Source organism: Lepisma saccharinum, chromosome 12, assembly GCF_977018435.1.
Source record: "Lepisma saccharinum chromosome 12, izLepSacc3.1, whole genome shotgun sequence".
NCBI lineage: Eukaryota > Metazoa > Arthropoda > Insecta > Zygentoma > Lepismatidae > Lepisma > Lepisma saccharinum.
Window position 1 is genome coordinate 65,787,810 of NC_139240.1, and position 288,358 is coordinate 66,076,167.

Genomic DNA, 288,358 nt, shown 5'->3' on the forward strand with positions numbered 1-288,358 from the left:
ATGCTAAATTTAGAACAATTTTATTGCAATTTGTCATTTCTAATTGCAATCCAAGACTTCAGTGTTTAGGATGGATTGTTTGTTTCCAAGATCACTTTATGCACAGGAAGGCTAGTAGGGAGGACTGCACCTGCATTTTGAAGTAGGATCCGAAACAAAATGTATCTCCACCTGGTATCAAACCCAGAACCCTTTGATTACTAGGCGACAACGTTACCACTATACACCATTGGGGAGGCCCATATTTTTTTATTTGTTGTAATAAATAAGTATGAATAAGTACAGAGAAACTGGTACTAATTTTATCCGCGAAACTGTTTTTCTTTGTCTTTGTCTAACGAGGATGGTGGCAGTGGCCACCGAAATTAATAGAACAAAGAAAAACTCTACGTAGAAATTTTCAGCAAAAAATGCAGGCTCGACCAGGACAAGCCTGCATTTTTTGCTGAAAATTTCTGCGTAGTACATCTGTGTGTGTCTAATCTTCAATAAAGAAAAAAAAAGTTTTGCGGATAAAGTGAGTACTAGTTTCTCTGTATTCATCTACTACCCGCATCTCTCATTTTCCAATTATAAAGGTATGAAGTTTTTAATAATGTTCTAGAAACATAAATAAAACACACACAAGTTCACACATGGATATTTTATTACATTCAATGATCATTGATAGTGTTGAATATGTTTGCAAGAAAATTCCTGACAGAAAGTAACTTTTGAACCTAGTAACTTTCCGAACACTGTTATTTTACAGTTTAATTCAAATAATGGTAAGAGGACATTGTGAAACGAGGCGGAATGAATCAGAGGTCACATACGAACTAGGACAGCTCCAACAGGTGCCCAGTCCAAGGCCAGCCACTGAGTCTATGGATCTGGTAGTAGGAAGCCTTCCCATATGTACGTCTGTATTCGTCACAGTTGTCAACTTATTATATTCTGCTTCATTATTGTACCTCATTTACCTGTTTTGGAAGCAGTCGGACATAACTTCAGTGGAAACCATATTCACCATGCTTGGAATCTCGCACGTGATCACAATCTTAGTTTTTATTATGAAACGGTAAGTGTGCATGTATGCAGGGCTGTACGCCGTATACCCTTTGGTTAACCTTTAGACGACGGAGTGTATTTTGCCGGTAAACTCTCCAACGACGGAGGCGTTTTCAGTGCGAATTTTAAAATTTCTGCATGTTTTTAAATAAAATTTTATATCTCTGGAACTAAGAATGCTAGAGGTACAAATTATAACTCATTTTGTTCAGTACACACGGGGCTATAAGGCTATGCTATAAAAACTAATTTTCCATTATCGGGTAGAAGAAGAAGAAGAAAAACTTTCTTTTTTTACGAAATTTGAAATTCGTCAGACCCCCACGCTAGCAAGAAAAAATCGAACATGATTTTCAGATGGTTGCCTCCCCCCTCCCAAATGTAACAAAAATGAAATTAATTAAACCTTACTAATTGCTAATTACATACCTCAAGACTCGTGCAGAACTCAAAACATGTATATCCAAACATTATCCGAGACACAGTATGTCCAAAAAGTCACATACGTACTACGAGAAAAAGCTCCTTGTGACATGTCGCAACCTGGCATTTAAGAGTTAACCTTACTCATTAGCATAACCTTCTACTTATACAGGGTGGAACCGAACTCTGTCGACAAACTTTCACAGGTTGTTCAGTGATGTTGGCTGAGTGTTTTGATATGAGGAACCCATGGTCCCCAGCATTGGCGGCAGTTGCCACCCACTTTTTTGCCATTTTCGCTCCCGTAGCTAAACCTTCTCTACCAAGGAAAGTTAATGTCTTTGCCCCCACAGTTTTGGAACCCATTCGCCGCCACTGTTCCCCGGTACCTTATTACAGATTAATGTGATGTTGATGTGTTATACTTGTATTATGCCCTTTGAACCATGATAGATAGGTTCTGATAGATTACAAATAATAATAATAATCAACTACTCACCACCTAATAATTGTTCTTGTATGTATGCATTTCTTGTATTGTAGAATTATTTCTCTTGTAGAAAACTAAAAATAAATGTCTGATGAAGGGTGTGTGTTCTCCTGAAATGCCACAATGAAAAACTGTATTTTTATGCTTGTAATAACCGTAGACTACAAGAGAAATGATACTCACCACCTACTGTAATATAATGAATAGAAATACAAACAATAATGTCAGTAAAGAAACAACCCTAGGACAAAACTCATTGTTAAGTAACATACAGTCAGTACACTGTGTACTCTTCAATGCATACTGTTTCTTTAATCAGCTGTTCAAAATGTAGATCGCCATGATCACGACAAACTGTACAGTGATGCAGCATGGACTGTTGGACACGCTTGATCATAAGGGAGATTGACGCACATCTTCAGCAGCTGCGATAATGCTCTAGCAACCATGTCCGTGGGAGTGTTGACTGGAGTCTCGTACGCTAAGAGAATACTGTGGCAGTCAAATGGTACTGCACCGAGTAAGCATACGCAAAGGTAGTTTAATTCGAGAAACAAAAGAAATTCAATTACTCAGTAATAAGGTACTGGGGACCATGGGTTTCTCATATGAAAATATTCAGCCAATACCAGTAAACAACCTGTGAAAGTTTGTTAGTTGAGTTCGGTTCCACCCTGTATTTACTTTCGTCATTGCTCTAGTGAGCTTATTACTGTCAAATACACCTGGTTTGAGGGGAGAGGGTATGAATACATGATGCATGTCAGCATATTATCACTATCATTTGGCTATGTACAATCATTTTGTAGAATGTGCACAGCTAATTTTAGCAGAACTCTTTGCTAGTTTGGTTGGTCTTTTATGATTAATTCATATTTTGGATGCGTGCGACTTACTCACTATCATATATAAGCAAGCATAAAATCAAAATTTGTTATTTACTTACGTACAGTGAGTATACACTTGTCAAAGACATTTCGGTGGCAACTGCCCCCTTCTTCAGGTAAAGAAGTCTGGTTTACAGAAATCCGTAAATTCCCGTAAAGCCGACTTCTTGACCTGAAGAAGGGGGCAGTTGCCACCGAAACATTGTCTTTGACATATACTCACTGTACGTAAGTATATATCAAATTTTCGTTTTATGCTTATTTTTTATGATTAATATGAGGTTTAACAATATAAATTACAATTTTACTTACTTTTTTGCGAGTATGATAAGTTTTCTTCAATTACGACATTTCGCAAAAAAACGTAAGTAAAATTGTAATTTATATTGTTAATTTTGTGAGTAATTCGCACATAGTAAATATGAACGTAATATGAGGTTTGCCTTTTGTTATCAAACCAATGTAGTAGTTTGACTTGACTTGAGATTATGTATCAAATAAGCTCCATTGTGAAAGTCTGGACAATGTTTTCGTTTATCTTAATCTTTGTTTGTCTTTGCGATGGCTTCTGTTAAGTTGGATGTCGTAGATATTCAGGATCATTCGGCTGTTTCCGTAAATGAACATGCACACGCATCCTCAAGAATTTCCTCCTCTAAATTCTGCTTGGGCAACCAGTTCCGTGTGCGCAAAGCTTAAGCCATCGAAAACAAAAAGTACTGAATCTTGTCATTCAAGAAAATGTAAAGGTTTTTCATAACTTTATATAATTTGTCTGAGCAAAAAGTCTTTGCAGAATGGCTTTCAAAATTTTGCTGACGAACACTTTTATTCTCTTTCAGGGACTCAACATCTGCCAAATACGCAGCCCTGAAGAATGTAACATTGATTGTGACAGGTTTCTTCCCTATTGTTACGTAAGTCTTCTAGTGGTGCAAAGCACAAGTAATGGCTGAATCCACGAGGCTAGATTTCCTTTTGGATTTTCCAGTTGAACTTGGACCGGTTGTGTGGTACTGGCTCACCTGCTAGTTTTTGGCTCACACGATACTTGTTACCGGACTTTTGTATACTTTTGTTCCCACAAGACATTTTGCAGAGCAGACGAGATAAAAAGATGGACGAGCGATTTGAAGAACGTCGTAGGAGAATAACTACTACTGTTATTAAAAATTAAAATAATAGTAACTACTAATAAGGATAGTCATCAAAACTAGTCTAGCAGCCATCATTTCAAGACAAGTAGCCAGTGCAGGACCAACCAGGGCATTTCTACTGGAAATCCAGTTCCGTGTGATTTAGCCTTAAGAAAGTAGTTGACGTAGTTGGTTCAGGCATCGCTAATAGGAGCACGTTGTTTCCTAGCAGACGCTCCTACCTCTCCTTGAAATAACTGAACGATATGCACACAAATATTTTTTTCAACTAAATAAATAAATATATTATGCAGAGAAAAATGTTTGATATAGTCAAAAAATAATTTCTTGTAATGAAATATTGGTTAAACAGGCAAAAAAAATAAATGTTTACCAGGAACAGAGTTACAAAAAATTAGTCAAAATTACGAAATTAGTAAAACCTATAAATTTATTTGTTTACGGGTATCGAAACGCTTAACCAAAAGTGTTTTGTAAATTCAAGCAAATGTTTTCTTTTTCCCATGAAACAAACCAGGAAATAAAGAAACATCATATAGGTGGATAAACCCATGTGCTTTAAAAGAAATATGGAAATACTCTTGCACTTAGGCTTGTGGTAAACAATAATGAGGGCAGTAAAGAGGAACATGTAATCCATGCATTTGGAAAGCAACGATGGGATATTTGATACGTTATGAAAGAATCCTTTAAAATATTGCTTACATCTTGACCAAGACAGGAATGTTTCTTTGGCGGTATGGTCAAATTTTCAACCGTAAGTGAGCTGATGGACCCCTGCTTACATTGTGTATGTGTAGGTTGAACTTTGCACCCCCAAAGTATAAAACGTTCATCCGCCACTGTTCTGGCGTGCACTTCAGAAGAGAGAGTATTTAGTGTAGTACTAATCTCCCCCTTCCTAATCCACCAAGGGCATCACTATAATCCCCAGTTTCCAACTAAATTCCAAAGCACCAACTTCAAATTTTATTTTTGTCTTTTCCATGGAAATGCATGGAAGGTCACGTAAACATCGGCTTGGTCTAGTTGTCAACGCGATGGAAAATTCTTGAGGTATTCTGCTTTGCCAAACTTATGCCTGAAAGCAAGTAAGAGCATCCACAACAAAGCCAAGGCACGGCAAACCCTAACAGTCGCCGCAGGGTAGCAAAAGAGTGGGTCTCCGATCCTCTGCCTGTCCCTGAACAGGGAGCGAAGGGTGCATGTTGACAGCAGAAGGTGTCATTTACAACTGCGGAAAAAACAGTTGTGAGGCAATACTGCTATTTGTACTTGGAAACTCTGACATCTGGAAACAAAAAGTCTGGGTTTGTTCTTTGATCGTATGGGGGTGCGGACAGACCTTAGCAACAGTGCCTTGAATAGGTAGTGTGGAAAAAGACCCAAAAGAACTGATTCCCGAGGTGGATGACAACATAGATGGCAGTGTGATCAGTACCACAACTAATTTTCTTATGAAAGTAATACAGCTTAGTTTTTGGAATATATTGTGTAGATTTGTTTGTCTTGAAAAGCAATCAATGCAGCATTTCGAACCGTAGGGACACAAGCTCTGACTGCACCATTTCCTCAAGGAGATTTTAGACCAAAGCGGCACAAGACAAACAATATGGGGATTTCACACGAAAGCGACACAGGTTCTTCGGTCCAAGGCAACTTTCAGACCGAAGTAACATGCTACACATTTAGCTTGGAAACGAGCCAATCAAGGGCAATGTTTCATACCGTAGTTGCATGATGGACAGCACAGGCTAGCATTGTTGGTGAAATCCTTCAGCGACAAGTGTCACGTGCCACTTGTCTCATCTGTGTGCAATGGCCCAGAGTGAGCTACATGCAAGCGACAAAGCGACACCTGCAGCTTATCGTGTCGCCTAGATCTGTTGTTCGCACAATTAGCAGCAAACGCTTGCTAATAGACTGAAGGCACCATGTTGCTTGTCACTTCATTGGGAACTCCTCCTGTGGCTTTGGTCTGAGTACCCTTTCTTTAAGGAGCTTTCTGACTGAAGTAACAAGCAGCACGCGAATACGACACATGAACGTGTCGCTTGCTGAACGATTTACTGTTTTCTGGACCCTCATGCACAGTCTGGAAGTGTCTGTGTCACTTGTCACATCAGTGTGAACATCCCGTGTCGCTTGTCCCATTGGTCTGAAAGTTTCCTTACACTCATGTCGATGGCACTATGGGAGTTTTGTGGGTTTTCCTTTGTCATTTCAAGCAAAAGAAAAGCAACAGTAAATATCAAAAATAGAAATGCTTCAGTGTGTATTTCTTTAAAAGAAATTATGATAATAATAATGAGCCTAATTCATACACAAAAATTTACAGTTACCAAGAGCATACCATGTGTATATTTTCTCCCGTATTGTTAATGAAAGTCACGATAACAGGATATGGTCAACTGTCTAGAATGTTCGTTAATATCTTCACGACCACTATACCAAATATCATGGCAATTATCACATTCATAGAAATGCTTCATGTAAAAGAATCAGATGTTGCAACGAAAACTCCATTTACTTCCATTATAAGCAGACAAATATCACATAGCGGTGCCGACACCAGTGCCTCTAGCGGATCATAATTCAGAGGAACTGCCAGGGAGCGCAGAACAACCGTCCCATTTTCCAACCTATTCAAGGCGCTGTACCTTAGCTATCGAACACTTAACTATGTACACTGCATTTTCAGGATGTTTGAATCTCCGCTAAACCTATTGCAAGGTGAGGGGGAAGCAGGAAGAGAGCTGCGAAGGGATACACTTGCATTCTCACGAAAGAAGATCGAAGAAGTGTACATCTACGCTCTCATCCAGTTCTCTGTCATCGGGGTTTCGTCAGTTCTTCTGGGAATCATCAAGTTCACACACTACGAGTCCTGGAATCCATTTGTTAATCAAGGTACCTTCTTACATAATGGTTTATGATATTTGCCTTCTACAAGTTTTGAAAAAAGGAAACAAAGAAAAAATCATTACACATAATATGTTATATTTAAAGATTCACAGTTTGTATTTCTGATTTTAAAAAAGTTTAGCATAAAACTAAGAACAATAAAGTGGCATGGTGTAGTCAGGATTTTATTTTTCAGAAAGGAAAGGATTCACAGAGAAAAATATTTTGAGGCAAGTTGAAAATGTCAGTGTAAAATATATACCGGCATCTATATACAAGGTAAGCCTGTAACTTTATATCAACCTCATAAATCAGAAAGGATTTATGGTAGTGGCCGAACAGGGAATGTCATGTACAGAGTTGAATGGTGACTGAAGAGGTTTTCTCAGGAAATTAGCCAGGTGATTTCTGGATAGGCTTCCGAGCTTTCGAGAGCTGTCATTCTCATTTCGAAAGCTCCCGATAGCTTGGAAGCCTATCCGGAAATCACCTGGCTGATTGCTCGAAAAAACATCTTCGGTATTCGTCGCCAGGACAGCTTCAAGAATTATGTTGAATGGTGACGTCTAATTTCACCACCCCCGCTCAAAGGAAATTTCTAGGAGTCACTTCATTACTTGAAAATCTTCAGTGGGAACAAGGGTCGAGTAACACCTTGTATGTTTTTGTTCTCCCTTTCATATGTCAAGTGTAAATTTCTCCATCACTAATTCTAGCTGGCCCCCATGACAGAGTGGTTAGCACATCGCGCTACAATGCCAAGGGTCCCGGGTTCGAATCCCAGCCTGGGCATGTATGTTTGTGAGTGTCCATTCATCAATTTCGTCATATCATCACTCATCCCCATCTTCGCAAATTAGCCAAAAGTGGCACAAAAGGCAAAGTAAAATAAAGCAAATCAGTCCATCACCAATTCTGACTTTGTTGCCTTTAAAAAAAGCTGTGAATGGCGCAAATTAAGAGATTTCCCAGAACAAGATGCCCTGTGGTTCCCTTTTGCAAAATCTTGCAAACCATAGAGAGTAGTGTGCTGCAGAAAGAGCACTTCGCTCGAGTGCCAATAGTGCACGGACGACACTAGATAGCGTGCGTAATCCAGAGCTTCTTCGCTTGAGTGAAAAATGATCAAACAGGCAAAACGAGCAGTATACACACGAAGACCAGTAGTACACGTACAACCATAATTTGTCTGTGGTAGTGGGCTCTCAAATGTGGGTAGTGAAGTAAAAGATTCAGTGAAATTGAAACTTAAGTAAACATCATTATCTCTACGTTAAAATGTAGTTTAGTTCATCTTACCAATACAGTGATATATGAAAATGAAACTGCCAGGATGGGATTTTTCATATGTGTGTCTATGATTATTGTTACATTAAAATGCTATTCCATTGTAAACGCTCAAGTGTGACGGACTTGAATGAGTATGAGCGAGCGAAAGTGGTTCCATGCACTACTCTAGTAGCTATGAATCTGTGCTGCATGGCTGCATATACACAGGATAGACAATGTCCTTTTCAAGAGCTTGTAACTTCGAAACAAGGCCTTGATGTACTCCAATTCGAAAATTGAATAGCTTGTATTTCTCCTTACAGAACTGTGGCCCTATGTGGTGCTTATGTCATCCAGTGCAGCAACTGTGGTGCTGGTTACAACACTGAAACCCATTTTAGTGATGATCCCTGGAGCTGCTACCCGTTGTGAATTATTTGTATATTACTTGACTAAATTTCTTTGGGTAGCATTTGCAACAGGTAAATTTAAATTACATACTGTATTTTTGTTTGAAAAATTCCAGTAGAAAGATGCTTAATAGTGACAACCATACAGTAGATATTCAGGGCCAGTCCAGATTTTTTTTATTCTTTCACCTGTAGTGAATTTGAAGCCAGAAAATAAATATTAGGCAGATTGTAACACAGCAAGTGGTCCAGCATTGCCAATTGTACCTACATGTCAATTTTATGTCCAATGAGGTTGTGTAAAGGCCGAATCACACGGAACTGGATTTCCACTAGTAATGCCCTAGTTGGCGCTGGACTGGCTACGTGGCTGGTAATCATGGCCGCCAGGCTGGCTGCTAACTGGTTTTGACAACTAGGCCATGTTCTAATTGCAACTGGCTTTCTCTGCTAGATTCTGTGGAACAGGCAATCAGAGCGAAAGTTTTGCCATGTGAAGATAATATGTGAGTTTGGCAAAGTTTTTGTTTGTCTGTGGTTTCTCGATAAAAAGAAAAAGTAACAGAGATAATGTGCATTTGTGTTCAGTTCATTAATATTTAGGAATTTATCGCAAGCGATGAGATTTGTATGCAACAAATGTGGTTAGCCGATAATGAAAATCCTTATTATTACAAGTGTATTCACTCTTTCGCTGCGCTCGTCGCATTTATGCACACCAGGTGCCTTGCTCTGCGGAAGTTGCATTATTGCGAGTTCATACTTCCACTCGCTGCGGGTGTCGCATTTCTGCAGTGCGTCGCTTTTAGTAGCCTTCAGACATCTGTTGATACTATTTGGAACTATTTGAACTTGTAGTTTTGTTTATATCCGTATGATGTGGCTAATTACATCTCCGTTTAGAATACGAGCGTTGAGTGCTCCGACATGTCAGTTTCAAATGCATGTTCGAATGTAAACAACATGGCTTTGTCAAGTCGTCAACACTTGTCTGATAATGATGTTACTCAACTGTTGAATCAGAAGGTGAATTAAGTTGTGACGATAATAGCGACAGTTTTTATGAGACTTCAAGTGATGACAGTGATTGTGTAGTGTCTGATGAAGAATTTGTACCGCCGTCCGTAACATCATGGAGCAGAGTGCAAAGCAGCATTGATCTAGGTGCGGGAAGTTCGACACAGGCAAGTGCTAAGTTACTTGGTGACAGTACAGTATTAGCACACCATTTTCTTGTCTTATAAAATATTTCCCCCCCTCAGTATTTGAACACACAGCAGAACAAACTGAAGTTTTCGCCACCCAGTATCTTGATACTACTTACGAATTTCCACGCTGCTCCACCACTCTGCGTCATCCCGTGTTTTGAGAAATACCATACCATCAGGGACTACAGAATGGTTTTCCAGTGCAAGGAATGAATTTTGTAAGTTCTCTCTCATATATAACGCAATGTAATTGTGAAAATTATTTGTTTATAAAAAAAATATTTTTTCAAATTTAATTACGCAGCCAAGGGATATTGTGTGCCAGAGAATTCCGCAGCGAAAGAGTTAAATGTTCGACATATTTAGTTGAACAAGATATTTTTTTTATGAATGAATTGTGAATCTTGCAAATTTCATGTATGAACATGCATATCAGTTCATGAAAAAAGCTTGTTTTGTATGGATTGATTATCATATTTTCTTTTGAGCCAATTTCTAGTCCTTACTTTTCTTTTCATTATTTTAATTTTTAATAACAGCAGTAGCTATTCTCCTACAGCATTCATCAAATCGCCCGTCCATCTTCTCATCTCATCTGCTCTGCGTAATGTCTTGTCGGAACAAAAGTATACCAACAAGCACAGCAAGAAGTATCATGCGAGGCAAAAACTAGCAGGTGAGCCAGCACCACAAAACTAGTCCAAGTCCAACTGGAAAATCCAGCAGGAGATCTAGCCTTGTGTGATTCAGGCATTATGAAAACCTTTTGCTTTTGCAATTGTGTATATATTCAGCAACATTAACTATCTTGGGTGACTGAGGTGATGCATGCACTTCAGTCTACTTTCTAGTTACACTGCTTCACAGCACAAGCTAAATATTTTCTACCCAACACATATCTACCTATGCACAGTTCATTACAGAACTAATTCACAATTCTAAGATCTTGGGAACTCCTCTCTTAAACAAAAAAGTTGAACACTGGGGGAATATTACTTCTATCAACCCAGTGCACATTGATTCAGAATACGAAAACATTCTGCAAAAATAGAAATTTTGACTTTTTGTTAAGGAGATAAAACATTACCACTTCTGTAAACAACTAAATGGAGCATGAAAATGCCATAAATTTTTTTCTCTAAATTTATTTTTTGAAAATGGAATTTTCGGACTATATTTTGTACTTATTTTTAAAACTTGTTGTAGCAATTATTTTTTCACCGAACAATAAAATTGTGCTAGGTACTCTCACAACTTCTCAGTAATATACAGAAAAAGAACACATATTTGAATTACAATAAAATATAATGTTTTGATTTTTGATTTGAAAATACAAAAGTTATCTTGAGTTAACATAGCTTTCGCGGTTATTTCCCCGCGATGATTTCTAAAGCAAAGGCTACTTTAAAGTATTGTGAAAACAGCATGGAAGAAAAGTTTTGCTACTTTTTGCAAATTTAGCTTCTTTGTGAACGTGTGCTTCGTTGTTAATGGGTCAGCTGGCAACCCTGAATCAAATGTGGTCACGTGTGCGTGCGCTAGGGGAATAGGTCGTCTCCGATTTCGCTACCAGCTGAATCTTAATACTTATAGAAGTAGTGCAGTGTAACAGAAATTTATTCAAACGTCCTCAACAACCCCTGACACCTTCCAAAACCTTCATCAACACCCTCCCTAAAATTTTCCCCAAAGACTCGGCTGTGTAAATATTGCCCAGAAGCAAAATTACTTCATAAATCCGAGTTATAATTCCATTAAAGCATTTGATTAACAATATCTTTATTGGTTAAACTAATTGTATTAATTTTGAACATCTTTATTGTATTTGACAATTGATAAAAATGAGAGAAAAGATCATGTTTAAATACCAAGCAGAAATTTAGGAGCGCACGTGTGTGGAATTTACACAGGCGATGTTTCTACGGCCCTGTGAGGGGAACTAAAGAAGCCTTATAGCTGATTCAAGGTCATGACATTAGAAAGTGTTTACTGGAAAGGTACTGAGAAGGGTCGCCTCAGGCACACTCATTGGTCAAGATGAAAGAACTATTTCAAAATATTTTGGGTCATTTTTACCCATTCACGTGATGGTGTGTCATAGAAATCCACGAAACATTATTCCTAAGAAATCTGATGAAGATAGAAATTATCAGATTAATCATGTTTCATTCCTGTTAGATTGTATAAATTTTAAAATATATTTCTTAAGATTGTGTTTAGACCTTTAGTGTTTATGTGTCGCGGTGCTGCAGCAAAGTATTTTAAGGATTTGAAAACTGTTGCCAAAAAGAAGATAATTTTCTTAAAAATAATTTCAGTTGACTTTTAAAAAAATGTGGTGTTTGAAGTTGCTTTTTCTTCACTCTATGCAATCTCGAAAGCAGGTTATCAGTTTTGATGAAAGTAGCGACAGAAATAATAGGTGATAAACTGAAGATCTTCACCAGGAAAATACGTCTAAGGAACTCGCGTTCACAACCAAAGTACATTTAAAGGAAGAAGGAAAGATATCGGAACTAGTAAATAAATATTATTTAATGCCTTAAAAGATATTCATTTTAACGATACTTCTCACATTTATTATTACTATCATTATAATCCTAATTTTCATTATTTTTGTTATTATTTAATCTATTTCTGGAAATGTATTTCAGTTTAAAATTGTATTGAATAGTTTTACTGTGGTTTCAAGTGTGTATTGAAATAGGTCAAAATTATACTTTTTGTATAAAAATCAAAATAATCAATCTCATGTGAATTCTGTGGACCCAAAGTGTGAATTATTCCTTAAAATTGCTAATCTTACACATTTGTATTGATTTAGGGGCGAAATAGCGAGCTCCTGATTTTTGCCGATTTTTTTCGCATTCCGGATCACTGTGCAGCGGCATAAATAACACTCACGCAATCCCTGCATTGTGTAAGGGGGGAGGGGGGGGTCAGTAAGAATGACAAATTAAGAAACACTGATGGTTCACAGTTTTCCTTTCGGCTCTAAAGTATTTTTCAACCAAACATATTATATATGTATGCCCTTACAACTGCAAACAGAAAATAGTAATCACTAGAAAAGTAGAAAGTGAACTACTAGATTAGGAGAAAACTTTCATTAGCTGAATAGTTCGCCAATGATTACATCACCGAAGGGTAGACGACAGGCAAGAAAATGCGCTGGCAACGCTGACTTTCAGCAATTCCCACCCTTTACAATTTCTCCAAAATGGAAAAGAAACTTTAAAAAAAAACTTCTTCGATGAACTGACAGAAGATATTGGCTTTCTCGACCCATTGAATTCTTTTAAAGTAAAGATTTTCTACCATGCATTAGATATTCTACCAAATGAAGTAAACAATAGGTTTCAGGGTATGAAACAAATCAAAGAAAGCTTCACCTTTTTAAGCCCCACCTCTCTAACAGAACACACTGACGGACAGTTAGTGGAATCCGCTACTAATTTCTGGGAGAAATGCGAAGATGTATCTCGCACTATAGCTACAGAGTTGCAGTAATTTCTGTAGTAACAGTGTATTTTCATATTTGTATACACCTAATATAAATGTAGCCGTGAATTAATATTTTAGAAAAGAGGGATTTTTACAGCGGGGAGGGGGGGAGGGGGAGGCCACAGAGCATGTTCGTTATGCTAGAGTATAAACACATTTTAGTATGACATATTTCATTTACCAAGAATGAACAAGTTTAACAATATCAATTGAATTCAATCAAATGTTTGTCTATTGAACTTGTTTCTTTTTGTTTTTTTGTAATTAATAGTTTCTCGTCAAGAACTGACCAATTTGATGTAAAATCATCGAAATTAATCGTTACATCGTTCATTACTTCTGAATACTGATGAAATTCTGTATCAATATAGCACTGATACATGTGGAAATTTCACTTAATTTTTAAAATTTTACTTCCAGGTGAAAGAATAATTGTGCTGATGGTCTTTTCGGCTGCATTCAACTACTATATGTTGTCTTTCGCTTTCTTGCATTACTATTTAATGATATTTGCAAACGCGTTTGGAGAATATATATTGACAGTGTCTAGTGAAAAACAGTTTCTTATACTTTGTGCATTCATGATCCTTAGTCAATTGGTTCCAGTGTCCGATTCCAAAGAAATAAACAAAATGTTATGGTACATGGTGATCACGTGGGTAACCGAAATGGCCATAATGGTAGCAGCAATCGTAGATTTCGTGAGAGACGATTATGAGAAACTTTGGGAACACATATGGCTGAGAAATTTCATCATTGCCTTTTTATGTTACGTCATTTGTGCAAATATTTTCATGATCCTCCATTGGAAAATAGCATGCTACATATTTGAGAAAAGACCAAGAGATGGTAACACTGTCACCTTATAGTGAGTGTAGGGACAGTGAGAACGGGGCAAGAAGTTCTTGAGTTTTACCCTAAATGTAACAAAAAATGTGGAATAAAAAATTAGTGGCTTTATTGTAGTGCTTTTTGTGTGGTAGGGGTGGTAAGAGGACAGTACATCAGACACCTGTCTCAGACAAAAAAGGGTATTACTTTATACAGGGTGATACTTGTAAAACCGACCTGATGAATTTGCTAATAATGCTGCAGGTGATGCATACAACTACTCACAATTACGGCATAATAATCCGTGGGCCGTGCTGAGTCAAATCGTGTGCACTTATGCTGCAAGGTTCAAGGACATGTACGAACATTAGTTATGACCGCCAACCTGGATTTTTTCCTGTGGAGTTTACTGAAGGACAGAGTGTACTTTCTGTAAAAGCAGCAACCTGGTTACAATTCATGTAATACATGTTATAAATGCACTAAAAGAAAGGCAGACCAACGTGTCAAAAGCTGAAATAATATTAATCAACAAGAGACTCTGTACGTACATACATGTAGTGTATGTATTTTTTTTATAATTGTATTTTATGTTCTAGAGTTCTACATGGGACCTCTTTCGCTCACTCGTAATCGTTCAAGTCTTCGAGCGTATATAATCTAATCTGACAATAATCTTGGACACATATATGTAAAATATCCACACTGTAGTTTCAACCAACAATCATCTACTACATGAAAAACTAAATATGCTGACCAAGGCAGTAATTTATTTTATTATAAAACATAAACTAACGTAACGTTTCAACCTTCTAGCAAGGTCTTCTTCAGACTCTGTATCAAGTACAAAAGTAACCAGATACAACGAGAAGGGTAATATATATACACAAACATTACTCCCTCCAGACTATTTAGAAAGTTGTTAGGAACTTTCTAGCAGATGACTTTCACTTTCCAACTTTACTTTCACCTAAAAGGCTAAACACAATTACTTCCATATAGAATGTGGTTGGACTTTTTAATCTCACGCTCTTTTCCCTTCATTTTTCTTCCTTTTCCTCTCCTCTTTTTCTCTTGTCCTTTCCACTCTTTCCAACATCTTCTTCCATTCTTTGTTTAGCTTCAGTCCCCCATTCCAGTTCATTGTGTCTTCTTCGCCTTTCTTCTCTATTTCCTTGGCTTCCTTCCATTTTCTCACTAGCATTCTCTTCTCCCTTCCTATCTGCTTAGCCTCATCCCACTCTATGTCATGTCCTGTTTCTCTCGTGTGTTTAAATATTGCATTTCTCTCTCTCTTAAGTCGTACATCATCCCTATGTTGTTTCAACCTGTCTTTCAGCCTTTTTTTCGTTTCTCCTATGTACACACTCTGACATTCTTTACATTTTACTTCGTAGATAATCCCTTCTTCTTCCTCTTCTCTGTTTTCCTTTTTCTTGTTAGCATTCCTCGCTATTCCTAAGATGCTTCTCCCTCCCTTCCTGTAAGTTTTAATTCCTGCTTTTCTAAGCACTTTGCATATCTTTTCTGTGGTCTTCCCCATACTCCTTATTCCAAACCTTCTCTCCTCTTTTTCTTTCTCTTCTAATTCTCCCCTGCCCGTTTTCTTACTTCTTCTGTTTATGTCCAGTCTATCCTGCTTCTCATAGCCATTCTTTTCCAGCTGTTTCCATAGGCTATTTATTTTGCCTTCTTTTTCACATTCTTTCATGCATATTTTCTTGATTCTGTCCTCCATATTCTTTATAAAATTTATTTTTGTCACATCACTTACATCACTTATTTTGTGGCAGAATACCCCTGCTGCACACTTCTTCTGATGCCAAGCGGTTTCAATTTCTTGTCCTCTTTCCCTTTTCATCAATATATCTAGATAGCTTAACTTGTCTTCTTCTTCTATTTCAATTTCCAATAATATCCCTCTTTCTTAAGTTAAGCTATCTAGATATATTGATGAAAAGGGAAAGAGGACAAGAAATTGAAACAGCTTGGCATCAGAAGAAGTGTGCAGCAGGGGTATTCTGCCACAAAAGAAGTGATGTAAGTGATGTGACAAAAATAAATTTTATAAAGAATATGGAGGACAGAATCAAGAAAATATGCATGAAAGAATGTGAAAAAGAAGGCAAAATAAATAGCCTATGGAAACAGCTGGAAAAGAATGGCTATGAGAAGCAGGATAGACTGGACATAAACAGAAGAAGTAAGAAAACGGGCAGGGGAGAATTAGAAGAGAAAGAAAAAGAGGAGAGAAGGTTTGGAATAAGGAGTATGGGGAAGACCACAGAAAAGATATGCAAAGTGCTTAGAAAAGCAGGAATTAAAACTTACAGGAAGGGAGGGAGAAGCATCTTAGGAATAGCGAGGAATGCTAACAAGAAAAAGGAAAACAGAGAAGAGGAAGAAGAAGGGATTATCTACGAAGTAAAATGTAAAGAATGTCAGAGTGTGTACATAGGAGAAACGAAAAAAAGGCTGAAAGACAGGTTGAAACAACATAGGGATGATGTACGACTTAAGAGAGAGAGAAATGCAATATTTAAACACACGAGAGAAACAGGACATGACATAGAGTGGGATGAGGCTAAGCAGATAGGAAGGGAGAAGAGAATGCTAGTGAGAAAATGGAAGGAAGCCAAGGAAATAGAGAAGAAAGGCGAAGAAGACACAATGAACTGGAATGGGGGACTGAAGCTAAACAAAGAATGGAAGAAGATGTTGGAAAGAGTGGAAAGGACAAGAGAAAAAGAGGAGAGGAAAAGGAAGAAAAATGAAGGGAAAAGAGCGTGAGATTAAAAAGTCCAACCACATTCTATATGGAAGTAATTGTGTTTAGCCTTTTAGGTGAAAGTAAAGTTGGAAAGTGAAAGTCATCTGCTAGAAAGTTCCTAACAACTTTCTAAATAGTCTGGAGGGAGTAATGTTTGTGTATATATATTACCCTTCTCGTTGTATCTGGTTACTTTTGTACTTGATACAGAGTCTGAAGAAGACCTTGCTAGAAGGTTGAAACGTTACGTTAGTTTATGTTTTATAATAAAATAAATTACTGCCTTGGTCAGCATATTTAGTTTTTCATAATCATGGAAACAAGGCTTAATGGAGTTATAATCTACTACATTTTCATGTACCCACTGTGTATTGTAACACAGATGAAGATAGACATTTTTGCATGTGAGATGATGATTGATTGATTTGGTATTTAAAGTGGGATCCGAACCACTATGTGCCTCCACCTGGTATTGAACCCGAGACTCCTTGATTACAAGCTGACGGCGCAAACACTGTGCCATTGGGGAGGCCGTGCATGGAGATAATGACTATATTCACGTAAGGGAGATTTCACATCAAAGCTGCAAGCGACAAGCAACACAAGAGTTTCACAGCAAAGCGGCAAGCGACACTTGCTCAGTTTGCATGATGATATCGATATAATTACACTAATCAGTTTAGTAGTCACCAGAAGAAAACATAAGAAGATGCATTGCTATGCGTAAATCATGTTGTACAATTTGTGCAAGTTATTTAAACTCGGGAGATGCATGTTGTCCATGACAAAATGAAGAAATCCTATGCATTGACCTCAAACTTGATTGATTGATTGAATTAATATTGTTGGGTGCGTGGGCACATATGGCTAGGGTTACCAGACATCCAGTTTTTCCCGTACATGTCCTACATTTTAGCCTTATGTCCAGCATCTGGGAGGAATTTGAAAAATATCATAAATGTCCTACATTTTGAGCGTCGCATAATATTAGGAAAATACGTTTCAATTGATCAAAGAGAAATTATGCAAGTTACAAGTCTATGGACTGCGCTCCCAAACTCAATAGTGAAATTTATTTTGATTCAACCATTGCCCAAGAAGAACATAAAAGTTTCTGGTAGAACAAAAACGGAAGCAATTAATGAACAAAGTTTTGGGGCCACATTGCGATGATGTCACTGCTCAGTGTAATTTCCTGCCTTGGAATTTATACGGATGGAACAAGATGTTTCCTATTCTTACGGCAGGGCAGGGGCGATTCCTCCATGTAGGAAGTGAGAAACTTCCTACAGTTCATTTGTACTTATTTCGAGTTCTCTACTTTTTAGGAGTTTAATGCGTTATAAAATTATGAGCGCAATGTACGTACAATTGACTAGATTAGCTACTGTCAAGAGTTGACTGCTTCCGCACGAACCAGCAGCAACCGAAAGATGATGGCCACAGGCTTTCTGCCGCTCGCTGAGGAACCACGGCGGTCATCCTACAGACAGATGGATGAGGGTGGAAGGGGCAGTGAAGAGAGGGGCGTCGAGGTTGCAAAGATCGGCGAGGACTGAGGAAGCAGCAAGTTGTTCCTCAATCAGTGTTGCCAATCCAAGCAAAATGGTACTAAACCAAGCACAGTTTGATATTTGTTGGCACTTAGCACCCTGCTTTTGACATTATGGTAAAATCTGCAAACGCCAGTCCCTGGGAGAGGAAAAATCGAATTCAATGGAATATGTTTTCAGGAAATAGAAATAATAATATGTCCAAATCTTATTTCTACTTCACCAGCAGACATGTTTCAAATGAAAGGGAGTATCCGATCCAGCGGCAAGCTTTTTCACAAACATGCCACGATCCATCTTCTATATTTTCTTCGTCCTGCCCAATTTAGTTTGTCAGGAGATTTTGTGGTAGGAAATCGGTGGAAATTTGGAGGTAAACAATTTTCTCAAACTTTTTTAAGTTGTATTTTGAACCCATGTTGTTTGTCACACAATTTTAAATAATTTATACTATTACATAACTGTTAAGAATAAGTAACGCAAGTTCAAAATGCTAGAAAAGTAGATGCACAATTACAATTATCCGAAAAAAAAAAGTAATTACTAATTTAGAAGCATTTAGCATAATTTCGAAATTTAAGCAGCTTAAATTTCCGTGAATCCACTCGACGACAAGGAGGGAGAAGAAAATCAAAATTCTTGAAAAATCTGAAATATCGTCAATGTTATTTTCGTCGGATTTTATAGGTTCCCATTTAAATATTTCATAGTTCAAAGTGAGGAGGAAGGGCCCCTTGACATACCTTGAGCATAGGCCTGCAGCTAACATTCTAAATGCAAAGGATAGTACAAGCGATACGTGTGAATGTAATTGAATGCATTTCTCAAACCTTCCTCGGTTTACCATACATTATTCCTACACTCCGAAAAAGTCACAAGTCGCCACTGCAGCAGGTGGTATAGAGAAAAAAGCTATTCAATTAAAAACTACCCTAGATGAAACTTCTGGAACCATTTCAATTTATGGTAATTGCCGAATATTTGTTTTCCATTCCAGGTCATAATAGTACAGGGTCATCCGTTTGGGATGTCAGAAAAGTATAACGCTGTAGCTTTTATGTTAATGTATATGTATCGATGCAATTTGCGGTAATGTACATGGCAAAGATGGGAGTTTGCAACAATGACTTCCGCGAGACAACGCAGCAGTAGTTCATAGTGCAATCAGCAGATGGCATGTAGTAGGTATAGAGGCGTTACGCGCGCGCTCAGTGTTCAGTGTTGATACAGAGTGGAGTGAAGATGGTCGTTACACCACAACCACGCGATGGTGGACATGTTGAGTGCTAATGTGCTGTGTCATAAACTCCCGACTCTCCTCCACATGTCTGTACCGTTTACAACCAATAAATGTTCATAGTTTCTAGTTAATAGAGTTTTACTATTCTGACATCCCAAACGGATGACCCTGTACTTTTATTACCAGCAGCATAACAGTCATGAAAGATTTTTTTTTCTTCCAAAAATCTGTAGAAAGTTTGATACTGGGGTGCAGTATAATTTCACAGAGTTTCACTGTTCGGTGTGTCATATATATATTTTTACTAAACCCGAAACTTTAATAAAAATTGGCTTCTCTGAGAAGTATAGCATCAGTTAAAACAAGTAGACTAGATATGAAGTGTATTGTGTAGAATTAAATACAATTTTGGAAATTTTACATTTAAGGATTCATTTTTTTTTTAATCTGAAAAATGTAATTTTTAAATTAATTTCTAACATGTTCTGGAAATGTGTATTATGTATTGTGAATGTTTTGTGTCCTACATTTTGGGACATTATGTCCTACATTTCCCTTATAGCGATCTGGTAATCCTACATATGGCAATTTTGCAACCTTCAATGTACATGCGAAAATATTGTATGCTATCTAAAATTCTTACTTAAAGGTTAAAAAGGCACTGATTACACTGTCTATATTACTGCATTGCTGTGAACATTTATTGAATCTGAATAAAATAGAATGGTAAATTTTAATCCTACAAAATTTGGAAAAATACACTTGGCATGGTTTCACATAATCTGTCGTCGCATACAATTCCTTTTCCTGACTCAAAATGTAGTACCAATGAGGCATCAACTGTGTTTATGTCTTGGCCTTCACTGAGGTGTTACGGAAAGATAAATGTGATACGGGGATTTTTTTTATTGTCACTCAAAACAGTCCACTTCTATTTCTTCAACTGTACTTTGCACTTCTGCTGACAGTTCCTTACTGCCACCTTCTGCCGATTGGTTGAAAATAACCAGGGGAGCGGGTGATGGATAATACATATTGGATGCCCTGTGTTCTTTTAAGTATTCTCCCCCAACTTCGTCATATTCCTCCCTCGTTATGAGAAACTCCCCACTTTCCGCCTGAACAGCAAATTCCCTCGTTCCGTACCAGGCATCCATCGAGGGATTCTGCGCAATGGACACTCTGAATTTGGACTTGAATGGCCTCATTTCCAGCAGTTCCTTCTCCAGTCGAGGCACAAATCCTGGAAATCGCGCACAGCCTCCGGTGAGAAATACGTTCGACACCAACAAGTCTTGTATCTGAGGTGGATACTGCTTTAATAGATACTCGATCGTCTCCGTGATGCCTGCTTGCTCGAGTCCCACCATTGACGGCTGGAAAAGGACCTCGGGAACTCGAATTCGCTCCACTGCCACATGGAGCTGGTGAGTTTCGGCAGGATCGGAAAACCCACTTTGGCCGTCGTTTGTTGGTTCATGCTCTCGGGCAAACTCTGGATCGTGGCGACGCAGAACGTCTTCAAGTTCTCCTAATTGCTCCTGTTCTTCCTCACTGTCAGTGTCCCCACATTCCTGGAAAACAATAAAGAATATTTCCAAGCAATCTTAACTGGATTCACTGCAACATTGAAATATTGCTTGAATACACAAAAATGAGTATCAGGAAATAATAGGTTAAATAAAGGCAACCTCACTAAGAAATAAAGTCCACTTTTGGCTGTAGCTTTCACATCATGTGGCTTCCTCATAACTAGACTCGAACAAAATAAACCAAATTTATCAAAAGTGCAAAAGGACCAATTGAAGTCAATGTAATGGAGTCATTTGCCATCTTAAAAACATCAGAAAACTTACATGTGCATGCAGGACCATTAGTAGAAGCACAAAGTTTTGGTAAATAACAAAGCAACATTTCAGTACAAAAACAGACTCAATTTCAGGTTCAAAACCAGTAAATAAAATAAAATTTAACTGTTATATCGGTGTTGCCGTGGTGGCTCAGTCGGTAACGTGTCTGACTACCATGCTAAAGGTCCCGCGTTCGATCCCCGGCCAGTTCAAATCCGGGAACTTTTCTAATGTTGGAAGCGGCCCTGGTGCCCACCAGCGTCGAATGACATGGGTACCTGGGGGAAACCCTGGGGGGTAAAAGTGGTCAGGGGCATGATGCTGATCACATCACCCCCACTCATGACCGGATCAAGAAAGTGTGAGGCGTTACCTCCACACCCCCTATACACCTTCATGGAGTGGTGCTAAGCACAGTGGAGCACTTTTTACTTTTACTGTTATATCGGTAAAGAAGTGGTATATAAAAGAACATTTTGGTTTTAAAATATGTGAACATAAACCCAAATTTGATTTAAAAACTGTGCTTACTACACAAAATAAACATATCCCTTCTAATAGCACATTAAATCATTACCAGAGTATTAAGTTTATTCCTGTTTAAAGGGGTCCATTTTTGCTTCTCAAATATTTACAGCAGAATTAATCAATTTTCTGTGAATTGCATAACTCACAGGATAATTCTGACTTCAGAAAGTGCCGCATTTTAAATAAACTATAAATTTCATTGTAGATTAGGCACACATAGGAGTTGTACTACGTAGAAATTTTTCAGTAAAAAATGCAGGCTCAACCAGGACTCGAACCCAGGTCTCTGGCATACCATGCCACTGCTCTAACCACTGAGCTACCGAGCCGGCCTGGCTGCACCTGATCTTTCGCTATCGCTGTTTTACCTGCGTGGAATCGTCTCTGCCAGTGCTACTCCAACGGGATCTGTTGCCTTTGTTTAAGAGTCTATTTCGCATTTTGCTTTAATTCGGTACAAAACAGGGTAGGAAATTGTACCTCACACCTTTCAGAAGGATGAAAAATTAACATTGCAATGTGTTATTTGACATTCGTGTTTTCGTCAAAAAACAAAAAATGCATGCCTCTAACCATTAGACAAAGGATGGCAATTATTATTAGAAAAAAATACCAACATAAAGTGCAGTGTTTCTGTGTGGAATCCTGAAAACATATGACAGTCACCTCACAATAAACAAATGGCCAACAGGCAGCCATCTTTACTTCCTGTCAGCCAGGCAGCCATATTGAATAGGACAGTCATTTGCCAGCCAGAGATGGAGCAGGACGGAGTGACTGCATTGACTTTTATATTTTTAACCTAACTTACCTTCCCATGTTTTAAACTTTGACTTCTTGCCTTATCTCCTGAAGAAGCCACACGATGTGCTGAAAGCTAGTATATGCCAAAACTGGACTTTTATTACTTAGTGAAATGATGGCATGTGGTGTAAGGTATGCCTTATCTAAAGGCAATCTGTTTGGGTATTTTTCATCATTCTAGAGAGATAGGTCACTTTATTGGCAATTTCACATCATTTTAAGCATTTTTAATATTATCTCATTATATGTTGAGATTTTCTTTGTTATTGAATATTTTTGTTTAAGTGCTTAATTTCCAGGAAACAAATTAGATCTACAGCAGTTACCTCTTACTATATTTTAAATTTTAATAATAACACGTGGCGTAACAGCCTTTGAGGGCCAGGCTTACTCTACACTGCCAGCCTTACTCCCACATTCCTCGGCAGAGGTGGGCAATCATCCAAACAGTCATGGAGCAACAAGTGGTCAGCTCGATGAGCCAGTCGTTGTAGGTTTTGTATGACCAGGTTTCCCTACTCATTCATTGGTATAGAGCATCTCAACCTTAAAAGTCAGTATGGGTTAAATGGAGCACGGCATTGCCAGATCCACAAACAGAGTCGGATCGAGTCGCTGTTAATCGCTAATATCCTTAATATCGTATAGGAAATCTTCAAAATCTATGTATTTGATGCATTTTGAAAAAAAAAAAGGCCATAGTTACCTCAAGATTTGCATGTAAATGTTTATATTTCGACGTAACTATTTACTATTTCACATTTGCATTATACGTGTAATACACGCAACTATTGTTACTTCTTTCGTTGAATGTTGTATCCTTTACATAAACAGAAATAAATAAATACAAAGACAAACATTAGGATACATTTTTTACGGAAAATAAAGCACATTGCACTTCCTACGAACCAGGGCACCTGCCTGCAACTGAATTGTAACCTCATGGCACGCAATGAATTTGATACGCGAGACAGCCGGCATAAACAAACTACGATTGCGGAATAAATAACGGTGCTGTGGAGTAACAATGCATTCTAAAAATAACTTCAAAGAATGGTCAACATTTTTCTCGCTTGGTCTGTACGTGTATCGCAACAAACTGAAAAGTTTCTCGCTAACAAACTTTTTCGTGTTACGGTCTGATGGTTTATACAAAATATCCAATGTATGTATATATATATAACTCTCCTCGTAAGCAAATTAATTCACTCAGGCGATGAATATCACATCTACAAATACCATAGAAAAAAACTGGCAAAGTTGTTCAAGCGGTTTGATATTTATGGCTTTTGAAGTATTTACTAGAAAAAAAATTAAGCGTTTAGCAAAATTGCATAATTATGTTTATGGAAATTTCAGATCACATGGATTTGTGACAGGTTATACAATGTTGTCAGTAAATAGAGCATAAAAGCTCTACAGGATAATGATTTTACTGTTTGGAATTTATGACTTTTACATGTAAATTTTGTAACATCTGGCAACGCAGCGGTGGTAGAGAAGGAAAGAGCTATTTGCAAAACTCATGTATTAGAGAGAGAGGGAAGTACTCCATTTACTTCCATACTGACTTTTCAGGTTGAGACACTCTGTAGATGGAAAGACCCTTTCCCAAAGTGGCACAGAATGCCTTAGCATTTCTCCAAACCAAACGAAACACGCACCTTACTAATAGCCTTGTAAACATCCCAATCTTCATCGCGAAGTCCGAAGTTGTCGTCTCGTTTCTCTTTCCTCGCAAGCTGACTGATCAAACGCATTCTCTCTTGGGCAGCAGCTGTTCGCCTGCGAGCCATATCCTGTCGACGTTGACGCCGTGCACTTCTACGGTCCAATATTTCTTGCCTGCGGGAAAAAAATGTGATACAATTTTCTCTATAAATCTTGTATCTAGTTAGTTTTTACTAGAGATGGGATAGAAGCGGTGCCCTATCAGTATTGGCCAATATAGCCACACCGGTATAATTACTAATAATAATTTTACCCATCCATCTGTAATTTATTGTCTACTTTGCCAATTTATTACTTTTATAAATATAAAGGTGTAATTCATGTACTGTGATTTCATACAGATAATTTCAAAACCGGCTCTTCTACATGGTAGCGAATATTGGACTTTTCGTTAACATGATAAAACTAGAATAAATTGTTCCCAAATCTGATGTTTGCAGTCTTTAAGTGAAGTAACTTTATGAGACAAAATTAGAAGTGAAAAAAATCTAAAATAAATGGGGAAGGTCAAAGTAATGGTGGAAGAAATTCAAAAGATAACTTAAAAGTGGAGTCAACTTGTTCTGAGGATGCCAGACAGTTGTTTGACTCGAAAATTATTAAATTACAGGCCAAAAGGAAAAATAATAAATTTAAGAAGACCATATCGCCATGGGCGTTGCCAGACATTTTTGCAGGGAAGGTCTGGCGAATGGAAAAAGTTGAATAGTAGAAAAACAATATAAGTAGCTATTATTACCATGGTTATTATATAATATATATATACAATATTAAATATTATAAACTAATAAAAATAAATGTTATTTAAAATAATAATAATTATTATTATTTGATGGCTCAGTCGGTAACGTGTCTGACTACCATGCTCAAGGTCCCGGGTTTGATCCCCGGCCGGTTCAAATCCGGGAACTTTTCTAACGTTGGAAGCGGCCCCGCCGCCCACCCAGCGTCGAATAACATGGGTACCTGGGGGAAACCCTGGGGGGTAAAGGCGGTCAGGGGCGTGATGCTGATCACATAATCCCCACTCACGACCGGATCAAGAAAGTGTGGGGCGTTACCCCCACACCCCCTATACGCCTTCATGGCATGGTGCTAAGCACAGGGGAGCACTTTACCTTTTCTTTTTATTATTATATAAATGGGGAGACTTGATCCATCAAATGAGTGGATACCAGCGCAACTATTTTCCATTATTCTTTTGCATTTTATGCAGTTAGTATCTGAAATGCATTTTGATATTAACTTTTGCACGTCTCGTTTAGAAATGGTTTTAAATGTTAGGGAGAATTGTTTTTCATAAAGTTTGTTGTCTGACCTCTCACCTACAACTGTAATTATTAGAATTTTGAAAACTGTGGAACCATTTGTTCTTTGTGGTAGAATATAACCTTTTTTCTGTATTTTTCACTGAATGTTTTTGACCCAATGCATTTTTACTTTGGTTATTCTGTTCGAATACTAACAAAATGAACTTTATTTCTGTTCTTAACAATAAGAGTAACAAACTTTCGGCTTTCTTGTATCTCTAAATGAATGATGTCAATTTCCAGGGGGGTCCACCGACCCGTTCTACCCTCCCCTCCCGATGCCCATGCATATCACAAATGGAGTGATCAGTTTTTGTAGTCACAGAACAGGCTTTGGTTACCCGTTCAGTTTCATAGAATCATTACTCACCTTCGTGATTCGCAAAAAGTGACAGAAAAGTGGAGTAAAATAAGCCAAATCATTGAGTCAAATACTAGGGACGTTCAATATATAAGTTTCACTGTGCTATAAAATATTGTATAAAGCAGTGCCATTAAAAAGAAGCACATGGTTGGCAAGCGCCATCCTTCGTCTACAAGGAACAGCAATCGATTTGTTATCAGATGTGAAGGTGCATGCGCTCAAGGGCGAAAAGTAAATGCTTGTTCGGAAAACGCGGGCTCGCGTCATAAGGAGTTCAGAAGCATGGATGGTGCACGCGTGTTGTGACAGGGCATGAGACATTTGTCCATCATTACACTCCCGAATTCAAGAGAACATCCATGGAGTGGAAGCACAAACAGTCTCCTGTTTTTGGAACGAGGAACAACAATTAATGCTGACCGTTATTGTCAAACATTGGATAAACTGAACAACGCAATTCGACATGAGCGACCAGGTCTCCCGTCAGCTGGGTGTCATTCTTCTTGACGATAACGCTCGCTCCCACTCAGCAGTGCAAACATGACACAAAATTGAAGAATTGGGGTGGAAACGGCTGCCCCACCCTCCATACAGCCCCGATTTAGAACCGAGTGATTTCCATATTTTTCCGGTGTTAAAGTCTGAATTGCAAGGTTACCGTTTTGAAACAGATGGAGAAGTGAAGAGGAATGTGAGAATAGTGCTCAATAGGCAGAGCCCTGATTTTCTTGCAAAGGGTATGGACAAATTGGTGCAATGGTGGGACAAATGCCTGAATCTCTATGGGGATTATTTGGAGAAGTGAGGAAGGATCCTCCTACACATGTATGTAAAGTTTTCTAATGTATCTTAACAATAAAGTTTTTACAGCATACGGAAACTTACATATTGAACGACCCACGTACTTGCAATATAGGTTCAACTGCATCACTTAATCCACGCCCTTAACTTTCAAAGACAAACGATCAGTCCACATCCACTTCTACCACACAATATTTTTTAATATTGTTGACCATATTTCCAGAAATTCCTATCCGATTGAGTTGCCCAAATTACCTTGGCACATTGGTCTTTACAATTGGCCAACACTTTTGCATTTACCTTTTTGACTTGATCCCAGCCAGCCACACATCAAAATCTGCTCTTTCTTTTGGGTCCATGGTTTCTCGCACCTTTGGTTTTGGTGGTTCCTGCTAAATACAATGTTATTTACATATACACCAAGTAGGAGACTTAAGAAAGTAACAGAAGAGATATAAATACATTGGAAGCCAAACACATTTAATTGTATTCTTTTTTAAATCCACTTTATGCACAGATAGGCTAATTGAGATTGAACATGCAATTTGCAGTGAGATCTGAATCTCCACTAAGTATAATTTGATTCATTAATCTGAAACTGAATTTTGAAAAGTAAAATGTGCTATGGTATTCGATTCTATGTAACCATTGAGGCTCGGCTGGACCTTGGGCCAACGCCAGGGCATCTGATTTCGAATTTTTATCTCATTTCGAAAAGCTGATAAGTTACATCAGCTTAGAATTCCTTCTTAGATCATTCACATGAATTTTCATGTGGTTTGCTTTCGCTGTTGTCAATAGTTTTGTGGCTACGTAATTCTATTAAACTATTGATAATATCTAGAAAAACGGCAACAGCAAACCACATGCTATGGAAGGAATTCTAACAATATGCAATTTTTCAGATTTTGGAATATCATAGAGAATTTTTTGAAAGGAGAGGAAAATTTGAAAACAGCTGCCCTGGTGTCGGCCAAAGGACCAGCCACGCCTTAACCCCCGAGCGTGTTTTCCCGGTAAATGCACGAACGACCGACGCATTTTCAGCGGGAATTTTAAATTTCCGCATGCTTTTATATAAAATTGTATATCTCTGGAAGTATTAAGAAAGCTGGAGTTACAAATTATACGTCATTTTGTTCAGTGCAGATGTGGCTATAAGCCTATGACATCAAAACCAAATTTTCCGTTATCGGGTAGATGAAGAAAGAAAATTGTTTTATTTTACGAAGTTTGAAAATCGACGGGCCTTCACGCAGCGACGTAAATGTGCAAAATTGTACAAGCACATTGCCTCATATGTTTTGCACTATAGTACAAAAAATCACGCACATATTCTAGATACTTTCCAGGTAAAAAAATATTTCCCAATGTGAAGCACCAGAGTTTTTTTGAGTGGAAAATTTGAAATTCAGCGCACGTACATTAATTTTTTTTAAACTCTGAAACTAAGAACACTGGAGTTACAAATTATACCTAGTTTTGTTCAGTACAGATGTGGCTATAAGGTGACATAAAAACCAAATTTTCCGTTATCGGGTAGAAGAAGAAAAAAAAAAGAAAAAAACTTTTTTTTTTACGAAATTTGAAAATCGGCAGGACCCCATGCGGCGATGCCGCGACGTAAATGTGCAAAAATATTATTTTTGTGTGTTCGTTCCCTTGGTAAAAGTGCCATTACAAATCCTAGAACTGAGAAAATATAGATAATAAAATTTAAAAAAAAGAAATGTAACAATATTTTCGGAGGGCTGCCCCCCCCCCCCCCACAATATAACCCAAATGAAATTAAACCTTACAGGTTGTTCATCACATACCTCAAGACTCATGCAGAAATATAAACATGTATATCCGAACAAAAACAAAGTCACAGTATGTCCCAAAAGTCAGATACTACACGCAAAAGCATCTTGTCACCTATAGGTGACAGGCGGTCTTTTAAGAGTTTACTATGAAATGTTTATTTATTTATTTATTTACTTACAGTTTCACATGCAGTACTGAATGACCATTTTATACTGAAACTGCAACACCAGGAAAATAACAAAAACAATACAAGACGGCCCAGAAAGAAATTAATGGTTACACATAATGTTCTTAACAATTGTAACAGTTAAATTACATATCAATGTTTTATATGAGAATACTACAAACTTCTCCAATCAGTTCAACATAATTAAAATGTCAATCCTGGATGAGCAATAATTTTCATAACTTTTCATTAACTTTTACAACTATATTCTCTGTGTGCCTCTGGCTACTTCAGTTATAACAACAAATATCTAAAAATAATTTTTAAAATGCCTTAAAAGTTATTGTTGTGTTATTTCCATTCTCAGGGTACAATTACGTGAATTTCTTCCAATCAAATCTTTATAGAGTACTAGTTTGTATATTAATTGTTGTTATTATTTGTATTCTATCTTCAGCCAACCTCCGTGGAGGAGTGGTTAGCACAGCAAGATATGATGCCAGAGGTCCTAGGTTCGAATCCCAGCCTGGGCATGAGTGTTCTTTGCGAGTGTCCCTTCATCAATTTCATCATATCATCCTCATCTGCCAACCCCCGTGGCAAAGTGGTTAGCACATCGTGCTATGATGCCAGGTGTTCTGGGTTCGAATCCCCACCTGGGCATGGATGTTTCGAGTGCCAATTCATCAATTTTCTCATATCATTACTCAACCCCATCTTCGCAAATTAGCCAAAAGTGGCACAAAAAGCAAATCAATCCATCATCAACCTCATCTTTGCAATTAGCCAAAAAGTGGAAGGAAAGTGAAGTAAACAAAATCAATCAATGTATTCTACTTTCACTATATCACACATACAGTTTCCACCTTTGAAAAGATACACATGAATAATGTTTAAGGAGCATCAGAAAAAGGATATTAAGGCAAAAGGTTGATGATTACACTTGACAGAATAACAACAGAAAGAGAAATGCTTTATGAATCGTTACTTAAGTGCATTACCTCAACATCTTCAACGGAATTTGTAGCCACAATTCTTTGCTTTGTCTTCTCAATTCGATTCTGAAGTTGGGTGATCACCTTCTGAAGATTGTAGATATCCGACAATTCATGAGATTCAAGGGCTTGCTGAGAACAATAAAATTATTATTGATTCCACTATAATAAAATTAAATATACAGCTGAAAGAATACAACGAGAAATAGCTACAAATTCTCCATAGCACTTTTACATACTACACTGGAGACTATACAGAATCATGTGACTGCTAGCATTTGAATTGTTGCCACATGCATGAAACTACATGTCACAAACGATTTGTTTTGAGGTTTACAATAAAGTAACAAGTAACATCTCATTTTACACTATTATCTTCACACTATATGTGATACAAAAATTGGCATTATAAAAATCATCGTATATTTCCTGATACAAACAACACAAATTAATTGGGCAGGTAAACCTGCTAGCATAAAAGCTTTCTAAAACCTTACATCGTATTTTTAATATTATTTTTCTTGTAGTCTATGGCTATTACAAGCATAAAAACACAGTTTTTCATTGTGACGTTTCAGGAGAAGACACGCTTCCTTCATCAGACATTTATTTTTGGTGTGATTAAAGATGCGTACAGTTATAAAAAGGGTTAAAATTTTTAACAAAAAAGAATCAGTTATACAATGGATGTTGTCAATGTTACATTGTTGTAATATAGCGACTTAACTGTGAAAAAAGCAGTCTGTTTTATTTTTATTCCAGATAAAAAATATATTTTTATGCACAGTACTTTATGTGGAAGCATTTTACGCAATATTGTGGCTACCATTTGTAATTACAATGCAGAACATGTTAAAAAATACACGGAATGATCACAAAAAAAAGAATACAGAGCATGTAAATTCTAGTATTTTTAGACAAATAAAAACAGACTTCTTCAAAGGAGCAAAGAGATGGTGATCGCTCAGAGCAAGATCTGGATTGTATGGTGCATGTTGTAGCACATGGCACCCAAAACCTGCCACAACATCACATGTGTGGAGTCGTGTTGTCATAAAGCAGAACAACTCCTCTGGTGAGAAATCCGGCGATCTTTTTCCGAATCGCTACAATGGATGATGTTGTACAGCACAAAGTAAGGTCTTGGCTCTGACAACACACCCAGAGTTCTATGACACAGGCATCATGAACCTCGTGAAGCGCTGGGATAAATGCCTGAACCGGGGAGAAGTAGCGTATGAAGTATCCTTTCACGCGAGTCCGTATTTATTAGTCTAACAAAAACCTGCTGGAATGTACAAGCTTTGCATTTGATACACTGTTTACGTCTCACTTGGCCACCATTATATCTGCACTAGAGGTCCCTTCTGATTGGTTATGCTGCGAAACATGCTATGGAAATAGAACTGATTCTATCCTCGAGAAATGATTTTCACTTTACATCATAGAATTTTGGTAGAATATTAATAAAATGCTAAGGAAAATAAATACCTTCGCCTCAAGCAGGCCTAAGAGTGCTACCTCTCTCTTCACTATCAACTGTAAAGCAAATAAGTGCTTTATTTTTCAAAGGCAAAACCCACCAGTCAATGTTTAGTAAGTAACCAATGATTACGGTAAACACACAATAACCTCTAACTTTATAGATAAGCAGATAATTCTTGCACAACTATAAACAGAATAGTGTATTTTTTTCTCACCTGAAATTCTTCATCTTCTCCATCTTCGAAAAGTTCTTGAACTCCCAAAAGCTGATTGAGCTGCTCTTCATCTTCTGCAAGCTGCAATGGATAAAGGTTATTTTATTTTGTTTCCACTTACACGAGGATACATTAATTTGGGAGTCTTCACTGTCCATCAGCTATTCATTGATTTCAAAAAAGCATATGATTCGGTCAAAAGAGATAAATTATATAATATATTAATAGTGTTTGGAATACCTAAGAAGCTTGTTAGTATGATAAAAGTATACACCAGTGAAACAAAGTAAAATTCGTGTGGGTATTAATGTGTCTGACAAACTTACAATTAATGATGGGTTAAAACAAGGAGATGCATTATCTCCATTGCTCTTTAATTTTGCCTTAGAATATGCTGTTAGGATGGTAAAAGAAACTAACGAAGGACTAAAATTTAACGGTGTGACTCAGATGTTAGCATATGCAGATGATGTAGACTTATTAGGGGATGATATAAATACAATTAAGTATAATGCTAAAATATTTTTCAAAACTGCTAAAGAGATAGGTTTGGAAGTTAACAAAGAGAAAGCTAAATATATGCTTACAGGCCGAAACCAAGTGTTAGGTAATAATCAAAATCTAATTATTGATAACAACTCGTCTGAACCAGTTTCCAAATTCAGGAGTAATATTAACAAGTGAAAATTATATTAAAGAGGAAATAAAAAGTAGGCTTAATTCAGGAAATGCATGTTACTTCTCTCTTCATAAACTCTTGACTTCTTGTTTAATATCTAAGAAACTAAAAGTTAAAATATACAAAACAGTAATTTTGCCTGTAGTATTATATGGGTGTGAAACATGGTCCCTTACATTGAAAGAGGAACATAAATTGAGAGTATTTGAAACTAAGATCCTTAGGAAAATATTTGGACCTAAAACGGATGAGGAGACAGGTGAGTGGAGAAGGTTACATAATTTAGAACTACATAATTTGTATTCATGTCCAGATATTATTAGAATAATGAAATCAAGAAGACTTACGTGGGCAGGCCATGTGGCACGAATGGGAGAGGAAAGAGGAGTTTACAGGATTCTTGTTGGGAAACCTGATGGTAAGAGACCTGTAGGAAGGCCAAGATGAAGATGGAGGGACAAGAGTATATAGATCTTGCTCAAGATAGGGACAGATGGAAGGCTTGTGTTGCTGCAGTCATGAACCTTCGAGTTTAAGAAGGCTAGAGAGTTAGTTAGTTAGTTAGTTAGTCCTCACTGACAGTGTTGATGTAAACAGTGACGAGGACAATTCTGATAACCAAATGAAGGATTTATAACCTGTGGTGTAACAGCCTGCGAGACTTGCCGGCCTCACTCCCTAATGCCAGGGAGATCAACCAACCAGTTAAAGGGTGACGCGTGGTCAGCACGACGACCCGCCAGTCGTCGTCGTAGGTTTCCGTGACTGGGTTTCGCTACTCATTCGCAGGTCCTTAATTTCCTCACGATGGTGGGTGGCCAACGGTTCCATACACATGCTGAAATCTCAGGACAAAAAGTTGCTACGTTTCCCCCAGGAAATTCGAACCAGCGAGCGTCCCGTAGCAGGAGCACAAAGCTTTAGCATTAGACGGCACAGCCATGGTGCATGACTATTCTGTATTATAGTCACTGAAAAGTGAAAGCGAATGCTGGAGGTCAGAGGTTAAAGGGTGTGTAAAAGAGAAATACTTCAAATATTTAGCACCAAAAAGGTCATGGTACCAAAATGTCCTAGACCCACTAATTTGATAAGAGTAATTATTAGCAGCCCTCAACTTACCCTTTCTTCTCTCTTGCGAGCGTTTATCTCCACCAATCGCTTTGCCAGCTCTTTCCGTCTTTCCTTCTGTTGTTCCGCGGTTAAAACAGGTGTTGTAACAGTAACATAGGGTAGCTGAATCTTATGCACGTTTTTGTTGTAATACTCCTGATCTGCCCATTTTGGTAATTCCTCCATGTAATGCCTTGTCATATATGTGTGATCATGAAGAATTTCCTAAAATATAAAAAATAAGCTTCTTACGTTGTTTTGCAGTACACGTTTTTCACTCCTTTTTAACATTCAAACTCAAAACTATACTTTTAATGTTTAATTGGCGACAAACCTCTAATGATGGAAGATTTCAAACATTTGTTGATACCAAAAAAAATCTTGGAAGAAATACTGCAGAGGACTGCGTAGGACCACTTTCGCTCGCTCATACTCAGTTGAGTCTCCTCAGCTCAAATGTATCGAATCAGATATCATTTCAATGTGACAATAATCGTAGAAATATATATGTAAAAATCCACCCTGGAAGTTTCAGCCCATAATCATCTACAGTAAACCCTCGTTAACATGAATCCCGAGAGACCAAAAAATCAAGAGTTCGTGTTAAAAAAAATTGTGCTAACCGACGACTCAAATTTTATTGTTGCAATACAGTTCTTTCTACACATCAACCTTCTTCAACTTTATTTGCTTCACCACAAATCACTAATGATGAAATTGAGTGTCACTTTTGGGACCAGTACAGCCAACCAGAGGAACAACTGAAACCTTGAGTGTGTAAATTTTTGGCAATCTCACTTGCTTTAGACTGAATTATAGGTCTACTTAAAGGTACATTTGAAGTGTGCATATGGTTGAACTATTCTAGAAGTAACGTTTCGACATCTTCCTACTTAGCACTGCGAAGTCGCTTAGATTTGTTCCCGGAACCTCATGCAGCAGGATTAAGAATTTTTCATGATCTTTAAGTATTGTAGATATGGCAATTCCATACTGTTCAGCAATTGCCATTTTGTTCAATGCACCACGGTCTACTTCCTCTAGGATTTTCAGTTTTGTTTGCAGATCTATGCCTGTCTGCTTCCTCTTGGCCATGACTCCTGTCTTACTGCTTGCAACTTGATGTTACTCGTACTGGCTACGTTTTAAAGAATAGAAAAACACATTTGAACACATTCTTGATCTGAATCTGTTGGTTACAATACTGTATAAGTTGATTGTTGACAAGATGATAGAGATTGTTGAGCAATTTCTTACATACCTAGCAGAGGAACAACAGAAAAAAAATTATGAAAAACTTTGAAAGTTCGTGTTAAATGAGATCTAATAATGCAACGTACTAAAAAACAGTTCGTAATTCGTGGTAACCGAAATTCGCATTAACCAATAAAACTTTCTATATGATATAATACATCCCTGCCGGGACCAACATTTTATTCATGTTAACCAAGTGTTCGTCTTAAATGAGTGTGTTAACGAGGGTTTACTGTATTTCATTTTCATACATTGCCATATATTGGTAAGATAGACTAAACTACATTTTAACATGAAGATGATGTTTAAATTTCACTGCATCTTTCACTTCACGATCCATATTTGAGGGCCCACTATCAGGCAAATTATGGTTAGAAATTAAATACCGGGCTTCGAACATGTACTGTTTGGTTTGATTGTTCGAGCATTATTCACAATAGAAATAACATACTTATGTAAGCAGTTAAATGTCCTTATTCACAGTAACTTTTGGGAACAAAGTTTAAGTGTACCTCACGCACAGATAGGCTAATCGGAACTGGACCTACAGTTTAAAATTGGATCTGATCCAATGTGTACCAGTTTTGGATGCAAAATAACACTAACACATTACTTGTTCTCAGCTGTTTAGTACAAAAATAGTTACCTCGGCTCTGCTTGGTGTAATGGCTGCAAAGTGAGAGGGGTATCTGAGCTGCAGCAACCTATGAAGGAAATTTGTGCAATGAAATCCGCCAACATTAATTCGGCGACTGTGAGGAGGATCCACGAAGCCTTCAATGACAGGCAAGATGTGGGTCGTGTGGTAGCCACAATTGACAACAAGTCCGTACTTGGCATCTGGGTTGTTATACTGGAAACTGAAGAGTCCGTCCACTCCATATGCTATGCCTGGAACTCCGTAGCACTCGAACAGGAGCTCAGACATTACTGCAAGAGGAAGAATATTGCTTACTACACTTCACTACGAAAAAAAAAAATACTAGGACCAGAAGCACCACTTAAGTATTTCTTAATTCAAACATTGGCCTCATCGATAATTCTAACAGCAGTATTCCTGCCTAAATGAATAGTAATTATTCAAATAACCAATTTCCAAACAAGTGACTCCACTGTAGTAAAACAACAAGTTCCCAAGCAGATGGTGGCAGAGGTCACAGAAATTAATAGAACCTCTATACTCTGTCCCAACTATATCTGGAGCAAGAGAACGAAAACAAGTCTGTGCAAGTAGTGACGTGAGATGGCTCCACCAATGAACATGTGAGAGAGAAAGGAATTCTGTAGAAGGGGAGAATTGACTGCAGTTACCAGCTTTCGCACAAAGGTGTATTGCTTCACTCTTCCCACTTGATTCCCCCTCTCAAATCTGCCGTTATACGTGGCCTTGCTTCAGAGAAAGATGGGACAGAGTATACAAGTATTATTTCTCTTGTATTACAAGCATAAAAACACAGTTTTTCGTTGTGACGTTTCAGGAGAACACACGCTCCCTTCATCAGACATTTATTTTTAGTTTGACTAAAGATACAGTTATAACAAAGGTTAAGTTACATTCTAACGTCACAACGCAATTCTGTGTTTTTATGCTTGTAATAACCGTAGACGACAAGAGAAATCATTCTAGAATGCAAGCACTACGTACATACAAGAAAAACTAGTATACACGTATGTTTCACGGAAAAAGTTAGAAACTTGCTTATGACTAATTATCATCAACCGTGTCTTTTATTCCCCAAACATGAACATCAAATTATGTTGTCTTCATTAATACAAAATCCAACGGCAAACAATGGGACGACCACAAACTTTTAGAAAGCAGCAAATTACATGACAATGATTACAGTTATGATAAAAGTTGAACACACCATCATTTATCTCATAAAATTCTAGCGCTTTTTGATGTAAAATGACCCACCTTTCCATTTAAGATAATGTATTATCACAGTGTAACATAGTGACATGAAACGTTTGATATATAGTACAGAGGCTGTTCAGCGTATGTTTGACCAAACGCGATTCCTTCCCCCTGCGTTCAGAACCTTGGTCGGGCACGTTTGTCAGTATAGTGTGTGAGCTGTAAAAGAGTGGTTGTGTTTTCTCACTGGGCCGAAAATCCCACCCAAACTGAGCCACTTTTGGGAGGAGTACGTTGTATAACTTTTCCAAGTGTTTTGTGTTTCCTTGCTTGGCCGAAAATGCTGCCAAAACTGAGTCGCTTTTGGGAGGGTTATGTTGTAGCTCTTTATGACGCAAAGTTCAGTGTGTCAATGATCAGGAAGTAGTGTAAGAGCAAGGATTGTGACGTTAGTTTGACTTTATTCAAGAATGTGATCAGCAAGTATAAGGATTGCATGGCCCCAGCGTTTGGTTCTCCAACAAAGGGGACAAGAACACGGCCGTGCACACAAGCCACCACCAGTATGCAGGTGCAAGGTGCGGTTAACAGTTTCCAAAGACATATTTAGATGATTCGTCATCTGTCTTTGGGTCGATGGATTCTCTTGCATGGCCATTCTGCGAAGTTTCGCCTGCATACTGGTGGTGGCTTGTGTGCACGGCCATGTTCTCGTCCCCTTTGTTGGAGAACCGAACGCTGGGGCCATGCAATCCTTATACTTGCTGATCACATTCTTGAATAAAGTCAAACTAACATCACAATCCTTGCTCTTATACTACTTCCTGATCATTGACACACTGAACTTTGCGTCATAAAGGGCTACAACATAACCTTCCCAAAAGCGACTCAGTTTTGGCAGCATTTTCGGCTAAGCAAGAAAATGCAAACACTTGGGAAAGTTATACAACGTACTCCTCCCAAAAGTGGCTCAGTTTGGGCGGGATTTTCGGCCCAGTGAGAAAACACAACCACTCTTTTACAGCTCACACACTACACTGACAAACATGCCTGACCAAGGTTGGGTGAGTTCATTCTGAGTGCAGGGGGAAAGAATCGCGTTTGGTCAAATATACGGTGAACAGCCTCTGTACATGTATCAATGGCAACTATGTTTTTTGTGTAGGACCAAAAAATCCTTGCTTTACTTACAATGCCGTGTGTAATTTGGGTTCATAAATGCCTCCGTCATAATAATTGGATGATTAACCATACCCTCGGTGTCTATACCCAGGTGGGTGAAGATGTAGTCGAGAATTTGTTCCTGGGCTTCAAAGTGAGTCACCACATTTCGATCAAACTGGGTTTTCAGCTGGAACCTTACAGCCTCTATGTTTGTGATGTCATTTCCCACCTGTGTCTCCCCATCCTGCAATAAGACAAGAAATGTTTGAATAACACTTTAACACTCACGATCAGGGAACGGATTTATATGTAAATACATATTTATATATGAATCTGAAATCAGTTACATTTTGTATTATCTTTGTGCATCAAGGAGTTCGAAAAATTCAGCTCTTATTTTCCATATTTGTACATATATTAGGTTTTGGCTCATATTTTAGTTATTCGTACATATTATTTCCATATCTCATAACTTTTCTCAACATACACTCAATATTCATGCAATAGCTACAGTTTTTTTTTCAATTTTTACATCTTCCGACTGCTCTTGGTATTGTAAAACACTTGAAATTCATGTTTATTTACAATTGTTGTCAACAATAGAGAATGAGGACTCAAGCATCGGCTCCGGTTGTTACAAATGTTGGAAGAGAGTCCCAAGGTGAGCAGTCCAAGTTGCTAACCGCACCCTCGCCACTAGTTGCATGCCTGACGGCAGCACCAGAAGCAACGATTTTGTGGCACATGTACAGGATTCCCTTCTGATTTCTCTTTAAGACAGTCACTGTAATACATACAATGCCGAGACTCTATTTCATGTAGCTCATGTATTGTCTTGTATTATTAAAAAGGATTTTACAATTTTAAGTTCATATTTGACTCCATATTTTTGTGAAAATAACGAAATGTGTGTTTACATATTTAGCACATTTATACTGCATATAAATCCGTTCCCTTTTGGTACACCCTGTATATAAGTGCATTACTCCAGAAAATATAATTCCTACATATTTCAGTCATCTTGGTACTTAAAATACTTACTCTTTTCCCTCTTTCTTTCCGCTGTTTAGCAATCAAGTTCTTAAAAACCAAGCATGGCTCTTGCTCTGTAGCCCATCCTACCCTGCACTGGTACGACCCTGGAAGACAGTCCACACATTGTACACTAATTAAATGTATAAATGGAGACAATACAGGAAAAATATCAATTTTGGACCAGGGAAAGACTAAACCCACGCCAAAAATCAGCAGGGTACGAGCCCTGCAAGTACGTAGGTTTAAGGGGTATTACTGAAGGACCCTAATATTTATTGCTGTTCTATGTTGACATTTTAAACTGATTGGAATGTGGTGTCAACTGAAGCAAGCTCTTTCACTCACACTTCAATGGATCATCCTAGTATTTCCTTTTATCAAATAGCTGGTTAAAATTCAATAAGTTCAATGAAAAACTAAGACGTCACTATTAGAAATCTCCATATATTAATCACTTTATTTATCTACATTCATTTGTTTCCTTTCTTTTGTCATGCTCAAAATTTCTATGAATTTATACAACGTAACTTTGTATTAGCAATAATGTGATCATAATTAATTATATATCATTAGGGCCCGAAAAATACCAGTCGCCAGGTTGCCGTGGCGACTAAAAATTTCAGCCTGGCGACTGTGATCTTTTGCTGTACTATTGGCGTTTTTTTAAGTTTGCACGTACAAAATTTTGAAGATTCTAATTTCAAATTGCAATACAGCGAAAGTTAGCAAATGTTTTTTTCTTTATCAACGTTGTGAACTTTTCATAGAATCACTAACTATTCCTTACTTTTTGTCCCCGAACCCCCACCCCATTTCCAGCTTTCTCACATGATTTAGCGATGTTTTGAATACGGTGATGCTCAACTTCTTATAGTATGTGCAATTGCTAGTAGGTGGTTCCCTGGCGCCTGATTTTCAGAGCTCTGAAGAAGATTTTTCGAGCACTGTATATACTATTAATTCAACAACATTTTCACAAAATATAACAAAATGGAAACTGATAACACAAATATATCATCATGTGTATTAAACACAAAATTAAACAGCGATAAATTAAACAAACTTAACATCTTTGGGTCAGTCACACAATAAATGCTTCTATGCCCAAGCACTTAAAGGTTCGGAAGAAAAATCTATCTTTACCTCAGTACAAGGCTGAAAATGCTAAGTCAACACGGAAATTTTAGATTCTTCAGGGATTAAATGCTGGACCACATATGCAACAGACAAGTGCTGCTATTAAAATAACAACAATAATAAAATGGTAAAACTATCATACGCAGGAAATCGCTCTAACTCGTTCATTCTCTAATTTTTTACATTCGTACTTACCTATTATGCATTGCAAAACATTGTTTAACAAGGGATCTCGCTTTTTTTAACGAAATTAGTATCCATTGTCGACATATCGAGTAATTACTGTTCGTTCTTTTCTTGCTTCCGGAACATGCAAAATGGCGGGCAAATCTCGACTAGGGTTGTGTTTCAAACAGCAAAGCATAGCCCCGAAAACCATTCCCGCATAGCCCCAAAAACCATTCACACATAACCCCCAAAACCATTCGGGATAGAATAACCATCCACGAATAGTCCCAAAAACCATTCCCGCATAGTCCCCATAAGCCATTCTGGATCGTATAGCCATCCACGAATAGCCCCACACACCATCACGGTAAGGTTAGGTTAGGCTGCTTTAAGTTGGGCAATATAGTGAAAAAACTGTGCGTTTGGAAACACTTACCGGGGATTACGTCATCAGATTCTCTTAACATCCGGTTCAAGTACATGGATGGAAATGCAAGCAACAGCTTTCGTGCATCGGAAGGACATTATTATAGAAAAATACATGATTTAGCAGCCAAATACATTGAGAGAAAACACTTCTACGACCTTCCGAAATTACACAGAAACTCAATTCCGTAAGTACTTTCTCCTGTAAATTTGAAGAAATCCATTTCCCGGATATGACATTTTACCAATAAAATTTGTTCATATTATTGTCACCTATTATAAATTATGCACATGTTTCGAATTTCAGGCCCAAGCATGCACCCCTCTATTATACATTCCAACTCCAAGGCTTACTTTACTCAAGCTTCCCAAAGCTAACAATCCCATGTAAGTGAAAAATGCAGCCTAAACAAGGACTCAAACTCAGGCATACCTTGATACTACTCAGCCATGTCAATCCTGACACACACACACACACACAAATTAGTTGGTACTTAATCTGCTTCCAAATAAAATCTGAACCGCTGAAATTTGTTGAACCCAGGGCATCTTGATTACAAGGTCAGTCATTGGCAAGACTCTTGAATGTACAAATTATTCCTCTATAATCTTCACTTCAGTTAACCAATATGTGCAATTTGATTAGACATAAAGGCCTTTCCACAAATAACATCTGTAATTACTAAACTCACCATTATCTATGACAAGAGGAGTTTCTGCTGTCCTTATATGTTTTGTATATGAATGTATGGGGTCAGGTGTTGGCTTTAAATCCTTCAAGTCATACGTCTGCATCTTCTTAACTTTTTTTTTACAAAACTGTAATAAGAAAGATAAATTATCACACACCATGTGTGGTTAACATCATAAAAATATAAAATGTGTATGCGGAATCCAATATGTGATAAAAATTGAATGATAGAGATTAAGAAATATGTTGGTACTTCTTCTGAGTTTATTAAACTATTAACCAATGTGTATGTTAATTATGTAAACACATCATTGTGTAAATATTTCACAAAATTCTGCAACTGTAAACCTGTGGTCAAAATGCTCACAAAATTCTGCAACTGTAGGCCTAAACCTGTAGTCAAAATGCATCCATTTATGGCTTTTTTTCTGTACATATTATTTCTTATAATTTGGTCATATTATATTTATTTCATTATTCTTGCCTATTTCATTGTCTATTGCAGAAATCACAAAATACTTTAACGCTATAAATCTCTAGTCATAAAAATGTTCCTAGCTGTAGTTTTATCTATGTTTGTGAATATGTATGTGTGTAATTGATACAAGGTAACATTTCCACTACGAAACAACAACATAAAGTTAATCCCTCAGAATAAATATTCGGAGCGAATTTATAATACCAGACCCCTCCCGAATTTTGTAATATTTCGCATACTCACTAACTGAGGCCTCCTAAAATATTGCAATAAACATTGTTTTCGTGGAGAAATCCAGGGTTTCTGTTCCCATCACGGACCACTCAATTTCGCTTATTTTGCAATTTCTACACGTGACCCCCAAATTTTAACGGTAACAGTTCCGATTGCTTTATGATTTCTCCTAGCACAAAGACTAATTATCGTAGAATTTTGGAAATCATTGTCACACGAAATTTGAACCTTCCTCGAAAGAAAGTTATTTATGTTGAAAAAAAACAGTACCAGTTTCATAGATCGGAGACACATTAAAATCGGATATTTTGTGTTTCGCATGGTTCGTACTTACCAATTATGTAATGCGGAACATAGTTCAAGGTGCCATTATGCTTTTTACACTAAAGAAAACACAATTTTTCACATAGAGAGTAATTTCTTTGACTCCTTTTTTCACTTCCATAACACAGAATATAGCAGGCAAATCTTGACTACCGTAGTGGGCATGCAGTGTTTCCAACATCCTTCACCGAAAAATACCTACTATCGTGTTCGTCACTTGTGCAAATTGTACATTATGCACGGGTAGCTGAGAGATAGCCCCACGAACCATACACGGATAGCCCCACGAACCATACAAGGATAGCCCCACGAACCATACATGGATAGCCCAACAAACCATACACAGATAGCCCCACAAACCATACATGGATAGCCCCACAAACCATTCACGGATAGCCCGGTGAAAATTTACAGTAGTAACTCCACCGGAAGTACCTGCCGCCATTTTGAAAATCACGTCATCATTCCAAACTCGCATCATAACCAATCAAAAACGAACCGCCATATTGAAAATACAAAGTTAACAATTTCCGAACACAAAAACGATTTACGCCTTTTAACACACAGTAAAATCAAATTGGAACCACACCAGTAAACACGAGGAGGAAACACGCCAATAAACTCAAGGAAGAAATGTGCCTTAAAAATGAATATGTAACCACGCCAGTAAACACGAGAGAAAAAGATGCCACTATACACAAGGGGGAACGACAAAAAAATAAATGATTTACCCCTTTCAACACACAGTAAAATGAAATTGGAACCACACCAGTAAACACGAGGAGGAAACACGCCAATAAACACAAGGAAGAAATTCGCCTTAAAAATGAAAATGGAACGACACCAGTAAACACAAAGGGGAACGACACCAGTAAACACAAGGGGGAACGACACCAGTAAACACAAGGGGGAACGACACCAGTAAACACAAGGGGGAACGACACCAGTAAACACAAGAAGGAACGACACCAGTAAACCCAAGGGGGAACGACTAAACACAAGAATAAACCACTCCAATAAAAACTTTCAATTAAAAAATCTTCATTTATACTACTGTTAGGGGCTCCGCCCCCAAACCAATCCAAATCAAAATCACTAAATCTAAATTTCTATGAGTACCCGAATTTAAAATTGAACGAAAACTAAAAAATTTACATTACAACCACAAATTACCTACTCCAAAATAAAAAGAAATCAAACTTACCTTACTAATCACAATTAGCTGGAACATAAACTGGTGAAAATTTACAGTAGTTTCACCAAATTCAACGTCCGCGGGCGTAGAAGCCGAGGCCATACCAACATGACCCACCAGTAAAATACGCTCAACCGGCAACTGATAACAAGCTACTACACAATCTGTGACTACACACCAAGCACTAGCTAATTGAACATCACCAGAGCCACCTACCATCAACTTACTAAAATAAACATACGCTCGCTGACTTACCACATACAAACCACAACTTCCGGTGGATACACGGCAGTAAAGTTTAACCGATAGCCCCACAAACCATTCATGGATAGCCCCATGAACCATTTCCGAAAAGGTTAGGTTAGGTTTGGTTACGTTAGGCAAGCATAGAAAAACAAGGGGGGTTTGAAATCCTGACAGGGGCTTACATCATCAAACGTACGCAGCATCCGGTTGTCGTAGGGCAAGCAAATGAAAGCAATTGCAATTGTGCGTCGGTGAGATATTTCTCTTGAAAAATACATGATTTCCCCGGTCAAATATATTCCACGATGAAAGAAAATACCTCGACGAACGTTGTAAACCTTGGAGAAACTCATTTCCGTAAGTAGTTTCTTGTGTGAAATTGAAGAAATGTGTCTCCGATGTATGAAACTGTTACCAAAAAAAAACTTGAAAATTACCTTATGCACTTCTCATGGAAAAGATATTCTCGGTCGACAAGCGACAGTAAATATTGTAGAAGCGTGGGAATGAATGTAGAAGTAAATCGGAACCTTAGTAGAATGCATTTAGGGACTTTATGTTAATGCTAAGGGAACCTAACCTAACCACGAAAGCATATATTGAACAAAACCTTAAGTAATCGCTAAAACTCTGCAGTATGTGTTAACAGATGTACATTGAAATCGAACCATGTAAAAATTCCATTCGTAACATGATGAAATTGCAATGAAACAAAAGGAACTTGGGCCTTTAATATTTTTCTTTTCATATTTGTTTAAAAACTGTCAAACTGTAAAATAATTTTGGTGTATTCTAACATATCTAATTACTAGAAATGTTAAAACCTTGTAATAGTGTGTTGATATATGTAATTGTAAATCAATTGACCTGTTCAACATCATGTACATTATGATCTCATGAACGGAAAATGAATGAATGAATGTTTCGTTGGTAAACTCTATATTTCCATTTCCATTACATTTCGTGTCCGTCATTTAGTTCACGGACCATGCATGTAAACACAGGTAATTCCATTCACTATACCAAAATTAATATTTATTACTTACCAACAACCTTATGAGGTATGCACTGCGTAATTAGTGGATATATTCTATATGTTTTTGGATTTATACAAAATCTTTCAACTGCAGCGGTGTCTCAATTATCGCACAAAAACAAAAACCATTTCGGTGAAGACCCTTCTTGCCCGCCTTTCGTCTTCTGACGTCAGGCCAATTCGCTAGCCTCTCTTACCGCACAAGTTGAGGATAACTTTGCGTTCTGACGTCAGACGAGGAATGAGTAGGTTGTTAGGTTAGGTCTGGTTCTCTTAGTATAAATACACTGTAAATATATTATTTATGCTAAGACAACTAAACCTAATGAGCATAACGTAATAACTTAGGCATTTAGCCTTATGAAAACATGTATTTACGGTGACGTCTGAACGCAAGGTTGTTCTCGCGTTGTGCGTTAAGACAGACACTCGTTTTTACTCTATTGTTTGGTACGTATGTCTTTGGCACACGTTTATTTAGAGACGCTGTAGCTTTGGATTCGAAGTTTTCAACACAGAAAGTGTTAAATTAGAAGGCTTCCGGCTTCCGCATACGGTTTTGTTACCAAGAATAACAATAATATTCTGTATCGATAACAAAAGGTAGGAAAAGGAAAGATTTTTTGTATGCACATTAATATTGCACATTACGATTATTCCATCAATTTCTAGGAGAGAGAGCTAAATATGAGTGACTTGTAATGAAATAAGTATTTCTTCTACCCTTGGAGATTAAAAAGCCATATTATCATAGAGAAATCTATGATTTTTACATTCCTCTCTGATATTACTGGTAGGAAATGTACGAATTTAACTCGAAATGAGCGTTGAATTGCATTCTCCACGTGTGCTTTTCCATAGATCAGAGTAAACTGCACTGCCGAATTTGACGTTGCGGTAAACCTTTCGGTACTAGTTTACTATCCTTCGGACAGATTTCTTCATTTCTACAGAAGAAACTACTTACCGTAATAAGTTCCTGTAGTATTGTCTAACATCGGGAAGGTGTTTTGTGTGAAATTCAGGTAAGTTTTCCGTATCCTGGAAACGGATTTCTTCAAATTTAAAAGTTTGGGTCTCATTTGGGGGCAGGTGACTCCAGCCAATTTCTAACATGCCTTTAACAGGGAGTCTATAGAAAAAGCCGGAGCGGAGGCGGGGCCGCGTTAGCGGTTGGGGGCCGTAGGTCAATTACCCCAGGGGCGGAGCCCGGAATCTGTGGGCAATTTGAGTCAAAAATTTCAAACTAAAATAATTTTTTTGGTTTAAATTTCGCACCGATTCCGGGATGGATAGCCCAAAAACCATTCACGGAATGTTCCACGAAGCAGATAGGTAAGTACGAATGTCAAAAATTGACGAAACTCAGAAGTTATAGGGGTACTACTTTACTATACCAGAGACACCTATCAATGATTTATTTTGCAATTTTTTACGTTGCTAACTTACTCTTCTGCATTGCGGAACATTTCTTTAGGTGAAATAATGAATTTATAACAAAAATAATGTCTATTTCTTACATTAACGAGTACTTACTGTTGTTCCTTATTTCCCACAAACCATCCACAGGTAGCCCCAAAAATCGTTGACTTTAGCCCAAAAATTCACGATAGCCCCACGAACCATCACGGGGACGAGGTATGCCTACTAGGTTAGGTTCCATTAGCACTCCTTTCATTCAATTTAGCATATACGGACAACATCGTGGCCGCAGCAGTAATAGCGCATCGGAAATAGATTTTCGTAGAAAACCACATGCATTCGCATTAAAATAGATCAAAACTACATTCCCGAACATCAACAATGCTACAGAAAATGATTTGCGTAAGTACTTTCTCCTGTAAATTTGAAGAAATCCGTCTCCCGTCCTGCTTTTCTTGTTCAATCAAAAGAAAAATGCGAGTGAAAGCCATAATAACTTTTCTTGTAACAATAGTTGATGCAAGTTACTTTCTGTAAAGTGTAGTGATGAGTTTGGATTTCCTTCCATATCATTCTTTGGTAACGGATAGAAAAAGGGACTAGGTAGGTACAGCTCACCGCTCACGAGAAGATCTCCAAATGAGGGGAGAGGGTGTGCAGAGGGACAGGGGAAGACCGGTCTATTTGCAGATTTTAGGGGTAGAAGGAAGACTTCCTTCCGCTGCCGTCATTGTCGTTGTGGAAGTGCTTCTGCGTGGGTGTTTATTTGTGATTTCTCATGGTTTTCATGGTGTTGTAAGTTATAAAGAGAGGTTCTTATTATTATATAATATGTATTATATTAAATTAAACTGTAATTGTTATGGTAGTTGTACATTATTTAGCCGTGTTGTGTCGGAAACGTTCGAATAAAAGAAATGATCAACAGTGTCGATATGAAACAAACATCCCGAGAATTTTCATGCCAAACCTAGACCGACAAAGTAACGTTTACCATTGTTGACATTTGTAGCTTTGCACATTGTAAGTGCAAATAAACGTTCTCCGCTTTCGCAACTCTTTTTATTTTTCTCTTTGCCATTTGCTTCGAATGCCAGTACGGTAACAGCCAATTCTGTTGTTGAAAATATCTTAAACATTGTAGTTAGTACAATCGTCAGTTTTTTTTTTTTTTAATAATATCAAAAGAAAAAATCGGTGTACTCTGTCAAGAAATCAACACCAGATTGACGATGATCATACCTTTACCGCTAATGTGGATCCCCCCTGACCGTGCGCGGACAGTGATTTGAGCATAGATGTGAATCAAGCGAGACCACAGCGCTTGTTTCTGACCCAGGGTGCACTCCCCCAACCCTAATAGTGGAGTTGCCTGCCGCTATGTCACTTGACTTCCGTCAGGGATCTTCTCATGAGCGGTGGGCTGTAGGTACATTCAAATTTACTGTTGGTTTTAGATGTCTTGTCTGGGGCTGGTAACTAGCATTTGTTATTTTAAATTGGAATTATACGAGTATCGGTTCAAAGTGGTATTGGCTCAGCTCTAATATATATAGAAGAACCTTACATTTTGTGTGTAAGATTTCACTCGCATAACACTGGAATGCCCCTGTAGCAAATGCTAGGATTTTCTGACACTTTTGACTAATCTCAAAGATGAAGTTGAGTGATTATATGGAGAAATTAATGAAGCGACATAAAGAATACCTATGTCCAGGCAGCCAGGATTCGAATGCATGCTGTGCAAACCACTCCGCCATGAAGAGTTTGGCATTCATGTTGTACATTTCAATACACTTTGCATTACCTCCTCCCCCTGTTGCACATACAACGCACATGTCGCTATGCATCACACACCTGATTTTTGCATACTACGGCACAAACATCTATATCACTCTCAAGTAAAGCAAGAGTATTGACTCGTTTCCCTTTTCATTTGCTTTCGTTACCCATGAGTGTTGGTCTCTAGGACATGCACCTTAAAGCAGCGTGATAAGGAAGTGTGTCTGTTTAACTATTCCTCTGATCAGGGTTTACTGTCTTGAGATCGTAACAGTGTTTTTCCATTTATCCGCAACTCTCTTGGGTGTGGTACTACGTAATGAGGTGTACCTTACCACTACACAAAAGTCCCTTCCCAAGGCATAGCCTCTCATTGTAAGTACATAATGTACTAATTTATATTTTTCAGGGTAAATCCACAGAAGCTAGTCCCCTGAGAGGAAAAGGGAAGCAGTGTTGGCAAGACACCAAGAATTGCGTGCAATCGCAAAGAAAACATTTGTTTCTTGTGTGAAGTTGTATTCCTCATGAAGACCAAGGTGTTCAATGTCAATGCATTAGATACGGATGAGTATTGAAGGTGAGATACTTTTTTTTTGTAATACTTGATCTGTTCGACAGCTGGTTGATTCCCATCCCAGCATTGATCTACGCAGAAGCTTCAACTTCTTGTTGCAACAAATGCTTATAATGTTTGATTGGCAGTTCAAATTGGGACATCGTGCAGCATCAATGGGGTTAATCAGGTCCGTGAAAGTTAAGTTTCCAGAGAACATATGGTACTCATTCTTACACAAAATAATAGCAAGTTGTTCTGAAGGAAACCATATGCTCGTAGTTAACCAAAGTTTTTCTAAAGGAGGCAGTAGAATCCAATAAAAATGAGCTCCAAGAAGACTTGCCACAACATTGGATAGGATCCACACAGTTTGTGTTGACAAGGTATAAGTAGTGGCCACCTTAGTTAACAGATTTAACTTGATGTAACTTTCTGTTGTGATTCGTGAGTTATACTAAGACATTGGAAATCCAATCTGGATTTCAGGAACTATTGTTGGCAAAAGTAATTTATTTCTATTAGAGAAGCCCCATAAATATTGTGAACAGTTTTTATTTTTAGAAAATGTGGTACATTGATGTGGTTTAGCCGAGGTCACTGAAATTTATAATTGCTGAAATGTTCAAATTAAGGAATTGATAATGGTTCAGCACATCTGTATTTTAAAGCTCAATGTTTACAGGATAAAGAGAAATCTACTATTTATCATTATTATTATTTGTTATTGTTAAACGTGTACATATGTTGCATTATAACCAACTTCAAAGAACAATAATATGTCTCCTTTATTTCCAATTCTTTCAGTTCCTCCAGGAATTTGATTCCTACAATGCCATCAGAAACAGAATATAATCTTGTCTAAAATCCTATATGCATCGGAGGAGGAACAAATTGAATTAGAGCATGCTACCAACACAGTGGAACATCATGCAGTACCAGATTCCAAAGAAGCATTCATATGAACAAGGTAAATACCATATTTACACATGTATAATGCACATGTTGATTTTTGATGGGAAAAGCGATAAACAATTATATCTCGTACATAATGTGCAGGACAATTCAGGTTCAAGAAATGGCTTTCTTAGTTGTAGGTTGTAAAGCTTTTGCTGTGCAGATCAAGAGCGAATGACATCATGCATATTCAATGAGTCGCCTGTTGCTGTGTGGACCAAGAGGAAAATACTGTCTTGTGTTTACAATGTGTCAGCAACCCATGCCATATCCCCCCCTTCCATCTAGCATCCCATTGCTTTAACTTCTGTAACAGCCTTCTTTATTCTGTAGTAGAGGAAATTGCATGTGGTGGGAGGTGTGTGTCGAATTCTACAAGAACAGTGCCGCTGTACTCCATGTCTCAAAATGCTCAGATACACAGCAAAAAATCATAGGAAATGCCCATTTCACTTTTATAATGTTTTGTTTTTTTAATTATTATTATTACTAAAATCTAACCTGGTAATCTGTATTTGCGCCTGTTCATATATAAAGTGCCTTTTTCGTTCGAGGTGCCTGCGGAGTGTCGGCTAGCATACCGGGCAGTAGGAGCACATCTGCCGGCATACTGAATGCAACACCCACATAAGTGGCACGACTAGCTATGTAATGAAAGAAGCTCGTACAGTTACATTGACACAATTAAAATAAGCACGTACCTTGTTACAAGAGGTGTTGAAAATTATGTCCTCCTGCATTCACACATTTACGGCATATTTATAGGAAATTTTCACTAACACGTATCGGTATCTCTTCCAATTTCTATCCTGATATTTTCTTTAGATTCTTCTAATGTATGGCTTCAGGTTTAAAAGCTTGGTAGCTCGCCACACAGACGTCATGAAAATGCCTGTTTCTTGTGCAAGGTGCCAGAGGGTTTTTTGATAGTACTTCAACGTTATCTAGTTTCGCCTCATTAAGCACATGCCATTTTACCCTTTGGTTCTTATCAAGAACAGACCCTGATTACCTAAATTTGTTCACAAGTATCTGAATACTGTCTCTTTGTGAAACAGGAACATCTACGACTTCTGCAAAACTTATTCTAACTTCCTTCCAAGAATTCCTAATGACATAAGAGTTGTACATAAAAATGCTTTGTTTCAAATTGTAAAGACATCATTGCATGATTAGACTGCAGAAAAGCACTAGTAATAAATAAGCTAAAACAAAACAATCTAAAACACTTGTTAACACCTTAACACTTCACAAACACGTGCAAACTTGACACCAGCTATCTGGATGCTGAAGCACTGACGCATCCAGTGCTAAGGTCAGCGTACAGCTGTGGTCTAAATGCTGGCAGATGCGATCTTCTCACCAAGCTAGTTGTCGCTCTGTGGGCACCTCGACCGAAAAAGGTACTGTATATGTTATGTGCAGTGACATAGTGAAATCATGCATGGTTTCATGCTGGCTGGCTGAATTATTCCATGCATAATACGCACCACAGTTTTTGGAAGCAAACATTTTGGAAATATGAGCATTATACATCAGTAAATGCCGTAGTTTGATGCAAGGGAATGATATTTCTCATAGCCATATTTCTTGTATGGTGAATAAAAGATCAAGATTTCAGAAAGAAAAAAAACTAGAACCATTTCGGGATCAAAAGCAGTATATAAAATTGCATTTCAGTGTTAAAATGGGGACTAAAATTCTAAATCTGATTTAAAAAGTTCTTATTACACAAAATAAACATTTCCCTTCTACCAGCACGTTTATGTAGTTATCAGGCTATTAAGTGCATTCATGTGTAGAGGATCCCATTTTTCTTCTTAAATATTTACAGCAGTTATTCAATGTTTCGTGATTTGCATAACACTCAGAGTAATTCAGATTTCAGAAAGTGTCCCATCGGTAAATAAACTCTAAATTTCGTGTAAAGAGTTTATTTCACATTTTGCAGATCATTTCATGACAAAACATGGTAGGAAAATTCACCTCGCACCTTTCAAAAACATGGAAATATTAACATTAGAGCGTGTTGTTTCACAGTTCGTGTTTCTGTCAAATATGAAATATGCATACCTGTACACATGGCATATCTAGCTTTATATGACTGGTTCTGAGCACAAGTGACGTAACTCTATTCAAGACAGTTTTTGAGGAAGAGGCACATTTAACCCAAAAGAAAATGAAATTGAAATAAATAAAAAAACAAGATTGAAGAGCCCTTGTTGCCTCCTGCAATAAACCAAATTATGCCTTCATTTTGCTGTTAGTTAGCTGTCAGCTCCATCACCTCCATTTTTTTTCCAACTGAAATTTTTTGCACAAAATTGAACATGAATTACATTTTTCACTAGGATGTTCACAATTTTTCTGTATTACTTTGTTCATAGAAACATAACTGTAATGTAAATAGGAGGCAAAATGCACTTGGTTGGCCTATAATGTGTGTAGTTCGAGACACTCATGTCAGTGACAGTGTACAATTGGCTGGTGTTGATGGTAATTAGTATAATTAATGAACAATTGCACATCTATACACAAAAATTGCACTAATGAAGAATTATTATATTTTTGTGATTTCTAGTGAATGGTAAAATGTGTGTGACACTAATACAATAATTGGTTATTTTTGGTTAAATATGGTAATTTTTGTAATTGGTATAATTAAAAAATAACAAAATGGTGTGTTGAATTTTAATGATAGGAAAAGTGTGGGTCTGTGACCTCCATCCACCTCAGGTAAGCTAGTTTCTCATACAGCACATGTAAGCTAGGATTAATAACACTCAAAATGCTGACCAAGGCAGAAATTATTGTAAAATAACACACTATAAAAAATATAATACACAAACATAGGGTATTACGTTTATAGTGTTTTATTTTGTAATAAATTTTTCTGTGGTTAGAATTTTGAGTGTTTTATTGAAATAAATGAGAACCCTTTCAATCTTCTAATATATAACAATGGATGTATGCATGTTTGTTCCAGCATAACTCTCGAACGCCTGGAGCAATTTCAACCAATCTTCGGGCACATGTCACTTGCAATCTGGAAAGAAATACTGTGGGGATAAGGCACCCCTAGGAGTAGGGTGGGAAAGGGGTGACGTAAAAATAATCGAAAATGACCAATATTATTGGGGAGTCTATAGTTTTCGGGGTCGCTAAGATGAATAGTGACACTACGAATGCCGTTCAATTGCAAGTTCATCACCTATCGGCATGGAGGGTGAGAGGGGGTGAAAAATAAAATGTAAAAAATTATTTATATAGTGTCGAATCCATAGTTTTCAGAGTCTCTATGCTAATTGGTGACATTGACGATGACATTTGAGACAGAGAGAGCGAGACTTGCTTTCTCGATCACGATCAACAAGTCGCAGGGCCAGTCGATTAAGTACTGCGGAGTGGATTTAAGATCACCATGTTTCTCCCATGGGCAACTTGAATAGAAGATTGAAATAAATAAATACCCGTTCAATCAGCTAGTTAATATTATACTGTTGAGGGCATGTAGCGTGAAATATCAACTTTATTTTTCTACTGATTCCGATGCCAATACTGATGCTGAAAATTATAATTGTTAATAGTTGTTCAAAATATTGATTACTTTCATTCATTCATTGTTTTCTGCCTAATTGGCAGGTTTTTCACTGCAATCTCCAGCTTTCCCTGTTCTCTGCCTTACGCTTCGTAATAGCATACGACCCAGTTAATTTAATATCATCCATAAGCTGATATCTCTTTCTTCCACGGACTTTTCTTCCTTCAACCATTCCCTCCAAGGCATCTCTTAGCAGGCAGTTTCTTCTTAGACAGTGTCCTAACCAGTTTCTTTTCCTCTTCTTGATGGTCTCCAGTATAGATCTTTTTTCACCAACTCTTTTCAGTACGGCTTCGTTTCTTACCTTGTCCGTCCATTTTTCGCCATGTCCACATTTCAAAAGCTTCGAGTCGTTTCTCTTCATTTCTTCTCAACGTCCAGGTTTCTGCACCATATAGTGCTACACTCCACACAAAACATTTCACTAATCTCTTCCTTAGACCTATGTCCATGGGTCCACAAAAAACATTTTTTCTTCTATTGAAAGCTTCTTTTGCTATTGCGATTCTCATTTTCACTTCTTGGTTGCAGCTCATGTCACTGCTTATAGTGCATCCGAGGTACTTGAAGCTATCCACTTGCTGGATTCTTTCACTGTTTGCTCTCACATTAATATTCCTTGGTTTCCGTCCTATAACCATTGCCTTTGTCTTCTTTACATTAATCTTCATCCCATACTGCTCACAGCTGCTGTTTAACTCTTCTAACATACTATTTATGGTTATTTCATCCTCAGCGAATAATGCCATGTCATCAGCAAATCTTATGCAGTTTATTCTTCTTCCTCCTAATTTGACACCTCCTGTGCCCTGGAAACAAGTTTTCACTATATCTTCTAAATAAATATTAAACAAAGTAGGCGATAGGCAGCATCCTTGTCGTACTCCTCTTCCAATTTCACAGCCTTCTGTCATTTCGTCTCCTGTTCTCACTTTAACTCGTTGATTCATGTATAAGTTGCTTAGAAGTCTTCTCTCTTTCCAATCTACACCAATTTTCTTCAGAATTTCTAAAAGTTTAACCCAATTCACTCTATCAAAGGCTTTCTCCAGGTCTACAAATACTACAAACACCTCCTTTCCTTTCTCTAAATATCTTTCCCCAATGGTCCTCAGTAAACCAATTGCATCCCTTGTACCTCTTCCTTTCCTGAAACCAAACTGTTCTTCCTCTAACTCGCCACTGACCTTCGAGTATAGGCGTCTGTTCAGAATTCTTAGAAGAATTTTTGCCGAGTGAGATATCAAACTGATTGTCCTGTACTCAGAACATTTTCTGGCATTGCTTTTCTTCTGCAGAGGTACCAAAACAGTCCCCGTGAAATCTTGTGGCCAATCCCCTTTCTCATAGATTTCGTTGCATAAGTGCAGTATTTCTCTTTTTCCATCTCCCAGGCATTTGATAAGTTCAACAGGAATTTCATCAGTGCCCGTTGCTTTCCCATTCCTCATTTCTTTGAGTGCTTGCTCAAATTCTTCATTCAGGATATAGTATCCTTTCTCATCATCAGGCACGTCGTCTTCATTTTCTACATTCAGACTGTCTGGCCGATTCTCTTTCTGGTAGAGCTCTTCAACGTACTTTCCCCACACATTCGATATTCCTTTTTTGTCTGTGATTTCACATCCTTCCTCGTCTTCTATCATCCACATTGTTTTCCATTTCTTCTTTTGGAAGCCCAAGCAGTTTACTTCACGATACATCAAGTCATACCTTCCTCTTTTTTCCAGTTCTTGATTACTATTAGTGTATAAATACTCCACTCTAATTATATGCATCAATTTGACAAGATTTTTGCTTTAAAATATTCAATTGCATGTTTTCACAAGATCAGTTTTCCACACAAAAGTGGTGGAAAATAAAAGAAAGTTTGAATCGTGCATAATTTCCAAGATAATTAGACTCTGAAAAGTGTTGCGCATCATTTATTGTGGAGCCTGCAAAAGACCAAAATGGTGAAAAAGTATTGGCCGGTATCGGTAAATAAATACCAACAGGTACTTTCCAATACAATTAGGTAAAAAAAGGTAAAGTTCCCTGTGCATATAGCACCGTGCCATGAAGGCACATTTGGTGGATAGGGAAGTGAGGGGAGGGGGGGGCACATATTCTCGACCTTCACCATGTTGAAGGTGATATAATCAGCACCACACTTCTGCTGTCTTTTCCACCCAGGTACCCATTGGTATGAGGCTGGGTGAACCCCCGAGCTGCTTTATGCGGGGAATAGGCCGGAAGAATTACAACAATAGATCAGCCACCCCGGGAATTGAACAAAGGACAATTAGATTATTTTATATTCTTGTGAACATGAGAATATGTCAAGGAAAAATGCTTAAATATGTAAAATACAGTGATGCCCAGTTTTTACGTTTTCCTGTAGTTTATTGTGAGATTATTTTTTCATTATTTCTAGATGACAGCGAGAGTGATACAGATGTTCTGAAGATCAGAAGAAGAGATCGTGAACTAGATCGAAAAGTAGATTAAATCAGCACTGAAAGCAAAAAGAAGTGGCAATGGCAAAGAAAACTGTGAAGAAAATCCAGCCCAACCCGAAAATAATTTTTGATGAAGATGGAGAGGTGAGTTGTTGTTTCTGAATCCATTTCTTAGTCCATAACATTAATGAATGCAAACTTCACGGGGAAATTGTGGATCAACAAGTGTTTGTACGTACAGAAAAACTTGGAATTGTTCTTGAGCAGGGTGCGAAATCATTGAAAATTGGTAAGGGGGAGAAAGTTCTTTATCTACAAACCCCCTCACCCACAAACATACGAGGGGTATTCGTAAAGTAAGTACCGTTGGCAAATATTGCCGCTGTAGCACTGCAGTCGCGACCGTGTGAGTTCTCGCTGACATCCTTCATCCGTTAGTAAGCCACAGGCAGTCGTGGGAGCAGGTCAAGCTTTTTCTTCGTAGGTTTATGAAGGTTTGAAATGTTCAAGAAAATCAATCGGCTCGCCGACTGTGAAGTCCGGTCTGTGTTTAGTTTTCTCAATGCAAGAAACGTGAAACCGGTAGACATCCACCGTCAACTGTGAAGAGGTCATTTTTTTATGTTTAAAGAAGGTCGTGAGACAGTTCACGATGATCTAAGGAGCGGTCGCCCATCTGTTGTGACCGAGGATTTGGTGCGTGCGGTGGACGCGGACATTTGTGAAAACAGAAGCTTCACAATATAGTCGTTTTCCATGGAATTTCCACAAATTTCAAGAAAACGGTCCTCTACGAAATTGTGACAGATCATCTGGAATCGAAAATTGTGGTCAGTGTTTCGACGAGGATGATGACGTCGAAGCAGGAGTGCATGGATGGCTTTCATCACAGGCGGGAACTTTCTATGATGATGGGATACAAAAACTAGTGCCATGCTATGACAAATGCTTGGAAAATGGTGGAAACTACATAGAAAAGTAGTTTATGGTCTGTAGAATGCAATTCAAATAAAAAAGGTACCAAACTATTTTACTTTATTTCTTACACTCATTTCGGTACTTACTTTCCAAAGTATGTGTAAATTATACGATATACATATTTGTAATGTTATTAAAAGTAGAAATAAATTACTCAATTAAAATGGATTACTATTACATAAAGGAAATTAATTTGTTACTTTTATGCAGATCTGATATTGCAAAGCTGCTAATTGATTCCTTTACTAACCGGTTAAAGATGTTAATAAATCATGAAATACACTATGTGGAAGAAAGTCATTGGACACCCCGATTTCAACTCTGAAACGAACTCCTCATGGAAAAGAGAGTACAGATGGGTATATATATGGCAGCAGGAGGCTTCTCAGATCAATCGCTGTTAAAATGACGAACAGGAAAGAGCTCAGCATGTTTGAAAGAGGGATCATAGTTGGCTGCTCCATAGGAGGCATGAGTATACGTAGCATAGCTGATGCCCGACAGGTCCCTAAATAAACTGTAGCCTTTGTCCTCAAGAAGTGGAAGGAAAAGGGACACTGCAGCAATGTACCACGAAGTGGAAGACCCACAAAATTGGACGACCGGGACAGGAGAGCGCTGAAGAGGGAGATTCGGAAAAACAGGACCCGTCCAATGCATTCGATTGCAGAAGAGTTTCAAAGTGCGACCAATTTGACTGTTTCGACCAAGACACTTCACAAGGAGGCCCATGCGCTCAGTTATCATGATCGAGCCGCAGCCCACAAACCCCATATAACAAAAAACAATAAATGGTAGAGACTACGCTGGTGTAAAGAGCAGAGAAACTGGACGGTGTTGCAATGGCGGAAGGTCCTATGGAGCGATGAATCATGCTTCACACTGTTTCCAACAGATGGGAGAGTGTGGGTATGGCGATTACCTGGAGAACGTCTGTTACCTGAGTGTGTAGTGCCCACAGTGAAATATGGTGGTGGGGGCATCATGTTCTGGGGTTGTTTCAGCTGGCATGGCGTGAGTCCACTGGTACCGGTGTATGGTCACATGACGTCTGCATCCTACCGAGATATTCTCGACAACTCCATGCTCCCCAATATGTGTTCCAGAATGATAATTCGACTTGTCATGTTTCTAGGGCTACCACGGAGTGGTATGCAGAAAATAATGTCACCTGACTGGATTGGCCTGCTCAGAGCCCTGACCTCAACCCTATTGAACATCTATGGGACGAACTGGAGTGCAAATTGAGGTCGCGATCGCCTCGCCCTTCTACACTTCCAGGGTTGGTGACTGTACTGCAGGAGGATTGGCGGAATATCCCACTCGGTGTACTACACGACCTTGTGGCCAGTGAAACACAATGTGTAGCTGCTGTTATCACTGCCAAAGGCGGACCAACGTCCTATTGATTGCAAGAAAACTGATGGTATCCGCTGACATGTGGTGTCCAATGACTTTCTTCCACATAGTGTAGTTCAAGTGGTTTTATTATGTGTACGTTTTTGTTTAGTTTCTGCATTATGTTAATATAAATCAATTAAATTTCATAGTTATTATTTTCTTGCATTCTTGTTTTACTTTTATTGTGCGTATAGATGTAGATTTGTTAATGATCTCTTGGGAGAGAATGCATTCAATACTCACAACTACATCAATTTGTGTGTATTTTCGATATTATTCTTAGTAAAGTATATTTGAAATTAAAAGTAATTGCTTATCTTTTGTTTCTCATAACAAAAACTCTCCTCCCTGGAAAATTTTGGTGGGGGATTTTTGAGGTCAAGATTGTTGGTGGGAAGGAAATCCCCCCCAGGATTTCGCACCCTGTTCTTGAGTAGCTAAGCTATTTGGGAAGAAAATTTTAATGTATTATATTCATGATTTTCTTTCTTCAGCCTGATTGACAATACGTAAAGGTATCTGAAATTGTTAAGCCGTGTTGCAAAATGAAGACAAATATGACAAAGAGTTGTTCAGAAATTTCACATTTCATTTTATCATCAAAAGCTAAGTAATCATGCCTCTAAAACATTACCCTCCTGGTAAGAAACTGTCCCCTAAGACTACACTGGTGGCCATTTTTGGAAAAAAATTATTTGAGGCATTCCATGTGAAAGTTCCCCTGAACCTCAGTTTTTAAAATTAATTGCAATGCTGTAACTTTATCCCATCTTGTGAGTGAATAATCTAAAATTGTCATTTGCATAAAAATTCAAGTATTATACATAAAGAAGTTAGAAGGTATATTAAATATTGTTCATTTATTGCAACTTTTTGATTCTTATGTTTTGTATTGTGTCACACCAAAAAACAATAATTTCTCCTTTAACTGTTGCATTTTCCCCATCAACTTACTAGAATATTCAAAGGTCAATTACCTTCTATCTTCGTCTTAAATTTATTTTTCATAATTTAACAATTCACTGAAATTAAAATAAATTTCTTATTAAGTGAAGAGGCAGTGTTTCGTCTGCCCCACCCATGACACAAAATTGTTCACTTCTAGCTACAAATCTGGGTAAGCATTTTTAGGATAATTATGTTCAATCAACAGTGTTAAGTTTCATATTCCATTGCACAGAAACTGCAAGAAAAATATTGCTTAACTATGAGTAGAATAGTACATTCAAAAATGTAGTCTGCGTGTCCCACCCGTGACAATGGAACATTTGTGACATGTGCAACGGTATTAGTGTTCTTTTTCTTTTTTGGTTCGTCTGCTGAAATTTTGTCCAACTCTGTAGCTTTATCTCAACAATGGTTCAATCCATACCAAATGGTTCAGACAGAGAATAACAGGTTGCTTTGGGATTAATGCATAAAATAGGGAAAATGTGAGGTAAATTAGTAAATTACAATCCTATTTGTGACTCCACAACATAAACTAACTAACTCCCTAGCCTTCTTAAACCCGAAGTTTCATGGCTGCAGCAACTCAGGCCTTCCATCTTCCCCTATCTTGAGCAAGTTACCGATTTCCCTTAAATCCATCTCAACATTGTCCCTCCATCTTCGTCTTGGCCTTCCTACAGGTCTCTTACCATCAGGTTTCCCAACAAGAATCCTGTAAACTCCTCTTTCCTCTCCCATTCGTGCCACATGGCCTACCCACCTAAGTCTTCTTGATTTAATCATTCTAATAATATCTGGACATGCATACAAATTATGTAGTTCTAAATTATGTAACCTTCTCCACTCACCTGTCTCCTCATCCCTTTTAGGTCCAAAGATTTTCCTAAGGATCTTATTTTCAAATACTCTCAATTTATGTTCCTCTTTCAATGTAAGGGACCAAGTTTCACATCCATATAATACTACAGGCAAAATTACTGTTTTGTATATTTTAACTTTTAGTTTCTTAGATATTAAACGAGAAGACAAAAGTTTATGAAGAGAGAAGTAACATGCATTTCCTGAATTAGCCTATTTTTTATTTCCTCTTTAATATAATTTTCATTTGTTAATATTACTCCTAAGTATTTGAATTTGGAAACTGGTTCAAACAAGTTGTTATCAATAATTAGATTTTGATTATTACCTAACACTTGGTTTCGGCCTGTAAGCATATATTTAGTTTTCTCTCCCCAACATACTGGTTATTATTTTTCTAGTAGTTCATGGTTGTAACAAGCATAAGAACACAGTTTTTGTTGTGACGTTTCAGGAGAATGTACTCTCCCTTCATCAGACATTTATTTTCATTTTGATTAAGATTCAGTTACAACAGTGGTAAAAAGAAATTTTGCCAAAGGGAATCAGTTATGCAATGGATCTTGTTGATGTTACATTGTTATAAGACTGTGAAAACAAGCAGTCTCTTTCAATATTATTTTAGATGAAGTTTTTTATCACATTTTAAATTATTGATCCCAAATATCATCAGGCAATTCAAAATCATCGTTATTTTTACAGAGATTCTCGATTTCTTCCATTACATTCAATTTTGAATATAGTGGCTTACACCACTTGTGTAAAAGAGAACTTCATAGTGGGTCTACGTTACCGTTTTCATTATTTAATTTCTTCCAGTGTTGTTCTGCAATGAATGAAGCTTCACAGACATTCAAATCTATGTTTCCCATCACTATTTTTAATCATATGCTTCTCCTTGATGATGCGAGCTGACAAACCCATTCTTGGGTTTACATCAAGAATCTCTGTAAAAATCATGACTACAAGGGTCGTTCAAGGTTGACCGGGATTTTCGTACGTAAAAAATCGATGAATAGCCGGATCACGATGAAACGTGCAGGCGACGTAATGTATTCCTTCGCGAGTAACTAGCGCCTGGCATGACGTATTTCGCGCATGCTCAGCAGTTGCAGCGAACATGGCGGCAAGCAGTGTGTCTGTGGCTGTGGAGCAGCGGTGTGTAATCAAATTTCTCGTGAAGGAGAAAGTGAAACCAGCTGAGATTTTCAGACGATTGCAAGCACAGTATGGTGAACAAACGATGTCGCGGACAAGAGTGTACGAATGGTGTGAGCAGTTTCGCGAAGGACGGGAGCTGGTGACAAATGAAGCGCATGAACACATTCGCCTGACTGCAGTCACACCAGTGAATATCGCACGTGTTGAGCAAATGATTCTTGAGAACTGGCGAGTAACAGTGCGGGATATTGCTGCTGAGGTGAATATCAGTGTCGGGAGTGTTGAGACAATCATTCATGACCACTTACGCTTCCGCAAAATCTGTGCAAGCTGGGTTCCCCGCCAGCTGACATTCGATCAGAAGTGGACACGCAGGACAGTCTGTGAACAGCTTCTGAATCGGTTTCGAGCAGAAGGTGATGAATTGTTGCAATCCATCATCACGTGTGATGAAACATAGTTGCACAATTCAACCCCAGAGACCAAAAGACGCAGCATGGAGTGGCGGCATAAAGGTTCCCTGCCTCCCAAGAAAAGCAAAACGCAGCCGTCCGCTGAAAAGATCATGGCAAGTGTCTTCTGGGACATGAAGGGCGTTATCCATGTGGATTTTCTGGACAAAGGGAGCATGATTAATGCCCAGTATTACTCCACATTGTTGAGTGGTGCTGTACGAAAGTCCATTCGCAAGAAAAGACCTGGGATGTTGTCTGGAAATGTCATTCTTCTCCATGACAATGCCCGCCCTCACACGGGCAATGTGACAACAACAACTCTGGCCGACATGCGCTGGGAAGTTCTGCCCCATCCCCCCTACAGTCCGGATTTAGTCCCCAGTGATTCTCATTTGTTTGCACCCCTTAAAGACCATCTGGGAGGGAAGAAATTCACGACAAGACGAAGCACTGCGGAGCGATGTCCTCCAGTGGCTACGGCAACAACCAAGTTCTTTCTACGCCAAAGGAATTCGGGAGCTGCCAGAACGATGGCAACGGTGCCTCAGCGCGCACGGAGAATACTTTGAAAAACTGACATAGTTTGGTGTTTCTTCTGCTACCTATTTCCTCTGCAGAAATAAAAGTCCCGGTCAACCTTGAACGACCCTTGTATTATTAATTGCCTGAAGATATTTGGGATCTGTACTTGAAAAACTGTGATAAAAATAATATTAAAACAGACTGCTTGTTTCACAGTTAAGGTACAGCAATGTAACATTGACAAGATCCATTGTATAACTGATTTTTTTGTTAACATTTTTTAGCCACTGTTATAACGGTTGATTGCTCATCTGTGCCTGAGATGGTTCGGACGCATGAAGAAGATGGGTGCAGAAAGACTACCAGTAAGAGCTTACAATGCACAAGGAGTGGGATTAAGGCCAAGGGGGAGACCAAGATGTCGGTGGAAAGAGCAGATAGTGGAGAGTGTTAGGAGAAGAGGACAAGATTGGAATACCGTGGAAAGAGAGGAATGGTGGAAAACCGGAAAATAATGGAGAGCCTTGACTTCTATGCCGGTCCAGCCGGAGGCAGGAAACTGCGAAGGATGATGATGATATAACTGTATCTTTAATCAAACTAAAAATAAATGTCTGATGAAGGGAGCGTGCATTTTACTGAAACGTCACAACAAAAACTGTTTTTATGCTTGTGACAACTGTAGGCTACAAGAGATATTATTATACAATGCATACATACAATATAATTTATCAGTCATTCCTGCCGGTATTATGTTAACTATGTGGCTAGGCAATTAATTCATGCAGAATAGCATTCTCAAGTCACCTCGCATTTGTCCGAAAACAAACACTGCTATGCATTCACGGCAAGTGTTAATAGGAGCCCCATTATGTTCAATAGAAGGACATTCTAAGTGTTCACAATATTATTTAGATTTAAGAACATTTGTTGCAGTGGACATCCCACTGAAGATAAACAATCCTGTTCTGAAGTTATTGATGTTCAAAGTGAACAGCAGATACGGTTTCTGCGGGAAGGGGAGCGTAGGTTGTCTCAGTTGCATGTCCCACATCACTCAGTGGCGGACACAGCGTTCATCGCAGTTCCTCACAGGTAGTAATTTAACTGTGTTAAATTGGGAGATCTGGATGGATATTCAACTCTTACATTTCTCGAAAGAAAAATTTCTCACCTCTGCCATTTTGCGTACACTAATGACTATCGCTTGGCAGGCTGTGACGGGACTGAAAAACAAAAGAAGGCCTACATGCTCTCACACATGCTCAACATACACATTGTAGCTTCAAATGCAAAAAATCCAGTTAAGTTATCTTTAATAGTTTCTCTGTTATTAAACATTATTTTGGAACACTTTGTACATACAATTTTCGTCACCCGATGAATCAGTTACATAAACAGTACCCCACCCCCCGCACACACAGTGTTAGATAAAACTTAAAATTTAGATTTGTGTGCGAACGTGAAAAAGTGTTGGCCAGTCTCTCATTTTGAATGAAAATATTTTTGACTTTAAACCACGCGCACACACACACATACACACACAGTGTTACTTACTTGTAGAGGTTGTATTAATTTTGATAGCCTCTGCCACCATCTGTTTGCTAACTCATTGCCTCACTGGTGGGTTGGCTTTCGGTTCCTGTTGATTCCCCACGTGCCGCTGGGAGTGCTAATGTAGCCAGTTCATCTGCTGGGTTTAAGTTGTTGCAATAGGTGGAGCCAAACGTGATGTGCCGGCACAGTGCAACTATCTACTTTTATATTTTCTTGCATTGCTAATAATATCCTATCAGGAAGTTTCTGTTTTGAGCACTTGGATTTTTTATGCTCTGGTAATTGTAAACATGCAAAATGAACACGTGCTTTTCCTTATTTTTGCAGGAATAAGAGAAGGAAAAGCAAAGGCAAATCCGCAACAGGAAAGAAGAAAAAGGAAGTGGAGGAATAATCTGATGAGAATGAACCATTGGAAGAACAGGAATTTGCAATGAATCTCTTGTCTTCTGCCAACAGGTACTAAAGCCATTAAAGCTTCTCTTATGGATCATTACTAGAGGCATATGTTTGGTAAATAAAGAAAGCAAAATTTTTGTACAAAACCGTCAATTTCAGCTTCAAAAGCCGTAAATAAAATAAGATTTTGGTGTTATAACGGTGGAAAAACTGATCAAAAGCCGTATTTAAATAACATTTTGATTTTAAAATTGTGAACATAATCCAAAGTTTGATTTAAAATCTACACTTATTACTAAATAAACATAACCCTTCTAATAGCACATTTATGTAGTTACCAGAGTATTAAGTTCATTCCTGTATAACGAGGTCCATTCTTGCTTCTCAAATATTTAAATCAGAATCAGAGGCATCTCGTGAACGCATGTGGTGAATGCTGTGCATGCGTCAATTGTGGGAAAAAGGACAGCTTGCTCTGTGACGACATTCATGAGAATTTCTACTTTCTAATTTCTTCATATAGGAGAAGTATTTATTTTACACGAGCGTGCTGAACTAAGCTTATATTACATTTCTTGGATCTGAAGTGAAAGAAAGTAATAATTATCTTCCCACAATTGCTGCATGCATCACTTCAGATCCAAGAAATGTAATATAAGCTTAGTTCAGCGCTCTCGTGTAAAATCAATATTTCTCCTGTATGAAGAAATTAGAATGTAGAAATGCTCATGAATGTTGTCGCAGAGCAAGCTGTCCATTTTTCCACAATTGACGCATACACCGCATGTTTTTACGAGATGCCTCTGATCAGAATTAAACATTTTTTCTGTTGATTGCATAACTTGCAGGATAAATCAAACTTCAGAAAGTGTCGAGTCGTTAAATAAACTGTAAATTTCGTGTTTGAGTCTATTTTGCAGTTCGTTTCGTGACAAAACAGGGTAGGAAAATGCACCTCACACCTCTCAGAAACATTAAAAATTAACATTAGAATGTGATATTAGGTCAGTCAAAAAGTAAATGCAATCATTTTTTTTTTATTTTTCACAGGAACAAAAGAAAACTTACAATGATATCATTTTCCAACATAGTCCCCCTGCACTTTAATACACTTGGTCCAACGTTCCACAAGCTTTCCGATACCCTGAGAAAAAAAGGTTTTCGGTTGAGCAGCAAGCCACGTATGCACCGCTTCCTTCACCTGTTGATCTGTGTCGAATCGACGACCCCTTAAAGCATCTTTAAGTGGACCAAACAGATGGTAATCCGACGGGGCGAGATCGGGACTGTATGCAGGATGCTCTAACACCTCGAAGCCCAGATTCTGAAGACTTTGAGTGGTGTTGGCGGCGGTATGGGGACGCGCGTTGTCATGCAACAAAAGAATGCCTTCCGACAATCGACCTCGTCGTTTGCTTCAATTTGCAGGCTTCAACTTGTTCGAAAGCATATCACTGTATCGTTCACTGTTTATTGTTGTCCTCTTTTCCACATAATGTTCCATAATTACCCCTTCTGAGTCCCAAAAAAGTGTGAGCATCACTTTTCCTGCAGAGTGTTGACGCTTGACTTTTTTCCACTGGAGATTCAGGGTGTTTCCATTCCATGCTCTGGCGTTTGCTCTCAGTTTCGAAGTGATGGATCCATGTTTCATCTCCAGTCATGATTCGTTTCAAAAAGGCTTCACCTTCGTTAGCATGTCTGTCCAATAATTGCTGACAGATTCTCACACGATTTCGCTTGTTCTCGTCAGTGAGTTCTTTAGGGACCCATCTCGCACAGACTTTATGAAAGTTGAGCCTGTTACGGATAATTTCATATGCAGAATCATGACTAACGTGCATATGGTTTGCCACTTCATCAACAGTCTCTCGTTGGTTATTCAGAACCAGCTCACGGACTTGCTCAATGTTGTCATCAGTAGTGGATGTGGCTGGACGACTTGCTCTTTCCTCGTCCTTCACACTTCATCGACCGCTTTTAAACTTTTCAATCCACTGGTAAACACTTCGCAGCGGTAAAACATTATCACCGTTTTGTGCTGAAAGTTTTCTATGAATTTCAGCTCCTGGTACACCTTCAGACCACAAAAAACGGATTACAGAACGCTGTTCTTCCGTGGTGCACACGGACAGTGGCGCAGCCATGTTTACTTGGCAACACTGTACAATGAACTGAAGTGATGACGCTGTAACCTGCCACAGGCGAAGACAACGATACTATCTATCGGCTTGCGAGCGCAGAAAGCTGTACAGCCAACTTACGGAAGAAAAGAAAAACATTGCATTTACTTTTTGACTAACCTAATATTTCACATTTTGTGTTTTTGTCTAAAACGAAATTGTCATTACGCATGAAATCACCCAGAGCAGATTGCTTCATAGTCACGGATTTGCTTCCAATTTTTTTTACTGGTAGATACATGATCCAATATGACAAATATGTAATATTAGACGTTTCCAATGAATATGTTGAAAGTTACGAATTTTTGAAGATTTTCAGAAATTGGGTGGATGAACGAATGCACCGTATGACACAAAATATGTCACATCTTGGAAACTACAAGTATTGTAATTATTCAGGTATTGTTGGAGAGGACAAGGACAGTCCTAACAGAAAACAACTGTTACCTGCTCAGAATGTAGAAAAATCTTTAAACAAAGTAATTTGATTTGACCTACAGTTTAAAATGGGATCCGAACCACTATGTGCCTCCACCGGGTATTGAACCTGGGACCCATTGATTACAAGGCAACGATGCTACCACTGCACCATCGGGGAGGCCAATAGGAAATCCCAGGTTTTACCACAATGAAAATTGTTACACAACATAATCAATACATATTCAACATATTAAAAAATCAGAAATGTAATATTGTTCATAATAGAAATATCACAGGTTTCAATATCCAGTGTACGAACCATTGTTTTCACTGGCGCAGTGTCATATTTTTGACAAATTATCACTAATGTGAGTACACAATATTGACAGAAATGTTGAATACATGGGGAAAGCATTATGTTTATCCACTTTAGCTCAGAGAAATTGTACTAAGACCAGAGTTGTTGTCCAGAATGCTCATGGGTCAGTCTATTCTGAATGGTCCAGCATTTTTTTTAAAATTTACATATTTTTGTTGTTCTAACCCCTATGCAAGGGTAGTTCAAAGCAGGCATTTTTTTCCCAAACTTGACTTTGTTTAAAAATGGTGGCCATTTTTTTTTCATGTTTTCTGGCATTTTTGGTCTTTGCAGACAGTTGTGATAACTCAGGTAAGAAAAATGATAGAAAGCTAACTAACTAACTCTCTAGCCTTCTTAAACCCGAATGTTCATGGTTGCCACAACACAGGCCTTCCATCTTTCCCTATCTTGAGCAAGATCTATATACTCTTTTCCATCCCTACCGATTTCCTTTAGGTGCATCTCAACGTTGTCCCTCCATCTTCGTCTTGGCCTTCCTATAGGTCTCTTACCATCAGGTTTCCCAACAAGAATCCTGTAAACTCCTCTTTCCTCTCCCATTCGTGCCACATGGCCTGCCCACCTAAGTCTTCTTGATTTAATTATTCTGATATCTGGACATGAATACAAATTATGTAGTTCTAAATTATGTAACCATCTCCACTCACCTGTCTCCTCATCCCTTTTAGGTCCAAATATTTTCCTAAGGATCTTATTTTCAAATACTCTCAATTTATGTTCCTCTTTCAATGTAAGGGGCCAAGTTTCACATTCATATAATACTACAGGCAAAATTACTGTTCTGTATATTTTAACTTTTAGTTTCTTAGATATTAAACGAGAAGACAAAAGTTTATGAAGAGAGAAGTAACATGCATTTCCTGAATTAAGCCTACTTTTTATTTCCTCTTTAATATAATTTTCATTTGTTAATATTACTCCTAAGTATTAAAATTTGGAAACTGGTTCAAACGAGTTGTTATCAATAATTAGATTTTGATTATTACCTAACACTTTGTTTCGGCCTGTAAGCATATATTTAGTTTTCTCTTTGTTAACTTTCAAACCTATCTCTTTAGCAGTTTTGAAAAATATTTTAGCATTATTCTTAATTGTATTCACATCATCCCCCAGTGAGTCTACATCATCTGCATATGCTAACAACTGAGTCACGCCATTTAATTTTAGTCCTTCGTTAGTTTTTTTTACCTTCCTAACAGCATATTCTAAGGCAAAATTAAAGAGCAATGGAGATAATGCATCTCCTTCTTTTAACCCATCATTAATTGTAAATTTGTCAGACATATTAATAAAATGATAGAAAGCTGTGGTAAAAAAAACCTTGTTTTCAGTATCTAATGAGAATGGCTGAAATTTAGGGCCAAAACTGATATTCATTTTAGAACAAAAATCAGTGTAGGATTTTTTTAGTAAGGAAGTAAGGTCATATCACAGCTATAATTTTTATAAAGGAAACACACACATCCAAAGTTTTAGCAGAAAATATTTGAGTGTTGCTACTTACTGGCTTCCTCTTTTAGTTGGCTTTGAAAATGCTCATTTTATTTTTTTCAAAATTTGTGGAAAGTTGCAAACTCCATTAGCCACTCTTGATTGATCTGAAGTGTTCAAAGTACAGTGATTTTCTGAATTAACGTTTTTAGCAGGACCAGAAAAAATATTAGGGTTCCGGGAAAACATGAAATTGGATATCTGACTTTTCACAAGATATCTTTGTGATTGTGTAAACAAACATCTATCTTAATGAAATACAAACTACGTTTAATAACGTAGATGGCTCCATTTACCGTCATTATCCGAACCCCAAATGGAATTCTTTGGCACAGCGGTTGACTTATGTCACCGTTTTATTCAAAATGTCAATGTAACGGACAAAATTCCATTTTTTAAGAAAAAACAACAAAAAAACATGATTTTTCTTATGTAAAAAAAGAGATTTATATGATAGAAAGGACACTAGCATGAGATGGAGGGAATGAAGCACTTGGCAGCTTGAAGCTTCCCACTAATACATAGTATTCCGCTTGCATGTTGTAATAATGTTCACACACACACCTCTACCTTATGCACCTTTTTATTCATAATAGCTACTAACAGACTTACTACACCATTTGCATGATGTAATTAATAAATACAATAATTATAATTACATGATAGCTTATTAAAAAGTAAATATTTCTTTGGAACTAACAACGTAAATTTGCCTGATTTTGACAAATTCCATTCCCCCTGTTGTAACGTTACCCATGGAATATCAATCTATTATATATATATATGTACCTCTCAAGAGTACACTTTACACTGTAAATATCAATTTTTTTAGGTCTCCCACCAGAGATATTGGGGCTTTTCAAATAGCTTTAACTAAAAGAGGAAACCATTAGCAGAGCTTAAATATTTTCTGCTAAAACTTTGGATGTACTGTCCTTCTCTCCAACAATACCTAAATCATCACAATGCTCCAGATAATTTCTGAAATTCTTCAAATTTTCAAAATGTTAACATATTTGTGGGAAAAGTCTAATTTTACATATTTGCCGTATTGGACCATATATCTATCAGTAAAAAATATTGTAAACAAATCTGTGACTACGAAGCAACTTTTTGTCTTTCAATTGGGTGATTTCACGTGTATTGAGCCTTATATACCGGTAAGTGTGTTACTATTCAGGGTCTACATTAGTCCCGCATGGGACCACTTTCACTCGGCCATACTTGTCCGAGTCTCCCACCCTCGAGTGTTTACAATGGAAGACCATTTTACTGTTACAATAAACGTAGACAGATATACAAGGTGTGTTAAAAAAAAAGACCAGATTGTTGGAATAGTAACTTTACCTGAACATGTACATCTTATTCATGTTTATCCCCTTCAAAGTACTGTCCTTGGCTGGCCACACACCGCTCCCAACGTTTCTTCCAGCTTTGAAACGCCTCCTGGAACGTTTCTTCCGGAATGCTCTTTAGGTCCCTCGTACATTTTTGTTTGATGTCATCAATTTTGTCAAACCGACGACCTTTCAATGTCGATTTCAATTTTGGAAAGAGGAAAAAGTCTGCCGGAGCCAAATGGAGGCTGAGGAATCACCCTCGTCCTGTTTTTGGCCAAAAATTCAGTCACAAGTAGAGCGGTGTGCACCTGCTCGTTGTCGTGTAGCGTTCAGTTTTGGTTCCTCCAAAGCTCAGGCCTTTTCTGCATCACTGCGTGTCGTAACCTCTTCATAACCTCCACATAAAATTCCTTGTTGACTGTTTGTCCTCGTGGGACATATTCGTAATGAACTATTCCTTGCCAATCGAAAAAAGGTTGATGTCAACATCGTCTGTTGACGTGGACGGTCGCCCACTTCGAGGATCTTCGTCCGTCGAAGTTCTCCCAGTTTTGAATCGAGTGTACCAGTCACAACACTGTGATCGGCTCATTGCTTCATCACCGAAGGCTTCCCGAAGCGTTGTGAACGTCTCTGTGGCACTTTTACCTAGCTTGAAACAAAATTTAACGCACACATGTTTCTCCTGCAAATCTTTCATTTTTCACACAGCCACAAAATGTCCCACTGACCGCTGCAGACTCTTGACACGTGTTCGTGCATGTGAACAGCTTGCACTGAGATGCCGCTAGATGGCGAAACTGTGTTCATTTGATTCCATCAAGTAGTTTGCACGTAGTGCACTCAATCCGGTCTTTTTTTTAACACACCTTGTATGTAAAATACCCATCCTGGCAGTTACAGCTCACAATCATCTACTTGATTTTCGTGTATCACTGTATTGGTGGGACTAAACTACATTTTAACATGGAGATAATAACTGTTTACTTACGTTTCAATTTCACTGCATCTTTCACTTCACGATCCACATTTGAGGTTCCACCACCACAGACAAATTACGGCTACACATGTAATAATGGGCTTCGAGTAATATACCGCTCATTTTGCCTGTTCAAGTGTTATTGGCTCGAGCGAAGAAGCTCTCGATTCTGTATTCAATCTAGCATCGTCCATGCAAACTATATAGCGTTCGAGCGAAATGCTCTCCCTGCATCACTCTAGTCTGCATGGAGTGGTGACCCATTTACTGCCAATCGAGCAATAATTGGTAATTACTTTTGGTAAATTTTACATTAATACTTTAGTTGTATTAGTTACAATTTCATATGAGTAAGGTTGACACTTGGCAGTGGGATACGGAAACGGGGAAAAAGCTTCACGCTATTAAGCCCACCATAGGTGCTTGGCGTTCCTCGTCCCGTTCCTCTCACTGAGAAGTTCTTCTAACGAGAATGCGTATTGGACACAGCCGTCTAACCCATGGTCACTTGCTGCAAGGGTAGGACCCTCCGTTGTGTCATGTTTGCAATATTGTTTTAAGTATTCAGCATATTCTCGTTGAATGTGCCGATCTTGCTTACGTCCGGAAGACTTTTAACCTTTCCGACTGTTTGTCATCCCTGTTGGGTGATGACAACAGTATTTTATCAAATGTTTTTAGTTTCTTGCGAGAGCTGGACTCTTCCAGCACCTGTAAGGAGGCTTATAGTTTTTTTCTGACTTTTTAATGTGTTGTGTTTGTCTTGTGCTGGCCTTTTACAAACTTGCACTTCCAATTTCCCAAGGACCTTTTTACACCCCTTTGTTTTAACCACTTAAGTCAGAATTTTAGGTAAGGGGATATATTGCCCAGAATATATTGAAGGGTGCAGAATGGCCTTAAGTGGCGATGCAACCAAAAATTTTAACTCATTCATTTAAGTAAGCAGGAAGGAAGGGTAACACTCACTAATAAATACAACTCAATTACAGCTGCTGTTATTAATAATGAATGAGAGACTCGATAAAAATGTAATAAATTTCTTCCTTTAAAAAGCTTATAAAGTTGAGTCCAGTTTTTTGTTGTTATTTTTTTTTCTGTAGCACATGAATAATAATAATGGTCTGTACCAGAGTTTCCCAAACTTTTTCGTTCCATGGCACCCTTAGGGTTTCAAGTTTTTTCCACCACTCTAGTGAGGATGTAGACCTATGTAACACTTGCAATAATCATTTTCTAATCTGTGCACTGTAAGTGTGGTTAGGTTGCTTGCTTTAAGTTAAAAATAAACACATTTTAAATTCAGAAAACTTTTATGTGTAAAAGGTATTAAATTAGCACATATTTGGAATAATCATATCATTGATTGGATTTCAGTGAAAATATTGGAACATTGGTGCCATGCACACTTGGGAACCTCTGGTCTATTTATTTCTTGTAACAAAACCAGTATTTAAACTCTTGAAAGTAACATTTGTATTGCATGTGTTCTTTTCTTTCATTTCAGATGACACTGAAGACTGAAACAATGAAGATTGTGTACACAACATGAATGTAATTTAAAAAAAGAAAAATAGATTGCATTTGAGGTATATTGAATTCTATGTCGATACTTGTATTTCATATCTGCTATCCTGTTTTGAGCTGACCGTGGCAGATGGTTAGCACAACTTGCTACAATGCCAGGTGTATCGAGTTCGAATACCAGCTAGGGCATGGATGTTCTTTGTGAATGTCCCTTCTTCAATTTCATCACTCATCTGCATCGTTGCGGTTAGCCAAAAGTAGCAGGAAAGCGACGTTGAATAACAAAAATTAAATCAAATTAAAATCCTACTCTCGGGTGACATAAATATTCTTTGCTCGATTTTTAACCTTTTTCGGATGTGCGACTGGCATCGTTTATATCAGTGGTTTCCAACTTCAAAAGGTCCGAGGGCCAAAAATATATCCAGTAGTTGATAGGCGGGCCGCATTTTTTTTGGGGGGGGGGGATTAAAAATTACAAAAATTGTAAGTACTGAACTGAAAATGTAGTACTTTCGCATGACCTAAATTTCTAAAATGAGGCAATAAAACAATGGAATTACAAATCAAAATTGTATAATTACAATTTCTTTAACAAAAAGCCAATACTTATTGATGAATTGATAGAAATTAAAGAGACACCATACAAATAAGAATACTTCATAGTAAGTGTTCAATGTGAAAATTGAGCCCGATCTGCTTCTTTTATTAAAGTTGTATTTGAATTTCTGTATTTGAATGTCTCAGAAGGTGAAGGAGTGAAGAATCTGCCAGTCTGCTTCTGTAGCGGTTCTTGATGAACTTCATTGAAGAAAAAACACTTTCACACGTGTATGTGCTGCCGAACATGGATGTCATTCTTTGCAGAAAACTACGAAGGTTTGGAAAGCGTTCTTTTGAAAGGTATTTGAAAAACTCTGGCCTCTTTTCTTGCCTAGTTGGAAGGAACACATCGCCTTGCAAATCACGCAATTCAGGTTCGAGAGAAGCTATTTTCATTTTCAATCTTACGTTTTTTGGAGATATGCTCATTTCGATATTTGCACAAACTTTAACAATCAGTCACAGTACAATCCGAGTTGGAACACTGGAAATCTCTTCGTACTTCGTGCGTAGTGAAACAGATCTGTATAGCACCGCAGTTTGTTTCTAAACACAAAGAGTGAAGCCTTCGCGGAAGCGGGCGAGTTCATTCCACATAGCGAAGGGGTGTGAAGAGAAAGTTACGTCACTTTAGATTCTTGTGATTATCATTATTGACTGCAAAATCAATTCTACCTGTGATATGGTCTTTCCTCACAGAGTTTCCGTTCCTTCAGTAAAAATATAACGTATTTTAATAAAAATAAATAAAATTAACGTATTTTGCAAACTGGCTTCGCGGGCCGCAGAAAAAGGCGACGGGGGCCGCATGCGGCCCGCGGGCCGCCAGTTGGAAACCCCTGGTTTATATTATCTATTCCAAATGTGTTTTCAGTAATGTTTATGCAATATTATATTTTTTTTTAAAAAAAAATTGTTACAGAAAGAAATTCATAAATGTGTGAAAATGTATATAAAATGTAACACACATATCTGTGGAATGTAGATATGACACTGTAAAAAGACATGCTTGATGGCAGTTAAATTTTGTGCAAGTGAAGCCAGCAATTTTGTATTCCCCATCTAAATATATGCAGAACTCCAATTTTGGCATTGGGCTGGTTGTTTCTTTGTAATTTTTTATTCATTTCTGAAGATTTATATTCTGGGAAATTATATTGATGAATTGATTCAAGAGGATGCTGTAAAACCAGCATCTGGATTTTGAATCTCGGGCAGTGGATTTACTTTTCATTATATTTAAGAATGTTAATTTAGTTGCTTTAAATAACTAAGGAAGGATAAAGGTACTCCTGTGTGTGCCATAAGCAGGGGTGGAAAATGGTCAGTAAAAGTCAGTTTTTCAATATAGTATTTTTAAAAAATGGTCAGTAATGTCAGTATTTTGTTTTTAATAAAATGGTCAATAATGTCTGTATTTTCTTTAAAAAAAACTGTCTGTATTGTCTTCAAAAAATGGTCAGTAATGTTGGTATTTTTATTTTAAAAAAATGGTCAGTAATGTCAGTATTTTTTTAAATAAATGTAGAGTAATGTCTCTAATTTTTTTCTGGGACTGCATAGTTTTGTACAATAATTAAAACATTGTCTTATCGTTAATAAATATGTGTAATGACTGGCTGTGGGGATGGTGGAGGCCAGAAAATATTTTTAACAAATGAAATTCCACTTTGACTTTTAGGATGATTTATTGATATGATGTAAATAAATTGGTCAGTAATTTGTCAATGTTCTTGTTATTTTGGACAGTTGAATTAGTAATTTGGACCACTTGACTTGTTTCCACTCCTGTTAATTGTGAGAAGTAATTTGTGATCTATGAATGAGACCACAAAGCTGAGAAAATTGAAGGTGTCTTCTACATATGGAGAACAATTAAATGTTGATTTCATGGTTTTATTTAACAAGGTACAGTACACATATGTAATTGGATGCTTGTTAAAAATGTTATGAAACAAATAATTCTATATGACAGAATCTAGAATGGTCAGCCTGCATTGTCCCTCAGTATATTTCATATGTATAAAAAGGTCTGGAAAATGGTTATAAAAAGTGAGATTTTCTACCAACGTTAGTCGGTTATTTCTCAGTTGATTTTTTTTTAAAAAAAATCGTAATTTTTGTATTTACGACTGCAGTTTGTAATTTTTCATTCTTGTATTTTGGAGGACATCCCAGTGAGAAAGCAGTTTTTTTTTCAGTTCAATTAAAGATAATGTTTTATATAATTTTTCCTAACATACTAAAACTGTTAGTGTACGAGCAATGTAGCCATGTGTGTTTCTTGAGCATTTGAAAAATATTAATTGTGTGTTTTATCTACAGTACAGTAATCTTACGTATTTTTAGTACAAATTGAAAATAGTGTTGTTTTTTAAAGTGCTAATTTATTAATAGGCTGTGATTAAAGTCGTTAGTCAGTATTTGATATTACTGGAGGAGGGTAAGTAATTCAGTTTCATCCAATCAACAGTAGAAAATTAATGAAACATGAAGGAAGCCAGAAGAGTGAAGATAACTATAAGAGAATAGTCTCAACATCAACCATCTTTTGTTTATCCAAATTTTTGGGCCAAGGTCAATGTGACAATTTGGAGAACCTAAATAAGATAAAAGTATTCTTCCGCTAATTTTTCAATGTGAGACATGTATAGTGCATGTCCCAAAATAGTGTTTACACTCTTTGAATGTTAATAACAGAGAAATTACTAAAGATAACTGGACTGGACTTGTATTGTAAGCTGCGATGTCTATGTTGATTGTGTTAGAGCATGTAGTTATTGTGTTGTCCTTAGTTCCATCACAGTCCCTCAGGCTGTAGGCGTTAGTGTGCACAAAATGGCAGTTTTTCTTTTGAGCAATGATTGTGACTACTTGTGCTTCCCTTCTCTTTGAAACAATATCCTCGATCTGTTCTACAGTGTTGCAAATGATGTATTGCTGCCAACGAACGTCTATATCTTTAAGGTATGTGAACCATAAAAAAGTTCATAATTGCTGTTATTAGTGGCCCTGTTATTAATGTTAGTGTAAACACTATTTTGGTACACTGTATATCGTGCCTATATGAACATCAACATGTGGCAAAGGTAAGTTTTTGGATGATAAACTGTTGTTCAAACACATTGGAATCTATTGCATGATCCTCGATGGCCTTAGTGTGGGGAAATGGCAAACAATGGTGCAACTGTGTTCATAGACAGTCGTAAACATCATTCTCCTTTGTCATGAGACAGCAGATATCAATAGCTTCAGAAATTATTTTAATTTAATCCAATAAGTTCAAGTACTGTTCCATGGCTGCTGTTAAGAAATGAGTCCCTGTGTGAACTTTTTTTAAAAAGTCCCTTATATTTTGACAACTAAAAATTCTACTGTAGGGTTTTGCTGGGAACCACCAACAGAATTTCTAGAGAACATCAGGTTAAAACTAACTTTTTGTTAGTTGAGGCCTTGTTTTCGGCTATATACACACCGAAAACATATATTTATAATGTTTGTATTCAGTCGTGCACTACAGATTCATTGTTGTCACTTTTGGCTAATCTCTACTATGAGTGTGAGTGATGAAGGGACTCAAAGGAACGCCTAGCCTGGGATTCGAACCTGGTACCTCTGGCATCATAAAGTGCTGTGATAACCACTCTGCCACACAGGTCGGCTATATTAGTATTCTACGAAAATTGAACTACGCTAGCAGAAAAGCCAACAGGATGAAATCCTGAGATGAAATCTTTGGCCCAGTTCATGCATTGCTGAACAGTATTTAAATGTATCAAACATTTTTCGAAACCACCTGCATGATTTGTTAGAAACGCATCTTTTTATGTAGTTTAGCCTTGTACAATGTTGATTCAAATTTACCTTTCCTGTGCAGTAGCATGTAGCTTTCACCTTGAACGGCAGCATTTGAGTTCATGGTAAAGATCTATTGAAATAACCAATTGAAAAGTCATTTTAAAGTGCTGTAATGTGGAAGTGCCTGTAGGTGCAACAGGAATCATCTGCTCAGTCATACTTTACATTTATTTTTCAGCACAAAGGAAGAAATTATCAAAATTAATAGCTGTAGATGTTTGTCATGGTTGGGATATACGAGACTTGATAATTTGGAAATTATCAAAGCTTTTGATCAATTTCACTTTTGCATAAATGCTAATCTTGAGTGCAGTGGATTAAATAAACTACCAGTGGGTCTTCAACTAAAATATGAAATTTGTCAAGTGATACTTTGTTTTAAAGTGACGTAGAACTTTCCCAAAGTCCATAGTTATGTAAATATAAATCTTAGATAATAAAAAACATTACAGAAAATGTTGTGATATGCTTTTTCTTATTCTACCACAATAGTAACCCTTACCAAGTGTCCTGTTTTTTTGTTGTTTTTTTTTACCAAAAGTACACACTATAAATGTGGTTGAGCACTGCCATTTTTATTCCGAGTGAGGCTGGGCAATCCTGTTATGCAATCTTGAAAATAGAGCAAGAAAATTATGCAGTATTGCCTAATTGAACACTCCAGCCTCCATTTGAATAAAGGTGGCTATAGTTGGACACTAGTAATTTCTTAAGATCTAAAAACTTCCTTCCTTTTAACATTTCTTCTTACTGCAGCCTGTCTGGGGGTGAAGAGAGGTAGTTTAGTTTACAGGTGATAATGAGTGTACCTTAGAATTAAAAGAAAGTGTTCCAATCGATTTAATTTTTTAATGGACACATTTTCCCCAAAAAAGAACCTTTTGTTGAAAAGTTGGTTTTTAAAACTCTATGAAAAGTAAGGAAGTTTTTAGAATGCAAAACATTAAAAGTTCAAAATTTACTGCAAGCATAAGTATTGGACAACTGTACTTAGTTCTAAGAATGCAATAAAATTAACTTGCGAAATATTTTGACAGGTTAAAATTTATTTCAATTTTTGTAATATGAATATTAGGTTAACTAAAGAAATCTTTGATAAGAGTCTCCTAGAAAAAATATTTTGAGTAACAAATTGTGTGGAAATACTATTCTCTAAGAATGTAAGTATTTATGAATAATATGTATTCATTAAAAAATCAATTTAAAAAACTCCCTCTTATTGGCTGCTAAGCACATGAAAAATGTAACATTTGCCATATGTCCTCTTTAAAAAAATAAAAGAACACTAGAAAGTAAGCTCTTGGAGCATTTTTATTTCCAGTCGTAAAATACAATTTTCAAATGTGTTGCCATCTGCTGTTATAAAAATGAACTATTGCCCTGTTGCAAGTAGCTACCTATGCCATCTTTTTGTACAGTGCTCCTCCCCACTTGAAAATTGACTCTCTTTCCCAGAAGAGTTTGTTCTGAGGAAAGGTAAAGCATCATCAACTCCCCCCCACCCCTTGATATGAGGCAACCAGCCTATTGTGTAATTGACCCTTGCCTGGAAGAATCCATTCTAAAAGGGAAGTAAGGAGACTGGAAGAATCCATTGTAGAGAGGTGAGAAAACTACCCCTTGAGTGTAGGCAACCAGCGTATTGTGCAATCGGTTGGAAGAGTTCATTCTAGATAGGGAAGGAAACTGCTCCTTGAGTGTAGGCAACCAGCACATTGTGTAATCGACTGGAAGAGTCCACTCCACAAAGGGGTGGAACCTGTAGGTTATGCAACCAGTTTCAAGGTCATCTGCAAAATTCCATGAAAGTTGCAATTTTTCCTAATTTACCCCATTTTACTGCTTTGACCTTCATTTGACCTTCAAAGTCCTCTAGTTGACCTCTGTCATCCTTGAATTAGTTCATGTTATTGCCACTAGGGGGCATCCATGTCAGATGAAAGTTTTCACCACAAAGAGTATCTAGCCAATTCAGATGGTGCACTTTTTCCTGCAACACAATTCAGAAGCCATATTGTTAAATCAATTTGTCCACATGAAAAGATTTCTGCCCTTAATCCCCTTGTAAATCAAACGGGAGGAACCATATTTAAAAATGGCGTCTTCCAGTTAGTTCATGTTTCCAACAGTAGAGGGCAGCTTTATTAGGAAACTCATTTTATCCTAGTTGGTATAGTTTTTTTACTTCTTTGGTACTCAGGCTACTTTATGGATGTGCAAATGTCCTTTTCCTAGTTAGAAAGGATGATTTGCAGGGTTTTTTTCTGTGTTGAATATTTTAGATAATTTTCCTGTTCTACAAAATCTTATATTAAATTATACTCGAATTTTTGCTTTTAGAGCAATGATTTTTACAAACTTGCAAAATTCAGAATAATGTAAGTGTTTGAAACATTATTTTATTTTTATTATTTCTTTTTCCAATTTTCCCATTCATTCATACCTTGTAGTCTCTTTATAGCTGCTCTCTACATTATACATAATCATTTTGCTTTTTCACAGGTTGTGGCCAGTGCAGAGATTTCTTTCAGTGAATAACTGCAATTTGATCTGTTTTAGCCCTACTATGGGATATAGTTTAGAGCAAAAGATCATGCAAATTTTGTATTCACAAACTCTTTTCCCAGCATTCAATCATTAAACGTTGCACAAACCAAAAATCACTTAAAACTATGTTAAAAGTGAGTTATTTTTTTCAAATTTTTGCACGAAGTTTGTAGAACTTCCTTCGGTATCATTGAAAACCCATTTACCTTACCATCCAGAGAAGAGACAGTTTGAAACAGTTACCAAATTTAACCATGTTAACATATTTTCAAGTTAATAATTTGTCGGAAAGTAACTGCTGGTAATCTTACTTCTATTGCAAAAAAGTAACAGTTACTTTTAAAAATAGTACATTTGAGTTATTTATTACTTTTCTGCCACTTTTGGCTAATCGCGTTGATGAGGATAGTAGGAGTGGACACTCACAAAGAAAATGCATGATCAGGCTGGGATTTGAATCTGAAACCACTGGCATCATAGCACAATGTTCTAACCACTCTGCCATGGAGGTTGGCTGTAGCTAGTTATAGTTAGTTACTTTTAAAAAATAGTAACTGTTACTTTAAAAAAAAAAACTGGTCGGTACAGTGGTATCCACGAGTATTACCGAGCAAATTGTCCATGACTATTTTCAATTTTTCTCTTACATCCTGTGCATTTTTATGCGATGAATTTTTATGTATGCTGGTGCAGAAGTTGTCTGCAGCTTGTTTTGAGTGTTCTTTTAATTCTTGAAGCCCTTATTGGGTCAAATAAAGTGCACGAACATGGTGATGGACAATTTGCATGCTAATACTCATGGATCCCACTGTACAATATGCACCAACTTGTATACAGCGGTTGGCATAAGTCGGTTTACCACTGCACCCTTCCGGTAAACTGACTTCGCACTGGTAGAAGGGAATATCATTGAGACAATGAAAATGCTCTATCACATGTGACTTAGACCAATTTATTTAATCACTTTTATTGACATGAATGCTCGCTCATATTATATGAGAGCAACACGTCAGGCAATTCGCATTACGGAATTGCTCTATCAAATTTGCAACATTAATAATGTAATATTACAGACATAAGGTAAACAGTAGCCAAGAAGTTGTTTCTGAAGCAGGTTAAAAGACATCTTTGTTCATTCAAGTACACTAGCAGCTTAACATTTGACCATGAGCATGGTTTAAAAGCATCTTCAGAAACAAGTTCCTTCTTTTACAAAACAGAACTTCTTATTTCTTTCAATATAACCTCTCTCTCTCTCTCTATTATTTTTCAAAATACCTCTGGCAAATGTTCCAACCAGTACAAGGAAAATTTGTATTATTTTTTACAATACAAACACTTAAGGCAACAGAGCTCTTAAGTTGTACCAAGTCCTTAGGAAATAAACAAAAGAGAACTGTAGAAGAAAAAAGCATCTTTCTTTTAGATGTACATCATACATTCCATTTTGAAATCACACTGGGAAAAGACTGCATCAGTTTCTTTCGACTAGTAAATATTGAATTCCAATTAATAATTCATACAACCATATATATGTAGTTTTAAATATATTATTTTTATGCTATAGTCCAATTCTGATAGATTTGCTTTCTCCGTATTGAAAAAAAATTGCATAGAATATGTTGACAATTGAGCAGCTTGGGAGTAAAACTGGATAACGCACACACTGTTCAAATTGGATTCAGTTGCTATGTCTAAAGTTGCAGTATGATAGTGAATAAAGTTTCTTCAGTAGCCGCTGATAGCCACAAACACATGGGAACGTCTGAGTAACCAATAAGCCACAATGACTGCATTTTTCTGTTTTATAGTTTCCCCGAGTTATCAAGTTTTACTTCCGAGCTGCTCAATCGTGGCCAAATAGAAGTAAGCAGAATTTTCAAGTGCAGTGATAGAACTTTACAAGAAATAATAAAACTGCAAAAATGAATACAAGATCATTTCCTTCGGCATTACGTAACTGGCAGAATAGGAGCAGACAAAAAAAAAAAGTGTGAATTTGTACTTTATAAATACAACATTTCAACCAAGTGGTATACTAACCATTTTTAATAATAATAATAATGGCTTATGTACACAGGTTTCATTGTACACATAGATATCATTTTCTTTTTATTTGCACCTCAATTCAGCAAAACCATCTACGATAAAAACTGAAACCTCCAGAAATACACAGTCGCATACACACACACATTAACGCATCCGCGAACACACACATGCTCAAAAACCAAAGAAACTAATAACCAAATACTTGAGGTACAATATAAAAATAAATTCACTATAGCATTTTTTTTCTATGTACACACACATGCACACACGCTCGTAGAGCCTTTACTCTTGCAACTATTTCTATCGAACTTAATTACTGGTGCTTAGCATTAAACCAAGTAAAGCTGCATTCTTTTCAGCATATTAAGTCATAACTAAGCAAGCAAACATGCAATGACTATATCTATGAAAAGAATATTACCTAATGTCAGTTTGTGTTACAGGGGGGAAAAAAAAACAATTGACAATCCAAATACAAATTATTCTTAACAAGTTATCTGCTCTTTCCTGTTTTTGATTGTGTTTATTAGTCAACAACCATCTCTCAAGTATACTTTTAACAATGACAAATTTGGTGCAAACAAACAGGTAAAAGAAAATAGATGTAACTCAATTCCATGAACATTAAAAAAAACTAATTTGAAAGTGTTTCCAGGATATTCTTACTTCACATAAACACTGTATGGAAATTAAGATAACAAAATTCCAACTTGAAATTCATAAAAGATGTGTAAATGAAAGCAGTTCTATACTGGAATTTTTTTTCAGATTTACTCTGAATAGGTGATTAAAATGTAAAGTCAGCCATTAGCATGAATTTTTCCTCTCTTTCCGAAATAATTTACACGCTTCAGATTTGGACCAAGTCTTCTAAAATACATTGCCGTGAATTTTACACAGATTAAAATATGTAAAGATGGGTGACTAGTACCCACTGCTTTTGAAGCCAAAGTTACATCGACTAGAAGAAAAATGAAAGCAAATCACTTAAAAATATCTCAAAAATAATTTTTGAGTTGAAATTTTACTTCACGCAATGCAGCATTCTTACGTTTAAAGTGACTTCGACATTCTTCATGAAAAAGTTAGGAAAAAAACAAGAGCTTAAATCAGATTATTTGTAATTAGGTGTTGGCAACATTGCAACTCATCTAGGAAGATAAGACTGATAGTCCAAATCAAAAATCCTCTATGAGATTTGATTACTTATCACTCAAGTATTCTTTTCATTTGCTACATGTCTACAATTGCCTTTTCTAAAGGCGAAGAGCAACCGATTCAATGATTTTACTGGCTGTAATCCAGGGCCAGCAGAATATGATCCAAAGTTCGGAGAAAAAACAAAAGATGGAGCTATTCTTAAAGGGGAATGCTTCAAGTCAAAACGTGATGCGAGAATGCCAATGATACCGGCAAGTTTCACAGGACATGTTTTCACACAGCAAGACCCGTGAAGCCCCTGTTCAAATCAAACGGTAAAGATTTCTTGGATTCATCAACGTACAAGAATGCAGTGCGAAGATTTATGAAGGAGCATGATGATATTGATATTGAACTCAAGACTGCTTCATCATTTATGAAAACCTTAGCAAGAGTCGGGTTGCTTTGCTCGATTGCATTGAAGTTGCAAAGTTGCTTCGAAGTGTAATCAAGAAGTGCAAAACTAAAGTCACTGGTATTTTATCCGAACTTAAAGTTCTTCACACTTCAGCTTTTAAAGTCAAATGAAAGTAATATTACTAAGTGTCATTTTGGTAAGAATAAAAGAAGAAACATTTGCATGCATAGAGAAATTAAATGATTTAGTAACAAAATTTCATCTGGTTCTATTATGACAGACAATTTCTATAAATACTTCCTGTGTACAAAAATAAAATATAACACTTCATGATGGTTGCGGTAAACGCAGTTTAAAATTACTTACGTGAAATTTAGAAAATTTCGCACTTCCGTGTTGCACAATTTAATTGTTAAATCCTATTAATTAACTGCGGTACCATATCCGCTTCAAACGATGTACCCTTTTGTGAATGAAGACAGTGGACATGGGCGTCCGGAAGGGGGGGCAAGGGAGGGCCATACCTCCCCTCCCTGGAAAATGAAAGTCAACCAAAAATTACATATTTCACACATATAATTTCATTTCAGCCACAATAATGTGTGTTAATTATTGCACGAACATGATAAATTCAAATTTCAGCTATGTTTTTTGAGGGATGAACACTATTCTTGGGGAATATATGCCATGTTGCACCCCCTGGAAAAAAATACCTTCCTTGCCCCTCCCTGGAAAAAATCCTGCGGACGTCCATGACAGTGGATCTTCGAAATTAATAGGATTTAACCATTAAATTGTGCAATGCGGAAGTGCGAAATTTTCTAAATTTCACGTAAGTAAAAATATAACATTTTAGATTATTTTTATCCTTTGTATTTCCAAGTAGGAAACGAATGCTTTCTTTAGAGGCATGGATTACTAATCGCAACAAATTCTGCCATTTGTTATTTTTTAACATTTTTTCTTTCATAAATGTACAAGGAGGATTCAGAAAATGAAAAAGTTACTTAATTTATATCCAACAAAAGCTAGAGAAATTCCACTTTCAAAATTCTTTCATGTCAGACCTTATCCCTTCCTTCAATCATTGAATTACATGGTATGTACAAGTTCATGGCTTCATAGTTTATGTACATGCTATTAGATACTAGCTATTGCAGTACATTTGACACTGCAGTATGTCTTGTGTTTCTGTCTACTTATAACTAACAGTTCTGTTCAACAATTTGATTACATATTTATTTTTCGGGGTATATATACCAGCTTATCTTCCAAAATAGTGACTGTACATCTTGTTTTTCGCCTTCAGTCTATTTGATCACCAACAAAGAGTAAATAACAACAACATGCATTTCAAGATGCCATTTCTTACGTTTTGTAAATATGTGTATTATTGCTCCACATTATGTCATAACGAACACCTCTGATACCAAAAATCATACTGGAGATATCAACTGTCAGGATATCACAAATATCCTCGTCAACAGCACTAGAAAATGATAGCAACGCAGGATATATCAGGTACATTTTTGGAGGACAGTTTATACAAGGGATTGGCATGGATATACTAACATACAAGAAAAACAATAACAAAATCTATTTATATTTATATATATATATAATATATATATATGTATCTATCTCGTACAGGAGCATCATTGACTTCCTATTTTATTTCATGGAATACTTTGTATAAAAGTTTGATACAAAGAAAAAAACAACTGCAGATAGAGCATTAGATTTAACCTTTTCCGAAAAAAAAAAATTATCCAATAACGCACTAAGGAATGGTCTATACAGATGATATATACACACGCATTATACCGTGACCACCATCTGCTCTGAGCATTTAATAGAGCAACGTGTGGCAGTGAATATTGGCAGAGGGTTCCTGCGACTGTTTGTCAAACTTCATTTCTTCCCACATTTAGAGACATGATGCATATGTACAGGTGTGTACTTGGTTGCTCCAAAAATTAACTACAAAATAATCTTAATTTCAGAGAACTATCATTTCATGTTTGAACTTCAGAACGGCAACATTTTTCTGGATTTGCAAGCTTTTTTCGGACAGAAATCTCTTCTTTGACATATCCTGATAATCGAAAGTACAAAATGTACTCAATTTGAAATTAATGCTGTTCTAAAACAAGAATTCCCCTTTAACAGAGATCTATTATAATGGCAATAAAATCTCTCTCAGGTACAAATATTCTCACAAAAAAAAAAACGCACTCGTACAACACATTCATGTACATTTGCACATCAAATAAACACAGATAAAAGTTACCACGTTACCAATGCTTTGTACAAACCAAAGTTGAAAAGAAACGAATGAAAACAGAAATTAAGTTTCATAAAAAAATGGAAAATATATATACACATATATGCATATGTACACCTATAAGTATGAACCAGCTTGTTTTTTTAAATAAATCTCCCCCATTTAAAAAAAAATATTAAGAAAACTGTACAAGAATAACACACCAGGAGATGTACGCAAGCAGCAGCTGCCAATATCAGTTAGTTATTATTTTTTTGGTCTTTGCTCATCAAATATCCCACTCATTTTCCTTTCTAAGAAAGTTTTATGTGGTTAATTTTTCCTTTCCTTTCAGATAAAGCTTTCAGAAACGTAATAAAAGAAAAGACGGAACAAAATTCTCTTGGCACATAAATATATATGTTGCTATTTACAGTCAAAGGTCTGCTGTTCTCATTTTGATGAAAAAAAAAACACTGGTAAATTAAAAAAAAATACCTCTTACAGGTAAATCCACACAACGCTCACCTAGCCTTTTTAGCACCGTAACTACATTTCTACCCGTTTCCTTATATCTTCGCCATCTCATGATTATTTCCCCATCTACTTTGCCTTCTTCGACAATGAGATCATGCAGATGTCATGAAACCAGTTCCCGTACAGCACGCATTGTTTCGTTTAAGTTTCTGGGATGTTACAATGTCTCGTTTACATTACATCTGTCTCACGTGCTGAATGGGTTGGAATTTGCCACTTCACAAAGTAAGATAGTACTCCAAGGAGGGCACACAAGATATCAGGCCCTGAATGCACACTATTTAATTCCCATTGGAAACAAATGACGATTGTGCCGAGTACAATTCAGCACCTTTCATTTTGTACTTTGAAAAATTGATAAAATTATTTGCCAGTGGTATTCTAAACCTCCTACTACGAATACAATGCTTGTATTAATCGAAGATAGCCACTGCACCTTAAAAGAAAGACGAAAACCAAAATCCATCCATCCATCCATCGGCTCTCCCTTAAACACCCCTATGTACTGGAATTGATGCATTCTTCAATGCACGTTCGTTCTTTTTATTTTTACAAACCGGCAGTAAGTTTTAGCAATAACAAATTAAAACACAAGTCAAAGCAGTAAAAACAAAGAAACATCGTAACGCTCTCACTGGCTCGGGATTTACTGGGTGAGCAAAAATTAACAGATTTACAGCCATTCTTCTGCTTTGGAAAAAGCAATGCCTTTTCGTTTACCGAAAGCAATGCAATTCCCAAATGTTCATCCTCTAAGGCTTCTCAAAGAATCCGGTGAACAAACTTGTTCCGCACACCTAATCTTCACTCCATGGTGGCTATTGGTTCCGTCTTGATAACTAGAGGGGACGTTATGACTGATACAGGGCTGCACTCCTTCATGATGTTCTCGTGGATTTTACCTTGAAGAGTATGCATCTCCTTTGGCAGCATAAAGCTTTTTTCTTCATAAATATGAACATCCTACAAAGAAAAACAAAAACATATGATATAGTTAGCATTGTTGATAAGACTAAAAAATTTATGACAGTAAAAAATTTCTTACGTCACGTGCCGGCAACATACTTGTTAAAGACAGCACAATACAAGACACTTTAAAAGTTTGTCCGAGTTTTCGACTCCATTCTGGAATCATCATCAGGACTGATTGAGAGACGACGAAGGGGATATGGTTGAAGTTTCGCTGATGCTACTTGCTCTCTCTCCCGGAAGATGTCGTTGCGGTCTTGCAGCATTGGTAAGTTCTTCAATTCAACAAGCAAGAACTTATCAACACCACAAGACCACAACATCATCTTCGGCCGATACAGGAAGTAGCGCAAGCAGAATAGGATGCCCTTCATCGTCTCTCGACCAGCCATGATGATTATTCCAAGATGGAATCGAAAGCTTGGCCAAACTCTTAGTTTTTTATCATGCTGTTTGTGTGTAGAGTTGTTTTAAACAACTAGAAATTTCATGTTATGGGAATTTAGACAATGTAAGATACTAATATACACACTAAATTTGATTATGTATCCACATACCTGTTTGTTTTTTTCAATTAATTTCGGTGAAGGTCGCTCGCAGGATTTTTTCTCACGGGAGCAGAGTAAAATTTTACATCTTGCTCTTACATCATTGAAACTTACATTTTATATTTTACCTTTTATTATTATTATAGTTCTTTTTGTTGTTTTTATTATTATTATTATTCTATACTTTACAAATTGTAAATTTCAAATTGAATTGAAAATACTTTGGCGTTGCATACAAAGTTCAGACTCCAGTCTACCATTCAACCCTAGGAAGCTAACGCGTCATCTGGCAGACTATGCGGTCGGTGCAGTTTTTTTGTCTCACCTCTCTCGCAATTAACTCTTCTGCTCCCCTCCTCATCTACCTTCATTTGGGTCGGGGAGACTGACGGGGAAGTATCAGTGTCCTTTTACAAGTGTTCCTTCAGTGTGTCTTTAATATTGCATCGTCTGGTGGACGAAACAGTCTCTACATATACAAAACCTTCCACGATAACGTCACCACATTTCGCTAACATTCTGAATGTGGAAATGCCAACAACTAATGCAGTTGCTCAACAACAACAAGGAAGGAAGATTTGTGCATTCTGCCCTTCAAGTAAGCGAGGAATAAACAGATTCTTCTGCTGCCATTGCCCCAAAGCCATGTGTGGTGAACACCAGTCGAAGTGTTGTTTTGAGTGCACAGAAGAATAAAAATGTAATCTTGCATTCCTGTATGCTATTCATGTCTTTTGTACGTAAATACTAACTTTTGTTGTAAATAAAACATGTTTTGCAAAAGTTATACTGTTTTAATTCTGAAGAAATCAGTAGTCCAGGACACAAATTGCTTGAACGTTTGGCACAGGACACGTTGGCTTTCTAAGGTTAAATAGAAACTGGATTTGCCTTGCTTCCTTTCCATATCACTTTGTTGATGAACACTTCTTTGCCTGTTGGTACTTTTTCACGATGCACAGATATCGACTTGATCTGCTCTCCTTTATGCACCTTTGATCCATATTTTTATGTGGCGAAAGACCCGTGAATTAGGTCAGATCCAGACTTCTGTAAATAATTTCCCAACTTTTCAGGAGCCAAACAGCGACAAATTCCAAAATTTAAAAGTAGTAACTTTCTGTACTCTAAGTGTCTGGATTTCTTTGAATTAAAATTTTTATTGAGTGCAAAGAGAATCACTTGAGAGGGAATTAGTGTGTAGAAGTCAAGATTTTCACCGCATCGGAAAAGTTTTGAAATTTCCCAACCTGGTCTTCAAATGGGAAAGTTTTTCAGCCCCGAACGTCGGAATTATAAAAATTTACCTTGTCAATCCTATCCTGCACACCTTTGGTTACGACAGTTAATATGATTGTAATGTCTGCTGAAAACCTTCTCTCATTATTATGTTGGACATGGCAGTTAATTGCTGTAACTTACAGCTTATCACAGAAAACAATATTATTTATAATATAGAGGCATGCATATTGATTTTTCATGTTTTGAAAGGTGCGATTCTGCTACCATATTTCGTTACAAAATGAACTGCAAAATTCGAAATAAACTCAAACATGAAATTTAGAGTTTATTTACTGACGCAACACCTTCTGCAGTCTGAATTATCCTGAGTTATGCAAATCACGGAAAATTGATTAATTCTGCTGTAAATATTTGAGAAGCAAAAATTGACACCTCTGTACAGGAATAAATTTAATACTCTGATAACTATATAAATGTGCTATTAGAAGCGAAATGTTAATTTTGTGTAATAAATATAGCTTTTACATCAAATTTAGGTTTTCATTCACCATTTTAACACCGAAATATATCCAGTTTGGTGCAAATATCTTGATCTTTTCTTTACCATAAATATGTGGCTGAACTTATGCGTTATTGATGCCTGCCTTGCTCACCTTTTTTCGTTCACAGTAGTCGCTATCAGAGTCAAACTCCTTCTTTATGTCCAAATCTCCGTTACGCTGTAAACTCTCCAGTTTCTGTTGTAACCTCTTCAATTCCTGGTTCTCCGCATGGCACCTCCGTCTTTCCTTCTCCGCGTACTTCAACCTCGCAACCAACTTCTCCACAATCTCCAAAACATTATTTCTTGTCGATTCTGCTGTATCTTTCAGAGCTTTTTGAATGGCAGTTACTTGTTCCACGACGGAGAGATCTTCATTTCCTGGAAGGAAACACGATTGGTACAATCCTACAAATGACAAACCAGCAAATGACATTGAACATTCTGTCAGCATCATCCCTATTGGTCTGACTCTGCATTCAGCCAAAATTTCAGGTAAAAAAAATAGGGTTGAGTCGACACCTGATGCAGATACTTTCCTGGCGTTTTGATCTTTCACAGACTTCGTAACAATGTCGGGGGACACTTTCGCTAAGTCTAATTATCCTGAAAATTATACAAAATTCATAGTTTCTCTTATTTTGCATCAGTTTTGTGTGAAACATGTATTTTTTGATAACATAACATGTAATTTAATATTCTGGTGTAATCCTTGGAACATTTTAAAGCAAAATTCTTGGTAAATTGACTGATAATTAGAGTGGAATAATTACACACAAATATTTATCAATATTTTAAACATTTTTTAATTATTACAATTTTCAAGTATCGGTATCGGTGGAAATATCAGCATTGGTATTGGTTCGAAGTGGTATCGACTCAGCCCTTGTAAAAATATTATTTTCGTAATTTACCTTACACTTTGCATTGACGTATTGTAAAATATGATGCAGGTTGTTTTACAATGAACACAATAAAACTATTTCTATTTCAATTCTCAAGATAGTTTGCCTGGCTAATGAACTAACTTCTATTTTGTAAGAAGTTATACAAAACCCAACACACTAATACTTCTTAAGCAAAAATCACACGGTAAGGTATCACAGAAGAATAAAAGAGAAGTCCGCCATTTCCAGTCCCCAGTCTGGATGAGAAAAGGGTATGGGATGAGTAATCCCTCCTTTAAAAATTTTTGGTTCAGCTGGTTCTAGCTGATAGAACCATAAGGTACGGTGCAGATAGTGCAAGATGCAACCTGATATCTTGATGATGTCTAGTAGACTACAGGGATCTTCAAAGGCTAAGGGTGTCAACCCCAACAGAAATATCCACCCTTGGCTCGAGGGCCTGTGAGGTTTCCCCACTGGACACCTAATTGCTAGGGACCTCAATTTTTTTGAGTAATTTTCCCCAAAATTCGCTGTTTTAATTTAGATCACTTTTCCTGCCAAATATACATAAAATTATACCATAATTGTGCTTGTAAAAGAGTATTTTAATTTTTAAGCCGCATGGCCTACTCCTGTTCGTGATTCAGACGGAAACAATTTTTTAGGAAGATATTTTCTATTTCTCACACATGAATACAGATGTTGCGTCTACCATATGACAATAGGTGCACACTCCATATCGCTCCAGAACCATGCCGCTCTGCCGGTTTTGCAAAACATTCAGTTATATAAAAATCGTGGGAAACATCCATTCACTCGGTTTCATGTAGTTTAGAAAACATCCACGTAAATATGGTGCATCTTTATTTTAGAGCTTAGAACACAAAAAATATTGAATTTTGGAGTTATTTTATTGTTTTTTTAAGCACGAAATGTGTTGAAATTCACAAAAAAAGGACACATTTCATGCCAAATTCGCGTTATTTCAAATTGATGAAAAATGTGTGGAGCGTGCCAAAGCACATATATAAGCACATTTTTTGCAACAATTAATATTTTTCAGCGTTACCACATTTGCAAAAAAATCCAGGTGTATACACTAATCAACCACAAACGGGAACCAGCAGATTCACAAAAATTCAACATGCCTTGGAAATGCCGGAGTGGGTTGAGGCATCCCCGATGCTGTAAAAGGCAATTGGTTTATTTTACTTCACTCTTGTGCCACTTTTGGCCTAATCGCAAAGATGAGGATGGGTGACAACATGATGAAATTGATGAATCAACACTCACAAAGAACATCCACGTCCAGGCTGCGATTTGAACCCAGGACTTCTGCCGTTACAGTGCATTGTGCTAAACACTCTCCCATGGAGGTTGGCACCCAAGGAGTGGAGAAAGAAGAAACGGCAGCAGAAGAAAAAAAGGGAATTGTAATAAGGACATTATTAGGGTGAGTAGATGAGGGAAATACCAAAGTAAATATGCATGTGTACAGCATTGTGGCCATGTGGTCTAAGGCACCATGCTTTGAGCTCCAGCTATGGGATGCGCACAGGTTCGAGTCTCCTCGGGGAAGGGTAACAACTTTTCTCCTGAGATTCCGGTCTGAGCATGGGACCGGTGGCCACCCACCATCGTGAGGAAATTGGGGAGATACGAATGAGTAGCATAACCTCGTCATGCAAACCTACAACAACTGAGGGTTTGTCGTGCTGACCACGCATCAGACCGTAACTGATTGGATGATCTGTCACCTTGGTAGGTAGGAGTGAAGCCTGCAGTCAGTAGGTAGGCTGTTGCACAATGGGCAAAAAAAAAAAAATATGCATGCATTACGATTATTAAAAATTGAAATTCTAATTCTGCAGTTTTACATACAACTTCACTTACGTTATTCTTTGTTTATTACTCTGCAAAGCATTTTGTATGATATACCAACATACCTCCATCTCCAACTATGTCAGAAGAACTTTCATCCGTGTCAGTGGAGAGTTCAATTTCTGGATTGTAGAAAGTTTGTTTTCCAAGCTCACTTGGCACATCTAACTTCTTCCTTTCGTCAATAATTACAACTTCCGGCTTTGCCTACAACAGAAACAAAAACACTCTTCTAATCATGTTATGAAAATCAAAACACAACATATTGTAAAAACTGTTACAATTATATATTTATAAAAATAAACAGTAAACCGTAAAAGGAAATCAAACAATGCTATTAGCTATTTGGTATTTGCAAATTAGTTTTGATACTAGTATCGTACATTGAAAAATAAACTTATATAGGATTTTTATCTGTCATTTCTGATGTCTAGGGGCTGGACTTTTATGTAATTATATTTTTCTCCCTTCCCTTTTTTTAGGCAAGCAAAAATTGCAATGTTCCGATGTTCGGAATGATATATATAAATTTTGTGTTACATATTTTGAGGTTTATTACATATTTCCCATTTACATTACATATTTTTTTTAAATAAAATGTGGTTTTTGGACCATCTTTCTGTTTCTTATTAATTGATTGATTGATTTGATTTACATTACTTTGCTTTTCTGCCACTTTTGACTAATAACGAAGATGAAGATGAGTGATGATATGACAAAATTGATGAAGGGACACCCACAAGGGAATACCCGTGCCGAAGCCAGGATTCGAACTCTGAACCCATGACATCGTACCATGTACTACTAACCAATCCGTCACGGGGGTAGGTTTTTCTGGTCTTTCATCAAGTAAGGAACTAGAATTGTGCGAAACACTTCCCACAACACTTTTACTGACTGTTCTGTGTTACTTCCTAACTAACTAACTAACTCTCTAGCCTTCTTAAACCTGAAGGTTCATGGCTGCAGCAACACATGCCTTCCATCTTTCCCTATCTTGAGCAAGATCTATATACTCTTTTCCATCCCTACCGATTTCCTTTAGGTCCATCTCAACGTTGTCCCTCCATCTTCGTCTTAGTCTTCCTATAGGTCCATGAATAGGATGCTGATTATTTAGGGTATATATCACGATCACATGAAAAATGTGTACTTTTTACCTTTTTGAAGCTCTACAGAAAGTGCGAGAAAAGTGTGTAAAGTTGTTAAATGCAACTTTTCTCACCATAACAAGTCTCATATGCTTTCCTTAACACACGCCTTGCTCAGTTTCTTCCCAGAGTACACTGCGTTATGAGGTCAAGTAATCAGGGTGTCCACAATTTTGTACATTTTTTCACGTTTTCAAGATCAATAACCAACATTTTCCAGACCGTGTCATAGGGCAACTCCTGTATTTAACATGTGCATAAGGAGGTTACTATAGCAACTTAACTAAACACCAGACTTAGCCAAGATTTTAGAATATTTACTTCACATGTTAAAGTAATAAGGGAAACTGAACAGAAATTCAGTTTGATAGGGCACCAAAGGGCGATAGTTTTTCTTGTATGTATGCATTGCTTGCATTGTAGAATTATTTTCCTATAGTTTACAGTTATTACAAGCATAAGAAAACATTTTTTCGTTGTGATGTTTCAGGAGAACCCAGGCTTTTCACAGTTAAGTTGCTATATTACAACAATGTAACATTGACAACATCCATTATATATAATGGATTCTTTTTGTTTAAAAAATAGCTAACCATTGTTATAACTGTATCTTTAGTCAAAATGAAAATAAATGTCTGATGAAGGGAGCGTGTGTTCTCCTGAAACGTCACAATGAAAAACTGTTTTCTTATGCTTGTAATAACCGTAAACTACAGGAAAATAATTCATCAAAGGATCTTTTATATATTGTCTAATGGTTTTTTAATTAAAAATTGTAAGAATTATAGCATAAATAATACATAATTATAGTAAAATTTAGTAACATATGTATTAATTCTAATACCAACCAATCACAACCGAAAATTGCAACAAGGAAATTGTAAATGACAATAGTCTCTTACTGTAGCAATTTCTACTTGTAGTTCAAAACATGACTCCTTTTTCTGGAGTATTTAATATGCAATTTCTACCGTAACCACCGGTAATATTAAGTATACCGAACTGAAGCATAGTTTGCGTGCAACACATTTCATTTTCTTTTCTTTGTTCAGAAACCTAACTGGATGGCCTTGAAATTAGGCAGGTGGCAGAAGTTCATGTTGTTGCCACGTCGGAGGTTCAAGAGAATGAAAGATCTCGTTGTAGAGTTGGTCTTTGTGATCCTTGTGATACAAACTGACAGTATTTGCTCGAAAGGTCAGGGATGACAACTGTATGCCCTGGAGCAACACAGCCAGGTTGACGTTGCCACACACTGTGCGGGAACCAGCAACTTTTGTCCCACCCTCGCTTAGCTTTTCCCACATGTGGCACCAGCACAATTCTTCCCATCCACCTATTTTCAAGGCCGTGCGTTTACTTGTAGTACCCTACTACAAAAATGTTGATTTTTATTGAAACCCAGAGAATTTCTCTTACAATTCCATGACATTTCCAGAAAATTTACTTTTTCTGGAAGTCATGGAAATGTAAGGATTTCCAGGTTTTCCACACTGGTAGACAACACCCTGAGTAATATCATTCATTGCAAGTGATATGAAATATTACAATTGGTCATCCCTGCAGTAAATTTCTTATGCAAACGTCAGATGTGATTTTGATCATGGAATGATCCTCCCGAGAACCATGCTATTGCAACTCACCTTGATGGCTTCAAGGCAAGCCCTCTTCTGCTGCGGAACTGGCGCTAGGGAAACGTTTGGCTGAAAGCTTCGTTCAAAACGTTCGGATTCTGACAATGGCACTACTCTCTCTGGATGCAACAACACTGGTGGACCTTGGCTAAGATATGCAGGCACTGATGTAGGCAAGCTGAAACAAAGAAAAGCCTATTTAACCACGAGTGCAATAGCACTTTATCAACATAATAATCCCTGTACAATGTATCCTCTGCTAAGTGTGGTATGCTCAGTGTTCAGACTGGATTTACCACTGGCGTATGCAGAAGGGGGGTTGAAGGGGCTGCAGCCCCTCCCAAAATAGGAGAAAGCTTTGAAATGAAAACAGTAAAGAACAAAACCAACGTTGTAAAAGCATACGCCCCTAAAAATGAACCCCAACTGCCATTTTTGTCTTTGAACAACTTTTAAAATGAAGGTCAAGAACGGCCATTACGAAATATTTTCTGCTGTATCCGGCTCACCCACCAGAATGTAGCTATGTAATATCAATCTTTATCATTCCAGCTCCTCAAAAGACAGTCCTGTCTATGTCAGGGGATTTACCCTCTATAGAACTCTCAAACTGTCTTTATTTTACTAGTCACTGTAGAACACACTACGTACTCATGTAAAATCATCTCATCTTCCATAGATGTAACTTTTGTATATTTTTTTACTATATATGGCATCAAGCCATTATTTGTATTAATATTGTTCTAAATGAAATGTTGTATGGCTTAATTGTAACCCTATTGATAATAAATTAAAATAAATTAGCTCTCAACCAAAAAGGTAAAAAAAGGTAAAGTGTTCCCCTGTGCATAGCACAACGCCATGAAGGCGTATAGGGGGTGTGGGGGTAACGCCCCACACTTTCTTGATCAGCATCACGCCCCTGACCGCCTTTACCCCCCAGGGTTTCCCCCAGGTACCCATGTTATTCGACGCTGGGTGGGCGCCGGGGCCGCTTCCACCGTTAGAAAAGTTCCCGGATTTGAACCGGCCGGGGATCGAACCCGGGACCTTGAGCATGGTAGTCAGACGCGTTACCGACTGAGCCACCGCGGCCACTACTAAGGGTAACATTATTTCCTCCTCTCTGTGAATATATCTATTAATACTGTCTTTCATTCTTTTTTATTGCTGATCAAGAGTTAGAATTTTAATGCAAGAAACTGATTCAATCTTTAGGAAAGAATGGAAATCAAAGAACATATAGAATTGCCTTTTTTTAAGATAGAAATAGTCTGTATTTTTTTTTACAGATATGCTGTAATGTTGTGCTGAACTCAGGAGGGAACTTATAAAATAAAATTTGGGCGCCACAATTGTTCATATTCAAGCACTGTCACGTGATCTCGCGTGCTTTCCTTTACAGTTTGCCATACAAACTTGCACTGTGGTTAAAATACAGTACTGAAAATATGACCTATGCAGTTATTTAAATGCTAGAAACTCCTACCTTCTTTCACGAAATAATCAAGTAAAAGGCCTTGACATGTTTTGTTATATTTTATTTTATCATCACAATACTAAGGAATTTTAATAATCGATGGTCTTTGTCCCTTCTATCCCTCCAATGCCTAGGAAAGCCTAGTGGCAAATCCCCCCTGGCTGTACCTTTGGACTGGACCAGCTAAGTCTAAAACAGAGTGGACCATGATAAAATTCAAATATAATTTCCAGCTTTCAAGGTGAACTTTCCAAAAAATTCAAGAGTACAAACAGTTGTTTTCAACCTTACATATTATCGCTTCTCACCACCCACACACACACACGGACACACATATTAACAATATAAAAGGTCTGTGTGATTCTAATGTACCAAAAAATTCAAATTCAATTAATAAATAAACGGTATAAAAATACTTAATTTAAGGTGTCGAGTATACATTTGTCATTCCACATGTGAGGACTCGAAATACAGTTCATCTACAAACACAAGTCACAAATGTTACGGGATATAGCTAATAAGCTACGAATAATTGTTAATTGTAATAATAAGAATTGAAAATTCAAATTTACCTAATCAACTTGAAGATATCTTATGTTGCAATAATCTTCCGTCTGTCAAGATATATTGTGCTGTAAAGGACACTAACAAAGTAAACGGATTGAGAGAATTACGTTTCATTTTCCACGCAGCTTTCTTTTTCTTCCTACACAAAAATAAAACTAAACTGTGAGAAACTTGCCTTAAGAGCATTTATAAATATGTCTATGGAAAAAAATTCACGTAGAATTCATGCATAATTCCCGAGCCAATAATTCACGTATAATATCAGGAATTCAACGAATTCCCAGTGAGTAGACACCCTGTAAAAAGAAGCTAGGTATTCCAACGCCTAAAAATTATATCTGCTTATAATTCCTTACAGGACATTCAAATGAAACTTCAGATAGTTTGCCTAGGCTACTGTTTAGATGTGTGTGGTAGAAAATAGGCTTACTACACCTTGGGCTTACAATACCATGGCACTATTACAGATATCTAGACAACAGAGATTGCAAACCACCTAAAAATGCACTAGAATGATTTCTGAGCAGGTATAACTTTTTTAATACTCCCTCTGTCCCATATCTATTGTCCGGTATGCCAAAATGGTAACTTTATATTTATGTTCTTTTGCATACTTGATCGGCCAATTTGTACTGATCCTTGAGTAATAACGTTGTATGACACATTCCCGTGTTTCATTTTCTTCTTCTGTATACACCAACGTGTACACAGTTTGAATATCGGACAAGTATTATGGAACAACAAACAAAAGTGTACCGGACAACAATTATGGGACAGAGGGAGTATATATTTACTAATGCTGGCCAAATGTCAAGAGATAGCAAATTTCATCTAACTTTTTGACCGAATATCGCTCTTATAAGAATATTAACTGAGGAGCGAATTAAGAATATAGAAAATGTCTCCAATTTCTTTAATTTTTGGTATACTAACTAAATTTGGCCTTCTAATCACGAATCTGTTGTTTAAATGTTATGTCTGGAAATGGGGAAAAAAGCCGATATAAGTTCAGATTTTTTAAAAAAAAAAGTTGTATCGCATTGTTTTACGAACAAAATTTTAACCAAGCTTGCCTCTAACCTTACCAGAAATGGCTCGTGGGGCTATCTGTGAATGGTTTGTGGGGCTACCCATGCATGGTTCGTGACAACATATGAATGGCTTATTGCAGAAAGGGACCTGAGTCACTTTTGCACAATTCTGAGAAAAACAAGAAAAATCGTATAATATTGAGAGTGTAAGAAAGAAATGTGCTGTTGTTGGCTCAAATTTTTAGCATAATGAATAGTTAATTTTGCAACCCTCAATGCGCCCTCTTGCAGTATGCTGCTAGAGACAGAGGAGATGAAAAAGTTGTGACTCCGATACCTCAAAAATGTGACTCAGATCCCTTTCTGCAATAAGCCATTCATATATATACACATAAGTGTACAATTTTTTTTTCACGTGATCCCCGCATTTTAACAACAGATTCGTGATTAGAAGGCCAAATTTAGTTAGTATACCAAAAATTAACGAAATTGGAGACATTCTCTGTATTCTTAATTCTTACCTTACCATCCATATTTTGAACACTGGACAAATACTAAATACAAATATTCACCAATTCAGGTATATTAATATAATGTTTCACACCCTGCTAAAGTATGGAATTGTATTCTGGTATAATTCGTCTGCAAGTTTAGAAGCATTTAGGAAAGAAAAACAATCCATTCAGATTTTAACGTGTACCGAAATTGGGTGTTGTGCAAAAAATTATTTCATTATACACTTACACTTATAAGAACATATTATGCCAGTTCTGCCAATACAGGGTATCCTCCTATAGTCTTCTTCTTCATGACCCTGTCAACAAAAACCTGTTGACTTTGGACATAGTTTCTGCTATTGAATTAGTTTTATGTTTTCCTTCTGAAATTAGTGACACTAGTTCACCAATATCATATGAGATTATATGAATAAATCACTTTTGTCTTTTTGCTGTTTATATAATTCAAGCTTACATTTTCGAGCATATGCATATATAGAAGCCATATTAAAGGGAAGAGAGTGATATAGGAAGTGACATTTTAAAACGTGCTGCTCTTATAGTGCTGCCATCTTTGGTGCTGCACTTGAAATCTACACAATGGACCCACCTGTATATTCCACCTTGGTGCACTGCAAACCCCCCCCCTTTTTTTATCATTCCTTCACTACTCTTCACACTGTGTATGTAAAATTTAGTCCCATTGGCTGTATTTCAGGACCTACCTGTCCCGAAGAATCAACGGCCCTTGAACAGGAACGGGTTTGCCATCTTTTGATAGAACAACCTGCCAGGGTCTAAATGCAGATAGTCTGTTCCACGAGTCCTGTAGGTACATGTAAGGGTCAGCATACAGATACGTAGCTCCATACGAATCGTCATATTTTGGTTTCTTGAGTATTTCTTCTTTCGCTTCGCTAAAAGCAGGCTGAAAGAAAAAAAAGAAAAATATGTAAGGTTTTGATTTACCAGAACAACAAAACTAAGAATATTAACCCTAGCTTACCTGAGTAGGAGGGGCTGCGATCCCCACCACCTCTTGTTTTTTTTTATTATTTTCAACAATAAATATCTTATTACAAAATTGAAAATACATTACTTGTTTCCTAGCGTGTTCCCAATATGTCTGTATTACTTTCGCTCATAAAATCATAAAGGTAACGTACAGTGGTATCCATGAGTATTACTGTGCAAATTGTCCATGACTACTTTCATCAATTTTTCTCTTACATCCTGTGTGTTTTTATGCAATGGATTTTTATGTATGCTGGTGTAGAAGTTGTCTGCAGCTTGTTTTGACTTTTCTTTTAATTCTTGAAGCTCTTATTGGGTCAAATAAACTGCACGAACATGGTGATGGACAATTTGCACGCCAATACTCATGGATCCCACTGTATATATAGGAGGCAAAAATTCACGCAATGGGCACCCCCTTCTCTCGGGATGTGTATTCGGACATGACACTACATAACTACACCTACATAAACAAAAAAGCACTGATGTTTTTTTTTAGTTTCCGTTACTGACAAAAAGTGTGTTACACTCATGCAAGTGACAGTAAATAATTGTATTTTTATTAATGATGATAATTGTTGTAATTATAACATTACTGAAGCAGTGATTTAATGACAAAATAATTTCTTGAAATCTAGTGATAGAAAAATGTGTGGGTCTCTTAAGCTCCCTTTTAGGTAAGTTTTTTATACGGCATGGGTAGGATAGGGTTAACATATTCTTGCCAGGTAAAACAATGCTTTGTCTAATATATAACTAATGCATCCCGCCGTCGTGAAGCAATTTTAAGAATGGATTTGTTGTCAGATCAGGGGTGCCCACAGGGGGATTTTTTTTCCCATAATGTAATATAAAATTCAACATTTATATATTTTTCCAAAATAAATGTAAAGACGTTTACACCTTTGGTACACCATATTTAATCCATTAGATGAAGAAAATGAAGTATTTAGAGGTAGCGATGCCCACAGGTGGGTTTGTGGACTCACGTTATGTCCAAACAACTTACTTTTTTAGGGGGGAGGACGATTTTTGTGATGGAAATTTGATGTGAAACAGTACAGCATTTGTTACAAGTTGGATTACGTTATTAACTATCCATTCCTGTTACATAAATACCAAATTCTAGACTGCGAAGGAAATTGTAACGGATAATATTTTTATTAAGGAAGGGGGGGCATATCCAACTCTTGCACATTGGGTCTTAAATCGACACGTGGTTTCAGGTGGGGATTGGGTAATTATACGTTGGGGGAGGAGGGAGGCAATATCCGACTATTGAATGCCAGTGTTAAATTTTAGATTATCCTGGGAATTTTAGTTAGGGGGCTTAGCATTCAACTTGGGGGGGGATATTCAACGTTTGTGTATTAATATTACGTCTGAGATTATAGCGGAAAATGTGGTTTGGGGACTGAGATTATTTTCTTTTGGAGGGGGTTTGGGTTGGAGGATTGAATATTAAATTTGAGGCGAGGAGATATGGAGCTCTTAATAAAGTGTAAAATCTTAGATTGTCAACGGATTTCTTTAGGGTTCAGACATTATATCTGTGAACTATATTTAGCGATATGGTATGCGCACTTTTCTGCGCCGAACATGGGAAGAGTAAATATCAAAGGATCCTATGAAAGTATTGACGTCCAATTAAATTAATATTCTTGCAAGCCTGCAAAGAAATGGATATAAAAATTTTCTTACTCGCTTCGCTCGCAATATTGTGTTACATAAATGCGTGTCTGGTATTTTCATGAGACGATTGTAAAGAATTATACTGTAGCTCCATTACAAGACAAACAATATTCTCTATATTTATTAATAATATAATTTCTTAAAATATAATGTTTAGTGTCAGTATACTGCTTCATTTAGAGCAGGTGAGTCATTCTGATGATATGGTTCTATTAGCAATATTATTCTATTATTGATTCCCTTTAGGCTATGCTGCAATAGTTGTACTAACTGTGTACTTCATAGTAACGCCTTGCACATTACTCGATAAAACAGGAGAATAAATAGTGTCAAATTCGCATTTCTAAGTTATTGTTGCAGGGTAATTTTGCTTTGGCAAGTGAAATTTGCACTTAAGATTAAATCCATGTAATTATTGCTATGGATTATTTAAAAAATTGTAATTACCCCAAGCAAAGGGGGTGAGTTCTTTGAAGGAGGCACCTTATTATATTTAACAGGCTATTGTATTAAAATAAAATGAATTATTACGTATTCACCCAAAATATTTTCAGGCGTAATGCATCCACGGTCTAGCTGGGGGATGGGAACCTCTATTTAAGGAGGACGGGCAGATCAAGCATCGTGTTCAAAAAAGCTTAAAAAAACGTTACTTTCGGTAGACACGCTATCGTAATTAAATATTTCATATGGATTACCACAAGATTTGGGGGGATTGCGCCATTGGCCTGGGGGGAGGGGCACCTCTGTGTCAGATAATGAAAATAGTGAGCGCTGGTGGTAAAAATAAAGTACACATTCAAAATGCACTCATGGCTAAGAAAATGGGATAAGACGATGATTACAACGCATAAGTAAAACTAGTAAATCCTCGCTCAGAAAGGACCTGGCAACACTAGAAAGTTCCGGAACATCTTGAAGAACTTAGAAACTCGGTGAGACTCGTAGCGATAAGATTCGATCAGGATGACCAGATCCCTTCTCAACGAGCACCGTGAAGATCTGGCAACATTGGACATCGGGTGAATCACCTGTGACCCCGCCCCTGAATTCCAACACGCACCAACTGCAGGGTCAGATATGTCTCCGGCCGCCTCGAAAAGCTTGTCCGAGATTGGATCTTCAATAGCCGAGGGCGCTGAAACTAGACGTGTCTCTCGCTAACATATTTCTACCAGGGCATTGACGTTACCCAAGCCAGAGGAAGAACAAGTATTGCCGGTCTCCATCTTGTACGTGTATCTTCCCTCGAAGCCAGACAACGAACGGTCCCCCCGAGAGCACAGACAACAATGCATCAATATAACAAGTTTTGATTATATCGCACTGTGGCGTAACGTTTGCACGCACCAACGGGGGCGCTGAACCGCAGAAACCTTACATTCAAAGCATATAATGCACGCACTAAAGTTTCGTGTTTAAGTAATAATTACTTTTTGAGTAATTCTGACTAATTGGTTACTTTTAAAAGTAACAGAGTTATTTTTTCGATAGAAGTAACGTTATGAATTGTAACCTACATTGTAACTAGAAAATTTGCAACGAAGGGTTTTCATTGATTGGTTTGGTATATCTTACTTCACATTTCTGCCACTTTTGGCTCAATCGCGAAGATGATGATGACGAAATTGATGCAGGGACACTCACAAAGAACACTCTTGCCCAAGCCTGGATTCGAACCCGGGATCCCTGGCGTGGTAGCGCACAGGGGGGTTAGCTGCAAGGTGGGGAAGACTTAAATTTATCAACTCTGTTTCCAACGATGTGTCTTCTCTGGATGCTAAGGTGAAACTATTTTAGTGATATTGCCTAAAATAAAATATAACTGTGAAATATAATATGCGGTGGTGTAATATATTCACTACACGATCAAATTGATGAAGGCACTAAGTTCTTCTTGTCGGAGGGAACGCCGGGAGAGTCAAATAGGTTTGAACCTGCATTCTTTTGGAATTCCTTCCTGTGTGAAATTGTATGCTTTACCGCATTGAAGACCAATATTCGTCCACTAAGTATCCCGATTTGATAAACTAATTCATCCACACACGAGCAATATCACTAACACCTGGAAGTTTCTCTCCACGTCACCGATTCTACAAGACCACTGGATTTATGAATACATTACACAAATTTACCCCCTCCCCCACCGAAACAAGTTCGGAAATGTTGACCCGGTGGATCACCGGCTATTTAAAAGAATTGGCACATAACTACTCAATAGACTGTTGTTTTCACGACATACTGCCCGCAGTGGCGCCTCTAGTGGCAAGAACGAAACACCATGGTGCGCTACAGCTCTGGCTGGCATTATCATATTCCGCATAACACCTCTCTGCAGCTTCCCATGGAAATTTCCCGCCCTCCCCTCCAAGCGTCGGCCCAACTCCCCTCCCTCCACCCATAGAGCACGGATTTGGGTGCAGGCAAGAATTGATCGTCGGCGCCGCCACTTCATTGAGAAAAACAGGCGCCGTTGCCATGACGACGCGCAAGAGGAGAGGGGGGCGAGGCAAGCTCCCAGGTGAATGAACGGCTAGGCGTCGCGACGGTGCCTTTTACGCGCCGCGGTGGCGCAAACTTACGCACTGGCTGGCTGGGACAGACCCTCCTGCGAAATCGGCAAATGTAGCCACAGAAATGCTTCGGTAACTGGTCGACTTTGTTCTGATGGAGCAACGGACAGTTCATACTAGTTTCCACTGGTTCAATTCACGGCTTCCGATCGAAGACTTCGTGGTCATTGTAAAGTTGGTTAGAACAGTGCATTACGACGCCAGGGGTTCCGGGTTCGAATCCCAGCCTGGGCATCGATGTTCTTTTCCAGTGTCATCACATCACCAGTCATACTCATCGTCGTGATTAGCCAAAAGTGGCTGTAAAGAGACGCTAAATAACAACAATTGAATCTATACTTCACGCAAGGAATCAATTTACCGAGCAATACTTACGCAACCCTCTGTATTTTCATGGATAGATTAATCGGACTAAACCTACAGTTTCAAGTAGGCTCTGAAACCACTGTGCAATGTGCCAGTACCAGAGATCGAACCCGGGACTTCTTGATTACAAAGGTGAAAGGGAGCCCAAAAAGTCAACCTCACTTCCACGTAGTACACCCTGGACTGCATTTGCAGGCTAGTGAGGCTCTGGCGTTCGGACTTTCAGTCAGTAAAATCCCCTATGGGACTCGTGTCGTGTCATCCATATAAGTATGTGATTGTAATGTCATCAATCTCATCACCGTTGAGCCTCATCTTCGCGATTAGTCAAAAGTGGCAGAAAAGCGAAGTAAAATCGTGATTACACAAGAACTTCAAGTTGCGAGTGTGAGCGTAGTCTATTTCTAGTTTCTCCTGCAATTAAATACATTGAGTAACAAGAAGAAGCTACAGGAATCGAGATAATGTTGCTGCAAAGATGGCGAGTCTTGGCAGCGAAAGCAGACTACGATCAAAAATTTCTGTCAATCATCACAGGACTGAACTTTTGGAAGTACTGTACATACGTACTGTGTTTAACTTCAGACAATTCTGTAACTGTAAGTTCATTTTTCCAGTTAATTTCTTCTGTATTATTGTAAAACATGATTACTGTATTAGGTTCGTCATGTGTAAAAAAATAACATTAGTTTGACGTCTAATAGGCTTTTTCTTAACATCACCCTACCATCCGACGTTGTTCCACCTATGTCGGATGAGCGAGACACTACTGTATTTCCTCAGGTACTCACCCCACCCCACCCCTCCTTTACACGCCCTTACTCAATTCTTACAAACAAGAACCTGTTTGGTGCATGCTACACGCGTCAAGTTTAACCTCAACGATAAGCAAGGTATGTATTAGTCCACTGCATTTCTAGTAGATAAGAAATCCAAGGTTGTCAACAACAATTCCACTGCAACTGTATACGATGAACATTTTTACCTCTAGTCATCAACAAAGTAATTGTCACCAGCAAATTCTCAACCAGGCATTCAACGAAGTGACTTCCAAGGACAGACGTGCAAAGCAACCTACTCGCTCCCGTATTTTTATCAAAATGTTTGATGCAAATATTTACTTGGGGCTACAGGAAGCTATTTCAAACAATACTATGTTTATCATTGAATTAGCGTGGTTAAACAAAGACGAGTATCTCTTGTGTCTTGCAATATTTATCGCCGTTGTGAGTTGCTGCCAACAACATGAACCGCACAATGTAATCACAGCCCGACTGTCCAACGTTGTTAATACCAGCCTCACGTCTACCTTCAATGCTCGAACTGTTTTTATGTTTAAGCAACTGTTTGGACAACGAACCTTTACGATAATATGAACGAACCCCTTTCCTGTTTATATGTGTAATAAGTAAGGTATATCAAAACTACTCAGTAAAAATACAACAGATAGTATTGATCATTTGTGCTACGCGGGACAAAAAGCAGAAAAAAAGGCGAAGTATATAAGTATTCGACAGTCTATTACATCGACGTGTACAAGGAGAGAAGAATAGTTACTGAGCGAGCTGGCAACAGTGGATACCAAGTTCGTTGCTATAGTAACTGGAACAAACATCCGAACCAAATTGACGTCACAAGGCCGGGCTGGCTGAGGTTATCGCCTCGGAGACGGCTACGCAGCATATTGGATACAGGATTAGCAACAACATAGAACTAGTACTTGCCACCGTTTCTTAAAACTCTGCTACGTACGTACAAGACTTGCAATTGGTAAGCCTTGCTTGCCATGGCTTCACAGGTAAAAGATTGAAAAGGTTTAGACGGAAAACTCCTTTAAAATGATGGCGCTACCATCGTGCTTCGACCCAATGCATTTCACTCCACGTTTTTCTCTGTGGAATTTGTTTCGCTGTTATTCATTTTTCAACATTAGGACTGTAACAAGTCTTGAATAAGGTGACATGTAGGGGTAAATGGAATATTGAAGAATTATCATTCCAAATTGTGCAAAGGGTTCGTTTACTTCCATGACAATGTTTTGGGGTTTGCACGGAAATAACGAGTACATATCAAGACTGGCATACGCATGATTTTTCAGGAGGGGCTGGAATTGTAAAGGTACATATCTGCTTTCTATGGGGGTGGCATACGCAATAAGGTATTTCGTATTTTTTATAACTTTTCACTCTCAAAAATGGCAGTCTGATGAACAACAGCATCCCTTTTTCCTAAACATTTAGCACCAATTCTTACTCTTACCATTTTCGAGGTTCAAAAGCAAATAATATGGTTTACGCGGTACTTTTAGTTTAAATAGTTACACAGGAATCAGACACTAAATCATATTTATATTACACATTTCGGCGAACTTTTACTTCTATTTGATTTTTTTTTTTTTTTTAGAGGGAGACATTTCTTTGAGGTTTCGTATAAAATACAATTTTCGATTACCTTGAATTTTCTTAAGTCTATATTTTCATGTTCAAATATATGGAGTTAATTCATTATACGAGGGGGTGTCAGAGGTTCCCTAATTAGTATCTAATGTTGTTCTCCAGTCGAGCTGAGATGAAACTTAAATTTTGATTGGTAGATGGCGGCAGTCAGTTATACTTTAATTTTGAAAAATACATGCTCAAAATGACTACTACACTGGTGAACAGAACATTAGATATTAATTACTAGATATTAATTACGGAACTTTACTTTCTCACTTTCCCTTGTAATTCAAAATTAATGTTGTAAAGATGGTGACGAAGGAAACCTCCGCTTGCAGTTTACGCATGAAAATGTTTTATCTTATCTAAAGTAACTGTAATTACAAATGAGTTAATTTTGAACGTAGTTAACTAGCTCAGGGTACCTTGAAAAGTGCCTTTACGTACAATATATAATTGTCAACTCCGGTTAAAGAGTAGGTGGAAATTTAGATCAGTGCACAAAATATATGCCTTGAACGCATCAACGTTATCGAATACATTTCTGCCCGAGTAAAAACTTGCTATTTCTAGACAGTTATCAAATCTACTAGATACGACGAACCAAAAAAGGCACACACTCAATTCCAGATCCCTGCTCCCTCTACCACCATGAGTCAACCCATGTGTGACGTCACGAATGACCCAGACAACCGTGCGAGTTGGAACAATGACTGGCGGCCAAGGTCAGGCCACGCCCCCTCTGAGGGGGGAAAAATTCCAGGAAGTTAGGGCCTATGTCCTTGGCGTCGCCAGTCGCACACAACAAACAAAACACGCACGGAGCATTTAAACGGAGGGGAGAGGTAGGGGAAGGGTAGAATCTTAGGGATTCCTACGAAAGGTCGACGATCAGACAAAACACAGACAGGCGCCACAAGCCAATAAGGTATTACGTAGAAGTGAAATACATCATCCGCAACCAATTACAACACATGTCTCGCGGTTCGCAAGAATTGATTTCACAAGAACGACGCAGTACCCTTGTTTTCAAGTCCATCCTCGACACGGGTGGATTAACTTGGGGAACAGGAGTGTGCAATCGTCCCAGAGACAATAGTTTTTAAATAACGTGAACATAATTTATGCATTGGTACAACCCAGATGTGGCACAATATAAATTTCATTATAATTATAACATTAATTAATTAGCGTCAGTGAATGGGTGTCTGGAGAGAAGCCACTGCCTCCTCTGACAATTAATATCACCTTAAAAGTAATTTCATTTTACAGTTATTTGCGTTCATTATTGCAAGGGACACGGAAACAGGATCTGAGGGTACATTTTGCCTACACAAGGGGCAAAATTTCCCTTGTTCGCCTAAATTATCCCTTCACGTATATGGTAAGCAAATTAATCGCATACGTGTCACGCTCATCGTTACAGGGGCAGACATCTCAGGTTTCAGCATTGTTTAGAGATGAATTGCATTTGTTCCATACCCATTCATCTTCATTGTCGCTTTTAACCGTAGATGTAGAAAAGCGACGTAAATAATCAAAATAGAAATACAAAGGGATGTTGGCTTACAATGAAATGAGTGGAAATAAAAAGTGACAGCAAAAATTATGGATGTGAAACTGGTACCTGATATAATGTTATAATGTGTAGAGTCCGAGTGCATTCGGAACATCTCCAGCTGACTGCGCGAGTCTGGCCAGCGAACCTACGAGCAGTGTACAGCGTGAGCAATAGAGTTAGCTATAGGCGCAGAGTAGAGATGACGTCAGCGGTTCACTTCTTGATTGGAGGTGTCGGGAGTTATGACTCGCTCCCAAGGTGCAAGCGCAGAACGGCCAGAGCTGTTACGGAAATAATCTCACTCTACTAGCAGTTGTGGCGATTAAGAGGGTGAAGGGGCAGTTGCCCTCGTTTTTTTAACTTTTGCGCCCTCACTATGCTAAATTTTATGGGCTACAGCCGGATTGCGCACACTTTTCCGGTTTTATCAACGGTTTTTGATAAGCCGTTGACAAGCTGTCACAATGTACAGGATTGCGCACAAAAATATGAGGCGATGTTGTCAGATATAAAATGTTCTCAAGTCGTTCTCACTTCCGTTGTGTTTGTGTGTGGACTTACACGTGTTTTTGCAGTCATTAACCTAACCTAACTTTTGAGTTTGAGTAAATTGGTATGATTTACTATTTTATTTCTAATTTCTCTCTCTCTCTTCTTGTCTAAAAAAAAAACAGTTTTGCGCACAGACTTAAAAGCTATCAAAGCGGCAAATTTCGATCAAAATCTGTGCGCAAAACATGTCAGTGAGATTTGTGCGCAATCCTGGATCTAGAGTGTGCGAAATTCGGTTGCGGCGAACCTTATGTACCAAGGGAAAGTAAGCTGTCCTTGCAGCCCAGTTTTGGAACACAATTGCCGCCACTGTGCACTAGTATTGATTCTAATGTCTTCAAATTTCCGTGAAATTGTGATATTTTCATCGAATTTCACCTTTCGCTGAAAATTTGGTCACAATTTCCGTTTCCTTCTTTTTCTTTTTATAAGAGAGAGAGAGAGAGAATAGGAAGAAATTGAGAGAAGGGTAAAAGATTGATACGTAGGTAGAAAGAGTAAACACGAAAATAATCCTTCATTCTCCATTTCTTTTTCTATTGCTTTTCACACCCACACGCCCCTTCAGGTGGCAATACTTCTCCGGATTGAGAAGAAAAGGTGCAAAGAAAGAAATCGAGGAAGACAGACAGGGGGAGAGAAGGAAATAAATAGAGAGCGAGAGAGTGTTGGCGGAGGTTTTCTTTTGTTTTTCTTTGGTCCTGTGCATGTTGCAGTATTCATCAAACACCACAGTTCGGGACATGACCACTGTGTCCGGGAAACGTGCTTCGGTAGCATTAGCCCTCGTTAATTACTCTTCATTATTTCTGGTTGACGAGAACTTAAGCAGCTTTTGTTCTTGGGCGATGTTATCAACTTGGGACACCCTGTGGGATTCCTCGGGTAAGTTTTACGTCAAGTGTGCCTCGCCGAGATTCGTCCGAGATTACAAGTACGGGCAGCTACGCACGAAAAGCGGATATGAAGCAGTGTTGCCACAATCTGATGGCATAATTTCCTTTTTTCGCCCATTTTTTCCCTAAATATAAGAAATCGCACAGTAATAATGATATGTAATAGCAGTGGTAATATTTTCGTTGGCCCATGTTTTTTTTAAATGATCACATGGGCCAGATTGGTTCTTCTAACTAGGGATGGTAGGGCGATATCGGAAATTGGATATCGCGATATATCGTCAAGAAAATATCACAGACGATACCAGTGGGGGCTCATGCTACTTATTGTTACATTCATAAAAAAATACCTTAACTACTTGAAGATGAACTCGATGCGGCGGTCTTTCATTCAATTATTCATTTTTACATGTACGATTTACCATTCAGAACACCAGATTATATAACCTGCCAGAAAACAAATAAGCGAAACAGACGTGTTTACATGGCAGGCCACTGTCTCTCTCGGTAATCGCATGTTTATGCGCGGTGACCGCCGTCATAGTGAGAGCTTTCTATTTCTACCACTTGGTAGTGGCAGCGCCACCGTACATTGGGCTGCGTTGAATGCAGACAGCTTTTTAGCATTGACAAGGGTCTTAGAAGGGAGGGAAGTGGAAGCAGTGCTTACATTAGAGTTAACATTAAGATGTACTGGCAGTCCCCGAGGCGGAAGCAATTTCATATACCAGTTTGCCGCTTGTCGCGCGCCAAGTGAATTTGAAAGCTCCACACAGCGCAACGGGACGCAGTAAGATAGCGGAAGTATAAATATTTAATTCTTGCACTAATAACAACAAAATATAATTTGTTGGGGGGGGGGGGCTGCAGTCCTGCAGCCCCCTTCATCGCCGCCATTGGACGATACATTCTTCCCGTATTGTGATATCGGCGATATATAGTCTCCACGATAAATATCTCCAAATATCTTGACGATATATCGCTGAGACGGTATATATCGCCTAGACGATATTTTTTTCAATATCGCGATATATCGTCTGGACGATACATCGCCCAACTCTAGATCTAACCCTGTTCGGGCATAAATGTGAAATTTTCTTTGTTCCACTGCCCATTTCCTAACTTCATCATTCATCCTCATCGCTGCTATTAACCTTAGTGTAGAAAAGTGACGCAAAATAAAGCAAAATTGAAATACAAGATAAGTAGGACTATACTCCAAGGAGTTAAAATAGAAGGAACAGCAACCATTGACGGGTACGAAATTGGAGCCTAATATAATCTACGCTGAGTCTGGTGTCTTAAAATTTCCCTTTTTGGCTTCAAATTGCCCAAAATTTCCAGCAAAAAAATGGAAATTTCCCTTCATGTGGCAACACTGATATGAAGTTTTCGTTACTCGCATGACTTCACAACCATTGTTCCTTCCCCCCTGGCTACCCATTATTTATTCCGCCTTTACGTCGCGCCCTTGCGAAGGTTTGGCTACAAAGAACTTTGGGGAGAGGCGGGCGCGACGGAAAAGGGGGGGGGGTGCGAACCCGTCGGCCGCCTCGACTGGGTCAGTGCATTGACCTCGCCACGCGGCCACACCCACACTTCATGACGTCACTAGAACGAACGGGTCGCACGGGGTAGAATTCCTACCGGATGATAGCAGCGACGGGAAGACGTGATTCTAGGAATTAGGACTGCAGTGAAAATGAAACGGGGCTCCAGCACGCACTACCAATTTTTTAAAGATACGATGGTGAACACGAGGTTGCGAGGCTTCCAATGCACGAAACCCATTTATACAGGAGATCGAGACGGCACCAATAAAAAAAGAGGCGCATATAGGCCTATTGCTGCATAGTGAACTTTGATTACAAGCGCCAGAGTGGAATAAGTACTGCTGAGAAATTCATAACTTTCTCCCACTTTTCTCACACACTACACAAAAAGTTGCACCAGTGTGATCGACGTGGTTCGAAACGATACTCACGTTTTAATTCTCTGGGAGGCATTCAGGTACAAAACCGAACCATTTCCCGTTTGGTGTACAGTGGGATCCATGAGTAATACCGTGCAAATTGTCCATCACCATGTTCGTGCACTTTATTTGACCCAATAAGAGCTTCAAGAATGAAAAGAAAACTCACAACAAGCAGTTGACAACTTCTGCACCAGCATACATAAAAATCCATCGCTTTAAAAACACAGGATGTAAGCGACAAATTAATGAAAATAGTCATGGACAATTTGCACGGTAATACTCATAGATCGATCCCACTGTACAATGCCGGTCTATGCTCTGCCGAAAAGTTGGTCGTTCCAGAACTATTCTCGTGAATTCGAATTTGTACATTTACAACAATTGTAAATTAATCTTACCATTGAATCAATCACATACTGTATGACTACGTTGAGTATACTATTATTATTATTTGTCTCTTATTTATTTGTGGCGGAGATTAAGACTCATGCCTTTTCTTACACTCAACCACATACAAAAAGTTCATAATATAAAACATATTCATAAATTGATTCATATATAAACATTGAAAATAACGATCACACGTATACCTTTCATGTGGGCTAATTTGGGCTGAACCTACAACTTTTTAGTGTACCTCCACCGGGTGTCGAACCCGGAACCCTTTGATTACAAGCCTACCACGTTACCACAAAGCTATCAGGGAGAGATATGTTTCTCCTGTATTTTAGAACTCAAATACATTGCATAAAAACTTGCAGAAAAATTATCAACTAATGGTTTTACATAATTGTGTAAACCAACAAAAATAAATGACCTTGGGCTGCCATCTATGAACGAGAAATACAAGCTTGTTTGGATTTGATTTCTAATCGCGATAATGAGGATGAATGATAAAATTCATGAACACTCACAAACAAACCCCAGGCTGGGAATTAAACCTAGGCACCTGAAACACAAGCTTGATTTTTAGAATAGTCTTATTATAGTTAAAGAGAGGATTAACAAAAGAGGTGTATAATTCGACTGTCAAGTGACCAAGGTGGTGTAAGTGGCGTGCTCAGGATTTTTGAAAGGAGGGGGGTTTACGCATGATTTCTTTATTAGTAATCGGTCTTCATTTTCCTGCCTTTGACATTCTTTTCTTTAGGAATGCTAGGCCAAAGGTGGGGGGAGGTTGCGACTAACACCAACCCTCCATGGGCACGCCACTGCGGACGTAGGGCGCCATGGTCCGATTTTGCTCTGTGGGCCGGTTTACAACCCTTCGAATTCCACGGGAATTGCCCCTATTAAGGTATTTGGCAACGTAGCATAACGATTTCAAGCCCCCAACGTATCCGTCGGCTCCCGCGTTTTTATTGCCACGTTGGGTGCTGGTCCAATAACCCTCGCCCTCATTTCCAGCACAGCCCAGACGCCGACGCCCGACCTCTGACGCAAGCAACGTTCGATCCACCCCCTTCCCCAGGAAAACACCGTCAGTCGGGTGACGTCAAGCGGCTCTCCTGTGACTGTACGTTTCCTCCTTCCCCTCCTTTCGGGCGTCATTCGTATACGGAAAATAAAGCCGCCTCTTCCCGGTATTCCCGACAGCCCCTTCCCCCCACTAGTTGATATTAAAATGGAGGGAGGTGTGGCATGGCGTTTTTATCTTTTCAATTACGCCTACCTTCTCATTACGACCTTGATATGCTGCGAGTCTACCACACTGAGGGCATTAACACCGTTATCTGGTTCGATCTAGCTAGCGGACAGTTTAGTTTGCGACAAAAACCAGAAGCTCTATTGTTATCCGCACCTCCTACGGCTTTGCGACAAAAACGTTAGCGTGTAGGGACAGCAAAGCTTCGAACTCCCTGCTAGATGGCGGGCCAGTCGATTAAACCACCATCTTAGCAATTACTGGATGGTAGTATCCAGTGGAGTCTTCACATAGAATTGCCAAGATTTGTATCTACATTGAATCAGAAATTTTCTGCAGCTATCTTCACACGAAATAGTAATGCTAAAGTGTGGGGTTGTGTAAAAAGAGAAAAATATAAGAAAAGTTACTTGCCATTTCATTCGTAACACAAAACAAGTAAAGTGAAACAGGCAACAATGTCGAGATTACCTGATGAAAATGGAACCCGAACAAGAGTCGCCTTGGTGGGTGAGCGAGCTGAGTCTACTTTCGATTCCCTCAATCGATGGTTCCGGGATCGAAAACCGGTCTGGGTGTTCTTCACGAGTATCCCTTCATCAATTTCATCCACTCACTCATCCTCATCGTTGCGATTAGCCAAAAGTGTCGGAAAACGACGTAAAATAAACATACAGTATAGTCTGTGACTAAACATAGCTGAAAATGTGTTTGTTGCTAAGGTGGCTTCGTTCAGGTTAGGGGGACGGAAACAAAAACTGAAGTTGTCCAAGGAGTGGGGCTGAGAGAATCTTGACAAGTAAAGCAGTATGATTGATTGTTGTTTTAAATCCACTTTATGCACAGATAGGCAAATCTGGACTGGACCTCCGGTTTCTTTGAAGTGTGCCTTCACCGGGTATCGAGCCCGGGACCCTTTAATTACAAGGCGACGACGTTACCACTACGCCATCGGGGAGACCCTAAAGCAGTACGAGAAAAATCGAAGGTATACTGCGTAAAAAATATGAATACCGGTAATTTGATGGAAATTACACAGAATTTTTGTCTCGTGCAAAAGCCCAGCAAAGGGAGTTCATTTTATGCACAGCTTTGGCACTACTGATCACTGAAAAAGTGCTCATTCGAGCGGTAATCGAACTCTGAACCCCAAAATTACAAAATGCCAGTGAAAAACATGCAATGGCAGATAAACATGTAAAGCTTTACACAAGAGAATACGCACATGCTCATATTTGAAAGAACAGAAGCCTAGCTCTTCTAGGGAATGCAACACACATGTATCTATAAATATGCATATATGAGCCGAGGTCAACTCCCACTGATCAATACACGCCTACTTCAGCTTTGCACGAGTCTGTTCGCAGTGTTGCCAGGTCTCGTGTGCCCTCCCACGTCGGCATATCTTATTTGCACACAGTGAAGGTTGGCGCTGCTAACAGTTACGAATGCACAAACTGTTCCCTTAGAACTTACTACTTTCTCAATCCTTAAGTATTATTACATTATTTAAAGATGCAACACAAGTTACAATCAAGGACTTTTTAGGGGGGTCCGGACCCCCGAAAGACTTATCAAGTCCTAAAAATAAAGTGAAATTATAATTGTTTAGTATTTGTTATGAAATCGAAAGCTGTTTATTTCCGCTGATCTTATTGGAACGCAAAGAATATGGCTCGTACTGCTTCGAATGACAATTCCAAACAAACATTTGTGCATACAGCTATTGTAAAAGTGATCACCGTACAATTATTTTTGCCTATGACAAGGATCTAACTCTTCTGTTATTCAATAAACATTCAATTCTTTATCCATTTCCTCGCCAGGTGTTTTTCTTTACAAACTTTGGCGAAGCTAGATAATGAATACGTGCTGTTAAATATCTATTCTTTTACAATCTTTTACCTATTCATCTAATAAAAATATATTAATTAATTTACATTTTAATTATTACAAATTTAATTATTTTAATTATATTTTTTTATTGAGACACTTGGTCGGACCCGAAATGTATTTCTAGATACGCGTCTGGTTGCAACGGGTCTCATTTATCGCACACCGTAATGAACACCGCCGTCAATACTGACGTCACAATAGATATTCTCGTTGTTAGGTTAGGCATCTTAGTGTTAGAGCTCCTTTATGAACAAGCCCCGAAAAACTACAGTGTAAGATAAAAGTAAGATACATTACTTATCCCGAAAAAGAAGGGTTAGCGCCACGCCCCCTCCTCCTCCCTATGAAAAGAACATGTTACGTGAAAATTTCATATACATGCAATATCATTCAATTACAATATACGACATTAATTATTGAATTTCAAGTGAAACTGGCACACGTTCCTTCCAAGGTCGGGATTTCAAAATCGAACAGTTTTTGGACGAAGGGTTTCCTACATAAGCGTTTTAAAATGGCCAGTTTACGTGTGACATCAGTGGCGTGCCCAAAGGGGGAATGGTAGGGGTCAGTAATTATAAAAAAAAAGAACGTGAAAGGTAGGAAAAGATGGCATAATGAGGACTGACTACTAAAAAAAAGTGTAAGTAACCCCCTAGTATACTTGCTTTGTAACGCTCTCGCCTTGCAATCACGGAGTCCCGGGTTCGATCCCCGTGTAGGCGCAAAAACAGTGTTTCGGATCCCACTTGAAACTGTAGCCTCAATCCTCAATAGCCTATCTGAGCATAAAGTGGATTTGAAACAAGCTTTAGAGCGTACGTTGTATTTCGAAAATACAGGAAAATTAACTTGAATGTCATGCTGCAAAAGAAAGTGTTGCCAAGTCAAGTTGGTGAATCACATACAAAAGAGGACAAATTGCTAAATCCTTAGAGCAGTGAGTAGCGGTGGACGAAAAACAATACACTGTGCACCTGAAGTTTAAATCAAGGGTCTGTCAATTTTGAACAGTATTTTCTCCATTTTACCACAAGTCGAGGAAGTTACGTAACTCTCAGCGTTACGTCAGAACTCATTTAACAAGCTTAGCAAGGTCGCGTAACCCTTGATTTTGAACAACGATAAGAGTTTGGTTTGTGTAGTGTTCCATGCTGTTTAAGGTTACGATAAACACTTTATCTCTCATGGAAAAAGCCAGAGTGGTAGAAAGAGAGGTGGGAAGTCCGAAATTTGTTGTTTTTTAGTGCTGATTCTAACTGGTCTAATCCTATTTATAAGATCACATGCTACGAATGTATATTTGAACGAATCTTGCATTATTTTTGATCGACATGAATTTGAATTTACATTGGTATTTGGAGGGTTCCGTGCAGTTAACTTTTTCATTACAAACAAATGCAATTACAAAATGTTTACAATTTACAATCTAAGCATTCATTTAAGCTATAATATTCCTGATTTAATATTAGTTCTTCAGTTTGTTTTTTTAACTCTGTCTTCTTCTTATCTGTTTGTAGTGTATTTGATAGATGGTTAAATATTTTAGTTGTGATTCGTTCGGAGTCTGGTAAAGTATGGTTTTTAGAAGTTGTTTATTTCGGGTGTTATATGCGTGTGAATGTTCTATTGAGCTTCGTGCCGTAATATTTTTCCTCGCATGTAACGTCATTTCATATATATACTGTGGGGTGCATATGTATTACAAAGCATATTGTCCACCACTATGTTCACGCCACTTTACCCAATGAGAGCTTTAAGAATTGAAATGAAATGGCAATCAAGCCACTGATAACCTCTATATCAACATACGTTAGAATCTATTCTTTAAAAACGCAAGGATGCAATAGGAAAATTGATAAAAGTAGTCATGGACAGTTTGCCGAACAATACTTGTGCATCCCACTGTACGATGCTCTAGTTTTTATACCTGCACTTGTCTCCATTGGCATATTTTCGCAGGTATGGAGTTCACGTGCACAGTTAGCACTAATATGCATGCTTTCATCAAGAGGAAAAACGTATCAGCAGCCTTCATCAAGCAACTGTCAACTATAATCTGTCCCGGTTATCTCTGGAGAAAGGCCGCGCAGAAGGGGGTGAAATCGAGAGGGCAGAGAGAAGCAGTGCACGCTGCTGCGAAGGCTGGTGACTGCAGTGTCCCCTCCAGGCAATCCCATTTCCTCTCACGTGCTCAGTGGTGGAGCCGTCTCGTGTCACTTACTTGCGCAGAGTGTGACTGACTTTTCGTTCATTCGCTCCCTCCAGAGATTTATCATTTATTTATTTAGAGAAAATTCCAGATTCAGCACACGTGGCCATTTTACACTGAAATTGCCAACAATGAAAATGCAATAATAAGCAAAAAATAATAAATAAAAGTAATAAAATAACAAGTGAATAGCAAATTAACAAAAAATATGTACAAGATGGCACTATTTGATATTATTTACAAACATTTCTCCTAACAGAAGACCGAAAGGGAAACTCGGAGGAAAATATATCGATTCTTGATGAGAGATCAATCATTGTATTGTGTGGCAAGTATGTAGACGAGAGATCTTTGTTGAATTTCCAGTCAAGGTTTTTTTGTATAAAATAATCTTGTGTTGCAAGTTGTGCGCATAGGTACTCGAAAGTGGAATTCCTCATGTGTTGCAGCGGATTTTGCCATTCACTATTTTGTATAAATAACTGAAATCATTCTGCAAACGTCGCTGATAAACAGTTTGTAAGTTTAAAAAGACAATAGAAGCGGAGATGAAAATTTGCGTAAAAGAGGGAATCCTGTATCGATTCTAGAGAGATGAGTCGGACACGCCATGGACCAGACGGAGGAGCAGTATTCTATTATTGGGGAAATAAATGATTTGAAGTACAAGGTAAGGGCTGAGATGTCAGTAACTTCAGTGAAACGGTACAGTAAACCTAAGAGACGCATAGCCGGGATAGAATATAGATGCGAACCGGTGTCCGCCTACGACTTTGGAAAAGACAGCCTTGACCAATAAGCGTGCGCAGACCCTCTGATTAGGGGGGCAAAGCCTTGATGAAAGTTCAGTCGGGAAAGAAAGACCTCATTTCATCTCACTGTTTTAGTTCATTGTATTGATGGGCATATATACGTATAATGCAGCAGCATAGAGGCACCATATGGATTAAATAAATTGTGTCTGAAATGTGCTGAGTTTCTTTTCCTCCAAACAATTCTGTTCATGCACTTAAGACAAAACTGTTTAGGAGCAAAAGTCTGAAGTATTTAATAGTTATAACTTCTCTTTCTGGTAATTTATAATGCATTACAGACAACAATAAAATTGCGAGAGAAGCGACCAAGAAAATTTTTAGATAAAAATGTTGGCAAATTGAAAGCGATTTGATTTAATATGGCACAAAAAACTTCCTGCTACCCTTAGATTATACTAATCTTGCTTTCTTTTACCCCATTGTTTGCCTCCCTTGACCCCTTAGAATTTATTTCCGTCCAAGTTTGGGGAGGGGGAAATACGAGTATAATATCGTTTAATAACGGCGATAAAATTCCTCTACACTAAATTTCTACGTGAAAGTGTAATAATGTAGGGACATAGACTTCTGGAAGGGTGGCAATGGCCACACCTACCCTTAGAAATCGAATGTCAAGTTAAAAGTATATATTTCACACGTATAATTTGAATTCAGTCATAGTAATTTACATTAATGCGATAATTTCAAATTAAAGTTACCAAAATACTTTGCTTGTCCCTCTGCGGAAAAAACTGCGGAGTCTATGCTTATGGGGGGGGGCAAGTGCCCCACCTTGACCCCCCGTGCGCACGCCTATGCCTTGACCTTCCCCCCCTCCCTCTCCAAGTGCATGCGTGATAAATATACTCATTTTCTGCTGCAAACGCAAGGAGACCTGAAGGACAAATTCAATTGGTTGTGGGTGTTTTGTTTCTTTCGTGGAAATCAGGGAAAAGTTCAACAGTCTGGAGAAAGGCCGCCAAAGGAATTGTGCAATTTCGGGGGCGTGGGGGAGGGGTCCGAAACACACCTGCATTGTTTCTTACGGATGATAACCACGAGAGCTTTCTTTCGTTCCAACAAACGGAAGTCAACTGTTCTTGTAATGAAGACAACAGAATGCACAAACTTCTGGCGCAAGAGCGGGGGGGAAGGGGGATCGTCCTGGCGCCTACCACGTTGTTTCACGTCTTTGCAGTAGTAGCACCTTCTTCCAGCCTCGCCGTCCGCCATCTTTGACTTGTTTCTTATTTTCGGTGTGGACAACAAAGAGTTGAGAGTTTCACATAGTCTGCTTTCGTTATTACTATGTCCTATGTTCGAATGATTGATTTGGTTCATTTTACTTCGCTTTTCTGCCCATTTTTGGCTACTCGCGAAGATGAGTGATATGATGAATGATGACGAGACCTACAAAGAACACCCGTGCCAACCCTGGACTCCTAGAGAATTAATTCGAAAGACCATTTACTTTAAAAGTGCTTCATCTTATTGTTAAAATTCAAACTATGTACGTTTGCGCACTATTCGGAAAACAATCACCTGTGCCTCTTATGAGCAAGAATTTGAAATTTAGAAGATACTTACTTCCAGCACTGAAATGTCGATACTTTACAGTTCTAAGTTATACATGCAATTCAATTTTCATTAGCTTGGCCACAGAGGGGACAGACAATATGAGCTCGCTAGCTTTCCTAACGCCGATTTAACCTGGCTGGTAACCCGAGAACACTTGTTCGAAACAACTTTAAATAAACAATGATGCAATTGTTACAACGTGATAAAATAAACTGACAAAAAAGCTTCCCCGTGCATTTTGAATTTTCTGTAGCTTCTCCTCTCTCTTCCAGGAAACTCTAGAGTAAATCTCACTACACATGGCAACACTGTTCAGACACAGAGTAAAAATCGGCAGAAGTATACTGCTGCGTTATTTACTTGGCTCAAAGTTTGCTGTATTTCCCCGAAGTGGAGTCACTCGGCCAAGCAGCCCATTATCTGGAGTCTAGTCTGGACAGTTTCCTGTTTGCGCCATCTGGAGGAAGCCAGGCCAAACAGGCGTCACAACAATCGAAGGCTACTCAATCGCATGTCATTAGTTTCTTTCGTGGAAAAGGCTCAATAACCGAGAGGTGGGCACGCCAGCTGGACACAGACTGGAAAAATAGCCTTTTGACCACGGACTGGGGAAAAAGAGGACATAATAAATTACGTATCCTGTCACCTGGGGGAGGGGGAAGGGGGGAGGTGGGCAGACGCCCGTGGAAAGTTCCATTCCAGGCTGTCGGATGGATTCCGATTTCTCCGGCTCGAGGCTTGGCCTGGCCATCGCCTGGCTAACGACATGTAGAAAGCTGTCGCAGTCCACGCCAAATGCACGCGAGGTTGAACCAGGAAGTTGATTGGACACTTGCATCACCCGAGTCGAGGCTGGAGTTCCTCGGGAGGGTTTGGTGGAGGGTTATACCCCCCCTTTTTTTGGTCCAGTATTTATAATAAAACAAATGTCAAAGGCAGGAAACTATGGCAAAATAAGGGCTGACTAATTTTAAAAAAATACACATAACCCCTCCCTTTCGAAAATCCACTGTCCCCCACCCTCCAGCAGGGTAGTTAACGGTCCAGGAACACATTTATTCTAATGGGTTCCGCTCCAGGACCGAAACATTTTCTCTCGCACAATTTAAATTCGGTCCAAGTTCCGTATTGTTTCATTGAAAAAAAGGTTCCTGGACCGAATTTAAATTCAGTCTGAACAAAATAATGTTCCTGGACCGAATTGAAATACTTTACAGATAAGGTTCTCTACGGTCCAGAACCCGTTTACGCTTACCCTTCCTGGACCGGAATTGAATTTATTTAAAATTCCTGTACCTTTAACAACCCTGCCCTCCAGTCCTTGTGTGTGCAGTGATTGGTCTATGTGGGTGATTCACAAAAAACTTACGTTACACTGTTAGGTCTAGGGGCAGAAAAATACAGAGTTCTCTCATGAAAATTTCAATCTTAAAAAAAAAAAAAATGAGTGCATTTTATTGACAACACCCCTCCGGAACACAAAACGATGACTATTTATCTGCATTACTGGGTCCCCGAAGGTTCTTGAATTAAGTTAGTAACAATTAGTTTCATCAAAGCATTGGATAACATACTACAGCGTATTAACAGCCTTAATTAAATTTTAACAGCAATAATGAAATACAATAATTTTCATAATGATATTGATCCATTTTATAATTAACACTAAGTATTAATTAACATTTAATATTAAGAATGGCATTATTCAAACACAACAAGCGACTTACTCACTCTGGCGTTAATTTATTCATTGGGTTCAATTAAATAACCCCGATTTGACCTTTTAATACAATGGGAATTATCTATTATTAATTCTCAAATTATTATGTGTATAGAACCCCCTCTTTTGTCTGATATGACTAGGGAAAGAATTGTAAGGTGTAATATAAAAAGGTGCTGATAAAAATGCCTTTATTCAATGCACTCTTTTTCTGCACCTTCTGTATATAATGAGCGCGGACCGCGTAGAGAACTGTGATTCTGCCGAATAGGTTTTCTTGAAGTTTGTGTTTTCTCTCGCGGGTTTTGTCACAATATATTGGGAATTATTGGAGCTGCAATGATTATATTATATCATTTCATAGCTTTCGTTCTGCTCTACAAAATGGGGCTATAGGATTTTATATAGCTGCTCAAGAAGAGTCAAAATCATTTACGTTTCTGTCCAATTTTTTAACAAAACATGAAAGTGTGCTAATCTCACGAAAAGTTGGAACAAAGTGTGTTCATTTTACTTGTTATTATAAATTCATTATAAATTCTTGCAGTGTTGCTAGCCGAATTTTAGAATCTGCTGCCATATGATTGATTTAGTTTATGTTACTTCGCTTTTGTGTCACTTTTGGCTAATTGCGAAGATGAGGATGAGTGATATGATGAAATTGATGAATGGACACTCGCAAATATCCACGCCGGGATTCGAACCCGGGACTGCTCTTTTAGACCATACTTGCAGAGAAAAAAAAGGTGCCTCCTGAACTGGTTTTAGTTTCTTCTACCCCTGGTGATTGATACTGAAGTTGGCAACCTGGTTTATTATGAGTTTGCAACCTGGCTGCCGTTGACATCACAACGTGGTTTCCTCCATAGCAACAGCCATAGTTTTCTTCCTAACTCCAACTCCATAATTGAGGACCATGTGTCGTTGCGCCGAGTTCAGACACGTATACGCCAGTGTTAAACAGTGTTGCAGCCATACGCTTAACGTACCGCCTAAGACTATGACCTTGAAAATCGAACACACAATACATTTCTAACCGGTGAGAATACACGTCAATAAATTACAAAATAGTCAAAATGGGTTTGATTAGGTATCAGTTTGTTTATTTTTTGCTTTCTAGTAATACAGATCAATAAGTTCTCATACTTACATTTGTTATACCTTGTCAGTGTAGGTCTGCAAATGGCCTCTTGATAGGAAATATTTCTTTATCAAAGCCGTATGTTTCTGTTTTTACTACTTTATTGAATTTATTGGATTCGGCAATCACAAACACATGCGCGTTCTTTTGTAGACATTATCATTAGTAAAGTAATACTGAAGTCAGAAGTAAAAGCTCGTCTTCGTAGTCATGACAAAAACTCCCCCCTTAAAATTTTTTGGTGGGGGATTTCTTAGGACAAGATCCTTGGTGGGGAAAATTCCCCCTGTCCCACCGGGATTTCGCACCCTGCTTCACAAACGCCCATACCCAAACCAGTTGTGCGAGACAATCGATAAACGCAGCGATTTGCATTTGTCTCTTTTAAAGTGAGATCACTGTAGAAATGCGAAAGCTCGTGTGCGCGTGACCTAAGTGCAAATCTTAGAATGCAAAATTCAGCATGTCCTTCACAAATATAATTAAAGTTGCACTTCATCATTACCAAATTCGTGCTTTGGTCTGAACGAAGATGAATCATCTTTGTGCTTTACGGGTTGCCGCCCCCCAACTCTCTCTCTCCTCCGTGCAATGTGAATTGGCAAAGCCGCTGGCTGAGAAATGTTCATTGTAGATCCTGGTTCCTGCGGCGGCTGCTGCAAAACACGCAACCAGCCAGATTGTTCCTAGCTCAAGGTCGTTTGGGTCATCCAGGCTACGAGCCGTCTCTCGAGTTTTAACAGCAAGCGAGGTTGTCAACTCGCCCGAGAATCGTACCTTGCAAATATCGACCCTTCGCTGCAATGAAATCTTTAAGTAAAATGTTCGTTTTGCATCCGAACTGCTCTAGCCATAGCTCGGATGACGTAAACTGGTAATAAGGTGAACCTATCCACGGATTTCGGTACCGAAAGCTATGTGATAGTGTTGCACTATGCATGTATCAAAAAATGCCACAACCTAGACACTTCGAAAAATCAAGGTTTGACTGGAAAATATAAACCGGTTAAATCACTGCTTAGTGACAAAAATTATATAATATGTGTTAAATTTTTAACGCTCAAATATTCATTGTTCATGATGCGAGATAATTATTATCACTTTCTACCTAATTTATATTAATTGTCTTTTGCACTGATTGCGTCTGTGTGTGTCTCACAGTAAAAGAGCTAACATTTATTTATTAAGTTTTGTTTCTTGGAGGGGTGGTTGCTCCCCAAGGTGGGCCACCGCAGCCCCTTTCTCTCCTATAGCATCACTATGTGTGTACTCCCGTTTTGTTCTGGTTCTACACTAGCTTCAATTCGCTTTTTGTACAGCATTTTTGCCCAAAGCACTATTAGACCGACATTATTCAACTGTTTTGAAGTAGAATTTTAATTGCTTCGTGTAATTTAGTTCCTCATTCTTGTTAGCGAAAGTGTTCATTACTACTAAAGTCGTTGACTGCAGACGTGTGCTCTGACGTCACTTACTTTAAGCGTGGAATTCGGTGTGTTGTTCGTGTGTGGTTCATTAGGCTTTGCAGTAATGAAAATAGCATGTTACGTCCTTTTGTGAAGACCTTGTACAATAGTTATTGACATATTTAGGGCATTTTTGCTCTTCGGACATGGAAATGCTGATTCTAGAGCCTTCGAGGAATTCGCCACATGAGCGACATCTGTGCTTGTCTTCTCTTCCCACAGTCACTTAACCGTGACATACACAATGTGTTCGGCATATTCCAAGCTCAGTCCTGCTTTATACCCTTCCGGCTGTTCTGTGCCTGCCCCAAATAAACATTCACTGACACTCTCTCGTATCTTTGCTCACGTCGAACTTCGCTAAGCAGCCTGGCAACAGTGTACGTCTGAGGAAGCTTACAAAACCACATGGACACAGGGAGCAACTCCATTTTCGTAGAAATTCCCAGAAGTGGGAATCTCGCAAAAAGGGAGGAAGAGTTTTTTTTTTTTTACGGGGTGGTATTTGACGGGGGGTGAGGGTCAAATCCCTCTTCCCCTGGTTACTGCATCATATACATAATTTACACAATATCCTTATTATTCAAGAGTAGTTAATGCAAATTTCCCAGACTGGTTATTACATGTTTATATCCTTTTGTTAGAAGCATTCATGAGCACTCATTTACAGTGGCGTGCCCAAGGGGGGTTGGTGGGGGGTCATCCCTCCCCTTTGGCCCAGTATTCATAGAAAAAACGTCAGAGACAGAAAAAGATGGCAGAATGAGGGCAGACTACTAAAAAGTATACGTACAGTGGAATCCATAAATATTGCTCAGCAAATTGTCCATGACTATTTTCACGAATTAGGAGATAACTTAGTAACAAATATAAATAAAGCAAAAAACCCATTGCAACTTTTGTGTAACTCTAAACCGCACTCTCTAGAAAGCATGTTTTTAACACCAACCACAACAAATGAAATGTCGAAGGAGACATGTAATTTAAGACTCAAAGGCTGTAGGAGACGAATTTCCAATCAGAGTAATAAAAGAAATCAAGGAGTTGTTAGCACCCATTTTAGAATATCTCTTCATCCTACGTATACTGGTTGTAAGCAGATTGTTGGTGTTTTGTGTCACTTCTTGAAGCTTTCATTGCATAAAACAAAGGGAGTAAATGTGGTGATGGACAATTTGCTTGATAATACTTCTGGATCGCACTGAACCTCCCTAGAAAATCCTGGGCACGCCACTGCTCATTTAATTGAAACACTACCTGTCAAGACACTTCTTTTCCGTGGTACTTTATTGCAATAATAACGTGAGTTATCTCAACAATGACCATTACTTTCTTGGGGGGGGGGGGGCTTACTTATATTAGCCATTTTCCAACGTTCTTGTAAATGAACACTAGATCAACAGACTGTACAGGTAGTCAGTTTTTACTCCACTGATTCTGAATAAACCCACATGAAAACAATAGAACATCGTAGCGAAAACAATTAAGAAGATAATCAAGTTACAAGATTACAGGTTTTAAAATCTCTGTTTTCGAATGCAAAATCTTGCCGCTTTTAGACTATGATTTGACCATTCGAAGAGATTTTTGCGTTGGAATTTCATTGAACAAGATTTCGAGTCTATTTTCTACCACTTTTGGCTAATCGCGACGATGAAGATGAGTGATATGATGAAATTGATGAAGCGACACTCGCACTCATGCCAAGACCGGGATTTGAACCTGGCGACATAGCGCGCTGTCCTACCCACTCGCACATATTTCAATTGTCCAGCCTTATAAAACGTGGCACTCTTCCTGATCAGTATCACAGCCTCTGCGATAAAATAGAGACATTTTCGCATTCTGCCACAGCGGAAGAGGACAGAAAAAGGGACAGGGGTTATTCCGGTCACTTTAAAGGGCCGCAAAGAGCCTTTACAATTAACGGAACAAAGCCAACAGCCATTTGATCAAGAGAGCAAAGACACGTTGTTGGCCCTTGGGGTAGGTTCGATATTCTAAGAGGAGGGCGGCGCGCAGACTCAGAGAGGAACAGGGGATGGACTCCGAAAGCAATGCGTTTCCCTACGCACTAGAACACGCAGTTGCCACCCCTTCCCTCGTGTTACGTATTCCAAACACGGCCTTCCAGTCTGACGAACCAAAAGAAAAGAATGAGAGGGGGGAGGGAAGGTAACGTGGAAACCGGTTCTCCAACAAACCAGCAGTAGACGGGTTCGTTCTGCCTTTTCCCTCTGCAGGCAAAGGGAGCTGCAATCGCAGTGTTGCCACATGAAGGGAAATTTCCCTTTTTGCACGGAAACTTGGACCGAATTTTAAGCTGGCGTCGTAGCGAGATGTGCTAACCACTCAGCCACGGGGCCCGGCCATGTAATATTTGGTTCGTTTAATATCCATCATGAGTGATGGAACAAATACAACTGTACATTCGTACTAGAGCAGGGTTCCAACCTGAGACATCTGGTCCGGCAGCACGAAAGCAAGACTTTTCTAAACATTTTTCATATACAGATATGAACACGGGCCAAAGAATGCATTACTGCTACTATTACAACCACACTAAGACTAGTGTTACTTATTATTAGTAGTAATATTATAAAAAAGGTAAAGTGCTCCCCTGTGCTTTGCACCACGCCATGGGAGGCGTATGGGGGTGTGGAGTTAGGGCTCCACACTTTCTTGATCACGGCCGAAGGTGGAGGTGATCAGCACCAAGCCCCTGGCCGCCTTTACCCCCCCCCCCGCGTTTCCTCCACGTACCCACTTTATACGTCGCTAGGTGGGCGCCAGAGCCGCTTGAACAGGTGGAAAAAATCGCGGTTGGGATCTAACCCGGGTCTCTCGCACGGTAGACTCCCTAACGGCTCACCACTAAGACTAATACTACTACTAAATGTATTATTATATGTACACATGGTTGAGTGGAACAAAAGGCTTTGTACTGCCTTAACTCCGCCACTTAAAACAAGGCGTTAATAAATAATAATAAATATTGCTTGTATTGTTATTATTACTCGTATTATTATTGGTATTATTATTTCTTTAGAAGGAAGGGAAAATTAGGTGAAAAGGGAAATTTTACTCCTTGAAAAGGGAAATTAAACCCTCAGATGTGGAAACACTGCGCAATGAGAGAGACAAGTAGAGGAGGGTGGGGTACGAATTCCCGAATAAATACGCAACAGAACTCACAAGTCCATTATTAATGTCAAAATGCGAAATACGTTCAAAGTTGTGCACTCGTAAAATGCATAAGGTATGCTGGCATCTTACAAAGTATGCATGTGCATATATTATAGCTAGAAAACGTTTATTTTGTCCAACTACACGCAACCCTCATTATATACAGGGTGTTCCGCTTAGGTCTATAATAAAATAAAAATTCGTAACATTGAAACAACTCGTTCGACTGACGAAAAGTTATTATTAATTACTTCGGTTACACTAAAAATCTGCATAATTTACTTTGTTATTAAAAAGTCTGAATGATTTTCATAAAAGTAAGGCAATGCTTCACAATACACTACACCAGGGGTTGACAAAACTAAAAATAATTCACGTGCCAGCATCTTTTTCTGAGGAGACATTTTTTTTTTCAAATACAGGCTCAGAAAGCCATGAATTGAACCAACATAACCTATGAAATGTGATCTAAATACATTTAATTAATTAATACAAGACCTGATTAAATAAATTAATTCTTGCGTCGAATTGGCCTTCCTAAAGATGGCTCAACCGTTAACAGAATGAATAACTATGAAATACATTATAATGTATTGTCGACTCTACTATATCGTTGGAGATATAAAAATTCGGTTAGCAACACTGCAAAAAATGTATAATGGCATGTTCATGATTCTGATTTCATGATACACGTGATACAGAAAACACACAGACATTAAAAAACCGATACTGTACTCGGTATTAAAAAACAATGGTAAATTCCGTGTTCGAACTCGAAATATTTAAAAAATTCAGTCGCCATGCGTCCGGGCGCACTGTAATTTTTCTACACCTGATCTACACTATCCCGGTTTTAAGGTGGTTTTGCACATTTGGTTGGATGAACACTTTATTTGCTATGTGTTTCACATGCCAAGCATAAGAACCATTTGTACGCAGTCTTATGTTGGGAGGAAAATTGTCGCCCTAGACCGTAACACCAAGAATAATAACAATGAAAAAACACCAGTACTGCAGTGCTCCAAAGGCTACATGAGCTGGTTGACTGCCAACCATTTTTCTTGTGATATTCTCTGGAAACACGTCAAATGATGATAAATGACATGTTTCCTTCCCAATGCCGGTGTCTCAGAAGCTGCAATAAAAAAAAAGAACCGACATAAAAATCCCCAACACTGCCACTTCCCTCCCCTCCCTGCACGGAAACATAGCAGCTTTTTTTTTTTTTTCCTGGAGGGCACTTGTATGGCGCCACTGCGAATGCGGTCACGTAAGGCGAGGCCTCTCCGTATTGTTTCCTCAGCCCGCCGCCAGGTTCCGCCACCCGCGCTTGAGCAGACAGACGTCTAGACTGTTCCGAACGCAATGCCAACTTTCACTCGGCTTTTTAACAGCGACCTTGTCAAGCACGGGCTCGTTCTACAGCCTGTAAATGGATGACAAATGAACGTACGCCTTTCGTGTTTGTTCCACGCCAATTATTAGCGGGGGTTCTTGCACGAGTGGAATCAGTTTTCATCAAAAGGCAATTTGCGCTGTACGTTGCCGCCATTCGAAAAGCTACGGACAAGCAACTTGGGAAATTCACACGTCACTTTGTCATCGCATGAAAGGTGAAACATTACAAATTCGTCCCCCTCACTAGAATTTGTAACTTTAATGGCTCTTTTGTTATCCATTTACGAAATTCCTAACGAACTCCTCGAAGTACGCTGCTTTTCTACCAGTTAAATCGTGTCCAAACCTACACAGATTCCACATTTTGCATCTGTTATGTTCTGGTGCAACTAGTAACCTTACTGGACAGCTACTGTTACAAACCTGTGAGTTTGTTCAACAAAAACTGCCTTCACTTGTCCATATTCGTCATTAGTAACGTTAAATCGATTCACAGTGAACCAAATTTCCTTAATTGTATAAATTAACTTAGGATTTTTTTTCAGACAGGAAAATGACTGAATGCTTTGTAATTTTTAAATGGTTATTCCTACGAAACCTATGTAGAATTTTATCATAACGTCAATTTATAGTAGAAACTGTGGATAAAATTCTGTTGCACAAAAATTTATATCTCTCTCTCACACGCGCGAAAAGTTTTTCCTTGGCACTGTTCCGTGTCATTAGAGCACAAGGGTGTTAGAGATAGGCCTCCACGAATTATCGATCTTGGTCAAACTGGAGTGTTGTGGTCAGTACAGTGGGATCCATAAGTATTATCAAGCAAATTGTCCATCACCACGCTTATTCCCTTTGTTTTATGCAATGAGAGCTTCAAAAACTGACACAAACTACCAAACAATCTGCTTACAACCTCTGAACCAGTATACGTAAAAATACAATCCTTAAAAATACGTAGGATGAAGATAAAAACCAACGAAAATAGTCATGGACAATTTGCTGAGCAATACTTATGGATCCCACTGTACAACGTGAGCACAAAAATAAAGCATCACCAACAATTTAGCTATGCACTTGAATGTGTTGCTCGAGTCAAAACAATTATGTATTTATATGTCGTATCTCATATGGCGAATTGTCTATGTTCATATTAATTCATGTATAGGCGAATTGCCCATGTTCATATTAATTCAGCCTCTTTCCATAATGTGAGGTAACGAATTGAAATTAAAACGCGAGCAAGCAGTGAAATGCTTCTCAACGTAGGATACAGGGTAAAAAAAAAAGAGTGAACGTAGCGACGGACAATTTCCCTAATGTACATTACTACCACTACCAGATGCACTCCGAACGTGTACAATGTGGATTATCACAATTTTGAACAGAGAGTAACGAAGTAGTAAACAGGAAAAAACAGGTGTTCAGTATTCCAAGGTTATTTATTCCAAATGTTACTTCATGTCTTAGTTCTATTTAACGGTCAAAAGAAAGGGGCCTTATTCGGGCCTTGACCCAGTTTCCTCAAGTGTTCAAGGTAAGTGTTAAGCGCTTGGGAGATTCCAATCTACTCAACATGTACGATTAATACAGAGAGGTAAAAAAAAAAAAAGAGTAGCCAGGCTTGAGTCAGACGCCATTACATGATGAATGCGTCACGATATGAGAAAACGACCGTATTTTACAGCGTGGATGTCATAAAGCGAATTATTTCCAGGAAAGTTGCAGAGAATACAGTTGAATGCTAGTTTATTATGTCTTTGGTGAAGGCCTTATCATACAATGTTGCCAGATGCAACAGCCATTTGAAATCCTAACGATATGGTTCGGAATTACTGTCATGTCTGGTGGACTGTATCTGACAGTTTATTACCGGACCTTATATCAATAAAGCCTACCTTCCAATAAGATAAAACACATAATTGATTCCACATGAACTAACATGGTAAATATAATGCATACAATGAGTCACGAACGCAACACGTGGCAGGTATTTACATTATAAGTACAATGAAAAATGAATACATTCTAATATACATCACAACAAATCAACTGAGCTTCAAATTGTATAAGGAGTGACAAAGTGCGAGAAAAGGACTACAACGTATGTACAGTCTGTGTTACTCATATACTTGTAGCACGTAGTTTACGCAGACACTCATGGTGATAACGGATTATGGTAAGACGAAAGAACATCATGTACATATTCAGATACCATAATTTCTTTGGTAAAAACGGGAAGTTGCAGTCACATAATAATATTCTGGGCAAATCACATGATACATGTACATAGAAAGCAGAAATATTCCAAATATCACAGGGTTATATTTGTACTTTACAGCTCTTCTGCCCCAGAGTGAAGAAAATATGTCCGAGTGGTAGGTCCACTTAATACTCAGGTAGGTCAACAGCACCTGGACGTACAGTCCAAAATAGGATCCAAAGTTCCGAACCACTGTGCAATGTGTGTCTACTGGGGATTGAGCCCGGAATCCCTTGATTACAGGAGGCAGTGTTGCCATACTAATTTATGTAAGTGGGCTGGAACACTATCAGTTGTAAATGACAGACAGGGAAAGGTCAAGCAATACCCAGAAATTTAGAATGAGATACACACCCTTTGATCACGGAATAACTCCGGGTTTAGAAATAATTAGCATCCTCGCTGCGAATTCGTGTTGCGTATAGACGCGATGGAACACGATTTCAACGCCACCATCTTTTAGGAATAAAGACCATTTGGTTCTATTCGTGACTGCGTACTTAGAGATGGAACATAACAGCTGCAGGGATAACTTTTTTTTAAAGGAAAAATGCGGAGAACAACACACACTTCGCCTGCTTGTCTGGCACTTAGCCACGTACTCTTTTCTCCTGCCGGCGCTTGACCTCAACAGTGTGACGGAAAGCAGCGCCTGTCTGCTGCAATGTTGCCAGATCCTTAACGCATCCGCCTTCTCTCCCACCTCTGGTTGTGCTAAGCGATGGTACGCAGAGGGGACATTACGATAGAATCGAGCTGAGGTAAATGGTGAAATGCCTAAACATTTCTGGTGAAAAAATGGAATATAAAACCTACAAACTGACAGAAAATTGTACCTTTATAAGATCACTTTACGTCAGCAAAATAATAATAATAAAAATAGAAACACATGCTCGAGAGCTGTGCTTGTGTACGTATTTTGTCTTCAAAATCTTAGTTCAACACACATAAAAAAGGGGTAAATTGTAATTATCTAAAGGGAAACTTCTTCAAAACAACTCTGCCACCACTGATCGTGTCAGTTTCATACGAGAAACGTCGTTAAAAACAAATGCTCTTATTCTGTCTTCAAAAGCTCGGTTCAAGACCGGGGTATGATTATTTTATGTAAAATATTTCCCTTGCACAGCATTAAAAGGGGGAAAATTGTACATTATATTAAGTAAAACTTCCTCAAAACAAATCTATCACCACTGATTGTGCCAGTTCTCATACGATAAACATCGTTCTTTGCATGAAACGATGTGCCAGGTTCATGAAGACCCCCGTGCCATAAATTACACGTTTCCTTCGAAATCGTGACCATTACAAATAACCGCACAGAAACTCTAGTTCACGTACAAAAACGATCAAGGGCTAGGAAGTTCTTCGTGCGAAACTTTTTAAAGCATGGCCAATGTACGCTCTACACATCTACGATGAAATTTCTAGCTAGACATGACAACATGTTAAAACCCACGGACGCACCAATACCAGAGCCGGTGCATGTTTTAATTGCATAGAGAAGAGAAAGCGCGACGTTTGTAGGATAGGAACGAATGAGAAACACGTTTGCACAAGACTGACCGGTGCAGCTCGCTTGCCTTCATATCGAACTTGGTAAGCGGTTGATAGTTATACAACGTTCAAGGTTCTCGTATACTATTTGCACGAAACAATAGTATTGGGAGTCTTTTTCTCGTTCAATTAAGGTTTTCCGAGTGTGTTTCAATATACGTTACGCACATATGGGTTATTAATAGCATTAAACTGTTAATATTATATATTTCTTCAGACGCGGTGCCATTGAACAGTTTTCGTACAATATGGCGGTAGCTTCAACAATGATGATCACATATAAATATCGTACGACTAATTATATTTATCGATATCCGGTGGAGGCACCCAGTGGTTCGGATTCTACTTTAATCTGTAGATCCAGTCCTGATTAGCCTTCTGTGCATAAAGCGGATTTAAAACAAGAACTCAATTGTATTTAGTACTAAATGAACACGATAGATTAAAAAATTCAGATTCACCGAACAATGTACACACCACAAGAAACTAACGCATTGTGATTAAGAATATTATAGTGTTTTTAAGTAATTATTGCATTCTCTTCGTAAAATGATGCATTCATTCTTTTAACTAACAAATAATGTTTTAAAGATGGAAAACAAATAGTAATGCGGACTTACAATTTGCATTGGGTATAACTCAATGTCATTGGGAGAGTTCATAAAAAATAATACATTGCAAGTTTAATCAATGTTCAGACTAAATATATCGATATATCTAACGACATAAATTATTTTAGTTTATTTTAGGTATGACAATTTAAATTAGCACGCCACGGCCAATTTTTCTTAAAATAGAATGCTCATCTTACTATTTGTACAACACAGTACATTTAACGAATTAATAAGGAAACATACAGAATTGCAGTGTTTTGTTTAAACAGTACAAAGCACATTAATTATTGTAATAACAGGGAAGTGTTGTCTTTAAAAGATTTCCCAAAAATGTTGTGTTATTATATTTCTCTCTATATGATAACTGACGGAGGTGATGGCCTTTGTAATAATAATAAGAGTGTGAAGTTCCCTTTAATAGAAAATGGAGACTTGTTAGGTTGGTCCTCCCGCTGACCATACTTTGTACGTATCTATTTCTAGCTCTGGTCTTATTGGCCAATCGCGTGGAATGTTGTACATGTTATTTCTAACTATTACAGTAGATAGTTGAAATATTGATCCATAGTGAGCAAGATCGTATTCCTTATTAAAGAGAAAATAAAGTTGAATATGCTCTCTCGTCAATGTATGGTTGGCAACACTAGCGGCAGTTTCGTGACTGAACAAATGGGACGCAATCAGCGTGGCGACGTCGTTCAGAATATTTTGCCCCCTCCTTAGAACCAGTGTTGCGTCATCTCGACGCATTTAGACATAATTGTCGCTGAATTCGTTCCAACTGCTGCTCCTCTTTGCCATTTCCTCATCAAGGAGTACGTGGCTTTGCATCGTGAACTACAGGGACAGGGCATCGTTACATCTAACTGGCTCTGAGGGCTACCTATCCTATCAGATGAGGCACCTTGACGAACAACAAACAATACGCGATCATCCTGTTTGCACGAATCCGAAAACAGCAGCACGAAACGTTCACAGGCTCATTTACAAATTGCTCAATTCACAAGGAACCTTCCCTGGTGACCCTATGCAAATGCCTGAGTTGACGTAGGTATAACGTCATCGCCACAAGCAGCTCGAAAACGGATCAGAAACGGGTGGATTTCACTGCAAGGTCGTCTCCGTTTCGACTATCAGACAGGTCACAATCGAATGGCTGGCCTACATCGGCGGCAGAAAGGCGCCAGGTCGCGGCACACTTGCCGAAACACCTTGGAATATTTCCCCTCGCGCTGGACGAATCGGTCGATACCCGCCAGAGGCGCTGTTAAAAAGTCAAGCGACTGAAAGGGGAGGGAGACACGCATTACACCGCTGCAAAGAGAGGGGATTTCATTAGCAGCAAGCATTGAGTAAATACCCCTTCCTCAAAAACCAGGGTTGTTAAAGGCCCAGTAATTGTAAATAAATTCCTGGACCGGGATAGAAAATCAGCAGGCGTAAATTAGTTCTAGACAGTAAAGAACCTTTTGTATTTCAATTCGCTCCAGGAACCTTTTTTCCGGATCGGTTGAAGTTCGGTATTGAAATGAAACAATTCTCGTGATATTTTGTCACCAATGACACAAACATGAGCAGTCACTTATGAAAAAAATACAACTGTGTGCTTAACGGCGAGAAAGAAATGCAAAACTAATTTATAAACACCTCCAAATGACGTATTGATTGCTAGACGATAGTATTGAGCTTTTTAAGTGCACTTTATGCACTTATAGCCTAACCGGGACTGGGCCTACAGTTTAAAATGGGATCCGAACCACTATGTGCCTCCACCGGATATCGAACCAAGGATTCCTAGATTACAGGAGACATTACCACTACGCCATCTGTTGTCCACTCAGATTAATCTGTCTCTACATTATTACTGTTATTTTATTATATAATGAAACATGATAAACTAAAAGAAACAATCCTGCTTTGATCATGCTTATCCTGATACTGTATAGTGGTTTTGTATACTAATTCAAGCGCTGACAAAATTTTAAAATTATTTAAAATACTGACACCTATCACTCTAGAATTACAGAACAGCAGACTTCATAAGAAAATACAGCAGCAACACAGTTTCAAACATTATACTCGACATTTGTAATAAACCCCGACTGGATTCATGCTTCACACATCAAAATCGACGTACATGAGTATTACCGTGCAAATTGTCCATCACCATGTTCGTGCAATTTAATTGACCCAGTAAGAGCTTCAAGAATGAGAAGAAAACTCAAAAAAAGCTGTTGACAACTTCTGCACCAGCATACATAAAACTCTATCGCTTAAAAACGCATAGGATGTAAGAGAAAGATTAATGAAAATAGTCCTGGACAATTTGCACGGTAATTCTTATGGATCCCACTGTACAAGTCGCTGTGGCTTACCGAAAGAAAAATTACAGCTTCAAGCCGTAACCTTTTTACACAGACAATCGAAATGACAATAAATCCAAACTGTATAAGTCACTGAAAAAGTTATTTGATGGAGTTTCGAGTACCATTTTCTGTTCAAGGCTAAAACTTGGCAAACGAAATAATTAACCATCTACGAAATTAATTAAATCCAGAAAACTGCATTAGAAGATTCCAAAATGTAATTTTAAAAAATATTAATAAATGAAGATCAAGAGTGTATGCTATACAAATATTTGTAAAATATATACAGAACAATGTAAATATATAGTTTATTGAGCTATGATTTCAAATCCGCTTTTTCTTGTTGCTTTAGTGGCTCACACCGCCTATCCTTTGCTATTTCTAGCCATCGGTACGGTCAGCTACTTTACTTCAAAAACTGTGTCCAAGTTTGGATATGGCAGAGAGAATAAATAAATCTTAACTAGCTTGTTTTGTAAAAATGGAGCCCATATCTTGCATACCTTCGGCCGCACAATGACCCAGGACATTTTTAATATCACATTTCACAATCCCGAGTCCGCAAGCAGCACACACGCCAAAATCTTAAAAATAATTAAAGCTGTTGGCTGCCGAACTACTTAGATCCTGCCACCAGATGGCTCCACCTCTGGCAGGACATCGTGTCGCCGTCCTACTTTACTTGCGTTATTCCCAGATGATCCGTTCTTAACCAAGATGCTTACCAGACACACATTCCATACGATCTCAGATTTGTGGAATGGAAATATATTTGATCCCCTGGAATACACTTGGGCTTGCAAGAAAAATCTATAAATCATTGCAAAAACAACGATGAAGAATTGCCCTTGCACAATAAGCATCCAGCGATGTGATCAACTTCAGATTCATCAAGTCAGGTTGAATCAATGCAAATATTAAAGTTGCTGTTTCATGTTCGAGAACAAACTATTTTACCGCTGTTGACTTGCTAACATTGTATGCACTCTAACCACGAATGTCTACTGCAATTATTTCACATAAAGGATCCAGTTTTTTCGCAACAAAATTCACTAATTCTATAGCCTGTGAGATTTGAGTACATAGCATCTCTTCTCCATAACTATATGCCTTTGAATTGCTATTTACTGTAATCTAATCCAGAAAAATTATATTTGCAATAATTAAAGCTCAGTGACATAAAATGAAAGTTACAACTTCGCTGAGAAAAAGCTTAGGTTGGTTAATGTTGATGAAGGATGAGGTTTATTTTGGAGCAAGATAAACTGATTTGTGTACAAGATATTGTCAAATTCTTCTTTCCATTTTGAATATTTTATGCTATTTTAAATTAACTCTAGCTCACCCGAGAGGGCTGTCAGGCCCATCACTACTATTTTTTCGATTATTCAAGTATGGACATTTTTCTAAAAAAAATATAATAAATTACATTGTTCCCTAGGGTGTTCCCAAAATTTATGTATAACTTTTGTTTATAAAAAATAAATGTAAATAGGAGCCAAAATGTACTTGGCGCCATCTTTGAATGTGTTATTCGAGACACTCATGCCAGTGACAGTGTACAATTGGCTGGTAAAGATAGTAATTTTTGTAATTATTATAATGAAAAAACGACTGCACATCTATGAACAAAAAAGCATTAAAGAAAAATTATTATGCGTTTTGTGAGTTTTAGTCAATGGTAAAAAAAATGTTTGAAACACTCGTGAAATAATTGGTTATTATTCTTTTAATTAATTATGGTATTTTTGTAATTATTGTAATTAATATATAACTGCACATATATAATCAAATCAACAAAGTAAGAAGTGATTCAGTAACAAAATTAGTTTTAGTGATTAAAAAGGTGTGAGCCTATGAACCCCCCTCAGGTAAGGTAAGTAATTTTCTCGTACGGCTAGTATCTAGACATACTGTAGACGTCAAGTTTTGAATTTTCAAGTCATTATCGTGGAAGGGACAACTGTATAACACACAATGACATACCTGTTAAAAACAACGTATTTCTTTGTGTGATTTGGGCTTTATAAAAACAACTACACACATGGTGTTTGCTCCATGTATTTTTTCTTCGGCACGTGTGTGTCTACGCTACGTTCGATACTTGGCTAAAATTATGAGTGCAGATTTGACGTCATGCGAAGAAACCGAGTTACTCCGAACCGTGTACCTTACTTAGCTCCCATCGTAAGCACGCTGGCAACCTGGCAAGGGTATTCACATCAACAAACTATTGAAACGATGCCAAAACCGGCTTAATTTAGCATCATTGTCCAGCTGCCTCTAGTTAGGAGGGAAAATATTTCTACTTTTGTACGGGATTCTTGCAAGTTTTTGCCACTGTGCTAACATATCTATGCCAATAAGCCGCATACAAACAAAGTAATAAAAAGAGATGGGATTTGAATATAGACTTGTTTACGTTTTGTGGCTTGGAGGCGGGGTCTTCGTGAATGGATCCCGTAGCCATGTTTTCGTAAGCATGTTCATTACCACGATAAACCCAGAGAAACGAATACATGACAAATAAAGTATGATTGTTTTATGACCGACAGGATTTTCGTAAAGAGGGCGGGATACGAGAGCTATTTTAGCCTCAGTACAAAAGAGAGTAATATTTGCTTTTTTTTCGTGACATTTCGAAGTATGATTATGAATACATGATAGGATTTATTTACTACCGTGGGGACGAAAGACAAAATGGTATTATTAATAAACACAACTATATATTGTCTTACTTAATAATCAATTCAGCTTGTATCGATCAGTGATCTAACATTTTATATTTAAAATTCAATAATGTACAGAGTTAAATTCCATCTTAGCTTACAAGTGTTCACAAGTCATGGCGTTGAGAAGTTCCACTAATGCACTTGAAACTTCTGCATGGGCTATTTTCAGCACAAGATCGTTCGTTCCCTCCTCTGCTGGCAAAGACTGAAACGTGTGTGTTTGTGTGGATTAAAGGTTTATGAAGCTGTCTTACGCATTTCCTTTCTGCTGCGCAACACGTACAGTCGCGTGTAGCAGCATCTTGTATCTTGAACCCAAACTTCCAATTACATGCCCTAGAAAAGAACATTGAAGTTCTTAATTACATGTTCTGGGCAGTCTGAAATCTGTCTGGCACTTAGGCCTTGTTAAATCCTTAAGTTTGAAGGAAATGCCAGCATGCGTCTGTTCAATACGTTAATTAAAGTGAAGGATCGTTGTCCCTGATTGACATAATATATTTGCACACAATCCTACAAAAACGCCAGTTCTGCACTAACAAGGCAGGACTGGTTCAACGTTGCAGCAGCTGCAGTGAATTTCAACGCACGCCACTCTGTCAAACTAACGAGTTCAGATTTATACAAGGTTCGTATCGTGATTACATGGTAAAAATTACTGCACCGAGATTTCAAAGTGAACTTTGCATGTCGAAATTTCAGTCAAATGTGAATCACCACTGCAAAGCATGCTGGGAGCTTGAAAGTTCTCAGTATTTCATGCTATACAGAGCATTTTGTGATTCCCATGTTGATTTTGCCTTAAATGGACGAATTACGTTGTATATTCCACAGAGTTTAGCGAAGATGTTCGTTATGGTGTATTTATTTAGTTTGGTGCAAGTAGCTACTGAGTAACTAATAGTTAATTTGTTATTAAATAGGGATATAAATAAGATAACCCGCATCATTTTAATTTCAATTACGAATTCCAATCCGCCATCTTTACAGACTGCCCGTGGATAACAAGTTAATATTATATTTAGTTTCTTGTATTTTTTCCCTATAAGATTCATTATTCTCCCAAACTCTATACTGGATCAAATCAAATAAACACAATTTGTAGAACAACCAAACTGCTTGCTGCTCAATAGTTAAATTTCAAACCGAAATTTGTCATTTTTGCTCTCATTTTCAATACACTACAATTTCTGAAAATTGCAAAAGATGGCAGCAGTATCGCAAAAACCAACGCGTACGAGTTCATCCTCGTAGTATAAAGATGATCAATGCACTATGGATTACATTTTCGACAACTTAATCAAACAGTTGAAAATATGGAAGCACTGTTGCCATAACACGAAATCGATCAACACTAAAAGGGGAGTAAGGTTTGTTTATCGTTATTTACTGGTAGGAATCCATTAATTTTTTCATTCATTTATTCACATCGAATTACTTTGGAAACGTTATATATAGACGGGAAACCAGAGAGAATATACTCGTTTCCAGGCATGAATAATGATACCGACAAACCATAGATTATAGAAACAATACTAAATTCCGCCCACGTGAATTCCATACCTCACAATATCATATGATTTGGCCGGGGTTCAAAACCGGAGAGGTGATATATTTCCATTCCAGTCGACAACAGTCCTCTACCACAATCGCGATTGCACTACGCTGTGAAATATCGCCACAGTTCCCTTCCTCCATAATATAATAATCGGGAAAATACTACCTGCCTGTCAGAAGCAGGTCGTCTCGCTTAGAAAAGCATTTATTACCCAATTTCACGAGCGGAACAGAGAAAAAAAAAAAGATTTCGGTAACTTTTCATAGTACAATAAAAGTGGGGTAGGGGGATATGGGTTGTTTGGTAATGAATGGCGTTTCAAGTTTTCGACAAATATGATCTGTTGGGCTGGACTGGATACTAAAATCAATAAGACACGTCATTAATAAAATAATAATTCTGACACCCACCCCTTCCAACCAACTACCTTACCTTGTCAAATTCGTTCGTGTATTGCAAGAATAATGTTATTTTTAGTGTCATGACAGACAAATCTTTGGGACAGGGAAGGGTGCTGATGAAACACAATGTTGCCAGATCTACGCTCTTGGAAGTTACCGTGAATCGACTGTTCATGGAATATTAAAACTGATACACGGGAGACAGAGAGGTCTACATAACAGGTTCGAGATTACAAAACTTTAAAATTTTAATATTTTTTCAAGTATAATGATACAGTGATTATAAATTGAAGTTGTGTGCACCTTAAGTGTTTTATTTTTGGATAATGCGGGGAGGGAGAAAGAGAGAAAGGGGAGGGAAGAGGAAGAAAAAGTGAGATAAAGAAAAGAAATAAAAGGGAGAGAGAAAGATAAAGAGAAATCAAAGGGGAGAGAAAGAAAAATATAAACCAGAGGGAGAGAGAAAAAGAGGGAGAGAAAAAGAGGGGGAAAGAAGAGAAAAAGAGGGAGAAAGAAAAAGAGAGAGGGAAAGGAAAGAGAAAAGAGGGAGGGAAAGGAAAGAGAAAAAGAGGGAGAGAAAGAAGAGAAAAAGAGGGAGAAAGGAAAGAGAAAAAGAAAAGAGGGAGAGACAGAAAAGAGGGAGAGAGAGAAAAGAGGGAGGGAGAGAAAGAAAAAGCTAAAGAGGGAGATAGATACAGAGGAAGAGAAAGGATAGAAAAAAGAGAGAGAGGGGGCAAGAGAATTTAAGATAGAAAGGAAGGAAGGAAGATTGAGTGGTGGAAAAGATGAGAGAGGAAGAAATTGGATAAATAAAGAAGGGGAAGAGAGAAAGAGGGAGGGAGAGGGACAAAAAAAGAACCATATTGGCACAAATTTCAATAGAACCATATAGTAAATATATGCTACCACCTCCCGCCTCAACACCCACACATGTGTACATTAACATCACGCTAAGTCACAATGCAAATTAAGAACACAAGGAAGGGTAACTTCATCACGATAACAACGCAATATCACCGAGCTCGTATATAAAGTCTACCTTCTGTCTAACCCTTCCATGAATTTACGCCCACAGGGATGGTATACAATTGAGGGGAGAAAAAGAGACTGTTATGCACGTGGAAGTCCAGCGTACGTCGCCACAAACTTTACGCAGAGGCCAACACGCTGGTCCGTGGGGGGAAGGAAGTTATTCTTACGCTCGTCCCACCAACCTCTAGGCTGGTAGGTACCGCAGCCAAGATTCATTATACCCACGGTTTCCGCATTCCCGATGGCCAGTACCTCAAATATTTTGAGGGGGGAGGGTACCTCGTGCTCCGCCATTAGCTCTGCGCTTCGGCGTCCAATGCAGACATCGACACGGGATCTGGCGCCAACCCCCTCCTCCTCCCGTCTCTCAAAGGAACGATTACGTCCGTAACAACATAGAGTACAGTGTTTCCACCGAGGTATTTGACTGGGTTGAAGTTCTTTTTTGTGTGTGTTTTGTTCGGCTGTGGAATTACAAAAAGGGAAAGAAATGCGCTTCAAGCTCTATGAAAGAAAGAGAGGGAGAGAGAAAATGGAGAGAAAAGTATAAAAGATGGAGATAGAAAGGATTAAATAGGGAGAGAGAGAGAGAATGGGAAAAAGAGGGGAAAGATGGAGAAAGAGGGAGAAAAGATACAGAGAGAAGGGGAGAAAAATGGAGAGAGATAGAAAGGAGAAAACAGACAGGAGAAAAGATACAGAGAAGGAGAGAAAATGGAGATAGAGAAAGAAAGGAGAGAAAGAGATAGAAAGAAAATAGAGGGAGAGAAAGGAAAAACATGGTGTGAGAAAAAGGAAAAAGAGGAAGGTAGAGAGAGAGAGAGATAGGTAAAAGAGTGATAGAAAGGAAAAAGGGGAGAGAGGAAGGAGAAAATAGGGGGAGAGAGGAAGAAAAAAGTGGAGATAGGAAGAAGAAAGGGGGAGAGAGAGAAAGGAGAAAAACGGATTTTTATATGTAAAACCGTTTTTTGTTTTAGTTGTCTAAACGTTCACTTGGTTTCAGTTTACCAAATGTTTCTCGATTTCCAATTTAAAAAACAAAACACCAGAATCGTCGCCTATTTCACCTTACGCTGCCTTTTTCAAACATTATTGCCTCTTTTGTCATTCCGGCAAAGTTATATTTCTCTTCTTCAATTTGATTTCGCTTTTCAATAACCCTTGTTATGCAAATTATTATTTGTAAATACATTTTTAAAATTTAAGAAGAATTTAAGTCCTTGTCTTCAATTTTTAATGCCTCTTCTTCAATTTTCACTGCCTCTTTCTGAAACTTGACTGCCTTTTTTTAAAATTTTTCGTTGCCTTTTTGCGTCATTTTTAATACTTTTCAGTGCCTGAACATCCGGGCTCTAGACATAACTGACTGCAAAATTGCGCACCCCTTTCTCTCTCGCAAAGAAATTAACAAAAGCGAAATCTGAAAAATCCGAGGTTCAAATGCCGCCTTTTCAAACGACATAAGTCACATCCATCCACAAAATGACGACTGCATGCAAACACGAGCTTCGAATGAAAAACCAGCAGGGGGATGGATTCACGCTGTGAACATACCCCTCATCGGCCACCTCGCAGTTCTTACAATTTCATAACAAAAGCGCGACTCGCCTCGAGGCTATTATGGCAAACGGACTAACAGTGTTAGTATAGTAAACACTGAACGGGAGCTCACAGCTTGTCTCACGATGTTCGAGCGTCTTCCAAAGGGAAAAATGGGAGGGGCAGCAACATCGTAAAGCTTGATCTACATCCGCTCTCTTTGCATAATGTTGTCCCTGCAGCCTACATTCTGCAGCTGCAGTTTTGTGCAGTGTTGCCAACCATGTTGCACGAGATGTACCTAATCACGGTAAGATATTCGATCAGTCTTGCGTTGGGGTTATTTTGCAAGAATTGCACAGTAAGGAAAAAAATAAGGCTAATACAGTGGGATCCATGAGTATTACCGTGCAAACTGTCCATGATTATTTTCATTAACTTTTCTCTTACATCCTATGCGTTTTTAAACGATATACAGAAGTTATCAACAGCTTGTTTTGAGTTTTCTGTTAATTCTTGAAGCTCTTATTGGGTCAAATAAAGTGCACGAACATGCTGATGGACAATTTGCACGGGAATACTCACGGATCCCACTGTACATCCCAATTCAGTTTAGGTCGTGTGCTTCATAAGCGAAAGATGCCTTAATGTGGTTGCACTTGTAAGAGTTTCGAAGTTGCAGTACGAGATGTGGAGGGGAAGGGTTAATAGTCACTACGCACCATTGTTCGTGGCGGCACACAGGCGCACGTCGAAGGGGGCAAGGGGGGACACAGCCTCCCCTTTGGAAAATGGAATTCAACTAAAAAGTACATATTTCACACACATAATTTTAATTTGCCATAGTAATAAATGTTCATTATTGCAAGGACGTTGCAGAAATATTATAACATCAAACTGAAGCAATGTATTTTGAGGGGTCAATACTATTATGGGGGAAAATGCGCTTCGTGTTCCCCTCCTTGCTTGCACCTACCAATCCAACGGCCATCCATATATGCATTGACAACTAACCTATCGCAACTTACAATTTCATTTTCAGTCCACTTTACACTCTGATAGGCTAATAGGACTTGCACTTACAGTTTCAAGTGAAATCCTCGAGGTCCATTACAACTATCTCAAGATCTGAATGACAGTTACTAATGGTTAGCGCAGCATCTAACTGTACATTTTCTATTGTACGTATCAACTCGTTCATTTTTGTCTAGATCCCTACTGAAGTGACTTTTATTTTTATTTTGCCATAATCAATATTTTAAAATCAAATAACATGTTAATCTCATGCTAATTTCCTACACACTGAAATGCTCTGTACAGTCGCAGGCAATAATATGTGTTACCTAACTCGAAGGCTTTGGCAGAACTTGCCATTGCATATTGGCTATTCGAATCAACCATCGATTCGATGAGTTTAAGAAATGCCATTCACTGATTTGTTGTACAAAACTTTCCGTACATTACGTTATCACGTCTTAGACTTTGTCAGGCCATTTGCATAATTTCTGCGCGGTTGGATACACTGAAATACTTGGTGCATACAAGTTCGGTACGGAAAGAAGAGGACGAGAGGGTAATGGGAGAAAAAAAAGCAGCGCGGGTAGTTCTCCGCAATAATCAAGGTCACAATCTCCTCGCTGTCTCATCAAGCTGGTCTCTGTCGGATCTTAGCAGCAGACGAACAGTTCTTGAACTCTGGCTCCAGTAATAATGAGGAAACAATGAAAAAGTGCTTCTCTCTCTGAAGTTTACGAGCACAACAGAAGAGAACTAGACATTTCTGGAATTACCCAGAACGAGATAAAGGGAAAGCATGAGCTAGTTTACTGCTATCGCAAAACATAGTGCAAAGAAATTCAAGAATCATGAAACCATGAAAAAACTTTTGAAGAAAAGTACATGAGCGTAGCTCCTGATGAAAATTTAAATTCTTGCAATGCTGTGCACCTTGTACAGTACAGCAAGTTCGCTGACCTCAGTGCGCTACGACACCAGGGGTCCCGGGTTCGAATCCAGGAATGGCATGGGTCCTTTAATCAATTTAATCGTATCATCACCATGGATGCCCGCAGGATTTTTCCAGGGGGGGCAAAGGAAGTATATTTCCCCCCCTAATAGTGACGCTTCCACAAAAAAACCAAACCAATTTATCAAATATGGTATTAGGAATGGACTAATACACAGACAGTTCAAAGATTGAAACTAGCCAAGGAAATGTCTACCCACCGGACACCTTTTGTTCGGCAATTCTTCCGATTTTAATTACCTCAAGACTATCGCTACCATCTTTTAACGTGTTGTATTTGCCTGTGCAGGCCCCTTTACAACTTGCACTTTTTAACATTTCTCAAGAGGCTCTTTACGCCCCTTCTTAATTTTAAAGTAAGGGTTTTTAGATAAGGGAAATTTCCCCCGTATACACAAATAGCCATAGGTGCCGACGCACTCAAAAAATATTAAATCATTCAATTTTGAACAAAAGAACATCAAGATGTAATTGGGCTATTCCTGCTGTGAGCTCTATTAATCAAAATTGTGGAAACAATTCATTATTCAGTGGTACGAGTTAACATGACTTGCTACCACTGACATGAGAATTCGACAATCAACGCACGACTCTGCTGTGGGATAAACTTGTCAATCAGTTAGTTATCAAATCCAGGCAATTCTGGTAAATGAGATGGGAGTAATCCGTACGGTACAATATCAGTGTTGCCGTACAGTGCACCATGAGAAGAAAAACAAGATTTTGTTCTGTCAAACAGGTTCTGCAGCGGGCATTGAAATCGGGTCACATTGCAGGGATATGCCACACGTTTCTGCTATATATTTATCGTATGTGGCGAACAAAAAGTTCAATGGTTGTGTGCAGAAAAGTATTTTTCCTCTTCAATGTACATTTTTCTTTAACTTTTGACTTATTTCACATCGCTTTCATCGTTATAGTGAGAGAGTAACATGGCCTGATGATTTATGTAATGCTTGCAATGTCAACCACAAGGTGAACAAGCTAACAAATGCGCTAAAGGAGTCTATGTACAGTGGGAGTATTACCGTGCAAATTGTCCATGACGATTATCATTAATTTTTCTATTACATCCTATGTTATTAAGCGATGGATTTTTATGTATGCTGGTGCAGAAGTTGTCAACAGCTTGTTTTGAGTTTTCTTTTAATTCTTGAAGCTCATATTGGGTCAAATAAAGTGCACGAACATGGTGATGCACAATTTGCACGATAATACTCATGGATCCCAATGTAGAGAGGGATCCATAAGTACTGCTCGGCAAATTGTCCATGACTACTTTCATTAATTTCTGTCTTTGTTAATTTAAGGAATCAATTTTTACTTATGCTAATGCAGGAATTGCAAGCAGCTTATTTACAGTTTCGTTCGAATTCTTGAAGCTCTCATTGTGTAAAATAAAGAGAGTAAACTTGGTGATGGGCAATTTGCTTGGTAATACGAATCCCACTTGTACACTGCACGATGATGTGAAGTTATTTTGTCTTGTTCAATTCGCGTCAAGTCAGAATTGACACATTTACGTTTAAGCATGGGTGTAGATGAATGTCGTGCGTCTACGCGTGCACAATAGCCTACGTGCGTAGAATTAGAAATGGGCGTTGTATATATAAAATAGATCCTGAATTTCAGGTGAAGTGTAAAAAGAACCTGGTATTAAACTTCACGATTACAAACTATTTCTTGCAAACATTAATGCAACACCATCTTTGGTCGCAACCCAGTGTAATATGCATAATTGAATGACTTAAAATTCGGCACATATGGCCATTTTGCACCCTTGAATGTATACGGGGAAATAACCCCTTATCAAAATTCTTACTTAAGGCTTAAAAAATGGGTTTAAAAAGCCCCCTGGGGAAAAGTTAAAGTGCAAGGTTGTAAACGAACCTCCATACGACAAACAACACATTAAAAGTGAAAAATACACTAAAAGCTTCCTCACAGGCAGTGGAAAGGACCAGCTCTTCTCAAAAAGCTAAAAACAATTGGTAAAACACTGTCGTCATCTCCCAACAGGGATAATAAACAGTTGGGAAGATTAAAGTCTGCCAGTGGAACATATTGCAACTATTATACTTGATCCCCACACTATAGGAACAACACTACGTTCAAATTATATCATTCTTTGCCTAATCAACACACATTTACGACTGTGTTGCCAATATCGTGTTGCACTGCATGACCTACCAGTGATAACGTTCTACGTAAATACAAAAGCTTCTGCGACGGCCTAACACAGGAGTAGATAACTTTTGTGTTTTGTCTACTTCCTAGGTAGAAGTCCTTGGATAGACGTTTAGCCAGCGTGTCGATTCGAGTCTAAGCTTTATGCTGCCTCTCGAGACTGCGATATCAATAAGTCAAGAACTTCTCGAACTGCTGGGCCAACACCGTAAATCTGGGTCTCCACGGGAATAGGGTCAAAGCTAATAGAAAAAGGGAATGCTTAAGTTAGCCCTGTACAGTAAACATGAGCCACTTAAGTTGATCTCGTGCCACGATGAAAGTTTGAGCATTTTCCTTGCCACGCCTTGCGGGGTTAAGCTTGGTCACGATTACCTCTAGTACCAGTCGACAGAAAATGTTCAAATTTTACCCGAACACAGGGAAAGCATGTTTCTAGAGAAGCACTGTTTGATATTTCCATTTACTGAATCAACGTCCCGAAAATTAAGGTAAATCCTCAAATTTTCGCAGAGGTATAAGATCGCCTTATCATCTAATAGGAAGATAATATACTGTGACAATATTTACAAGAAATATACACCCAACACGCAAGCTCGTCTAAGAACCTCACCAGGATCTCCATAACAGTGTATGCCCGTTTGCGATTTTTTTCCCAGTCAACTTGTGAATGCGGTTTCATTTCTTGCTCTCTGATTGGCTGTTGGAAAGTTACGGTGCTGTGATTGTGAGAATGTCTTATTTCCTATTTTTAGCGCAAATTTGCTGCTTTCTAATCTAATTTAACCTTACCTAACATAACCTAACCCAACGTACAGCGCAAACAAGATATTCTCACAATCACAGCACCGTAACTTTCCAACAGCCAATCAGAGAGCAAGAAATGAAACAAGTTGACTGGAAAAAGAAAATGCGAACCCGCTTATCAATAGCTTCATTAAAAAGTGGGAGAGAGAGATAAATGAATCTTCGATTCGATTCCCTGTGGAGGAACATTGGAGTGGTTCGCACTGGCGTAGGCAGAGGGGGGGGGGGTTGATGGAGTTGCAGCCCCCTCCGAAATTTTCAGAAAATCAATATTTTCAAACAAAAGCAGTAGAGAACTCGGGGAAAAAACAGTGGTAAATGTAAACCCCTCTTTAAAATGACACCCGATTGCAATTTTTGAGAGTGGAAAATTCTAAATATACAAAATATCTTATTGTGTATGTCGTCCCTCTACAAAGCAGATATGTACTTATACACCCTTACAATGCAGCGTACGCCAGTGTTGGTTCGGATCCCGTTGTAGGTCCAGTCCCGACTATCCTATCTACGCATAAAGTAGACTTAACACACACGCATAAACTTGATTTTGATTTGATTTTTGTTATTTAGCGTAGTTTTCTTCCACTTTTGGGTAATCGCGACGATGAGGATGAGATGATATGAACTTGATTAAAGAAAGAACACCCCTGCCCAGGCCGGGACTCGCTGTGCTAACCACTCCACCAAGGAGGTCGGCTACACACACAGAGAGAGAGAGAGAGAGAGAGAGAGAGAGAGAGAGAGAGAGAGAGAGAGAGAGAGAGAGAGAGAGAGAGAGCTCACAAATTCACTTCATGTGACTTTTGAGGAGGAGGAAATACATACAACAATAATTAAATTTTTAATTAAAATACTATCAAAGATTCACAAAGATATGTATATTGGAGTACACACGCAAATGAAGCATAAAAACTGCTTTCAAAAAATTAATTATATGTAGAAAATTCGCATTGTTTACTTGGTACCTTTAAAAAGCATCCTGTGATATCTAATATAATCAAGGTATCTCTTACAGGTATATATGCATCATTTTACATGTAGCTTAGTGCTCCACATGCAGTTTATTACATATGTAACGCCCCGCTTAATAAAGAAATTATTATTATTACCATCCAATCAGGCACGTAACTAGAAATATACTTCGGGGGGGGGGGGCGAACCAAGTATCTCAAGGATAATAATAATGTTAATGTTTAAATTCAAATATAAAAAAATAATACTAATTACAATACATAAATTATTATATTATTATTACACGAATATGTAAAAATACTGTATAAGAATAGAGATATAACAGCGCATATTCATTACGTAGCTTACCTGTAGTTAAGATCGGAATAATTTACATAAAAACAAGTGCCCTAGCAATGAAATTAATGTCAAATAGATGAAGAATTGAATACTTATTGAATATCAAAAATGATGTTAGATGCAGTTCGAGAAAAGTTGTTTCTGATTAATATGTTACGTGTGTTATATGATTAATAATATGTGGCCGCGGTGGCTCAGTCAGTAACGCGTCTGACTACCATGCTAAAGATCCCGGGTTCGATCCCCGGCCGGTTCAAATCCGGGAACTTTTCTAACGCCCACCCAGCATCGAATAACATGGGTACCTGGGGGGTCAGGGGGCGAATGAAGAAAGTATGGGGCGTTACCCCCACAGGGAAGGCGTGGTGCTAAGCACAGGAGAGAACTTTACCTTTTATGTTATGCATATTATTAAGAGTAGTAGGGTTTTTTTGGTCATTCAAAGCCGTATGATCCCAATATAATCCTTGGCTTCCCTTAAGTTCAGAGGAAATTAATAACCATCGATTACACAACAAATGCTAATATTTTCATTATTTAATTTTAGTTTGTAAGACTTTCGGGGAGGTCTGGACCCCCCACCCCTAAACGTCCTTACATCCAATATATACAACATACTGCAGTTCATTTTAAAGTGACACCAACAAAAAAAAAATCACCCTTTCTCCTAAGTCTTCCTCGTCTGCTGACGACCTTGGGAACCGCGAGAAGACTTCGCCAAATTCTTTCGAGGCGTTACATAACCAAAGTCCCGGCTGTTGTGCACGGAACCCATATGAACTGGCCGAGGCCAGAGGTGCCAAAGCTTCTGGTAATTAGCGCTGTTCTAGAAACAAGCTCACGACCCTGTGCCACAAGACGGAATGCAGTTTTCGCGGGTTTTCTAATGCACCAGGAACTTAAAAAAAGCTGCGAAAGAAACGCACCCGTTCTCTATCGAGAGCCACGTTACCAATTCGCAACGACTTGGCAACATTGCGAGGGCTTGGCAGCAAGATTTTTCGCCGGGAATGCGGGCTGTGTTCCTCCTTGTTACTTGAAACCCTCTACGGCCTCCCCAATCTCCAATCAACCCACTTTTCGGACCCAGCTGGATGTTACCAGTTACCACAGGCTCAACACGATGTTAAAAATACTCAAGTCAGTCAGTCAATGCCCAGCTATATTTTCTCGTAGCACGAACAGCATACAATATTTCACATGACGCTTTGCTTTCTCGATATTGAAGATATAATAGACAACATAAGATAATGTTTTATGAAAGTTTAATATCATGTTTAGCAAGCACAAGCTATTAAATAGGCTCATATTTTATATAATTACGATTATTGCACACTTTTTACGCGTATTGCTTTTGAATAAAGCTCGAAACTTAACAAAATGCCTTTTATTCCAGCTGCATTTATTGATAAAGTTTTCTTGATATAAATTTTTTACGTTGTGCTGCTAATGTTTTACAAGCTTCTTCATTTAGCCTATTTTGAACCCTACTGCCTTTTTATGCCATTTTCGAGCTTCTTATTTTTCTTTCAAAATGTCATTTATTGGCAATAATGATGTTGCCAGCGAAGGTACATTTTGACTCACGGACTCACGAAGAGGCTCCTGCAACAAGGCTAAGTCAACAACATAAGCTCTTTACGAAATATAATCGCTCTACCCCTTCTTCTGCCTGTAGGGTTCGATATAATTGTCAAAAGAAAATTATAGTGTGTGACAAGAAGTAGGACAAGTTGCGTATCATTTACTTGTATTAGGATTTGCGTGCGACCAGCAACTTTGAACAGCTTATCGTCCTGTCACGAATTTAGCCGCAGGGTACAGAAACCTACGCACGTGCGTAATACAGCTGGAAGCAGTCGCAACACTTCCCGTACACTACAAAAAACTTATTGCCTGTAGGTTGTCACAAATATCCTTAATTATCTCCCTTCTAAAGCCTATTTTTTCGTATCACACTTAAAATCCAAGTCGCTAAACATATTAACAGTTGAAGTTGGTTGGATGATATTGCGCGCAATCACGCTCCGCCGCTATATTCCGGGCAAACAAATCAGACCTTGCGTTGAAACCATACTGGGTAAGCATTGTGCATTTGTCGAAGTGGTTGAAGGTATTACCATGATCATATGAGCAATGTGTACGTATAAAATATCGCAAATTTCTCGCTGCAACAAGACTTCTCATCCGCTTTCATTAACAAGGGCGAATCCGTTTGTCCGACTTCATGCTGTCTTCCCAGAGTGCACTGCGTGATGACGTCAATATATTCCATTAATAGTAGCTGGTACAGTGGGATCCATGAGTATTACCGTGCAAATTGTCCATGACTATTTTCATTAATTTTTATCTTACATCCTGTGTGTTTTTAAGCGATGGATTTTTAAGTATGCTGGTGCAGAAGTTGTCAACAGCTTGTTTTGAGTTTTCTTTTAATTCTTCAAGCTCTTATTGGGTCAAATAAAGTGCACGAACATGGTGATGGACAATTTGCAGGGTAATACTCATGGATCCCACTGTACAGTACTGGTTTTAGCTATTACACCGGGCTCTATATCAAGTGTTCTTGTGTACTTGAACATAATCTTTAAAACGCGATTTTCACAGTTCAGTTACGCATTACTTTCAAATTTACTTCAAATTATACTTCATTCAGTGCTAATTATAATTTCCTATATATTTATATCACAAAAACGATTAATGGATGTCTTAAAATTAAAGAGAACACAGAAGTTGGTAGTTATTCCTGTCTTTACCAACCTTTTGTAAAATATCCTGTTTCTCATACAAATTACACTGAAATGTTACATGTCCTGACCTAGAGTGCACTTACACATAGGGGAATTAACTAATTTAAGTTTGTTGATCGTAATTGATTAGTACTCTAGTATTTCTCGATCAAATACACTTTAGTGTAAGAAAAAATAATCTGTGCAATGAAAATATTCTGACCTGCGATTTCAAAAATAGAAATATAAAAATTCGCCAATAAATAGAACGTGCCGTAGTTACAATATCCTTGTTCAAACCAACAATATGTAGATTGTTTACTTCCACTTGACAGATATAAAATAATAATAAATTCAGTACTATAAAGAAACGAAAGAGATTGTTAAATATAACAGTTCGTTATATCGGAGACACATTTCTTATTTTTACAGAAGAAACTACTTACGGAAATGAGTTTCTCTAAGGTTTCCAACGTTCGTCGAGGTATTTTCTTTCATCGTCGAATCTATTTGACCGAGAAATCATGTATTTTTCAAGAGAAATATCCCACCGACGCACAAGTGCCATTGCTTTCGCTACGTGAACAGGATGCCTCATATGTATGATGACGTAACCCCCTGTCAGTGTTTCCAACCCCCTTTTTTTTAACTATGCTTGCCTAACCTAACCAAACCTAACCTGACCTTATCGGAAATGGTTCGTGGGGCTATCCGTCAACTAGCCGTGCATAATGAACAATTTGCACACGTGACGAACACGATAGTAGGTATTTTTCGGTGAAGAAGGTTGGAAACACTGCATACCTACAACTGTAGTCAACCTCTGCCCACTATAGTGTGTGTTACGGAAGCGAAAAAAGGAATAACAAAAACTACTCTCTATGTGAAAAATTGTGTTTGTTTTCATGTAAAAAGCATAATGGCACCTTGAACTATGTTCCGCAATACACACAACTCGTTAGTACGAACCATGCGAAACACAAAATATCCGATTTTAATGTGTCTCCGATATAACGAACTGTTACCAATATAAATGTTAATAGGCTACATGTATTTCTTGTGTTCCATTTAGAGTGTGGAATAGTTGTGAATTACTTATAAACTTCTTGCATACATAAATACAAGTCAATGTAATAGTTCTCATGTGTTGTTATATGTGATGTGTGTATGTGTATGAATATGTGTTTGTATATTCGCATGTAATTTGTACTGTATCAAATAAACACAATCTACGTCTTCTATAATTAGAGGTTTAATCCTCCGTAGAAGTGCAGAGAATAAATAAATACATATTTTGAACACAAGAGAGATGAATTCAAAATAAAACTTCGTTCTGGGTTCAAAATAAAACTTCGTTCTGGGTTGACAAAACTGATTACCTACACGAATCTGAAGTATTTGAAGATACACTACAACTATGCCATTTGTATTCAATTCATGAAATGAGTGATGGTAATATAATTTCAATGGGCTTTTGCAGGGGGAAAATGTGAAACTTGTTAAGTTTTCTCGTGGAACATTCCCTTATTGAGAAAAGGTCGAACGACCTCTCCGTTGAAAGTGCAGTGAACTTCACAAGTTTCAAGAATTTATCCCAACACACAAGATGAAAAGAGGGGTAACGGTCGGATTTTCAAAGAAAAGCACAGAAAACAGGTCAATAAGAAACGCTGCAAAAGGAAGGGGTGGGGGGCACAACTGGTTCTAAACGTGTTCGTTGCAGATTTTCTTTAAAAAATCCGTTTCCGAACATCTTGTTTGCGCGAAACAAAAAAAAATGGGGAGAAATGCTTTTCATCTGTTCAGGCAACTCCAAGCCAAAACATTTCAGCATATCTTAAGGTACAGATGCAGGTCAGAATATTTAAAGAGTAGATCGTTTTAGGGGCGGTTCATAGCAATCTGATTTGATTTCCAGAATTTCCAGTTAAGTCTCAAACAGGTAGTCTCTTTTATCAAGAATGAAAAGATTGAGGCAATCCAATGCTTTCTCATTATAAGATATGACATCATCAAGGTTTGGCGAATCACGTCACACGTTCTTTGTGCTAGACTTTATATGTACCAATATTCGCAAATTATATAAAGAGAGACTTGGTGTGGTTTCTGGAATTAGTAACAATAAGTTGGTTTAAAAATTTGAGAGTTCATAATTGATCCAAATTTTAAACTACAAGGTGCTGATATGGATAAAACCTCTCGCGTCAAAACATTACCAACATGCAACTACAATGAAATCTGGGAAGAGACATAAGTAAAGCGACAGGTTTACTGAGAATATCTATTTAAAACGCTTCAGTCCACGTACAATTATGAACTTTATGCACAGAGGCTAATTGGGATTGGACCTACAGTTTAAAGTGGGATATCAACCACTGTGCACTGTTCTTCACCGGGTATCGAACCCGTGACCCATTGCTTACCAGGCGACGGTGTTACCACTACGCCATCAGGGAAGGCTACGCGTAGTTGGCCTGGTATAAGTGGGTATAGTTTGGTTCTCATAGTGTTGGAGTTGTTGGTTTCTCAATTTTCCGGGACTTGTGCAGTTGTTATTTATTTACATAATTATACATAGCTTGTGTTCGACGCCCTGGTCCGAATACCACACTGGGTATGGGTGAACGTCCCTTCATCAATTTTATCACTCATCATCATAGTCGCGAATAGCCAAAAGTGGCAGAAAAGCGAAGAAAAATAAACCAAATCCATCATTTTCAACTTCACCCCCCCCCCCCCGAATGTCTCTTAAAGCAATACAACAAGTATGCTACATTGTCCATACTTAGTGTATATGTATAGTGGGACCACAAACAAAAGAACGACGCACAGGCCACGTGATTCTGCGCCCAGTTCGTTTGCTTGTTGTCCAACTACAACAGCCATCTTACATCTTTGGCTGCCAAATAACACCATTAACACTCGAAGCGGTGTTCTCATACACCGACTGTGGTGGTGGTCACAACGCTTTTTAGTGCAACAACGCTGCTGCTATCAACATCTACGATCGGACAAAACTGGAAGAGCAATAAGCACAAATTGCAACTCGTCTACCCATAATGACGCGAGTGGACAGTCAAATGACGCACAAAGAACCGGCATTCAAGAGCCCACGCATGACGTGTTATGCAGCCATTTATCACGATGGCAAGAGCTCCGCCTATGATGCAGAAGACATCAATTGCAAACACGTGGAGCTACGCATTTATTTCTCCGCCTACGTCATGCAACTATGTGCGCCAACAAAATCTATTTCATTATTTAACGAGGGAAACAACTGCAGGATGTTTCTTGTTCGGTTTTTCTTCCAACGACGAGCCGTAACGAACACGTCTCCCGCTGCGAAGAGACTCGCCAAAATATTTGTGACGTAGAAGCTGGAGTAAACATGTATGGTTCAAGTCCTGATTCGAACGCCAGCTTGGTATCTTTGACATAGCTCGAGAGGGAGGGAGCCAGCACCTCTTTCTGCTGCTGCCACTCATACCTGGAGTGTTTAGACATCCCAACACGAACTGCGATGCCGTTATGCTCACAAGGTCTCCACAGTGTGTGTGTATATAATTCAGTTGTATCATATACGTATATATATTTAAAAAAAAATCGCAATACAAAAGCACAACCTGCCCAAGATAACAGCAACCTCATGTTATGAAATCTCTTAAAGAAACTGAATTGGCAACATCGCATTTACTCCACGTGGACTTGACAAGACCTGTCAGTTCCTAAAACGGACGCTGGTGGGACACGTTTGAGGGGAGGATATATTGGGCTCCACGTGGACTTGACACATGGCTTCCAAAGGAAAACTGATCTTTTGGAACTTCCTTTGAAGTGGAGTTCGAATCAGGACTCTAACTTTACCATCAATGTTCGACCCGTGACGTATTTACGATTTCATTGCAGTTACAGCTTTGGATATACATGGTGTAACTGCAGTTCATTATAAAATACGAATTAAAATAGCGAATAAATCATGATAAATGCAAACAACACTTCGAAAGTGAGTTTTGTAGTATTACTTTCGCAATTTTATTTGTAGTTTGCAAAGAAATATCCACCGCGTAGCGTTCTTACATCTGCACCAACTGCAAGTTTGGTTTAAACACGAATGTCTGTGTTAGTGTCTCCCGCCCGCCCACTAGAATTCCGTATGCTTACAAGAACTAGCCTCAACCATGGCTGCTCGAACACACAATGCAACAGTTTGTGACGTAGGTGAAACATGCCTATTCTACCAGTTAATCCTACGAATACATGTTTCTAGAGTTTCCAAAATTCCAAAAATTACAGTCCTGTCAGAGGACGAAGAACATAAACTTTGTGAGTACAATTTTCCATAACTTAAAATGTTTCTTGAACGAGGTATGTAAAAGTTAATAACAAAATTGATAAAACTATGTATTTCAGTACAACTGTATGAAATGTAAATAGATAATGAAAAAAAGTCGTGCTAGATCTTCACTCATCTGTTAGATCAAGTAACGAAGAGTCCTCAAGGATATAATAATAATGATTTGTTGTTGTTAGTATTTCCACTATTCTAGTTTTATCAATGGCCTATCTTCCCACAAAAAATTCTGGCACCTTATATGAAGACGATGCTTGAGGAATGGAAAATGTAGTATTTTAAAACGATTTGGATTTCCTGTCTAATGCTAATGTAGAGAGGGATGCATAAGTATTACCACGCAAACTGTCCATGATCATGATTTTATGCTCTGTCTTACACAATAAAATCGTACGATTCAAGTGAAAAATTAATGAAAATGGCCATGGACAATTTGCCTACTGTTCTTCTGGCTTATTTTATGTCACTGTTCTATGTATCTAATTTAATCGCAACAGTGAGGGCAAATAAAAAATGAACGAGGAAATAAACTATGTTACATTCCGCCATAGACGTACACCCAACGGCGAAAGAAACAGTAGACGAATTGTCCACCACCATTTACATTCGGTCTGTATTACACAATGTGATGACAATGAATTGAAATAATAACGTCAATAAGCAGAGAACAATGCCTGTTTCGAACCAACATAGTTTTATTCCTTAAAACAACACAGAGTGTAGAATAAAAAGGTAAAGAAAATAGTGGTGGACAATTTGCCTACCATTATCTTTGCCGTTGACTGTGCCTGCTATGCGATAAAATAATCCGGTGCCACATGTAAACTCGACAGTGTAAGCAAGTCGTTACGACGAATTTCTACCCAACAACAGAAGCTAAACTAACATAATGAACAACGCATTGATAAACACTGCTTAGAGCTCATTTGCGAGAAGTTAATTTCTCTTATCAGTAATTATCTTACCTTATGTAGCACTGAACAAATACTAGACAACGGGTTCTTTAAAATACGTTCTGTAACTAAGGTCAGTTTGGCACATGACGTAAAGCATCGTTACAGCTGATACCTGATCTATCCGAGAGCTCAAGCTGTGTAAGCAAATAGCTGTATATGCATAATTTAATGTAAATAAAATACTTTGCTTTTATAATATCAACGCAAAATTTTGTGCAGTGGTAGAAAACTACAACAATATAAGTTTTGAATTTAATTACATCGTATTGTTATTTAATGATAAATTAGTAACATGTTGCTGACAATTCTTATGAATACTTGAAAGGATAATTTGGAAAGTGCTTTACAAAAAGCGTTTCAACCATATTTTGAACCGAACACTACTCATTGATCATGTTTTCTGCATCGATGTTTAGTGAATGTTAGATTTCTAGAATCTATTGTGTACGGTTCATGTTAATATGCTTTTTTTTTATATACTTACCGAACAAAAAAGGCATACGCCGTTCTTCAAGCGATATTAAGTTTTAAAACCCTGTTTCGAAATCAATGAGCTGAGGTGCATATCAAATTCTCATCTACTCTTATATTGTCATACATATATCAATTACATCAGCAGCATTGTAGTAGGTTAGCTTTGCTGCGGTTATCATGGGCTAGGAGAGTTTTGTTTCTTACATCTCCAACTAGCCATTTTTTTATCTTCCATTCCAATTTTAAACTCGTCCTTAAACGACCCTATGTTAAAACAGTAGTACGTAGACATCGAGTGCGGAATATCAATACGAGTCCTCCTTTTTTGATTACTATATTTCGAATATGTACTTCCATTTTTTCTTGTCCGAAACAATATTTCCCTATTCCCGTTCAGTGGCGCCAACTTATATGGGCCAGTGGGGACCGAGCCCACTCAATAATTTGTTGTATTATTATTACATATTTGTTATGGTGATTCGTGAATTGTTTATTGAAATCAGTAAATAACATATTTTAAAAAATAATAAGTAAGGGTGCAGTGTTGGTGTTCATTAGTGTAATGACACATGGAAGAGAGAATTTACGAAATGTTTGTGAACGTATAACTCAAGTGTTTTAAGCCCACACGATATTTTCAAAAATTCACGTTTATACTTTTTTTAATATTACCTTCTGCATTGACCGCGACGATGAGGATGAATTTATAACGGGGAAAACTCAATGAAAATGAAAGTCTTGCCTTTGCCCAGGATTTGAACCAAGACTTCCTAGCGGACTACGTTGTTTCCCCTTCTCCTCTCTGTTCAATGAGGTTCAGGTGTAATCAAATACTCGCACACCCGCGAGCTGCTATGCAGATCTGAAAAAACGCACTTGCTCTAAAGCACTTGGAACAACTCTAGCTTCATGAAGGAAGCTAAGGAAGCTCTTGAAAAAATAATTCCTTCATGCCTCAACTAGCGTGGATCTACAATTATTTGTCCATCTGCACGACTTGGCAACAGCAGGAGATAAGTTGATTCTGCAGGCAGACACGAAACGAAACCCCACACTTCATCAAGGACGGTCGACCCATGCGACGTTGCCACATTGTGCACGCGCCTGCAGCCAACAGAGCGGAAAGACAAGCTGATACCTTTTGCGTCGAAAGCAAACTGTTTGCTTTACTCTTCTGGGTAAACACAAACATCACAAACATGAGTTTGTGTTTATGTTTCAGACTGAAAATACACTGCTAATGAAACAACAGTCGGCACGAACCACGCTGGCTCACATAAATTTTGCTCTACAACCAATTGTTATAGGAGCAACAATAATGCGTTCTTTATATATTTTGGGGTTGTCAATTCGAAGCCTAATTTTTGTTGATTAGCTTCAGTTTCCAAAAAGTACAAGTGAAACCTAACTTTTAGTAATGGCGATAAAACCGAAAAAAATCGTTGCTCCTTGTAAAGGGATAAAATGACAAAGATATATACATTTTTAATGCATACTAAAGCACGAAATAGTGCAAATGTAGTAGGCTAGTTTCAGTGTTTCGCAACGAAATATGTTACATTTTGCGCATATTTTGAGAAGAATGCGATAATTATAAATTTACTATGAGCAACTTACGTCTTCGGTAACATTATGGGAAAAGTAGTGCATGAATACAATAGTGACTAATGACAGATACTTGCATGTAATTTCGCAACTATTTTTTTTAAGGAAGGGCGTGATTTTTGTTTAGATTCGACTTTCCTTTAGGAGTAAATACGAGTTGCATTTCTGCAGTTTTCTATTTCCCAGACTGAACTTTTGGAGAGGGTTTTGCCCCCCCTTGCTCCCCCCTAATGAGAGGGTGTGGCCACGTCTATGGTCTGAGGGAAGGGTTGTACGGCAGTCGCCGACAATGACGGGTTAACAATAGCATGACGAATGTTGTACTAGGTCTTGCCAAGGTCAGAGATAAAAGTCTCTTGACAAGACTAGTTTCGAGTACGACGCGAAAACAAAATTGGCCAATAGCGTGTAATTGCAGCTGTGACGTTGATAACTGCTTTAGTTCTAGGGAAACAGACGCAGGCGCTATCAACAATGCTATCTCGTTCCATTCTCGTCGGCCTGGTATTTCCTGTCCCTTACGTTGTGGGAAGTATTACGTAATGAACCGAAGCACAGGCTCTCGCTAGGACTTTAATATATCCACGCCGGAATTTAGTAAGAGGTTTGGGGATCGCCCCATCTACTTCCCTTATATCTACTTCGGTTTTGGTGCAGGCTCTTCTACTAGGAAAAAAAACAATCATGTTTCCTTAATGCACTTCATTTCCAAGTTTCTGTCTACTACTGAAAAATCAATCCACTTTATGTGCAGATGACAGCGAACAAAATCCCCACGATTCAGTACGGCATATTTCGGGCAAACAGACAGATCCTGCGTTGAAAATATGCCGGGTAAGTATTGTGCATAGATTGAAGTTATGACTATCGAGTAATGCGTACTTCTTATATTTTCCGAAACACTACAGAAACAGTGAAAAGTGTGTAAAATGCAAATTTTCTCGCTGTAAGAAAGTTTCTCTTACGCTTTCCTCGACACGCGTGAATTTGTCAGATTTCTTCCCAGAGTACACTGCGCGATGACGTCAAGTTGAATATCATCCATTGAGATTAGATTGACAATTCTACGTAGGTTTCCAATCGTGGACTTTGTACTTCATTGGAACTGGTTTTCTCCTCCCCACGAAGTGTTGCACCAGCCAGCAAATGAACGAAGAAAGTCGATTAAGTTTCTGTTGAAACTGAAAATCAAATACATGCCCACACAAGAACGTATTTAGAGGGGGTCCAGGAGGTCCGGACCCTTCGGAAAGACTTACCAAGTCCAAAATTAAATAAGCAAAAATACTTGTTTACTCTTGAATAATATGCAGTTGATCTATCTCCGCACAACTAACAAAGATACGAATTAAATTGTGATTGTACATTTAAGCATACCACTACTAATAATAAGATGCATAAAAATAATTATTAGGGACTTTACTTTCCATCAACTGGACATAACAACCTTTTGGGTATTCAATAAATAGTTATTAAAAACACGAGTTTCTTTGGGTTGTTTTTATACAAATTGTAGTGTTCCTAACTTAACATTTAAGCCAGATGAGTACGTGGTCGTAAGTCTCATCTTATTTTTGCCTATTTAACAATATTATTAAATGACCAACTATCATTTTGACATTAATCTCATTTATATATTGCACAGCTCGCTACGACGCCAGGAGTACAGGGTTCGAATCCCGGCCTGGATGTTTTTTGTGTGTCCCCGCATCAATTTCATCATATCACCCATTCTCATCTTCGCTATTAACAAAAAATGACAAGAAAGCGAAGTAAACTAAGCCAAATCACACATTTACATATTAATTAAAGACTATTTATTATCGCAAGCTCCCGAAATATAGCTCTACATAAAAAACTATATACTGAGTAATACATTTGTCGATAGTTTCTTTGCTTTCCACATACAATAATAATATTAAGGTGTATTTGTTAAAAATAGATCTTTGAGCGACAGACGTGAAGTATATTCTGGTAAGTTGAAATCTCGTGTGAGTCAGTCATAATCAATAAGTAAGCCCCTTGCCAGACTCGGCGGTGAAGGCCACTATCCACTCGCAGGACACGATACCGCATTCTGAGAGCACTTGTGTTTGTGTCAAGTGCGCATTTCAAACCCCTTCTCCCCCTTGTCCCCACCCCCTTCCGTCCGCCACGCTCTTCTGTCTCCATCGATTCGAGGAAATCTCGTGACTTTCGGTTGCAGTACGAGAGCAGCGCCACGGAAAGCACTTCGTGTTTCTTCTTTTCGGAATTACGTTATATAACAAGAACGGCTTGTATTAGTAATTTCAGGGTCGGCGTTTCTGTCGCGACGCATCGAACACGACTTGCCAACAGTGGTAAAAAAAAGTACACGTCTCCTACAATAAACATTTCAGAATGTGGGAACCGTACCAGGAATTGTGGGATGTTTGTGACGTACTCTAATTATGCAAACGAAGGTCACTGGAGTACACGTGAAGTTTTGTGTCGAGAAAAAACTGTCATGGTCCATGCAAAACGTTTTAAAAGTTACTCCCTCTGTCCCATAATTATTGTCCGGTACACTTTTGTTTGTGGTCACAAAATACTTGTCCGATATTCAAACTGTGACACTTGTGTATACAGAAGAAGAAAACGAAACACGGGAATGAGTCATACAACGTTATTATTCAAGGATCAGTACAAATTGGCCGATCAAGTATCCAAAAGAACATAAATAAAAAGTTACCATTTTGGCATATCGGACTATAATTATGGGACAGAGGGAGTATCTATTTCGATGTAGATGTTTGATTGTTCATTCACACTTAGTGTTCAATTCCCTCTTTACACTGGCGTGTGGATTCATTTTTGCCTATTTTATTCCACTGTGGCAACGTGGCGATGTTGTTTTAACGTCATAACACGGATTTATATGTAAATACGTACATGTATTCATGTGATGTTAAAATCAATGTTATGTTGTATTATCTTTGCAAATCGTGGTATGCTCTTTCGATTTTCCATATTTTTACATGTATCATCTTTTGGCATACATTAATAATTAAAGTATATCCATATATTCAAACATTTTCTGATATTATATTCCATATTCATACTGTTACTACATTCCCCATTTTCATGTTAAATACCAAAGGTTTTCCGTTCATCTGTTGTATTAGTTTTGTAGTCTCTGTTTATTCTAAATCTTGACAATAGACAGTGCATTTGTTAACATTCTTGTGAACAATATAGATTACAAGTTTAAGCTTTTCCGGTGAAATCCAGTGTTTATTGTAAATATCCTCCAACTACATGCGATACTGAAGGCAGTTTCAGCCAATAGGGACAACAGGAGAATATTGACGTTTTCGTGATACAAACGATAAATAACTAATAAATTTGTTGGTATGCTGTAAATATTAGATAAATTGCACATTGTTATTTTATTCATTTTTGTCTTGCAATGGTAAAGTAGTTGTGCATTGTATCTTTATAGTTTTGTTTCAACTCTTGCCTACATTTGGTGGAGCCCAGACTGTAAGCACTGCATAGGTACCCTGTTCCATTTTCTGTTAATATCTGCAATACCTTCTATTACTTGCCTCAAAGAACACATTCCTAGCTTATACTATAGCCACTGTTGCATATTATCCGAGACCACAATTTCCTCCAAATATTATTATTAGCCATTATTGTGTTAGTTTCTCTACACAGACGTAATAGTCCACCCCAAAATATTCCTTGTCACTTGGCACTTTGCACAGAACCACTAAGAGCGTACTCGTTTGACACAACTTGATCCCGGGTTCTAATCGCGACCTAGGCATGGGTTAATTTGTCTCTCTTCATCCATTTCATATCATCACTCATCCTCACCTACGCGATGTCAAAAGTGGCAAAAATTCATCTATCCAATCAATCACAACTTAATTCTGTTCCAATTTACCGTATGAAATGCTTTTTGGAAATCACAAAGTTTTTAAATTCGCTAGCAGATATTCAGGAACAAGCAAGCATGCGCTAATTCTAGAAGTCATGAAGCGACACACGCACAAGTCTGTAAAAAAAGCATTCACTGCGCATGCGCGATCAACAGGCTGAATGGATAGGCGACACGCGCAGTTTGTGCCATTTCGGTACGAAAGGCTGGCATTGATTTCCGAAGGTTCGGTTGAGACGTGTCGGTCTGAAAGCCCTTACACATTGTTTCTTTTAGTCGCAGACACGGGAGCATTAAGTAACAGCAAGCACGAAGGCTCCGTCGCAAACATTCTATCTGGAAAATTCCTGCAGCTTGAAAAACAAGTTTCTTTCTGTCTCTTTTTTTATGTGGGGAAAGCTGCAGACAGTACTTTTGGTAGATGGAAAGGGGGGGGAGGGGAGGAAACACGACTGACTAGTAGGCACTGCTGTTGCGGCTAATCGAGGTCAAGAAACCCTCTTCAACCGACCGGCATTTGTTACTTTAGAGAGCAATGTGGTAGAAGATAGGCCTGGTCTTCCCCAGGCGCGCAAAAAAAACACAAGCAAGTTGCAAGGGAAGCTAGGATGAAACAGCGGGCATCAACGTTGCCGAAAGACAGACGGCAAAAACTCACGAACTGCATGCGCAGACTATCGCGTGTTTCAGGACCTAACAACACTGATTGCAGGTGGAGGGCCTTTTCCACGTCTGGCCTCTTATGGATATTAAAGATAATCGTTCTGCGCCTTAGGGGCATGTATCCAGTTGCACTTTCCGGCAAACAAAAATACGGATCTTTACCTCGAAAGCTCTACCCACGTACAAAACAAAAGATAAGCGTTGATTTCGCATCTCGAAGCCTGGCCTTATATGGCGAAATAGATAGCGAAGCTATCTCTTGTGATAAAAAAACGCCACGCGCTGAAATTGTACACGCGACTACAAATTATCCCAAGGTTACTGCTATACAGGAAGGTTTTAGATTATGTACTCGAAATACCTGAAGCTGATTGGCAAACGATTATCTTGAAAGCACTTATAACGTACATAACATATATTAAAATGCTTGCATTATGTATGTTTTTAGGGTTCAAATGATCAAGAGAACGTTAAATAAACCCTAGCTTCTGTCAATATTCATTATTTACCACGTACATTGACATTTTTGAATGCAGTCAATGCTAAACTTCAAGGTTCTAGCGCTAGTGTATCGAAGCAAGTTGGGCCGACAATAAGAACAGAACGTACAGTGGGATGAATAAGTATTACCAAAACCAAACTGTCCACCACCATGTCCATGCATTTTATCTTACCCAATGAGAGCTTCAAGAATTCTGCTGATTACGTAAAAATCTATTCTTTAAAAACATATAGGATGCACGAGAAAATTGTTGAAAATAGTCATGGACAATTTGCCAAGTAATGTCTGTCTGTATAATAATTAGTTCCTGCTATTAAATTGAAAATTATACACTTTCTATTCAACAATTGCTTGCAGTGTGTATATTACATTGGGATTTGTAACGCACACGAGATGTACGTATAAATTTCAGCGAAAAATGACGGCTCCTCGACCAACTGGTTACAGGGCCAGCCATGTCTTGGAATGATTTTTCGCTGCTGCTGGACATATTGCCGTTCAATACAAAATAACCCCTGTAAATTATATTCTCTCTCCAGGGGGTCATTATTACGCCTCTCTCTATAATTACTTAGTCTTCTCGGTATAATGTTCAATTTCTTGGAAGAGATTGAACACATGCATTCTTTTCTAATTCAGAATAAGGGCGGGCTAATGTATTTTGCAACACTGTCACGGTATCTAGTGACATGTGAAACGCAGTTCGATATAAATTATTTTTATTTATTGATTCATTTTATGCACAAACATGAAAGTGTGAGGTTTGATCTTATTTTGTGGATAAACTTGTATCCGAGCCAGACGTCGGGAGTTGGGAGAAGGGTTTTTCTTGAGTGACAGCCGCCGCTTAGAACATGACATATTTGCACCAACACGGAGATAAGGAAAGATTATTTTCGCCGCTACCGGGCTCGAGTCGCAGCAGGCGTTCGAACCCATGTTCACGGATGACCAGGAAAATCAGCTGTAGCCCAAGCCTGCAAGGATCGACGACGCGCACTTGACCGCGTTTCAAGACAATGGAGAGAGGTCATTTCCATCCCTCTGAAACAGAAGCCAAGCCACTAGAGCGTCCTTTTCAACGGAAGAATTCGAATCTCTTATATATAGGCAGTACTATGATTCCAGACACAGTTTTTACCCGGATTTCATAGAGAGAGCATCTCCGCGCTACACTCTCGCGTGATCATTGCTTTGTGTCCGTGAACTTTGTTTCCTTACGTACTGTGAGCGACTTGCAGATAGAGAGTTACCAGTGTGCGCCTTATTTTGGTGAAGATTACGCGGTGATTTGTTTATGCCAAGCGTGGACTACATAAGGATGGAGGGCTAAAGAAGATAGAGAAGGGAGTCCGTCGACTCCCCTGACGCCTGCAACGACGCCGAAGCCAGTCAGACGACGCCGAAACCAAACACTGCCCAAAGCCCGAAGGACGCTTTCAGATCGACGTCCCAACCAAAGCCCGAAGGACGTTTCCAGAGAGAGATGATTGCAGATCGACGTCCAATTGATGCCCGACACTGGAGAGATTCCTGACCGGCGCGTGACCACGTACATCCGACGCTAGTGGCAAGAGGAACGCCCGAAGTACTAAGGAGGTGCAAGTACACCAGATCGTTGCAATTATTCTTCGTCGCGATCGACCTCGGAGGACAATTTCGCCACAAAGGAACCGTGTACAAGTCCCGCGTCCAGGAGAGATGAATGACCACGCCATGTAGCAGAGTCTGGTACAGTATACTTCAGAGGGTCTCATGTACATGTAAACGTGCGTCGTTAGTATCAACACCGTACAGTTAACGCCGAAGTCTCACTTATTCGCAAAGTTCCTCAGGAAACCCCGAACCTAACCCCCGCGTCTGATAATTTTTGGTATTGTTATAAAAAAGGGTAATTTCATGTTCAGATGTTCTAATTTAATTGTCTGCATTCAGGGTTAGAAGCTCCATTTCATTTCTTTAATATTTAGCATAAATTGTCAAAGTGGCTCCATTTCTTGTGTAACCGACCGCCCCGTCGCGCCATTTAATTTGTCAATAGTTGACTGATGAGTCCTTTTTAATTGTGGAAAGCGTAGTTGTTTTTATTGCGAGGTCGTGTGCGTGAAATAGTATTATATGTTGCATAGTGGTTTTTAAGGTAATTTTTGCTCGCGCCGACGATTGATTAGTGTATTCCGGCAGCTGGAGCCAATTAAGTTTTTGCATCCCTATGTAATTGTGTAGTTGTTCTCATTGGACGAGAGAGGCTTATGTGTAATACCTCCGTCCGAGAAACTTGTATAATGTCGTGCTTACGACTCGATGCACACGTTCATTCGAACGAAAGATTTAACCACGCCGACCCATTGTCTTAGTTAACCGCTTTCAGAGGGCTGGCACTTAAGTTAATTTAAAAGAGCACAGGAGCTGGCAGACAAATGCCCTAAATTCACATAAAGATTTAGAAATTAAAAGGAATGATATGTTAATGAGATCCATGATTTGTATCCATACTTCACATGTAAAAATACCTCATGCGTGTGAAAGAGAGATAGAGTGAATGTTGTGAGAGTGAGGAGGCTTTGTAAACAGTTGTTGATTGCAATATTTTTTTGTTGTTACAATATATATTCACTTTTTTACCGTTCGTCAGTGTTGTTATTTGACGTTTTTCAGGTACCAGATATTATGCTATTAGTGTTTTATGATTGTTCGAATCTACATATCATAGGTAAACAAAACAGTGTAACTTTTCAAGGTATGACAATAAACGACCGTCTCAGTACCGAACTTGATAACTGGACCGTGAGTCACGACCGGTTTCCCGTACACATAACGACGTTGGGCCCCGTGCCGGGGTATGATTGACACGTCATTTCGGGGACCGTGAGTGCACTCGTTACAACACATGTCTTGATTCATTAACTTGGATTATTTTACTTTGAGTTTCTGCCACTTTTGGCTACTGGCGATGTTGAGGATGAGTAATGATATGAAGGGAAACTCACAATGAACACGCATCCACCGGCCGGATTCGAACACGGGACTCATGGCGTAGTAGTGCACTGTGCTAACCACTCAGCCACTGAGGATGGTGGAAGAAATGTGCGTTTTGTTGTTTGTTTAGCAAACTTTCCTGCTTTTGCAGTGCTGTAATCCTGAAATGATCACAACACTGTTTCCCTTAACGGTGGATTATGTTTGCATTAAATATGTAGCTGAAATCATTTAATTTTTATAAAACATGTCATTGACGGCAGAATAGTAATGATGATATACCTATACTTGGCACAAAAGAGGCCTAGCGAAGGTATTCTTAAAATAAAATATATGATGTATTTTTATGATTCAAACATAAAAGCTAGAGTAATCGAAACTAGACGGTGTACGCTATTGAGTAAGGTTAATCAGAGAGTATACACAGGGGCATGAATATTTCGTTTTTGACGAAAACACGAAATGTAAAATAACACATTGTAACGCAACACATTCATGTTTTTGAAAGGTGTGAAGCTCATTTTGCTACCATGTTTTGTCACGAAATGAACTGCAAAATGCGAAATAAAGTCTTAAACACGATTGACTGATTGATTTGGTGTTTCAAGTCCACTTTATGCACAGTATGGCTAATCGGGACTGGACCTACAGTTTAAAGTGGAATCCGCACCACTATGTGCCTCCACCGGGACCCCTTCATTACGTCTTAAACACGAAATTTAGGGTTTATTTACCGATGCGACTTAATCTGAGGTTTGATTTATACTGCGAGTTATGGAAATCACGGAAAATTGAATAATTCTGCTGTAAATATTTGAGTATCAAACATTGATTCTACAGGAATAAACGTATTACTCTGTTAACTATATAAATGTGATATTAGAAGTGAAATGTTAATTTTCTGTAATAAGTATAGTGTTTAAAACAAATGCTCAGTTTTTGTACCAAAATCTTGATATTTTAATCAACACAAATATGTGGCTTATACCGCTGTATACCCTTGAGTACACCCTGTGCTCTTGACGTTCTTCCAGATCTAGGCTAGGCTAAGTCTATGATTCATCCCAGGAAATGTCACTATCTAGTTAACACAGCCAGCCCTATTCCGCGGCACAATCCTTAGTGATAAAAAGAGTCCCAGACGAATAAAATTTTCAGTGCAGCTCCCTTCCTTACCGGCGCTGCCACATGGAATAGCTGGCGAACGTCGACGTCGCTATACGCCTACGTGATTCCTTTGTTCTGCGTCGTGGCGATCGATACGGGGGATTCTAGCCACGTGACATGGCGCCTGACCCGAAACAGTCGACAAGTCTCCCCCCCTCTTTCCCTCCCCCGACAGCGCAGCGCCGAAACCTGGGTCACGGCCTTGGAATGACGAAATACATTAACGACTGGCGGGGGAGGGGAGGGGGTTCCATATCCACGGCTAGTCGATATCCTGGACTGACGATCCGCACCTTAGTTTTGCCTTTTTTAATGCGGAATACCAAAGCAGGTGGTAGTCGATCCTCCATGACTCCTACATTCCTATCCAAGTACGTAATTGAGAGGGGGGGGCAGACTTCCACGAAAGACTTACAGAGTACACAAATTAAATAATGAAAAAATATACTTGTTTAGCATTTGTTGCATAATCGATGGTTAAAGTTAAAATCATTCGGCTTTGCAGGACAGTACAGTCAACGGCAAAGATAATGGTAAGCAAATTGTCCACCGCCATATTCATTACTTCCTTATTCCATACATCCTGTGTTGTTTTAAGGAATGAAACTATGATGATTCGAAGCAGGCACTGTTATCTGCTCATTGACGTCATTATTTCAATTCATTGTCATCACATTGTGTAATGCAGACCGAATGAAAATGGTGGTGGACAATTCGCCTACTGTATCTTTCGCTGTTGGGTGTACCAAAGATGTATGCTTACACGCGGTGGGGCCAATTAGGGGGGGCGATGGGGGCAGTTGCCCTCCACTTTCTGCCACTTTTTCCCTCTCAACTCTTATCTACAAAGGGAAATATACTGTCTTTGCCCCCCCCCCAGTTTTGGCATCTTGCCCCCCTGGTTTTGGAACCCAATCGCCGCCACTGCTTACACGCTACTATAGTATTTATGATAAAAGCATAAAATATTTGGTAACTGGATGTAACATCATTTTCTTTTTCAATACTTACCAGGGAAGTTTTTATACAAATTATAGCGATCTTAACTGCAGGTATACGTGCGGTTCTATATATTCTTATTCGATCTTTTTACCTATTCATGTAATAATAATATTAATTAATTTATAATATTTATTATTATTATTCCTGAGACACTTGTTCGGAACCACGAGGGGGAAATTGTAAGGCAAGGGTATAGAACACATCCAAGGTCACCACAATTCCCCACCTGCCAGGTCATCAACGAACGGTGCGCACTCATAAAAGCAGCAGGCAGACGATGAGGAAATTTGCCTCCGTAAAAAAAACAACGCTCTTACGAAATGCATGGGCCTTCCCCGACGGTGAAGCCATAAAGCTGTCGCCTTGTAATCAAGGGGTCTTGGGTTCGATTGCACTTTCTGTGCCAGAATCGGTACTGTTCAACTTTTGTTTCGCTACTTGATAAAGCGCTGTGGCGCCAGGCATCGACCAAACTGGTCATTAATTTATAATTAACAACAGAAATAAAGTTCAGTATTCTTCGAACAGAATAACCAAGTAACAACATTGTTAGATCGAAAGAAAAGTGTTTTCAGAAAAAATCTGGGGAGGGATCCGAACCAAGTGTGTCCGAAATTATAATAAAATTAATAATATTAATTAAATATGTAAATTAATTTATATTGTAATGCCATGAATGGGTAAAAAAGACTGCTTAAGAATAGATACAGCACGTATTCATTATCTATCTTACGTGTAATTAAGAACAACAACTGGCTACCAAGAATTGCATTTTTATTTAATAACAAAATAACATGTTAGATCTAGCAGACAAAAGTAAAGTTCATAATAATTATTATTAGTAGTAGTGTCATAAATCTTCAAAACCGTATGATCCCAATATAATCCTTGCCTTTCAATAAATAACACTCGACAGTACAACAAATGCTAAAAAAAAAGTATTTCAGTACTTGGCAAGTCTTTCGGGGTACGGACTCCCCCCCCCCCCCAAGTACGCCATTGAGTGTAAAATACAGGAACCAGATTGTGTTCTAATACTCTACCATTTAATTAACAGTATTCAAAATTTCAAAAATTAAATTGCAAGATAAACTTTATGACTAAAACGTTCCCCTACCTTTAAATGCTTTTCCTTAAAAAGTGTGTTCCCCTGTGCATAGCACCACGCCATGAAGGCGTATAGGGGGTGTGGGGGTAACGCCCCACACTTTCTTGATCCGGTCGTGAGTGGGGGTGATGTGATCAGCATCACGCCCCTGACCGCCTTTACCGCCTAGGGTTTCCCCCAGGTACCCATGTTATTCGACGCTGGGTGGGCGCCGGGGCCGCTTCCATCGTTAGAAAAGTTCCCGGATTTGAACCGGCCGGGCAATGAACTAACTGAAAATAATAATAATACTGTTGTACTGGATAATCACTCATCTGGTGTATTGAGCAGAAAAGTCTCCCATAATAATTATTCTTATTATTTTTACTATTTAAGTTTTATCAACGGTCTGACAACCCTTACAAATATTTCTGAAGACGCCTATATGTGGGGCCTCAAGTTTGCACATTCATGTCGCAATTCTCAATGTAAAACTTTGACCTTTGTGTCTGCGACCCGTTCATTGTCGCTCGATATGGCGGGTGACGCCGATTTTATCGTCTGGCTCCTGATCCTTGGCAGTTTGTGAATTAAGTTTGGCGTTAAAGACTCGTATTTCCTTATCTTCACGTAACTGGAACCACCAATCTTATTTGTTCTAGGAAGAACGTGACAAAGAGTAAGATAATTATTAGTTTTGTAAACGTTCGTAAAAAACATACTACAGTTTCCTAGAATTGTGCGTTGGAACGTCCACCACTAGAAATAAATCGAAATCGTGCATGAATGACGTATCAAGACTGTAGTTTCGAGTGTCATGGTGGGCAAGCAGAGGACGATCTTATTCAAGAATCTAAAAACAAAAAAGGAATACCTCTACCAACTTCTTTATCCTCTTTAATATCGGCACCAGATATAACAATTGTTTTTATAATTTTCAGAATTTTTCATGATGTTAATGTAGACATATAAAAACTATACTTATTCAAAATTTGTAATTTGATGTAAGATATCATGTATGACAATTTTTTAGGACACTATTGTTTAGAGCTTCTATATCCAATAAATAATAAACGAATGTCATGGCATTTCGGTCACCAGCGAGGGGAAAGGACCTAGGCTATCCTTTTTATCCGTATTATTATTATTATTATAATTATTAGCAGATTTGTTATCATGGTACATCACTTCCACTAATTGCATGCTCTGTATTAATAACACTTGTAAAGTTTAAAATTTAGATACAACTGATTAAGTATTCAAAAAACTTCGATAAAACAATACAAAAACGTTGAAACATTATTTTGTCACTCTTTTGAAACATTTTGGCACTTACAGGCACTATGTACACTCATGTTCAGATAAAGTGGCACATACTCCAACTGTCCAACCTTATAAAATGTTAGCATGCAATGTTAACTGGACATTATCAATTGTCTAGAGCTTTAAACTCTACTAATTCTAACACTACGTTTCGAGAGAGATGCTCTTGTCGCGTCTTCAGGTGAAATTTCTTTTCTTTTGCCGGTGGTGGGAATCGAACTTACGACAGACCTGCGATTTTACTACAAATCCGGCGCCTCTTAGAATTCTGTACTAATCTTTGCTCCAATTATGCTACTATTTGTAATATTTCAGGAGAGGGGGACCATATATGCTTGAATTCTACACTGGGATGACTCGTAGGAAAACTTATAAAATGAGCCACTTTACGCGAACAGGACTGTACAATGAATGTGTCTTATCCTGAAACCTACTTCTGTAATGACAGTAGGACGAATACGTTCACAGGAACAAAAGTAGCACTTATTCGGGTTCTCAGTGATAAATTCCCCTCCAATCTGTCCATTATGCACAGACTATAGCCTTACAAATAAACACTTTATACAAAAAATATTTCGGGAACGAACGCATGGGTTCGAGAAGGCACGTACTCAGCGCCAAAGCCTAGGAGAAACGATTCTAAAAATAATCCTGACAAAGATCGTATACAGAACATTCACCTGTGAAGATTCCCCAAATATCCTAAGCGTTAAGCAAGAATTCCATTTCGATCACATATTCCCAACTGCACCGAACGAAGTTCGTCTATTTCGGGATGTTTGAAAAGAAGTTATGCGCCCAGAACGACATGCCGAACATGTAAACATCCAAAGACTGAAATGAAGTGGTTCTTTGGGTTACCATTGATGGGGTTTTCTTGCTTTCTATATAAATATGTACCAATTATGTGCAAACTCATTTGTAAAAGAAATAGTCTCTTGTGAACCATATTTGTCAGTTTTAAACAACTGTGGCTGACCGAAGCTGTTCATTTGTTTAATTTTTGCTTAACATGTATGATACATTTGTTGTTATGAATGTACATAATGTTGAACTATTGTGATGTATAATTATGATGACATTACTGTTAATGTAAAATTATACTGTATAATTTTTGTACATATAAACTAATGCAGATAAGTGTGTTAATACATGGAGATTCATAATATCGGTGTTTCGAGTTTTCATTGAACTATATCAAACTATAAGCAGCTGTTTTATATAAGTAAACAATAGGGTGATCGGTTGAGATGGAGCAAATGAAGCTAGCTTCATAACTTGCACGGTAAAAGTGGTAAAGTGTTTACATATATACATACACAGTGTGGTATTTCATACATTCCCAAGCCGTGGGATGTGCCTCGACATAATCATGCCTCAGTGTACAACTGGTTGGTAGATGGTAACTTTTGTAATTAATTAATATACAATTGCACGTACATAAATTTAAAAAAAAAAAGCATTGGTTCATTTTTTAGGTATAGTGAATTATAAAATATGTGTATGACACTACTGCAATAATGTTTTCTTATTACTAATAATGGTAATTTTTGTACTTATTATAATCAGGGAGTAGAAGATATACAGGGCACTTGAATTATCAACTCCACTTCTAAAAGACCATTTTAATAATTCAATTTCACTTACGGAAATTTCCATTACCATCTCCCCCCCCCCTAATTAGCGAATACAGTATATGTTTTCCATGTATGTTTTTTTTGCATCACGTGTATCATAAATATGTAACAAATGAAGCAGCTTCTTGAATTTTAGTGATAAAAAATGTGTGGGCCTCTCTCTCTCTCTCTCTCTCTCAGGAAAGTTTCTTGTAAGACACGGGTAAGCAAAAAAAAATCCGCAGTTGGACTAGCACACGTCATGCATTACAGCACAATACAACTGTCATTTTTTGCTGAAAAAAATCAGGTCCAGTTTACGGACAGACTAGCAACCAAACTGCGGCAGGCATGGCGGATCCGAAAATAACACCGTCCAACTCATCAGGCAACTATTTCAGGGCACACGAACTGCAAAACACTGCTCCTTGCAGAGGGGGGAGACAACGCCGAGCGCCCACGTGATCAGAGGCGCTCGCCTTGAAGTCTGCCGCCGCTATGGCGCTGTGGAGATGGGGAAGCATGAATGCAGGTTCGAAGCGTCAGTGGCGTGATCCGTTCGTATCGATCCCCCATGGGAGCAGAGCGGATCTGCAGTTCGCAGGCCGAGTGAAGAAGACTTCATACCGTTCCATTATTGGTGCACCGCCGTGCGCCAATGTAACCTAGCATATATAGCGTAGTAGCCGCTTTTTCTATTTATCTAGGGTACTTGTGGCGATGTATCAATAAAATATCAATGCCTTACACAAGATTCGAACCAACGACCCTGACTTCGTATTTACTTGTAATTTTATTGAGTTTTTGCTTCAAGTCCACTGGATTGTACCTACAGTTTAAAGTTGGATCTGAACCACTATGTACTTACAGCGGGTATCGAACCCGGGACCTCTTGATTACATGGTGACATTACCACTACGCCATCGGAGAGGCCTGCTTTGCTTTCCTGTCTGACAGGGTTGTTAAATGTCCAGGAATTTTAAATAAATTCAATTCCGGTCCAGGAAAATCAGCAAGCGTAAATGGGTTCTGGACCGTAAAGAACCTTTTTATTTGTAAAGTATTTCAATTCGGTCCAGGAACCTTTTTTCCGGATCAATTTCAATACGGTCCAGGAACATTTTTGAATCGAAACAATACGCAGCTTGGGCCGAATTTAAATTGTGTGAGAAAAACTGTTCCGGTCCTTCAGAGGAACCAAATAGAACCCATTAGAATTTATGGGTCCCTGAACCTATAACAACCCTGGTCCCTTAACCACAACCCTCTATTAAAAAGTTGCTATTTAAGTTGTCCGTTCGCCGCCGAGATAGGCAACACACACAACACATTTGCATGATAAGCCAGTATTTCAGGTAGATGTCCCATTTTTATTGCCTGTGACTGTACAGTACTGTAAACAAAACAAAAAAAAATTAGCTGAATCCTTCAGCGGTTGTTGACGAGTATCTTGTATACAATTGGACTTGCCACCAGATTCTCAGCTTTAAAATTCATATATAACAGGTACCCATCCATGATTTCGAACTCTTACCTCCTGGCTATGTACAGATACGGACAGTTCGCGGTTGTAAAAATCCCATTAACTTTCCATGGAAGTGTTGCAACCCAGAAATGTCCGCGACTGTACAATGGGATTAGTTACTGAACAAGGGCAGCTTACGATGAGGCTATTCAACTGACACGTTCTTTCCAATGTAATAATATGGGTTTAAAATGCGATCTTTTCACTTGTGCGATTAAGAAACTGTATAAAATTTAATAGAAGGATATGAATTATCAATTTGCCGATTCACACACACATTACTCACTCACGCGACTTACACAGCTCAAAGATGACCGACGAGTTGATTTGCGCTGCAACTCGTTTCTGAACGCCAAACCTTTGCTCTCCTTACCTAACCACATATGCATTATTAGGCCTAAGCGGAAATGTAGTTAGGAACTGTTAGGTTATGAGCTGGTTTAGAGCTCGTGGCATTTAGTTTTAGCGTTTGGTGGAAGCTGAGTGTGTCCCGCACCAGACCTAAAAAGAATACATAGTAATAAACCAAATATGCCTGAACATTTCACGTTTAGTATTTGCTTCAGTAGCGAGTTGGCTACCTCCCAGTACGCACTGCTAATCCACCTAAGCAATCGAACTAATCACAAACCACTTGATGTGTTGGATGACGTCAATTGCTCCAATCAAGGCCTCAGAGAATGTATGGGTGTTTATCACGTTTATGGATAGCCTGCCTCCCCAAACGTTAATCAGATAATCAAGATACTGCGCATAGATGCGTAATCAAGGTAGCTTCAGACTGACACATGGAATACATGAATACGAAAATCGTATCAATATAATTAGCCCGGCAATGGGTCGTACAGCGGTATGCATAAGTAATGTCAAGCAGTGGGGGTGATTAGGGGGGCGAGGGGAAGCAGTTGCCCCCCAAACTATGCTAAACCTTATCTACCAAGCAAGAAAAGTAAACTGTCCTTGGCCCTCCCCCCGTTCTGGAACTCAATCGCCGCCACTGATAGCAAGGAAATTGTCCATTACCATGGTTATTCTCTTCTGCACCCGCATCAGTAAAATTCTATTCCTTTCAAACACGTAGGATGCAAGAGAAATATTAATAAAAAATGGTCATTTGCCAAGCAATACTTGTGCATCTCAGTGTCCATTAAAATCGTATAAACAAGTTTTTGACCACCGCAGACCACATCTGATGAAATGTTTCTATAACGTCTAGCCTGTAGTTAAGATTTTTTTTTTTATTGCTTCATTTTGCTCCTTAAAACCATTTCGCGCATTTGGACTGTTTTTGCTTCTCTCAAAATTCTGCAATGGAAAATCAATCTATTACCCTGCCTCAATACCAGTTTCATTTTCCCTACAAAATCATCATTAACGTGTATACACCATAGCGATCTGTTTTGAAAAAATGAAGATACCGAACGGTTGAAAAAATAATAAAAATAACCTACTAATGGCATTGTTTGACACGAACTTTATGCTTTAGAAGTGATGAATAATACTTATTAGTTGCACATCAACGGATCTGCATCATACTTGTTCTAACAACATGTTGAACTTCCAAATTCTACCTCAAATTACAATCTTTCTTCATTGCATGATAATACTTTCCACTGGAGGAAACCATGTTTCAGTGAAACAATATTAACAAACTTATAACGACCATAAATTCTGTTAATTCTCAAAAACATGTACATAAAGTTTATGAGAATCCACGTTCCATCTTGACATACGTAAGTTCTTAAATGATTCAGTGACGAACTACCGTCATGGACAGTTACCCTACAGAGATTTCCATCAGCTATATTATGTTTTCTAGTGTAAGCCTCATCTGGCCTCCCTATTTTATATTGAAACGTAACTTATGTGGCTACTGGCACAATGACTATAATCGTACAAATGTTCCAAAATATATCCACGTCTTACTGTATTTGGTACAGTGGGATCCATGAGTATTACCCTGCAAATTGTCCATCACCATGTTCGTGCTCTTTATTTGACCCAATAAGAGCTTCAAGAATTTAAAGAAAACTCAAAACAAGCTGTTGACAACTTCTGCACCAGCATACATAAAAATCTGTCGCTTAAAAACACAATAGGATACAAGAGAAAAATTAATGAAAATAGTCATGGACAATTTGCACGGTAATACTCATGGATCCCACTGTACAAACTCAATTCAATTTTCCTTCCCCAATAACGACCTTGAATTAAGACACCTAACTCTAACACGGCACACATTCCGATCTGAAGACAGGAAAAATGATGTAGACGCAAAGCTTGCATAAGGAAAGCAGCAAAATCAGCTTTCTTTAAAATGCACAACGGATTCAGCGTACAAACGCAAGGCAGGAAGAAAAGTAAATTCACAACACAGCATAAAATCACCAACCGACATTTGAACATTCTCCTATCCTACCTCGGCAGCTTTCAGTCGCTAATCCACGTTTTCCTTCTCATCCACTGTCTGCTACGTTGTCAAGGTCAAATTATTCTGCTTCCCAAGGTCGAAAGATTTTAGCCGGAAGGGAAGACAAAAACGCAATGCCGACAGAGTTCTCACCATGTAACGTTTACGGAGGCATTGTTTAACTTAAAGACTGTTCTGTTCATATCCACCAGCTGTTATAAAAATGATCGTTAATGTGCGGAGACTGCTATTGCAACACATATCTCAAAATGTACTGCAACATAATGTGAATAAGTTTAACAGCTACGAAAAGAATTTAATATGTACGTCGGTATGGTACATTAATATTGCAACGTTTTCAAAACGCGCGAAAGGGCGTAACAAGCAAAAATGGGGGTTAAGTTCAGTTACATGATAATATGTGAATACATACGCCTGTGGTGTGTGTGTTGGGATTTTATGCATGGTTCAGTTCGGTTTTGTTTTTTCAATAACTTCCCAATTCTATGGAGTAGAGACTATAAAAATATTCAAATGTCCCAAATGTCAATTTTATAACGTAAATAAGGCAACATAATTCACTTGTTCCGTAATACAAGTGATAATTGCATTCAAAAAGCATTTACAGTTGCTGAACTCCCGTCCCTCTCATTAAAAATTTGAGAGTGCGCATATATGTACACAGCATTCTGGTTTTCATGACCACGCTAGTCTAATTATGTACATTAGTGGCACTCGAGTAAATTCATCCACCACAAACAAAGCAAGAGACAAACTGAATGTCACAGATTCATAGTCAATTTATTCACTTTTGTACTTTCAGTTGAGTATTTTTAATTAAAGAATTTATTAATGGCAATTATCTACGCATTATCCATGCATATTACATGCCAGTAACATTCATGTACATGCACGTGTGGGTAATGAGAATCACATTTTGTGAAAAAGAAAAAGCATGGCTCTGTTTTCAAATTCGTTACTCCACAATGAACAATTTTTAAAAACCATGCATCAAAAGTGAACAAAACAATACGAGTAGAAAATACTTTGACGACAACGGCAGCTGGTAAACAAGGATACGCTTTACAATACCCAAAATACATGTGGCAAAATGGATGCATTGGGGCCTTTTCGGGCCGCCGGGGACATATGCTTGCGAAACAATACTAAGTGAAATGTAGTTAGCTCACCAATTCTCCCACTGCTGGTGTCTATATAAAGTGTGTTATAGCTTGCAAACTAATGATTATCAGTGTGCCAGCGGTACAAAGGTCAAGAAAATTCTGTAACCACTCATCATTATCAAACAATTTGTCTATGTGAGATTTTATTTTCCATTGGTCTATCAAATATTTTTTTCAGAATATTTATCAGCGACAGAGTGTAAGGTACCGTAGCGCTAGCAACGCGATACTCCTTCATGATCATTTTTAAATAAATTCAGTTCTAGCCAATTTCCCTGGTGCAACAAAACCGGGGTTTACCACGGCTCGCTTTGTACATAACTGACATTATGAGAATACACACAAGTGTGTTGGGATTTAAAAGCATGGATTGCACATCAGTTAGTTTTTTTTTAAAAAAAAACTTCCCAATTCTAGGGGGTAGGGAGAGGCTATATAAATTGCATTCAAAAGTTCCAACCGTAATTTTCCTAAAGTAAATAAGGAAACGCAAGTAATTTGTTTCCTACCCGAGTGATAACTGCATTCACGAGGCATTTTTATTGGTTGAACCCCCTCCTCTTCCATTCAAGTTTATGGGACCGCTCATGGATGTGATGATGTTATTTCTGAATAACTGTGCTCGAGAAATCAACGCTACAGTGACAATATGTATGTATCAATAAGTTATCTTGATGTTGCATTACATCTATTCTCACCCATTGCTTGTTTGTTATTTTGGTGTTAGATCATTTGCTGTTGATAGTGTGTATTAATCGTGTTTCACCTTGACACACACGAATAGAACTTAAATCCAGTTTCAAGTCAAAAGGCAACACTATTTAATTTCAACACATCATGTAATGCTTCTACATTGTATAAACACAGTTCCAATTTCAACACTATTTAAGAAAAAATACAAATCCCCTACAACAAACGTTATTACAATTAGTGCATATACAATGTTTTCGATTGGTACTCAAATTCAAACAAAGTTTTACACTAAATGCATGCAAGTGTCAACTCTACTTGCAATAAGTTCCTAATACAAATATTCGAATTTCTAAGTACGGAAGTCAACATGATAATTTTATTTGTAACATGGCTGAACCTTATCAAAAATGCCGCTCCCACCATACGACTCTTCAGACTGCCGTCAAAAATATTTGCGATATTTTATCAGCAAGGTTCCAAGGTTCTTAACAGTAAGGGCAAAACAACATGCGTATATAATCATGAGATTCGCCCAATCAGAAAGCAGCCTGAAAACAAAAACATTCGATAAGAAAACACAATATAACAAGTGCAAACGAACTGAATTTCAACTTCGTAGTTCTTACGTCTTTTTTTTCTTCTTCTGAACAGCACAAACCCAAACAATTGTGTTAACACACAAGCTCAAAGACCATAGTCGGCAAAACAGTTCCAAATTTCTCAAACACTAGAATTGTAAAAGACCTCAAATCAAGACAGTGTAGGGGAAAAAACCCGAATATAACCTTGGCCCCATGTTATCTGATTAATCCCCTACTCTGTAAAAGGAAAACAGTTTTCTAATGGCAGAACTGCACGTAACGACGTATGAAAATTTGATAAAAACAAGCCGAAACTTTGAACTTGCACAAGAACTGCCAGGTATATCATATGATCTAAAATTGAACATATTGTCGATACTAACTGGATGTTCAATTCGTCTTGATTCTGTGAAAAAGGAATGTCAGTGCGGATACTAGGTGGCGCTGGTGCACCCAATCAACATCTAATCATAGCCGCCGAATTTTGGGAGGGAGGAAGGGCACCTTCTGACCCTTAAAAATTCATATATATATATTTTATATATATTCACACATATAAAATATGGTTGCTGCCAACCTTGCCTCCCCAAAATGTATTTTTATTTGGCCTCTGCATATAATCCCTAAATACTATCGCTTTTCACAGTTATATACACAAATATGGGGAAAACAAAATCGTATTAGTGAGAAAATAAAATAATGTAAAATTGACTTACCTGCTTTCGTTTGTTTGAAAATTCTCGTATCTCCAAAAACCGATCCAAGATCTTCGTGCATTTTTCATAATCCTCTTGATCTTTTGCGACCTGTAAATACGCTCGCCAATTGTTGGAATCGAATCCCCAATGGCAGGTACGATTTTCGAGGGGCTTATGGGCATGGCAAACGAATTTCTGGGGGGAGAATACTCCGTGGCACTGCATACATTCAATACACCGGGCGTGGGTGTAAGTGTACAACTCAGGCCGACACAGTCCCTTGCACTTCCCAAAACACTCATGGTACACTCTAAACGAAAACAGTCTTTGGTGTTCTGGCGCCAATCTCGGGGGGTTATGATCAAGGAGAGCACTGCACAAACGTTCGGCGTCCGTTTTCGTGATCAATCCACACGAGGGGGCAGTTGTGGGTAAAATCCCAGTCACTTTGAGAACATTAAGCTGCTCGGGGTTACACCGGGAGCAAAATATTTGCAGTTCGTCACACACTTGGTTTATTTGGGGCAGGCATTTGTCCCTCAAAACACTGTTTAAAATCTGCGGCAAGCACAGTCTCTTTTCGCCGCCCACTAGGAAACACGAAATAGTCTCCCCTTCGAGAACGGTTTCTGTTCGTTCGCTACGGGACTGGTCCGGCGTGGTGAGGATTGGAAGGGATTGTATTGGGAATGGGGGTGGGTTCAGGAAAGGGTCGTAATCCAACTTCGTACCATCCTTGTTCGGTTCACCTTCTGGGGACGACGCCACTTCCTTCTTTATAACAACCTTTTGCTTACGTTCTTCCGTATCACTGGTTTTCATAGCTGAGTCGTCCGTATCTAACACAGTGCTCGGGCCCGATAAGCTGTTCACTGCAGTTTGCCGGTACCTTTTGAGTACGTTCTTAAGGTGAGGACTATACTCTTCCGACGATGGAATAGTCTCCATGATCACGATCTTCTTCATTTACATCACCAATAAAAACAAACCACAATTCTGCTAATATAAAAACAATGCCATCTGTGAATATGCACAAGCACTCGCACACTCGATTCGTCACTCACGAACACCGAAACATGTCTGCTGCTCTGCTCGCCTTCGGCTTTTTCCCACTCGGCCTTGCGTACCAGGATAAATATCGGGCTATTCCATCCACTGCGCTACCTCCCCGTGCACTGATTCGTCTGGCTCAGTTCCTGGCGTCCCGTGGCTCCATATCGGTTGCACATTTGCACTCGCAGACACTCCACAATATCCCGATTGACAAACTTGTCGAGACAACACAGAAACGTGAAGCTACAAGAGTATTTGAACGATTACAAGACGAAGACGTAATGGTGTGGCGTGTTCGACCGACGATGCGCGGATACTCCTACTGTTCGCCGTTCCGTTTGCCTCTCTGCCCCCCAAAGCAGTCTGCAGACCGACCCGTCCGTCATGTGACCCACCTTCCAGTCAAAATAGCCGGCCAGGCTGGCAGAAGAACGCGACGTGGTAAAGGGGAGGGGGAGGAGGGAACGGAGGGGAGGGGAGCATTGCGATTTGGAAGATAGGGATTTACAGTGTTGCCATAACGCGAATTAATTCACTAGCGGAGTAATGCCATATTAGGGAACAAAATATCTTTCCTTCCGCCTTTCCTGTCTTCTTCCCAGCCAAGGTTAACCAATGAAAACAAACAAGCGATGTTGCATGAACCAACCAACCACTGAAAGTGAGAATATTTTAATCGCGTAGGTGCCCACTGAGTGAGCATACTCTTGATTCTATAGCAGCAGTGGCGTAACTAAAGATTTCGGAGCCCTCTCACGGCACAGATGGGCTCGGGGATCTTCAGTTTAAAGTGGAATCCGAACCTCTATTCCCATCCACTTGGCATCGAACCGAGTACCCCTTGATTACAAAACGATGACGTTACCACTACGCCACCCGGAAGGCTACAGATTATTTTGCTGCGATAAAATAAGCATATATAATGCAATATAAACTTCAAGAAAACTGTATCATAACTCACCATATTTATGTTAAACTCCGCCTATTTTTTGCACGTTTTCGCACCGCTCAAATACTCCCTTTTAAGACATTGCACTGCATGAGAAAAACACGTACTGCAGCCGAAGTACACAGATATCACTTGCACCTCACTGCAGTTGAGAAACTGATCTAAACATGGGCGTATCCTGAGCTTTTATCTAGGGGCAAACAACTCAAATAAAAATATTTTTTAATATTTACAAATTTCAAAATGTCTAATTTTAATTTCCATGCAGAACAACAACTACAACTTAAATTGAGTAAAAATGGATATTGAAATATAGCAGAAGCGGTATTAAAATCTTTGCTGTTACACAAATTTATCTTGCCTCTTGGTAGCACTGTTAAGCCTTGTTTCCATGTTAATAAAACATTTAAATGCTGACCAAGGAAAATTTATTGTATAAAAAATGATTTATTAACTCTTGGCCCTTCGCTGGATACGCCCATGGATACTTGAAACTCATGAAATACCATATCAAAAAGCTTCCTTCGTAACTAAACTTCTCGGACTTAACAATTAGTTTCTTGTTTCCTTTTCTTCATTCGTGGCCGAGGCTGTTGGTTTATTTTCAAAATCAACATTTCAATAAGTGGCTAATTTTCATGTAATATTTACATATAACATCGATTACTTGTAACATAATTTTCGATGTAATCCGGTTGTCTGAAACCTCGGCTGCTGCTATTGGGAGTGCAATAGAAGTGTCTATTGTTGCGGTAAACCATCAACATACCCCCTAGTGTTGGCGATTAGGGGGCGTGGGGGGTCAGTTGCCCCCCCATTTGTTAGCCCCGCACTATGCTAAACCTTATCTAATCTACCAGGGGGAAAATAACAGTCCATGCCTCCCTTAACAACTTGCCCCCTTCCCCACTTTTGAAACCCAATCGCGTTAATAAATATGTACATCATATAATATTTTATGTGTGTGTGTGTGAATTAAGATCTTCCTCTCTCACCAACAATCCCCAATGATTTCGCATCCTGTATTGGGGAGATACTTGAAAAAGTAGCGAGCTTCGGTCTCGAAAGCCAGAAAACAGCTGCGATGGAACTCGATGCGCTGACCACGTGTCACCCAATGAAAAAGCTGAGAGGGCTGTCGTGGAGTTTAGTTCAAATATATAATTTAGGACAGTCATTCGTCATTTGTTTTCCATAGGGGTCGCCCCTCCCCCTTCTGGGGTACTTGATGTCACCTTGGAAGTTCACTTTATATTCAGGCTAATCGGGACTAGATGTACAGTTTAATGTAAGATCCGAACCACTGTGCAATGTGCCTTCACCGGAGATCGAACCTGGAACCCCTTGACACTGGTGTCAGAGCTCCTCCATTACTTTCAGGTAATCGTCATAGGCGTGCGCAAGGGGGTGCCAGGGGTCATGAGCACACCCCCTAAAGTGTCCTAAAAATATATAAAATGTAGAAACTACGATTAAAATAATAACAATAATAGTTAATACCCATGTCTAAAAAGTTTCATCCCCATATATCTAATAGTTTCTGTGAAAGAGGAACATGAAGTTACGACAATAAATTAGCCAATGCACAATCATGAATAGCCTAAAGAGACAGAAAACCGACGTAAACAATAAGAAAAATGTTAGCACGAAAGAGCACAGAACATCTAAGCTCTCATAACTTGTCAATTCGCCTGTGTCAAATCGAATAAGAGCTGGCAGACTGCTCCCAAGTCAATCCACACTTTAAAACAAAAGGAAGAGAACGAAATGTGGAAGGCTTCGACAAGTCTGGCTCTCCTAACGGTATCCTTATCGTCAGACAAGTTAGATTTCCTGTGCTTGCTTGTCCTCTGAGGCAATGTTACCAGGTAAGACGGTACATTTGTTCTGGCATGCAATTCGATTATAAACCCATATTTAAAAGTGACTGAAGAGAGAGAAAAAATTGTTTTGAATAACCAAAAAAAAGTACCTTCTGTGAAATAAACATGTCTTTAATCAGGGTTGGCAAGATTTGTGTTTTTTTTCTAAAAAAGAAACAAATAAAACAGTTTTTTGTTCTAAACATGTTTTATATGTTTTAAACAGTGTTTCAAACAAGAACACAAATATGTTTTAAACAAATAAAACGGTTCAAACACAATGCCAAAAAAGACTTATTCAAAGAGTAATGATTAACAAGGAATCTATTAATCATACAAGGAAGGACTGTGTTTCTAGTTATAAAGTAAACACTTGACCAATTTAAAATACCTGTTTACATTACTCATAAATCTCGCATGCAAGCTGTTCGAGAATCCACAGTTGCCAGGCCCCATTCTATCCACGTGGCAGCTATTCTGTATTCCCCAATACGACATTTTATCGTGAATGCAACAAAATATTGACATTAACAACTATATGCAGTATGTTAAGTGTGGAACAAAGGTGTTTCATCCATATACCATTCAATTTTTTGAAATGTTTTAACACACTTATTTACAATACTTGTAAAAGAGCACATAGGCAGGTGTTTTTACCGTGGCTCACGGGTACATATTAGGATATATTTCTTTCTTAACTCAAATTGAATATACATTTTCAGCCACTCAACAGATTTATGTGTACAGTAAACTAAATGATTCGGATTGAATTAAAATACAAAGTTGCAATCCTGGCAAATAACCACAGACTTTCGAATACAAAGTATCAAAATGTGTCATGAAAAAGTCTAAAAAAACATGTTTGAAACACTGTTTTAAACGTTTCAAAACAAGTTGTTTTAAACACTTTTGTTGATTCGATCCAAATTCTTTCAGTAATTGTGCACACCTAATAATTTTGTCAAAATTACCAATTTTTTTGTTACCAAAAAGGCTAACCAAATATGTTTTGTTAATTGAAGCAAATCAGATTGTGCCAGTCACCGCAACGGAGCGGGTAGCGTGAGCCACTTCTAAGCCAGATGTTCAATGTTCGAATCCTGGGACTATATAGGCCTTTCGTTGTGCATTTTTTTTTGCAACTTGAGAATTCATCACTCATCCTCATCGCTGCGATTAACCTAAACAAGTAGCAATAGGACCTGAAATAACAAATACTTTAGTGCAGGACCTCTTTGATAGCGTAATGGTAACGCTACCGCCTTGCAATCGTATAGGTTCGGATTTCACTTGTTGGTTTTTAAGTCTACTTTATACCCAGAAAGGCTAATCTGGACTGAATTGGTTGATTGATTGAATTAGGTTATTTTACGTCGCTTTTCTGCCACTTTTTCGCAATCGCGACGATGAGGATGAGATATGAAGAAATACTATCTAAAGCTCACTGCTATAGGAGCATAGAGTAATTCCTTTCAGTGGGACATTTGATTCCGTACCGTGTGACGTTCGCCACTCTGCCACTGAGGCGCTTATGGCTACGAATTAAGACGAATTTTGGAATTATGTGATGTTGTCTTTAAAGTTCACTGTTTTGTAGTTATGTTTATTCAATTAACGTTTAAAGATTCCAGATGGAGTGGTATTTAAGTGATAATTAATTTTATCTCTCTGTTCTTCTTGGTGAGTTTTAATTCATAAAATGGCCCAGTAAAAGGAATGCTCAAAACACGATGCGAATCAATACTTTTGATGCAACAATTTCAGGAAAAAATTGCGAACTTTATACATTATCCTATTTGCGTGTGAGTTTTCATGCTCACTTTTATTTTGCATGCATATTTCTGCTACTTTTTAATGCAAATAAACCCTCAGTGTACTGGTGATGTGGGTGGAATGTTTGTCACGGTAAAAAGACAGGTTGTCATTAGTTCTTTATGCTTCTATTGACCTGCAATACACCCATCTAGAAGTCTATTGTCTCTTCCTCAGTAATATTGTTAATGGTAGGCTAAATGGTTTTGCAAAACGATACATCAGTATTTTAATTTTCTTCAACAGCTTTCAACATCCTGGCGTCCATTAATTTTCTTTCTTTTTTTATTAGGTGTGGTGAGCTTTTACTGTGGAGGTAGCTTACCAGCAGGAAAGTATCTAGAAATATGTTTCAGGAGTGGTCCGCTCCGAACCAAGTGTCTCAGGAATAATAATAATAATAATAATAATAATAATAAAGATGATGTTTAAATTAAAATAATTATATTAAATTTAATGCTAATTAAATATATAAATAAATTAATATTATATTTATTTATATATTGGCCGCGGTGGCTCAGTCGGTAACGCGTCTGACTACCATGCTAAAGGTCCCGGGTTCGATCCCCGGCCGGTTAAAATCCGGGAATTTTTCTAATGTTTTAAGCGGCCCCGGCGCCCACCCAGCGTCGAATAACATGGGTACCTGGGGGAAACCCTGGGGGTAAAGGTGGTCAGGGGCGTGATGCTAATCACATCACTCCCACTCACGACCGGATCAAGAAAGTGTGGGGCGTTACCCCCACACCCCCTATACGCCTTCATGGCGTGGTGCTAAGCACAGGGGAGCACTTTACCTTTTTTAATTAATATTATATTATTATTACATGAATAGGTATAAAGACCGAATTCGACTAGAGATATAACAGCATGTAGTTAAGGTTGCCTGATCGATATAATTTGTATAATTTATTTTATTTATTTATTTTACCTAAAGTTTCAGATACAGTACTGAATGACCATGTTACACTGAAACAGTAACAGCAGGAAAATAACAACAACAAAATAGAGTACAAGATGGCACTGAAAACAAATCAAAATTATACATACATCGTTAACAATTGTCTAAAACTTTGTTCTGGCAAGAATATGTCCACATTTTGAGGCAGGTTATTATATGATTGAGGAAGTCTGTAGAATAGAGACCGCTGTAGAAGGGAGGGCCTTGTGGCGGGATGAAATTTGTTGAGCAGAAATTCGCATTTAATTTTACCGTCCATGATTTTGCGCAAAAATTTCATGTCTGCTAATTCATGAGTGTGTGGTGGTTGGATATTGAAGACAGACATAATATCTGTTTTGTGAAGGTGCTTTAGAGAATGTATTCTGTGGCGAGTGACATGACAAATGAATTGTCAGATAGATGAAGAATTGAATACATATTGAATAGAAAAATTATGTTAGATCCAGCTGACGAAAAGTAAAGTTCCTGATTAATATTTTATGCATATTTTCATAAATATTAGTGTGCAAGCATATATCTTTTGTACTGTCTTCCAAAGCCGTATCCTTGTCTTCCAATAAGTTCAGAGGAAATTATAACAATTGATTATACAATAAATGCTAAGCAAGACTATTTTCATTATTTAGTTTTAGTACTTGGTTAAGTCCTTCTTGGGGATCCGGACTCCCTAGACCCCCTTGAATACGTCCTTGCCTTGCCAGTGCGGTACGAGAAACTTACTTACCTGAGTGGTGGGCTCACAAGCACACACTTTATTTCATCACTAAAATTCCTGAAACTCCTTTGTTATTAAATCACTGCTTCCTTTGTTTGAGTTGATGGTGTTTTGAGTCCACTTTATGCACAGTAAGGCTAATCGGGACTGAACCTACAGTTTGAAGTGGAATCCGAACCAATATGTGCCTCCACCGGGTATCGAACCCGGGACCCCTTGATTAATTATTTATTTATTTATTCCAAGTTTCAGATACAGCACTTGTGTATGAATGTGAATGAAACACCCTCCCTTGCCCGGGGAAAACAAATGCTACCACTACCTGGATAGAGGCGGCAAAATCTCCCTCGGACAAGCGAAATAGCGTCACGGTCCAGGTTAAGTTCGTGTGTAGGAACCGGTGACCAACAGTGCATAGTGATAAGCCATATCGAATAAAAGCAAAGACATATGTACTTCCAAATTACCACCTCTTTACCTGTAGCCGGGAAGCGGCTAGCTGCATACCTGAAAATCACGGGTAGCGACATGCATACGAAAATGATATAGCCCAAAATTAACATGAAAATAAAAAGTATATTCTATTCATAACCAACAAAAATGGAACTATTACAGGTCCCCACACTCGCACTCTCACATTCTCTCTCAGATTCAATCCTCATGGGGTTATCGACACTAGAAATTATACATGACATGTACAGGTTTTATGACGACAAGCCCTAATTATTGCATTCTCAATTAATTTTATCTTACTTTTTTGTCTAATCAGGTCATTTGTGATTTTGCTCCAGTGCTACTTAAATCCTAGCCAGCCCTTACTTAAGTTCACCTTTTGTTTTTTTAAAAAAGAAACTAGTCGGCGCGGTGACCATACATTACTTGACCAGTATAAACAAAGGCGTCTCAACGGCAATTACATTCACGTGGGCGGACGTTTTCCTTTTACAAGACCTCACGTGGTTCAAACATAACAAATAACCTCCGTTGAGTGACGCAAACAAGTACTCTCTAGCAGGCGGGACTTAAACACTTCGCCGCGACGAGCAATTCACATTACCAGGCAAATACTTTAACAAATAATCACATATGCGACCGGACATAGCTAGCAGCGACACAGCGCTGACACATAAAAATGAACAAACCTCAAGTAGAATATGCAATTAAGCGGGCGGCGCTTTACTCTAATAGTACGCACTTTAAACAAATACAAAGGAGCACAAACAACAATGAATTTAAGATCATAAAAAAAAATATCACAAGGAATAAGAAAAATTGACCTGAGGCGAATAGATTACAAATGACAAGCACGACGGGAGTTTGGTGTAAAATTTCGAGTTGAGTGGGCGTTTTCCAAATGTCGACGAATTTCAAGGGCGTTCTCTAAATCAATCGGGCCGTCACGTGTTAAGGTTCACACAGATGAATACTTTACCATCTCTCAGCTCCCGGGGTGCATCCTGGCGTCTTTATGGGCGATTGAAAAACACATAGTATTCACACGGAAGGTTTCCTTGGTCGCGACGATGGAGATGCGAAACGTGTTCAAACACCTAGTTCCCCGGCTCCTCTTCCTCTCAGGATCGGTGGATCTCCGTGGTATGGCGCGGTTCGGACGTCGCATCTGAGCGGTCGTCGTAGGCGTCGTCGGCGTCGTCGGGGCGTCAACATCTCTCTCTACATCTCTCTGTCGCGGCTGGTAGGCGTCGTCGGCGTCGTCGGGGCGTCAACATCTCTCTCTACGTCTCCCTGTCGCGGCTGGTAAGCGTCGTCGGGACGTCAACATGGCGGATGGTAGGCATCGTCGGCGTATCAATAGGGCGGCGTTCGACGTTCTCTCTCTCTCCATGGCGGCGGATAGGCATCGTCGGCGTATCAATAGGGCGGCGTTCGACGTTCTCTCTCTCTCCATGGCGGCGGATAGGCATCGTCGGCGTAGCTTCTTCTGACGTCGGGCGAATCGACGTAACGCCCTCATCTCCTTTCTTCCTCTAGCCCGCCATAGTTTCCGGAGTTCCTTGTTTCTCAAAAATTATAAATGGCGTAAGGTAATCACGGAAACACGGTTTCGCTTCAACTTCCCCCCAGCGGTTGAGGTAGGCGCACTCGTGTAGACTTACTGCCTATCACACACACTGGTGTTCGCACAACACAACAAAGTCCACTGTACACGAAAGGTAGCACGGAGCTGCTCTCCCTACAAGGATCGCGGTAAGACTGTGTGTCGAAAAACCATGTCCTTCGTTTTATTTGGATTTTGAAAAAGGACGCTATGCGCACGTTGGAGCGACCTTCCGAAGAGGTCAGTCCACTTTGCTCTATTGTCTCCCAAGTGGGACGAGCCGTGCTCGAAGTTGAGTTTGTGCGGATTAAGCTTCCGCCTGGCTGTCGCCCATAGCTCAATTGCAATCGCTGTCCACAAACTGATCAATTAGAACCGATTTGATCTGGCGTCCGTAATTGTCGCTTGATCGTGACGAAACTCCACATATCCGTCCTTGCACACATGCCGCTGCGCTGGTATAAGTTTCACATGAATCTGACCGTTGGAAACCGAGATATTTAAATGTTTGTCATTACGGTCGAATTTCCTAAGCTCACCCTTAACACAAGCGGATGTCTCGTTCCTCCCGTCGGCTTGGCAAAAATCAAATATGTAATCTCACAAATTAAAACACTTAACACTTTGAATCAACACGTCTTTTTACCGCTACCTACATGAATAATAATGATAATAATAATGACGGTAAATCTGACTGTCACACTTGCAAGGCCATTTTACACTGAAAACTCTAATAAATCAACAAGAACAAGTCAAGATGGTTTTAGGTAAAAACAAAAAAAGGTTAAATATAAACATGATAAGACATAAACAAGGAAACAAACAAAAGATTTACATATTCATTCTTAGAGAAGATCGGAAAATACTTTCAGGGGCTAAAATGTCGATGTTTGTGGGTAAATTATTGTAGAACTGGGGCAGCCTGTGGAACAGAGAGCGCTGTATAAGGGAAAGCCTAGTGGCAGAGTTGTGGAATAATTCAGTGTTTCGGGTTGATCGGGAGGGAACTCTGAAATTGAATTCTGTAAGTAGAAATTGAGATCTTAGTTTTCCGTTGATGATTTTATAGAAAAATTTCATATCGGCCATATCGCGTCATGTCTGCAGTAACTAGATGTTCAAAGTAGTCAGGATGTCAGGTTCCTGAAGATGCCGCAGAGAAGGAATTCTATGACGTACAATGGCGGTAAAGAAGCTGAGGACGGAATCCATGCTAGAGAGATTTGTATTAGAAGCCATGACCCAGACTGGATTACAAGGCGACGAAGCTACCACTGCCCTGTCGAGGAGGCCCTGTTTCCTTTGTGTAGATGAAGTTATATATTATTTATTTATTTATTCCAAGTTTGAGATACAGCACTTGTAATGGCCATTTTACACTGAATATTGTAATAGATAACAAACAAAAACAAGTCAAGATGGTTTTAGGTAAACACAAGAAAGGTAAATATAAACATGACAAAACATAAACAGAAAACAAACAAATGACCTACAGATTTAGTGTTATTGATGATCGGAAAGTACTTTTTGGGAAGAAAATGTCAATGGTTGCGGGTAGTTTGTTATAGAACTGTGTAACAGAGACCACTGTATAAGAGAAACCCTAGTGGTAGAGTTGTGAAACAGTTGAGGGGGGCCGTTTAAGGTTTACCCACTGTACCTCCTCGAAAATTACGTCCATTTGTTTTAATCGACATATTTCAATGCTTTACGCAATGTAAAAGTGGTTACAGCGTTAGGAAAGCACAAATAAGGGAGTGATCCCAAAGAATGACCCACGTAAGTTAAAACCTGCAATTTTGGAGTATTTTCGAAGCTTTTTGTTAGTAAAAACTGCTTGCATATACACTAAAATAGCGAAAGAACACGCTGAAAATAACTACCAGTACCAAACCTAACAATATTAACCTAACTACGTAAAATTATAACTGCTGTTGTGGAAGGTCGTTTTGGGTGCTATATTCACTTGCGTGAAGCCTTCGGGCTGTTCTGCTTCACAGTAAAGTAACACGCTAAGGCAACATACGTACTTTGCTTCACAATAACACATTTCTGAGAGCTAAAATGAACTGAAAACGTTCACAAACAACAAAATCTTCATAAACCATGAAAGATATTTCACTTTCTCTAGGGGGTACAGAGAGTCAAGGGCATGGGCGTCCGGAAGGGGGGGCAAGGGGGGCCGTGGCCGCACCTGGAAAATGAAAGTCAACCAAAAAATATGTATTTCACACATATAATTTCATTTTAGCAACAATAATATGTGTTAATTATTGCATGAACACCATATATTCAAATTTAAGCAATGTGTTTTTTTGGGAACGACCCTATTTTTGGGGAAACTTTGCCCCCCCCCCCCCCGAAAAAATACCTTCCTTGCCCCTCCCTGGAAAAAATCCTGCGGACGTCCATGGTCAAGGGTACCCCAGTTGATTGTTTCGGGTCGATCGAGAGGGTACTCTGAAATTGAATTCTGTAAGTAGAAATTCGGTACAAAAATTACCATCATTAATAGAAAACAATAATCAATTATTGCATAAATGTCGCTCATATATTTTATCCTTCAATAAACCTAAAAAAAAATATTTAAAAATGTATCAATGCTTTTTTGTTCATATAGCTGCAGTTTCATCAAATGCCAACCAATTATACACAGTCACTGGCATGACTGTCATGAAGAACACACATCCAAACGAATATGCCTGATATACCCACCAAGTGAATTCTACCCCCTATGTTCGATATGTTTATGTTTTTAAGAACAAGTAATACAGAAATATTGGGAACACCCCAGTGAACAATGTAAATTATTTTCAATTTTTTTAATAAAAATATTCACAGTTGAAAAATCGAAAAACAAGAGGTTATTGATACATTAACAGATACAAAGGAAGAATATATTCATTATCTGGCCTATGTGTAGGTTAGGTCACTAACATTTGTATAAAACAGCTGTCCTATCAAATTAATTAATGTCACAAAAATGTTAAAGGATTATTTATTGAATAACAAGTAGGTTGTTAGGTCCAGATTATGAAAAGTAAAGTTCATGGTCATTATTGTTATGTTTATTTAGTGATGGTACGCATAAATTTTCACAGGCACTGTTAGCACAAAGCTGTGTTCACAAATTAATCCTCACCTCTCTGCGTAAGTTCAGCGAAAATAAAACAACTTGTTTTAGACAACAGCAACAAGCAGGGTGGTATTTGTAGGCGGAAGGGGGGATTTACCCCCTCTGGGTACTTATGTCCCCCCCTCTGCTCGATAAATTATATCCATGGGGGGGAAATGTTATATGGCATAAAGTCATTATCTCATGCTGTCCCTAGACAGTCAGTAGAATTTCTCCCTCACTGGAAATTTCTTAAATACCACACTGGCAAGAAGTGTACTAATGTCCAAAATTAAAGCAACAAACGGAAATTCTTTCCCGTTGGAACTGGTTTAAGATAGAAAATAAACGAACCTTAATGTGCCAGGATTCTGGGGTGCCCATCCCCCCCAAGGCTAATGGCACATCCCTCCAAAATCATGTCATGTGTTTCCCCCAAATCATATCATTCGCGCCCTTAAACTATATCGTAATCCCACAAAATATTTAATTACGACAGCGTGTCTACCGAAAGTAACTTTTTTCGTAACTTTACTGACCATTATAATTGATCTTCCCCTCCTCCCTAAACAGGGGTGCCATCACTTAAGACCACCCCTAAAATCGTTCCTCATAATCGTGAATATCGCGTCGATTCCACTTTATACTGTACGTTCAGCCCCGATTAGCCTTAGAGTGCATAAAGTGGACTTAAAACACCAAATCAATCAATCGAGAATATAGCTTGTCTTGTAATGCAGCATTAGTATAAAAATTTCATATTCATCTTATTAAAGTGCCAAACGCACATCGTAGCAAGAAAAATTTTTACATCCATTTCTTTGCAGGCTTTGAAGAATATTAATTTAATGGGGTGTCAATACTTTCTTAAGATCCCGAGATATTTAGTTTTTTCCTTTTCCAGTTTTTCCTTTGGCACATTCGGGGTCGAAAACGTGTGGATGCCTTATCGCTAAATACAGTCTCCAAAATGTAATGTTCGAACTCTCTCTCCACTACAGAAATCCCTCGACAATCTAAGATTTAACACTTTATCAAGAGTTTTCTATCTCCCCCTTTAAATTTCATACTCAATCCTACCACCAAAATTTCCATGCCAATTTTAGACTTACTGCTAATATTGAAGAGTAGATATTGTCTCCTCCAAAAAAATAATTCTCAGTCTCCACACCGGATTTTCGCAACAGTCTAAGACAATAGTAATACACAAGAATTGGATACCCCCTTCAATTTAATGCTCAATCCCCTCAATCTAAAGTACTCGCCATTATCTAAGACCAATAGTTGGATACTGTCCCCCCAAAAGTTTAATTCAGAATCCCCCTCAGAACCCACGTGTCAATTAAGGCCTAATATATAGGAGCTCGATACCCCCTCCCCTTCGATAATGCCCCAAACACTTCCATTTCTTCATCTAATAGGTGTAATAGGTGTAAAATTTTTACATATATTTTGGGAAATATATAAATGTTGAATTTCATATTATTTGAAGGGAAAAAATCCCCCAAAAAAATCTCGATGGCGAACCTGCGCCATAAAACCCCCCTGTGGGCACTCCTGCCAGGATTTATCAACAAAAAATCACGATAGCAACAAAAAAAATCACACGAGGAAAGGATTTCTATTTGTTGCTTTCATTTTGGACACTAGTGTATATTGCTTATTTAATTCTGGACTTTGTTAGTCTTTCGGTGGGGGTCCAGATCCCCTAGATCAACTCCCCTAAATACGTGCTTGCCTGTCGCGTGTCGCTTCGATCAAAAATCTACCTGGTTTCCTTTTAAAGAGACAATCTGAAGAAGGATTTGTAATCGTATCTTGCTTTCGATCTGTTTTCAACATTTCAGTAACATGGTTTACAATGTTTTCTCTTAAACTATGGGCAAAGTATTCGTTCTGTTTATTGTGCGGTGTGCTTTAGCATTGTACAGTGGGATCCATAAGTATTACCAAGCAAATTGTCCATCACCACGTTTACTCCCTTTGTTTTATGCAATGAGAGCTTCAAGAACTGACACAAAACACCAAACAAGGTGCTTACAACCTTTGAACCAGTATACGAAGTTCTTAAAAATCCGTGATGAAGATAAAAAACAACGTAAATAGTCATGGACAATTTACTGAGCAATACTTATGGATCCCACTGTACATTGTAGTTTCTAGCTCACTTACATAACCTGTATATTTAACGTCATAACACTGTTATATGTTTTCGTGGTACGCTGCTTTCGATGGCCTGGTACTGTGTGATCCACTAGTATTACTCGGCAAATTGTCCATGACTAGTTTTCATTATTTTTTCTCTTATATCCTATGTGTTTTTAAGCGATGGAGTTTTATGTATGCTGGTGCAGAAGTTGTCAACAGCTTGTTTTGAGTTTTATTTTCATTCTTGAAGCTCTTATTGGGTCAAATAAAGTTCACGAACATGGTGATGGACAATTTGCACGGAAATACTCATAGATCCCACTGTACTATTGCTTTAGAGTTATATTCAGTGCCAAAGACATTCTGAACAGTGCAGGTTATGACATGCCTTTTGTGTTATTGCTTAACTTGTGTGGTTAAACGTCCAGTTGAAATGAAACATTTAATTCCTTGGGGGGACAGACGTGTTGACGTTATATCAATGAAAGTGCTTCGTCACGCTTCTGTAATTTGTTTCACTTTAGATATTGCGTTGCAGAGTTATGAACATTGATGTAATTGGTGTATTTGTTTGCGACAAAAGCTTAAAATCAATGTTCTCGTGTGTAAGGGAAAACCTGCAGAGTACTTTTGACTTTATTGAATGATTTGTTACAGTGTGCATTTGCTCTCTTGAATAGGAATGAAATTGGTGTCATAATTAGAAGCTTGAAATGCAAAATTAAATTCATATTACAGGGCACAAGCCAATATCGTATTTATCATATAGAGAGTGAGGGAAGGAAGAAGTTCTGTTAATCACAGATCCCATTAGACTAATGTAATTGAAATCCCTTTTCATTCGTGCTTTTTGGTTCTGCTTTGACAACTAAGAAACGAAAGCCTATTCGAAGTTTGCTTGTTTGTAACAGCTTCGGGCAGCGACAACTTTTGAAAAACATTACGCGGGGGGAAGGGGGTATAAATTCTCGAACACTTATTTAATAACTTGTCCAGAAAAAAATCATGCCGTAGCAGTAGCTCCTTAACTCTTACATGGATCATTATATTGACTTTCATTATATCGATATGACCATGGATATAATAAATAATACAAAACATTGAAAGTATCGAATAGATCTAACGTAATTATTTTCAAATGTTTCAGTAATAACAATCTCTCAGCAATGAAATCGTTAGAAGGACATAGTGTAAACTACTTAACATAAATTCTTTAAAGTTTATAATTATACTGACCCGCCATTACATACCATGTTGTGATGCAACAGGGGTGCCCCCCCCAAGCTAATGGTGCCCTCCCAAATCATGTCACGTGTCCCCTACCAAATCATACCATGCGTACCCCTAAATCATGTAATTCGTCCCCTCAAACCATGTTATAATCCCCACAAAGTATTTAATTACGACAGCGTGTCTACTGAAAGTAACTTTTCCTTAGCTTTACTGAACACCATACTTGATCTGCCCCTCCTCCCTAAATAGGGATACCCATCGCCCCCAAGATCGTTGATGCATTACCCCCCCAATTGTTCATCATAATCCCCCCAAAATAGTTTGGATGACTACGTAATAATTTATGTTTATTTGAATACATTGATTGATTGATTTAGTGTTGTAAGTCCACTTCATGCACAGTAAGGTTAATTGGGACTGGACCTACAGTTTAAAGTGGGATCCGAATCATGCGTCCATCGGGTATCGAACCCGGGATTCCTTGATTACAAGGCGGCGACGCTATCCCTACTCCATCGGCGAGGCCTTTATTTGAATACAATACCATGTTAAACTGCCCATATTTTTTAAATTTTCATTTTTCGAAATAACGAAAATCTAGCACATTGGTTAAATGTAATAAATTATATAAATATGCATTTAAACAGAGTTTGTGAGTGGAGAATGAGATTTATAAAGCTCACAATTGTTACACAAATTAAGATAGACAATTCAACGTGGGCAAACCAAATAACATGCTGCAGCCGTGTGACCGATTCAACTATTGTTTCACGAGACAATTTTCTTTGTTCCCGTCATTACTTAAGCCGTTGCGTACGGGTGCCGCTTTGGTCCTTGCACAGAGACAAGAACAAGCTGGAAGAAGCAAACAGGCGACGCCCAGACTAGAAGAGAGCACCTGAGTTTTAAATATAAACCGCTTTAGTGCGGCTTCTATATTAAGACCGGCCAGAAAACTTCTTTCGGAACCTGTGGGCAGATGTTGCTCTCACCACCCAGCGCGAAGGAGTTTGGAATTCGTTCGCTTTCATCACGTGTGCTTTTTCCTATATGCTATCCCATGTGAGGAAGAGGTAAATGCATTTGGGGATTTGCCTGAGACACCAACCGTGGAAAATATGAGTGAAGTGTCCTGATTTTCGTCACCTTCGAATTGTCTTATCCTTCGCGCGTTCGTGTTGAATATTTATCAGACCAACTTCAACACCCAATCAGTTTAGGGATGGCACAAAATCCGGACTTCAAATTATCCGATGTTCGTTTCGGACATGACGTTTTTCAAGCACTCTAGGCGTAATATACTAATATTTCACGTCTCATTGCTTCGGCAAAACACAAACGCAACCTGGGATAAAGAAAAATGGAATTACTTACAATATTTCAAATATAGGCTTCTGCCTTTTATTTTAGTAGTGGTCATGATAATTTTTTCACCTCCTTCTTTATTGATATTTTCTTTGCAGAATCGAATACAGGCTAACATAATTTTACAAAGTTTTATAATAACAAATTTGAATAGTTTTTTTTACAATATTCTCTGATTTTACCTTATTATTGAATAATTCAAAAGAAAAATAGGTTTTAAAAAAATCGCTACTATGTTGAGATATGGTTTTGCTGTGGTAAACAATAGATGGCTCTGGACTTTTCAATATTTTTCCATCATTTTTCTTTATTGTCTTTGAATATTTTTATTGTGGTAGAAATGAGTTAATATATTGATCTTTTTTACATAATTTAGAATTTTATTTGAAATTGAGAAGATTAACCACATTTAGGAAGATAAGAAAGTTTAATTTCTAATTGCCATAAAGAAAAATGTATGTAATTGCCTTTTATAGAAGTAATAAGAAAGTTGCTTTGCTTGCCAAATGGCTCTCATATCAATATCATTTGCATGATATTGATAAACGGATGCAACGGATAATCCCGAGAATTCGGATATCTGGATAATCCGAATATCGGGATAATTCGGATAGATTTTTATTCAACGGAGTAAAGATGTACGTGGAACGGGGCAACACTGCCACTGCGAGTCAGTGCACGAAGTGTTGCCACCTTCCACGTAGATACATCTTTACTCTGTTGAATAAAAATCTGTATAAAATGGCTTTCGCAATGTGAATTGACAATGATAATGAACTTTAAAGACATGCAAAGAGCTTCAAAACAAGAGCAATGTTGCATTTGTAGGACTATCCAATACTAAGAAAAAGTTTCTTCGCAAAATTGATAAGAACGGATTTTTGACAAATTTAAAAAATCTGAAAATTAAGAATTGTGTTTAAAACCTTTCTGCCTGCACCGTACTAAAATTTCATCAAGAACGGACCACCCGTTTTTTATTTATAGAATTTCAAAGAAAGCGATCGTTTGCAAAACTTAAAAAAACCAGCCCTTCTTTTGTTCTCACGACGATAAAAAATAGAAGGCATTCTCGAAAAAAAAAATAGCATAGATTAACGCGGAATTGAATAAGCTAAGTTTTGATGTAACTGTGTTTTATGTAGGTCTACTGGCTAATTTTTCATTGGAGTAAAAATCGAGTATCTATAATGTTTATTCCGATGGTAAGTCTTAATCCTGTTATGGGAGAGAGAAAAGATAGGATACAGGGGAAAAGAGTATGGAGAATGAGGGATAAGAAGGATAAAGAAAGAGAGAAAGAGAGAGAGAGAGAGAAATAAGGAACAGGGGGAAAACAAGCAGAGGAAAGAGAGAGGAAGAGAGAGAGAGAGAGATACAGAGAAACGAGGAATGGGCAAAATAAGCAGAGGAAAGGGAGAGAGAGAGAAAGAGAGAAACGAGGAACCGGGGAAAAGTAAGCAGAGGAAAGAGAGAGAGAGAAACGAGGAACAGGGGAAAAAGAAGCAGAGGAAAGGGAGAGAGAGAGAGAGAAAAACGAGGAACAGGGGAAAAAGAAGCAGAGGAAAGGGAGAGAGAGGGAGAGAGAAATAAGGATCAGGGGGAAAAGAAGCAGAGGAAAGGGAGAGAGAGAAATAAGGATCAGGGGGAAAAGAAGCAGAGGAAAGGGAGAGAGAGAGAAACAAAGGAAGGAAGAGAGAAACGGCAAGAGAGAGAAAGACGAGGAAGGTTGAAATAAAGAAAACATATGCAAGGGGAGCTCAAGATAAAATTTTCACCCCGGCACGGCGAGGTGGATTCCGCCCCCCACCCATATTTCTACCTGGTCCTGCAAATAAAAATAACAGAAATCTCTCACCTTAAATTGCTACATGATTTTGCAATATACTTATTATTTATGTAACAGTAACTTCAATTAATTCTCGTCAACAATAAATCCAACTCTTCTCAACACAAATAGCCTCACACCCAGTGGGGCACATAGTGCTTCACTTTAGACTGTAGGCCCAGTCCCGATTAGCATTTCATTGCACAAAGTGGACTTAAAAATAAACTAAAACAAACAAATAGCCACGCTTATGGAATCAGAAATAAGGTTTTGGCGGCCCTGAACGTATGATTGTAACTATGAACACAGAAGTTCCCACACTTGGATGGCGCCACTGTCGTGAAGGCAGGTGCATTCTTGTCTTGAGACCATATTCGCAGCTAACTAGTTTCTGCGCTTAATCTATGTAGGGCTCCTTCATCGACGTGAACCGTTGCATTGCAGCTTCTTGAGAACAGACAAACCGGTTGTCTGCGATGATATCGTTTGTTCCATGCATGTTTGAGCCACTTACTACAGTTGACAAGGACAATTTTATTGTTTGAGAAGCAGCAACGATCTTTCACACGTCACAATATTGCGATTTATCGCAGATACAAAGTGATTTATAATGCCGTATGTAGCTGGCTACAAGTACACATGTGCCCACTTTCTCTTATTTTTAAACGTTGTATGTTTTCATTTTTTTTTTTTACATTTCATGATTTCATACAATTATTGTACTGAAATTCATAGTTATTGTATTTTGTTATTATCTTGGCACCTCGTTCAAGGATAGGATTTAAAAGTTATGGGGATATTTTAGCCGTAAAGTTTATGGTGTGTGATATCTCACTTAAAACTAATTGTTTTTGAAATTTTGGAAACTGGAATTTATTTATTTTATTTATTGATTTAGTTTATTTTACTTCGCGTGTTGTGCCTCTTGGCTAATTTGCGAAGATGGGGATGAGTGATGAAATGATGAAATTGATGAATGGACATTCACAAACAACCAAGCCCGAGCGGGATTCGAACCCGGGACCCTTGGCCTCGCAGCGCGATGTGCTAACCACTTTTTTTCTTTTTAAATTTTCTTTATTGAAAGAAGCTATTACTTACGCAGATTTTACATTTGGGCGTGAATTTCAAAGGATCACATGTAAGAAATTTGCATACAAGGCTTTACAGGATATCTGATCATTTTGATAATATTGTTCACTGGCATAGAATTTGAATGACAGTTTTTGTACATGAGGTTGGTTGCCAAGCACATAATAGACATAATGTCCTATGAGAAATTGCACTGCACGTGCTCTTGCGAGAGGAAAATACTGAAACTCTGGAGTTAATATATGGTTCACCGTGAAGTCGTTCGGGGAGCGGAGGCATATGATTCCAAGTAACTTCTTGAGGTGTTTCCAATGTTCCACGACTGTCACACATGTCGTCAGTCGATGCACTAAAGTGTCGTCCTGTGCACATTTGGTACAATGGGAGTTGTCTGCCATAAGGTATCTCTGCAATCGTACTCTAGTACCATATGGAGCGCACTCGATTGGGGGAGTGGGTCGCCGCTATGTTTCTCCACACAAATACAGACAAGGGAGGAAAACGTTTACAGCTGGGGTCTGGAAGTGAAAAATATCTTATATAATAGCGGAATGGGTTGGGTATGGGAAGAGGGAGGAAGGGGGGGGGGCATATCAACAGAAAATCAAATCAGAGACAGACAAGAAATAATAGCAGACTGCCAAAGAAAGACCTCAATCAGGGAACAGCTAAGAGTAAGAGAATGGGGGAAAGCGAAATATATCCAGGTTGTGAGAAAAAATGAAAGAGGCGCGCTGGCATGGTTCAGATTAGGGGGATGGAAACAACTAAGAAAGAGAAACGAAGCAGGGAAAACGATATGTCCTTTGTGCGATGAGGAGGAGACGGACAAGCATATCCTAAAGAACTGCCCTCCAACACGTGACCTAAGGGACAAATGGATGAACAACTTAACAGGGAGGGAGGTGATAGAAGTGGTACACGACAGAATAAAGATAAAGGAAGCGGGGCAGCAAGTGGGGAAATACCTGGGGGAAGTAAGAGAACGGCGGGGGAAAGCTATTAGAGAAGGCAACGAAATGAGTGATCATGCTCCAGACGAGACATCTTTATAGAGTAAGTGTTTGTAAAGTAAAATGTATGCGTTTTTTTGGTGAGAGTGCAGGAAAAGGGAAGTGGGGCGAGGAAGAAAGACTGGAAGAAGAACTGTCGAGGAAGGGGAAGAATGTGTATATAGGGGACAAAGTAAGAGACAGCTTAAAAGAAAACTAAATGTAACAAAATATTGTAGAAAAATCAGAACTATCTAGTGCGTATAACCTTTGGCTCGCACAAAAAGGAAAATAAATTAAATCAAATCACACAATGTTCCAGCGCACATTGGGGAATAATGGGACAACACGCGGAATATGTTTCATCCGGATTTTCAGCATTTTTGATGGAGATTTGACTGTTATATCAGAAGGATCCACACTTGGAAGGAGCATCAACATGTAAAAAATCCACTATGGTAAATAGAGAAATTTAGTGCCCACTCAGCCACAGAGTCCGGCTGAAACTGTGGAATCAATTATTCTTTGGATTAAATGGTAGCATATGAAAATATAACATGGACCTTGTATTTTACAATCTTTTCTTTCTTTCTAATACAATTTTTAGTTTATTTTGTTCGAATGCTACTAAATTAACTTTATTTCCGCTATTAACAATGAAAATAATAAGCTTTCTTTCTCCTTTCTTTGTAACTTGAAAGGAACGATGTCAATTATCATGGGGAGGGGGGAGAGGGGGTCAACGCCCATGAGCGTAGTTGCGATTTCATTTTCGTGCGTGGGGTAAGCAGAGGAGGTGCCCCTTCATTAATTTCATCACTCATCCTCTTCTTGGCGGTTAGCTAAAAGCGAAGTAAAATAAACCAAATCAATAAACAATTGTATTCCGTATTGCATGTCTGCATGTATAGTGGGATCCATGAGTATTATCGTGCAAATTGTCCATGACTATTTTCATTGATTTTTCTTTTACATCCTATGTGTTTTTAAGCGATGGATTTTTATGTATGCTGGTGCAGAAGTTGTCTGCAGCTTGTTTTGAGTTTTCTTTTAATTCTTGAAGCTCTTATTGGGTGAAATAAAGTGCACGAACATGGTGATGGACAATTTGCACGGTAATATTCATGGATCCCACTGTACACAGTGTGTTTTAAAAGTCCTGCAGGATTCTAAAAACGTGTAACTTTTAAAGTAATAAGTTTATTGCAACGAAATATTTTTTTTTACACAGAATAAAAATTGTAATTATATAATTACGGTAACACGATACTAAAGATATTTCCGAAAGAAAGTGACGTGTTTATCTAGTAGCTTGTTACCTCTATTATGATACGTAATACACACACACACACACACATACATATATATATATATATATATATATATATATATATATATATATATATATATATATATATATATAATATATATAAATGGATGTATGCGTGTGTGTTTGTTCCGGCACAACTCTCGAACGCCTGGAGCGATTTCAACCAAATTTGATACGCGTGTCACTTGCAATATGGAAAGAAATACTGTGGGGGTAAGACACCCCTGGCACCCCTGTGAGTGGGGTGGGGAGGGGGTGACGTAAAAATACTTGAAAACGACCGATATTAGTGTGGAATCCATAGGCTAGTTTTCGGGGTCGCTAAGATGAATAGTGACACTCCCAATGCCATTCAACTCCAAGATCATTTTGAACTATAGTTAAAATTCATTATTTTCTTGTCTAATAGAAGATGGGGATAAATAAATACCTGGGTAACGTCGGACAATCAGCTAGTATATATATATCACATCACATACATATGCACACACTCCTTCTTTCGTGCAAATACGTGCCCTCTCGGAAAAATTAACAATATACAATTATAGTAATTTGTGTACAAAATATAATTGTATTGGAACCATGCCGGATTCTCCAATTGAGTGGTTTTTTTTAAAAAAAGAAATTGAATTCTCATCCCCAGTAGAGGATTTCAGCGAGTCCATTTGATTAACCGCTTCCCATTCGGTTTCCATGACAATGCTAGAGCAAACCTGACGCGAGAGAAAGTAATTTAATCATTAGCAAGATAAACCTTTTGAAATTGGACGCTTGTTTCCATCGTTTCGCTCGTTGCTTGTTATTTGTAGAGCTGGTTTGCAATTTAGAGAGAATGGGGAAAAAACATTGCTGATATTTTATCCCTGACTCAACCATTGTAGTTCAGAGAAAATTTACCAGGGAGGGATCACAATCGAAAAGTTGGCCTAAAGTTAGATATATTGGCGTCACGCATAAGATTTATTTATCACTAAAACTAATTTTGCTACTGAATCACTGCTTCTTTTGTTGTTTATATAGGTGCAGTTATGTATTAATTATAATAGCTATAAAAATTACCATCATTGATAAAAAATAAGAACCCATAATTTCATGAGTGTCACACATACATTTTATCATGCACAAAACCTTAAAAAAAAAAGAAAATGAAATTATTTCCAAGCAATTGTACACTACTTCAGCCATGAGTGACATGTGTTTGCTAAGATTAGATTATACATAAATAAAACACACAAAATAGTATATAAAATATATGCGTGTGCCTGCAGTGAGATTTTTTAGAGAGAATAGTTCTTATGTACATATATGTGTGTGTGTGTGTTACACAACTCAAAATGTGTCAAAAAAAAAGTAAAGTGTTCCCCTGTGCATAGCACCACGCCATGAAGGCGTATAGGGGGTGTGGGGGTAACGCCCCACACTTTCTTGATCCGGTCGTGAGTGGGGGTGATGTGATCAGCATCACGCCCCTGACCGCCTTTACCCCCCAGGGTTTCCCCCAGGTACCCATGTTATTCGACGCTGGGTAGGCGCCGGGGCCGCTTCCACCGTTAGAAAAGTTCCCGGATTTGAACCGGGATCGAACCCGGGACCTTGAGTATGGTAGTCAGACGCGTTACCGACTTTTTTTTTTTTTTTTTTTTTTTATTTTACTATTCTGTTTACATCTATGGATAGTTTTCTTTCATGTTTACATACAATTACATTACATCGAGATATTTACCAAAATATTGTGACAATCTGACATGTTGTTTTTTGGATTGTTTCCATCTAGATCTTTTAAGATACATTGTATATAGGGTAATATTTGGTTCAAACTTTTTGCTGTATATATAGTATATTGTATGTGCTATTAGCCACACAATGGCATTTTGTTTCTTCACAGGGAAATGTTTGAAGTCTGGTAATATACATATGTTTGCTTGAAAGCATTGTGGCGATATACGACATATTTTGGCAAGGCACATAATGAGAAAGGCCCAAATTTCTGAAACTCCTTTACATGTAGTGAGGCGATGTTGATTTGTATCCACCTCTCCACATTGTTTACACTCATTTGTTGGTAATCTTTTTATTTCATTTAGTCGAACATTTGTTGGAACTAGATCATGCACCAGGGTATACCACAAACTTCGTATGTCCGTGTCAAGGAACGGCTTGTGAAGATTTTGCCATACATTGGACCAAATAACATTAGGAAATTTTTTTTCTATTCGACTCTGCTGCAAGCTAAGTTGTCGTTGAAAATGTTCATACAAATATTTTGACAGAGTATTCTCCTTCAAATCCATGGGAAACTCCACATAACTCCATTCTTGTACAAATATTCGTACATACATAGAATTCTTTGTTAGTCGAGACAAGTTGGGTGGATTTTGTGGTGGAAACGTATCGGTAAATATACGCAACCACATTGATGTAATCGACCCTTCAGTTAAGTACAATTTATAATTTCTAGCTAAAAATAGCGACTTACATTTATTTTCAATATTCCATAGGTCTAGACCACCTGTCATGTGTGTTTGACACATGATCGGGAAAGGTACCCGAAAAAAATGTCCGTACCACATGAACCATCCCACAGCAGACTTTATTTGTCGGAGATATTGCTGTGTGATTGGCAACACTTGCGCGACATAATTTAATTTACTAAAAATAAAAGTGTGTAGGAACCAAACACGCTGAATTAAGTTGAGGTGTCTTCCTCTCATTTGATAGCACTGTAACCGGATTTCGCTTACTATTTTCGTCCAGTTTAGATCCAACATTCTGGAGTCGTTACTATGATAAGTGATGCCTAATATTTTAAGTTCGTTCACATATTGTATCCCTATGTCCGGATTGTCTTGTTTCCAGTTGCCAACAGGTAAAGCCTTTGATTTTGTCATGTTTACTTCCGCTCCGCTGGCAGAACAATACAAACACATTGCATTTAGTATATTTTGGAGCTGGTTCGTTGTTGTTACACAAGCTGATAAATCGTCTGCGAATGTAAACACTTGCGTTTCAAGGAAAGCACTCGCTGCCGGCGGGGCTCGGCACTGAATATATCGAAGTAGCGGGTCCAAGGTCAAAGCGAAGAGAAGCATACTCAAGGGGCACCCCTGGCGAATGGATCTCGTCACGTGTATTGCAGGAGTCACGAATCCATTGATAAGAAGACGGGAAGTTGCCTTTCTATAGAAACTTTGCAAAAGAGATATAAAGTCTTCACTGAAGCGATAGGCTCGAAGTACTTCAAACAAATATTGGTGAATTACAAGGTCAAAAGCTTTTGTAAAGTCAAAGGATAGTATACAAGCTGATGTTTGTTGCATTTCATAATAAGACATGATATCACGTATACCCGCCACCGTTGAAAATATATTTTGAGTTTTACTGACACATGTTTGCCGTGAACTGAGTAAGGAAGATAATATAGGTTTCAGTCTATTAGCCAAAACTTTTGCCATAATCTTATAGTCACAGTTTAACAAAGTAATGGGCCTAAAGTCAGTAACTGCACTCGGACGCGTTTTTTTGGCAATCAGTACAATTATACCTTCATTTTGAAGCACACATTTGTTTCGAAATGCATCTTGTATTATCATGACCAATTCATGTTTTATAATATCAAAAAACCGTATATAAAATTGATAGCCTATGCCATCGTTCCCAGGAGTGCGCTTAACGTTACAAGTACGCAGTGCCTCATACACCTCCTCGACGGTGACGTCACTGTCTAACAAAGTTCTGTCTTCGTCCGTTAAAAATTTATTTACCGATGTGAGCAATTGTTGTACAGCCAATTGATCTACTTCTTTACCAGTATACAAATTAGTATAATACTTGTAAAACACTTGTGATATACCTTGTTGGGTTCTAAGTGTATCTTCGCCGGAATCGACAATATTATTTATCAATAGAGCTCTCTTTTGTTTTTGTGTTTGTACATAGTGAAATAGAGAGGTTCGTTCATCTTGCAAAGATGACGCATGAGTAGCTCTTATCTTTATACCCTCCAAGTGATGCCGTTGCAACGTAAGGATTTGTGCTTTGTATTTTTGTATCTGTGGATAATGTTCGGTGACATCAGGTCGCATACATAACTCATGTAAACATTTGTAATAGAAGTTCAACATTAAGTTCCGGTCACGTGCACTCTCTTTCCCTAGCCATTGAAAATAGGATTTAATTCGAGGTTTTACGTATTTTACCCACCACGTATTGTAATCAGTATAGTGTTTTCGTTGCCGGCACCAATACTTCCATTTTTCTTCAAACATATCATTCACATTAGGTTGTTGAAGTAGGGCAGAGTTCATTTTCCAATAGGACGGACCCCAAACTAATTTAGATTCTTGTAGATTAATACTCATTCTGATTGCTATATGATCTGAAAAAGGTACCGGCAAAGCATCTATTGTCGTCACATATTTTATATTATGACCAAGTGTATAGAATCTGTCCAATCGCGAACCTGCTTTGTTATTGAAATAGGTAAACACTACATCCTTTCGTTTTTCGGTCCAGATGTCCTTCAGCTGTAAGTCGTTGATTAAGGTCGTTAATGCTAAACTATTTTGAAACTTGCCTACACAATCACATGATCGCAGCACCTGATTAAAATCACCACCTAGGATTATACACGAATCATTATTTGGAAGTAAGTATACCAGCTCATTCTGGTAAAATTGTTCCCTTTTCCATCTGTTTTGCTGTCCGGAGGGGGCGTAGATATTAACAAAAGTATAACGTTGACTTTGAAAGCTGATTCCCCTCCCATCAACTAATTTCTTTACATTTTTTATTTCTATCCCACTTCTGATTAAAATTGCCGTCCCTCTCCCGCTTGTTCCCAAATTTACAATCGCCTCGTACCCATATATGAAGTTAAATTCTACAAAACATACTTCTTGCAAATATAGAATGTCAATCGAATGTATTCGGACAAAGTCCGCAAGCACTTTGCATTTTACTGGCGTCAGGATCCCATTGATATTAAGGGTACAAAGACGCGTGCTGTAATTCATGCACAAAAAGATATTATATAAAACTGTATATAAGGATACCACGTAGATGTACATTTTTGGTGCTCAATTTGACGAAAGTAAGTATTTGTCCTAAGTGGTTTTCGGAATGACAATAATCGTTCTTGTGCATGACACAATTTGCACTATTTTTTCTACCTGTTATTATATCGATATTCATGTTGTAACTCACTAACATGTAATATGGAAATTTATGCTGTACACACTGGGAAAGTAACAAATTTATGTCTCGCACTACACCCGGAAATCATTCTCATCTCAAAAGATAAACAAACATTTCTCCGTACACTAACTACAACACTATCACGCGCATCAGTAATTTTCATGAGGAATTATCTTTTCACTAGCACTAACATTAGCACCTAGATTATTAACACTTTGGGACCGGGTAATTCGCACTGGGGAGGGAGAGAGGGGGCGTTGGTCATCAATCTTCTTGGTCGGTGGGTTGATTTCCGCATCCCTTTGAGAACTTTTCTTGCGCTTCTGCTTCGTCAACTGCTTCTGCTGTCCTTCCATGGATAGCTTCCTTCTGGTGGCATCCTTCAACGGGGCCCTTGGAACAACAACAGGCTTCACATGACTTGGGACTTCATCTGGAGTCAGCTGGATATCAGAATTGTCATGCACATTCATCTGGTCTTCACACTTGATTTGGTGGACACCCTCTGGTAGATCTTCATGTAGTTCCATTTGTACAGTTTCTTCCCGTTCTACTTCATCAGCCCATAACAGTGAATTTTCCATGGTTTCGTCCGTCGCGTTGTTCCCCGAAGGTGTTACCACTGCAGGATCGTCTTTCGGTGCGTTCTCAGTTGACGCTGTTGGTACATCACCCTCTGTCTTCTGCCTCAATGTCGTTCTGGTGGGTATTGGCAACACTGTGGGTCGAGAGTCCAATTGTGTTTCTTTGACAGTGAGTTGCGTTGGTGGTCGATTGACACGTTGTGCATAGGTGCTGGGTTCCTGGTTGTTCATAGATGTGCCCGCTTGGACTGCGGGTGAACTTGCTACGGTAGGAGTAGTGCGTCGTCGTCTTTGGGGACACATGGCTGCTGCGTGTGTCAATTCGTCACAGATCTTGCAAGACGGCTGCTGCCCATAATATGTGACCCAATATCTCGCACCTTGAATCGTGACGTAAGACGGTATTGACTGCTTCAATACCATCCTCAACACTTTTATGCCCGTGCGGGTACGATAGATATGTTCCTGCGAGTAAGTCTCGTCGTCGATAGACTCTATTTCTCCATATTTTATGAGTACCGCAGCTAATGCCTCATCCTTAACTTCCATCGGGATGACATGTAGTCGCACCATTGTTGTTATTCTGTCCGCCCATTCCAATCGTACATCATGATCACCATCCTCATCACGAAACACCAACATTCGTCCACACTTCCGTATTATTTGCTCACCTAACAGGTGTGATACCAGTTTTATGTATACACACTTACGAAAATGGTCAATTTCAATGCTTAGAACCTGGTCTTCGGTGAGAGCCAGCGTTTCACTAATCCAACGGTGTAAATTCACTGACGTGGGTCTCTTTTGAGCACTCGAAAAGGACAATTTTAACGTGTTAACACGACGTGTTTCCATTATACAACAGTCCGAATTACTTCTATTTGACTCGTAACTAATATTCCTTTCTACTCACCAGGACACGGCCTCGTTCGAACCAAGCTGCAAGCACCACGCGAAACGATGTTTCTCGTACGGCTGCTTCCGCTCTACTCCGACTGATCCACCGCGGCCACTCACACAAATATGATTACTCCAGTAACACATTAATTTATATAACCCACTAATAATGCATGAAAATACACACACCAAAATGCATCGAATCATACATCGTCACTTAGGCAACAAAAAGAGCATCGTGGTAGGTCCAGTCTCAATCAGGACACCAAAGAATAAAAGTGGACATGTTGAATTACAGGATTCACAAAGTGTATTATTCAATTTATTAATTTTTTGTTTGTAATTAATTTGTTATTAATTTATTATAAGTTGCAGGCATTTTAAAATTTATAGTATGCAATTTTGTGTTGGTATTTCCAGGATTTATCTTCTTCACAATTAATACTTTCCCACCTCCATAATTTGCTTCTAATTCTGAAATTTATTGAGGAATTATAAAAACAAATGATTGTACATATAGGCCTAGAAGTAAGAACATACCCTTTCTCTGCTTGGGAACGAATATGTAAATGTAGATTTTGGAAAAAAACTATCCGGGAGGAATGGTTCCCTCTCCCCCCTCAATTTCAACACGGAATAAATTTATTTCCATTCATTAGACAGAGAGGTTGCAACCCTGATTCGAAATCGACCACAGACATTTTCTTTTAATGAGAAATAGTTGGACGTAAGTTGAAATTCCTTGAACTCAACGCCTACATAAATGACTTATGTCTAGACAAGACATTGATATCAAGTTGGGATTTTTAGGATCAGTCACTTATTTATTCACATTTCATGATAACGCGCGCCAGATAACAGATGGCATTTTCCTGGCGCACGAACTAAGTGTTTAACTTCTTGAAATTTTAACAATCCGCGATTGTCTTGACAAAGTCAAGTACTTGTGTGTCGTGAGTATCACACGTGACGTTTCGCAGATTAAAAAATTGTAAGTCACTGGTTAAAATATTTATATAATCAACCGATAATGGTAGAGTTAAACGGAATATCAATGTGAGTAAGAACGAAACGACATATTTTTAATGGATGATAGTGATGTTCTTTTTTTTCTTTCAGAATTGCGTGTTTGAAAGATGAGTGTTTTTGCAAGTAGTGTAAATTCCGTTTAGGTTATGTAATTGCCTCAACCCAAAACCATCGTTAAATACGTAGATAATTCTAGGGTGTTCGGCACGGGTGCTCGCAGGATATTTTCTCAGGAGGGGCAGTCATAGAAAATTTTATTATTATTATTATTATTATTATTAATAATAATAATATTACTATTGCTATTACTATTTCTTATGTTTTTTTAAAAATTACATGCGCTTGTAATATCCATATTCTGTATATCTATATACAATTTGCCTAACTGTATACTTAACATATTAATTCATATAGGACAAAAGCTCTTTTTTATGTTAGATAAATAATCAGTAAAAATTAGGCTGTAAGCTTAAATATAATCCTACTTATAATGATAATAATAATAATAAAAAAAGTTGTCGCAACTTACAATTTCACCATTCGTATTACATTAACTCTTTCCAGAAATCTCAGGGGGGCAAGTACCCCCCCCCCTTCCCCGGCCCCATCCTGCGGACGGCCTTGGTGTTCGGGAAAAAGCGCTTAGTCACAAACTGCAATTTTCTGTTTCACTGAATAACAATTAAAGAAAATATTATGTTTAATTTTACTTTTATATTGGGCATGTGTAAATATTCTTAACAGTGATAATCCAAGGTATATATCATGCTTGTAATATTTCCTAATAAAAAAATGACATAACATGTTGTAAAATTTCATTTCTTGACTTAAATGCTTTTCCCCGAAGTCCCTAGAATTGTCGGATATATCCGTTTAATGTATTGTCACAGTATTATTTCAATTTCCAATAAACCCGAGCTTACCCGAGGGAGAGGAGGGCCTGCCAGACAGACCCACCATCTCTTGTTTTTCTATTTATCAACAGTGAATATTTTTTATAAAAATATGAAAATCAATTACATTGTAAATAGGAGGCAAAATTCACTTTATGGGTCTATCAGGAACCCCCTTTGGCTCTGTGTTCATGACATTCATGTCAGGGAAAGCGTGCAATTGCTTCATAATAATAGTAATTTTTGTAATTATTATAATATATACATGTACATACAGTCCGTCACAAAAAAATAGCACCACTACGCTTCTGCTCTATGTGATCTTCCGGCAACTGGACGATATAGAAAACAATTTATTTTGTTCTGAGCCTGTGAACTGGACTAGAGCAAGTGTGTAGCCATGGTTCCATACACAGGGTTTTTGGCCTGTGTATAGGACCGGTGGCAAACCACCATCGTGAGGAAATTCCTCCATAACTGCCGAGGGTTCGACGTGTTGACCCCACGGCACCCCATTACTGGTTGAAGATCTCCACACATCTAGGAAGGATTGTGGGAGGGAGACTGGCAGTCGGGAGCTAGGCCAAGGCCCTTCAAGGGCTGTCGAGGCATGGGTTATTCTTATTATTAAATCACGCCAAACATGCAATTTTTTAAGAGTGGTGCTAATTTTTTTAACGCACTGTATATATTATGTATAATCTGCACCTATTTTAACAAAGAAAGCATTGATACAATATTAATATGTTTTTTGAGGTTTAGTGAATGACAAAACATGTGTATGTGACACTCATGCAATAATTGGTTATTGTTTTTTATTAATGATGGTAACTTTTGTAATTATTATAATTAATATATAATTGCACCTACACAAGCAACAAAGAAACTAGTGATTCAATAACAAAATGGTTTCTTGAATTTTAGTGGTAGGAAGAAGTGTAATGAAAGTTTTCTTTATCGGCAAATCAAGTTAACCAGCTGCGTGTGATTTGGCCTTAACTCGGTCTCAAGTTGAAAACGCAAGACAACCAAAGATGTAACGAAAGCAAAGGAATATCATAGCCGTAGCCACAGAGTGATTTATTTGACTTACCACACATTCAATTAAAACGCCTTGTGCAATTCTACATTACGTGGAGGAACTGAAAAGGTTATCGTTATCGTGAAAAATCTGTAGTCATCAAACTGCTGATATCGAGGCAATCGTGTGTTGAGAAAGGTCAGGAAGAATACTTTAGCGCAAGCGTCATGAGGGTACATACGGTAGAACATAATTTGGCGCGATACTGAATAGACGCGGTAATCCCGCCAGAGAATTTTGTTTGCTTTGGCACAAGGGCGGACGAAAGTCACACTAGGTGGGCTCCCTTGGTGGTCTAACTGCACAGTGGGTCTCAGAAAGTAAAAAAAATATATAATTTTCTGTCTAAACATGCACTTGGTTCGATTTTTTGTTTGATTTGTTCTTTTTAAGTCCACAGAAAGGCGAATCGGGACTGGACTTAACAGTTGGAATCCGAACCACTGCACTTAATTTAAACGTGACATCAATCCGATAATGCTAATTTAGGGCAGGGCTCAAACTGAACCGGAGCGGACCGGAACGGCGTTCCGGTTCGTGAATATCTGCAACCTTCCCGTTCCGTCTCGTCGTCACAAATGACAACGGATATATAAAGTATATACAATGTATACATACGTATGCAGTACACGCATGGAAGAATATTTTAGTTGTTTCACGAGTGAACACCGTGCACTCACCATAGATGGTGTAACTTCCAAGTGCCTTTCGTGCTGTATACATTATACATTGCAATCGCAAAAGCTAACCTAAATGTCACATGAAATGTTTCCGTGTAAAGTACTATTTGCTATAATATTTTTTTGGAAGCCTTTACATAGCATTTATGCTAGGAAAAATGTTAAGACGGAAATGATTCTGTCTAATCAGAAACAATATTTTGGCGCTAGTCACGGGGGGACGCCCCGGTTTGGCGCCCCCGAGGGCCCTGCCGCTTACACACACTGCAGAAGAGAACGAAGAAAGCAACTTTTGCAGACCAATTCTCAATTTCCTACATTTTAAGGGACGTGACATGTCCCAAATTATTTCTCCCCCAATCTGCCATCAAGCGAAGGATATGAACTGAAGCTTCGTTGCCGCGTACACTTGCCGTTGGCAGATTTCCATTAAAATGCAAATTCCAGCTTCTTTTCGGAAGCGACGAGGAAGATATGACGTAACGTATCACTAATGCATTTATGGAACGCTGCAGCGATCAGAGTTATTGAATCGGTTTTCTAGCCGATGTCTCCCTCTACCCAAAATGAGCGGGACTGCAACGAAGTTTCGTGATAAATGTGGAAATAACTCGGCGTTGAAGGACATTTACGGAAAATTTCTCGACCGAAATACGAATAGGGGACATAATTTGATGCTATTAATTATCATCACAAACGCTAGTAAGGATTACGCCAAATTCAATTTAATAGTCTTTATTCTTGGGCAAGGTTCAGCACATGCTGATCTACAGGGTGAGTCAAAAGTCCCATTACTTCGTAGGTGTGTGATAATGCATTGTGGGGTTATATCAAACAGCAGTTACCACACAACTAACGAACTGAAAGAAGCTGTTCGGCATGCATTTCCCGAAAAAACAGCTACCTGTGAAGGATCCGCTAATAACTTCAAAATATTTACTCCGCGACAAAACGTACCACTCCAAGGAAAACGCTTGAACTTGCCCTTGGCATGTCAGACATTACAACACGGTGCACCATCCAGCACCCAGCTAGGTTATTCGTTTACTTCATTAGTCATTACGACTTTGATCTCTTAGGTAAGGTAAGGTAAGGTTAGGTTAGGTTAGGTTAGGTTCGGTCGAGTATCGAGAGAATGAGGAAATCCGTTTGCATATATGCATGTGTGCCGCTCTGACCTTCTTAAAAACGAAGGAAGTTTATGATGGATTGCTGGAAATACACTTTCAAGCCCCAGAATCAGTAAAGCTAATTCTTTTCTTTGATTACTTTGTGAATATTGGTTCCAAAACGCGGAAATTCCAATAACAGTGTGGGACCGTCCAAAGCCAAATAAAGTGTCATGGAAATCAGGAAAACTAGAGAAAATCGTAATTTCGGTAAATGATTTTTGATGCCGTCCTATCAAGTGGTACGTTTTGTCGCATTGCAAATATTTTTAGACTCATTAGAAGACCCTTCGCAGGTAGCCGCACAATGCTGCGTAGAATTTCACACCGTACCTTGAGGCGCATAATTCTGTTATGAAAATGATGGATGTCCACGCAGACATTCTGGACTAAATTGTTGTCTGTAACCTCCTCAGCTAACATGTCTCGTCTCTTATCATACTCTATTTACTTCAGATCCATAACCTTCCCTACATAAGGGGTAATGGGACTTTTGGCTCACCCTGTATATCTAAAGAAAGATATAGCAGAGTACATGATTATACAGGGGTGAGATACTACATGAATGAAATAACAAAAAGGAACTTATACAGGGTAGGCGAAAAGTCCCTTTACATGTTAATAATAGTACAGTTAGAGATGTAGATAAACATTGTTATGAATACAAAAACAATACAAAACAATACAAAAACAGTATATTTTTTACTATTGTTGAGCAGATTGACTCTTTATTATCATTTATTATTAACATTATTGTTGTTGTTCTGTTACAGATTGTTGATATAAGAATTTCCCGCCATAAGCTGAGTCCTGCGCATGTCACGTTCACTTCGGTTAGTGTGGGAAGGACGTGGCAGAAGAACATGGTCCACTATTCTAGTGATGGGTCATGGCAGTTCCTTTTCGGGAAGCAGTTCACCGGAGCTCGCTCACCGAAAGGAAGCGTTCACTGGAAGTCATTCAAAGGAAGTACGAAGCCATGGAGCATGCTTTGCTCTCGGACGAGGCAGTTCCTTTTAGAAAGGCAGTTCACTGGAGCTTCCTCGTTGAAGAAGTCGTTCACAGGAGGAGCTACCATACCAACACAGCTCGAAGTTGGTTTCGTTGGGTGGAGGAGGGGATGTGGGAGACTGCTTCTGGAGTGGGTGAAAATAATTAGAGGGGAGGAATCCGCCTTCGCGCACATATTAAACAGCTATAGGAAACAATGTATCGACTGACCGACCGAGGTTCGGGAGCTGCTTTCAGGGTGGGGGTGAATGCAAATACATTTTAATGGATAATTGAACTTTAGCGGACAAAAAGTCCTCATCGGAAAGGAAAAGTTGGACAAGTTATATTCTCCCCTCTTCCTTTCCAAAAATGAATTCCTACCCCTTGTTGTCGCAGTGCATTACAGCGCCTGGTGATAGATGAGGAAAAATAATTGTAAATATTTTAAACATGGACGTTCGCTGTATATTTCCAGGGAAGGGCAAACAAGGTATTTTTCCAAGGTGTCAAACGAGGCATATTTTCTTCCAAAATAGTATAATCTCCTTAAAAAAAAACTTCAGTTTGAAGTTAGCATGCACCTGTAACGCCCTTCTAATAATTAACAAATTGAGATTGAAATGAAATTATTCGTATGTGTAAAATGTACAAATTTTAGGTTGAAATTTATTTTCTATTGTAGGCGTTGCCCCTCCCCACCTTTTCAGACTTTCATGCAATTAAATGACTACACGGTCAAACCAACACCCGTAAGAGAATGGAAGAGAGGACGCTAAACCTTTGAACTACGAAGAATAGCATTCGTATTTTTCAAGGTCTTTCCGCCTCTCCACTTTTACTTTGAGATAATGGAAGAGCACGGAAACGGAACGTTGTCGTAAGTTTGATATGATGATCTTATATCTATCAAGTTCCTTCTACAGTTCCTTGCAATGCGAGTTGCGAAAACATGCCACAAAAAGGGTTAAAGGTAAATTACTTGCCCATCCCTCCCTCATTGTTGAACTTCTGCAGCATTACTGTAAACAGAGTTGCACACATAGCTACGCGGAAAACCGCCACTATCAACAATCGGCAACAAAACATGGGACCTCGCTCTCTCTCTCTCTCTCTCTCGATTGTTCGTAGGAGTGAGTCATCGACTGTGAGCGTTGGCAACATACAAGCAAAGCTCACGACTTCCGAGGAAGTACCACGGGTCATGGCAGTTCCTTTTCGGGAAGCACTTCACCGGAGCTCGCTCACTCAAGCAACCATTCAAAGGAACGAACGAACGACTCCTCCCGATGTCGGTTTCGTGCAGCTGAAGTGAAGGGGGTGGGGGAGGTCTTGCTGGAGTTAGCTTGAGTGAAAAGGATTAGGGGAGAGAGAACTGCGCTTACTACTACTCGACTTCCCACAAGAAAACCAGAGAACATACACAGCAGTAAATAATACACGCAAAGCTCACGACTCCTGGAACGAGGAACTACCACAGAGGAACTGCTCGTTCACTCCGAAGGAGCGAGCACTTCACAGTTCCCAAGAGGGAGTAGTTCAAAAGGAACGGTTCGTTCACGAACGACCCATCACTACACTATTCAGTCGAGAGTGTGAAACCATGGCGGATACAAGTTCTTTCACTGTTGAGGAGTGTTTGGTGACTTCTGTGTGGGTTCACGAACGTCAGAACACAATGACAGACATTTTGAGGGACTTCGCTGTGCGGTTTGGAAAACCGCCGCCATCACGACCAACGTTATCGCACGGGAGAAGAAAACCTTTGCGACGGGAAGTGCTCTCGATGCACCACGTAGCGGAAGGCCTACGACTCGCACCGAAACTTTTGCTGCTGTGGCGGAATTAATTGAACGATCGTCGATGAAGTCAACCCGTAAGCGGTCTGCAGAATTACGCATCCCGCGATCGACTATGCGAGACCACATGCGGAAAAACTTGAACGTTTCATGTTTTCGGCCATGGAACTTAGAAAGGCATGTAAGAAAATAATAATTGAGACCAAAGAAAAGTACAACAACAAACTACTACTTTGCTACACAGAAGACAAAAAGTGGTTCTGGAGTCAAGTCAAATCAAAAAATACACAAAATGTATACAAAAATATTGTTAATGATGATGTTATTATCAACGATGACATAACTGCTGGAAATTTGCAAAATATTTCGAATCTAACTACAAAAAATTGGCCAGAATTGACAATATGAGATGAAAGACAGTCACATTGTACCCATTCCTAGAAAAGTAAGTCATGTAACAGCTGCTGTTAAGAAAATTAAACATAGTGGTTCTTTTACATCATTTCATCCCAATTATGTAATAAAAGCAAATGTAGAAACATTGGCACCTGTATTAGTTAAAATCTTTAATTTATCATTAAGAAAAGGCATTTTTCCAAATAAATGGAAATGTGTTAAAATTGTACCTGTTCCCAAAATACAAGGTCTCAAAGATATTGAAAATTATAGGCCCATTGCCATAATTGACTCTTTTGGGAAATTTGAAAAGATGATACATAAGTATATCAGTTTTCAAACCAAATTTCTAATAAACGAACATCCACATGGTTTTATAAAGAACAGGTCCACAACTATCAATTTAAGCGTGATCACAGATTTCATAACTCAGTCATTTTTGAACAGGAGTCAGGTTGATGCCAAGGCCTTCGACTCTGAATATCATGAGATATTATTATACAAAGTTGATAAACTTGGGTTTTCAGATAGTTATTGCAAATGGTTTAGAAACTATCTCTTGGACAAAACATTTAAAGTTAAAATTAACAATTTTTATTCGGAAATAGCCAACATGAGTGGTGTACCACAAGGGGCATCCCTAGGACCACCATTGTCCTTGCTCTTCATAAATGATGTGGAACAACATTCTGTCTCAAATAGCAATCTCCTACAAGTACTTTATGCAGATGATGCCAAGGTGTACAAAGATATACAGTTTTAGTTTTTAATCGTATGTGGTCTTTCTTTGCTTCTGATCATCAATCAGTGAATCATATATTGTGTTTGTGCTTCTGTAGTTTTATTTTCTTCGGGAGTGCATTCAGATTTTTTTAGGTTATTTGGTGATAATTCCTCTAACTTTCTTTTGGTTGGATTCGAACCTACGACACACCTGTGATTTTACTACAAATCCAGAGCCGTGGAGTAGTTGGTTAGAGCATCTGTTTTGTATCTGTTCGAATCCCACCAAAATAAATTTCACCTGAAGACGAGAGAAGAGATGCTCTAAGGAAACGTAATTGTTAGAATAAGTATAGTTCAAAGAACTAGACAATGGATAATGTCCAATTAACATTGCATGCTAATCTAGAACCACTGCCACTAACATTTAGGGAGTTAATTCTTCTAACGTATGTCCCAGTATAACCTATGCATTAGATGCGATGGCTCAGAAGCATTATCACCAAATAAACTGTACCACAAAATTACATTACTTTACACATACATTCGCTTGTTACTTGAGGATTAGTGTGCAAATTAATTTTGCTTTGGTAGGAAGGGGAAAGCCCACTCAGTGCTATATTTGTGATTTCATTTCCGGTGACCGGGGGGGGGGGGGGGTAGGTTTTTTAGGTATGCAAATTTGTATTATGTTACCAGCTAGTAAACTCTATTGGTTTCCAGTTGCAAGTACCTAAGACATTAAATCTAATGATAACATTTAGACGTAATTTAGAAACCGTATATTTACATTCTAAGAAAAAACAAATGCATGCACAAGAAGAGCTATTAAACTAGTAACATCGAGAAAACTTGAAAATATCTGTTGCACCTTCAACTCAATGAAATGACGGCGTGCGGCGAGAAATGTGATCTACGGGGTCTACTGCATGGCCGTATTTAGGAGGGGAGGTTAGGGTTCAAAACGGTTGAAATTGGTGCCGAAACCCGGGATAGTTAGTTTCAATCTCACTAAATTTCTAAATTCTAAATTGTCCAAAATTTACTTCTAAATTTTCTAAATTCATCGGGGAAGAGCCTTATATTTCCTACTGAGTTGGAAAAACTGTGTAGTGTTTGCGAGGAGGCAAATAGTTTTGATTGTTTATATGTGTTGACCTTGTTGTGCTCGATCACAGGTTCAATCCTCTCCCCGAAACTTCTGGCATGTTGGATTAATGGGAGTTCGGAAACTAAAATTTGTAACACATTTTCAAAAAATTTATTCACACTTTCAGAAAAAAATGATCTAGCTAGAATTTCCAAGCATTTTGAATTCTGAAATTTGAGCGAAACGGATTTAATTATCAGAATCGAAGCCCACCCACGACCCCTTCATTTTCACTTCTGCTGTCCTCTTTCCAGTGCTGTTTCTGTATCAGAGTGAAAAAACCCTTGTGATTGTCTCAAAATTCTCGTTTTAACTTTTAAATTCCCTGTTCGATAAGGGTAGAGTCCAAACCTAGGATATCCAGCTTGGTAGCGCATTACATTCACTACCCTTCACCCAGCGGTCGAAGTGGGATCGAACTGATCTCTAGACCCCCACTGAATTGACACCAGGTTATATTTTACCATTTAATCCAAATAATAACTGGTTTCCACAGTTTTCAAAATTCCAAAAATTAAGTTTTATGTGAATGGTCAAACAACATAATCTTTATGACTAAAATTTTTCTCTCGTACTATTAAACCTTTTTCGTGAGGTACCTAAAATTTAATAACAAAATATAATACGTGCGTCCATTTCGATCTTCAGCCGAGAGATCGGGAGAAGCGTGGCCAGCGGCGCTGACGGAGATACCGACATTTGCGGCCTGTAATGCCCGCTTATTTTTATGGACATATGCAGACATTTATATAAATATTGCAAAACGAGCACTAACCTGTGTAATAAGAGTTGTTCAAACTGATATCCACCAAGTGGCAAGTGAGTAGACTTTCGGGGAGAATACGTTGAATAGCCTGAAACTTTCGTGCCTGTAGCTAAAGTCCTTCTGGGTCGGGCCGAGAACTTATCAGCCCCCCTCGTAACGTGAACCTTGCGGCTGGCATTCCAATCCTCTTACTGACACAACACACATACACACTGCAATAACACAAACAAGTAACGGCAAGTAACCAATAATAACACTCTTGCGCACAGTACGAAATTAACACGCTCTTGGTTTACATCTGCTCGCCACTATATTCACAGCTCTGTCGCGAAGGAACAAAAAACTCGAGCTCGGAGATTTCGGATTGCAAGGAAGCTCACGAACACCATTGACTTTTAACGGTTTCGTCTACAGCGTAATCTTGATACAGTGTTGTACATTCGAAACCTCCAAACGATCCCCATCGACACAAAACTCTTTCAAGGATATAAACTTAAGCAGGACGTTACTGGTCAAAACTATGATTAAAATGTTATATTATCTGTGGCTCTTTACATTGTTTTTAAAGCGTATTTTTTTGTGTATATAAGGGCAGAACTTGGATGAATTACAGATGATAAATTATAACACAGGTTAGTGCTCGTTTTGCAATATTTATAGAAATATCTGCATATGTCCATAAAAATAAGCGGGCATTACAGGCCGCAAATGTCGGCATCTCCGCCAGCGCCGCCCGCCACGCTTCTCCCGATCTCTCGGCTGAAGATCGAAATGGACGCACTGTAGCTGTGCATTTCAGTACACACTGCATGAAACGTAAAAAAATAATAATAATAAATAAAAAAAAGTTCTGCTGCATATTCACACTTCTGATGGATAGAGTAGAAAAGTCGCCTCAAGGAAATAAGGATAGCAATAATAATAATAATAATAATAATAATACCACCTTTGGAATCAATTAGTTATTTATTATGAAATTTTAATTATTATTATTATTATTAATAATCATTATTGTTATTATTTCTATTATTCAAATTTCTTGCGACGCCCATGACAACAATTATGAGTGAAGCCCCCCCCAGAAAATTTTCCCTGCCTACGGCCATAGGTCTAAGGGGTGACCTTCCAAGCAGTACACCCAATTGTCAACCTCACTTCCACGTAGTACACCCTGGACTGCTTTTTGCAGACGAACGAGGCTCCATGGCCATTATAATTCTGTGTGTTGTCCTTTTGTGTGCTGAGTACCTGACGGCCTCAGCTTTTAACCAGTCAGAATATTTCAATATTTTAGTTACGACATTGGACACGACATTATAGTTATGTTATTTTAGTTATGGTAAGGGGCTGGACTCCGTATAAAGTGATGGGTGCAAAATAGCCTATGTGCTGACACACCCAAAATTTTAAATTCAAATTCAAAATAAGAAAAATGTGATCTACGTATCTCTAACGAATAAAGCTGGCGAAATGAGCTCTTCTCTGGATGGCGATAGGCTTTCGTAGTTTATTTGTAAAATCTCTGCACCCGACTACAATAAGCAAATAAACAATGAGCTATTTAAAAATAGAACTTCAGACGCGAAGTAAGATGCAAATCTTTTAAAGGTTAATTAACTGTTTCCTTGAATGATTTTTCAGTGGTGTTTGTTCCATTCTTAAGTAATGGTGTACAGTGGGATCCATGAGTATTTCCGTGCAAATTGTCCATCACTATGTTCGTGCACTTTCTTTGACCCAATAAGAGCTTCAAGAATTAAAAGAAAACTCAAAACCAGCTGCAGACAACTTCTTCACTAGCATACATAAAAATCCATCGCTTAAAAACACATAGGATGCAAGAGAAAAGTTAATAAAAATAGGCATGGACAATTTGCACGGTAATACTCATGGATCCCACTACATGCTTTCAATTCTATTTTCTTTGGAGGGGATAAAAACATGGCTGACAGGGATTAAAATATTTTCATCTGCTTGGGAAAAACATTTTCGGTTAAACCTAACGGTATTACTACACAGAGTTCGATGTATTTGAATTCAATTTTCGAACAAGAATTTCGATCAAATAATTGAAGACAATGAAATCGACTGATTTTCGTTCACCATAATAATGCCTTAAGGTTTAAAACTAAATTGACTGCTTCATTAACAAAGGCCATACAAAAGAAATAAATCATTATACAAGTAATTGTCCGTGTATTGAAGACTTGGCCCACGATTTTTCAATTGAGTAATTACGTGAAAAGCAGGGAAACCTTTTTTGACTAAGAATTCCAAGGCCTGCCCGATTAGAGCGCTGTGGTGGTAGAAATGAGAATTACAAGACCGCAGAATTCCCAATCCTCGCAAATATTATATCCTTAGTATTCAAAGAGCGTCGCTTCATTACCACGGTTCGAAAGAGACGATTTCTCGATTCATTGCAATGAAAGGGTTCTTTTCTGCTTAACTGTGCACGGACAGTGCGTCTCCCCTCCCTGCTTCTCGGTACAGCAGCGCCGTCAACGGCGGACCAGTGAATTACAGACAAAGTTTGCACGAGTTGCTAATGACAGCTTTAGCAACTTGGAGATATACCGTCAGCAGGTGCTGATCCACGGGGAGGGCGATAAGGGGCGATCACCCCTCCCAACTGCCAGGCTTTTGGATATACGTATTATTATGCCCAGTGGCGTGTCCAGGATTTTATAAAGGGAGAGGTTATGTGTACATTTTTTTAAGTACTCAGTCCTCATTTTGAAATATTTTCCTGCCTTTGACTTTTTTTTTTAGAAATACTGGACCAAAAGGGCGGGTTATAACCCCACCAACCCCCCTTGGGCACGCCACTGATTATGCCTAATATTTTTGAACACTCAAAGTTTAACAGGTTCGAGAATATTTTTAGTTTGATTTAAATCCATTTTAAGCTTAAGACAGTCTATTCGGAACTGGACCTACAGTTTAAATTTCGATCCGAACCACTGTGGGAATCGAACCAGAGACCTCTTGAGAGAATAGGCTTAGGTTTTTATTTGTTCATTTTATTCCTCATGTTTACCGTGGCTGGGAGAAATTATAATAACAACACACAATAAATAATAACAGTATATTCCAACCCCGAATCCCTGTTTTTGTAAAACAATACTTTAATCTCCAGAACAATATCCTTGTTGCAAACAACCAGTGTGTAGATTTTTCACTTCCATTTGACAGATATAAAAGAATACTAGATTCAGTGCTATAGAAAACGAAACTCTGATAGAATATAGATTGTTTAATAAAAATGTTAACATTTACAGTATGCAATACTTGTGAATTACGTATAAACCTCTTGCCTAAATGTATGTAGATAAGTGTATATTTATCTCAAGTGTTACGTATGTTGTATGTTATATATATTGTACCGGAATGAATGAATATGTGTTTGTATATTTCCATTAATTTCTATTGTATTAATCAAACATAGTGTAGGCCTTCTGTAATTGGAGGTTCAGTCCTCTGTAGAAGTGCTATGCATAAATAAATAAATAAATAAATAAACAAGAAACTCAGCTTGCTTCCTGTTTACACTACTATATATTGTTTACATAAAACAGTCCAGCTTAGAATTGATTCTCGGTGAAGTGAGGTACCCCACTCAAGTTCGCCTCTCTCAACTGAAACGTCTAGATCCGCCGCTGTGTAGCATAGATTATGACGTCATATATTCAGTAGCCCCGTCTAGTTCGCTGCACTTTTTGGCTCGCTTTGAACTCTCTTTGCACCGAAGCGTCTAGTTGGTTGCATGGTGTATGGTCACGTGGTGCGTATTAACTAATCAAATGACCGTTTAAAGCAGCAGACAGCCACTTGTTAAATCTTCTGAACTTAAACGCCGCTATCCGTCTGGTTGACTGAACGTTATTTCCTTGCACCACCCTGACACTGGATACACCTAGTGCAGCCAACTAGACGGGGCTATTGTATGCGGTGCACACTACGCTAACAGCACTGAACTTGAATGTATAACCTATTTACATGTTTATTTTTGCATTAGGAGCATACATGTGTATGTTAGGTAAGTCAGGTTTGGCGCTCTTAGCACATACAGTATATATGCTATAGGATATGCTATAGCTGTCGCTAACCACCCACGAAGTTTTCGTTCAAGGGGTTAGAGTAAGTACACTAGAGTAGTGTTTCTCAAACGCTGTGCCGGGTCGCAAGACTTTCTCCTTAAATTTGCGACTTGCAGCCCGAGCCGCCAACCACCTGGGAAGATGGCATTTCGTTCAGGTTCCACTGCGATAAATAGGGAATGCTTTCGCGTCAGTGGCGGTGATGGATCAAACGATCTAGCAGTGAGGCGCGTTGCTTCCCCGCCTCCAAATTTTCGAAGTTGACACGGTTGAGTCTTTTTTGAGTCGAATTAGAGCCAGAAGGGTGAAGCCGGGTATAGAACCTGTGACAAGACGACGACGTGACCACTGCACCATCGGGTGAATGGACTAACACACATGGGCAGGTCACAACACAAGCGACACGGGGCGTTATACTGGTCGAGTCCAGACGACAGGCGTCCTGAAAAAGTCGCCACTTACGTCCCTGTATTGATTGATTTAGGTTATTTTCCGTTGCTTTTCTTCCACTTTTGGCTAATCGCGACGGTGAGGATGAATTGTGATAAGATGAAGTAGATGTAGGAGGTGGCCTGCAACATAGCACCGGGGTGTACTATGTAGAAGCAGTGTGTAACGACCGCCATGTTAGGCAGATTTCAGTTGTATATTGGCATTTATCTTATTCGTATACTTTCAAGTTAAGAACTTGGATTAAATTATTTATACTTAATTGTTTTCATAATTCATGTATATATTTACGTTTTATCTTATATTATTCGCGTATTTTTGCAATATTTATTTAGAATTTATAGGCTAATGATTATCCCAAATAATATATGCAACGTTTTCATTGTTTTGTTCAAGCACAAGTTAAATACATCTCTTGTTAATATCGATTTTTGTTCAACAATGTACAAGATTGAAGTAATTTGTCTTCGTTATAAACTAAATCTTTATTTAATCATTTTTTGTGCAAGGGCAAATATGATTTATTTGATAAAATCAGTTTAGTTATTTCTATATAGTTTAATATTGTAATATTATAGCAAAGTATTTCTCCCTCGTTTTCAATAAAATATCGTTTTCCTATTGACTGTTTATGTTAGGAGTGGGGGAACCACGCTTCGTGTTCTTGGCGATGTAAAAACTTCCACGTTGGCATTTTTAATTGTTGCCAAACTAAACTTTAGCTTACTATCGCTAATTAACATTGATGTGTTATATAAATTATCAGTTTTTCTTGTGCTATTTTATGTTATGAGTTTGTATTGTAAGTTAGAACAATCTGTTATGCTGCGCCTCGCGCTTGAGGTAGCAGTTGAGCCGGCGCCGTCTTGCTATTAACTGTGAAGGCGGTGCGCGGACTCTCGTGTTAAATAAATTGCTTATCACTGCCTGCGAGCGTGCATGACCCAACAAATTATAACTTTTAACATGTGCGAATCAGTATGTACGCGCGCGATTCGTGATTAAAGATTTTGGACATTTTAATTAAAAAGTATTTGGAATTTTATTTACTGTCACGTGTCGCAATTCGGTGGTTTCCTTCCTGGAGGAAGGGCGGATCGTCTTAATCCCGATCCCTGGGTGAGAACTGGTGCTCCCAACTGACCAACCGGAGCAAGGAGCGGTGTGTTGAAAATTCGGATCTCCATACCCTGGAGTTACGAGTTGTGGCACGTTGCAAGTGGCGGCTGGTGGTCTGGCTCTATGGGTGTGCACTTAAGTCTCGCGTCCAGAAGAAGTGTTATATCACCCCTCTCAAATACTCGCACCCGTTTTTACCAAGTTATGATCACATTTCACTGAAAATGAGGCTACGACAGAATTATATTTCATGATTTTTTTTTTAGAAAAAAAGAACGGATTTTTTACAAAGTTCAAATACCTCAGAGACTTTCCAGCCAATCACGAGAAGACCGATGTTATTGTGCTGTATGTAATTCAGCATTCGATACAAAATCACTCAAAACATAGAAATCGCGACCTACAATATCAACACTATTGTCGATTTGCAAAATATCTCGTAAAAACTTCCTCCCTCACTCCGCTGATAAAATGAACAAGGAGAATAATAACATTGCCGTACACCAAAAAAGCCGATCCAATTACCACATGGAGGAAATCAATTATAATCTATCTAGCTGTTGTTTATTTCTAATGACCGACTGACCAAACCTAGAAAATCAAGCGAAATCAAGAGAATAATAAATCTTAAAGAAAATAACAGTACTCACTCAGTCCGCACTGCCCTGCTTCGTACTTCAGAATTTTTCCTTCGCCTTCGCCGTATCCATATATTAATGCAGTTGCAGCAGGCTTTGTGGCTAACGCCCCTCCAGAAATTCAACAACGTTAAATTAAGTCTCTGCTTTTGCCCTTTTCATCATGAAATCAAACACATTGCACTGAAACAGGAACGACCTTTTGACAGCGCTAAACAATTCTGCAAGGCAGTAACAGGCACACAATGCAAAACAGCTGATTGGTTGATGTACGCTCCCTCCGCGCGGTTTGATAATTCGACTTCTGTGGCACAGGGACGACCGTTTATTTTGGCCAAGATGCACTAAGCAAAGGCAATACCAGGCATGTTTAAAACACCCGTCTCGCTTTCAGTTCCCCTCCTCTCCTTCTTTCTTGCCCCTGCCATGCTCGGAACAGGATGAGAGGGACAATATACCATCGATAATTTTCCCTTTTCTAAAAAAAAAATCCCTCAACTTGCAATGATGTATAGGTTGCAACACTACATTTGCTAACACACCGACCGTTGCGTTCATGAGTTTCCTTATGATACAAAATCCCCAGGCACGGCGCCCAAGCCAGAAGACCCAATCAGCGTTCTCTACGTCACTGCTGCAACAGCGTCAGAGAGAACGAAACCTCGCATAGTGCGACCGCGTCTCGGTCTATGCAGGTTGATACTACTGATCGCACGCTTCTCCACCACCTCTCTTGGTGAAGCCGCGTGGGAACATTTGATGTTTTGAAGGAGATAGAGTTTAATGAATAAGTATAATAATATAAGGTACGCCCAAATGAAAAGGAGACGACGGTTATATCTAAAGAGTATTATATTACAGAATATTTGCATTACATAATAAGTGAATTACAATTAATGTGTAACATGATACCTACACATAATTGCCATTGATATTGATGCACTGATCCCAGCGCGTAGAAGGGAGTGGATGGCTTCAGTGTAGAAACTCCTGGGTTACTTACGGATCCAGTTTTCCACGGTGTTCTGCCTTCCTCGTCACAGGTGAACCGTTGACCTTTCAGTGATTGTTTTAAGGGGTCGAAGATATGGGAGTCACATGGGGAAATATCCGGGCTGTATGGAGGATGTGTGAGGACTTTCCATTGAAATGTTCTCAGCAGGTCGAAGGTCTTCTTGGCCACATGTGGCCTAGCGTTGTCCTGGAACAGCACTATCCCCTTCGAGAGCTTACCTCTGCGCTTGTTTTTGATGGACTGTTTAAGCCTCAGCAACGTGTTGCAGTACCGCCTGCGATAAATTTGTGAAGCACGCTCGCCTTCTGCGCGAAGAAATTGGATTACAGCTCTCCGAACTGATCTGGAGGAATCCATAATGCACCCGTCCGCGCAAAACCACTTTCGCCAACTGAGGAAACAGCAGGCGAAGTCGTTCACTACACCTGCAAACTGGGACAAACACAGTGCCATCTATCGGCAATCATATTTACCTTCTTCGATTACATACAACGCCGCTACAGCAAAGCTCTCCTTTTCATTTGGGCATGATTTGCATTACAAATTTATTTGGGTGTGCACGTGCGAATAGGCAGAAGCCGCTCGCTACTGGGTGGAAGTGAGGTTGACTTCTAGATGCCTTCAGCGAAGGTACTACCACACCCACTTGTTTACCGTCGCAACGTTATTCAATTTCCTTCTGCCTAATATTCACGTCGCAATGGACATTTCCACTACTTTTTTTAAATATCATTTTAAAAATCTACACCATCGACAAAAAACCCCTGAAATTTCCCACGCTCATGTGCGTTCGTTTTTAGGTAAAAATCGAGTTTATAATTTTCGAGCCGAGCGTTGCGCGCAAAACACACCTGCGCCATGTTGTGACGTCGTCGTTCGGCTCGTTCTGTTGTCTGCACTTCGCGTTGGCTGCATTTGGTGTTAGGACGTGTCTGTGTTTGCTATGAGATAATGGATTGGAAGAGATACGTAACTACTAGAACAGGAAATGGTCGTTACCACTAAGCAAGCACTAAGTCAGTGCTTTACCACAGTTTTCTCTGCTGAGTTAACATTACAAATAAGATTTTTTGTTGCCTTGTGCCGAAACAAGTTTCCATCTTGTGAGTTACAAGAGCAGAGCAGCCCAAATTTTATAGCTGGTCAATGTAGTGGATATCACAGTGGAAAATAAAGATTTCACCATTATGCACAAATACGAGTACCGGATGCTCCAATATGATATTTCTCAATGTACCCACGAATGAAAAAAAAACAGACGACTTGTTTGTGTGCGATTTACATGGCGAGGCCACATGAATGATAAGCTACAAGAACAATGAAATTGGTCTGTGAAAGCTATGTAAAAGTGCAAGTTACTAAAAATACTGTTCTATTTGATTACATTGTAGTGCATTACCATGGGCGTAGCCAGAAATTTTTGTACGGAGGAGGGGGTTCAGGCTCTGATAAAAGTTAAAACATTCATAATAATAATAATGGTTATGATTGCACAACAATAACTATTATAAACTAATAAAATAAAAGTTTTTATTTCTATAATAATTTTATTACATCCTTCCTTGGGCAGGCTGTTCTATTCGGTCCACCAGATGATTGAATATGCAGCGCAACTATTTTGTTATTTACATTCACACGCCTTGTTCAAGAAAAAAAATAAGTTAGGAGTAAATTTTGGTCATATAGTGCGACCTCTCACATAAGGAATCTAATTTTTGGAATTTTGAACACTTGAACCACCTATGCCTTGGATTAAATAATAAAATTATGGTTCCTGCATTTTACAGTCAACTTTTCGATCTCGCGTATTTTTTAACTTTGATTATTCTGTTGGAACCATGGGAGTCTAAATTGGCATCGTTCATTTCAAGTAGAAAAAAGAAGAAAGCTTGTTATTTTTATTGTTAATAGGAGAAATAAAGATCATTTAGTTAGTGTTTGAACAAAATATAGCGACAGTAGAAAGTGTGTTACGTAGATCAAAAAAAAAAAAAAAACGAAAATATAGAAACCAAGTTGTATCCCCATGTTCTACCATTTAATCCAAGAAATAAATAGTTCCACAGTTTTCGATATTCCAAGAAATATAGTTTTATGGGAGAGGTCACAGCCTTTTCCCTAATGATGTATACAAAAGTTAATAACAAATACAATAACTGTGGATTTTAGTACATTGAGTGAAATGTGAACAAAAAATGTATGAAATAACTTAGTACTAGATATTCACTTATCTGTTTATTTTTATTATCACATCACCCCCACTCAGGACCGGATCAAGAAAGTGTGGGGCGTTACCCCCACACCCCCTATACGCATTCATGGCGTGGTGCTATGCACAGGGGAACACTTTACCTTTTTTTTTTACCAACGTTAGAGTTGTTCTTTGTAATGATAAGAGGGTGGCCCCCGTATAATGTGACGGGAGCAAAATAGCCTCAGTGCTGACGCTCCCACAATTTTAAAATCAAATTCAAATTCAAATTGAAATGAACAGTGCTAATTTCTAGGAGCTGGTCAACGAACCGGTTCGAACCCCCGCCCCTCACTTGCATTACATACATTTATTTTCAGCTACGCAAGAAAAAAGAAAATAAACGCTGGTTTATACCGTCGTGCAAAAAGACGCTGACATTTTTCTTCAGGTAAACTTATTGCACTGTAGTAATACCAGCACTACTAACAATAACTGAAAATTAGGAATGATTGCTACTGAGAAAAATCTTTCAACAGAATAATATTAAATGATCTTGAATAAGCTGTCGATGAAAGTAAACACCATGTCAAATTTCCCTTCCAAAACTTAACTCGCTGCTTTCACTCCTCAATCCAATATCAGTTGTGCAAAATATGGAGCTACCGTGAATGCATCTGCAAATGTTAGATTGCCGGAATTGGCTTTCGTACATCTCTCGCATGTCATAATTGAAACGTTAATTTTGAAAATCACAGAGAATCCTCGTCAATATTCAGCGTTTACAAACACGAGGAGACACGAACGCCTTCGTGTATGGATTTCCAGAGCTCTTAGCAGACGACCGAGTTCACTGCCGAACGAGAACGTCATAACTGGAATATCCAATCAGAGGCCGTTCAGTTTTCGTAACGTACAGCATCAATTTGGCACAACTTGTAAGGCCAATTTCTCGCGAACTATTTGGAATTAACACAAACTATTTTGCACGACGTTAATATATAATGAATGGCATGCACTGATACAGTTAAAATCATATTTTAGGTTAGAGTGGAAATGTCCATTACATAGCCCGTGTCTGAAATGTGCCAGACTGTACTTGAAGTGAATTCAGTCTCGAAGCCTTGAACTAGAAATGAAAGTCTTTCGAATTGCACTTCAACTGCAGCGCCAAATACCACCAATAGATAAAACTGAGGACACTCCCCCCCCCCCCCCGCGTTTTAAACACTTGCTTTTCATCCTAGAAATCTCATGGCGTTTTAAAATGTTCTTATACATACATTTGAGATAAGTTGCTGGCTTTCTACCTCCGTGATTTCCAGTGGCGTAGCATGAGCATTTTGGATGGGAACGCCAAGTCCGAAGGAAGGGTAGGCCTTTTTTTTTTGCTTAAGAGTTTACTTATGGAATTAGCTGACATATGTATTGTCTATTTAAAATCACAATCTCATTGTGTTTATTACATGAAGTCAGCCGGGTTCCGATAAAACATGATCCATGCTTGTTTTATCTAGAAAATAAGATGCCTCAGTGTGCAACAAATGCTTGGAGCACTGTTGTTCTATACCATTTTTAATTAGATTGCTCAAGTCAGAAACACCGTACACCATTCGGAGTATTTTTCTCCACACGTAACACATGTGTAGCAAAACAGTATTTTATAATCAAGGAAACCTTTCGGCATGACGCAAGTAATTAAAAAAACCTACCTGAATCACAAGCGCCTCTAGAACAACAGTCGACTTCATTCTTGTGGATGATACAACTATTGATTGATTTGGTTTATTTTACTTCGCTTTCTACCACTAATCGCAAATATGAATATGAGTGATGATATTGATGAAGTTGATGAAGAGACACTCACAAAGAACAAACATGCATAGGGCGGGATTCGAACCGGAAACCTCTGGCGTCTTAGCGCACTGTGCAAAACGCTCTGACACGAAGGTGGGTGGATGATCCAACAATCGTACACTCTACTGACGTAACAGTGCCTATTAGTAATTCAGAGCTTCAGACCACTGTTTAGTGTATCTTGAGAATGCTGATAAACATTTTAAAATAATTTTGTCAAGAGATCATACGATGTTAAGAGTTTTGAAACGAATGCTAAATATTTCCACTGGCACAATATTAGGCAGTTAGATACTAACGAAAAAATATTTTTCTAAATAAATACTTTTGTGGGTTAGGTGGTAGAGCAGCCACAGGCTGAACTTCTACCACGAGGACTTTATCACCTTGTTTGACAAAACTTTTTTGTTCTTTTAGTTTTTAATGCACTTCACTGTTCTTGCGATAAATTACACAATGCAGTGGTCATTAAAGATACGTCAGTCAATATTGCGTATTGTAGCATCACACAGCACGAACAGAGGCACGAGCGCGAAAAAACGGGTAGGAATTCTACTTCTGTCGTCTGCATCGGAAGTACAGCGCCTTGAATCGGAAGGCAGGAAAGGTCACATGGCCCCTAGAACCAATCAGGTGCTCCGCTCCGTACGCCAGCGTATGGCGAGAGCATTTCGCCCGTGCTGTAGAGATCCAAGCCACAAGCTTTCCTTCCTTCTCTCTGTCTACAGGCAAGCATGGTCCTGCCGGCGTCCGGCAAGCGAAGACGTTAGAGAAACGCTACAAGGAGAGCTGTTAGTGGAGCGTTGTAGACGGATCGCGAAAAATAGCTTTTATAATGCCATTATGCTCAAACATGTATATAATTAGTCACGTTTTACTTTATATTTACAGCATTTACGCATTTTTAAAATGTTAAATCAGGGAACGCCGGTCGTATGGGCGTATTAGGACGCTACGCTACTGGTGATTTCCAACAAATGAGCAACGAGTGCAGGAATCACGTACTCAAGCATCTCCGTGCTGTGGTCTCGATTGTTCGTGTACTTGGTGCTCTCGAACTGCACTTGGCGACGTCACTTCCGTTAAGATTATACTTCAAGTTTGTTCTTACTACCTTTCGGACAAAGCCAAAGTCTCTTATGGAACTTTGGCGTTTCGGGTCCTAATATCATGGCGGGCGAAGTTTCAATTTTGTTCAACCGAGAGAAGCTTTCCGCCACTCTATTCTAACTCGTTGGTTTCGCCCGATAGGCGCCACGAAACGTGACGGCGCGAGTTAAGTTCTCCTTTTCTATCTCACCAGGTTATCTCGCTCCGAAAAGCAGCCTGCTCGTTCAATCCACAACGCGAAGTTATCGAGGGGGCAGATCACCTTATTGCTGGTGGATGCATGCGTTGCGCTGCCGTGTTTAGCTGGAAGGCCTCCAAAATTTTCGATCTACATACCGCAGCATTCAAGGAAGTTCCCTGCTTTTGACACAGGAATGAACCGTCCAAACTGTGATCTGACATTGTTGCTAAGTCCTAACTCAAGGAAAGACCCAGATCGCTGTCAAACAACACGCATAAACACAGAAAAGTTGAAAACAAAAACAAACTCAGATCAAATGTTTAGGTGCATCATCGAGATGCAGGAACAGGAAAGTGCATTAAACAAGTGATTCAATTTATGCATTATAGTACAGATAGACATATAAAATACTAATTTGCATTATAATAATGCATTTTGGCGTTACCTTTACACAAAAATACATCAAATTGTGAACCTGATTCTTGGTAAAGACCAAAAAACGTATTTTAGTGCATCACTCGTTTCTAGTACACCAAATAGATTTTGATGCATTTAGCTTCCTATGTATCGACGTAGAGCGAGTAAGTTTTTTCCTTTCATACAGCGCACAAAATCCTTAATATGACAATTGTATACAATTTTTTTATTGTATTTCTAAATCTGCTCTCCCTTCAAGTTCCAGGCCTCCCCGATGGCGCAGTGGTTCGCGTCGTCGCCTTGAAATCAAGGGGTCCCGGGTTCGATTCCCGGTGGAAGCACATAGTGGTTCGGATCACACTTTAAACTGTAGGTCCAGTCCCAATTAGCCTTACTGTGCATAAAGTGGACTTAAAACAACAAATCAATCCAATCCAATCCTTCAAGTTCCATCCAACAAAAATTATATTCTAGAAAATTATACTTCAGTGACATTTTGAGTATTAATACAGTTCTGTAATCTTGCTAACATGTAACAGTATATATTAAGTTACCTTGGTAACAGTAAATACCGAACTTGATATATAGGCTATTCCTACAATGTCATTGACAACACGAATAAATCTTTATCTGTGTTTTCCTGTCTTATAGGTGGAACCGTCCTATAGAGTGGATCTAGGGGTGCGAATGTAGTGCGGAAGTTACTATGAGATATGTGATGTATATTTAATTCAGAAATAATCGCGATTTACAAATTTACTAAACCTTATACACAGTGACTCAGCATTTATTTCTTCATGATCTTCAATTAAGGTTAAGCTAATGCTTCCATGATTGATTTAGCAATTTTATAACTGTGTGAAGCAGCTCCTCCCCCCCATACAAGTTAAAAGTATAATATAAATGTTTTCTAATATACGGGCTGGTCCAAAAATGTAATCGAAAATATTAAGTATCCAGATTATCGGTTACGTACTTTTGGGCCACCCTGTATTGTAAGCTGATAACGTTTAAGCAAAAAGTTAGTAATAGAATTAGAGGAAAATAATTAAGTAATTTAATGTCAAATTTATTTTAGCGACTAAGACAAGTCGCTCGCCACGGTTTTGAAATCAACTGTTTGTTGAGAGTAATTAAAAATTACACGGAAGCTAATCGGGACTAAAAATTCCATTTTCGACATGAGCATAGCCACCTAAAAAGGAGGATACGGACAATATACGCTACAGGAAACATGTTTTAATTTCACATTATCTTTTGTTTTTATTACTGAGCACAAAGCGGACCTGGAACAAATTTTGCCAAACATTTTAAACAAATAAACTACAGTGTGTGTCTGTGAATGTCTATATGTAACGTAGAAAAATCTACACCGCGTATTATATACTTCCAGCATATCTACTCTTAGTCCAGTCAAATTAGAGTTTAGCCTGGACATTAAAAAAAAATGAAACGAAACTAGCTGGAGCAGGGCCGGATTAACCTATGGGCAACTGGGGCAATTGCCCCGGGCCCCTCACCAAAAATATATTTTAACCAGCTGGCTATTCTTGTGAAAAATTACATTTAAGAAGTTGTATTTTAAAGATAAAAAAATCTTCAATATTGTCGTATGTCTACACTCTTCTGGATCCAATTGTAGCACAGCTCCCAGTCGATCTGTTTGTAGATATCTGAAGCTCAGTATACTTTATACCACGGACTGATTTGGCTGAGGTGTGGAAATAAGGCACACTTATTCAAACAATCAATTCTCAGATAGGATTAAGATAATAAATAATCCTACGAAGTACATAACTTTCTTTCGTCTCGTTAATAACATCGTATTAGAACTGTGAAACTCAAAAATGAAATTAGTGAAAAACAGACTTCGTGCTGCCATGGGACAGGATCGCTTATCCAATCTTTGTTTATTAAGCATTGAACATGAACTTCTTAGTGAATTGGCCTTCGATTATATAGTAGATGAATTTTCGGCGAAAAAGGCAAGAAAAGTGTGTCTACTATAAGTGTTAAGCTTTTGGGAATTTTCTTGAAGAAAGTGTAGTTACTACAATTTCCTCGATGAACCTGTCGGTAATTGTCCAGTTGATGGACCGTGCATATGAAGTGACATATTTACTCTTAATTGCAAATAATATCATTTATAATAAATTATGTACGTAAGTACAGTCTACTGCTCAGTTCTCTGTCTGAACCTTTTTAGTATTTACTACATATTGTAGTTACGGTGTTCACTCTTCATAATATACTGTAGACATTTAGACGCAGAATTTTACTGCTGCTATAGTGCTACAATTTTCGTCCTGCAACTTTATTTTACTGCGCTATTCTCCCTTCAAACCTATCTGCGATATGTTCGATTGTGATTGACTACTAATTCTAAAATCAGGTCTACCATTTCAACTGCTGAAAATTGGTGGTTAACATATTGAGCTAATAAAGCTCCTAGTAATAAAAAAATAAAAAAATAAATAAAATAATAAAAGAAAATTTAAAAAAATTGGGGGGCCTCCACAAAACATTTTGCCCAGGGGCCTCCACAAACCTTGATACGGCCCTGAGCTGGAGTATGCAGTACTACTTGATATATATTTCTCACAAAAAAGTCCCAAAGAATCCCGTTGAGAGTTTCGGAGATATGACGTCATCAATATGGCCGCCTTCAGAATTTGTAGTGCAATCTTTAAACTTGTACAATTTCTCACAGAATAGTGATAGAACCTTCGTTTTTGCACCAAATTAAAGGAAACTAATTTGTGCCTCTCCCAGAAAAAAAAATGTGGAATCATCTATGCGTAGTCCGTACTTGTGGCCCAAGGCTAACACACGAAAATCAAATTATATCAGGAAAGTGAAGTTAACTTGTGAAACGAGATGAAATAAATTTAGTTTTCAGGAAGTAATGAAGTCGTGACTTCCACAGTAAGGCGAGGGTTAATTGACTTTTGGAGAAGGGCAAACAGGCATAACTTCTGGTGTTCAACGAACTTCTGAGAAAAATGAAGGAAAGCAAAGCTAGAGAGTGAGTTCTTATGAGTTGCACCTTCGTTCAAAGACATTTGCAATATTAACTTCTGGTTGGAGTTTCATGGAAGTTTTCCGTTGTAAGTTTTCGAGGTGTAGAGTAGGTGAGCTGAAGCGTAGAGCGCCATTCGAAGCTTTTGTAAATATTTTTATTTATTGTAATTATTATTTTTAGGCTTATATTCTGGTAACCCTCTGCTGGGATTTTCTGTTTCTCAAAGTAGTAGAAGTATTATTTTTTTAAAAAAATATGCTAAACTTTTATTAAAAGTCATAAATGCAAAATATAACCATTATTATTTTTAATGAGTTTTTCATTGTTGCCTCATTTCAAAATTTGTAGGATGTAGATATCACAAACCATGACATAAAAGAAAATATCGAAGGATGCGTATAAAATGTAGATGCGTGGTCGTTGGGGGACGTCAAACCACCATCTTTCATAGGGCCCATAGCTACGAGGCTGCAAGTCTCGTCCACGTCACCAGGTGGCGCTGGTGGTTCTTAATATTCTTAACATATTAATACGGTTGACAGAAACGTGTCGCACAGATGGTCCGATGATATGAACAATGAACAAAATTGTGATAACCAAGACTTGCTTAGCAACCGAAATAAGATTAATCTAATCATATTTTATCCACCAATATGTCCGGACCAAATAAATTTCTGCTAATGCTACTGCAAAAATAATTGGGTTTGTTGGAACTGTCGAAAGAAATCTGGAGTAATCAAATTTAGATTGAGATTTTTGGAGGGAGGGATTTCACTCCTAATTCCTCTACCATCTACAGCATATAATTCTAATAACCTTGATCTACAGTGCCAATTAACCTTGTAGTTTGATGACGAGTTAGTTACGGATTGTGTAGCACCAATTTCCAAATGACTTTGCCCATAGTCGGCCTTCCACAATCTTTATGAAGCCGGGCAAGCAATGGCTTGGCAACATTTCTTGAAAAAGTTGCATGATAAAATCCAGTTCATCGTTCTGACGGCCTGGCTTATCGTGCGGGACCAACTGGAATCGCTTCACCACGCAGATCCATCGTTTGGCCCGTTCTTATCTTTATAATTGCTCATTTTCTTCGTTATTGTTTCATTATATCAATTGTTCCTGTGTTCAAAGGATTCCCCTTTCTTTGTGCCTTCATTCTCTTCACCAATTTGTAACTTCCGGTTGATATTTATAGAATCTACTGGGTTGAGAACTGCTGTGTAGCGATCACGCAAGACGCACAACTTTTAGTGCATTCCCTTGTTCGAACTAATAAACTGAATCTCAAACACATCTTCATGCTCAAAAGATATTCTTTTATGGGGGAAATGCAGTGTGTAAAAAAATCGCGCAATTTTAACTCTGTCCGTTAAGAATTGTGCAAGGGCAAAAAATGTTTCTTACTAAACCAATCCAAGAAGAAAGATGTAAGTGGGATCCATGAGTATTACCGTGCAAATTGTCCATCACCACGTTCGTGCACTTTATTTGACCCAATAAGAGCTTCAAGAATTGAAAGAAAATGCAAAACAAGCCATTGACAACTTCTGCACCAGTATACATAAAAATCCATGGTTTATAAACACATAGTATGTAAGAGAAAAGTTAATGAAAATAGTCCTGGACGTATATTCGGGTCAATTTGATAATGCCAATCTTTACCCATCTTTTCACAGAGTCATGTTGTTCACAAGAATACGAGACAAAGAAGCAATCTGTCCATGAGCGAAGCGCATGAACAACAGATTAAGATCTGCAACGTGTGAAGAATTTTAATCATGCAGAGATCTGTCTGCAGGAAATGAGAAATTGTCTGTTTATATCATATTTTTGTCCCATCACAACTATTCATAGATACAGCCATGTTGAATTCGAGTGATAGTCTGAAGGGCACGCGTAAACGTCGTAAAAACTTCGTGATAAAATCATCTAATTTTGCAGATTCAGACTGTTATAATCAGTCAGCTAAATGTCAGGGTCATAGAGTTATGACACTATCGATGACTTTTCATTAAGAAGTTCTGAGTTTTCAGGCATAGTATTACTAACTGTTGTTGCCAACTTTGTGTTTTTTGTGCTTTCGTTTAAAATCAGAAAACTGACAGGGAGATGGACCAATCCTTACTCTCGAAAACATCATACTATAAATGCTTATTTGTTCATAAGGTCGATTTCTTCGAAAGTTAACTACGATGTATGTTATGGTTTTTCACTTCGTCTGTGTAATGTACTTAATATAGAAATGGCATAAAATGTTGGTTGAAAAAGAATGGATGGTAACTGCCTATTTCGTGGTCGTCGCCAAAAACTTTTCTTGGGTCAGGCCAATAATATATAACATTTAATAGTGTAAATAATTATAACACATATAAACCAATAATATTAAACTATTATCTATTGTCAATCCATTATTAGTAACAGATTGTATACTGTCCTTAGCACTTAAAATGTACAATAATTATTATATCCTTGGGGAGACACTTATACTCGATTCACCTGTTGAGTAAATACCCAACATCCTTGTTTTTCCTTTATTTATTATTTTTTTTACATATGATTCAGTGAATGTACTAAAGTGCATAATTATCTTATTTTTTATTAACTTTTGCACACCTCGTTGAAGAAAAGGCTATAAGTTATGGGGAAGTTTTTTAATAAAGTTCATATTGTGTGATATTTCATAAAAATCTAATTTTTGGAATTTTGGGAAATGTAAAACCATTCAACCTTTGGATTAAATGGCTAAAACATTTATCACTTTCTTTGTGCTGTTCGAATAGCATCTAACAGAACTTTATTTATGTTATTCCAATTATACAGTTCGTTAACAAATTAACCAGAAAAAGCACTGAGAGATCAAAGATTTGTAGAAGTCGAATTGAGATATTAATATTAGAAACTACCTGGTATTTAATTGAATTTATAAAATGTCATCAAACAAATAATGTTATATGGTACATTTATGCTTTAAATTGCATATAATATTATAATTTATATGTAACTAGTATATTAGAGAAGAAGCCCTCCTACTGTAAAATGCATGTTTGTACATTTAAGCTTTGGTTTTATCATTGTTGCGATACTTATCAAATTTTATTTATGTATATACTGTAACAGTATGTGCCAACATGCTAATAGTTTGTAATGTACCAATGCCCTTCATTGCGAATGCTGTTCGATCGTCTCAATACCTAAGGAGCAATTTTGTGTCCCAAAATAAGATTTTCCGTTGTGCATAGTTTTCCATGCTCTTTAGAATAAAATTCCTTTCCCTCATAAAGATTACTTGTAAGAAGTTTAGCAGTGAATTATTCCTAGCCAAGCGTGCGCTACGAAGCCAAGGATTTTGGATTCGATTGCAGGATAAGACATGGATCTTTACTTATGCTTCTTCTTTTATCATTTTCTCAATTCACGATTCATCTTCATCGTCGTGATTAACCTAGAGAGGTTTTTGTTATAAAACAAAAAATCATTAATACGAATCAGAGTTAGGTTTGGCGTCAAAATAAGGAAGTTAGCAACAGTGCTCGCAAGGCTAAGGGAATAGAGGGGGAAAAGTGCTTACTGAAGAGATATAAGTTCTACTCACTTCAATGAAATGACCTGCTGATAGCTTTAATCTCTTATTTATTGATTGTACAACTGGCATGTTCGGGCTTCCTTTTCATCTATGAAGTTTAACCTGTGGACTTTCCTGTTCATGGAGAAAAACAAGGAGAAAAAAAACTTGTTTCGTCTCGCCTGAAAGTCAAATACAGCTAGTTTGGACATGTTACTCAGATAGATTCCTTTCTGATCTTTGTTTTCAGTCCCAATGTTTGTAGCCGACTGATAATGTCACTTGATTGTGATTGACATTGACAAGTTTCTTTGAAAACTGTCTCGCACTTCCACAGACAAAGCATAAACTGTCTGGCGATTATCCTGTTGTTTGATAGTTTTTTTTTTGGTCCAAGATTTGAAGCAGCAACTGTTTTATTACTTAAAGTTGCAACTGATTGATATAAACGAAATTCCTTACAGTACATACCAAGATTGGCCAACTACTCAATGGGGGAAGAGCGATTGTGACGTTATTGTTGGTCGATAGCGCGAAATGAGGAAACCAAGGAGTTTTCCTGATTTGGAAAGATAATTGCTTCCATTTGAGAATATTCATCAGTAATTTACAACTTAAAATATTTTAAGTGGCACTGTACACTCCTGTTTAGATAAAGTGGCCCGTACTTTGTGCAAATGTTGGAAGTTGTAAAACTAAAAGATACTACCTATTCGCCATTCAAGCGTAAAAAGAACTTGACAATGTGCTAGTAGTTTTTCTGCTAACCTTTGCCTCTGCCAAAACAATTGCGTAAAGAGTTTCGCCCAGAGGGGGGAGGCGTCGCGAGGAGTGCGTTATAGGCTTGGGGGGAGGGGGGCACCCCTGAATGTACAGACGGTATCCTGATAAGTGTTATGGAGCCAGTGGCGTAGCAGCTGTTTCCGAGATTTGGAGATCCCTGAAGTTCAGGGGCCCCACATTTTCTTGAAATATTGAATAATTCCAGAAACTCACCAGATAATGTCCCTTATATGGAAAAAGTTCAACATCCACTACTGAAATGGTGCAGCTTGCTTGTATACATTAGTCACTATTAATATCAGTTGGCAACGCTGAGTAACTTTCCGTTGAAGTCAAGATAATAGCTCCAGTTTTGTCTTCCTGTTATTTAAGGAGAGTGGTTGTTAAGTCCACTTTATGCACAGATAGGCTAATCGGGACTGTACCTACAGTTCAAAGTGGGATCCGAACCACTGTGACATGTGCCGCCACCGCGTATCGAACCCGAGACGCCTTGATCACAAAGCGAAGACGCTACAACGATGGGTAGGCCCTTATTTACTGAGAGATTCACGCCATTTGGAGATGGTACTTCAGTGATATATTCACACTGACAAGAAGAATTAAGACGAAGAGGCACGCTACACCAGAGACGATAATATGAACACATGTGCGCTACATCACTGGGAGCAGAGAAGAATAACATTTCCTGAACCTCGCCACTGAATAAATATATCATTAATATTGCCTACAAAGCCAACAAAACTTTGAGAAATATTCTTGGAGTACCTGGATGTGCGATGCCGAAACTTTTCCTTCCCAAATGTAATAACAGGTGGCAGCACTGTGATCGTTGGAGTGTACTTATTTACCCAGAGCCCAATTTGAATTATCAAATTGAAACTAACATCCGAGGCAAACACTCTTTGGCGCGGTAGGATCGAGGTATATTTACATATAGCGCAACCGTACCGCTAAAAACAAATAAAACTTCATTACTGTTTTGTTTGCTTTGCTGAAAATTTATTAGAGCGAAATGCAACTCACAAGTTTCTATTTGACAAATTTGAAGCATCCCACTCTTTGCATATAAATGAAAAGTAAGCAACGATTTATATGCAATGTGTAATGACAACCAGCAGCGGAAAATACGCACGAAGGGTGGACGGAAAATAAGGTTCCAGTTTTCTTTCTTCAGTGTGGCGTGGACCAATGGAAAGAAGCGATTTGTAGGCATCGGCTATATCCGGTTTGTTTAGACTGGCTTCGGTTTCCATTATTTTTTTTTTCATGTGATGATAAATTCGATTCGACAACCATCATACTTGTATTTTCGTGTCTTGTCTATCGAAATTCTTGCTGAAATCATGTTCTAGTATACACTGAATGAAAATATTTTGCATTAAGATTTCTGTCTTAAATGATATTTACACTACCGAGAAAGTGCAGAAAATTACTCTATATTATGTATTTAATTTTCTTGTTGAACGCAGTGCCATCTATCGGCAAAAAGTGAGATCACTACCATTTTCTTTTATCGTGCACGATAGATGACACTAGGGGGATTATGGTGGGATCTGTGAAGGTACCAGTACAGAATGGGGGGGGGGGGGTACTGGTCCATCTCTTCCGCCCCCCTTTCCTCGTTCATACCGACTTATCTACAATCAGAGCAAGGACGTATTTAGGCGTCCAGGGGCTCCGGACCCCCCTGAAATACTTACTAAGTACCACAATCAAACAATGAAAATAATGAAATAATATAATCACTGAAATTAAATAATGAAAATTACTTGTTTATTAATCGAGGGTTACTTATTTTCGCCAAACTTATTGGAAGGCAAGGATTATATTGGGATCATACGGCATTCGCAGTACCAAAGAAGATTTATTACTAGTTATAATAACATGCACAAAATATCACCAGGAACTTCACTTTTGGTCAAATGGATATAACATCCTTTTTTGACATTTACTTCCTTGCCATGGCAGTTGTTTCTTTTTTACAAATTTTGCCAACCTTAACTATACGAAAGCTACATAATAATACGTGCTGTTATATCACTTGGTACTAGTTCACTATGGGGGTGACACCTAAAAATCACTTATTTTGCACTTTTTTACATTGCTAACGTACTATTTTTGAATGCGGAACATTTTCTAAGGTGAAATAATGCATTTCTAAGATAATGTCTATTTCTTACATTTACGAGTACTTACTGTTACTTGTTATTTCCATTCTGCAACACACATTATGGCGACAGTGTACTGGTTCATCGCGCGTTGTGCGAGTGTTTTGTCGATTTATATAGTGTTGCAACCTTGTTCACCGGAAAATACTTACTTTCGTGCCTGGATTTGAAATTATGCTAATACCTCGCAAACAATTGACGTTAGCCCCACAAACCTTTTTCCGTAAGCTTAGGTTAGGTTAGGCAAGCATAGTTAAAACAAAATATTAAAAAATTAAAAATACTCGACACGTCATGTTCTAGTGAAAACACGTCGAGTTTGAAACACTGATTACGGGGTTTACGTCATCTAACACACGGAACATTGTGCTCTCGCGCAGAAAGCAAATGGCGGCAGCAGAAACAGCGTGTCGGACAGAAATTTTCGCAGAAAAAAAACAAACATGTATTCGCATTAAAATGGATCAAAACTACATTTACGAATTTCCACAACGCTACAGAAAATGATTTGCGTGAGTACTTTCTCCTGTAAATTTGAAGAAATCCGTCACCTCATAGTGAACTGTTACCTATCACTTTCCTTATACTGTCTTGTTACCTATTTATGTAATAAATGTATAATAAATAATTAATTTGAATACTTTAATTAACACTATTTTAATTAATACTATTTTAATTAATTAAATATTATAATGGTTTTAAATTAAACATTATTATAATTTTGATATATTTTGTTCGGAGCCCCCCGAAAAATACATTCTAGATACGTACCTGAATCAGAGCCATCTGTTGATGAAGTGTTAAGTTAAGTCTACCAGTCAAAAATGTCAAGAAAGTCAGGAAAAAGTCAAGAAATTATGCTTATGGTCAAGAATTTTTGCTATTTTTTTACAGTACAGGAAACTTGCATTATTATATACCTGTACTGGGATTTGATAAAATTAAACATTTGGAAATCTAAAATTGTATCGAGATTTGTTAGTTTCTTAAGAATTACGTTCTTGTATGCGTGAAGTTTTGTAAAAATATTAAGCAGAGTAATGTGTCCATTCTCCATCCAGGATGAAGCCTGAAGCATTAATTTTTACATGCATTAATATAAATCAAGTCTAAATCTGTTGTTTAAGTATTCATCTTAACTGGTCATGTGGTAGGGGTTTTCGTTTGAATAAAAAATATATATTTTCTTAATTTTGCAGCTATACCTAAGTAGTGGACAATTAAATACATGTTAAGAAAAATAAATAAGGTCAAGAAACAATAAAGAAATGTTAAGAAAAAGTCATGAAAATGTCAAGAATTTAGGATTTTTTACTTTGGTAGACAATTTCTCCCAGGCCCTTCTCTCTGAGGCAGCTGGGGAGCACTGTTGCCAACTTAGCTCTTTTGGGACCAGATCTGGCTCTTTCGTGCACTCGTTTGGCTGTGAACTGTGGCACCCGCCCCCCTGCCCCATTATGATGCCATCAATAGCCCCGGTCCACATAGACCAACTTTTGCCATGAGTATAAATTTTGCATGTGACGTGATATATTGGCTGCGTCGCCCCACTCCGTCTTATCTCCCCATCTGCTTTTATATAGCGCCTTGGCTGAGGTGAAGATGACAATATTGTTATCTGATAATCCTTGATTTTCGATTTCATACGACGATCGGTGGATTATTGAGATGGCTGATGCCGTCAGATTTACACGGTCTAAACTAAGAATAGATTGTCATCACTTTAAAGTTACCGGTAATAGCAGCAGCGGCCCCCCCACCCCCTTGACAACTAAAATTACCATGGGATGCACTTTATCCAGCCTTCGAAAATCTAGCTCCTTGAAAGTCAACTTTAGCTCAATTCAAGGTGAAATTTAGCTCTTTTATGCTCATCAGGTTTGGCAACACTGCCAGGATGGCCGTAGGAGGCAATGAGAAATGAATTACGCTTATGGGAGAATTTTTTTTTTTCGTTTTCTTGAGAATACCAAACTTCGGATGGCGGTAAAAAAAAAAAGCTAGGGTAGAGGATCCATTGAAGATGATATTTTCGCTAGAAAGAGTCAAAACTCCCATTTGTTTAGCCGTAACTTAAATTTGAAGTTGTCTCTCCATAAGGAATACATGGGATTCTGTAAATACTTATTCATCATATTTTTCAAACACGGTATCTAGCTTAATAATCAACTTTAAAAACATCTTCCACTTGCAACATGGGGAGAAATTCATACTCTCAAATTGTGGGTGGATTTTCTTTAGTAGCAGTGCCCATTCCGAGGATACTTAAATAAATGCATGCCTGGTGCGAAATTGTCACACCTCACCTTTATCTTTGCGTTCGCCTGTACTTCCAGAATGACAGCCTCTTAAAAACCACCCTCAATTTACACGAGGAGATGCCAGCAGAATATAATCAACAAATCGAGAGTGAACACCTATTCGTGACGTGTTCGATGAATACGGGAGGAAGAGAGAAGAAAAAAACGAAGAGAGGAAAGGACACACGAGAAAAAAATGAGAACCCTAGCTGCGCTGACAGGTCTGGTGACAAGCGTAAGCCCGAAAGCCAGAAGGGAACAAAATCTAGGAAGATTTTCCTTCGAGGCGAAACTTGAGAGACGTGAACAGCTGCTTTACCGCGAAAGCACGTCAGTTGCGTGCATTTGTTTTCTGTGGATGCCTGTCTTCATGCCATAATTTTTCTGCAACCTTCTTTTGTCTTACGCAATAGCCTACCCTCTGGCGCTGTCATCGTCTACGAAAGATTTTCGGTCGAGATGCACGCATTGAAGTGGCCTCACTTATCGCTAGCCCTCGGAATATAGGTTTTTAACCTATTTTTTTCCTTTTCAGGTATGTAAGGAATAATAAGTTATGTCGGCGTTTCGTTAAAAAACGCAACAACTGATGAAGTTTTATACTGCCTAAAATAACCTATTTTGCTTGTTAGAATCTATTTTAGGTTTATGCGCCGAAATCAAGCCTATTTCTGAAAAATATAAATATGCTGACCAAGGCAGTAATTTATTTTATTAAAAACATAAACTAAACGTAACGTTTCAACCTTCTAGCAAGGTCTTCATCAGACTCTGTATCAAGTACAAAAGTAACAAGATACCAAAAACAGAGCATTATATATACACAAAACATTACTCCCTCCAGACTATTAGAAAGTTGTTTTGGAACTTTCTAGCAGGTGGCTTTCACTAGTGAACTGTACTTTCACCTAAAAGGCTAAAAATATATACTTCCATATAGAATGTGGTTAGGCTTTATATCTCACGCTCTTTTTCCTTCATTTTCTTCCTTCTCCTCTCCTCTTTCTCTCTTGTCCTTTCTACTCTTTCTTCCATTCTTTGTTTAACTTCAGTCCCCCATTCCAGTTCATTGTGTCTTCTTCACCTTTCTTCTCTATTTCCTTGGCCTCCTTCCATTTTCTCACTAGTATTCTCTTCTCCCTTCCCATCTGCTTAGCCTCATCCCACTCTATGTCATGTCCTGTTTCTCTCTTGTGTTTAAATATCGCATTTCTCTCTCTCTTAAGTCGTACATCATCCCTATGTTGTTTCAACCTATCTTTCAGTCTCTTTTTCGTTTATCCTATGTACACACTCTGGCATTCTTTACATTTTACTTTGTAGATAATCCCTTCCTCTTCCTCTTCACTGTTTTCCTTTTTCTTATTTGACATAGAGTGGGATGAGGCTAAGCAGATGGGAAGGGAGAAGAGAATGCTAGTGAGAAAATGGAAGGAAGCCAAGGAAATAGAGAAGAAAGGTGGAGAAGACACAATGAACTGGAATGGGGGACTGAAGTTAAACAAAGAATGGAAGAAAGTGTTAGAAAGAGTAGAAAGGACAAGAGAGAAAGAGGAGAGGAGAAGGAAGAAAATGAAGGAAAAAGAGCGTGAGATATAAAACCCAACCCACATTCTATATGGAAGTATATATTTTTAGCCTTTTAGGTGAAAGTACAGTTCACTAGTGAAAGCCACCTGCTAGAAAGTTCCAAAACAACTTTCTAATAGTCTGGAGGAAGTAATGTTTTGTGTATATATAATGCCCTGTTTTTGGTATCTTGTTACTTTTGTACTTGATACAGAGTCTGATGAAGACCTTGCTAAAAGGTTGAAACGTTACGTTTAGTTTATGTTTTTAATAAAATAAATTACTGCCTTGGTCAGCATATTTATATTTTTTCATAATCATGGAAACAAGGCTTAATGGTGTTATAAGCCTATTTCTTAGGTTTTTATATATTTTTAAGGGTTTTACAGAATTTTTATGTCACACAGAGGCATTTGCTTTGTTTGGTCACGAATAATTCAATGACGAACGTGTTTGAAACGTACCCTCTGTCGATTTCCCTTCCTCCAAGTCCTTGGTGATTTTTAAAAGTTCTAAACAAAGCAAAATGTCTGGTGCCACTGTTATTGCACAATCCAAAGTGGTCTGATCTGTGTGGTCTTGCTCACTTTCACGTCACTTTGTGGCTTTCACGCCTTGCAAACTAACATTTCAACATTGAAGTTTGCACCACTGATACGTCTTTGTTGAAAGATTATTTTCAGCTTAGATGATGCTCACAGACAAAATTGCGGAGTTTGACTGTGGACAACATGAAAAATGATTGTTGCCTAACTATACGGCGAAGAGTGGATGTTAATAGCAAATTTCCAATGGTAAGTTCTGCCATCACCGTAGGGTTAGGCAACACACATAACGTTATGCAAGGTAATGTGTATTTCAGGATATAGGTGTCCCATTTTCATTGCCGGTGACTGTACCTAATCAGCATTTTTAACGAATTTTGAACTATTTTAAGTTTTTTAAAACCTAAGTTAAGATTTTTAGAACCTATTTTTGGGTTTTTCGAACCTATTTTATTATTTTTAGAGCCTATTTTGGAACCTAAAAGCACACTTTTTAGAACCAAAAAAAAAATATCCGAGGTCTACTTATCGCACAAGGTATTGAACACCGTCGTCTTCTGACGTCACGATCAGGGGGGGGGGGTAGAAAATTTGGGCTCCTAGGCTATCCTTTGGGCCCTGCCGATATTATTATTATTATTATTACTATAAAAAGTAGAGTGCTCCCCTGTGCTTTCTACCACACCATGAAGGCGTATAGGGGCCGGTGGCTGAGGCCGTTGTCCCATATTACACTGTAGATGGACTTTACACTCTATTACACCTTCATACATTGAAATGTAACACATTCCAGCTACTGCTACAATTCATGAATGAGAAACAACCTTTTGACAGAGCTTTGTGTTCTTCATAATATTCATGGCAAAGCCTATTTAGTCTCTATTATTGTTCCTTAGATATCTAGATTTGCCCAAGCCGTACGGTTTTAGCATTCTGGCTATTAAGTTGCCCTGAAGTAGATGAACAACACCTCCAAAGATCATTTCTATAGTAATTACTTCCTAATTCCACTCTACTATACACACAGAACCCAAAACGTGTCAATTGACGCATATATATATATATATTTTGATTTCAATAACACGTTAACGTGAATAAACTGCAAATGATGCACCGTTTAGTGTGTCAAAATACACATAGAAATGTATTCAAGGGTATTTTTATGAGATGAAGTCCCGTGTGATGCACTAAAAGGGATGCTGTCCTCGAGCTCGGGTGCCGAAGTCAAATGGACATCTCTGAAGGGGGTGTGGAGTTAGGGCCCCACACTTTCTTGATCACGGCCGAAGGTGGGGGTGATGTGATCAGCACCACGCCTCTGCCCGCCTTTACCCCCAAGAGTTTCCTCCAGGTACCCACTTTATACGACGCCGGTTGGGCGTTGGATCTACTTGAACAGGTGAAAGATATCCCGCGTTCTCCCCCGCCAGGGATCGAACCCGGGTCTCTTGCATGGTAGTCAGACGCTCTAACGACTGAGCTACCGCGGCTCATATTATTATTATTATTAACAGTTTTGTTATCATGATACTTCAATTCCACTAATTGCATGCTCTGTATTAAACTTTAAACTGCAGGCAATGCAAAGCTCCCCCGTGCATATAGCCATGAAGACACATTTATGGAATGTGGGAGTATGGTCCCCCATATTAACGAACTTTTTTTTTTTTTTTTTTTTTTTTTTTTTAGGTGGTGTGATCAGCATTACGCTCCGGTCGCCTTTAGCCCCCAGAGTTGTCCCCAGGTACCAGGCTCCGGGGTATCATTCTACACCCTCGATTTTCCGCACATTTTAAATATTTTCGTGAGAATATTTAGTTCCTCATAACAAACAGTGTTTGTAAATAGCGCGGAAGTTAATTTTTTAGATCTACGTGCTATGAAACTTAGTTTTTTTTAAAATTTAAAATTCCTTGCGTAACGTCAAGAAGGTTTTTCAGAGCTTCTTTGATGGCGGATGATGGATTCATGTCACAGGCGCGCGTCTGATTTTTTTTCTTTTTCTTCTTATGATTGACTTGTGCAATGGGAACATTTGCGATTGCGATATGTTATTTGTGTGATATATTGGCGGATTGGACATTTCAGACATTGGATTTCATTTATGCGACTTCAGAAATCGGAATTAATTATTTCTTTTTGGCAACTGCAGGCCGAAAAGGGGAGGGTTGTATTTTCTAAATGACTTGTGGGATGGGATAATTTGCCACTTCTTATTTTTATGGTGGGACGAGAGTGGAGGGTGGTATTCTGTGGAAAAGGACAACAAGGACTTTCAACATAGGAGTTACTTCATTTTTGGACTTTGAAATTTAACTTCGACCCGCAATTCAGTGCCTGGCCTTGGTAAAAAGAGGTAAGTTACCTTCTTAGGTTTAATTTTAGCCTTAATTTTTGGTATGTTCATGTGTCAATGCGGAAAACAGTGAGAAATAGTGTTGGGGGCAGGTGACTCCGGCCAATTTCTAACATGCCTTTAAAAGGGAGTCTATAGATAAAGGCGGGGCCGCGGTAGCGGTAGGGGGCGGTAGGTCAATTACTCCAGGGGCGGAGCCCGGAATCGGTGGGAAATTTGGACTCAACAATTTCAAACGACAATATCTCAACTTCAAACGGCTGTACATTCGTAAATACTTGTTTCCGCGCTCCAATTTTCCCCCCTCATAATTAGCATCACATGATCTTCATAAAAAAAAGAACTTCCGAAATCGAGGGTGTAGAATGGGACACTGGACCCCTGAGAAATTGATTTGAGGCTGAGTGAGCCCCAGAGCCGCTTTTATGCGGGGACAAGGCCAGAAAAATTCCGATCTTAGATCACCCATCCCGCGTGGCAGTGAGACACCCTTCTGACTAGACCACCGGGACTCTACTTTAAACTATAGACAAATCTGATTAAAAATTATTCATTAAACTTCGTTTTGGTTTAATAAGCGTCACTTGCACTATGCATTTCTCCGCACAACACTCGCACACGCACCAAAGGAAAAGATACCGGCACTACATTACGGTAGCCACACTGGGCACGAATTGAGAAATAAGGATGTTGATTCCAACCGTCAATATCCCTCCACTTACAATTGATGGGATTCAAAATGTTTACATTCCTTACTTCGAGGAACAATTTTTTTACAGTTATTACAGTCACCTGGATATTTCTAGGATAGAAAACGCAGCAAATCACCTTTTGATAGAGACTTTTCCGCAAGTGTTATTTCGGTTACTATAGCAACGTCAATGTTGCCAAGCACATAAACATTATGCACAGTATGATAAATATATTCTGCAAAAAACTCAGAAAGATGACTAAAATCGACTTACAGTTGATAGGGTCAGAAAAAAGAAGAAGAAGAAGATAGGAAACAAACGTTATTGAACGTCAACTTTAACACATACATTTCAAGTTTTAAAACACATACTAAATATAATTGTACATTTAAAAATGAACATTAGAAACAATGAACTTGTGCTGTAATAGAGAACAGTCACAAAACGTTTCACGTGTAGTTGGTGACATCTAGTGGCAAACACTGAAAGTAAATCGAAAACCATCGTCAAGTCGAGCTGTGTTTTGTAGCTGTTTTGTCGACACCAACGCAAGCTTTATCATCTTTAGTGTTTGAGGGCCGATCTGTAACGTGTTATCATTTTCTTTCCGCCGTGTAGGTGGCGCAATACTACACATACTCACTTCATCGACCGAAGTTTTAGGAAAGGATTTTTTTACGTCAAATTGCGTAATAAATCATAGGAAGAAACAAACGGTAAAACCCGAGGTGGAAATCGATAAACACATTTTCCTTACTCGAACAGCGTGGCAGAAAATAAAGCTTACGAAGCTTGTTACAAGTTGCAACAAACCTTTTGATCTATTGCAGCTCTTTTACGCACAAGTTTTCCAGAATTCGATCAACAAAAATTAGAACATTCAAAGACTTCCAAAGTCTTATAAATAAAGCCACAGTACTTAAAAAAATATATAGTTCTAATGTGCACACATGAAGTAACTTAGTACACAGGAATATTATCTGACCAGGCAGGCAGATTTGGAGTGGCAGTGATTATGCATCTACATGTAAACAATGGCTGTCTGCATCTACGTATAGACATTGTATGCACTGTTCATGCAGGCGAACAGGACTCTGGTCAAGAGCGCCCGCAAGGGGGGCAGGGGAGCACTTGCCACCCTGAGATATCTGGAAAAAGTTTATGTACTTCAAATGGTAAAATTTGTAACAATATTACATTGCAATGAGTATTGTTTTCTGCAATTTACAGGCTGTCATTTACAGCTATTAACTGGCATGTCCAAGAAAATAACGAGAGAACGTTTAAAAATATATAAGAACCATGTCGACTGCAGTATCTAAAGGTGTTAGGGACGGACATTTTTTGTTGGAGTCGGGATTGGGAAGGAAATATTATTAATTCTGACATTGAAGACTGAAAAACTATTCTCCATGTTGGGATATTTTCGGGACGGCAAAGTTGTAACATGAAGGACAGTAGATTAAGCGGTATCTCTTTGATATATGTGCATTGTGAAAAAGTGCAGAAGGACAAAGAACTCTTCATCACAAAATGATAGACGTTTTGGACAGGAAGCAAGGCAATTCCAATTTGTATGTAAAAAGCAGACTTGAGTCTGAACTTGTATACAACGCCAAATTATTTTCAATTCAATTTGTATTTTATGATTTGTAAAGTAGTAACGGTAGTAGTAGCAGCAACAATAATAGCAATACTAATAATAGTAGTAATAATAAAAGTTTCTATGACTGAAGGGCATGATATAAAACCTTGCTTTGCCCCCCTGAGAGAAAACCCTGCGGACTCCCTTGACTCTGGTGCCTGGATCCACAGTCAATATAATCCTCTGTGGGTTTGTGTATGGTGCCATGCTTCGTGCTCTGCCGTACGCAGAGAGGAGCTGATGTGACGAAGTAGGAACTCGAGAGAGCTCGACCAATTAAGGTGTGCGGATGGAAGTGAATGCATGGAGGGAAAAACGTGACTGCAGCTACCAGCTCTGCTCAGCCCACTCGCTTTCTCCCCATCTGTACCGTTATGCGCGGCCTTACTCTACAAATTTCCGATACAGAGTGTAGGTGAAATGGGAGGGTTCATGCCGGAAACTACAACCGCTTTGGTGTAACAATACGTGAATCTTGGTTCTGTTGATTTCTTTCCTGGAACGAATTTCCTTGCGAAGAAACAAGCGCGAAATGGAATAAGGGCGAAAGGAACAACTGCAAAGCGGATTAAGCGCGAAACAAGATTCGATCACCGGAATAATCGCGAAAGGAACAACAGCGAAGCGGATTAAGCGCGAAACAAGAATTGATCACCGGAATAACCGCGAAAGGAACAACAGCGAAGCAGATTAAGCGCGAAACAAGAATTGATCACCGGAATAACCGCGAAAGGAACAACAGCGAAGCAGATTAAGCGCGAAACAAGATTTGATAACCGGAATAACCGCGAAAGGAACAACAGCGAAGCAGATTAAGCGCGAAACAAGAATTGATCACCGGAATAAACGCGAAAGGCACAACCATGAAGCGGATGAACAGCAAAAAATGTGAGTTTTCGCCCTTAGTCTCTTTTGCCGACCCTTCTTGTCTTGTCTCAGCTGGACCCTTCCGGCTCTACAATCTTGACTGGCGTGACGGAGGTTGTGATCCAACCTAGCGTGCTTTCGGGCCAGAGTGTGCGGGACTTGATCGATTGCAGGGCGGGAAGTGTGCGAGAGAGGAAATGCCGAAAGGAAAACCAAACAGAACTGTTGGCAGCTCAAGGTGCCATGGGGCGTGCATGCAACGACTGAAACTTCTATTCTCGAAAAATCTCCTTGAGGTTTCACTACAAGACCTCCAAAAACTGCATTTTTTTACCCTGAATGTATGCAAGCACGCAGTACACATTCATGATTGCTACTGACACTTTTTCTTTCTTTCGGGTGTATGCGTGACCAATAAAATGTCCTTACAATTACCTTTCTTAATTACCTACAAAATTACATAGTGATTTTTCTAGTGAATGCACTTGAATAATTCAATCAATTGGCTCGTTAGCTAGACTGCGCAGTCTGTTGGCGTGGGACGTATTTAGGGGGAGGGTCCAGGGGATCTGGACCCCGCAAGAAAGAATTAGCAAGTATATAAATTAAATAACGGGGATCATATGGCATTGAAGGACAGCATCAAAGAAGATGTATGCATAATACTACTTATGCATAAAATATTAATCAGGAACCTTACTTTTCGTTAACTGTATCTAATATCCTTTATTGTTATTCAATAAATATTCAATTATTTATCCATTTGACATTAATATACAAATTTTGGTGATCTTAACTACACGTAAGGTAGATGAATACGTGCTGTTATATATCTATTTTTATACCGTCTTTTTATCTATTGATGTAATAATATCAATATATTTATTAATTTAATAAGACATTGGTTTGGAAACCCTCCGAAATATATTTCTAGATACATGCCTGGCTGGAGATGTTCCAAAAATAATCCGATTGCAAATTAATTTTGCAAACATGATAAATAATATGATGGTACACACAGCACTTTGCCTCTTCGTTAGTTCTTAGTTCAGATGTCCACAAAATAGATCTTAACGTCGTACAAATAAAATGAAAAATAAGTACGAGAGTAGTATCTTAGGGAGATTTCAGACCGAAGCGGCAAGCAACACGTGTTGCTTCGGTCTGAAATATCCTTTATAATTAAGAAGGTCAGGAAATGTTCAAGCTACGATCCATCTAAATATTTTTCTGCCATTCTGTGGTTCACCGACACTTGATAAGCAAATCGGTTATCACTGAAGTTGTGTGAAAATGATACATTTTTCACATTTGTGTGTATATCAATGTTCGATTACATACGCCAAGTATGGGAAATACTACATTACAACAACGTGGAATCTAGAACTTTCCGAATCAAGTAGTACAGAAGGAGTAGAGCGTCGGAAAGGCTGAATTTAATCGTCTTTTGTGGAGCCAAATACGACGCGAACTCCTGCTAACTATTTCTGCTAGTGGCCAGCGTTGTCCAATGAGAAAGACAACTTGGAGCTGCGTAAGCAGATAACAATAGCTGGTTCTCTCACGGTCGATAGTAAGTCACAACTTCGGATTCGGCTTGCTTCAGGCGAAACCGCTTGTCACTCCAGAACTTCTACCTCGTTGATCCGAACAGATGAACGAAAATTCTCAACGTGAACTAAATGTTTGGAGCGTATAGCATACCAGAACTTTACAGAATGATTGCGTCAGCTTCAGCAGTTACTATGGGGTAAAAATGAACGTGGTTTAGCATCCAACAACGCTGGTGGCTACAAAACATTCATTTCATGGGAAGTGGAAACGAAAGCGGTACGACGTAGAGAAAAGGGGAGGGGGAACAAAAACTAAGGCGCACAGAATAACAAATGAATATCGTACTCTTCACGAAACAAGCTGGACTCTTGAATTCTCCTCGTTACCAACCCAGTCCGGGAAACAAAGACAGGTTGAGGTTGTTCGTTGGAGTGCCCAATCCAACAGCAACTCATGTTGCTTATGTAAGTATAATCCTCTAACCAAACGAGCGTACACGTTTAAGAGGAATTCACAGGAACTGTATACAATAGACAGCGATCTTTCTAAAAGTAAATAAAAGCAAATGCCACTTATACTTACACTTTTTTCCCATTCCGTTACGAATGACAGCAGAAGAGAAAGATCCTTAGAACCAGCTTGGAATGTTATCCATGTGCGTAAGCACAGAAGAACAGATTAGCAATCAAGTGTGATTTTTTGTCGTTTGAAGTGTGCAAGGGCAACAGTCTTGAGAACCATGTTCTTCAATCGTAACCACTACTTTTGATGTACGAGTTGTGGACTAGTGTATGAGCAGAATCATCAGTTAGGCTTGTTTTCAAATTCTATTCATATGCAAAACGTGCTAACACTGAATGGTAAGCATTGCCTTCATTTGCAACCACAATCTTCCTAAATGTCACAAAAGTTGAACGTGCAGTCTTTTCAGAAAACGTTAATTTTGTCAAAATTTCTCCCAATACAACTATTAAATATATTTGTATGTGTTAAAATCTATGTATTTTCCCGGTAAATATTTAGGTTTTATTCAATGCTTGTTATGATTAAATTCAGAATGCTGAACACAAAATGCAACATCTACAAACATGTTAAAAACAAAAGCTTAAACATATTAAGTAATAGAGCACGTTGTACACTTTACAAATGACATAAAAATAAATTTAAATCTTTCCATAACACAGAACAATAACATGATAGTACGCCATGTAATTTCTAATGTTTTTTTGAAAACTTCTTTAAGTGTACGTAAGAGTGAGAAAATGGTGTTGTTAGAATAATTTTGATCTACGTATTACCTCTTCATTTATACGAGGGGCGATCAGGTTGCTCTGACCCTAACATAGAAAGAGCGGCAATAGGGTTTCAATTTATATTTTATTTTTCAACATACTCCCCTGCAACTCCAATGTGCCCGACCCTGTGGCCAAGTGGTTAGCACATCGCGCTGCGACGCCAAGGGTCCCGGGTTCGAATCCCGGTCGGGCTTGGTTGTTTGTGAATGTCCATTCATCAATTTCATCATTTCATCACTCATCCCCATCTTCGCAAATTAGCCAAGAGGCACAAAACGCGAAGTAAAATAAACTAAATCAAATCAAATCAAATCAACTCCAATGCACTTTTCCCATCGGTGCTCCAACTCCTGGATATCTTGAAAAAAAAAAAAAAAAATCTTCCAACTGGTCCTCCAACCATGAGTCCACAGCCCTTATCACCTCAGAATCGCCCGACCCTGTGGCCGAGTGGTTAGCACACCGCGCTGCGACGCCAAGGGTCCCGGGTTTGAATCCCGGTCGGGCTTGGTTGTTTGTGAATGTCCATTCATCAATTTCATCATTTCATCACTCATCCCCTTCTTCGCAAATTAGCCTAGAGGCACAAAACGCGAAGTAAAATAAACTAAATCAATCAATCAATCAATCAACCTCAGAATCATCAGAAAATTTTTGCCCACGAATGTCATTCTTCAAATGTTTGATCAAATGGAAATCACTGGGGGCCAAATCTGGGGAATAGAGTGGGCGGGGCAACAATTCGAACGATGCATTTGCAATAGCGGCCCTCGCAATGCGTGAGGTGTGGACAGGTGCATTGTCCTGGTGAAGGAGCACACCGCGAGTCAACATCCCACGCCTCTTTTACTTGATGGAATCACGTAATTTCTTGATTAGATCGCTGTAGTATGTGCCAGTGATGGTTTGGCCTCTTTGTAGATAGTCCACAAGAAGGACACCCTTGCAGTTCTAGAAAATTGAGGCCATCACCTTCTTGGCTGACGTTTGCACCTTGAACTTCTTCGTTGGTGGAGAATGTGGGTGTTTCCACTCCATGCTTTGTGATTTTGTTTCTGGGTTGAAGTGATGGACCCATGTTTCAACCATAGTTACAAATCGGGCAACGAAATCGTCTATCAGCACGAAACTTGTCAAGAAGTTCTTGACTGATGAGCACTCGGGTACGCTTCTGATCTGGGGTGAGGTTTCGAGGGACCCATCTTGCAACAATTTTTTCATTTGCAATTCCTGGGTAATTATGTTTTGCACAGTGCCATATGACAGGCCACACATCTCAGCAACATGACGGATAGTGACTCGACGATCCTTCAGCACGATATCGTGGATTTGTTAATGTTTTCGGTTGTCATGACAGTTTTTGGTGCTCCACCTGCATGTTCATCCTCACACGACTTTCTCCCACAATTAAACTCACGACACCATCTCTTCACCATACTGTATGAAGGAGCAGTGTCCCCTAGTGTATCCACCAAGTCCTCATGAATTTTGGATACCGTCCACTTCTTCTTCACAAAATATTTGATCACCGCTCTCACCTCAGTTTTCTCCATTCTGGCACATTGACACAACTTCACTCAGTTATACTCCTGTAAAAAGAAAACTGTACGCTACTCAGACTTGCAATTCAGAATGAAAGCATGCAAAGGAACACTAAACAATAACAACATAAAAAATCAATCATAACGTCATTCCTTCCATGTTAGGGTCGGAGCAACCTGATCGCCCCTCGTATACTCGGTTTTTCTGCTACAAAGTAATATAAATTATAGGAACTTAAATTTGGATTTTAATGAATACATAACAGCGACAATTTCTCCTAACTATATTATACCTACTAATGAATGTGTTTATGAACTTTTTCCTGTGATGTCAATAACGTTATGATCGACTCGATATTCCGAATCGAAAATAATTAATATACAACATATTCTTCCGAATAATATGTTTCTGCAGCAACTCCGCTAACCAGTCTACTGTTTAATACACTGGCGTACGCAGGGGGAAGCTGGAGGGGCTACAACTCCTCCAGAAATTTTGAGGAAATTAAATTTTCAAATTAAAATTATTAAACAACTCGAAATATAGAAAAGGTGTAAATACAACACCCCTTAAAATAACCCCAGATTACCATTTTTGTCTTCGAGTACAATTTTAATAGTTTGAAAAGCTCCAAATATAAATATGTTTTGTGAATCCCGCCCCGCCCCCTTCACACCAGAACGAAACTAAGAATTATCCACCTTTACAATTTCACCCCACTCCCGAAAAAGAATCCTACGTACGCCAGTGGTTTAATATGACAATCACCTCGAGTATGTACAATTACATAAACGTACAGGTTAAGCCTTCCTCGAAATGTATTCATATGCACTACCAAACTTCATCAAAATGGCCACAAAGCTTACGAAACGGACAAAATATCTGTCCACTCTGATAACTATTGGTTGCGTTCCGGTCGGATATACTGTTTCTGAGCTGGCAACACTGATTACATGTAAAATTCGCGCAGAGAAGTAATTCACAGCAAGCTCAATATTCCAATCGCAGCTATTCCAGATTTATGCCTAATCCAGGCGATCCCTGTGTATGTATGATAACGCGCAATAAGCTGGATATGGAAGCGAACTGCGCATGCGCGATAAGTCATTCCTTCCTTTGCTAATGTTGCCATTTCAAGTCCTGCAGAGTCGGATGGCATTTGAAATTTGATGCCAGTGACGAACCGGGATTTAAAAAATTTGTTCTGATATTTACGTCAACCGCAGAGTTAAATCTGGATTTCATAATTTCATATTGAAAACTTAACAAGTTTAGTGGATGAAAAATAATGTTTCTTGTAACTATGAATATTTCTTTCATATATTCGGTCGCTCCCTCAGACGTTTATAGTGTTCTTAAAAGTGAGCATTTTTTCGTGATTAGCAAAATAAACAACAACAAAAACAATAAAACGGAACATTTTTCATATTTTCCTGAAGGAAAAACGGGACGGTATACATTTTAATACAAAAACTATTTCGTCATAAATACTTATGGGTGAAAACTATATAAGTAAATACTGTGTAAATAACTTACATAATATGGTCACATGCACTACATCCAATCAAGCAGTCCTTTAGAATTAGAAGTCTTTCGTTGATATTTTGCCCATGAATGGATCTTCTTCAGTACATCCTTCTTTTCAAATAACATTTGTAAAAGTTTACACATGCGTGATTAAAGTTCACCTTGTTAATCAACATAGCTTTCGAAGTTTGTACTGAAAGAGCGTTCGTCACTTGTCCACAAACCGTTCATGTACGAAAACACTCTTTTAGTGAGTGCATGAGTTCGGCAAACAGAGAAGATACTCCAATATTTTAAGAAAACTGGAACACATTGTTCACATTGAAATGTAAAATAATCTCAACCCCAAAATCCCATAGTCATTGGCGTACGCATAATTTTGTTTCAGAGGGGACGGAAATTGTAAAAGATGGATATTAGCTGCATTTCGTAAGTACAGATTCTAACCTTCGTTAAAAAAGTTATGGAAAGGCAAAAATGGTTATCGGTGATGATTTTAAGGGATGTTTGCATTTACAACTTTGGTTTTTCCCGAGTTCTCTACGGTTTTCTTTGAAAATTTTGATTATCTCAAAATTTCGGTAGGGGCTGCAGCACCATCAGCGTACGCCAGTGGCCATAGTTCATTGTAATAGTAGAGAAGGTGTATTGTTGCAGTAATACTATGACGATAAGTCATTACACACAAAAATATACATTTTAGCGTCCCATTCTACGTTTAAAAAATCGGGACAGATACTCAAAAAAGGGACTGTCTCGGCAAATACGGAATGTCTGGTTACCTTAAGCAAATAACAGAACAGGATAAATAAATGCTCTGTTAGTCCAAATAAGTATTAAATATATGTTTATCTTTTTTTAAAATTCAATTATGTATAGTAAAATCGAATCCCTATTGTCTTCAAGGAAACGAAATTCAAAGAGGGGTTGTATCCCCTGTACCCCCCCCCCCGCTCGTCATGCTCTCGCTCTACTTTTATGAAGGAAGAAAAAACAGGTGACGACACATATTAGAGTTGGTAAGAATGCAGCTACTTCAATGTATAATGGAATGTATGCTTGCAAGTTACTCGAGTATAAAAGGAAGTGATGCCATTTTTCAGCTAAATGATCCCGCTTTGTACAATTAATGGTTTTATAGCGTAATGGATAACCTTAAGTTCAGTGGGCATATCTAATGAATGTAATAAATTCCGTTGTCTGAAGCAGTTCTCGTTGTGGCCCAGTGCTTCTAGGGATTATCTGTACGCGGAACTTTTCTTCAACGAAAGGATCGTACTGTTTTTTCCTTTAAAATCGCATTAAACTACCTAATTTACAATGTATTATTTTTATATTCTCTCTGAGTAATGTAAAATTAAACTGCATGTCTTTGAATAAACCACACTACAAGCTCGTATGTAAATTTCGTACAACCGTGCAAGTTCACCATTGCTTCAGAAATCATATCCACAAAATCACCGATTAGTTTCAAGCTGGCCTATATTCCTGAAAATTTAGCCATCTTTAATTTTGACAAGTAAATCAAACAATGGTGTAAGATTGTATAGTGTATATTGTATATTCCAATTGATGCTTTTAACACTTCATTATAACATTTCTTATAACTGTACAAAATGTACAGTGCGATCCACGAGTATTATCGTGCAAATTGTCCATCACCATGTTCGTGCACTTTATTTGTCCCAATAAGAGCTCCAAGAATTAAAAGCAAACTCAAAACAAGCTGTTGACAACTTCTGCACCAGCATAGCCCTACATAAAAATCCATCGCTTGAAAACACATAGGCTGTAAGAGAAAAATTATGGAAAATAGTTATGGACAATTTGCACCGAAATACTCATGGATTCCCACTGTACACCATTGCTTCGCAAATATCACAAATCCTAACACAATTTTCCTCATTCATTAGTGATAAAATGCAATAAAGAAACAAAAGAAATGATCTGGCAATCCTGCTAATATAGCCGTATGATAAGCGACAAGGTCTTACCTCAGCGCTGTGTAAAGGGGAGGGGGTGGTTTTAGAAGCTTGTTGGTTTTTCTGCAAAGGCAAGCTGGGAGAGAGAGAAGGGGGGAGGCTACGGAACGTTCATGAGCGTTGTGGTCAGATTTGCCAGTTTGTTAGGAAGCAGGGGCTTATTGTATCTGATTTGGTCTCAGCATGCGGTCTTTTTACCAGAAAAACCGGGGACGATAAATCTAGCTAGTTATCGCATCGTCCATGCAGAAGCACAATGGGGGTGCGTTGAAGGTTGTTACTGGGTTGCAGTATCATGGCAGCCCGGTGGGGATCCTGGTGGAATACGTGACACTATCACCTCCCTCCACCAACTTTTCCCTCATATTGAAAGTTCCTTTCGTCACCTTATTATTTCATGCTTGGAAAATATTCAAGATATTCCTTCAGTTCAGGTTGCGATGAAACCGTTGAGAGGGAAAAAGGGGGGGTGGGGCAGTGAAGTATCAGTGAATACCCACATTCAGATTTCTATCACATTTTTCAAAGATTCAAATAGAAATCTGTGTATCAAGTAAGCAACTTTACATGCTTTCAAGCAGTAGCTCCTGGGCTTGATTTAAGAGGAGGAAAGGGGGGGGGGAAGGGTGTACTGCTTCGGACCTCCGTCTGCAAAGAAGTGACCACTGTAGGGATTTACGGGAGTGTTAGTCGCGACAAATTTTGTGTATTTTCAGCGGTGCAGTGTCACTCCGGCAAATGTTCATGGAATGGATAATATTAAACAAAATAATGAATTTACATTTTACATAACAATCAGGACACAATAAGGAATGCAGCAAACCTTCCCTCTCAACGGTTGTATAGCAACCTGAACTGAAGGAATATTTTTCAAGCATGGTGGCGAAAAGAGGGGAGGGGGTGACAGTGAAGTGTGGGTTAACATTTCTATCACATTTTTCAAAACTTCAAATGTAAATTGGAATTCGGTGATGAGGTATAGGAAATCCGAATTTAAATTTAGCGTGTTCATTCCTTGTTTAATATTATCAATTCCATAAAGATCTGCAGGGTTGACACCGCACCACTAAAAATGCTCGCGAATAAATCTCCAGTAAATTCAATGCCGAAAATATATAAAACTTGTGTGTGTGTGTGTTTAATATCTAGAACATTCTGCAACATATACTTCCAATGTTACTTATTATGTGATTACAGCATACTCTGGGCCCTTCTCAGGGCATATTCTGGGCCCTTCTCAGGGCATATTCTGGGCCATTCTTAAGACATACTATAGGCCCTTCTCAGGGCATATTCTGGGTTCTTTCCAAGGCATACTCTGGGCCCTTCTCAGGGCATATTATGAGCCATTCTTAAGGTATATTCTGGGCCCTTCTCAGGGCATATTCCGAGTCCTTCTCAGGGCATATTCCGAGTCCTTCTCAGGGGTATTCTGGGCCCTTCTCAGGGGTATTCTGGGCCCTTCTTAAGACATACTCTCGGCCCTTCTCAGGGCATATTCTGGGCCCTTCTTAAAGCATACTCTGCGCTCTTCTCGGGGCATATTCTGAGCCATTCTTAACCACAGGGGGGCAGGGGGAGCATTGCCCCCCAAACCTTGGTTGGAAATGAATTCTAGGGGGGGCAAGGGGGCAAACATTGACGACCAAGTGTACCTACAGGGGGGCAATTACCGCCCAGAACTTTAAATTTTATGCAAATAAAAATACTTTTCGTAAAATTTCCTTGATCGCTTCGCTCGCAATGCCTGCTTTTCTTAGTCTTATCAAGTTCAGAGCCGTAGCTAGGGGATGGCGGGAGACGGCCATGAGCGCCAAACGATCTAAATGATAAAAAAAAGTTGTAAAATTGAATGATTGATTTGTGTTTTTTTAAAGTCCACTTTATGCACAGAAAGGCTAATCGGGACCGGACCTACAGTTTAAAGTGGGATCCGAACCACTGTGCCATGTACCTCCACCGGGTATCGAACCCGGGACCCCTTGATCACAAGGCGACGATGTTACCGTTACAGCATCGGGGAGGCACAAAAGTTGTAAATGATATAATGCCATGGAGTTCCGTGAACTTATTTGCGCCCTATTCAATTAATATTGATTTCAGCCTGCAAAATAATTGAATCCAAAATAATTCTTCCTCGTTTCGCTCGCAATTTGGGTTTGTTCGCGCTGGAATGCATTGTAAATCACCAGACAGAGAAAAAACACTTGTCTTCATTGATTTTGTTTTAAATGCATGAACAATTGTTTTGAGGAAAGGGAGCTTGCACATTTCAGAGACAATTGAAGACTGAAATTGGTAAACGCTGTAAGTGCCACAATAATTCAAACACAGTTTTCCACGTTAAACTGTGAAATGTGCCATGCTTTATAATGTGGTAAACGTGAAATGTGGCTGGTAGCCCTCTAAGTAGTTCAAAGGGCGTGTAAAGAGGTCACTAGTGTGCACGTTCTTATGGACTGATGTGCGGAACAATGCGATTTCCAAACACTTTCGCTTTTGGCACTTACAACGTTTACCACTTTTAGTCCTCAATTTATGTCATTTTTGCTGTTGGTTTATTGTGAGATGGATGAATTGGTTGTGTAATGCATTTAAATAATATATGCTGTATATAATATTTATTAAAGAAACTTTGAATACGTACACAATTTAGTGTCCACAGCTTGGGCATGGATGTTTGCGAGTACCCATTCATCATTTTCATCACGCCATCACTCATCCCCATCTTCGCAAATTAGCTAAAAGTAGCACAAGAAGCGAAGTAAAATAAATCAAATCAATAATAACAATAATAATAATAATGTTATAATAACATTATCTATATTAACATTATTATTATTAATTATTATTATTATTGGTACGTTTATCCAGGTACTTGCCCCCTCCAGACAAAAATTCGTGGTTCCGCCTCTGCTCAGTATATGATGTTATTGAGGCTATATCATCTGCATACAGGAGTGACTGCACTAACACGTGCAAAATATTGATATGGGCTGTGCACAAATCCGTTCCGACACCAAAGAAAAGTATAAACGCCGTACCTTTCCACATCTGAGAGCGCACAGATCATTGTACGTAATTAAACAACAGTTGAAAAATGCCACACTCGCCATAATGAAGAAGGGAAAATTAGTGGTTGTTAAGATATGCATTGCACCACTGCTGTAGCTCAGGGCTAGTCAAGAAGGAAAGAAAGCAGAAATTATTGAGTCATTTCTCACGTCTTGTCTGCATTTTTTGAGGAAACTCGTGCTTCAAATGCTGGATGATTTTTTGGGGGAAAACCCGTACCATGAAACTTGTCCTGCAGTCTTCAACTCGGAGCCGGTTTACCTAGAAGGTTGGTTGTTTTCTGTCGGCATGTTCCCCCCCTCCCCCCTCTCTCCTTAACACGATCGCAGCTTTAAGTCGAACAGAGGAGCAGTGTTGCACCTATCCGAAACATTTCAACTCCTATCTTGATTCCACCCCATAAAAAACAAACATTTTATTCCACTGTCTTTTTCAACATATCTTTCTACCAGGAAGATGTGCCTAAGTTGAGTGAGCGAGTCCAAACTCCAAAGGAAAAGCAGGTAGAAATAGAGATGACCAAATCCGGATAAAATATCCAAATATCCGATATTCGGATATCCGAATGTGTGCATTATCCTGACAGTTTTATCGTTTACAGTTTACGGGTTATCAATATATTCTCTTATTAATTCATTTTTCGTATTTCACCGATTTTATACAAATTCATTATCAAATCTCGTCTATCCGGACGCACGAACTATCCGAATATTCGGATTATTCATATTATCCATCCCTCGTAGAAATATGTGTGTAACCACAGATAAGGGTATATATCTTCACCCTTATGTGTGGTGAAACTACGCTGTGTGTATATATTGTCTAACAAATAATGTAATAGACTGACGAAGAAAAGGTATTTTCTTTTGTATTTGTATATATAAATATATTGTCACTTTTCTGCCCCTCAGGTCAATCGCATAGATGAAGATGCATGCACAATATTGAGTCGAAGCGAACACGGAAGCGACAAGGTTCGTTTGGTCTGAAAGCTCCCTCAAAAAGACAGATCCCAAAATTTTGATCTATTTATTATTAAACACAACAAGCGAATGCCCAATGACAGTGTTCTACATTTCTTGCTTTGAGTTTGGAAATTTACAGTTTGATAAGAAATATTATTGCGCAGAAATGTAAATAAACATAAAACATGTCAACCCTAAATTATATGTGTATACAACAGTTAACAAACCGAGTTATAATAATACATGTTAATTGAAGAGAGTGGAATAAAATATCTAACTATTATCTACAAAAATAGCCTACATGAATACAATATTTCAATTATTAAGTACAATGCACAACGTATTTATCTTTACACTCAGTATTTCAGATCTTTACCACCATGTACAAAATACACTAATATAAAAATATACTAATATAATATATTATAAATTACATAAAATATGGAAATAAAATAAACACAGTATAAATCAAGGATAGAAGTTATTACATTAATACATAAATTATGTGTCTAATAAAGGACCTGTTTTAATTGACACTCTAGAAAGTACGTACATATATGTAATTAAGTATAAACTACGATGAAAATAGTCTCAGATATTCCGTGTGTCTTCTCCCGAAGTACTTACAATGAGGTTAAAAAAAGGAGAATTTATACAAAAAAGGAATATTTTAGAATCGGAGGTTGGCAACACTGAAAATCAGGTTTAGTGTAGTATCTTGCGAGAAGGAAGGCGTTTGTCATCTGTTGAAACCAAGAAAAATCCAGCAGACTGGTGGACTTGAATGAATCACACGACGTGGTACGATAAAGCGCAATCTATCAACTTGATTAGGAAAGAAAACGCATGATTTGTGTGGAGGAAAAAATGAAAAAAATGGGGGAGGGGGCAAGAAATACGTCACAAGTCGGATAATTACGATTTATTCCCTGTGTGATAAACGAGTTCCTTAACTTCTACTGTGAGAATTCGATTTCCTACAAGACAGTGGCGTGCCCGTGGGGAAGTTAGTGGGGTCACAGCACCCCTTTTCAGTCCAGCAATATTGCGTCAGATATACGAGGCATGGCAAAATAGTGCGCTGAATACTACAGTGAAGCGCACCGTGTATCCTTACGAGATTCCCGGGCATGTTTAGTCCCGTGTCGCCTAATTGTTTATCAGCACAAGATAATGTGATTTATGACCTGGTCGCCATTTTAGGCAAAACGGGATATCCCCTTTCGCCAAATCTCATTTCTCCTAAACTGGTTGAATGGGAAATATTTCAAATGGAGGAAATTTAACGGCCTCTCAATAGGGGGGTTGGAGCTCAGTTTTGTTAATCCATCCTTAATTAACACTTGAGGTGAGGTTAGGTTAGGTTGATAATACAATACCGGGTGGCCAGAATTAAAGTTACCCAACTCAGAGCCCTCTGTAGCCTGTTTGAGGCATCGTAGAACTCTGACAATTGGTGAATCCAGTATGCAGACCATGGGGAAGAGGATGGCAATTTTTTAAGAAAATTGTTCAATTTTCCGCCACCAGGTTGAAATGTGGCGCTGTACTTCCATGATGGGTTGTACAAATAATCACGTTAAGGCGAAGAGGGACAATTACGCACCAGGCATGCATTTATTCCAATATCGTCGGAATGAGCAATGCTACTAAAAAGATCTCCGCCAGAAATGAAGAGTATGAATTTCTCCCCATGTGGCAAGTGGAAGCGGTTTCCTAAGTTGATTATTAAGCCTTATACGATTTTTGAAAAATATGATGAATTAGTATTTACCGAATCCCATGTATTCCTTATGGGACATCAACTTCAACTTCAAGTTACGGCTCATCAAATGGGAGTTTCGACTTTTCCTACTACTATGACATAGTTCAACGTGTCCTTTTTCCGTCCATGTACTTTTCTACGTCATCGGATGTTCGATATTCCCGAGAGAACGAATAAAATAATGGTCCCATAAGCCTAGTGCATTTCTCCTTGCCTCCTACGGCCATCCTGGCAGTGTTGCCAAACCTGATGTGCATAATAGAGCTAAATTTCACCATTAATATAGCTAAAGAGGACTTTCAAGGAGCTAGATTAACGAAGGCTGCATAAAGTGCCTACTAGGGTAATTTTAGTTGTCAGAGGGGTAGGGGTGCTGCTATTACCGTTAGCTTTAAAGTGATGGCAATTTATTTTTTCTTAGTTTTCACCGCATAGATTTAGCGGCATCACCCATCTCAATAATCCAATGATGTTAATATAAAATCGAAAATAAAGGGTTCCCGGATAACAAAATTGTCATCTTCATCTTAGCCACAGCGCTATATATAAAAATACATGGGGAGGAAACAAAAGGTGGGTGACGCAGCCTATAGCTATACGAATATCACGTCACGTGCAAAATGTACACTCATGGCAAAAGTTGGTATTTTTGGGCCGGAGCCAGTGGTGGCATCATGGTGGGACAGAGGGCGGGTGCCACAGTTCACAGTCAAACGAGTGCACGAAAGAGCCAGATTTGGCTCCAAAAGAGCGAAGTTGGCAACAGTGATCAGCAGCTGCCCCAGCGAGAAAGACCTAGGGGAAATTGTCCCTCCTCGCCTTAAGGGATTTAGCTGAGTTATTAATTAGAAAGACATTTGTTATTGGCTGGAAGTTGCGAGAAAATAATCTCTTGTTTATTGCAAGATTGCAAGGTAAAGGCAAATCCATAACCAATTGGAGCAGTTTACGTCAATATTTTGCATTTGATGCACCTTCGTGGATTTGAATGCACCAGAATGTATATTTTTTATGATGCACTTAAACGTTTCGTTTGAGCTAGATAAGCTCTGTAGCTCAGACCAAACGTTTAAGTGCATCATCCGAAAAGATGCAGGAAGGTGCATCAAGAAATATCAACTGATTCATTGAAGTTCATCTCGACTGAAAGAAATCCTCACTTGAATCAAATGATGCACTTTGGTGTTTCTTTCACGACATACAGAAATGCACCCAAATGCATCAAATGTGAGCCTGATTCTTTGAAGAAGCCATAAAACACACTTTAGTGCATCAATCGATGCATTCCGGTGCATCAATCGATATGATGCGTTTAGTTCTCTGTGTGAAGTTGTCTACAAGATGCTCCTCCACGAGAAGTTCCTAACAAGTCCAAGGTGAGTCAGAAACTAAGAGGACTGGTGAGAATATTATCTGGGGAATAGTGACATTTAGTGTATCTAAATGGGACAAAAATGCATATTTTGTGATATTTTTTTCTTGTTTCCTGTGGAAGGGTGATAAGGGAGGGAGGGGGTGAACTGGTCGACGTATTGAGATTATATTGATTGATTTGGTTTATTTTACTTCGCTTTTCTGCCACTTGGCTAATCGCGAAGATGAGGATGAGGGATGATATGGTGAAGATGATGAAGGGACAATCATAAATAAAACCCATGCCCATGCTGGCATTCGAACCACAGGCGTAGCTGCGGGGTGTGCCGGGTGTTCCTAGGCACACCCTAATGGGCTGCTTTATCACAGAGAATTGAAGACAGATATTTCAATAAGAGAGAAAATAAGCGGCAGTTTGTAAGAAGTTGAAATGTCATTACTTGGTACAAACGTGTCCATTATCGCTGATGAAACGAGTGTCTGTAGTTTTTCGATTTTTTGATGTCATTGGAGAAAGAAGATATTAACTGCATTCTACTTTGTACTACAGCGCCTTTCGTCTATACCTGTCACAAGCTGCACGTGTGAGAGAGCTTTCTCCAAGCTTACCCAAGTTAAAACTAAATTAAGAGCAACTCAGAAGCAGGATAGATTGGAAGCCCTGCTCTTGCTATTTGTGGAACAGGAAAAAGCTTAGTCTATTGATGTAAATAAAGTTGTTGATGAGTTTAAGAACATTGTACCTTTTGAGAGACGTCTCGTGCTATAGATGACGTGTATTTTGATGTAATTGTTTGTAACATTTATGAACATTTTGTGCGTGTGTGTAATTTATATGCAATTTGATTTTTCTACTATATACGTATATTCAGAAATTTTCAACACTGTCATTTAGTGAATTTATATTCCTTTACAAACATCAGTGCAGTTAAAGAGCCAAGAGATTGTGTTGCAAAATATGCTATTAAAAAGTACAAGACCTATTTTTTTCTTTGTGCACACCCAAATATAAAGTTCTACCTACGCCTATGATCCGAACCCGGGACCTCTGGCGTCGTAGCGTGCTGTGCTAACCACTACGCCACGGAGACTGGCTCAGAGGGGAGTCCAGGGGATCCAGACCCCAAAAAGACTTATAGAAGTCCAAATTATATAATGGTTTTGATAAACAGGCGGGAATAAAATTTTGTCCAATTCCTTTAATTAATGAATTAATTAAGTATACTATAATAGAATCATAATTTCTAACCAAAATCAATTAAGACATATAATTAGATAAGTAAATCAAACTTAACTAAATATTTAATAATAAACCAATAAATTATAACAAAATTACATAAACTATAAATACAATATTTTATTATAAAGTTATAATTAGGGCTCGGATGACCTATAAATTGCCAAAAAAAGACCTATATAAAAAGACCTAAAATATCAAAAAAGGACCTAAAAACTGAAAAAAGGACGTATAAATGTGATCCAAATTAATGAATAACTTCAGTTTTAATTAGGCTACACATTTAATGAATAAAAAAAATACGAAATTCTGGTGGTATGGAACACACAGTGCGAAAAAACTATATGAATGAAATGCATCTTCTTTCAGTTCAAAAATGTTTTTCTCTCGTTTCAGGGATGGTTCAAATATATTTATTTATTTATTTTAATTTCTTTACTACAGAAAGGATGTTTAAGAGGTGATGAACTGATGATGATTCTAATTGAGAATGGGCAGTAAAAACGTAGTCGAAAGAAGGTGAAGTTGCAAAAAAAAAGCCGTTAAGACCTAGAAAAAAGGTTAAAAAAGGACCAATAAGCCAAAAAGCGCCGAAAAAGGCAAAAAAGGACAAATAAAACCTACCTTTTTCTGGCCTGCAATGACCCAAAATGAACATATATCATGTTGGGCCTCGTCTTCGGACACTAGGGAAAAAATGATTCTTCCTCAACTTCCGAGACCTAGTTATAATCAACATATGAACCAGAAGCACATCCCCCAAGTCATAACTTAAGATATATACCAGGTATCCAAAAAGGTTCGTGCCGCTGGAACGAAAAGTGCAAGTCAAACGGCATGTGTCGGCAACCCTGTCTGGATGGCGTCAAAAGTTTACATTCCCAGCAACCTTCAGTCAGTGCAGAGTTCGAAAGATATGCTCCGCGTTTGGAGAGGCATCAGTGAGTGAGCGCACAGCGCGAAAGTGGTTCAGTCGCTTTGCATCGGGCGATTAGAGCCTCCAGGACAAGCCTCGAGCTGGACGCCCCGCCACTATCGACGAAGCCCTGCTGAAGGAGACCATCGAGCGTGATCCACAGCAAACGTGCAAAGAACATGCACGAGGGTTTGGAGTGTCGGAGAAAACCATTCGATTGCATCTGCACAACCTCCGGAAGACTTGGAAGCTCAGTAAGTGGGTTCCTCACGTTTTGTCCGAGGAAAACAAACGCCAGCGGCTCACCATTTGCGCATCATTGCTGTCACGCAAGCATTGCCCCATTCCTGGACCGATATTGACATGTGACGAGAAATGGGTGTTATACAGTAACCGCAAAAGAAAACATCATTGGTCGTTCCCTGGTTCTGTTGCATTGACTCCCAAAGAAAACATTCATCAACAGAAGGTTCTGCTCTGTGTTTGGTGGACCAGCACTGGTGTTGTGCACTTTGAATTCCTAGAGCATGGCAAAACCATCACATCCGAGGTATACTCGTCCCAGTTGCAAATGGTTGCAGCTGCACTGCGTCCGAAGCAGCCCGCACTAGTCAACAGGAAAGGAGTAATCCTTGTTCAAGACAACGCTAGACCTCATACGGCGAAAGCGACCAAGGAGGTAATCAACACACTTGGTTGGGAAATTTTACCTCATCCTCCTTACTCCTAGGACATTGCCCCATCCGACTTTCACTTGTTTTTGGCCATGGATAACTATTTGCGAGAGCAACAGTTCCGAAACAGAGATGATGTCACGCAGGTCATAGGACAATTTTTTGCTTCTAGGGACCAGAACTTTTACAAACGCGGGATTTATAAGCTTGTATCTCGTTGGGAACATGTAATTAAAGCTGAACGAGCTTATTTTGCTCAATAAAACACATTTGCCAGAAATTACAGAGTCTTTATTTCTCACTGCAATATACGGCATGAACTTTTTTGGATACCTGGTATTTCTTTACTGCAGTACGATGTGAAGTTGATAAAAGCTTTGCATTGACAATGCCTGAAAAATTTTTGAGTACTACCACTGCTAATGATGCACATAAAAAAATATATATAAGGGAATTTATGGTTCATCAGCTGGAACTAACAACCTTTTTGGTATTCAAAATAATCAATTTTTGACATCAAGTTTCGCATTTTCAAGTTGAGACGAGACTGTCTGGTCTAGATGTCACCACTAACCATCTTTGTAGTGAGCGAGCTGTTTTTTCCCCAATATTTCCAAGAACAACTCGACCGAGAGTAATAGAGAGAGGGGTGGGGGGTAGGGGAAATTCTAGATAACACGATATCTTCCAGAGATGTTTTTCACGTCATATTTTACAATAACGTCCTCCCTTCTTTCACTTCCTCGCCTCCAGCTCCCATTCCGAGATCACAGTTGTGAAAAAACACGACGCGTATCAATTCTCGGACAACCATGTTTACCAAATATACGGTGCGAATATTTCCTCCTCCATATCGAAAGATATAGAAGGGAAGCCGTACCATGTAGAAGAAGAGGAACAAAGGTTTGACGTCAGATGCTTTTCTTCACGGGAGGAAAACAAAAGACGGGTGAAGAGCGAGCAAAGGAAAAAAATATTCAGAGGACAATTTTTCTGCTGAAAAGGCAGATTTAGCAGCATTGACATCAAGATAATGGTTGCCATGGTGATCGACGCGGAAAGGGGTGGTGATTGGATGGGAAGGGCCGGTGAATTTGCACGGATGCTACCTTGTGGACGCAGCGAAGGGTGAGATTGGTACACAGCAGCAGTGGCGTACAAGTGGGGTGCAGGGTTACAGTACCCCCTTTAAATTTATGAAACCACATTACAACTCCATAACACTGCAGTTCTGGACCTCCTCGGTGTCGCCTTGTGATCAAGAGGTCTCGGGTTCGATACCCGGTGGAGGCATATAGTGGTTCGGAACCCACTTTAAACTGTAGGTCCAATCCCGATTAACTTTACTGTGCGTGGACTTGAAACACAAACTCACAACTCCACACTGCAGTTCTATCGACTTAGTGGGGTAAAAATCGTCAAAGCCGATCATGGTGTGGTTATCACAGCCGACGCCAGAGGTCCTGGGTTCGAATCCCTGCCTGGGCATGCGATTCTTTGTGAGTGTCCCTTCATCAATTTCATAATATCATCCCTCATCCTAATCTTCACGATTAGCCAAAGGTATCAGAAAAGCTAAGTGAAATGAACCAACTCAATCAATCAACTGAACATGGTGTAAGATGTGTGTCTTGTTATGGCACCCAAATGCACTGTATTTTGCAGACTAACGAAGCTCTGGCGTCTGAACTGTACAATTCTCTTAGGGACATTATATTAATTTATTATGTTTCGTAACGAACTTTGGCTCGTTGGGATCTTACCAAGAATCTTAATCATTATGCTTGGGTGATGTAGTTTTGTCATTCATTCATCCTCACTGGTGAGCACTCGCCCTTGGCAGATAACTTGATGGCAATGGGCGAGAGGTTACTTTTCACACATGAAATGGCACAACACTAAGAATTTTGGTTTATATCTTCTAGTTTAGATCAACATGGTTAGAGAAGGATGTTACCTGTCTATTCGATGATGAGTAGTTCCTCGGAGAAGACTCTTAGAATCGCGCTATACAGGCTCCCTCAAGCTCCCCGATGTTTCTCGTTCCTCGATCCAAAGCAAAAGCTGAAATATACGGTTTATTAACTTAATATGGTTACAATTAAACCGCATAACATTTAATATAAGACAGTATTAATATACTGGCTTGATGCCCAACGTACAGAAATAAGAACAATACAAAAACTTCATCTAAGGAAAATAGATGATTTGACAAAAATACACATATATCGTTTTTCTAATTTAAATGAACTCACTTCCACGTGGTACACCCTCGACTGCATTTAGCAGACTAACGAGGCTCTGGCGTCCGGACTACGGCCAATATAATCCTCTCTAGGACTCGTGTCGTGGGTTGTCCTTGTGTGTTTGTGACTGTACATTTCACCATTCATCCTCATCTTCGCGATTAGCCAATAGTGGCAGAAAAGCGAAGTAAAATCAATTCAGTCAATTAATATTGTTCTGACAAGATTAACCCTTGCTCCCATAGTTACATTTGCAAGATCGTGATTTTGTGTGTGTGTGCGTAAGAGGGTAAACATTGATAAAACTTCACAAATCAATGGCTTCTTTTGGGGTTCATCTCTCCCCCAGAAATATCGTAGAATAGTAAAAATCTTCTTTCTTTCTTGTTAGAAATATATTCGACTTTATGGACTCCGAAAAGTCTGGAAATTTTTAATGGACGTGTATTAAAAGTACTTGATTATCTATTTTTTTTTGCACTACAAGTGTGAAAAAGTTCTTGGAAATTTCAATTTTCAAATTCCAAAATAGTAACTTAAGGGGGAAGTAGTGTGTGTGTGTGTGTGGTGTGTGTGTGTGTGTGTGTGTGTGTGTGTGTGTGTAAGAGTATGTATGTTGTGTGAAAGAAAATTATAATCTGTCCGAACCCCCCCTCCTCGAAAGCAACGTTTGAGTTCTTAGTTTGTTAGTTTTAAGTCCATCTTATGTACAGTGGGATCCATAAGTATTACCAAGCAAGTTGTCCATCACCACGTTTAGGCTACTGCCTTTGTTTTATGCAATGAGAGCTTCAAGAACTGATACAAAACAGCAAACAATCGTCTTACAACCTCTGAACCAGTATACGTAAAAATGCAGTCCATAAAATACGTAGGATGAAGATGAATAACAACGAAAATAGTCATGGACAATTTGCTGAGCAATACTTATGGATCCCACTGTACATATTAAAGTCCTGCATGGGACTGCTTTCGTTATCGTTTGAGTCTCCCACCCTCAAGGGTTTACAATGGAATATCATTTTATTGTAACAATAATCGTATGTAAAATATCCGCCCTGGCAGTTTCAGCCCACAGTCATCCGTTTCATTTTCATATGTCATTGTATTGGCAAGGTGCATTTTAACACGAAGATAATGACTATGTTTACTAAAGTTTCAGTTTCACTTGGTTTTTCACTTCACGATCCATATTTGAAAGCCCACTATCACAGACAAGTTACGGTTATGCATGTACTACTGGGCTTCGAGCGTATACCGCTCGTTTTGCCTCTTCGAGCAAAGATCTCGAATCTGTACGCTATCTGGCGTCGTCCGGTCGAACTACTTGGCTCTCGAGCGAAATCATCTCCCGACGAAACCTCGGCTTGGAAAGCTACCAAATGCGCGTGAATTGACGGGATACGTAAATCCCATTTCGCCGGCAAGCGGCGCGTTCCAATCGCTACAAGGGAACACGATCGAGTGGCACAATAACATGAATGCACTGTATAAAACAGCTCTTTTCGGCTTGGTATTTTCCTGCCGTAACGTTCAAAGTTTTCTGCTTCCATTTTGAAAATATTTGTTGCAGGCTGCATGTAGTTGGTAGAAGAAAACAGCTTTAGGCTTCTCTCATTTCTGATGCAGGTACATCCATAAACAATGGTTGCGGAAGAAAGCAAAGTTTGAGCAAACATGCTACAGCCAGAACGGAAGACTCTGCTTGGCATCTTTCTTGGTTGTCATGGAAACGTACGCTGTGAGATAGATTCCCTTTTGCGAACTAACCACGCAACTGAAAATTAGATAGAAGAGCCCTGGGTCATACATACCCACTACAAAGGATGAAGAGGCGAGAGAACAATAAGTGTGTGCTTATCCACCAGGAGAGTGAGTGAATAGCAGGCCGAAGGTATTTCCGCAGGGAGAATATAGCTTACCCGTGTTTTTCAAGATGCAGGAAAAAAGGTGGGTTCTAAACTTCACCAATTTCTTTCATTGGATGAATAGCGTTGAATGAAAATATGGTTCTTGGCAAACTTAATGAAACTCAGTATTGTGATAGAAATGAGGTACGAGTTTTTTAAAGTTCGTCCGGAACCATATACTTTTCAATCAAACCCATTTCGCTCATTGGCGTCGCCAGAAATTTTGTAGGGGGTCGGTCAATTTCTTGAACAGTATAAATAATAACAATTATTATTATTATGCATTTCAATATTATTATTAAATAATAACTAATAATAATAATAATAGAGGAAAAGGTCTAAATATGGGCTCCCCTTTTTATTTGTCATTTTCGGAGGAAAAAAATTAAAATATCAAGCACTTGCCTTTAAAATGCATATCTATGAAATATATACTTAAATGTAATAGCATGCTAAAGTATAGTAAAGTATCTTCTAAAAAAAGCAATTTCCAAAAAAATGGTAAAATGATGTATTTCAAATTTGTGGTCTAAATATGGGCTACTATTGGCAATATCACAAAAAGCAATTAAAATTTAAAAAAACAGTCATTTATCGCTAAAACATTATAAAATTCATATTTATGAATAATCGGCTTTTTTTTAAAATTTTGCCTTAGAATATGCTGTAAGGAAGGTAAAAGAAACTAAAGAAGGACTAAAATTAAATGGTGTGACTCAGTTGTTAGCATATGCAGATGATGTAGACTTACTGGGGGATGATGTGAATACAATTAAGAATAATGCTAAAATATTTTTCAAGACTGCTAAAGAGATAGGTTTGGAAGTTAACAAAGAGAAAACTAAATATATGCTTACAGGCCGAAACCGAGTGTTAGGTAATAATCAAAATCTAATTATTGATAACAACTCGTTTGAACCAGTTTCCAAATTCAAATACTTAGGAGTAATATTAACAAGTGAAAATTATATTAAAGAGGAAATAAAAAGTAGGCTTAATTCAGGATATGCATGTTACTTCTCTCTTCATAAACTTTTGTCTTCTCGTTTAATATCTAAGAAACTAAAAGTTAAAATATACAAAACCGTAATTTTGCCTGTAATATATATGGATGTGAAACTTGGTCCCTTATATTGAAAGAGGAACATAAATTGAGAGTATTTGAAAATAAGATCCTTAGGAAAATCTTTGGACCTAAAAGGGATGAGGAGACAGGTGAGTGGAGAAGGTTACATAATTTAGAACTACATAATTTGTATTCATGTCCAGATATTATTAGAATAATTAAATCAAGAAGACTTAGGTGGGCAGGCCATGTGGCACGAATGGGAGAGGAAAGAGGAGTTGACAGGATTCTTGTTGGGAAACCTGATGGTAAGAGACCTGTAGGAAGGCCAAGACGAAAATGGAGGGACAACGTTGAGATGGTCCTAAAGGAAATCGGTAGGGATGGAAAAGAGTATATAGAACTTGCTCAAGATAGGGAAAGATGGAAGGCCTGTGTTGCTGCAGCCATGAACCTTCGGGTTTAAGAAGGCTAGGGAGTTAGTTAGTTAGTTAGAATAATCTGTTGTTTTGAAAATCACGCGGAATGGGAAAAATCGAAATTAAGAAAAACATCCAAATATTTGTTGAAAATGTGATCTCAACATTAGACCTCATGTCATAGCCCATATTAAGACCATCACGCTATTTTTCTCCTTCAATTTATTTTCGCTCTCTGTGGTACACATTTCACAAACAAATCATGGCATTATAAAAGCCCACATTTGGTTTATGAACCGCTAATATCATAGCCTATACAAAGCAGATGACAATTCAGAAAACGCTGAGTTAAAACATACCTGCAAAAAGTTTTCGGAGGTCGCAATTCTATAATATAGTCCAAGGCCGAAACTAACCACCACTTTCTCTTGCGAATTGGCGCGGCAACCTCTGTTCTTGACAGATAACCAGTTGATAACGCCAAAACCCATATTTAAACCTTCGCCCATATTTATACCTTCTCCTCTATACTCCTCCAACGGGTATCGAACCCAAGACCCCTTGATTACAAGGCGACGACGTTACCACTGCGCCATCGGAGGGGGAGGGGGTGCATTTACTAGAAGAGTAACAAGCATTCTTCTGTTGGCCACTCAACAAATTCTTTGCACAGGAACAGTGGTTACACGAAGCAACGGTTGGCCAACCCCATGCACAGATTCTTAGATTCTTGAATGCACCATTCCACATTAACCCTAGCAATACCAAGGGGGGCTCTCAGGCCAACTGATTCATTTTTTGCGTATTACATGTATATCCATCAATGTAAAAAATCATAAAACACAGTAATTGTTCTTTGCAATAATTAGAATGACATTGCGTGATTTTTCCCAAAAATGTTCATTAAAAAGTTGATATTGTTTATGGGCCTCAAAGGCTCACCCTTTGGTAATTCTAAGGAAAGATTTCGCAATGATGTTTTAAAGGTATTTCAATACATAAGAGGATATATTCAATTGCTAAACTATAGTAACAATTCGAAATAATGAATGTATGGGTAGTAGAAAAAGAAGAAAAAGATAACTTTGCTAGAATTTTGCACAAATTAAGCATTGCTCCAAGTATCAACATTGTAATTGAAGAAAATAACAAATGTTACATTGATTTACTATAATTACTTAAAAGTCATTATTTAATTAATCTTTCATGTATAATCCATAACAAAACATGAAAGTAGTGTCTAATTAGTTAACTTATATGTACAAATGACAGAAAACACACATCAGTCCAGTTCAATTGAACTCTCATTCTTGAGCCTCTGAGCCGCCCCCGCCCCCCCCCCCTGGTAATCCGTGTAATAAAAAATACCTTTGCATTGCTAGGGTTAACATACTTCCCACGGTTGACAGATATTATATGCATGCAATTTTGAATAAGAACTGTGTTTCACGTGCAGTCGAAAATAACAAGCAGAAGTAAGAGCAGTGTTTCATGGTTCTCACTTATGACACAAGACTCTAGCAACCTTCGTGTACTGACGTCAGTGCGGAATGCTTTCGTTGTTAGGTTGTGTTTAGTTCTGGTAGCTGCAAATGTATTATTTGTGCTAAGATACTAACTAACTCTGTTACTTACTCCACGGGCAGTGGCGGCGATTGGGTTCCAACACTTGGGGGGGAGGTGTTAAAACTGGTGGGTGGGGCAAATACAGCATATTTCCCTTTTTAGTTAAGGTTTAGCATAGTGCGGGGGCAAAAGAGGCGAAAAGTGTGGGGGCAGCTGCCTCCCCTCGTACCCTCTAATCGCCGCCACTGTTCCACGGCTCTACATTGGCCTCCTTGGCGATAGCTGCTCTAGTTCTCCGCCCTCTTATGTCCATTCGTTTGAGGTCTTCTTCCGCCTAGTCGAGCCATCTCTTCTTGGGTCTGCCAACACTCCTCTTGCCTTCCTGTTTCACTTGGTAGATCTTATATACTGCCCTGTCTGGTTGCATCCAAACGCCCCAGCCAGCTAAGGCGTTTGGATCTTATTTCACTTGTTATACTTGGGTTCTGGTGAAGTGTAGCTAGTTCTTCCTTTGTCCTGATTCTCCACATGCCATTTTCATTGATTGATCCATATATCTTCTGCAAAACCTTCCTCTCCCATATGTCTAGCCTTTCTTCTTCATTTCTTGTCAGACACCAGGTTTCCGATCCATACATCACTATTGATCTCATTATGGTTCTGGACAGCCTTAGTTTCAGCTTTCGGTTCACTTGTGGGGATTTTAAAATATTTCCAAATTCATGATAGCATTATCAGCGGTCCCTAAGAGCGGAGCTAAAAATAACACCACCGCACAAATGACAGGAATACCAATTATGCAATAGCAAACGATCCACGTTGAGTTCGGGTTCTGAACGTTAACGCTATCATTTCTATGCGGTGATGGGGATAAAATACCTAGAAATATATCACCTCGCATTTTACCTGACATCTGTCGGCACTAAAAAAAACCACAGCAAATAGCATCGTACCAGATGCTCGTACGAACAGTAAAATATGTATATATTGGAATCAAAATATTTACAAAACAAACACCTTACAGGTCTCCCTGACTCATTCTTTCATTTTCACTCATTCATTCACGTGGGGTACTTCAACATGAAAGTACACATACAAAGCTCGTATTTAATCAACGCACCCTTCCTTTTTGTTTAAACATGAACTTGAATTAGGTCGTTAATCTTTCTGCTCCTGTGCTCATTACTATCAATATACGCCAGCTATCGGATAAACAATTATCAGAAAAATATGTCGGCGTGGTTGAACTTTTCGTTCAAATGAACATACGCACCTATACCGCAAGCATGACATTTACGGAATTTCTCGGACGGGGCTATTACAACAAGCCTCTCTCGTCCTTCGAAAACAATTACACCTCTACAGAGCAATACTTAATTAGGCTCCAGCTGCGGGAATACTTCAATTAACTATCGGCGCGAGCAAACATTACAATATCACTATACAATAGAGAATACCTCACTTGCATGACCTGAGCAATTTAACGTACGTATTCAACAAACAAAACTAAACAGTTGACTTTCGACAAGTTATTGAAACGACTGGGCAGCTGATTACATTACAATGAAGCACTCATTCACAAGTTACAATGGAATTTAACGCAATAAAAGAGCTTTATCATAATAGCTATACTGACATTTAAAAATAAAAAATATAAACATGAAACGACCTATTATATAAGAATTACTCAAAATACAAGTCACGAAAGTTAGGTTCGGAATTCCTGAATCACGTTGAGAATCGCGAATCAATGTGATTTCGGCTTTTGTGGTAGGGCGTTGACAGAAAACAATACATTCGTACGTGGGTGTGAATCGACAGAAGAACACTCTACCAGACTCTGCTACATCGTCGGGTGGTCCATCTTTCCTAGGTAGGAATTCACGGTAGGTTCCATTGTGACGAAAAAATGGTACTTCGGGTGTCAACCGCGACGAAGGGCAGTGATGATGATATTTGGCACTTATTCTCGCCGTCGCGTATCTCTCCTTCTCTCAAACGTCGGCTGGGCGTTCTCATCTCGGCGTCGACTGGACATTCGCTGGTTGGACGATCGCAACGGATTGTGTTGGCGGCGACGCTGGCCGGTTTTTTACGGCATGGTACAGGGTCAAGGAAGTTAGTAATACAGTAGACTCGCGGTTAACCGAGTCCCGATTAACCGGAGCTCCGGGTTAACCGAGGGAGTGGTTGGAAAACATCGGGCTTCATAACGCACCCCCTGTTTGTTTACTATAGCTATTTTCAGTTCTTACGGCGGGCGCTCTAGAAGCTGGCAGGGGAAGTGGTGAGCGGGGAAGCGACCAATCCAGCACGATAAGAAACGTAGCGGCCAGTAGAACGAGTTTGACGTAGTACTTTTTCCGGCCGCGTCGTGTCTCTCGGAACCACTGCTGTTGTCTGGTTGGTCTGTTGCGTAATCCCCGCTCCCCACTTCCCCTGCCAGCTTCTAGAGCGCCCGCCATAAGAACTGAAAAGAGTCATAGTAAGTTGGAGTCAAGTCACCGTCCGTGCTGCACGTGTTCGTTACATTGCCGGTGTATCCGATTGTTACGGTGGTGTTTAAATCTGTGTATAGGCCTATTCTAAGCCAGTAATGTAGTATGAGTGGCAAACAGAAAAGGTGTGTCCAAAAAACTATGAGACTTTTTGAAAAAGTAATCTTCTCATTATGTTGTACTAGTAATAAATAATTACTATACAGTTTTAAGTGTTGTTTCGTCACTTACGACCTATTAGCATATTATCTGAGTTTTTCCGTATCCGAGGTAGTCTCGGTTACAATTAGCTCGGATAATCGCGAGTCTACTGTAAGTTGTGTTTTACACAGCGTATATTGATACGCTTGTATTTTGAATTGCATCTTCTGCAAATATGCTGTATAAAGAAATTAACTGCCGGAGTACTACAGGCGAGTGTACGTCGATGATGTTGGTGTCGGCTGGCTCGGCTGTAGGTTCGCGCCAGATGGTATTGGAAGCGTCATTGCGGAACTCGTGAACCCGACGTCCCCCTCTCCTCTTATCCTCTTAGCCTGCCATGGTTCTTGATTGTCCTTGTCTCGCAAAACAATTCACTGTGTAGGATCTCACAGAATCAAGCACACGCGAATCACCTCACTGGAAGTTACTCTTCCACGAGAACAATAAGTACACGGGAGTCTAGCGCAGAGGTGCTCTCGCTACAAAAATCCTGTCAAACTGTGTTTAAAACTCGAAACCTTATAGTTTTATAGCAGATTCAAAAATATCAGTTGGGAAGAAGGCTAAAAGGAGCGTCGCGTCTGTTCCAGCGGGGTACACGAACCTTGGTTCTATTGTGTTTGAAACTCGGTCAAGGCGTGTCTTCAGGTAGGTGCAGCGGATTAAGTCCTCGCCTCTCTGGCGTCTGTCTTGGGAATCCGTAGTTGGCACATGAATCGCCTATAAAAAACCAATTCGCCCTTACGTCGTGAATACTGAGTTGATTTCCTTGAAATTAAATCAAGATATCATTTACAACGTGCCGCTCCGGTTATACAAATTTCGTGTAGATCCGCCGACGGGAAACGAAGATATTCCATAAGGTCGATATTTGTACAGGTGTATAACCGATTGTTGTAGGACTTACGCTTCGAAACGAATGAGGATGAAAGATGATTGCTTCACTCCCCTCTTAAATAATATACTTAGACCCAAAGACAATGGAAAATAAGAGCTCGTGAATTTCGGGCGCAGGTTTTGTTGCAACAGTCGGCGAAAGAGAGTTACAGCGTCTGGTCTTTGTGGTTGATGTCCACGCGCGCGTTGCTGGAAAAACGCGAAAAGTTGGCAGTCGTTCGAGCTGTTGACATTTTTTTTTAGATTTTGTCACCGCGAAACACAAAGGGTGCAGTCGGAGGTTACGTGTTACGACGTCGCGTCTTTGCGGTTCGTGTTCGCGCGCTCGTTACTGGCAAAACTTAGAAAATTTGCAGTGACACGAGCAGTTGACATTTTTGATATTTCGTTACGTTGAAATGCTGAATTGAATAGTGAGTTCGATCCCAAAAAGGAACATGAACGGTGAACTTGCAACCTGGAAGAAGGAAGAGTTGCAGCGTAACCCGATCGGATCGCTTTCTACAGACTGAAGCGGAATGATCAGGAAGTGCATTTAAGAAATTAGGAAGATACGTCAACAGTGGTTTTGTTAGTGAAAAGTGGGCCTTGTTTAAGTGTCGAGAGTTCTCGAAAATATGGTTTATGGCTTATTAGCGTCGGTCAGTATAAGGTAAAAAGTACAGCGCTGATCTACAAAAAAGCTAGATAAAACCGTGAGTAATATTTCCAATGTGTTAATTTTTTTAAAATTTTGTGTTCATTTTATGCAAGGTTTATACATTGAAACTTCACCGAGCCAATCAGGGCATTCTCTGTATATCCCTGTATCCGGATTTTCCGGAGTAAACCAGGTGATGGAGACTTAACAAGGGCCTCCTTGCGATTGTTTAAGTAAAAATTGAATCTGAGTAATAAAAATATGTGAAAGGTAATTTTCATCTTTGCTTCACTCATTTAATCAGGTTTTGAAAAAAACTGAAAAATCCTGCTTATATCTTGAACGAAAGCAGGCAAACGCATTTCAAAACCAAAATACGTACTCTTTTTAATGTTATAGGTGCAACGTAAGGAATGAACCTTGTTGACGATCGTTGTCGTGACTCAGAAAACCTGTCCCCCAACTCTCGTTGTCTTGCTCGACTTTCATTCTCACAACAGAATACATATGAACTATTTGAATGACAAAACCATATCTCACGCCTTACATAAATCATATTATGGTTAATTATACATAATGAAAAATATTGAACTGTGATTTACATGTCACTGAATACCGTGACAGCATCTGTTGCCACTGTTACTCTTGATTTTACCTCTTCGGCAATGTTGTTATCTTCTGTTATTGTTGAACCTAGATATTTGAAATTTCCAACTCGCTCAAACGTTTGACTGTGCATTTCGAACTCATTTATAGTTTGATCTTGTTTCTTGTTGTTATCATGTATTTTGTCTTATCCTGGTTTATTTCCAGTTCAATCTCGTGACCACCTTGTTGTAATTGTTTCAGGGCATCTTCTAGTGCTTTTGGTGTTGTCCTATTTAAGATGGTTCCTCCAGGATTTTTTTCAATCTTTCTAATTACATGTTGCAAACTTATGTTAAACAGCAGTGTGAAGAGGCTATCCCCTTGTCGTAGTCCTTTTGAAATTTGAATTTCTTCAGATAGTTGGTTTTGTATTCTAATTTTGCATTTCGAATTCTTAAGGTCTAATGTCATTTCTGTCAATTTTACTACTTTTTCTGGTTTATCCATATCTCTCTTTATCTTATAAAGTTTGTCTCTTTGTAAACAGTTAAATGCTTCTCAAACCCGAAGGTTTATGGCTGCAGCGACACAAGCCTTTCATCTGTCCCTATACTGGGCATCTGTCCCTATTCTGGTCCATCTCAACGTTATCCCTCCATCTTCGTCTTGGCCTTCCTACAGGTCTCTTACCATCAGGTTTCCAAACAAGAATCCTGTAAACTCTTCTTTCCTCTCCCATTCGTGCCACATGGCCTGAACAACGGAATACATGCGAAGACAAGCCTAACATTAACAACGAAGATATTTAGACGTAAGGACAGGAAGGTTTCTAAAGTCTTGTGCGATAAGTGAGGCCTTCCCCCAAGTGTTTTGAGTGGTTTGCGGAGCGTCGTCTGGAAGTGGGACAGGGGTGGGCTATGTCCCGTTGAAAATTGAATGACACCTGAATGGAAAATTTCATACATGTAATTTAATTCCAGTATCAATACACATCATTCATTGTGTAATATTTATTAAATTTATATATATATTTATATAATATCCCACCCACCCCTTGGCTAAACTATGGCTGCTACTGTCCGTAAGGCCGGCTTTAGACGGAAGTATTTCCTTTAACATTTTTGCTAGCATAAATGCTATGTAAATGCTTCCAAAAATCTTATAGCAGATAGTAACTTTACGCGCGAATATTTCATGTAACTTTTCGGCTAGCTTTTGCGATTACAATGTATAACATATACAGCATGAAAGGCAGGTTGAATGACACCATCTATGCTGACTGCACGGTGTTTACAATTGAAATAACTAAAATATTATTCCATACGCGTAAAGTAAACGTTCTAAAGTATGTATTTAAGCCAGGGAGTCGTAACGTACCCAATTTGCGTTACACGGTACGTTCCATTTTGTAGGAGGAAAAGTATGGTTCCACTGCTGGTACCCATGTAACGTAACGAAATGCAATATGTTATAGACTGACGTTACAAGGAACGTAACAAAATGTATTGTGGTAGATATTAACGTTATAAAGGAACGGAACGAAATGAGCACATTGGAACATAACGTAATATGCAATATGGTATATACTACCGTTACAAGTTACAAGGAACGTAGTAACGAAATGCAATATGGTATATACTAGCGTTACAAAAAAACGTAACGAAATGCAACATGGTAGTAAATAACGGTATACATAGGAACGTAATGAATGCAATCCTCCGTAACGGAATGAAGTGAAAGGCAATATGGTTAATTAACGTTACATAGGAATGTAACAAAATGTAAACCACTGTAGCGGAACGGAACAAAATGCAGTTGGGTACATACCATCTACATAAGGAACGTAAATAAATTCAGTATGGTAGATGTTAACGTTACAAGGAAAGAACAATTCACAAATGTTAGCTAGTAACGTTATAGGCGCGTGACGAATATAATCTATTTAACATCACGGAAGAAAAAGGAATAGCCAAAATCTCTTACCTTTCATTGGAACATTGCGAAAAATAACTCAGTATATCGTATGGGATTAATGTGAAATAGCCGTGAAAAATATGGTTGTTTGTAAACAAATGAATTTCAACCAGGGTTGTTAAAGGGTCAGGAATTTTAAATCAATTCAATTCCGGTTCAGCAGGGAATATTAGCAAGCATAAATGGATCTGGACCGTAAAGAGCCTTTTTATGTATTTCAGATCGTTCCAGGGACCTTTTCTCCTGATCAATTGAAATACGGCAAAGGGACCTTCTTTCCGGATCAATTTAAAAGACGGTCTAAGTTCCATATTGAAATGAAAGAATACGCAACTTGGACCGAATTTAAACTGTGCGATAAAAAAGTTTCCAGTCTTGTTGCGGAACCCAATAGAACCCATTAGAATTTATGGGTTCGTGGACGTTTAACAACCCTGATTTGATATTAAATTACATTTTTGGCTCGAAACTGAATAAAGCTTCCAACTAGTGTAGAAAGGAGTAGCAATAGGCGTGCGCACGGGGTGCAAGGGGAGGGGTAAAATGCCCCCCTCGTCATGGACATCAGAGAAATATGCCATATGCAATTGCATATTAACCCGATAATAGTGTTGCCCCCTCAAGAAACACCACTTGAATTCGAAATTATCGCATTCCTGCATCCCCATTATAATAATTAATGTAAATTAGTATGACAAATCAAATTATACGTGTGAAATATATACTTTTAGCTGACATTCGTTTTCTAAAGGGGAGAGGTGGCCATCCTCGCCCCCCTTCCAGATTTCCATGCCCTTATATTATTATACTTTATTCCAGAAATTTAGGGTAGAGGAATCATATCGCCGGTTATTAAACGATATTATGCTCTTGAAGAAAATGAAGTATTTTGAAGCCGATGAAAGTTCACAAAGGAACAACGGCGGAAGAAGGTGTTGTGGCACAACCACAGGGGGCAGGGTAGATTAGCCCTCAAACTTGTACAGAAATCAATTCTAGGAGGTAAGGAAGGCAAACATTGGACTATAGAAAGAAAGGTTGCAGAATCTAAGAGTAGCAAGACAAAAGGATACTCAAGATGGATTTAGTTTTCACGTCTTTCGTGCACTATTTCTTCCAGACGGCAAGAGCACCTGCAAGGGGGCACAGAGGGGCAATTGCCCCCTCTCGATTTCTATCTTTATACCAATTTTAAAAAAAGTTATATAAACTTGGACAGTTGCTGCTGATTACGGTGTAAGTTTTGTCCGTGTAAGGTAATAAATAGATTTATTATTAATTTTTGAAGCCGCACCGTTCATTTATAAACACACTGTATATGAGTCATTGTGAATTCGAGTCAATTTAAACATTTTGCGTTGTTGCGAGATTATCTATTAGGATACAATTTGGACATAAACAATCTAAGTAGAAAAAGTGCATCTTGTATATCAAAATTGCCATGTCCATCTGATCTCCGAAAGTAGTGTTTAGCACGTCATTTTTCAAGTATATGATTGATTGATTTGGTGTTTTGAGTCCACTTTATGCACAGTAAGGCCAATCGGGACTGAACCTTCAGTTTGAAGTGGAATCCGAACCACTTGTGCCTCCACCGGGTATCGAACCCGGGACCCCTTGATTACTAGGCGACGACGCAACCACTGCGCCATCGGGGAGGCCATTTCAAGTATAGTCCATGATTGTATCTAGTATATGAATGAGATTTGTCCCTCCTCTCAAACAATTCGTGGCTTGTCCCCACCGAACGAAGTGTGTCACTTATAAATTAAGTTTCCGAAAGCAGGCATTATGCATGAACAGAACAAAAAATACTCCTGAGAAATTACAAACATTATAAGCCAGTTCGTGACCGGGAGTTATTGACGGTCTCCCCCCCCCCAACCTATCCACTTTAGGTCCCGGGTTCGAGTCCTGGTCTGTAAATATCTTTTTTAGGTGTCTCTTCATCAATTTCATCTATTTATCATCCATCTTCATAGTTTCGATTAATTATAAAAGTGACAAAAGCAAAGCAAAATAAGAACAAATAAAAATAATTGCAAAATGACTACAATGTCAGAACTACATTTGAAAAATAAAATGCGAGCAGAAGATTCATTTTCAAACAGGTATTTGGGTAGAATTGTGTAGACAGACAGCATGCTCCCGAAAGTTGCCAATCCACGTGTAGCATGACCTTCGATACTGGGGTTGCGCTTTTTCAGGAAAGTTTTCTCGACCCTCCTCAGGCGTCTTATCAAGAATGCCTCAGTGTTCGTAGCATTGCCAACTTATTTTCCGTCGGAAAAAGTATTTTTCCTCCTATTTAATCTGCGGTTGGCTCTACAATACATACAACAACTGAATTACGGCGAAGTAGGTTAGAAACCCTGCGTGCTCAACAGCAGCTTCGATAAGGCACCTGATTGTTTCGAGCTGAACCAGGAAATGGGCGATCTTTATTCCCCAAGGCCATTCCGTAAAACTAATGCCACAAGAAGTTTTCTGTGTGGATTTGAGAGCATGAAATTGTAGGCTGATGATAGTACTAGAAGACGTCAAGTGGATTTTTTTTCTGTTTCGTTATGTTATATAGCTTTCCTACCTATATAGTTTGAATAACTAATCAATCATTTGATGAGTAGACAAACACGAAGAAGCCGATCCCGTGGCAAATTAGTTAGCGTAATACACTGCGAAGTCTAATGTCGGATTAGAAAATATGGATGGGTCATTTGTCTTTATACCACTTCCATCACCTATCACATCCTTTATCATCGCGATTAACCGAAAGTGGTAGACGCGAAATAAAAATAGAACCTTTGCATGAATGTCCGAAAAAAAGGCAAGGGCACGAACCACCTGGAAAAGGAAAGTCAACCAAAAATTATATATATCGCGCAATTGCATTTTAGCTATAATAATATATGTTAATTATTGCATGAACATGCTTGAGGGGAGGGTGGGGGAACACAATTTTTATCCCGAAATTTTGGAATTTTGAGAGTTAGCCCCCTCCCCCTCGCCACATATTTGCAAAAATTTCATATAGTCTGAATCTCTGGTTCATTCCGCGTACAACGGTATATCACTCATCTCTCTAGGACAATTAGCTTCCGATCTACACTTATTTAATTGAAACTCTGCATTTTGCTCAAAATCGGCTCGGTACCCAGAGGCTTACTTGTGAAAAAGGTCTTGGGCGTCAAAAGGTTAAAACAAGACAAACTTTCATTCTAACCTCAGTCAATTGTGGGAGCTACTTAGAAGTAGTAGTGTTGCTGGTATGGTGGACTTCGGTTCTTACTTTTGCTTTTAACAGATAGATACATTTTGAATAATAGTGAAATCAAAGTAATCGATTATTTTACCGAATGACAAAGTTATAATGGAATTGTGTTATCTCCATTACAGAACAACTACCTAATCTCATTCAATTCCAGTGTTCTATCTGGTAGATAGATATATCAACCTTTGCAATGATGTAAACTTTCAGTGCAATGGCGACAAAAGTCCAAGAACTATAATGTCAAACTTTAAAGGTTTCCTGACAAAATAAAAAAGGGACAGATCATTTACATTCTCAATGGACATGTTGAAAAAAAGACTAATATTCATTTTTTAAAATTTCTTTTTTTAGCGTAGGTAAAAGGAAGTCACTTGAATAAAGTGGGAATATAATCAAAATGTCCATCAGGTATTCATTGATTTCAAAAAAGCATATGATTCGGTCAAAAGAGATAAATTATATAATATATTAGTCGAATTTGGAATACCTAAGAAGCTTGTTAATATGATACAAGTATGCACCAGTGAAACAGAAAGTAAAATTCGTGTGGGTATTTATGTGTCTGACAAATTTACAATTCATGATGGGTTAAAACAAGGAGATGCATTATATCCATTGCTCTTTAATTTTGCCTTAGAATATGCTGTCAGGAAGGTAACAGAAACTAAAGAAGGACTAAAATTAAATGGTGTGACTCAGTTGTTAGCATATGCAGATGATGTAGACTTATTAGGGGATGATATAAATACAATTAAGAATAATGCTAAAAT

General features: G+C 38.6%; 3 protein-coding genes, 1 long non-coding RNA gene and 1 other non-coding gene across 6 annotated transcripts; 2 read left to right on the forward strand and 3 right to left on the reverse strand.

Moving 5' to 3' along the window:
- Positions 1 to 757: 757 nt before the first annotated feature.
- LOC145996367 (uncharacterized) lies at positions 758 to 14,171 on the forward strand. The gene is made up of 5 exons (XM_083132798.1): positions 758 to 1,060; positions 3,693 to 3,767; positions 6,709 to 6,917; positions 8,504 to 8,662; positions 13,723 to 14,171. The coding sequence occupies exons 1-5, from the start codon at positions 765 to 767 to the stop codon at positions 14,169 to 14,171; spliced, it is 1,188 nt and encodes a 395-aa protein (XP_082988924.1). The 5' UTR covers positions 758 to 764.
- Positions 14,172 to 20,341: 6,170 nt separating this feature from the next.
- On the reverse strand, positions 20,342 to 44,978 carry Arp5 (Actin-related protein 5). 2 transcript variants are annotated; one of them, XM_083132546.1, is made up of 11 exons: positions 44,800 to 44,978; positions 41,278 to 41,404; positions 38,861 to 38,958; positions 37,847 to 38,063; positions 35,444 to 35,727; positions 33,553 to 33,768; positions 31,752 to 31,832; positions 30,058 to 30,183; positions 27,385 to 27,473; positions 24,543 to 24,723; positions 20,342 to 21,270 (listed from the first exon to the last, which is right to left on the reverse strand). In XM_083132546.1, the coding sequence occupies exons 2-11, from the start codon at positions 41,378 to 41,380 to the stop codon at positions 20,608 to 20,610; spliced, it is 2,058 nt and encodes a 685-aa protein (XP_082988672.1). In that variant the 5' UTR covers positions 41,381 to 41,404; positions 44,800 to 44,978; the 3' UTR covers positions 20,342 to 20,607. The 2 variants fall into 2 exon arrangements, with proteins under 2 accessions (XP_082988672.1, XP_082988671.1); XM_083132545.1 differs by having other exon boundaries at positions 27,385 to 27,476.
- On the reverse strand, positions 22,332 to 22,403 carry TRNAT-GGU (transfer RNA threonine (anticodon GGU)). Its single transcript has one exon. It is a non-coding gene; the product is annotated as a tRNA-Thr (tRNA).
- Positions 44,979 to 45,237: 259 nt separating the features above from the next.
- Positions 45,238 to 72,527, forward strand: LOC145996525 (uncharacterized). The gene is made up of 6 exons (XR_014442792.1): positions 45,238 to 45,392; positions 48,403 to 48,573; positions 49,357 to 49,519; positions 55,524 to 55,692; positions 63,759 to 63,890; positions 72,133 to 72,527. It is a non-coding gene; the product is annotated as an uncharacterized LOC145996525 (long non-coding RNA).
- Positions 72,528 to 80,091: 7,564 nt separating this feature from the next.
- Snoo (Sno oncogene) lies at positions 80,092 to 181,357 on the reverse strand. Its single transcript, XM_083132547.1, has 6 exons — positions 179,962 to 181,357; positions 98,724 to 98,926; positions 94,433 to 94,601; positions 91,704 to 91,845; positions 88,980 to 89,248; positions 80,092 to 86,530 (listed from the first exon to the last, which is right to left on the reverse strand). The coding sequence occupies exons 1-6, from the start codon at positions 180,907 to 180,909 to the stop codon at positions 86,372 to 86,374; spliced, it is 1,890 nt and encodes a 629-aa protein (XP_082988673.1). The 5' UTR covers positions 180,910 to 181,357; the 3' UTR covers positions 80,092 to 86,371.
- Between the last annotated feature and the right edge of the window lie 107,001 nt (positions 181,358 to 288,358).

Bases quoted from the DNA above. Each gene is read 5' to 3' on its own strand.
- LOC145996367 (XM_083132798.1), top strand. From the start codon at position 765: ATGGTAAGAGGACATTGTGAAACGAGGCGGAATGAATCAGAGGTCACA. The intron at 6,918-8,503 runs GTACCTTCTTAC...TTCTCCTTACAG, and splicing joins GAATCCATTTGTTAATCAAG to AACTGTGGCCCTATGTGGTG. The intron at 8,663-13,722 runs GTAAATTTAAAT...TTTTACTTCCAG, and splicing joins TTGGGTAGCATTTGCAACAG to GTGAAAGAATAATTGTGCTG.
- Arp5 (XM_083132545.1), bottom strand. From the start codon at position 41,380: ATGCAGACGTATGACTTGAAGGATTTAAAGCCAACACCTGACCCCATA. The intron at 33,769-35,443 runs GTAACTATTTTT...TTTATATTTTAG, and splicing joins TTACACCAAGCAGAGCCGAG to GAAATTCTTCATGATCACAC. The intron at 31,833-33,552 runs GTAAGTTGAGGG...TATCCATTGCAG, and splicing joins CTCGCAAGAGAGAAGAAAGG to CTTGCAGAAGATGAAGAGCA.
- Snoo (XM_083132547.1), bottom strand. From the start codon at position 180,909: ATGAAGAAGATCGTGATCATGGAGACTATTCCATCGTCGGAAGAGTAT. The intron at 98,927-179,961 runs GTAAGTCAATTT...TTTTTCTTTCAG, and splicing joins TTTCAAACAAACGAAAGCAG to CCTGCTTTTAGCGAAGCGAA. The intron at 91,846-94,432 runs GTGAGTTGCAAT...TTTCTGTTGTAG, and splicing joins CTTGCCTTGAAGCCATCAAG to GCAAAGCCGGAAGTTGTAAT.